We start from the raw sequence: 286,436 nt of genomic DNA, 5'->3' as shown, positions 1-286,436 counted from the left end.
TGTTCAGATATTGTTGGCGGATTGTGTCGGGAACAAAAGTGTTCATAGTTCAATCTGCGTAGTGATTTTGATGCAAACGCTATGAAAATACTTTTTTGATAGAGAATGTGGCAATTGTACGTTTTCATCACTTTTGTTCCCGACACAATCCGCCAACAATATCTGAACATAGAACGCAGTAAAATCACTATTTTGGAAATTGTCACATGTTGAACGTATCTCGACTAAATCGTTATACTTTTTGCGGCACACAAAACTTGTACTAAACATATATGTGTAACCATCATCAACTCTTTGAACGAAGGAGTATTTAAGAAAAAAACAACAATTTACACAACAACCGTAAACCATGCGACAATATTTAAAATTTTAAAACTTATGTTTGTTAGGCTGAATGGTACTCAGCAGAAGAAGCAGATTCATAAACATGCTGCAGGACCACAGTCAAACAAAGTGCACGAAACTAATAATTTTAATGAGCTTGTTTGACATGCTACACCAAAAGCGAATCCCACAGATCTAAGTGTGACAAAAATCATTCGAATCCAACCCGGTAATCCGTAATCAGGCGCCAACTACTACAAGATTAACAGGCGCAATTTTTTATTTGTATCGGTTTATGGCGTCTGTACGCAACGGATAGCTAAAAACGCTAAACAAAAATTTATGCCTTAACCCGTTACCAAACCGCGACCTTGTTTACAAAAATATCGACTCTTGTTTCAAACTTCGAAGCCACTGACCTGAATTTGCAGCTGAGAAATGGTCTAGTTCTCAGCACAAAACAACGCAATAATGCCAACAATTCACGCAAACCTCCCGAGTTCTCAATTCGCTGCCAACTCCAAAAGTGGCGTTTCCATAGGAAAACAACTATAGTAAAGGCCAAAGGGAAGTTGTGAAATCAACGTCACCTCAAAACAATCATTTGCTCAAGGCCATTGCCGCCTTTGCAAAGGAAAGTTGGGGTTTGCCAAATTGCAGCTTTAAAAGTGTCTCGCTTCTCTCTCAATTGCTCAATCTACTACGTTTGGATGCAGGGAAGCCAAGACACGCATGTTGTGACTTTGGATTTAACCTCTTTTGACAAACTGTAGATTAAAAACACCAGCAAACATTTTGTTAACATCGGAAACATACAAACTTTGCTCGGTGAGAATGCATTTGAATATATGACAGCATTAATAAAAGAAAACACCGTAAATGAGTCTGGTCACGTGTACACAAAGATTCCTTTGGGATTTTCAGTTGTTTCTAGCACTCTGCGACCACCTGTTCTGTCAACTCAAAAAAAATTTAAAAATTATAGAACAGTATTAACTACCTTAAAGTGGTTTGTTGTGCAAAAACTGGACCGCTGATTTACATTGACATATCTCTACGAATACATAATCACTAAAGCACGAAGAAAAAAATGAGATATAGTCGCGTGGCAATGGAAAGAGACTGAAACACTAGTCCTGAAACAACCCTCCTTAGACAACCAACAAGCCATGCACATGCACATGCACCTGGGCATAACACTTTGACAGCACAATCGACCCTAACTTCTTGACCGCACTTCATGTAATGAGCTGTGGCGCAGGTGCGTGCATATGTGGTGGCGGAATTATCGTCACGCTCTGATAAAACCTTGCCCACTCATGATTTTGCAAAGTGCTCCGGAATGCATTGCGTAGAGTGGAAGATGCTGCTTCCCATTTGGCCAATTGAGGCAAAAATAAAGTACGGGAAACAATTTTTTTACGACGCCAGTGTTGCTTACAAAGTGCCTGTAACAATTCAAAAATAAAGTGGCAAAACCATACGACACGTTTTCGACCGATTTCCCCCCAAACGGGTCCAATGTATGGTCTTCAACTTGCTGAAACTTTCAAAATCGTCAAATTTTAACCTAATTAACCCATGCTCTTAAAGGCAGGAAAAGAAGACTAGTTCTTATTTTTTGCATTACCGGAAACTAATTTGTTTGATTCGTATGTCAGCCTGACTCAGACCATCCGTAGCACAATCTTTAGAATCTGAGCTCAGCCGCTGCAAATTTAACTACACAAATCAGGATTCGCAGCCAAATTAACTTGGCAGATATTCCAAGGACAACTGTGGGAAATTTTACAAGCCTTTGAACGCGTGATTGATATCTTGACAGAGGGCGTCGCTTATTCAAAGGTGAAACCAAAAGCAAGAGGTCATCGATTGAAAAGGTGATTAGGAGATCGTAATTAACTTCGTCGGAAAGGTCAATGTCGGTAATTGAGTCGTTGCTCCTCAACTTCCTCGGCCGTGAACTCAGGTATGCTTTTGTTTTCTGCCGAGGTCAAAGATTTCGAATAAAAATGAAAAACCGAGTTCGTGATAAAACAGCTTTCGACAAGAAAAAAGTCATTTGTCGAATGTTGTTTTTTCTGATATATATACTTTGTCCACAACTGGGCATCGTCAGTACTCCTTCAAAGCAGAGTTTGTTTCAAAGTCGTTTTGTCTTATACAAGGTCTTCGTTTGGTATTTCGCCTACTTGAAAATATCATCAGAATCACTTTTTTAAAATGTATCTTCCAACAAATATGTTACCAAGCTTTTGTCGGTAACAAAGCTTTCAGTTAATCCGGTGCCACAAACCTCCATCTAAAACGTCCATAACAGAGATGTTATCGGAGTAATAACTACCGTTCTCTGAACGCCGCGCTCGCAACAACACAATGATCTTGAACTGGACGAACCGATTTGGCTGAAAAGGTTCAGAAATATTGATATTACAAACACAAAGAGCGGCTGTGTAGTCAATGGAAACTAAACAGAAATCGCAGAACAAAATTTCAAGGCTGCCTTTTCACTGTGCCTCATTTTACGAGTAAATGCCAAGGTGACATTTCAAACCACGTAGGATTGATTGGTTGCGGCCGCACACCCGACAAGTTGGAAAAATACATGGTCGGTCGGCTTGGTCCAATCAAGCTACAACTGCAGCGGTCCCTTTAAATAACTGCAAACCTATACGTATAATACTAAAAACTCACAAAAAATTAAACGCATATTTTAAAGTTTAACGAAATAGCCAGCTTCAACATCAAAATTAACTTCGCAGTCACAATTGTTCGCGCCAAATAACTTTACACGCGACGTATTATAAAAGGTCAAAAATACCAACTTTCAATGTGAGCACATAACCTTTCTGTTGACCGCAGCCTCAAGCCAAAAAAATGAGCTACAATATCGTAACAACGATCTAAAAGCCACGATACGCCTCAAATTTGAGCAACCCCAACCAACTGTACGCAACCATAGGTCAAATCGCATGCCCGTTTCTGACTGCTTACGCAAGCAAATGACGTAGGGCGTCCACAAAGGTCCGGATTACTCGACCAATCGGTCTGCACGTTTCCGGCAATTGCCACGCGAACTTCGGGTTCGGCATTTTGTATGAAACATACCTTTAGTTTCGGGATGAAGTGTTCGGTGTGCCCTTTGAATTGGTGCCTAATTCAGGACTGGGCGATCGCTCTGTGCACCTGCTAATGTGGGAAAGTGATTTGGCGAAAGCGATTTGAGTTCTGCAAATAGTTGGCTGTTACTTTGAATAAGATAGCCAAAATGGTGAACACGCATTTTAAACACAACTGTATTCTTCATCAATGCAACTATTAACTGACTAACTGCACCAAAATACTATAAGTATTCGCCGTTTTTTTGCATATATTTCGTTCAGAATCTGGACCCAGATATAAGTTGAATTTGGCGCTAAACATAGCGGCAATTAGATCAAACTGCTTAAACACGTATTGGTTTATTCGGCAAAACGCCTCGCAACTTACGTAGCTAACATTGTAACAACGCATCAAAATGTGAGAAAAGTAAATTGAGCAACAAACCCACTGAAACTATGTCTCCACTTATATGACGCAACAAGACGGTCTGTGATATCATTATTGTTTTGTAATCGAGACAACGTTTACTCCAAAAATCTATGTCCCTTTCCCCCAAACATTTGCTAACGTGGTCTGCAATTATACTTAATGTTACATCTGTTCTGTACTTGGACACAAGCTGCACATTCTGCCTGCGTTAACTGACTGACATGCAATTCAGCATGGAAAAAATATGTAAACAGTTTTTCTTGAGCAAATTTGAAACTGCGATGCAAAATTCTCACTAAGCGCAACCAATCTTCCAGAACGGGCACACGCACATCTACTACTAGCAGCAAAATTGCCTTCAAATCGATCAAACTGTAACCATACGTATGTTTACGTCAAGCCCCAAACACAACAACAAACCTGGCAAACGGAGCCAGACAGAACGCCTTCGCCAATATGATAAACGGGCCCAAGAGCGACATTTTAAAGCGGCCCGGCGGCAAGGTCAAGACACAGTCGTAAAGTAGCCGTTCCCTCATGCAAGGCCTGTAATCCTGTTTGTAGCTAAAAGGTCTTAATGCAAGCTTTCGGCGGATTTGCTGGTGGGTATAGCGCCTTTTACTGTCCCTTGTACTCGTAAATAAAGTTTACGCGCAAGTAAATCAACCGCACGTGATGTGTTGGCGACATGGTGATAGATGTTTAAGCTCGTATATGCTAAACTTGGTGATTTTTTGCGACTTGTTTTAGCTTTTAAAGAACAACAAACAAAAGTGGACGTTTTTCTGAGGGTTCAGTTGTTGATTTGAAGGTGGGAATCGCACAAAACATAACTGATAAAAACAACAAAAAATCTGCATTTGCACACGACACAATAAACTTATTTAACGATAAAAAAATATCTGGCTGGATATTGTTTAATTGGCTTCACTTCTTCAATTGCGTTGGTTGAAAGAAGCATTTATTTACATTTTAAATCTGATTTTTTGGGAACACGTTCATCTCGAACGTAAAGGTCGTTGGCCTTGCATTTTATGAAAGTTTTTTGCTTTCAAATTCGAACCAATGCCTCTATACACGTCGATCTTTCGCGCACTTTCACCGAGAAGATGAACTGCTGCAATAACAGCCTCCACAGATGTAACAAGCGTGACAATACGGTGCAAACAAAACCGATCATGCGTGACAATATGCCCGTCATGCTTCTACGCACAGCAAACAACCTTTCGCAACCTGGTTTTAATCTCGTGGGGATTGGCAAAGTTCAAGACACAGCGCTATTTACGCTATGTGTGTGCTCGAGGTGGCCACGAACGAAACACGTTGATTCCCAGGTAACGAAGCCATGCCCTATCATCTGTGGTGCCTATAATCCCCGATTGATCTACGGGAATGCACTTTATGTAACTTGTGCAAAACATAATCGAAATCCAATGAGAAACGGCAAGAGTCTTAGGTGCATTGTGACAGGCAACGTTGCGCCTCAACACTCACCCAACATTTTACATTTCAACACTAAGTGCCTACAGTAACTTCATCATACTACGATAGCACGACAGCGGATTAGAACTATGGGACCTCGACCACTTGTTTTTAAGTAAACATTCTCTTTGTTGACAAAGCTTAGAAAGAATGCATCTCCCAGTTAGTTTCACATTGCATTTTCAATTCCAACACAAAGTCTGTCAGTTTATAAGAATGCAGCCCCGGTAAATTTCACTGTTCCCAAACGTACGTGATTGTGGTTAATCAAAAATGCGTTTTTCTGTGAAATTCGGTTGCAAACACTGACATTCCACTTTCAAAACTGAGCCCACGCATCGCCAAGTCACCGCTCCGGTTTCTAGACGTCATTTTTCGTTGTTTGGGGTGCAAATTTTACATAGAAAAACAACATCAACAACTTTAGACAAGCAATGCAGCCTGTATAAATCGACATCGAAACGTTTGCCAACTGGAATTTTAGAGCATTTATATGAGCTATATTGTTTGGCTCAAAGATTTACAAAATCGTAACTTTTGTTCCTAAATATCAACGATGTTGAACAACAGGTATCACGCTGTTGCCATAAAAAAGGTTGCAACTAAATAAGAACAAAAAAACACAGTATAAGATAAAAACAAGACGCATTAATATTCGTTTACGTTGAGGCTTGGCAACTACCTCGCCGTCAGAGCCACCAGTTGCAGCAAAGCAACGGAATCTGCCAAGATAATCTTGCGTTAAAGTTTATGCGCGGTCAACTGAGCCTGGATTGTCGTTTAGGCCCATGGGATTATGTTCCGTCCCTGATGCAACTTCGTGGCGTAAACGTTGGTTGAGAGCCGTTGGAATGTGTAGCACGCCAATAAAACCTAGGGGTTGCTATACCGCACATAGTTTCAAAAACGCGATCTGTTTTCGATTGGCGAACTAAGTTTTTTATTTAAAGGTGCTTATTTGGATCAAATGAAGATTTTTGTTGCCTGGCAAATTGTGTACTTGGGCATTCACGTTGGCAAACAAAATCTTCAACTACTTCGCCATCAAAAAGCTGCGTGGTTATTTTTTGGTCTAGGCTTATAGTTACCCAGTCTATAACACAAAATGCAACCAATTAGATTAGTACAGCTTTATTGTGTAATAAATTCACTATGGTCTGTGGCGGTTAAAGCATTAATTCCCTATGCTGTTGTCACAAGAATAATCGACTAAAGAGAGATGAAATTGCACAAACTAACTACAAATCACCTTCCTTTCCCATAATGAAACATACATAATTTGACATGGCAGATACACGGCTTCGAAAAAACGACAACTGCAATACAATCGGGGATCAATAATTAACCTGAATTCACTGCGACATAAGGTGAGTATTGACAGTGCAATAATCGATTTACCCAATATAACGAGGTTATGTGTTGATTGGGTTGATTTGAAAATCGCGTGACGTAGTACCAACGTGACAATACACGTTTGATTTCGTGGGTTTCGCATCTGCCGCACTCTCGCCTAGCTTCAAACACATTAGCTCAACATGCGACTCTGGGTCGTTAGTTACATACATATCCTTAACGGGAGTTTAAAGCGTTGTCAAATATATTCAATATTTGTTCAACAAACGAGGGAACCAGAAAACCGACGTCTCGTCTCAGCGTGCGCGAATTTCTGTTAAAAGAGACGGCCATAAATTCCATCAAAATCGCTCTCATGTCAAATTGTATTGTTTGGTGCACAAATCTGTCGCCGAAATTCGGTAAATTTGAAGGGTTGTAAGACGCAACCGAGCCATGGTTGCACACGGGGAGATAGGATTTCGGAAACCACGGTTGAAGGCGCCCGCCATTCATCGACAAGCGGGAGTGTATGGATCTTGATGGACGGCTATTAGGCGAATACTGCATCCCCGCGGAGCCTTATTTTGGGCCGCATGTCGTTGCGCAACAAAGGTTACATACAATAGTAAACCGTAGCTTTTGTCCAATAGTCTTTTGCTCATGACAAATAACAATTCAACAATAACAATGCAAGCATCAATTTACAGCAAACAGTCATTGCAAAGATCCTGCATTATACGTGGGTGGCCGACATGGCAATCACCAACGATGACAACCTCAATAGCGCTCTGACGCCATGCATCAATTCAACGTATGCTTTAGACAACGTAGGCACATGTCAACTTAAATTGCCGGTGGTTTCGTTTGCAAAAATGGGACATAGGCCGTTTTGCATGCATTCTGCAAGCAGCAATGAACCTAAAGACACACTCCATAACGTCAAGGCCTGTACGCACTGTTGATACACAATCATGAATTTATTTTCAAGAGCAATGTGACTTTAAATTCAATTCATTTTATTTTTTATCGTCGTCAGTCAAAAAGATCAAAACAAAATGCAACGACAATTTACGAGGGATTGGTAAAACCATACTTGATTATAAATCCGGCCCTAGAGCAATATAGAAATTATTCCTTCAAAAGCCCTGCACGCTATTTTCTTAACTGGCAAACCAGCTGCTGTTGATTGCAAATCTTGATAGATCGAACTAGCAATATATGTTGCCTCTTGTTTATATATTGGTGCAAATAAAACACTGCAAAGTTGTCAAAAAAACTCTGCTGGTTGTTGTTTGACAATCACAACAAAAAGTCTAATCTTCGCTTACACGTTTCCAAGTAAAGTTGTCGTCACGAATGCTTTGGGAGACCCCACTTACCTACACCAAAAACAACCACAGTGATGTCTGGGGTGGTTGGATTTCGGTGTAAGAGTGGTCTCGCTCAATTGAGGCGTGTCTACAGCGTATCACGCTCGCAGCAAATATGTTTCAAATCCCAAACGTTTTGACATGCAGCTAGCGGCCTTACGACAATGATGTTGGAAGTATGTAGTTTCAAAATGCTTGGCTCACAATGTTTTGTAACCTGTAGGTCAGGTTTAACAAAATCAAAGTATAAAGCAAAACATAATTTTCCTTATTGCCAAACCACGTACATCTACATGTAACGAAACGCATTTTTACATGAAAGTAAAAACACACTTGAATTGACAACGCTCCTCTCACAAACGTTAGCATAGCTTTATCCAAGAATCTTAACACGCACAATGCAGGAAATTAGGCAATTGTCCAAGATAACCCAATCCACTGCAAGCTGCACATTTCAGCATCGAAACAAACACCTGCTCTCCAGAAATCGGACACTGACCCTTCGCCACTTCGGATAAACCAAAGCAAATATTGGGTTGTTTGGTAGCTTCACGGAGTCACAGCGCACAACTTGAAACCTAGCTACTCTATGTTTGCCATGTTTGCATGGTCACAACCCTGAACGGTGGTCGCCTTACGTAACCTCTGGGCGGAAATATTGAATTTGCTACAAAACAGATTGTTGTTTTCTAACTTGTTGGCTAAATATAACAAAAAAAGTGCTTCCATTTTTGACAAGAACGTAACACAAAAAACCTGGCGACGAAACGATATTTTTACGGCAAATGCACAAAACCTCTTTTGTTAATGCCGCCTCCGCATACCTGGAAACTATACTGACAAGCGAACCAGTGAACTTCCACTGAAGCGTGAAAAGCGCGCAACCTTTCCGCCCTGTCGTCCCTCGCCAATCCGCCCGCGAATGACATCCGCATACCCCTGGTTGGAGAGCGCAATAAACAAGTGAACCGCGGATCGCTCGTGTGAATTCGCCCTCCAAGCAGAATTAATACCCGTCTAGCAGCGCGTGAAAGAGTGCTTTCAATTACGGGTCGTCGCCGTGGTTTACGACCCGAAGTCGAATTGTGTGAGGCGTTGCTCTCGTGCAGGCGGAGAAGCGATCGTTCGACGACAGGCGTGAAGAGGCGACCCCGCCCGATGCGAATAATTCGATTTAATGTCAGGTTATTGTGTTAGCGACCGAATGGTTTTTCGTCGTCGCGACGCGATTTAATAAGATCTTGTAGATCGCGAGGCGGGTTGCTACAGAAAGTGTGTCAAGCGCTGAATATAAATTCATCTATTACGTTTAAGTCCGCACTAAACAAATGGGACAGAAAATACGTTTAACTTAAAAGCTTGAAAACAACAAACAGTATAGGAAGAAACGGAATCTCCAAAGGTAATCGACTGCAAAACGCCTGTAGACTAAAGTGGGTCAACAAACGCATATGAAAGTCCTAATTTTGGGCTCTGCCTTAAAATAGTCTTTATTTAGCCGCAAAATTAATGAAAACAGGAACACATTATAGAAAAAAACGTGTCCACTATTCCTTTTCGCAGTGAATAAACATCTGTCTGAATATTTGTATGCTACAAATCAAATCTTCTCAACTGTCCAGCAGCAGCAACAATACAGAGCTCGTTCGTCACTTTCTTGCTTCCGGCTTTTGTAATCTGCTCACAACTAGAAAGACCTTTGAACAAATGAACAAGCACTCTCTCACAATTACAAAAAGTTACCATTCATGTTGACTTAAGAGTCGCTACGGGAGACAACAAAAACCGCACCGCGAAAAATGGATTTCAATATCTCGTGGGCAATATACCCATGAGGACCATTTGGGAAACGAGAGGTTTGAGCCGGTTGTTCTGAACTCTAACGACTCGCAGGCTCATGTTTGAAATCCACGCGGGAATCTGGGACATTTTATAAATAGATGATTGCCGTTCTGCGCTATTTTGCCAACAGCATTTTGCGGTGATTTAGCTTTTCGTGTCTTACCCTTTGGGTAAAAGGCCTCCGAGATCTCACACAATGTAACCAAAATATTGGAGCTAATGTTGCGAAACTATAGGCATTATGTTGTAAAATTATGGGACTTGACCGCCAAGCATCAAAGGGTTCCAATTAAAGGGTGCGCATCTTTTGACAATACCATATTTGCGCTTGGCTTTAAAACGTGGTGTATGATCAGAGTTTCCACCGGACCAACGGACAAAGAAATTAGCGCGCTGCTTTTTTTAATTGCGCTGTGTAGATATAAATTGTGATTTATTTCAGTCAAGTTGTTCCGTTGGTGCGGTGGAAACTCTGATTATACACCGGCTATTTTTAATACGTCTGATTTTACTGGCTATTATTAAATACGTCAGGATGATGATCTGTTTTAGACACGGTTCGTTTACCGACGTGGGCGCCGAAAACATGTTACAAAATTACGCCCAAAACCAGCGTTCGATGCAAATAAGCAGGTTTAGGTGACAAAACAAGAAAATCGAAAACAAGAACATTTCCTAGAAACAAACATTCCGGGTTTCTGAGACGCCGCTCTTAAATACAAGGGCGTTTCTTGGGAACAAGCATAGTTTTTTGACAACCCTCTCCACGATTAACACAAAACTTCAAGTGCGGAATTGGAACTACATGATTTCTGGCATCTGTTTAATCTACTACAAACAGAAACCTAAAAATCAGCACGCTACTTTTTGATGCTAAAATCACTTCAATTATTTTAAAAAAGTTGTCTAAATTTTGTCAGGATGGTAAGCACGTAAGTCCAAGATCAGCACATTTTTCGTTTCTGAGACACTGCCCGTAAAAATATGTACACATTTCCAGAAATAAACAATGATGGCTATACCTCATGAAATGTTTCAATGACATTTTGTCGTTTTTGTAACTGAAATTAGCAGTGATACGAAAACCTGAAACAAGTAAGCCTGGAAGTTGGTAACGAGACAAAAACAAATTTCTCACAGAAAATTAGGGCACAAAATCTGCTGTTTTCCGATAAATCTACCCGCAAAAACCACACGAACTCAATTTTATCGTAACAATCAGCGTTTAAATCCCATGAGAGCTGGCAACGTTCGAAAGGAACAAAGTCTATCCAGTATGGCATCGTATCAAGTTGCAAGTATTAAATCCACAAAATATGCGATTTTAATCTTAACATCGCTCGAACAAGGGCAAAAATCCGCCGCGACCAGTGATAAGATTGAAGCGTGCTTTAGTTAAGGCGCCGCAGATGTTGACGATGTTTCAAGCCCCAGTTGCTCGTGTAAAACAATACGAAAATTATCATACAATTTCATTTCACAAGTCAGACTAAACTGACAAATTGGTTCCTGCACACTCTGGCTGTCTCCTCTGAGTCCAGTCTCTTTATGACGCAGAGGCCATCAAGGGCAGCGGGGTATCGAATTTAAACTCTAAACGACCGTATTACTGCAATTTTCAGATAGCAAGGGGATTGGTATAGCCATGAGGTTGTCTGATGGAAGGCTAAATACCTAATTTGTGGTCTATTCTAAGGATTCCAAGTCTTGCGGAGGAACCTTTATCAGTTGTTATGTTGTGACGAATACACCACTTCACTAAAACATCTGTTGGTCAGGCGTGGATCAACTAATAAAACCTAAATCCACAGTTTATTTATATGTGACATTACAATTAAGCCAAAACAAGGCTCGCATGCACTTAATTTTAAATTACACAACCTGATGTGGAGTGCACAACTTTGACACAAATCTTCTTGTACATATGAAGAAAGTACAACCATTTATCTCAATTATAAGCAAGTCGCCCACACGTTTTGGAATTAGCTTCTGTGATCAAAAGCCAAATTATAAAAAGTTTCTTCCAATCCTCGAACACATTTCCACGAAACATGTCAAATTTATCGTTTTTAAAAAGCATTGAGGCCGAATATCCCACAAGGGCATGCGTAACGCAAAGCGAACACAAGTATAGCGTCACCGCAACTTCAACTTGGCGTCAAAACCACAAACCGTTTTCTCCTAACATTTCCTTGTGGATATTTTGGTCCTTAGAACGGGGCGCAACCGGTACGCAATAGGTCAACATTACGTGATGGAAATAGTTGCCAATTTTTTTGTGAGGCTGATAGTATCATTTTTACCCAAACGCAGACTCCACGATACGGGGTGCAGTCGGTGCAGGATACCAGGGGCTTATGCGGTTTTGCGTGGGCCAACTTTCTCTATTCCTAGGGGGCCATAAACAGGGCGCCCACGCAAAACCATTGTTTGGTTTAAAACTAAGATATTCCATCATAAAGGCTGAGTTCCACCTACAATTTTACGTGACAGTTAAAAAGTTCCTCGTATACGTCTGAATGCCAATAACCCTGTAACCAGGACTGAAAGTAAAGAAATCCTCACCGGAACGAATAAATTTACAGCAAAAAATAAGCCATTTTGTTTTCGAATATCTTGTGTGATTTCTTAACTCAGTTAGAAACAAATACTAAATTTAAGTTTCTTATACATATTTGGGACAGACCAGCCGTTCAATTCTTACCGTGACGGCTTGCTTTCAGCACTGCCCATAACGTAAAATGGGCTTCAATAGCAGACTTTCTACGTTTGTTAGATATGAAATGCATCGGCTGTCAGAAACAAACAGTTGGATCGGAAAGATGGCAGCAAACTGACTGGGTTGGCAGTTTGGGCCGAAAAGGCCAAAGTTACAGAATTTAAAATATTTCAAGAAACACAACAAGATTCTTTACTCTAAATCTTCCAAACCGGCAAAATAGGAAAATATACTGACATTCCAGATAAAAGCCGACAGGCAAATCTAAAATTATCAAATTGTAATTATTTCCGAAGTCTTGCGCAATCACTTTAAACGAACAATTGCGCAGTGTCGCTGTTTTATCATTCAACTAATCATGGAGCACAATCACACTCGGACAGCCAGCTTTATTTAGCGTTTTTAAATCAGATTAGAATTAAAAATAGGAACTACTTAGGCTTTCTATATAAAGTAGATTTTTTTTCGACATGAAAACATGTTAATTTTATGCTATGTCAGATTTTTTTTCGTTATAATGAAATGGCAACGATTTGCACGCCAAGATTGACACGTTCGCTTGCGTCGCGTGTGAAAAAATCGTCTCGAGTAAAAACGCCGTTGGAAAAATTAGCAAAACTAGATTGAAACTGGAATTAAAGCCCACTCAGTTTTCCAAATTAGATTTGAATTACCGACATTTTGCTGTAATTTGTAAAACTACAGAATTATTATTCTCAATTGTGTAAGCTGCATACAGATGACCACTGTTTCGACCTACATTAGGTCTCATATTATTGGCTCCACTTTGCTTATCATATGATTATTGTGACACGGGGCTTGACGGCACTATCGGTTGATCATTGCTTGGCCATAGTGTTTCCACCTTGTTTTCTCCGTTAGGTTGGACCTAGTTTGGTGCCCAACGGATGACGGTGATTGTATAGTCACCACAAGTCGTCTAAAAGTCACTCCAGCTGCACTGATGAGACCTTATAGGTCGAAACATTGGCCATCTGTATGTATAGCTTACACAATTCATATTATTGGCTCCACTTTGCTTATCACATCATTATCAAGTCTGAACACAACACAAAGCTTCCAGTCAAATACTAACAGACCACAAAAGGAACCTTTCTTCATTCCCTTCCACCGACAACTATAGGGTGGAACACAGACAGCAACAATCACAATTGTGTCGTCACAAAGTCTTTTCAGACGTCGAATTTGAATATTGTCGAAATTTTAGGCGTCGCCTATCAAGGCTAAGGGCGCTTGTATCCGTTTAACCCGATCAATTGGCCTTAATTCACTAAGGCGACAGAGAAGATGCCACTTATTAAATTTGCATCCGATTCTCGATTTCACCGGACATCAAGCGGAACGATAATCGCTATATCGTACAACAAAACGCTCTACCCTCCTCCCACAACCGTTGCGTGCTGAAAACGTGTCACCGCAACATTGGCATTGGCAACATCTGCCAAGCGCCCGACACATATACCAAGAAGAAAACCTGATCGGGACTCGTGTCCAGGATATCTTGGGTTCAAATCCCTGTGGTCAAAAAAATAAATAAATAAAACATGTCACCGACTTCTAGAAAAAAAATACGGGATATTTTTTCACGTCAATAATCGCATTCGAACATCACAGGAAGCGAAAGGATCATTCTCAAGTTTTTTTATTTTACGTTTTTAGTTAACTTGGAAAGTTACGTGACGCACAACGTGGATTGACGCACAGACCTGGACGGAAAAAACACCTGACGAAGCAAAAGATTCTGTTTCGAAGGTCACGTGACCACACCGTCCAATCAGAATTTCTCGTTTTAACTTTGGAAAGTTTTATGGTGTATTTAAGTCACGTCAAAGTTTTCGTGGATTCGGGTATTTCGAAACAGTGAAAGTGGATAGTCGTATGGGGGAAATACGCTTTTTTCTGACGTGCGATGTTCAGGTACATCCTTCAATACGAAGAAAACTCTTCAATTTGTCCCTTGACTTATACTGCAAGGATAAACGATGCTGCAAGCACACTTGTATGCAGATAAAGTATGCCTACGAATCTGTGTACCGGTGTATTAGTAAAGGTGACTAAAACGCAAAAAAACATTTTGGGAGTTTTGTATTCGATTGTTCAATATCCATTCCGGCCAAAGGACGAATAATATGATAAGATTCGACGTCGACCTTTCCTATTATGGAACATAATTATAAGGTGCCAGATGCCGAATTGCCCAACAGTTAAAAGCCATTCCTTGTAACCCCACAGCCCCGTGTGTAATTTATGGTCCCATCGCCAGGAAACTGCTTTTGCATCGCGCAGAAAAGTTCCAAACAGTAAACACAGCAGCCCACGACCATCCGGTCCGCATCAAACCTTTTAAAACTTCACGCTGACTTCGCCTCACGCACGTACACAGATTGCAAACACAAAGAGCAACGTTTTCGTTATCGAGATTTTAAGCAAGGGCATTATCAAAGAGCACAGGTGCAGGTAACTGATTACAGGCCATCCGTCAGGATGCAACGAACAGCGATTTAAATCCACTTACGCGAGGCAAAACACAACAAAGTACATCAATGTCAAGTTCAATAAACGATAACACGCTGTTCAGGCGGATTTTTAACATCGCTGGGTGCGCGTCTCGTCTGGTAACGGTGGCTTTCCAGACGAGGAAAACGCTGGACAGTTGCCGGTGGCAGCTAAAACGACGTGAAACGGCGCGACGGGAGGTTTGAGTAATGAAATACATTTTTAACCGGCTAACGGTAAAATTCTACAGACACATTCGGATTTACGTTACACAAACTTTGACACGAAAAGAGAAAGGATTACGCAAACCTGTAACACATACTGCCGTCTGCCCTTGATAAAACACAAACGGCTTGCCTGGGACGGCCAGCTGAGAAGAAAGTAGTTTCTGCTCTTTAAGTGTGTAAGCAGTGTACACACAGTTCTAATTTTATCGACAAACAAACAGCAATGCTTGCAGTCATAAAGTAACGCAAGTTTCCCGCCCTGTTAAACAAAGCGTGATGTTTGATCGTGGCACAAAAACACTTTACAACTCACCCTATCCAGGGGGAAAATACAGTTGATCCTTCCGATTAAGGGTGATTTCCCATCTTTCCTATACACTGTAACAGCAACCAACCTCACCAACCACACGCTTATCTTAAGCCAAAGCGAGCCTTTTCCCAGGAAATTAAATATTCACAGTAAATACCCCAACTGTTTATTGAAAGCTGTGAAGACAATTTCTCCGGCAGTTTAAGAAACGTGTCACCGTGGTGGAGAATATTCCGAACCTGTCAACCCACAATTAAACCGCGTTTGCACGCCCTTGACTTGTACACAAAGAAGGTCTCTCGATATCAACAACCTCCCAACACAAAGCAAATAGGAGGCTTTCATGAACTTGACAATTAACTCGCGTTTGAACTGTAATGTTTTTGTTTGGCGCAAAGCGTTTGATTGCAAACTTTGTTTGATAGTTTTTTGCACGACTTTTGAGGGAGAAATTGCCAACCTGCATTGCACAAAATCAGTCGCAGCTCTAACAAACAGGTGACAGTGATTGAGCTTCCAGAAATTTCCTAACCCACAAAACCGCCTTTGCGCGGTTCAAGTTTCCAACACATAGAAACGGTTCCTTGTTATCAAGAATTCACGACGCAAAGCAAACACACGGCATTCAGTTCGTGAACTTTTGCCCCGCAAGCCTCGTAGGCAGGATAAGCAAAGCTTTGTTAAAAGGCCGTAAAGTGCCAAAGTCAGCATCAGTTAAATACAGCTTAACTCGTACTGGCAAAAAAACACTTTTATTAGGCTTGGTGATTCGGTCGTTATACAGTAAACCTTCTGTTAACCTGGAGATTCCTATTTGACCTGGGTATTTGTCATGCGCATGCGTATTCAACTTGATCAAAACGCCGTAATAGCGCATTTTACTCTGCTGTCAGCGTCTTTAGTCGCGGCATAAATGCAAGAAACTGCAGAGAGCTGGTGTATCAGAAATTATCATGTTATGACCAAAGTTACATAACACAACAAACCAATGCATTATTTTGAAGTTTATTTTTGGGACAAACAGGTGGTCTGGATACAATAACATATCACCGACAAGCTCGGGAAACAGTTGGAAATGTTGTTGTCACGATACATTTGCATAAAGAGCCACACGATAAGAAAGGGGTATTTCCTGAAACCTTCCGATGTCAGGAAGCAAAATAATGAGGAACCACGAATGCCCCCGAGCAATTTGTGAGGCCGGGAGTTCAACAAACATCCGTCGAAACAAAGGTATTCATGCGGCAACCGGAAACGCAAACGGGAAAACAATTTGCATAAAACCTCAAAGTTTGACATTCAACTCTCCTTCACAAACGCATCACGTGGCCCCGTTAAGCGAGGACATATTTCTTTTTGAAATCAACCACTTTCCAAAAGCGCACTTCGTGCGTGATATAGTTGAAAAATCAAGTAATTTCTCAGTTTTAAAAACACGCGCGTCAAAATACATGTTTGATTTCTAAAGATTAAAGCTGGTTGGACTCATATACCCCGTAACATACAACATGCTAACGCTATATCCAAAACACTTTATGGTGGCAATAACAAGGCTTTAGATTTTGAGAGGGTGCTCTTATGCTAAAATGACCCTAATGACCTTCCTTAGCGGCAATAAGGGAGGCATTGCGCAACAAAATAACATTGTGTCATAACAATCCACGTTGTTTACTCGATGGGTCATAGCCCCAACGTTCGTGATAAAAACGGGGCTATAACGATTCAGAAGCCATTAGAGACTTCCTGACTTCCACCACGTGGCTGATGAAGCCATAAAAGTACCGCGAATACCTGTCTGGGCACGCGCTATGGTTAACGTAGTTAGTGATGATCGTAGCACAGATGCGTGCGGATTTAACGACCTCCCGGATTTTTAAAGCCACTTTTAATGGATAAACAAATAGTGAGCAACCTGTGATCACCCGTGATTCATGAAAGCTATGAAACTACTTGCTGAAAAGACTTCCAGTCCGTGTTTTCGTCAACGACGTTTGTTACGAACAATGTTACTAAATGATTGCAGCCTTTAGCAATGTTTGGAAACATATTGGGTTGCTGAGGTAATAAACCAATAAATCTTAAACTAGAAAAAAACATGGAAAAGGAAGAACGTTCACGGACGTAGTTTAATTTGCTTTGGTGACATAGAAAGTTTTACACTTAAACACAGGTTTTACGCCAACTTCCGTATTTTCGAAAGGGTCTTCACATCACAGCACTGCCCTTTTCTGAGGGTTACATATTCTGTTACAGTCAAAGTTATGTTGCTTTAATCACACAAATCAACTTAACGCTAACAAGACAGGACACCAATAGTCAACACAAAGGTCAAAAATGCAACTGCAGACAAAGTTATCACAGCAACATCGCACATTTCACTATCTTGCTGTCAGTTATTCTGATAAGCCTTATCTAAACAGCTGTCTAATATGAATGCACATTTATATTCATCAGCATTCCTTGTGTTGGTCACATCACAAGACGTGCAGTTCAGCCCTAACTCTTCTGCTATGGGTCGACGTCACACATGATTGCATAAAAAAGACGCAACGCAGAAGGCGTTTGTTGCATCACAAAGGCGCATTGTTGCCTTGCCGCTCTAGAACGCAAACGGCACAAAGTTGATTGTTGAAGTGGAATTGGATTTCCCGCGAATTTTATGTGCTGGTAAACGGTATTTCCTCACTGCAATGAACTTGATTTCTGAGAAGAATTGATGCATTTATAATCGGGACATATTCCTCATATTTATTCATGTACACCGGGCTAAAATACCCACTTTACTCCAAGCTATCAATTATTTGAATTCACACAGTGTTGAATTTCAAGTTTTTTACTCCAAAATAGCCGTAAGTGACGTAGGCTAAGTTGTTGTTTGTCACAAGGTGACTGAGGTGACAAAAAGCATGCTGCAGACAGACGTTATCAAAACTTGAACCGGCCAATCTCATCATTGGGCTTTTGACAGGCGCCTATCGGTTGGTTAAGTGGCTTCCGTTTCGTTGTAGTTCGGACAAAGGACCGATTTGTGGCGCCTCTGTGCTTGCAAGAAAAGATAACAAAACGTACCGGGTGTAAATGCGTTTGCCCGAATCTAATTGGACAAATGAAACACGTGACTTGGACATTGTGACATCAAAGTTTCGGAGTAAATGAACAATGATTCGCACTTTGATCGTTTCGTAAAGCTTCCGACATTTTTGTGGTACAACAAGCTTGTCTCCCGTTAAGAGATGTAATCAACTACCATGCAAGGCTTGCCAACCGTTAAAAATATTCACATACCAACCCAGCGCATCTACTGTTTGCTGAATGCTACAGGCCATTTACATATGCGTTCAGCGACAGTCACGGCGTTTTTGCTCCGCAACGAGCCCTGTCACTATGTGGCAACAAACACAGCACCATAAGAACTTTGTCCGATATTTTCGTGAAACAAACCCTGCTACAGAGCCCCCAAACAAAAAATAAAACGTAATTGGAATCAGTTTCAGGGAACGAATTACGACCTCATTAATGCGTTATACCAGTGCTTTTCAACCTTTTTAAATTCTATCCGCACTTTTCTGTGACACGAAAGTTTCATCCGCACAATGCGGCCAAACCGCGCATAAAATGTTTGCGAACACCCAGGATGTACATAACTAATACCAACAGCCAGGCTTCATGATAAATTGCCCTTTCTTGGACGTTTCGAAATTTAAACGATTGGAAACCTACCGACGATTAAAGGGGAAGGATTAGCGTTGCTTCTTGAAGCTAGTGTACGTAACCAAATATGAACAATTCTTAGACTAAATAGCCTTTTATCGGGCGATTGTCATCCGCACTCATCCGCACCATGTTGCCCATCCGCACCACACCAGTGCGGATGGTCCCACAGGTTGAAAAGCACTGCGTTATACTATACACGTGACCGCCAACAAATTGGCATTCTTCCATATGGGATAAATATGTAACGATAACTGGAACCACCTTTTCATCTTAAGTGTTTTAGCAACACTTGGGATTTCATTCAAGTTTTTTTTTTGTATTTTACACCCAAAAATTAGTCGGACAAAACTTGCGCGCACATTTATCAAACAGATTATACATAAAGTCGCATCTTTGGGTTCAATTTTCACAAAAAGTATTGTAATTTTGGAGAGGCCTCTAACTTGCAAGCAAATTTTAATTCTGACTTGAAGTCCTGGTTGATCGTCCAATGAGCTTCGAAACCAACTTCAACAACGACACCTAACGGTTTGTTTTCAAAAGTATGTTAAGAGACAAATTCTGGAAAATTTTGGCGCGGAATAAAACCTTGGCACATACGTCATTCTTCACGTAATCTGGTTCAGTGCGGTGATAAACAAACAAAACTATAAAGCTTAACAGATGATAACGCTTTTTTAATTTGCGCACAATAAAAAGAACAGTGATTATTTACAGCAATTCTTGCAAAAGTGCAGCAACAACGTGGTCGTCGTCAAGGTGACCTTGAACACAAATAAATGAAAAAAGTAATTTTCTTCGCGTAATCCTCACAAATCCTTTGTTACTGCCCGAGCATGATCGATCCAATGCAACTAAAAATGAATCCATCTGCACCGCAGTCTTTCGGAGGGTTCTCGAGCACAGGATTAAAGAAAACAGACTGATTGTAAAAAATCGAAAGGAAAACAAACATGTTGCGGAATACGACAACATATTGATGGATTGATGCACGAAACGTTCATGTCTGTACAAGATGGAAGTATTGGAGTGTTGGCGTTGTTAGTCTGATTATTTATCGTTATCACGTAGCTTTTCCGGCGCACATTAGTGAGTGTTTGATAAAAGTTAGTCCTAAATTTAAGGTTTTTGTGCGGTATCTGAGGAATGCAGAACTTTGGTACAAAGAACGTTATGCTGCAAAAAACGTATTAAAGTGAATAAAATAGACCCACGAGTTATGTGATGTAATAAGCCAAGTTGGTTGTGTCAAATACATTTGTAATTAAAGCTTCGTAAACTTATACAATGAGTTTCAAAAATTAAGTTCAAGGTTGAATGAGTTTCAACCGTACACCGCCATGACAACTGTTACAGAGACATAGCAGTGTTTAATGGTCGTTTTTCAGTCGGTTGTTAAATTAAAGCACAATTTTGCACTCAGAAACATGAGCTTTATTTGTCTTTTTGCCAAACTCGGTCGAAGGTCAAATATTAAAACTGGGCAGCGACTTATTCAACGTTGCCAGGCAACACGCACGCGAACAAGTTTTCCAAGCAACCGTATTAAAGCACCAACAAAGCAAGCTTCGATTGCAGCAAAATGCGCAGTAATATCAAGTGGATTTTACATTCTAAAGTCATTTCTCATGTGAGGGCTTTTTGCAAGTTGTCAGCGAATAGTTAGGTTTTGTTCTGTTTGAACTCACTTTAATTTTTTAAACACCCGTAAAGTTTAGGACGAAAAGTTGTGTTTGACGCCCAATGATATTTTTGTTGGGTTTTAGAATTACAACCAACTGTATGGATGACAATATTACACAAAAATATATGTCGACTTCAATATCAAATATGTCGACTGTGGTTTATATTGGTTTAACAGGTTAACAACAAAACCCATCACACATTGTTATCAATTTATTTTGAGTTTTAAATTTGTTTGTTTTAGAGATTTAATTCAACTGATAAAAGGGAAACAACTACTAAACTTAGACATGGCGGGTAGTGTTAACAATATTGCGTCTTTCGCATTGCTGGCTGTTGTGACTTATGTGGGGGCGTCTGCTGCTATTAAGATTGCATCGATCTACATCGAAAAATATAAGAGGTGAAACCAAGTGTTACAGCATGCGTAGCAACCTAATACAATTGTTAGAGTTCTCGGGGGCTGCTGACAGGGTGTACACACTGTTTCGACTTGTAACGTCGCATCAGTGCAGCTGTGAACTGTGACACTGCGCTAGCTTTTACACTAGCACACAGATGAGACCTTACAGGTCGAAACAGCGTGTACACCCTGCCTGTAGTTCTCAATGATTATTATGGCTCTTTTTGCACGTGTTTGATTTCTTATCTTATACCATTTGCATTAAAATGTTCTTAATTTTACGTTTAAAAACAACGTGGTATCAATTCAAATAATTCTGCGAAAGATTAAGAATGAATTTGAATTTGTTGACAAATGCAAATGACCATCGCCTCAAAGTTGGTGCTTGAGAAAGAACTCCTAATGATTTTAGTGAACGTAGGTTTTTCAAATGTTTAAAAAATATTGTTTTTCAGGAAATTAAAAGACGAAGATGACAATGACAATACAGACGTTCCAAAAACTGGTAAGTAAACTGGCAAAACAATGCGTTAGAAACTTAAACAAACAAACAAATAGCATGCGCATTACTGCTGTTGGTTATCTATTGGTCGCTTGTCAATTCGAAAAATAACAGATATTTTTTCGAAAACATCAAGAAAAAAAGTATTTGTTTTAACAGACATAAAACATGCCCTGTTGCACTCTAACTCCATCTTGTGGTCAGTCGGACTCGGCGGAGATACAGTCAATAAATTATGCGACCATAAATCCCAACTGAAAGAAAAGCGGGACGCCGACGTGCAAGAAAGTACAAAACCTGTTCCACCACCAACAAAAAACACTCCAGAAAAAGTGTCACCGGGATATGTCGCCCGCAAGCTGATTGACGATCTCATAAAAGCCTGTTGCGAGACTAGTAACAAAAAGGCGGGCAAAGAAGGCGGATTTATTGACGGCTCGGAATTAAGCGATACGCCTGCAGGCAATAGCAGTTCGGATACTCTTTCTGAGAGCTCTAGCAGTGACCAAACCTGTTCCACTTTGCTCACAAGCGTCAGCAGTTTGATCACGTGCGACAGCGATTCGTCAAGCGTGGAGAGTGTGACGTCAACAAACGACGAGAAGGGGGCTATTGTTGTTGACTGTGAGCGCACAATAAGCGGCCTACTTTCAATCGACAAATCTGTAGGTAGCGAAGCAAAAACGTGTGTAACTGGGTTACAGAAGGCAAATACAACTTCTAGGGCCGATGCTATAGAAACAGAGGAATGTAATGCACAGTTAGGCGCTGGTCAATGTGAACAACGTACACCTGGAAATATGGAACCCTGTGCTTTGCAACAAGTGAGCGAGACTTTTGCGTTTCAGTCTCTACCTGCTGCTGCAGTTGCATTGGACAGTATTCAAGAAAACGGCGAAATGGACGAAGAAACCTCGCACAACGGTGACAGCAGCAGGAGCAAGAACGGGCTGGAATATCACTTGCAACTTATGGCCATGGAAGAAGAAATGCAAAGGAACGAACGTGAAATCGCTGACATCAGCACTGGTGACGCCACCACTGGGGATTTAAATGAATCAGATGAAGTAGCTGACGATGCTGGTCTGGCGACTACCACAGGAGACGGGATTTTTGCATGTTCGAGTCCGGTCATGGCGCCAATTCTTGAAGAAGAGGAGGAAGATATGGAGAGTGGTTCGTTTAACGGACAACAAGAGGCAGAGGTTGATAATGTCAATACAGAAGCGCAAAATGCCAATGTTGACATAGCACGCAGCGCTCTGAACAACATAAGCGACGAAGCAGTCATGACTGGCGACAAAGTCGATGACCCTTCAAACAGTCCCAGCAGCTGCGACGAGGTTGACAACAAGGCCGATGATGTTGATATGAAGTGTGTTGATTGTAACGGCACTGCCGCATCATCCATCTCCACGCAAGCAAACAATTTGTCGCCACATGTAGTCGTAACAAAGGCGGACGTCCATGCTGATAACGTCGATGGCGCCCGTGTAAGGTCATTTAAATGCGCTACCTGTTGTAGCCAGTCGCTGGGTAACAATCTCTGCGTCACCACCTGTAAGAAATCCGACGGAAATGACGTAACCACAACACAGCATAATGAGAGTGGTGGGCAAATCAGCAGCTCAATGAAAGAAAATATGACAATTGTGGACCAGTCAGAGCAAAGCGCAGCGGAGCATGACGATACCAATTTAACGGATTTACACGACAAGTCAAGTGAATTAACTGCTGATTCCACCGAATCCTTGACGGAGGAGAGACCATGCACCAATGACCTTCACGGCACGCAAAACAGCAGCAACCACCCGACGAACGAAACAGCACAACCGTGCGGTCACGCCCCAGCAGTTTTCGAGACCCCACGTCACCTTGCCGTCGAGTCGGATCCGAAAGAGAAAGAAGGAAAAGAACAAGAACATGGTGGCACGAGTTTGAGTGAGAGCAAAACCGCGGAATTCCCCGAATCCAATACCGTGTCGTCAAGCGCGGGCAAAGCAGAATGTGGCGAAACAGAACAGGCCGAAAACGTGAAGGTACACATTAGGGTAATGTTACTATGGCGGGACGTCGCTTATAATTACATCAATCGACTACGCCACAGTTTACAATTTCCTGTATCCTCGAGCTGTAACTAGATCGCTGTTGCAACAAATCAGTTTGAGTCCCACAGTACCACTGCTTCAATTTCGCTGTAGTATTAATTGTTAAACTGAAGGTACAAAACACGTCCATTAAAACGTTGTGGGACGTGGTATTTACACTGCAACATTCAATTACTAAATCTCTATGAAGTGCCAGTTACCGATCAAGCAGGTTTTTAATGTGGGTTCCGCTTACTTACAGTCGTTATTCTAACTAACATTAATATTGCTAAAGCAAGGGCAGCTTCCTAAATAATAATTATATAATCAATCCATTTTCCATTTTTAGTTTATTTTTGGGCTCATAAAAAATTAATAATTATTTCCCGGCCGCTTGTTAATTAGAGATCTAATCCCAACATAGATGACCCCAAATCGCGTCAAAATCCATTTAATCTTTTTCGTTCTGCGCTAATAAATCGCCTTCAACGGTTGATCGATTCAAATAAGATTGCTGGCCACGGTGGGGGTCACTCACTAACTCAACCCCAGGCCATTTCGATCCAACGATGAAATTTTAATCGGAGGTTTATTAGAAGGACCGCCACCCCTGGGAGAAATTGTAGTTGCCCGTCCTGGCACACTCGGAGCGTGTTATACATTATATACAGGGGCGTGACACTCGTTTGGTATAACCAAAGATTCGTTAGCTAAACTTAGATCTCTTTACTATTGCGTAACTACAAAATCGTGTATGATTGGGATAAGTACAAAACAACGCCCACCAAATACCTTGCTCGTGTGCTTTATGGCACTGAAAGTGAACTGCCGCATATTTACAGAGAGTACAATACGTAGACCATATATCACCAACCCACGGCTTGGCCATGTGTGGCACTTTTATCAGATTGTCGGGGCTCCTATATGACAAATCATTTGGGAAAAGGTAATACTGTGCATAATTGGTTCGAAAATACGTCCTTACACGGTCAAAATAGGCTCTGGCAATCTGAAATAGGTTCTCCTAGTGTATGTCTCAATTTGCAAAATGAAACTATGCAGCTCTCTGTATGCTAAAGGTTGCCGACCTGTTATATGGGCCTGGGGTCGCATGTAACAGGTCGGCAACCTTTAGCATACAGAGAGCTGCGTAGTTGGGTGTATAAAACATCCCAAAGATGTCATACAACAAAGCATAGCGCCTCACCAATCATTCCATTTCGACCCATGAAACCAACGCGATTATGTTTGGCTTGAATCCAGCGTAACGCCCACTGAACGTGAAAAGCTCTTTAATTTGTGGGCGTATATGTCTTTCTTTGTAATGAAAGTGTCGAACGCAAATCGTTCCGTTCAATCGCGTACGCAGGGATGTTCCAAAAGCGTTTCACTAAAATGGATGGCCATCAAAAATATAAACGTCATGACGTAACAGTTGCAACAAAACCAATTTGTACTGGTTTGGAACAACAAAGCTCAGTATTTTCACAAGAGTTAATATATCAACAATTGATAAGATACTCGTTTGTTGCTTTACGGTAACAAAACAAAATACCGCATAACTGCATCATGATTTATAAAACCATGCAGCATTTGCCCCCACAGCAAGACAAAACTTGCCAATGTCAAACTATGTACAAGTGCACGTATTCTGCAACTATTTGCAAAATGCAATATATATAGGGTTTTCGACAGAAATGCTAACACAAACACTCACGGTGTGGTATGGTGTCCAAAAATAAACATAATTACAAACATTTGCAGAGAAAAAGTCCCAGAAAAAAATCTTGCCTTCACTCTGCGATAATATTTAAATGAACTTCTAAGTTGAGCAGGGTACGCATTTAGATGCACTTGCAATTTAGGAAAAGTCAAACAATACCTGAGATATTGTGTTTTACATTTGCATTGAAGCTTTGACGGGACACAATTTTTAGGGTCGCACGAAATGCATCGAATTCTTCGGCAATCGACCAAAGGAAACCACGCCCACGGCTTGCAGCGTATCGGCACAAGTACGATGCATTCACACCGGTTCAAGTAATGGAGATAATATGGCGGTCATTGAAGACGGGGATACGTGTGATCTGGAGGTTTTCCTCAAGACGCTGGAAGGCTTGGCGATCGGAAAGACTAAGATCTACGTTAAAATGTGGGTACATTGACAGTTTTGGCACGGTTGTTTCTTTAATCGACAATTCTATTACCTGTTATCATAACTCAATCTATTGTAGTGATAAATGTTTAAAAAGAAACTGTGCGTATTCGAAACTCGGTGTACAGAAAAAATAATCACCAAGGTATGTAATTTTTTTTTGCGAATCAACCTGATTTTATCAGCACTCTATCAGTTGTAGTTTAAGCCGACAAAATCAGTCATGTGACGCAACGTCAATATACCATGAATCATCCGCCCTTTATAAGTTGATGTTGCGCGAACGTTTGACCCAAGATAGTATCTGCAAGCACGGTCTTGTCCTTTTCGAAATGCAAAGCATATCCGCCTCTGCCAGTACTTGAATATTGCCAATAGACATCTAATTCTACTCTGTCGTTGCTAGGAGACAATGAACAGTGTTGATGTTGAGAAATATACCCTGTATTTTGCGTTTTTTTTTTATTTTATGTCCTATAACTGACCTTCCAATCAGTAGCATATCAACATGTTTTGGCTTTCCCGCATCTACCATTGCCCCGTGATAGTGTGGGTGATGCGTTGAAACCCATTTACTTGACCGATTTATCGGAATCAAATTATGAAGTTTCAAACACACGTGTTTTTCAGATCCCTAGAACACGAGGATCCGAGTCACAGACGGATAAAACGCAAAACACAAACTTTTAAATGCGTTTCCCCGATGACACTGAACAAAAACATTAAATTTCCCAACGTGCGGAAAAAAGTTCTGACGCAAGGTCGCCTCGTGGTGGCGGTATGGAGCAAATCTTCGTTGGGATCGAATTCTTTGCTCTGCAAGTGCGACATTGAAATGGGAAAACGTAAATGTCAAATTGAAGCCACTTTTTTGGCATTTGTAGATATAGTTACTTTTGTTACATATGTGATTATCACTGTTTCAGCGCATACAAAAGTATCCGTATAAATGCAATGACAACGTTCAATCTCATCATTACTTAGACCTATTATGTCGAAACATTGACCATGTCTGCGACTCACTATAAAAACATTATTGGCTCTGTTGCTTATAAACACAACTATTTTGGACATTTCTTGAGGCACTATGGCATTTTTCGTTAACTAGAGTAATGAAGCGTAAGATCGTAACGCAACCATATAGGTGGGTTTAAGGCAGCTTGTATCTGAAAAAGCATGGAAAAATCTACACTCCCGCTAAGGTTTGAACTCACGACCCCTAGCGTTTCGCGGGCTTGACCCAAATAATTAAGCTAGCCTTCAAGTATTTGAGAAAGTCGGAAAAATACTAAACCGTCTCATTCTTTTCCAGAAATGAAGTTTTTCGAAGGCAAAGGTGGAGTGATGACGTTTTCCCAAAAACTAACGAACGACCGAAAAGTGTGGAATGACGTCACACTTTATTTGAGTTAATCTTTTTGTTTCTTCGATTTGAGCAAAGTTTTATCGTTGATTTTCCTACGCCGACCTGCAGGCAAAGAATTAAAAGCTTCTAATTAGTGTTTCCGCCACCATCTTCAGACAACCAAACCGACTAAAACTAAATAAAATTTGACCAAAAAGTAACTTTCACGTGGGGGTTTCCCCTGTTTTAAATGAGTTTTTATTGTGTGCTACAACACCCAACAACTATTTCAATTAAAGAAACACGATATGGATTTTTATGTGGAATACTGAACCGGGAATAATTTGGATTGTGTCGTTGTTTTGTGTTCGGCGTGACCAGGGTTTTCCCTGATCTAATAGTTGAAGATTCGTTAGTTTTAGTTTTTCTATTAATGGATAAAAGTTGGTTAGTTTTCGTTTGGGCGTCCATTTTCGTATTCTGCGTTGTGGGGGCGACGTTTTAAACTGAACATTTCTGCTCCCCCAATTAACGTATGAAACAATTGACCACCACCAAACTTTCGAGCTGGCTTTGCGTCACTAGACCGACGACTACTTTGTAAAAAAGAGAGTTATCGCGATTTCATTCGCCGATACTAACAGAATCGGTTGTATTTTGCCCAAAGAATGTTTCTAAACATTAACGAAAATGACGTTTTGTGGCATTGCAAGTTAAATATTTCAGATAAACAAACACATCAACATTTGTGTAAACAATAATGTTATTTACAGAGCATTAAAAAGCTTGCAATAAATGTAGGCATTTTTTCCGCCAACACTTAACAACTTGTAGTTTTTATCTCGTGCTGATTGTAGGAAAGACCACTCATACAACATCATGTGATGTTTGTTATTTATTATTGCCTACACGACGTTGAAACAATTCATAAAGGTCAAATATACAGCCACGAAAAATACTTAGTATTCATAGCACAAGTAAACTTATACGAGACAACAAATGAGTATTAGAAGTTATATCATTGCGGGGTTAGTATTTCATCACATGTAAGTCGTCCCTTTAACTAATTTCCCCTTCACAAAAACCTCATTGGGGCTTTCAAGCAAGGCAACAGATTCCTCTGGTTCGCCGCCAAATCCGCAGCAACAGCAGCATGGAAATCCGGAGCAACAGGATGGCTGCCTTTTTCTCGTATAATTCCGCGCCCGGCAGAGGTTCACCAACATACATAATAGGAAGATTGTGAGCAAACAAAGGAGCGTTATCACGATTAAATCGATAGTAGGCATTTCCCTGAGGACACGGTTTAAGTAGGCGAAAAAGTTCTTGATCCGTTGCCACAGGGTAGGGCTGAACTGAGTAGATGACGTGTCAACTGCAAGAGCTGAAATTAAAAATATTCTAAATGAATTTGAAACTTTTCAAGTTTTTTCATAAATTTTTATTTTTGATGAAGTGGACAAGTTGCTGAAAATCGAACCGCCACCAGGTGGAGCCCAAGTTTTGTACTTCGAAGCTAAAATTTCCAGATTTTTACATTTCGTTGGTTCCTTTCTAACTATTATTTAGTGGTCATGTTTACAAACCTCTGTTGTCAGCCACCAGCATCTGCGTGGACCCCATGTCAGCTACAACATTCGGTATATTGTCGTAAATAGAGAAACCCCCTTCTCCGAGCTTGTATGGCCGCAACTTCAACCCTCTCCTCCACTTAAACCTTCTTTTCAGCTCATCCGATCTTACTGAATTTCCTTCCAAATCCGACTGCTGCCTCAAAGCCACGCCAGGTTCCTCGGCCACAAAAACAGCTTGAACTTGATTTCCTCTCACGGGCGAATTGACTATTACGTCACCGTCAACACTCAATACGTCACTATCAACATTCGTTACATCACTATCAAGGTTAGGGACGATATCCTGTTGCGAAAGGATATTTGCGTCATCCAGAACCTCTTCTGAGTCTACAATAAGATTTTCGCTTGGCACGTCAATGATGACGTCATCGGAGCTTCCTGTTTCATCACCGTCGGTGATGTAATCGTATACGTAACCGAGTTCTTCGGAACTGGCAAAGCCTCTCTCGTTTCGTACGAGAGGAAAAAAGGGCACCATGAAATCCTGAGCTCTGTGGCCTAGGCGAGGTTCGTCCGGACCATTGAAGTTCAAGTTCGCTGTTGAAATAGAAAAACCACCTAATTAACCGAAATATATTCCAAATCCCGTTTCAATATGTCGAAAATTTATTGCTTCTTTCTGGCACATTCAAGAAAGATTGGTTTATGAAATATTTCGACACAAAAATTGATTGCATCCCATTGCGGACAAACAGGAACCATTTTGTATCTACACACGAGAAAAGTAGGATAATTACTTGGCTTGTTTTGTTCTTGTCTCTTCCGAAGCCACAGTTCGAACAAACTGTCGACATAGGCATGGTGTATTACGAATATCGGATCGTTAGCAGAAGAATCAACTGATGACATTGTCCCGTTCATGTACAAGTGGACAGCATTGTGAAGATGGCTTTGTATTGGATCTACATAAGAACCAGTTAATTTGTTATTAAGCGACCACAAGTATTGGTTCAAGTTACTTTTAGTCAAGATGTGGACTGCCACCCGGTCAACGGATAAGCAAAGTTACAAAAACCAATCAGGCAAATATTCATTAGATGCATTTATACCAGACTGACTTATAGATTGGCGCGTTCTAACCAGACAATTCAATGCAAAAATGTGCTGCGGTAAATGGAATAATTTGTCAGTAACAAGTTAATTGTATTCACTGACATTTCGCTTACTCATATATGTAAGTTGTATATCGCTGAAAAAACAACGCTGACTTCCGTTATCTCAAATGTACATCCCGAAAATCTGATACAGAAATAGTCGACTTCAAATAAGCAAGCAAAAATCACCTGCATTTCCCGTGTCAGTTCGCGCGAAACCCTCGATCAAGTTCCGGTAACTCTGGTTTGCCAAAATGTCAAACTCCGGAGTGTCGTATTCGTCTCCTAGCAACAACGCGCGATCCACATCCACTGCAGTGGGGAGTCCCGTTATTTTAAGCGGGTCGAAGTTGCCATGGTTACGAACAAGTGGTCCCTCCGGCTCGCCGGTGCATTGCGCTCCCTGGCGGATGTAATCGCTGCCGCGCGTGCATATGACTTCCCATCGAGAAAACGGAGAACTAGAACGTGATGTAAAATTGTGAAATTAAAATATGGAAATTGCGGATGACTCAACAAATTACTTCAGTCCCCAACAACAATGTCAGCCGCATTGCACAGAATACAGAAAACCTGAAATAAAATATTTCTGCAATACGTCGTGTCAGTCTCAGATCTGTGACTTATGTGGTTACTGGTTTATCTTTATTAAAGACTGACCACTGAAAAAAATTGGATAGCACAAGAGGTTATCACAGTCCATCTACCTGGGACTGATCAACGCTCGGTTATCTGGGTCCCTTCCTCCCATCATGACGTCATTGCACACGTCACAATCGGTAGTGTAGCGCCAGTCCCAGTACACGAGGGCGAATGACGGGTCTTCAGCGACAAGTTCTCGAATTTCCGTCTCCCATTTGAGGAGGTAGTAGCGATGCCAGGGCAGGAAAGCGGGACCCTGTGGAAGAGGATGCTGAGTTTCCGGCAAAAATTTTTGGTGTTTGTGAGAAAAATACCTCGTGCGCGAAATCCACCGCAGTTTCAACGTCGAGGGAAACGTTTCGTGCCAAAATTTCGTCGATTAAACCGAGCTTTGCGTCCAAGCTGAGGTCGTTGGCTGTCAAAAGCCTGTTGGCGAAAGTTGATTGTAAATTTATATCGCGATCATGTTCGAATATATAGGTCAAGTTTAGGAAACTACCAAGTTATCCACTTGAACAAGCGGCAGTTTTAAACAACTAATGCACTGAACATCATTTGAAAAAGCATAATAAACATTTTGACACTTGTTTTCCAACTTTCAAAAAACTATAAGCGACGCTGTCGGGAACCGCTAGGTGGCAGACTTACTTCGTTACTTCCGGGTTCTGAAATATGAGATTATCCCTGGAAACATGCGAGTGCACCCAAACAAATAAGTTGTAGATGGAAATGTTGCGAAAAACAGGCGTTTCCCCTTGCAGTATACGATCGAATGACGTCACGAGTATGACGTATTCTTCACTGTTTGTCCGCTTTGATTTGTCGATAATTGAAACGTATTTCTGTATCAAGGAAAAAAACAGTCATTGTTGCCTGTAATATTTCTATTAATTTTTATTTTGGTTACCTGCAAGTCAACGACTGACATGGAAGTAATATTTCGTCTGACGACCAACGGCGCCCTCTCTTGGCAGTTTTCGCCCTGGTATCCGGCCAAACAGCGTGAGCAATCGACGCCGTCGAAGTTCCCGTTGCAAATGCATGCCCGGTCGTACAAAGCATTGGGCCAACGTGCGCGTTCATCCAACAAAAATAACAGGGTCTGAAAGCATAATACGAACAGGATTTTGTTGCAAACTGCTGGAAATGGCCATGGAAATGGTAACTGTATTCGCTCGCCTACACGATCGGCAACCTTCCAGTAACGGTTTAAGTAACATAGCTGTCTTAAATACTTTAAGGGTTCTAAGATTGCGTAAAATCGTTTTCGTTCACTGCATTGGCCGAAATATGTTTTCTTTTTGCATCGGGGGGGACGTTTGTTGTTTGTTTAGCTGGCAAGAAAAGTGGAAAAAAAAGTCATACCTCGTTCAACGTGAGACTCGTTTCTGCCGCATTGATTTCTCCGCAAATTCCTCTGCCAATCGCTTCCCCACATTTCGAGCCGTCTCTACCGATTGGACAACATTCCCTTTGTGACAGTGATCCAGAGTCCACGCACCGCCTCGGAAACTGCGCCGTGGCAAAACCAAACACTAACAATAGGCTTGCTATCTGTGCATATACTGTGGACGACATGTTCATCCAGTGCTAACACATGTACTGATACCGTTAAGAAAGTGAGGAAATCTCTTATATAGCTACACATGGATCAAGTCAATGTATTTTATTAACGTCATAGCATTAAGGATGTGGTTTAATGCGTTTTGGGTTTATTTAAACTCCAGTAGGAAGTCATCTCGGTGGGAATTAATCCCGCGGGCGAAATTAGTTAAGTCACATGTCTCAGATTACTGCACACTGACGTGATTACGCTACACGGCCATCATTCACGGCAAAGAGGCACTTTCTTCCAATACAACTTTTGAAAGTGACCAAGGAAGATGACAAGACAAGGGTTATACAGTATATAATAAATCGGGTCGTTTGGTATTTCATTAAACAGTTAAATTTTTAAAATCAGCCAAATTACTTTTATTTTGCACGCACTACGCACATGAACAATAAACGTGAAACATAAAATGGCATGAACACCGATAAAACTACAAGGGTTATGGAGTCAGGAGCCCATTGAACGTACAAAATGTAGCACTTTTGTAAACTTTAAAATGTGTCTCATTTTTTTTATTCTAAACTTCTTGCTTGCGAAATTTAAGAGCTAACCAATCATAGAATATTGTATTAGTATTTTAGTTTAGTTATATATGGTCTCGCTTGGCTGCTTTCACCACAGCACCATGTGTGTGCAATAGACCGGAACGAGAGAGAGGAGGTCGTTTGTTTTTCTGCTGCATTCACTCTTGCGAAAATTTGGAACAGCAAAAATATGGCTCTACGACAAATAATTAACAGGTAAGGTTATCATTTTGTTCATTTTTTTTCAATTACGAGAGCATCTATTTCGCTAACCTAAATGGTTTTATCAGTGCCCATGTCATTTCATTTCGTTTGTGTGTTGTTTATCCGCGTAGTTGTTTTTGCGCAAAATACAAATCTGTTGACAAACAAATACTTGTACCGTTTGTGTCCTTGCCACAAAAGCTGCGACTGATAAAATAACATGATATTTTGTGTTTTGATTAAGGACTTCAATCAGCCCTGGGCGTGCGTTATGTGCGGTCGTGTTGCGTTTGAAGCACACCCTCCCCGACCTCCCTTACGATTTTGATGCCTTGGAACCTCATATTTCAACCGAAATTATGAGGCTGCACCACGACAAGCACCATGCGACATATGTAAACAATTTAAACATTGCGGAAGAAAAACTGGACTCAGCGAAGTCATCAAGTAAGATTGATATGCATAAAGTGCAGTTAAGATAGGAAGTTACATTTTGTTGGCATACAAACTTTAATTGCTTAAATGACCTGTTTTAAATATTTATAATAAATAACATATCAGTAAATAAAATGTTTCAGATGATGCTTCTGCAATTATTGCCCTGGGCCCAGCATTAAAGTTCAATGGTGGAGGACATATCAACCACTCAATATTTTGGGATACACTTGCTCCTGCAAAAGGGCAGTGTGCCAGTGGAGATCTTTTGACTGCAATAAATGTAAGAAAAATTTGAAAGTTATTGTTTTTTCAGTAGTGTACCTACCTACCAACTAAAAATTTGTTTGTCTTATTTTTAGAGAGATTTTGGTTCAGTTGATAAGATGAAGGCCAAGTTGTCAGGAACTTCAGTAGCGGTGCAAGGTTCAGGCTGGGGTTGGTTGGGTTACAACAAGGATGACGGAAAATTGCAAATTGCTGCGTGTGCTAACCAGGACCCGTTACAAGCTACCACTGGTAATTTTTATATATATGAATATATCAAAATATTTTGGTGTAACTTTTTTATGATGGCATTTTGTGTAAAAAGTTTCAATCTACCCAATTAACTGACACATGTTTCACAAATTAAAAGAAACTTTTTATATTTTTCACATTCTAGGTCTTATTCCTTTGTTTGGAATTGACGTTTGGGAACACGCTTACTATCTTCAGTACAAGAATGTTAGACCAGATTATGTTAATGCAATTTTCAATGTTGTGAATTGGGATAAGGTGGCTGAACGATTTATTAATGCCCAGAAATAGTTTTAACGTTGCACTGGCTTTCAAGTTCCATATCATGCTTATGACCCTGTTGTATGAAAGTTTTGTCGTGGTTGACAATCTATGGCTTTGCAAAAATAAAGTTCTTTTCGAATTCATGTATGCCTTTCACATATCATAGCCCAGTTGGCATAGTGTTTCTGAATGCTGGTTTTGGTAGAGCAAAATAACAAATTTAACATGAAAAGGTCAGTATTATTTATTGACGGTAATTACTGCAACATCAAAAAAAAATAAAAGATTCTTTGGCAGTAAAAGTACTTGCCTTCCAAAAAAAGGACAAAAGTATTTTGATGTTGTATGTAATTGCAGTATTGAATCTTGGAACTATATTTTCTAACATTATTAGCAGATACTTGTACCCTTATTTTGATCATGTCATGGCCCACAAGGTGGTTTCATTTCAACTTCAATCAACATATTGCATAACACACACGCCACACAAGAACACAGGACGAATTGAACAAACGTGAAGACAGCATAAATATTTTCCTAAATAATGGTACCAAAAATTATCTCCATGACTTGTTCAGTTGTTTAACTTGTGACAACCTTCGAGTAACAAGAGCAACAACCAACATTCCAATCAACACAGCACTGATAAACATGTGGTCAAAGTCTTCTTTAAGAACATCAAACATTTTCGATGGTTGTGTTCTCTGGAAAAAAGACACAAAAATGCAAAATAAGTTAAGGTATTTTCATAGCACCTTTTCAAGTAAGCAACAATAATATCATTCCCACATAACATTCTTTGTAGTATTGTATTAACATGGTAAAATGTTTGTTACCGTAAAAAACAAGTCTAGACCAGTTGCAAAAACAAGACTGGTCGATTCCAATGCTGAAGGAGCACAATATATTCCATCAATTTGTTCCAATGAGAGATTATACGACAAATACAACTCAGGAACGACTGGTATTTCAGGTGAGTATGGCATAATACCCTCTTCTCTGCAATGGAAAAAATAAAAATTACTTGAAATCCTATGGAAAATTGAACCGCATTAAAAAGTTAGTGTTCAGGTTGCCTAGCAACAAAATGGGATATTAAATATTCCATGTCCATATTTTTTAATACCTGTGCTTTTCATTTGGGTGCAAAGACCTTCTTGGATCAAATAATTTCCTCGGAATCCCAAACAAAGACCCCTTTTTCAAGCCGAACAATATTTGACGTGATGTTATTCCTTTGTCAGTCTTCGACACGCCCATGCTTGAAATACCTGCAAGTATGACCCACAGTTATAGCAGTAAGGCTACACCTAACACAAAAAATATGCCATTATGTTCACAGGAAGACTTTCAATGGCAGATTTAAAGACACACATGCTCTTTAGTTTATGTTAAGCCCTCACAATAGCTGAGTGACCAATACAGTTAGTCAGCTCATTACAGGGTTTAGGGTCGATTTTGAATGCCAAAATTATGATTTGAAAAGTAAAACAATGACAATAGTAGCAAAATGTGTCCAGTCCAACTGACCATATGGTAATATGTATGCTTGGTTTAACACTGTAGGTGGATCGGGACGGGCGTGAAATGAAGAAAAACTTGAGCTGTTGTATTGAGTCTTCCCCTCGTATATTTCCAGTGCCTGCAAACATGAAAAAACAGAATAATTTCTTGTTTACAGTTGGTTTCAATGAGAATTTAAACATTTTTTAACATATACTCGTTGTGACATAAGGACTTACAGCAACTTCCATTCTTCTCATTTTTGAGTTTCTGTACGAATAAATTAACCAGTTTTCTGAATGAACAATATAGACTGGACCTTGCGAGCGTTTGTGTGTCGTCGAATGTATTATCTGAAGAAAAACACATGGGAATTAACAACGTCGGTAAATTAAAAAAAATATCTTGCAAATTTTAACTTTGCTTATTAACTTAAAAAAACAGCATATGCTTAACAAAGCACTAGCTTGGTTTAAGACAATTTCAAAAACCATGCATAAAGTAGTTTGACAACACATAATTTAATGTGTTAAAAAGGTTACATATTCTGAATACAAGTGTAGACAATCATACTCACATGACCGGTGACTGCGTCGATGAGGAACAACATCAGCGAACAACGGTCGATGTTTTTCTCATAAGATTCACTCAATACTGCCACCAAGTTGGGGTTGAGATATTTGAACAAAACGGAACGGTCAGCAAGCGGTCGTCCGACAGAATCGATCTGTAGGTGAAATGGAGAAAATTGGTAAGTTGCTCCAAGGCAGATTGCAGATGCTATAACGCTGGTTATCGAAGTTCATGGTAACAATAAATTTATTTCCACTGCAAATAAATTAAAATTAACAGCAGTGCTATCTGCTATTTGGCTAAAACAACAGAGGTTTAGATTTATTAATCACTGTAACTAACGAAAACTCCATGGAAAAATGCATATTCTAGGTCAATATTTCAGGTAAAATATTTTTATCTCAATTGTTTAAATATCATCACTTACCTTTTCACCAGGAGCCTTTCCAGCAAACTTGATTATTTTATGAGTGTTTGGTACAGATACTGTCCATGTTGGGACTGCATCAGTTGCTGCACCAACCGAAAATCCTCGAATTAATCCTGTTTGTGGGTTGATATCATACATGTATAGATTTTGCTGTTCCAAAAGTGCCTCAGTTTCATCAGTTTTTGGAAACAAATGAACTTTCAGCTGTGAAGAAAAGTTTAATCCATACCATTTGAATTTTTTGGTTTTTGGTTTTTAAATTTTGGTACAAAAAATTCCTGTACACATCAAAGGGGTAAAATAAAGAAACATGGTTAACATGTAACTATTTACAATTGTATTACATTCACGTACACGGAAGGAATGGACATATATTTAACTGTATATATTTTTCTTCAGTGTAAAATAACATGGAATTGCTGATGGTGATTTAAATTTAGTAGCTCTTGATACAAAAATAAGAGGTCCAAATTTCACTGAACTCTTACATCTGCATTCAGCAAGAGTAGAGGTCGGAGGTGATTTGAGTCTGGGGCTGACAAAAGGGTTGCCTGCATGATAGGACTGGCAATTCCACTTAACATGTCTGAAATACAATAATATGGACTTTGAATTTTAAAATTTACAGATGTTGCACTCTTGCACAGTAAATTTTAAAAAAATTATCAAACAATACAACTGTAAGTTATGGTAAGTTACCAGTATTGTCGATCACATCTCCTGTAATTGGATTAATTTGCAAAAGAACTGGAGCAGCTTCTTGTTGTGGATCAAGTCCAAGAACAATCGCTTGTGGAGGGTGCGGAAAATGGGCAGTTGTTCGTTGCACATAGAAGTGTAAATCACGATCCACAAGAAGATGGGAAAAATATCTAAAAGCATTGGTACTTTGCGATAGCCAAACATGGACTACAGTTTTCAAAATGTATAAAACTGGTAATATTACTTAGGGATTAGGCAACTTGAGGTACAAAAACAACCGAACTTTGCAAAAACATATAAAATTAGTATTATTACTTGGAACACAAATTGCAGAAACTACCAACCTCCACACGATGTCGCCATTCAGACTGTCGATGCCGAACAAGCTCCCACTTTTAGTAACAACCACAATCATCTTGTGTAAAGAAAATGGATCTCTTGTCAGACCTTCAACCTGGAAAAGGAAGCGATTGTGTAAATTTACATATTTGTGGGCAGTATTGTGTCTGACTCTACATGCATGGAAAGAGAAAATAGAGCAGCCTTCTTTACTTCTCAAATAGAAACCACCAACTGTATATTTTAATTATTGGATGCTTGTTCAAACCATGCCAATGTATCTAATTAAAATCTGGAAACTACTACTGGGAAGTCTTGTTGGAACTTTAAGCACTTGGTACAATATAAACATCAACACTGCACAATCTAGATGTTGTTATCTCCAATCAACACATTTAGTTTAATACCTGTATGAGTGGATCTCTAGTCTTGTGCTTGAAAAGAGTTCCCTCGTCGAGCTCTTTGGCCATTTGTTTGATGAATGAAACAAGTTGAGCTGACTGCGCTTTTAATCTCTGCGTCGGAAGAACAAGGAATGTTGAACTTGTTTTACAGATATATTATTGTGAGTGACAGGTATTTTAAATTATCACTGTTGGTTTAAATGAAAAGCACAAAATATAAAACAAACAAATTAACCATCAAGAAGTTCTGCATGCTATTGCATGACAAGACATTACCCCACTGCGAAGGTCCTTACTTGATACTTACAACTATCGTGTTTCAATCAAATTATTATGAATAAACAACCAATTGATGGGAATTGTGACACAAAGCATTTTGTTAGGAAATGTCCAGTTATTGCTGGTATGAAACCTTACTTTGGTAAACATGTTGGCAACACTAATCCGTTCCGCTTCATCGAACTCAGCCTCAATCCCAGCATCGCCATCGGACAGTGGAAGGTCGAGCATATTTGCCGATGTTATGTAAGCGAGGGACTCATCACGTTGCCATGCCAACCGGTTTGGATGAATAAGGAAAAGTACAGAGTCCGCTGTTGTGGTCACTATTGCTCTGAAACAAAGTTATGTCAATATTATCATATATTTAACATTTTTTTTATTAATGGAGGAAATTGAATCCAATAGTTTAAACCAGGGCTTATCAAACTATGGGTCGGCAAATGTAATTTGGTGGTCATGGAACCAATTTGCTTTGTTACGGCAACTCCATGTTTTCTGTGGTATCAAAGGTAATTGGGTTGCATAGAAATTTGTTTCTTAAAATAGGGCAGCAGAACCAAAAGGTTTGAGGAGTCCTGGTTTCAACATTAACTTTACTAAAACTAACCTGAATCCGATTGGTGTCGATCTTTTGAGGAACATGTTGATGTGGATATCTGACAATTTACCTGTATTTTTTGGTAGTTTTGATTTTAAAGTGAGGCTGTCATCGGTCAGTCCTGAAACAAGATATTCAACATTTTAAAAACAATCAGCATGTGATAAGCAAGGTCGAAACAGTGGCCATCTGTCTGCAGCTTATACACAAATCAGCATGTGCTTCAACTTCTAACAAAATTTGGATTGTTCCAAGGACACCATTTTAAAACACCTGACATGACCACAAAACTTAAGTGCTAATTGCTTTATACAACGGGTCAGGAATATTTATGATTACTATGAGACCTACAGATACATCTTGAGAAGAATTAAACTTCAAACCACTACCTGCTATCAACAGCTTACCTGTTTTTAAATTCATGGCAGTTATGATTATTTCATGGCCATTCAGAGAAGTAAAGAAAGAATATTCTTCTGATCCAAGTTGCTTGGTGACAACATCTCTCAACGAATCTAGTTCTTTTGTCCACGCCACCTACAGGTAAGTAGTTGTGTAGAATTTCACAACAATGTAAGTTATGACAAAAGCTCAGGGACAGACGTAATGTAGTGGAGTTGAGGAAGCAAAATGACAAGGAAAAAGTTATGATATGTACCGTTATTTCATTGTCCTCCACTTTAACTTGAGAAACTTTTCCTTGTCCGTGTCGTAGCAACACATTGGTGCTGTGTATGCTTGCATCTGAACTGCAATTTCGGAAAATAAGGTCAAGTAATATGTTTCAAATTCCGAAAATGGTGTTGATTTGGTAAATTCAGAAGACTGATATGCACATTTACTAACACTTTACCAATATAGGCAATTGCATTTTATTCGACTGATTAAAATATCATTTAAACATAAAAAATATGTGTTTTTACTTGCTGGAAGCCACAAATGATGCAACTGTGTCAATTCCAAGCAACTCCAGGTTTTGAGAGCTTACAATCTTCCCACTGTTCAAATCATAGACATACAACATTTCAGCCTCTGGTTCGTTGCAACTATACAGTAATTGATTTCCTTCCAACAATGCAACCTGCAAAGGTAAAATTTATTTGTAAGTTATATTTTGTCTGCAGCTCACATAGTCTATACTATTGACTCCATATTGCCTTTTTAAATTTTTTTTTTCTAAGTTTTCTTTTCTGTGAAATTATGTGTTTTGTAGGATAAAATAAGCCTAGATAATGTTGATCTTTATAATTCATACTTTGCAAAAGGTTCAAACTACATGATAACATAAACAAATTGGAGCCAATAATAAGATGAGACTTTTATGTCGAAACAGTGGCCATCTGTCTGCAGCTTACACAATACATGATAACAGTTTGTAACAATACTTACTTTGTCGAGGCTGGTTAACCAATTACTTGAAACTGTCAGTTCAGAATTTACTTCCAACAGTTTTGCATCAAACATTGTAACTTTTATTCCCGTTCTTAACTCTAATTGCAGATGAAGAATCTGTCCATTCTGAGAATCCACAAACATCTACAGACAAGTAAGTTCCCAAATAGTTTTACTTTGCATAAATGCTATTACAACATACAAACTTAACACTTCTTTTCATGCAAAATAATGCCAAACACTTACTTAATATATGTATATTCCATGCTATGAACAACTAATTTGTATATACCTTATTATCCTTCGATTCTCCAATACTATGTTCAAAGAGCACTGATTTTATCTTTGGATGATTTTTAGAGAGAGGGGCAGCAAAGATACCACCATTGCTCAAAACAACCAACAAGTTTCCTTCAGTGTAACTTTGTTCCAAAATTGTAACTTGGTAAACTGTGGAATCATCCCTGCAGAAAGTGCAAAGTGTTCAAAAAATTATTACACCTGTTGGTTTTTGAAAAAAGGAGATAAATGGCTAAATATATACAATACACACTATCTGATATAACAACATAAAAACACAATAGTATTGTGCATGCTGTATAATACATATATCTACAAAAGTTGCGGGCATAGCATCCAAGGCCACTTATTCCTGACAAGTCAGAGCGAGATCTGAAAAATCTCTCAGTGAGGTTTGAACTCAATACCCTGGGCTTCCAGGCCAAATGCTCTACCAACTGGGCTACGGGAGCTCATCAGTTGGACGGGGGGGTGTATTGTAGTAAATGTAATATATATATGTGTATGCATAATAGTTTATTAGTTACTTGCTACTCACAATGAGGCAAGCCCCAGGTTTGCATCCCACTTCATAACACCACTAGCTGCATCAAATATACGTGATACCCCAGTGTCTGTGACAACCACTAAACCGTCTCGAACATGAGTCAAAGAATTTATCTGAAGAATATGTGTTGTTTACACTCACCATGGTTACTTACATATTACCTTGATTGGAAATCAAATTTTCGCAATTTTATTGGCAAAACCATTAGCTAATGCATTAACATAAAAAAGTGAGATTTCTGTGCAAAACCCGCACAATTGATGATTGCCAAAAAAAGAAATCCACCCTTTACAAACTTTCTAATCTGGCAAATCACTATGTTAACAGATGTAAAGTTGTGTGGTATCCAGACATAGCAAGTATAACCCAGATTGGAAAGTTTGTTTTTTGCGCAGAGGATTTCAACGTTTTTTCGTAAGGTAATGCATTAGCTAATTAATATTGTGCGGATTATCGGCAAATTTTCGCAAAAGTGTGCGGAGGATTTATCCACGACATTTTTTTCCAATGTGGAGTATAACTATCAATAACTGAACTTTGGGCACAAAAAAATTACACAGATTGCAATGTTAAAAACCACAAATTAAATTATTTACAAATATATGAGTTGTAGTTTTTCCTGCTTACTTTTCCATCATTGGGACTTAGCGTTTTTCTCCAGTTTATTTGACCATTCTTGGCGCTGATGCTTGCTAACACATTTCTCTCCGTAGCAACATAAATATGTTTTCCCAAAGAAACAGAACTATCAAATGCAACCAACTCTACCTGCAAATGTAAACAACACTTTTGACTTATATTGCAAAAATTTCAAATATTGTTCAATTTTTTGCAATTAGCAAACAAATATTGGCAAATGTAAATATATACAGTACCTCTATTGTGTAAATAACTGTGAAATTTACATAAAATGCATTTAAATAAACAAACCTTGATACAATTTATAAAATTACCAACCATTTCCTACCTTGCCGACAAGCGATTTTTTCCAGTCAAATTTTCCTATTTGATCCACATACAAAGCACCGACAAGAGCAACACACAGCGATATTACCAAACCGACGTTTTTGGCACAAGACGAAGACATTTTCCTTCGTAAAATTCCAACCAATTTGCTTTCCGGCACTTACGACAAATTGTAACGCATGAGTGCACAACAACTTTGTGTCGCATACATCGTGTCGCGGGTGTCATTGCAGGTGTTGACATAAGCATAGTATACTAGCATCATATTGTACTGCAGTATTAGTAGGATTATGCAGGCAAAAAGAAATCACTTCGCTCTAAACTCATGACAGCATCGCAAAGTTCACAAAACTGTATGCAAAGAACTGACCCAGCGGTCCACAACTTGGAGAATCACAACTCTGAATAAACCAACTTTTTCTTCGGATGCTGTTTTGAATCCCGTGGCATGGCACAACACACTTATGGAATGAAACGGGGTTCAGGACTTCCTTGGCCTAAAATGAACTATTTGGAGTGCGTAAAGAAAATAGTAGTATGTAAATTCATTCGCCTCCACCGGTTTTTAATCAAATCTTTGTCGTTTTAGATATCATATAAATACAGTCAAACCTCCAGGGCTGAAACTATAGTTTTGGAAAGTGTCTCTACTTAAAACTGCGTAGAAAATGAAGGTACTCGTACTTTGTCTTCTTCTGTTGGTTGTTGAATTATCCACCGCGGCGTACATCCGTCAGCGACGTGGTCACTACCATGCGCAACAACGGTAAGTCGTAAATGCTTTAAAATATTTTCTTTTCTAACAAGAGATGATTATGCTCGTGTACATATGTAAAAAACCCATGACACGAAATATTCAATTGGCGTCACAAGCTATATAAGCGGTACGGTAACGATTTATCATCGTAAACAACGTGTATAATGGTAGGCCGCTATGTCATCACATTGTAAGTTGACCATTGCAAATCACAGGCAAGCAGCACCCAGGCCACGTCGACGCAGGCGCGGCGGCGGTTGGAAAAAAGTATTGAGATTCGGCGCAAAAGTTGCCAAGTTTATCTGGGACAACGAAGATGTAATGTCTCCTGAGGAGCAGGTAAGCTGGTTAAATTGTTAAAGCCGCGAACAGACACCCGCTCGGATGAAATCATGATATGCAAGCGAGTTCACGGCTAAGAGGTTCATCCCAGTACGTATAACTTAATATCATTCGCGAAAGCTCGTGCGAATAAAATTTATAAACAGTCAGTCTGTTCAAATCAGTGCACCAGCAGATACTAAAGCTGTAGAACTAAGACTGACACAGCGTATTGAAGAAATTCAACCTAATATTGTTTAACATTGGTGCTAATGCGGTAATACGCATTGGCCAACGCTTGCTTTTATACCGTGAAAAGATAACCAAGACTTTTTCGTAACAGGATGAAATGTTTGATGCCGCCATGGCCGAAGCACTGGAAAGCACAAGTGAGTATTGTTTTGTGGAAAATGCAAATACACCGGGACACAGATTGGTCGATACCTACTTGATCCAGACAGAAGTCTGCAATGGAACTTGGCGAATATTTCAATTATATGACGGCCCACTTGTTGTTTAAAATTAAAATAGTACCGCCAGAGAGCACTTAAAGATTTTTTAAAGCCTATTGTTAGATGTAACCGAAGATATAACTGTTTTTTAATTATAATCTTGTTTGCGCAGACCAAGACTTGGATGACGTCACCGAAATGGAGTAAAGCTTGTGTCATCATCTGTGTGGCTCAAATAAAAGCTCGAATGCAAATTTGCCAAAAAAGGACCTCACGTAACAGTTTCCAGCAAACGGGCAGCTTCACAGATAAAACGAAACAAAACCCACTCAACTTATCGGAGTGCTGTATTGAGTATGGCACAGTTAACTCCGAACAAACGAGAATTCGTCACCGCAGTAAAAATTAAAACTTGCGCGAAACCCGGCCTCTAGAGGGCGTATTGGTTGCGATATGCGCTCCGCGGAACACTGCGTAAAATTTAAAATGTCTAAAACGAATAACATGATGAGGGTGGCCGGGAGGTATTTTTGGGCGTTCTTCGAATATTTAGAAGCACGTCGGAGTCAAAATGTTGAAAAGTCATGTTTATGGGTGTTTTAATTGTGGAGTTAAACAAAAAATCAAATAGATACAAAATTCCGTGTTTTTGTATCTCAAAAGGTGAGACTGTGAATCTAGACAGGGTAGCGCTCGTGTACAATGAAGAAAATGAACAAATGCACACACACTCACATACATAACTACCTACATACACAACTACAACTTCCCAAACAACGATCCCGATATTGTAGGTACGCGCGTCCGCACGAAGGCGATAAAGAAAACACAGTAAATTAAGTACACTATGTTATAGGAAGTCGAAAACACGAAAAATAACGCCTCCCTCAGAATTCGGTCTTAGAATGAGACGTCACAGAGAAACGGGGGTGCGCTACGTAAGAGAAGATGGGGGGAGGTGAGCTACTGCTCTTCTGGCAAACTTTATTGTATTTACGTTTCTCGACGTTTCGGCTATTATGCAACAGCCTTCATCAGGAGGAAGTATCTAAGTCTACCACAGTGGACAATTTCCTGCTTACTTTTCCATCATTGGGACTTAGCGTTTTTCTCTAGTACATTTGACCGTTCTTGGCGCTGATGCTTGCTAACACATTTCTCTCCGTAGCAACATAAATATGTTTTCCCAAAGAAACAGAACTATCAAATGCAACCAACTGTACTTGCAAATGTAAACAACACTTTTGACTCATATTGCAAAAATTTCAAATATTGTTCAATTTTTTTGCAATTAGTAAACAAATATTGGCAAATGTAAATATATACAGTACCTCTATTGTGCAAATAACTGTGAAATTTACATAAAATGCATTTAAATAAACAAACCTTGTATACAATTTATAAAATTACCAACCATTTCCTACCTTGCCGACAAGCGATTTTTTCCAGTCAAATTTTCCTATTTGATCCACATACAAAGCACCGACAAGAGCAACACACAGCGATATTACCAAACCGACGTTTTTGGCACAAGATGAAGACATTTTCCTTCGTAAAATTCCAACCAATTTGCTTTCCGGCACTTACGACAAATTGTAACGCATGAGTGCACAACAACTTTGTGTCGCATACATCGTGTCGCGGGTGTCATTGCAGGTGTTGACATAAGCATAGTATACTAGCATCATATTGTACTGCAGTATTAGTAGGATTATGCAGGCAAAAAGAAATCACTTCGCTCTAAACTCATGACAGCATCGCAAAGTTCACAAAACTGTATGCAAAGAACTGACCCAGCGGTCCACAATTTGGAGAATCACAACTCTGAATAAACCAAATTTTGCTTCGGATGCTGTTTTGAATCCCGTGGCATGGCACAATACACTTATGAATTGAAAACGGGGTTCAAGACTTCCTTGGCCTAAAATGAACTACTTGGAGTGCGTAAAGAAAATCAGTAGTATGTAAATTCATTCGCCTCCACCGGTTTTTAATTAAATCTTTGTCGTTTTAGATATCATATAAATACAGTCAAACCTCGGGCTGGAACCATAGTTTTGGAAAGTGTCTCTACTTGAAAACTGTGTAGAAAATGAAGGTAGTCGTACTTTGCCTTCTTCTGTTGGTTGTTGAATTATCCACCGCGGCGTACACCCGTCAGCGACGTGGTCAGCACTACCATGCGCAGCAACGGTAGGTCATAAATGCTTTAAAATATATTCTTTTCTAACAAGAGATGATTGTGTTCGTGTGTAACCGTCTAAAACCCATGGCACGAAATGTTCAATCGGTGTCACAAGCTATATAAGCGGTACGTTGTAACGATTTATCATCGTAAACAATGTGTATAATGGTAGGCCGCTATGTCATCACATTGTAAGTTGACCATTGCAAATCACAGGCAAGCAGCACCCAGGCCACGTCGACGCAGGCGCGGCGGCGGTTGGACAAAAGTATTGACATCCGCCGCAAGAGGTGCCAAGTTTATCTGGGACAGTGAACATGGGTTGTCTCCTGAGGAGCAGGTAAGCTGGTTGGGTTGTCAAGCCGCGAACAGACACCCGCTCTGATGAAATTATGATATGCAAGCGAGTTCAAGGCTAAGAGGTTCATCCCAGTGCGAAAAACTTAATATCATTCGCGAAAGCTCGTGCAAATAAAATTTTTAAACAGTCAGTCTGTCCAAAACAGTGCAAAAGCAAATACTAAAGCTATGGAACTGAGACTGACACGGCGTATTGAAGAAATTTAACATATGATTGTTCAACATTGGTGCTGATGCGGTAATACGCATTGGCCAACGCTTGCTTTTATACCGTGAAAAGATAACCAAGACTTTTTCGTGACAGGATAAAATGTTTGATGCCGCCATGGCCGAAGCACTGGAAAACACAAGTGAGTTTTGTCTTGTGGAAAATGCAAATACACCGGGACGCAGATTGGTCGATATACTTGATCCAGACACAAGTCTACAATGGAACTTAGCGAATATTTCAATTATAAGACGGCCCACTTGTTGTTTAAAATTAAAATAGTACCGCCAGAGAGCACTTAAAGATTTTTTAAAGCCTATTGTTAGATGTAGCCGAAGATATAACTGTTTTTTAATTATAATAATGTTTGCGCAGACCAAGACTTGGATGACGTCACCGAAATGGAGTAAAGCTTGTGTCATAGTCTGTGTGGCTCAAATAAAAGCTCGAATGCAAATTTGCAAAAAAGGACCTCACGTTACAGTTTCCAGCAAACGAGCAGCTTCATAGATAAAACGAAACAAAACCCACTCAACTTATCGGAGTGCTGTATTGAGTATGGCACAGTTAACTCCGAACAAACGAGAATTCGTCACCGCAGTAAAAATTAAAACTTGCGCGAAACCCGGCCTCTAGAGGGCGTATTGGTCGCGATATGCGCTCCGCGGAACACTGCGTAAAATTTAAAATGTCTGAAACGAATAACATGATGAGGGTGGCCTGGAGGTATTTTTAGACGTTCTTCGAATTTTTAGAAGCACGTCGGAGTCAAAATGTTGGAAAGTCATGTTTATGGGTGTTTTAATTGTGGAGTTAAACAAAAAATCAAATAGATACAAAATTCCGTGTTTTTGTACCTCAAAAGGTGAGACTGTGAATCTAGACAGGGTAGCGCTCGTGTACAATGAAGAAAATGAACAAATGCACACACACTCACATACATAACTACCTACATACACAACTACAACTTCCCAAACAACGCTTCCGACATTGTAGGTACGCGCGTCCGCACGAGGGCGATTAAGAAAACACAGTAAACTTAAGTACACTATGTTATAGGAAGTCGAAAACACGAAAAATAACGTCTCCCTCAGAATTCGGTCTTAGAATGGGACGTCACAGAGAAATGGGGGTGCGCTACGTAAGAGAAGATGGGGGGAGGTGAGCTTATGTGCAAAAGTCGACAAAACGCACACGAATGACCAGCGGAACAGCCTGTGTACAGAAGTATAAATGGTGACACGATGAAACAAAGGCAGTTGTTGCTAATATGACGTCAAGAAAACATCTTTTTCGAGAAACTTTGTTGTTTAGACGCGTTATTATTATTAACCGCTGACAGATACGACGTCTTTGTCAATACGCGCAACGCGGACATTTAGATACGGTGTAAGCGACAAAGAATATTTGTGCAAAGCGACATTTTCAAGTCGCGTCAACTTCCGGGGTTAAATAGATCACGTGTTCTACATCACAGGTCACGTGACAATCTATACTCGTTAAGTGCTCGGTCAGTTAAAAGCGGAATACTGATGCAAGTTGGCGGAAAACTTAACGGAGTGTTGTTGAACACCAAGTAACAGCAAATATGACCGGTTTTGTTGTTTTGAATTAAAAAACATCTCAACGGATGGAAAATTGGGACTTTCACAAATTGCCAACTTTCATAATTGTGGCCATTTATCGCGCAAGCGCTGTGAAACTGCTTGTTTAGTGCCCCAAAAAAACGCCGAACGAAACATATTTCGTGAACAATTTCATACCGTGAAAAAGATACAACAAACAGAGTGTACCTCACGCTATGACGTCACTGTAGACATAAGGGTGTCGTACCTGTCGGGAAAATCCCGGTGGGTGATTTTTTAGACAAAGTGCTCGTTAGAAATTTGGACATGGATAATTTGGACCTGATGGTGTAACAGTTAAGCTTTAGGTACGGGGTCACCAGAAAGGTGTGCCGGACCTACGTTGTCAGGGGAAGCAAATTCGAATAAAGCGCTCGGTTGGTTGAACATGGGAGTAACACGAAAAAGTTATTTTCTGGTGACGTATACGTTACTACATATGATGTATATATAATGGCCAAATTATGTTGATTTGCCCATGTTGCTTAAAATTGTGTTTGTAACCAAACACCATCATGCTGAGTTAGGGGATGTTCGCAAGAACTGAAATATTAAAACCATGATGTTGGTGGCGATTTAAAGCTTTGACCCGCTGTGTTGAGAGTAGTTCACTAGCGGAAGTTCAGAGTAGTGGCGATAATGAGTGTGGGTTTTACACATGACAAAACTCACACATTTTAAGTACAATTCAACGATATTCACGTCACGAATATTTTTTTTTTTTGTTAATTCAGATATTTCTGATGTAATTTGCCGCGATCTTAAATGATTATAACAACGCGTACGTGAAGTGAAACAAATGAGTTAAACCATAAAAATATTGAGATACTTGCACAATATTTGCCGAGCCCGAATCAAACGAGCGCACAAAACAAAAAAGACCATCGGACAATACGCAACGAACGGCGCGACCGCCCGTGGGCGCCAGAGAGCCAACACAACTTGCAGCATTCCACGGTGAAGGAGAAGTGGGCCCTGCGACGAAAGGTGGCTAGCTGCCCGAAAAACTGTCGGAATCGGAGAGTTTTCGGTCGAACGACGTCTCGCTGTCCGCTGTGACGAGTTTGTGGCGGTAAGTTGGTATTGTTGGGTTGGAGTTATGGACAGACTTGGTTTGAGCGGCCAGGATAGCCTAATAAAAGCAGAGAAACAGGTTACAGGCACGAAACAACTTCGCTCTTTTGGCTGTTGCATGTTTAAATCAGGGGGTATATGTTGTGGTATGGGTGAGTTTATACTGCTGGCTATTTATCTTAACTTCGTAATATCAGGATTTGATCAGTGAATTGGGTTAAACAACATCGGGTGAATTACGGCAGTCATTGGCGAATTAAATCAGATAAGTTACCGACATGATTACGAAACTTGCATTTCTTAAATGTTAATGACAAATGAAGAGGTTTGTGGTTGACCATTAAGCAAATAATTGATGCCAGAAAAGACTCAAATGACAAAAGATTTCGAAATCAATTATGGAATATTAGTGGAAAGTAACGACACAAATTCTACCGGACAAAAAACTTACGATTACGATTCTAATTTACTGATTGCAATCACTACCATCTCATTAAGTTATTAAAATAACAAAAAAGTAGTCAGCAAAGGACATAGTGGCTTAGCTCATAATATTTGTTGATTATTTGTACAAGTTGAAGTCCCAACATCGAAACTAAACATGTTTACTTAAACCTTTCCCTCGTTAAGCAAACAGGGTGCTTACGTCCGCACGTTTGATAACTCTTGCCAATTCAAAACCGACAAGAGGACAATTTTTTGGCTTCCGAAACGAAAAACCAACCAATCAGAAAAGGCTAATGACGAAGAACACGTCCGTATATTTATGACGTCATCGGCTAGAGTATGTTTATGACGTCATCAGCTAACACAGATACGACACGACACAGACAAATGTTTTTGAGAATGGTTACAAAAATATACGTGGGGGCACAGGCAAAAACATGCAACCCGCCAGAGTCACGTGACGACGACACGTGCATGTAAGAGCGACGTAAAATTGCCGAGCAAATTTTACCGAGCGGAGACGGGCACACGCGATACGGGGGTGGGGTTCAACGGAGGAACGTTCCAGCTACAGTGGCTCGGCGCTTCAACGGAGCCTGTGGAGGGACACATACAAATACGCAACCGGTTTAAGGTCGTTCATAGAAATGAATCGTTAAATTCATTTCAGCATCATGGGGCCAAAATGTCCTTTCGGGGGGGAATATTTACCGATAAACAATAAATGAAAATTCTTATTTGGAATATATATTGTCTTGGGAGTAAATTAGTCTGTTACGACGGTTAAACCGGTTGCTGCCAATTCCAATCAACCACACAAGGTGCAGTTGCATCAAACCAAGGCTCTGACCTGATTAAAAAACAAAAATAAAAAAGTAACAAAAATAACTGTCGCGTTCTTGCGGTCGCGTTCTTGGTCGCCATGGCAACACCGACGAAGCATGACAAACTTAAAACGTCACACAGATGACGTATCTGTGAACAGGGGTGTACAACAATAACACACAAAACGGGCTGGTGCAAAGTCAGGCGATCAAAAGCAACGTCATTCGCAAGCAGATCTTAATGATGACGTCATCGCTGATGATGTCACAACACCGAAACATGTGTTGCACGTTTTTCCTTTCGGGTTGGATAGTGTGGAGTTCTGTTGTTACCAAGTAACCCGCAAACACCGGTTGTAAGTTCGCCCTCATTGTTACCTTGGCGAAAGGTTAACTCTCCCCTGTTTTATCAGAACAATTGGGGACTTTCGCGTCGGATTAGGGCGCAATCATAACGTCACGTGATCGAAAGTTACATTGTAAATCACAGCAATGAAAAATTACGCAACCATTCATTTTGTTGTAATCTAGTTTTTATTTACGCTTAAACGGTTAAAATTAAAGCGAAATTAATGCATTTTGTTCACATCATTAAACGAACCTTTTAACCCTTTCAAAAATAAATAATAAACGGTTGCGGAATCTGCGGTTTGTTCGTTTTTTCTCGCATCAAAATCAGAAGATGATGTTCCTTAATTTCGTCAAAACGTTCGACAACGTAAATTTTTTTAGAAGTACGGTCTCTGATTGTAATTACTAAACCTACGAGTTGCGCGCGTCAGGTTTTAGGCGAATACGGTTTATCTGAAAGAGATTTTAAGCTTCGGGAACAGTGGTTAATATATTACCTTGTTGTAGTTGGCGTCCTCAGCAACAGACCTCTGCATACTGATCAGCTTCGGGCCCTTCTTGAGGACGCGTTTGGCTTGACACCAAGTTTTCACCAAATCTTGCGACCACTGAGCGAACTCCGGTTCCGTCTGCGGGTTTTACAAATCAAAGTTTATTTTCTACTTATTAAAAAGTATTATGTTGCTGTTGCTGCCGGGTATATTGTATTTTAATGAATCTGTTCTTCTGGCACAATTAAACGCATTAAAAGTGTTTACAGGTATAAGACAGTTTACATTTAAAGATAATTTCGCAGTAGGATTTACTGTAGAATAGTACAATAACAGAGAGAATCGGTAAAATATGTTCAAAAGTCGTGAGGATTTGCGACTTGATTTTCAGATCTCGCTCCAAGTTATCGCGGAGGACTTGGGTCATTTCATTAACTGTTATTGGCAAGGTAGATTTAATCATACTGGCTTCGCAGCCAAGCTGGATCAAGTCAAGCTTCCGGTGAGGTTTGAACTCACGACCCTGGGCGAACCAGGCCCAACGCTCTACCAACTGAGCTACATGAGCTCAGCGGTTGAACAGGGTATATTGTGGTCACGATACACTAGTGCGCAAGCGCACAGCACGACAGGTAACCTTTACATTACCACACAATAGAAGCACGATAAGCAAATCACCTCTGCTCGTATGATGATGTCTTTGTTGGTATCACGGGCCGATATGAAGATGCAATACTTCATGCCCTTCGCTTGCCCCTCCTTAATCATGGTCACCGACTCGAACACCACCAGATTTTTCTGCAATTGACCGCATCGTGTTACCATAAAAACCCACGCTTCCGCCTTTCCATGTCCGGCTCAACACAGTATGTGGAGGTGGGAATTTAACATTGCACAGTGGGCTGTCAGGTGTTACAGCGGAAATGCGTCGCTTTGCAACGGATTGATGACGACATGACATATAGCACCGACGTTTAGTCGATCCGTATGTGCTTTGTAAGTGAAGTGTTTCAATTCGTAAAATTAGTTGAGAATGGTTGTAGAAAGTGTATGCCGATGAATTATACATCAGTTATACGGACTGCACTGGTTACGTTAAATCGTCATCGTTTATGCACTCTTTCCGTTAAAAATTCATTCATGAAATAAATGCAACGCAAAAGTTAAGCAAGAAAAAGACCCCAAGTCATTTGTCCTTATGACTGGATTTAGATAAGTGATACTGACGATGTCTGATAGTAGATTAAATCTACAACGACAAACGGCTTAGAGTTTTCTTTTATAACTTATCGAAAAATGCCAAGTCCTCGTTGCCCATAAGACTATTTGGTGATTCTGATAGTTATTCTAACAATTTCATGGAAAAATTTGGAAACACAAGCAGTTCTTACGCTCCCTTCTTGGTCCTTCCATTCCAACCTATTCGGGTAGAGATAGAAATATCGTTTTTGCCACGTGGTCAAGCTGAGTGGGCCTCCCAGCTTGTACATCACACCGTGTAACACGCAATCGTCCTGGAGCTTCTCTGCGTAAGAAAAATACCGGTTTTAGGTTAACGAAGCCGCGAAAACAACACCCAGTTTGATCGTTTCATCGGTTATACAGTCAAGTGTTTCTTGGGGTTCTTGCAATTGAGTAATTAAAAAAAGCAATAAAGAATTTTCTGTTCCATTGTTTCAGGCGATCAAGGTCACTGCAGAGCGTTCAGCAAAATTAAATATGAAGATTAAACTGTTCAACAGTTTGCAACACAGCTTTAGGTACAAAATTTCAACAATAATTTAGACAGTTTTGTTTTCATGTTACGGGCGAAGGGGGTGGGGTGTATTTGTGTTCGCCTAAAGCTGTTAATGTTAGGCTGGTAACACTTTACTCCAACGCAGAAGTCTAGCATATATTCCAATAATCCCTCCGCGCATTTTGCCCACATGTTACACCCCATTACAGGTGAATGTACATTACTATGACGTAGACTGGAAATGGAAACCGCACTACTGCACGAGGCAACACACGCATTCAATATCAGATGTACGTTGATTTATTCATACCCTATTAATATTTCATAGCCTACATGGTGCTTGTGTCGCAAATCCATGTTTAAAGGGCAGCTATTAGATGTAGCGCATTTCTTATTGCTTCTGCTGATAAGTTTGATTGGGGGCTCCTGTCTATTTCAGTGTTTCAGATTATGATTAATTATTCGTATTTTATGTTGAGTCCCAAAGTATCGCGTGACACGTTTTATATGTCAGACGTAACTTGTTGATGACGCAGCCACGCATAATATTCAGTCAATTTAAAGGCCCGTCAGACATAAATGTTTTTTTGTCAGACGAGTTTTTGAATTGGCTGAATACGTCTGACCCCTTACATATTACTCTTATGGGATTTAATACTATCGACGTGAATGCAGACAGAATCAAATTTAAAAAAGCTAAAAAAACGCCAATTTCTATAGGTCGAAACAAGTCCAATTTAATTCAAAAAACTATTCCAGAACCCACCAAAATCAAACGCAATTTTTAACAAGAGACGTCGGGTAACTTTTTAATGTCTTATTTTGCCTGCATTCTTAATTTCTTTTCGAATAAAGGGTATGGCGGTCCTGACTATGCCAGAGATAGGCAGGTTAAAGCTGTTAGGTCTTAAACATTCAACAAAATTCTCACTTCTCACATTGGGAAGCACTCGACCACACACCTATTTTTTAGCATTTCACGTAATTTTTAAACAAAACAACGACCAATAATTTTTGTAATATATGGACCGGAAGGTCGTGAAGACCAAACGTCAATCAGGATGCACTGATGTATGCGGAACAATGGGGGAATTCAATAAATAACCCTGAAAACAAGTCTGCGGGCAGGCATCGACAACTGACAACCCAAAAATAAACCAGGCGTTTTACCGACCTGCATCAAGGTACTTCCCCTTCGACTTGCGTTTTGTTTCCAGTTTGTCTGTCTCGTGGTTCACCATGTCAAAGACCGTGTCTAAAAAATAAAGGGATACAGTGTATTGCTAGGGGTCAGTGACACTGCCGGCGCAGTCCACATATGTGCAGTGTGGGATTCGTTCATAGCAAGGATTGTAAACCAGCAGTTCTGGGGGCTGTATAGAGCATTCCCAGAGGATCCGCGCGCAAACTAGTAAATACTCACGTTATGCGCTCGATAAGTCCTATTTTCACAATTACGCATTTTGTAATACAGCCCGGACCATGCAAACTTACAGAAGGATGTTAAAACCTTGTTATATGGCTGACAAAAAACGCATTGTGACGTAACACCACCGACTTGAATCTCAAAGTAAAGATGATTTTTGCAAAACCTGAAGGGGTTAGCCAGGACAATAAGGTTGACAATCACTTTTGTAAACGTTTCTGGAATCTAACATGGACTGGGGGCATGGGTGAATTCGAAACCTTGGGAACACAGAGCCTCGCATTTTTAAAAGTAAATTAAGCAAAATAAAACATCAATGATGAAATAGAACGTTTGGTTGTTTGCTTATCAAATGATTACAATTCCCTGAAACAAATCAACGGATTTTTTTTAAATTATAGCCTCCCCCCCAACCAGAATGAAAAAAATAACATTTTTAACGCAAATATTACCGCCTTGCGGACATTATAAACGAATTCAACAACCAGTAACCATTCCCATTTACCACAAATCTCCTTCTGCCAGCGTGAAGAGACGACCAGGTCGAAATCTTTGTACAACTCCTGGTCAGCCTCCCCCAGTTTAATTCCCTTTGTTTCGTCATCATCGAAGTTTCCGATATCGAACGCATCGGCTGCATTCACCTCACCACGTGGGGGCGTCAAAGGGGGGATGTACTGCAGATAAGATCCATTTCAAATGTAATTATCATTGGGTAGTAATATTAGGGCTCCGAATATTGAGAGTACTCTTGTTTAGCCCTACGATGTCGTCAAAAATTGCGTGTTTTTCTGATTATCTCTGAAGCACCAATGAACATATTCTCTTGCAATTGTTACATTTATGTCAAGTAGTCGAGCTTAAGGTTAATACTGGTGTTTGGGCAAAATATATTTCAAGTGATTAAACTGATGGCACCCCCCCTCCCCAACACAGACAAGCCCGGCACCAGAATCGTCACGCGCTGAAACTTGAGAGTCCACAATTAAATTAAGAGAGGGCATTGATTTCCTGGCAGAATTAAAAAAGAAATGCTTGTAGGAAATACTTGTTTTGGAGAGTTTAAACTTCTCCAATCGTATTGTTTTGTGTAAGATTAGGACAGACAAAGCTACTGCACCTTTTGCCGGAACACTTGCTCCCAATCGACATCTTCGAAAAATGGATGTTCTTTTACCTCTTGGGCTCTGAAATCACAAAACAATGATGATAAAAAAAGAATTAGTTTCTGCTCCCTTTTGCATTTTAAAATTAACCTGCTATTTACTATGTTCAATCAATGTGAAAATAGTGTGGTAAATTGTTTGAGATCACAAATTAGGTTTTGTTGTGAAGGAAACATAATTATTGACACTGAAAGGACCTTAGTTGCTAAGTAATATTTGTCAAAACTTTTCAAAATTCCCTCAATTTTAATAATACATAGTTGGGTAAAGGAGTCCACAGACATTAGCACACAGCAACACACTCCGAGACTTAAAAAAAATAAATACTTGGTTATGCACGGCAACCTACCCCCGCTCACGACAACCAATCCGATCCTTTGGATCTTTCCGGAAAAGTTGAGACAGGAAAGAAGACACTTCGGGAGACATACTCTCAGGCATTTTCACCTCCTACACAGAAAAAAACAATTATTTAGCAGGATTCATGTAAGAAAAAAAGGATAATACATTCACATGCCAACAGTTGTTCTACTTGGCAAGACATAACTGTAGAAACCCTGGGGAGATGTTGCAGACTCTATGGCAATGACTAGCATGGTCACCAACATGCATCTTTAGATGATGTCATACTTTATCGTGTGTTTGCTAAAAATGTTACCACCATCACTTGCACTTCATGCTATGGCAACGACATATCATAGTGACTAAATGACTTGCTATTTGAATAAAATGTAAGATCTTGAATGAGAAAGTGAACGTTATCAAGTTGCTGCTTAACATGTTATGCAAAAGATGGGATGAGTCCCTTCCGGCAATTTCCTACATTGGCAGTGAGTTACCATCCTTTACAATGAAGGTTGTGTTCGAAACTTTACATAATATGTTTCAAGGAACTACAAAGGTCTGGTTTTTAAATTCAAAATTAAAACAAAAACAGCAGTTTTTTTCCAATGACCAAAGCCAAAACTATTTTATTACACTAACAACACCTTTGTAATAAACAGACAAGTGGAAAAAATAAATCCACATAGTTAATAGCTCGTTAGTGCCGTGAAAAATGACATAATCGCTTGCACTACTTCAAAGCAATATAATATTTGCAATTTAAATGGCCCTATTGTGTGATGGTGACATTATAATGTATTGAAGGATATGAAAAATGAGCTTGGCATAACCTTTGTACAAATTTCCTTTCAGATGCAAAACCCCAAAATGTATATTATGTTTTATAATGCGATCAATATATCAGTTGGGAATTGGGATTATGCGACACTCTTCTCTTTCCCTTTGCAAATATTGAATTTTTAAAACAGAATAGCTTTGAGAAATTAAGAACATTGTTTGACACAAAAGAAAATTTTCTAATGCACACAAAACGTTATGTCAGCTAAAAAGTGTTTGAACAATCTGTAAATATTGTATGTACATGAAGCAATGTTACTATCAGTACACTCAAACTCTTCTGGTTACATACAGGATTTAGATTGGTCGAACTGTATGCAAGGTTTTCCAGAAATATACCACGGACATATATTCTTTAGGTACATTTTTTAACGTGTGTTAGGCTTTTCAATCTTGTTTACATGTAAAATGAAGCACTACGTGGCAAGCCCAGTGTGTATTTAGAAATAGCTGGTGGAATAACTATGAGTTTATTTACACAACTCTACCACACACAATGACATCACAAAACATGATTTTGAGATCACCGGGTAAGTCTTACTCCCACTTGCTTTGCAAACATGCATGCAGTGCTAAATTACCATCGTCATTGTCATCTTGTCTATCTCCGCTTTGTCCTTCGTCTTGTGATTGCGGAAGGGGGAATGCCCCCTCAGTAGTTTGTACATTGTGCAACCGTATGAAAACCAATCGGCGCTTGCTCCGTAGGAAACACCTTTCATTAATACTTCTGGGGCAATGTATCCATGGGTGCCACTGATAAAATAAAACAAAATTGTAAAAATGTCAAGTCATTGCATGCCTTGCAGGTTTTTTACAACCAAAAATAGGTAAACAGTCTGGTTTTCTCCACTGTTGGAATGATCAACTTTAACTTAAAGATCTTCTGACAAACTTAACGAAAAATGTTGAAAGCAATGTTTAATGCCCGACTACACTACATGACATAATCATTGATCTCTAGAATCATTTTTTACATAGGGCACACAAATACCTCAATCAAAAGAAATTGCAAACCCCAATTACAGAGAATATTTCCAATAATTACTGATTTATAAAAGCTCACCATAAGAATGCAAATACAAAACCCAGGGGAAATACATTAACATGTCCTATCAACACAACAGTGCACACAGAAATTTGCTACCCTAAATCATAATACCTTGAAAATAATGGATAAAAAGCAATGAAACATTTCCAAAAAGTGTTTAAGGGCTAAAATTTTTATTGCAAATGTAGAAAAGTTTTAGCTTTTTTGCTCAATTTTGCAAACTTGTCCAATTATTTCAGCAAAGCAATTTAGGATGAGTTTACAAAAAATATGATTATACTTAAGAAAAAAATGTCAGGTTATCAGTGTTTTTTTTGGGGATGTTGCCACAGCATTCCAGTACAAATCAATGCAATAAAATCACACCTGTGTTTTTACCCTACATTGTAATTAAAATTTGTCACAATAATGCAGCGGCATAAGAAGGAAATGTCAATCCGATTCACTCAAGACCTCCCAACATCCCTGGGGGATTTTCATAAATTAACATGGAGCCTGCATCACATCAGCCTGTCACACTGCAATCACTCCCGATCGTTTGAATCAATCCCCATCTAAGCCTGGAACTCCGCAACCCACCAAAGTGTTTAACTTTCACAACAAATTTTATGCAAAATTTATTAGCTGGAACTTGTTTTTGCAATATTATAAAATAAAGTTGTTTAATGGAAAATGCTCATGTTAAAGTCAGTGGCCATTATCTTTTGTTTTTGTAGCAAAGCTTTTAACTGCTTTTCAAAATGGACACAATGTTACGTTGTCATGCACCCCGGTATGTGTGTCATAGTCTGTTGCATAAGGTGTTCAATTATCTACATACAAACAAATGAATTGCCCAAAGTGCTGACACATCAGGAATATCAATTAGAACAAGTGGTGCCAAAATTGGTGCATTGCAGGATTACAAGGGGCCCACATTACCTTAGATATAATAGAAGTAAAAGCATGTCTAATCATAAAAAAATAATAACATCTGAAAGACAGCAATATCATGAGAATTTAGATCACTTGCAGTTTAGAAGAAAATTTGCCATCTAAAGTTAAACATACTTTAAAATCATGGATGTAGTTGGTGAACTTGCATTAAACTTGCAAAAATTTGGTGCACAGGAGGAAAGGGTGGCCACCCTGAGTTAAACTTACTAATATCACCAATATGGTCCAAATACAAATAAAAAACATATTGTCTGATTTATTAAAAAAACATTGCTATGCATAGTAATCTGTGTAAGTTTATTGTTTGATGAAACTAAAATACACTTTAACCATATTTACCAATGTAAATAAAAATGATACTGTCTGATTAATAAAAAAACAATCACATTTTTGTGCATTATAGTTTTAATTGGTTTGTAATTTTGTTACTTAAAAAAATACATACACCTCAAAGCAATACAATGATGGCCCTTGGGTTATATGACAGGTTTATATCCCATTCAGCAACCATTTTAAGCTCGGAATAATTAAATAAAAGCTCCACTTACACACTGGCCTGTGGTTTCTTCTTGGAAAGGTCACAAGCCAGACCCAGGTCCGATATCTTTGTATGTCCTTTCTCATCCAGCAGAATGTTGGCCGGCTGAAAAGAAAAAATCAACCTTGAGAAGTGAAATCAATATCCCAGACCATTTTAGCCGACTGCAGTGTGAAGGAAACGTCATCATCAACGAAAACAGGATTTATTGATTGGGGGTGTGTATTTAGGCACAATCGTACAGAAAATGTGTTTCTAAGAGCAATTGTGTTTTACTAATTTGCCCAAATTCTGATAAAGGATGAAGGAATTCTTTAAATAATGAAGTGCTTGTTTAGTGCTTTACAGCAGTTGGTCGACTGGCAGTGAGAACAAAAAAATCAATCAGTTTTGATGCTTAACCCAGCTAACAAATGTGGCTTGTCACCTTAAACACTAAATCTCTTATAAAAAAAACACCTGATGATGGCATAAGTTCTTGCCAAAACGTTTTTCAAAGCTGACAATGTTAACAACAGCATGGGCCAGTCATTTTATTCTCAAAAAAACATCACTTTGAACATTAAACCAGAAGAAAAAACTCTTCATCAAGTCATCAAACAGTCCTATGGCCAACAAAGACTCTACTTTATTTTTCTGACAATTATATATAAAAAAAATCATTTGTCGATATATTTATTCTGATATATACATTTCCCCCAAATATAGGCATCGTCAGTACGACTTTTTCAAACACAATGTATTTATGAGTCAATAGTAAAAAATTATAATTTACATCTGCATTGAATTTCCAGAATTTTATTGCACATAAAATCAAATTCATTTCACATTGACTAACTATAAAATCTCTTTTGTTTTGGGAAAATGAATTTTGAACCAGATGTTTTGGTGGCAATAAATTTACACTTCATGTTACCTTCAAGTCTCTGTAGACCACTCCACGCTGATGCATGTGCTCAAGACCAAGAAGAATCTCGGAAGCATAAAATCTAACCTCATTCTCAGTAAAAACTCCTCGTTGTGTGAGCTGGTAATGCAGATCCCCTCCTTGAATATAACAAGTACAACAACATAAGTAATATAAACAAAGTGAAGCCAATAATATAAATTGTGTAAGCTGCAGACAGATGGCCACATAACTAATGTTGTTATCGATGTAAAAACGAAACCAAAGACGAGTGAAAAGGAATTCGATTTGGTTTTAACGATAGTACAATTTAGAGATAATTACACATGATGACCTTTTCTAACAATGATGTTAGAATGCCAAACAAATTTTGTTGCCAAAAAGAACAGTAAAAATACTAAAAATAAGGACACCTGTGGTTAAAACAGCTTAAAAGTTAGGCCACCCAATCACAAATAAGGAATAATCTTAGAAATTAAAATGGTATGGTAACCATGAACGTATTCAAACAGTTACAAAAAGAATGGAGGTTTAAAGAATGGGAAGACATGAGATTCCTTTGAGGCAGCTTTCTTTAAATTGTGATACACAGAAGTAAAATGGCAACAAAGTACATATTTCATTAGTTTTTAGGTTTATGTTTTTTAAAATGCTGTCTCACTATGCACATTAACAGCGACTTTGGTGATATGGGGATGATTATATATATGGTATAAGCAAACCTGCACACAGTGTACCAATATTTATGTAATTATAATAATTCCGGGAAATACGACGGAAGCACAGGGTTACAAAGAATCATCGAAAGCATTTGTCATCACAAACCAATCAACGTTCTCTATCTTTGATGCACCAAGAGGTCACAACAGGCGGTGGTATTAATGTGAGGCTATTATCCAGCAGATATCCGAGGGCTTATACTGCGTTGCTACTGCACAGTATTAATGTAAAATTGCCTCTGTCTTATAAGTTAATTAACAATAAAGAGTGGTTGTATAGTGTGCACGACAGTCAGTAAATACCAATTGATCCAGGATGTTAACAACAATGCAATGGCAAAATGTCCCGAATAAATTAAACATCTTATGTGCTCAGTTCTTTTGCTAAAAAATCGCAAATTCAAACAGAGTTATGAACAATAATTTATACAAGGCTTTATCAAACACGACCATACGATGCCACATCATTTACTAGATATCCTGGAACCGGATTTAAGAATTATCAAAACGACCACCAAGCGTACAACAGGGCAACTGATTGCACCATACAGATACCTGCAATTACTAGGAAGAAATGGGGATATTGGGGCGTAAACAAACCTCACCGTTCATTAAGTCAAGGACGAAGCAGAGTTTGTCAGGCGATTGAAAAGCATACGAGATGCACACAATAAACGGAGAGTCAACCTGTAACAAAAAAAATGTGATTTGCTTTTTACATCTGTGGTAGTTGTATGTATGCAGTAATTCTAGCCAAACAAAAATGATACGCATGTACTTTGTGACAAAAGTTATTGGTAAAAGAGCTGACATAAATATTACGCTGATGCAATTTTGTGCACTCTTTCACAAAAGCTTTTCAAGTTATTTTTTGCCACTGAATCATTTGCAGACTTTGTATAGCAAGTCACACCTAAAAAAAGTAGCAATTGAAATGTACAATTTGCAAACACCACTATGGTAGAATCATAGTCTTTCTTAAACAATGCATGTATCCAAAATTGTTACTGCATGAATGTTCTAATTTTTTGGCTAGCATATTTAACTCTGTGAACTGTGACATTAAAAATGTGTCAATGGAGCTTCTATAATTAGCTGGCCGCAATCACTGATTCATACAATTAAACTTTCTAGTTGCAATATCATCACAAAAACTTCCATGACAAATATTTTCACTCATGTTTCGCGGTAACCACAGACAGACCACATTGTAAAAGTCAATATTGTGAGAATGACTTTATTCTGTGTCAAACAAGTAAATTTCAAAATGAATATACGTCATATACGGCAATTAGCAATACAAACTGGGTGGGGGATTTTGTGTGTTAGAAATTACATCTTTTTATCTAATTTTCATACAAAAGGCTTATGTATATTTGGCATCATGAAACATTAGAGACTGTCGATTGATTTCAACCAAAGGATAATGCGTATGAATAACCCATTAATTATGCATAAAGAAAATCAATGTAACCAATCTGTTATATAAGTGCGCATTCAGCCAGACATCCAAATTGAAATTGTCAACTATCAATACTGACAAAAGGGTTGTCAATATTTACAGTATAATTAGTACAGACTGGTTTGGGTCATTTATTTGACAAGGTTTTTCCTGGATACATATATTTTGCCTATGCTTATAGGCATTACCAATAACACTCATTCAAAACAAGGAAAAACCATGTCATACAAACGACATGAGATTGGGAGATTTTGTCAATACAAACTTTCATTTACAAAAAGTAGTTTCCAAATCCAGTCCGTGACAATTGAATGCAATTATTGCAGCAAAGGTAAACTAGCAATGAGGCTTTTCAAAATTTGTTGACATGCATTTTTACAGACTTCAGAAACTGGCATTCCATTACTTTTGGGGTTGCTTTTGTAATCAATATTTTACTAAGCAAGATATGATTCATTAACTTGTCACAGTTATTTTCTTACAAGGGTCATATGCCATCTACCAGTGTGACATTCAAACAATATTACTGTCATTACCATATGCTATTGTGACAATTTCTCTAGGCCTAAAATAAAATCAATGACAAATTACCAACCATCAATTCAGTTTACTCTAAACACTACGATATTTTTGGAATTGAAGCAACCAAATAAGTTTTATAATAATATTTGATATTTTATTATTAAAACTATATAAATAATATGTTTGTAAAGAGTTTGTTTGTTTTTAAAAGTTTCAGAATTACTTTGTTTTTGTCCACTGTTTATATTGGCCTACCGATACATGCATTTCAAGAACAACAAAACTAAATATATTTAAAACCTATATAAATATGCACAGAGCAACTTTATAAATATAGCAAACCCTAAAAATATCGATTTATATTTTTGAAAAAACAAAACAAAAATTTATGGACCAGTAGCTAAATATACACACACAAAGTAGGCGTCATCAAGCAGCTCACCTTTCTTTTCTTACTGTGATTTCAAAATGTACGATGGGAATAATTATAATAGCTTTGTATGATGATAACCAACATGACTATCATTTCAGTTACTAAAAGACGTACAGATTTTGTGCAAATTATTACTACAAATGCAATGAAAATACATCTAAAGATGATTGAATTATTAGCATTGCGGAGAGTTTTATTTGCAATGCAAAAAAATAAGCAAGATATGACAAAAGGCTACCCCCAGTCCCGTACAGTGATAGCATCTTACAATGCAAAATGAATTGTGCACAGTCACATTGCCCCAGGGTGAACAAACAACAGTTGTTCGCACACAGAAATGTGGAAAATTTTTGTGACCACACCAGCCACAACAATCTACATATGCAGTTGAATTCATGGTATGTGGTTGCATTTGAGACGCACAGCAGTGTATTTTTACTTTAAAGCAATGGAAATGTTAACCACCTCTGAAGCACAAATAAATACATGATACCACAAAAAAATAATTCATTGCATAAAATTGTTTGCTTCTAGTTGTTATAGAAAGTATTTTACAGCACCAAGCCATCACTTGAATAAAAAGAGAAGGAAACAAACTTAACATACCATCTGTAGCATCTTTCTTTCATTGAGCGATAGAGTTTCTCCCTGTTTCAATTTAATTCGTTTCTTGTCCAAACACTTCATAGCATACCTGGCAAAATATAAATGATTACTCAAAGTTTATTATTAATTCTGAGACTATTTTATCAAAATCCCCACGACGTTTTCCACCTTATACACTTTATGCCACAGGTTTTTTTTTGAATAAGACACTGTCAGTAAATTACATGTTCAAAGTTTTTGCTTTATTTTTGTAATCTAGCATTGTAACAACAATCACACTGGTGGGAGATACAAAGTGCCAAGAAAATAAAGGATTTATATGGAACCAGAAATTTTTATTAGAGCACTTTACAGTCTTTTAATTTAAAAAAATAAACTGTTTTTCAACACAAATAGTTCAGCAGTAAGCTGTTGCCTTGTTATCAAACTAAACTACACCAGAAGGTTTTACAAGAGGAATAAAAATACATGGCTGTTTGGTGCAAGTACAATTCTAAGAAGTCATACAAACACAGTCTACATGACAGTTAGGAGAATGACAGGATTAGCTCGTACTACTTATTGACATAGGAAGCAGAACAAACAAACTTATGGTCACACCAACACAATGTTTTAACTGCTGGTGTTGTAAAGGTTTAGAGAGTATTTTGTGAATTCTTAAAACACATTTATTGCCGTATAAAGTGCTGTTATGATATCTGCAATAAAAACAGTGGGGATCAAGTTTGACAAACAATGTAATATCCAAAACCTTTGCTAGGCATTTTTTTGGCAATTCTGATGAACATTTTGAAGTTTAATATAATATAATCAGGGGATTTTAACTTTTAATTTTATTAATTATAACAGGTGAGATCAGTGCATTTTAAATTGTATAGTCATTTAACTAATGACACAAGAGCTTGCTGGTCAACTATTTGCAACTGACACTTAATTAATCCACCTCTGCTTCAGCAGTTCAATAGATTTGTTCAAGCTCACAGTTCATAACACAAGTACGGTTATTTCTATTCTCACATGGTCCCAGTGTCCGCTTTTCTGCAACCATAAACTTCACCAAAACCACCACGGCCGATGATGCGATGCACGCTGAAGTCGTTCATCGTCAACTAAAAGTGACAAAGATATTTGAATTTGTAACAGATTTTATGCATCCGAACAAACATTGTATATACATTGACGATGATTACAGAAAAATGTTTGCAAATGAATTTCATACTGGCTGCACCTGCCAAATGGCAGATTTAAAATCATTCATTTTGTGTCAAATATCTGCATAAAGGGTGAAACTGGAGGCCCAAATATAATATGGGGAACAACGTGTGTCACATTATTAATTAGGTGCGTAGGCCAGTGTGCTTGAGCTGACAGATCATTTGTGAGCACTAAAGGATGACACCCATGTATTTCCGTCAATGGTCTAATCACCTATCTGCCGTAACACACATTTCTGGTCCACAGGCATGGTTTCACTTGGTTTCTATGGCAAACATTACAGTTCTAGTCTTAAGAAGTTTTTGAAAATTTACAGAAACTGTAGACTTGTTATTTAAAAAGCAAGACCAATTTTAAATTCGTATGCAGTTTCAATGCTTCATTTGCATGAGGCTGATCAAAACCAAAATCATCATTTTTCTAGAAATGAGCAACTTTGTCACTTAGGTGACGAAAATATAAGCACCAGCATCTGCAAAGTCTTACAAACATAAGCAGCATTGAGGTCATTCAAGGTCACCGGTCTAGGTGTAACTTAACGTGTCAAAGCAACAATAACTCACATGCAAGCTCAGCTCCACATTCTTCCACTGCAAATATCTTGTAAATTTGTCACTGAAATAGAAGTTAAATAATATTTGCATCGTGACGGACAGTCTAGGGCACATTGACAAGCATGAAGATTTCTGAGTGCAGTACGAAAACAATTGTTTTCTACACACACACTCCCTTCTGATACAAAATACTTTACACAAAACATCTAAATTTCAAAATTTATCTGAACATTCTGGGTCTCATACACAAGAGAATGTATTTATTTTTTAACCAGTGTATTTTGTGTCTTTAGTTATGTTACCTTTTCACAAACAAATCAAAGAAATTAATTTCCAAACTCTTGCGAATTTCTGAATCGTAGATCTGCAAGTAAAAAAAAGCATTTTAAAATTACAACTTAAAAGATTAAACTTGTTTGAAATCAAGCGATTTACCTGAAATAAATCACTAGGGAACTGCTTGTTCATCATCTTTGACCTGACTTTATCCAGAGCTTCTTTAGAAAACTCCTATGAAGACACGAAAAATCATATTTTTTTCACAGCAAAGGTTGGAACTTGCTACAATTAACTAGAAGGAGCACAAAGAGTCACACAAACTAATAACAACATCCACAATGTGAAGTGCTGGAAATAAAGTTATAGGTTTTGTATAATTAAACATAAACAACTTTTGTGCACCAAAAGTTTACCGATAGGCAATGAGCAACCATGTTACAAAAGAGGAAACACTCTCATTGTGCACAACTTACCACATGGCCATAAAAACAAAGGCTCCACTGTAACCAACTTGAGGGCAATAAAAAGTACAAGCTGATCAAACAGGACCACAAAACAAACTTGACACACCATGTTAACCTCTGAGACAAACTTGTATACATAAGGTTAGTAGTGTAGGTCATATGGGTGCATGGTGTTGCTGTGGGCTAAAGGAAGTGAGAGACCAGGCTGTTTGTTAGAACAGCATTGCATTGTGGGATGTCATCGCATGGAATGTGTTGTGTTGCGTAGTTGATACAGTAGTTGGGAACAACAGAAGCAAAAGCTTGACTGAGCCAAGCTAATTGAAAGTAACATTTTAAACTTGACAAAAAGTCTTAAAGGAATGGTGTTGATGTTTTACTTAATAAAGAGAGTTGCATCTTTTTCAGTTCTGGTATTACAAGACGTAAAACACCAATTGTTAAGTAGAATCAAATCTTTTTTTCAACAAAAGATTCACCACAAACAGTCCCATCAACGTTGTGCTCATTTGCCAAGTAGGCAGCTTGAATATTAACATGACTACATGTATATATGTCCAAGTCCAACACACAATCAAACCATTACCAAAACTTTCAGACCCATTTACATCCCTGTCAATGCACTTTGCATCAATCAATGAGTGCTTGACTGTGCCCTGAGTGCACTCAGCTAAAAGGAAATATTTGACAGGGCTTGCAATTAGCCATTTGTTTACATTAGTCACCCGTGAGTAAGAATCCAGGGCCAATTTGCCAGACCAAACGTTTTACATTCACAAAATATGACACTGCTAATGACGTAGTTGAACAGAAAGAGCTGTCAGCAGAAAACTACCGTTTGCTAAGCAGGAAGCATCTTACATGTAAATAAGACAAGTAGTGACGTAGTGACAATACGATTTTGAAGTAATTTACTAAATTTTCAAACAATTCAAAGCTTTAAATGATAACACAACTGTAAGGAACCAAATATAAACTTAAAACAAAGTTCATAGATAAGCCATATTACTGTCCATGTTTAAACTTGTTTCAAGAATCAAAGGCACACACCTTATGGTTGTATAGCCCACACCTACATGTGAAAGAACGCAGTTAAAATAAGCTGGCATATCCAAGTATACAGGGCTAAACCCACTTCCTTTTTAAGATTTTAACAGCAGGTTTTCGAGGTTACAGTGGGTCATTAGCATTTGGTCTTGCCCTAGACACACAGCTTTTACTTGAAATGTATAAACAACTACCAAAAGTGGTTGGGTGCTACAATTTTCCCCATCATTGAGCAAGAGCCTTTTACCAGACACAAAAATAGCACATGAAGCTTTAAATGAGCCGACAAACTACAGGTTGCCTTTAGGAAATGCCGAGGCGCTTGTGTCGACATGTCAAATAAGACTAACGTAAGTTGAGACAACCTGACAAAAAATAGATATACACACACACTGAATATCCAATTTCAACCAAAAAATCAAAATTTTGTGAGAAAAATTACTGCAAATAATGCATCTCTATTGAAGTGCAATGTGGACCAATTTCAACATATATTTAGGAGTTTCAAAAGGATATAAAACTACAAAAAATTACATACTGAATCTGTTTACATTGTGCTTTCTGTGTCATTAGTCAAGACCACTTACACTGGGTAACCTTTGAAGCAGTTTCTTCATAATAAATCGATCGTAAATCATCTTGGCCTGGACAGCTCTTTCTTCTTCAAGGTCCATTGATTGATATGTGAGAATCTAAGGCATGATACAACCAATTGCTTAGGATACAATGCAAATTTAAAAAACAACTAAGGGTCCAAAAAACCAGTGGTGGCAAAATATGCAGTGGCCTACTTCAAGTTCATCTCTAATCAGTGGAGTCTATATTAGACAGGAGCACAATTTGCATTTAAGCTTAGTCACACATTTCGTGCAACAATAGAAAGGCATTGAACAACCTCACTATAGTATTAATAACCAACCTCTTCGTAAAACTGCAATTGTGGAATGGGAAGATCAGATTGGGTTAAAAATTCCTTGAAAAGATGGTAACCTATTCAAAACAATATGTTTGTCTGGGCATTATGAAGTCTTACAGAATCTTTAAGCACAACACCATTGAGGACATTTTGTATGAACCACCACGTCAGGGGTTGGCCAACCTATAGTACATTGCATGACTGAAAGTGGTGCACCTTATCCCATACGTAATAAAAAAGCATACATGCTTTAGAAAAAAAAAATATTTAAAAAAAATAAACATTACAAATTCCAAAAACATTACAAATTGTGCCAGGAGTTGCTTTTACTGAATTGAAAGTGAGGAATATTGACGCATGAAAGCCAATGGTTGGACTATGTTATTAAATGTACATTAACAAACATTTGCTTAGATGCTGTGTCCTGATTACTGAGCAAACAGTGTAAATCAAACAGGTCATGCCTTCTCACCAATCTCTTGGTTGAAAATCTCTTCGAAAGTGATGAGGCTGCGTTCAGAAAGGTATTTCATCATCAAACATCTGATACTGCAACACAAAAGTTGTTCACATTTATTTTGGTTACCAATTATAAGGCTAAGATGAATTCTCTAACCAATCATTTGTATCAGCACATAGTACCACAGAAAACAAACTTCTGATATATATACACATTTTGGTGATTGTGCAACATTATACAACTGATGTGCTTTATATACATTTGATTTGCTTTTTTTTCTGCATTGTCACATTATTAAATACATTTTTGGAAATTATATTTTTAACACGAAACAAAAAACTGAACAGTATTTTCTGTACACTATTTCACCATTTTTTAATGCCATTCTGGCCAAGTTGCAGTTTGGTCATACCTCGGTTCAGGAAGTTGCATTCTTTTAACAGCTCTGGATGCTGGCGCTCCCTTGCTTTTTTCCATGGCCATTAAGTAACTGACATCAGCCAGCACTGCCTCCAAGTCCGCCATTGTGTAGTGATTTGCACTTTCTGTCCGGAGTTAGTTGTGTATTGAAGTTAAAATAAGAAAAATATAGACACCAGCAACTTCATTAGTGTGAAAAAACCTATGATTTTCACAGCTACACAGAATCTATTCTATGGAAGCAGCATTATACTGCTGCGAAGTTTTTTCCAAATCTGCAATATATTCGTTTGAAAATAAATATGACACACACTAAACCAGGCTGCAACAACTATTGATTCCTAAACAGATTCAATAAATAGGACCATATGCACAGTCTAGACACCATACAAGGAACAACTCCTGTAGAACGATTGCTGATGCTCGACCAGACATGGTTGCCCACAATAATACACAGAAGCTCTATGCACAAGAAACACCTTGACTTGCAATTCATTAATAATTTATCAGACCTTCCGACGTTTCTCGCTATAATTAGACGTGATATCACGAGCAAGCCAACAACATGGCTGTAAAACAGGATATGGAAATAACATGCACCAATCAATGATGTTAAACTGCTGCTTACATTGCTACAACCATTTCTGAAATATTTTCCCGTATTTTTATGTAATATTTACAGTAACACAGCCCAAAAGAATTTAAAATAATTTTGTAACATGGTTTTAACCAAATAATATTTAAATTGCCTATTGTTTCGTTTACACAAAAGAGATTTTTGTACCTTGCACATCACAGTTTTCAAAAGTTATTTACATTCTTATTGAAATAGGTTAACTTTACGAAAGTAAACCAAACTTGGTCAACATGTGCTGAAATTGTGATCTTACGCAACCGTAATTATAAAAATAGCAATTAAAAATTAATTTGCAAAAACGTTTAAATAATATCAAGTAAAGTAAGCGGCACTAGATACAAAAGCAAAACAATAAAATTTCAACAGCTTAGCAAAAAGCACCCGAAAACGCGCAAATGCCAAGAAAGGTCGTAAAAAACAAACAAAACAACAACAACCTTCCCCACACAAAACAACTCAGATAAGAGACTTTCACGACACGTAACGAAAAAATGCGCCAGGCCAAAAACTGGTAAGCTGCCTTCTTTTATTTTTGTGAAGCGGTGCGTATAATTAAATAGTCGTCGTTTCGTCATCAACACCAGGAAGAAGTGACGAAATCCACCACAGGATTAGTCTTTTGGGATAATGCTACATATTTTCGAATGAAACTCGTGTATTTGAGTGAATATTTTGATCAAAATCATTTAAACGCAAGTTACAAATTTTACTTTAGTTGCCATATAGCTTACCAGTGAACGCTTGCAACACATTACAAAAAAGTTTTCGGTAAATGGCTGACTAAAAAAAACACAGGACGCTGTTAAGCCAGAACGTGTACGGAACAATGAAGAGGATTCGCAGCAGAATGGAATACCGGTTGACATGTGAAGAACCAACGTTGACTGGGCCTAATTTGGTCTAATTTAATTTGGGTTTTTCGTATGATTTCCATCAACAATATTAATTCAAGGCCCAATGCAAACAAAATCATTTTAATTTGAAAATAAAAAGACTCGGGTGTGATGGGTTGCAACCGGGGCCGCATGGGACTCTTGGACGCATTATGCTGGCTGTGGCAAAAGCGAAACCCAACAAAACAACAACACAGTTCACAACTCTGGTTACTGGTTATTGGTGACCTGTTTTAAATACATTTGGTGGCTTTGTTAGCAGTGGTAGAGATCCGTGTAAATTATTGGTGGGAGGAAATCAACGATATAAAGAAAACAATTGTGCTCTTTTCCAAGAATATTTTGTTTCGTAAGCCTACCATTATCGAATTATTCTCTGCATAATTCGATTCGAAATCCAAGCATTGTTGCACGCAAAAGGGTAGACGCTAAGGAGCCTCACAGCCAGGCCGTCATTTTTGATCCACATATAATTCTGTGGAACCTCGAAATCTATGCTAATGTTGTTGGTATAACATAATTTAAAATTTGAATGAAATTTTAATCTATAACTAAAGACAACAGGTGGTTACCTTGATAACACCTGGTCGTTGACCTATGCACAGGTTTTAACTGACTTATACGTGGATCGGAAATACCGACATCGCTGTGAGGTGGTTCTTTAGCATCTACGAGGAAAAAGTTCAACTCATAGAAATAAGAACGGAACACACTTATTTTCGCTTTTAAAAAACAAAATTTTAGCCTTTCTTTTTTGTCACCGCAATTTTCAAAAAAATGACGTAAAACTGAAATAATTCAACACTTTCAGAACTAAGCACAAAAACAATGACATTATTCGGTTGTTTGAGTCAAGGTTACACTACGACAGACATGGCGACATAATTTACACAACATAAGATGAAGCAAATTGTTTAATTTTTGATTTGATTCTGAGCCTGTTTTATGGCACAGCAGTGTGTCGCGGCATACAGTTTAAAAAATATGTTCTACACATTTTAATAATATTGAGTTTGTAAAGGTTATGTTATACTTGCAACCGTGGTTACTGGAAGTTTAGGCTTATTAGTTTTGAATATATTTTCTGACACTATACAGAGTTAGAAACGAAAGCAATCTAAAAATTTCGTGAACCGTACCCGAAAAACTTGATTTTATTCCTGTGACTGTAACAAACCTCCCCGAACAAGTTAAGGGTATTTAAAAACACAATTCTTGTACGTTTATTCACTCTTCCGCGAGGTGGCGCACGCGAAAGCAACACGTGGAATAGCGATTCACACAGTCCCGCGTTGTTTACCACATTCAGCCATCACCCTTGGCGTCTAAATGGCCGTTGAACCATTATAACCAGAGCCAGCACACCGAGCAAAGACAGATGTCGACACATATGTATATTTGCTCTCTATTCGCACAAAATTATCCCGAAAATACCGGCAGTACATTTTTTCTTTGTTTTTTTCATTAAATTTTTTTCTATCAAACATAAATCACGGCTTGACATTGAATAACGTCTGTTCTTTATTAATAAAATTTTTAAATAAAAAACAACTGTGGTAACCAAAACTAAGTAAAAATTAAGTACGATATATTTTCTCAGGTTCTCGCGCATTTTGGTTTATCAAGGGAAAAAAATAGACTTGTTTTCTGATACTTTCAAGACAAGTGAATTTTTATGTTTTTGTGACTTTCCGCAACTTTAATTGTGACTTTATTGCTTCACCAATAATTTAAATTATTTCCTTCAGCGTTGCACTTCGCAACGATTGAAACGGATGCCAACCGGTAAACAATTACTGTGACCAAAATTTTATGCTGGATCAATCACTTTTTTCCAACAAGTCGGAGCGAGATTTGAAAACTCAAGCTCCCGGTGAGGTTCGAACTCTCGGTCGTAGGCTAACCAGGCCCAACGCTCTACCAACTGAGCTACAGGACCGCAGTGGTTTCACGGGGTATATTCATTGTGGCTAAGGTACACTAGGTGCACAAGCGCACAACTTGCCAGACAACCTTCGCATATACGTAAGGGATTTCTACACCACTATAATCAGACAAAGCAGTAATGTTTCATGCACTATTGGTAGGATCGCCTCACTGCGCAGGTCCTTACTTGGTGATCACAGCTATCGTATCAAGATGCCTTTGCATGAAGCATTACTGTGTTGTTGAAAACTACATGCAGAGACAACAGCACACAAGCACTCATTATTGTCGCAAAATACAGAGTGTTGTTCAAAACAAGAAACGAATCACTTCGTGCTATGTTGCAATTGTGCTGGTTTAAATATAAACTTTCACGTTTCATGTAAATTTGTTGTTAAATTTGTGTTACTTTTTAGTATAGAAAAAAATCATTTTTTTGTGAAAAATAGAATATAGAAATTGGACCTCTAAACTTTATAGCTATCACTTCGCAACATGGAGCATTCCAGAATCACTCAAATGTAGTTTTATGTTATGCTGGTGCAGATTCTCGTTTTTACTTCTGCTGTCCGTACAGCGCAAGATGGTTACTATTTTCCATTGTTAACATATTTCTATTATACGATCGTTTTGACACATGCGAGAACAATGATGAAGTCGGCCTCTTCTTTTTACTTTTAATAGATTTCTACTGGTTCGAAGAATTCTGTATATTTTTTGTCGAAAATTTGGAAAGATTCAGGTGACCGGTATTGAATATATTTGGTGACATTATGTAGCGTTAGAAGCCATTTCAACTTACCATGAATCGGGCCCGCAAATTGTCTTCCGTATGGAGGCGTAATCGGTTTTCTAAGATAAAATTTAATGGGATATTGACCTGTCCCGATAAGCGGTTTATTTCTGGTTTTCTATGGTTAATCACAGCAACACAGCAAATTTATTGCCTACACAATTCAACACATGGGGGAAGTTGTGATTCAATTTCACAGGGCTTGGCTAGGGCTTGCCGCTTAAACTGCAAATGAACCACTTAACCACAAGCAACAGTCGACGAGCTCGACACGCATTGTTTTGATTTCAACCCACGTTGAGTCACATTCTTGCCCTTTGATCGAGAGTGAATAGATATCCTGGATGATCAGGTTTCCGTGATGCTTTGCACGACAGCTATTTGTTCGTAATTTATAACATTTGAACATACGAAAGCGCCTAGTGCAGATATATTTAAATTAGATACACGGGTGCTTATTAGTAGCCGCATTTTCGTAATGCAACAGCAAGCAGTCATAACCGCAGTCTGAAGTTTCTCCCGGAATTTGCAAGACTGCTGGTATGAAAGCTTGCCTACCGTTTGCGTGACTCTTCCCATGATGGCGTTTGCCTCATCACTGCCGACCACCAATAGTCGGGCGACAACGTGGGAGTCGCATTAATCTAATTCTCTGGTTAGCTAACGTCAGTTTGTATTAGTTCAGCCACATTTTCGTCTAGACGGGAAAGAAGAAGAATCATACCCCACACACCCACGTCGAAATTCCACGTGCACCCAGACCTGATGAAAAACCACTAATCGGTAGATTAATGAGCATTCCTTTATGGCGGTAGACTTTGTATTTGTTAGAAGAATTAGTGATTCACAGTACGGCAGGTAGTGAATCAATTAAACGATTAAAGCACAACCAATCTACGATGACCTTTGGTTGATTTAAAATGCAAGTGAATCATTTTCCAACTAGACCTTGACTCGGGATGGGTTTGCGTGCAGGTGAAGAGTTGTAGGCGTTCCATCCAATGACAGCCTTTGTCAGCAACCCACAACGGTAGCATCTTTAGGATCAAACGAACGCAAGATGTCAACGCCACGTACGCAGTGTGACTTTTTTCCTTGGTCGCACGTGAGGTATTGACAATGTTTGCTGATCTTTTAACAACAGGCTTACGTTCGTTTCCTGTGTGTAGAATGCGACAGTGGGAGCGGCATTGTGCAATTCTCACTAGTAAGTTTATGTCACTATAAGTCACATATACCTCCCTGTAATGTCACTGAATTTTCTGTACCACGAATTTATGTTTAACCTTTTCTCGCATTTCTCTCCTCCAGCGGAAAAAGATTGAAACAAACTCTTTCCCACCAATAGGAACCCAAAACACAGTATTGGGAACCTGACATAATTCAATCAACTTTTTGTCTGTTTCGTTAACCAGTTCAGCGCCATAATGATACTTGGGGTCGCACAGCAGAAACCACCAATACCGTATTGGCAACCAGGGGTGGGTCACCTCCTAATACCTACAGCCAATATTCGGCCTAATTCGAATTTTGACGTCAAATATTTGCATTCTTCGAAATACAATAAAAATTTGGGCAACATACGCATATTGTACAGAGTGTTAATTAAAAAGAAAAAAATAAGTTGCGAACAAACCAGACACAAATCCATAAAAGAGAGGATGAGTCACCGTTAAAGATACCCAGAAAAAGGGAAACCCCCTTATAAAGTAGCTCACTGAAGTAGGACGCACGGCGGGTATAAAACGAAATGAAATTGAGGATATTCTTCAGTTCGCAAGATTTTGTCAAGGAGAAGATATCAAGACGAGATTTCGCACGATCAACCAAACAACATGAAACTGAACATCGTAATTCTTGTTGTGCTTTTACTTTCCTGTTTCTATACCGTGGATGCATATTCTCACCGGCCTCAGCGACAAGGTAAGTGAGTTCGATAATTTAGAGCTCAATATTGTAAATAACTTGACCGTCTACAAAACTGTTGCTCTGGACACCAGGAACACAGGAAGTTTATTTTTTGCTGTTTTAAAAAACATCTTACCAAATAAAAATGTCCAATAAAAAATGTAAAGTTTTCTTACCAACATTTCAAAAAGTTGCATATTTGTTTTCAAACTACACAGCAGTGTTCCTGGTCTAGATGGCAAAGTAATGACCAATAAACTCTGTTTCAGTCTATCTAAGTTACAAAATTACAATTCATGTCGAACCAATGCGAGTTTTTCCCATTAGATTTAAACCATTTTGATGAAGTTTCGGAAATGATAAAACACGAAAATATATTTCAAATAAAATCTGTGCTAACTTCAAAGAATTTTTTTTAGATCGACAATTTCAATTGATCAAGGGGAATAATAAGGTAAGTTTGATAATATTTTTGTGAAAAGAATGCCTGTAGTTTTTTTCTTGTTGTTTTGGTGACTCTCCATATTTCTAATTGTAAATTAATTTTCCACCAGTAATTGAAGTTTTTTATTTTAGTGTTGGAAATTAAAAGGGCATTTAAGGAGAAACACACACCAACAATATTTGTAAGTTATGTTTATTAACATTAATTCTAATGTGAAAATGTACCGCTGAAACGCTATAGTTTCCCAAAACTTGTTTTTGAAGATAATGCGACCACCCGGCGAAACGACTTCATTTGACGTCACAGAATACTTGAGTCACATTTTGACTGCTAATAGTCACTAAACATACCGAAAGGGAACATACATTTGGCCGTATCTGCCAGAAGGGTTCTTTATCCAAACACCTTGTGTCAAACATAAATGTTTGACTCATTACAAAAAATATTCAAAATTATGTCATAAACTCAGACTTTCAGTAGATTATATTTGGACCTAAATTCAATGGATTGCCAGATATAATCAGGCAATCACTCTCCTTTCAATATATTTCGCGCTATGTTAAATTACTGCTATGGTCATTCACTGCTATTATGGTCAGCTACTCCTAAAGCTGTTCTTTTAATGAATAACTTCCTCATCTCGCAAAGTTAACAAAAATTGAGGTCATTGTGTTCCAGAATCACTCAAATACAATATAATGTTACGCAGGTGCAAGTTTCGAAAGGATGGAAAAATTCTGGAGTGCGAAAGATTTGGAGAAAGTGGATGATCAACAGAGCTCGATTCGTAATTTATGCTGTTTCTTTATGCGAAATTTTTGAGTGTCAGCGTTGTACATTAGTTTTGCATTTGCTTGATGTTTTATTTACAATCGCAAAATCTGATTTCAATTTCGTTCGATTTTAAACAAGTGATGTCGTTACCAATGTCACCTTGGTATTATATAGGCTAACTAGTATGTTGTGTTTGCTTGCTTTATTTATATTCGCAACTAGCGTTTACACGTGGCTGAAAAATAAATCAATAAGTTCCAATACCTTGTGTCTGGATGAAAACATTAGAAAAATTAATCCAAACGATTGACGGTTACTGGATTGTCACCACAAAGTAGGAGTTGCCTGGTCGTTTGGCGGGGTTAATCGTCTAAAATAGTCACACAAAACTGCTCTCATGAAACCTAGTAGTTGGAAACAGAGGCCATCATTCGGCAGCTTACATTATCCTAAAAATGTTCAAGCCTAAAAATTTCTCGCGGTGGCGCTGTTAATCCATAATACTGATGGGAAATGTTTACATAAACAAAACCTGATTAGGATTCGTGCGCAGGACATCCTGGGTTCAAACCCCGGTGTGGTCAAAAAAAATGAAAAAAGATTCTCATCACAAGATAGGACACCTGTAAAAATCGTAAACATAAAATCGATTCCACGTTTTGAAAAATTAAACCACAACTAACATACGACGATTTAACACGCGTTGGTTGGATCAAGTGAATCGCGTAGCAGATAACCGCAAGATGTCAACGCCAAGTACGCAGTGTGACTTTTTCCCTTGGTCGCACGTAAGGTATTGACAATGTTTGCTGATCTTTCCACAGATCTTAGAGGAATAGTATTTTTGACCCTTATACATGTCTGTGACTGCAGTGACATTTAAGTGACGTAAATGTGACTTCACAGACCTATAGTGACGTAAGCTTACTAGTGAGATTTGCACATTGCCACTCCCACAGTCACATCCTACCCACAGGAAACGAATGAACGTAAATTTTTCCGTGAAACCAGCCGTGGAAAGATCAGCAAACAAGTGGTAGCAACACACAACGGTAGCATATTTAGGATCAAACGACCGCAAGATGTCAACGCCAAGTACGCAGTGTGACTTTTTCCCTTGGTTGCACGTAAGGTATTGACAATGTTTGCTGATCTTTTCACAGCTCGTACAGCGGTGCCGTTTATTTTGTTAAAATTTACGTTCATACGTTTCCTGTGCGTAGGACGTGAATGTGGGAGCGGCATTGTGCAAATCTCACTAGTAAGCATGCGTCACTATCGTTCTGTTAAGTCACATTTACCTCTTTAAAATGTCACTGCAGTCGCCGACATGTTTAAGGGTCAAAGATATCTTTTCAATCACCCAAAAATTTTCAAAAGTTTTTAGGCCACGAATTTATGTTTAACCTTCTTTCTTATTTGACTCCTCCAGCGGAAAAACAGAAAAGAAAACTTTTGGAATCCAACCACGGACCCGAATTCGTTATTGTAAACTTAAAAAATTCAATTAATATTTGCTGCTTTCGCTATCCAGTTTTAAGCTATAAGGATATTTGTGGATAATTCGAGATTGGGGAACGCAGTAGTAACGCCAAACGCCGTAGTGACGCCAGGAGTGGGTCAAATCTTAATCGAATTACCCACATTCAATATTCGGCCGACGTCAATTATTTGACTTTAAATATTTACATATTTCGTAACAAAATTAAACTTTGACATATTTACGCATATTGCACAGAGTGTTAAGATGTAAGAGAAATTATGAAAAGTTTGCGGACAACCCCGAAACAAATCCATCAATAGAAAAACAAGTCACCTTTGAATGAATCAAGAGAAAGGGAAATCCCGTTGCTCGCTGGTAGAGGGCTTAAAATCCAATATTATTTGAGTTGTGAGTCACAGCGTAAGGTCAAAGTAATATATGTTGACAAATAAATCGCATGGCGGCTATAAAATGATATGAAATGGAGGATATTCTTCAGTTCGCAACATTTTGTCAAGGAGAAGATATCAAGACGAGATTTCGCACGATCCACCAAAGAACATGAAACTGAACATCGTAATTCTTGTTGTACTTTTACTTTTGTGTTCCTATACCGTGGATGCATATCCTCACCACACTCAACAGCGACAAGGTAAGTGAATTCGATCATTTTTTGCTTAATATTGTAAATAACTTGGAACAGCGGTAGTTGATTCTTTGCTATTGTAAAAAATATCTAGCGAAATGAAATTTTTTTTCTTTAAAAAGTTAAACAAAAAGGTTTTTCAAAACTACACAGCAGTGTTCCTGGCCTACGTGGCAGGGTAATGGCCAATAACTGGTTTTAGCGTTCAATAACTCTATTACAGTCTGTCTTGAGTTACAAAATTACAATTCATGTCGAACCAATGCGAGTTATTCTTATTAGATTTAAACCATTTTGACGAAATTTCTGAAATCATAAAACACTACGACATATTTCAAATAAAAACTGTGCTAACTTTAAACGATTTTTATTTGAAGATCGCTCATTTCAATTGAACAAGATAAGCAATACGGTAAGTTTGATAATATTTTTGTGAAAATTAGGACTATAGATTTTTTGTCATTGGTTTGGTTGACTCTATACCTTGTAACTTTATTTTTCCACCAGAATAATTGGATTTATTTATTTTAGTGTTGGAAATTAAAAGGTCATTTAAGGAGAAACACACACGAACAATATTTGTAAGTTATGTTTATTATCATTAAATCAAATTCTCAGTTGTACCGCTGAAACGCTATAGATTCCCAAAAGTTGTTTTTGAAGATAATGGATCAACCCGGGCGAAACAAATTTATTTGACGTCACAGAATACTTGAGTCGCATTTTAACTGCTAATAATCACAAAAAATATAGGGAGGGACTTTTGGCTGTAACACGGTTTGTCTTTATCTGCCAGAAAGGTTCTTTATCCAAACACCTCGTGTCTGGATATAGATTAATGTTTGACTCGTTACAAAAATATTCAAAATCATGTAAAAACTCAGACATTCAGTAGATTATATTTGGACCTAAAGCAAATTGATTGCCAGATATAATCAGGCAATCATACTCCTTTCAATATATTTCGCGCTATGGTCAGTTACTGGTATGGTCAGTCACTGCTAAAGGTGTTCTTTACATGAATAACTTCCTCATCTCGCATAGTTAACAAAAATTAAGTTCATTGTGTTCTAAAATCAACTTAAATATAATATAATGTTATGCAGGTGCAAGTTTCGACCGAATGGAAAAATTCTGGAGTGCGAAAGATTTGGAGAAAGTGGATGATCAACAGGCAGAGCTCGATTCGTAATTTATTCTGTTTCTTTATGCGAAATTTTTGAATGTCAGCGTTGTACATTAGTTTTGCGTTTGCTTGATGTTTTATTGAAAATCGCAAATTACTGATTTCAATTTTGTTCTATTTTAAACAAGTTATGTCGTTAGCAATGTCACCTTGGTATTATATAGGCTAACTAGTATGCTGTGTTTGCTGGCTTTATTTATATTCGCAACTTGCGTTTACACGTGGCTAAAAAATAAATCAATAAGTTCCAATACCTTGTGTCTGGATGAAAACATTAGAAAAATTATTCCAAAGCATTGACGGTTGTTGGATTGTCACCACAAAGTGGGGGTTGCCTTGTCATTTGGCGGGGTTAATCGTCTAAAATAGTCACACAAAACTGCACTCATGAAACCTAGTAGTTGGAAACAGTGGCCATCATTCGGCAGGTTACATTATCCTAAAAATGTTCAAGCATAACAAATCCCCGAGGTGGTGGTGTTAATCCATAATACTGATGGGAAATGTTTACATAAAGAAAACCTGATCAGGATTCGTGCGCAGGACATCCTGGTTTCAAACCCCGGTGTGGTCAAAAAAGAAAATGAAAAAAGATTCTCGTTGCAAGATCGGGTACTTGTAAAAAGCATAAACATGAAATTGATTCCACGTATTGAACAATTAAACCACAACTGACATACGACGATTTAACACGCATTGATTGGATCAAGTGACAAGTGAATCGCATAGCAGATAACCGCAAGATGTTAACGCCAAGTACGCAGTTTGATTTTTACCCTGGATCGCACGTAAGGTATTGACAATGTTTGCTGATCTTTCCACAGATCTTAGAGGAATAATTTCTTTGACCCTTATACATGTCTGTGACTGCAGTGACATTTAAGTGACGTAAATGTGACTTCACAGACCTATAGTGACGTAAGCTTACTAGTGAGATTTGCACATTGCCACTCCCACAGTCACATCCTACCCACAGGAAACGTATGAACGTAAATTTTTCCGTGAAACCAGCCGTGGAAAGATCAGCAAACAAGTGGCAGCAACGCGCAACGGTAGCGTCTTTAGGATCAAACGACCACAAGATGTCAACGCCAAGTACGCAGTGTGACTTTTTCCCTTGGTTGCACGTAAGGTATTGACAATGTTTGCTGATCTTTTCACAGCTCGTACAGCGGTGCCGTTTATTTTTTTTGAAATTTACGTTCATACGTTTCCTGTGCGTAGGACGTGAATGTGGGAGCGGCATTGTGCAAATCTCACTAGTAAGCATGCGTCACTATCGTTCTGTTAAGTCACATTTACCTCTCTAAAATGTCACTGCAGTCGCCGACATGTTCAAGGGTCAAAGATATCATTTCAATCACCTAAAAATTTTGGAAAGTTTTTAGGCCACGAATTTATGTTTAACCTTCTTACGTATTTGACTCCATCAGCGGAAAAAGATTGAAGCAAACCCTTGGGATTCAATAAGGGTCCCAAGTCACATTATTGCAAACCTGACAATTTCAATTAATATTGGCTGGTTTCGCTATCCAGTTCAACGCTATAAGGATATTTGTTATAAGGATAAGTCGAGATTGGGGCACGCAGTATTAAAGTCAAACGCCGTAGTGACACCAGGAGTGGGTCAAATCTTAATCCGAATACCTACATCAATATTCGACTGAATTCGAATACTTGATTTTAAATGTATGCATTTTTCGTAACAAAATTAAACTTTGGCAAAAAACCCATATTGAACAAAGTGTTTAGGTGTCAGAAAAGTTATGAAAAATTTACAAACAACCCCGAAACAAATCCATCAATAGAATAACGAGTCACTGTAAAAAAATTTCCAGGGAAAGAGAAATCCCCTTTAAATATGCTCGCTGGTTAAGGGCGTAAAATCCAATGTTATTTGAGTTGTGAGTCACAGCGTAAGGTCAATGTAATATATGTTGACAAATAAATCGCATGGCGGCTATAAAATGATATGAAATGGAGGATATTCTTCAGTTCGCAACATTTTGTCAAGGAGAAGATATCAAGACGAGATTTCGCACGATCCACCAAACAACATGAAACTGAACATCGTAATTCTTGTTGTGCTTTTACTTTCCTGTTCCTATACCGTGGATGCATATCCTCACCACACTCAACAGCGACAAGGTAAGTGAATTCGATCATTTTTTGCTTAATATTGTAAATAACTTGGAACAGTGGTAGTTGATTCTTTGCTATTGTAAAAAATATCTATCGAAATAAAATTTTCAAAGAAACGCAAAGTTTTCTTTAAAAAGTTAAACAAAAAGGTTTTTCAAAACTCCACAGCAGTGTTCCTGGCCTACCTGGCAGGGTAATGGCCAATAACTGGGTTTAGCGTTCAATAACTCTGTTACTGTCTGTCTTGAGTTACAAAATTACAATTCATGTCGAACCAATGCGAGTTATTCTTATTAGATTTAAACCATTTTAAAGAAATTTCTGAAATCATAAAGCAATAAAATATGTTTCAAATAAAATCTGTGCTAACTTTAAACGATTTTTTTAGATCGATTTCAATTGATCAAGGGGAATAATAAGGTAAGGTTGATATTATTTTTGTGAAAAGTATGTCTGTACTTTTTTTCGTATTGTTTAGCTCTTTCCACTCCGGACCATTTTCTGCGAACAGGCTCTAGAATCCGGGATTTTTGAGCAAAAATGACAATTTTCAAACACTTCCCATTTCGTGAATATATAAATTAAAGCGGTTACCAGTATCGCAAAAGAAAGGGTAAACCCCCGTGCTGTATCTAGGCAAGTTTCAGCTTGCTGCGAACAGCAGTTCGATAATTTTATGGCTTTCACCAACAGGACCTTTTTCAACTTTTTCCAAACTAGTGAAAATTGCTTGTTTTGGGGTATGGTTGCAAATGAAATACTCACGGCCCAATTGTAAGGTGTAATAGTTAGATTTTTGGTTTGTAACACACCAATGTAATGTGTGGTCAGGGAAAAATTACAATTCTTGCCCAGTGATAGTTGTTTTTATGTAACAGCCCATCGAATTTTCACATTTTTTCTCAAATATGGTGAAAAATCCAAAAAATATTTTTCTGAACTTTGTATATATCTAACTTATTGTGAGGATTTTTTTGTACACAGGCTTTGTAGTGCTGTAGTATGCATTATGCAAACATCTATTTACAAAAATAAGTCAAAACCTGTTCAAAAATTTCTCAAATTTTCAAAAATGTCTTGTTATACTATTCGCATGTGTTCGTTTCACCATCTATATATTCGAAATACTCACAAGCTTGTTTTTTATTCAAAGTATTTCAAATTTTTACCAAATGGAGTACTACAAGTGTGCTTTGATGGAAAATTTTGACTTCACTGATAGCATGTGTAGTTTTTCCACAAAGACCCTTGCAAATCATGCATTTTTTAGTATTTTTCAAAAAACAACCATGAAGAAATGAAAGAAGAGAAACAGAGTAAAAAAAGACTATACACAATATTCAACCATGTTGTGAAACTTTACATGCAATTGTTTACACATAATGTCACACTGAATGTTGGACAACAGTATAAATTGGTTTTGAACTGCTGTGGCTGTTGTCTGAAGTTGCTCGACTGACCTTGTCGAAACCTTTCTTTGAATGGAGAAATTGGATTGCATTTTCAAATGTGTTGTGGTTATGAAGGTTTCTTTGTGATATCCATGTTTATTGTAATGCAAAAAAAGGTATTTGGGTCTGATACAACAACTGGAACCAATTCATGTAACAACATTTTCTTGTCGTTTGGTCTCAGAAATGCCCCCCACTTGCCATACTTTACCTCCAAATGCATTTTGAACCTGTTTTGCCAAAACTGCTTTCTGTTTTTGCACAGTACAAGGTTTTTCTTGATTCAGGTACAGACTGATTAATTACAGGACAAAAATATCTAGCCGACTCATTCCTTTTCTACCACAAGAACCATTATCTTGCATTTGCTTCGCAGGCTTTATGACGTCACAGTGGACATTCAACACGCTCGTAATTTTTATGCCGAGGGTTCAAGCAATCTCTGAACTTACAGTACCGATCCTATTTTCACTACTACAGCGCGTTGCTGGTCGTATTGCAACCAAAATATGTGAAAACAGTGCAAAAATACACCCAAAATTTGCAAAAAAATTAGCGTTATATATGTTGACCAAAATTCATCAAAACATTATTATAGACTTTTGTTGACGCAAGCAACTGTTTTTCCATCCTAGTACATTCAAATGAATGTATTTTTGCGCAGCCAAGGCTTATGATTGCGACGCAATGACGATTTCATTTACCGTCTATATATAGACGCTTGGATTCTACGGCATGCGCGAAATCGTCTATATATAGACGCTCGGAGTGGAAAGAGTTAGAAGACTTTCCACAATTTGATTGTAAATTTATTTTCCACCAGTAATTGAAGTTATTTATTTTAGTGTTGGAAATTAAAAGGTCATTTAAGAAGAAACACACACCAACAATATTTGTAAGTTATGTTTATTACCATTAAATCAAATGCTCAGTTGTACCGCTGAAACGCTATAGTTTCCCAAAAGTTGTTTTTGAGGATAATGGGACCACTCGGGCGAAACGGCTTCTTTTGACGTCACAGAATACTTGAGTCGCATTTTAACTGCTAATAATCACTAAACATTAGGGAGGGAATAGACTTTTGGCTGTAACACGGTTCGTCTCCATCTGCCAGAAAGGTTCATTATCCAAACACCTTGTGTCTGGACAAACATAAATGTTTGACTCGTTGCAAAAATATTCAAAATTATTTTGAAAACTCAGAACTTCAGTAGATTATATTTGGACCTAAATTCAATTGCTTGCCAGATATAATCAAGCAATCATTCTCCTTTGAATATATTTCGCGCTATGGTCAGTTACTGATATGGTCAGTCACTGCTATGGTCAGTCACTGCTATGGTAATTCATTGCTTGGTCAGTTACTGCTAAAGCTGTTCTTTTCATGATTAACTATCCCACTCCCAAAGTTAACAAAAAGTAAGTTCAATGTGTTCCAAAATCACTCAAATATAATATAATGTTACGCAGGTGCATGTTTCGACCGAATGGAAATCTGGAATGCGAAAGATTTGAAGAAAGTGAATAATCAACAGGCGGAGCTCGATTCGTAATTTATGCTGTTTCTTTATTCGAAATTTTTGAGTGTCAGCGTTGTACATTTAGTTTTACATTTGCTTGATGTTTTATTTAAAATCGCAAAACACTGATTGCAATTTCGTTCTATTTTAAACAAGTTATGTCGTTACCAATGTCACCTTGGTATTATATACGCTAACTGGTATGCTATGTTTGCTTGCTTTATTTATATTCGCAACTTGCGTTTACACGTGGCTGAAAAATAAATCAATAAGTTCCAATACCTTGTGTCTGGATGAAAACATTAGATAAATTATTCCAAATCATTGACGGTTACTGGATTGTCACCACAAAGTGGGAGTTGCCTGGTCGTTTGGCGGGGTTAATCGTCTAAAATAGTCACACAAAACTGCTCTCATGAAACCCAGTAGTTGGAAACAGTGGCCATCATTCGGCAACTTACATTATCCTAAAAATGTTCAGGCCTAAAAATTTCACCCGGTGGCGCTGTTAATCCATAATAGTGATGGGAAATATTTACATAAAGAAAACCTGAGCAGGATTCGTGCGCAGGACATCCTGGATTCAAACCACGGTGTGGCAAAAAAAATGAAAAAAGATTCTCATTACAAGATAGGACACCTGTAATAATTATGAACAAAAAATTGATTCCACGTATTGAACAATTAAACCACAACTAACATACGACGATTTAACACGCATTGGTTGGATCACGCGACAAGTGAATCGCATAGCAGATAGCCGCAAGATGTCAACGCCAAGTACGCAGTTTGACTTTTTCCCTTGGTCGCACGTAAGGTATTGACAATGTTTGCTAATCTTTCCACAGATCTTAGAGAAATAGTTTGTTTGAACCTTTTACATTACTGTGACTGCAGTCACATTTTAGTGACGTAAATGTGACTTCACAGACCTATAGTGACGTAAGCTTACTAGTGAGATTTGCACATTGCCACTCCCACAGTCACACCTTACGCACAGGAAACGTATGAACGTAAATTTTTCCGTGGAACCAGCCGTGGAATGATCAGCAAACAAGTGGCAGCAGCGCGCAACGGTAGCATCTTTGGGATCAAACGACCGCAAGATGTCAACGCCAAGTACGCAGTGTGACTTTTTCTCTATGTTGACAATGTTTGCTGATCTTTTTGCGGCTCGTACGGCAGTGCCGTTTATTTTATTAAAATTTACGTTCATACGTTTCCTGTGTGTAGGACGTGAAAGTGGGAGCGGCATTGTGCAAATCTCACTAGTAAGCATGCGTCACTATCGTTCTGTTAAGTCACATTTACCTCTCTAAAATGTCACTGCAGTCGCCGACATGTTTAAGGGTCAAAGATATCATTTCAATCACCTAAAAATTTTCTAAATTTTTAGGTCACGAATTTATGTTTTACCTTCTTACGTATTTGACTCCATCAGCGGAAAAAGATTGAAGCCACATTATTGCAAACCTGACAATTTCAATTAATATTGGCTAGTTTCGCTATCCAGTTCAACGCAATAAGGATATTTGTTATAAGGATAATTCGAGATTGGGGCACGCAGTTGTAACGCCCAACATTCAATATTCGGACGAATTCGAAAATTTGACGTTAAATATTAAACTTTGGAATAAAACACATATTGAACAGAGTGATAAGTTGTAAGAGAAATTGTGAAAAATTTACAAACAACCCCGAAACAAATCCATCAACAGAATAACGAATCACCTTAAAAAAATTTCCAGGGAAAGGGAAATCCCCTTTAAATATGCTCGCTAGTTGAGGGCGTAAAATCCAATATTATTTGAGTTGTGAGTCACAGCGTAAGGTCAATGTAATATATGTTGACAAATAAATCGCATGGCGGCTATAAAATGATATGAAATGGAGGATATACTTTAGTTCGCAACATTTTGTCAAGGAGAAGATATCAAGACGAGATTTCGCACGATCCAACAAACAACATGAAACAGAACATCGTAATTCTTGTTGTGCTTTTACTTTCCTGTCCTATACAGTTCAAATCCCTTGTGTCTGTATACAAACATATAAAAATTTTTCCAAACAATTGACGGTTATTGTATAGTCACCACAAAGTGGGAGTTACCTTGCCGTTGGACGGGTTAGATCGTCTATTATAGTCACACAAAACTGCACTCATGAAACCTAGTTGTTGGAAATAGTGGCCATCATTCGGAAGCCTACATTATCCTAAAAATGTTCAAGTTTAACAAATCGACGAGGTGGCGCTGTTGTTTCATGATACTGATGGGAAATGTTTAAGATTCTCGTTGCAAGATCGGACACCTCTAATAATCATAAACATGAAATCCATTCCACATATTGAACAATTAAACCACAACTAACATACAACGATTTAACACGCATTGTTGGATCACGTGACAGGTGAATCGCGCAGCAGATAACCGCGAGATGTCAACGCCAAGTGCGCAGTTCTTTTTACCCTGGGTCGCACGTAAGGTATTGACAATGTTTGCTGATCTTTCCACAGATATAAGGGGAATAGTTTCTTTGACCCTTATACATACGTTTCCTGTGTGTTGGACGTGAATGTGGGAGCGGCATTGTGCAAATCTCACTAGTAAGCATACGTCACTGTCGTTCTGTTAAGTCACATTTACGTCACTAAAATGTCACTTCAGTCGCCGACATGTTTAAGGGTCAAAGATATCATTTCAATCACTCAAAAATTTTCTAAATTTAAAGCCACGAATTTCCAATAATGGACCCAAGTCACATTATTGCAAACCTGACAATTTCAATTAATATTGGCTGGTTTCGCTATCCAGTTCAACGCTACAAAGGATATTTGTTGTAAGGATAAGTCGAGATTGGGGCACGCAATAGTGACGCCCAACGCCGTGGTGACACCAGGGTTGGGTTCAATCTTAATCCGAATACCTACATCAATATTCGACCGAATTCGAATAATTAATTTTGAATGTATGCATTTTTCGTGACAAAATTAAACTTTGGAATAAAACACATATTGAACAGAGTGTTTAGGTGTCAGAAAAATTATAAAAAATTTACAAACAACCCCGAAACAAATCCATCCACAGAATCACGAGTCATTTTTTAAAAAATTTCCAGGGAAAGGGAAATCCCCTTTAAATATGCTCGCTGGTTAAGGGCGTAAAAGCCAATATTATTTGAGTTGTGAGTCACAGCGTGAGGTCAATGTAATATATGTTGACAAATAAATCGCATGGCGGCTATAAAATGATATGAAATGGAGGATGTTCTTCAGTTCGCAACATTTTGTCAAGGAGAAGATATCAAGACGAGATTTCGCACGATCCACCAAACAGCATGAAACTAAACATCGTAATTCTTGTTGTGCTTTTACTTTTCTGTTTCTATACCGTGGATGCATATCCACACCGGCCTCAGCGACAAGGTAAGTGAATTCGATCATTTTTTGCTTAATATTGTAAATAACTAGGAACAGTGGTAGTTGATTCTTTGCTATTATAAAAAATATCTATCGAAATAAAATTTTCAAAAAAACGCGAAGTTTTCTTTAAAAAGTTAAACAAAAAGGTGTTTTCAAAACTACACAGCAGTGGGCCTACCTGGCAGGGTAATGGCCAATAACTGGGTTTAGCGTTCAATAACTCTATTACAGTCTGACTTGAGTTACAAAATTACAATTCATGTCGAACCAATGCGAGTTATTCTTGTTAGATTTAAACCAATTTGAAGAAATTTCCGAAATCATAAAACAATAAAATATATTTCAAATAAAATCTGTGTTAACTTTAAACGATTTTTTTTAGATCGATTTCAATTTATCAAGGGGAATAATAAGGTAAAGGTTGATATTATTTTTGTGAAAAGTATGCCTGTAGTTTTTTTCGTATTGTTTAGGAGACTTTCCACATTTTGATTGTAACTTTATTTTCCACCAGAATAATTGAAGTTATTTATTTTAGTGTTGGAAATTACAAGGTCATTTAAGAAGAAACACACACCAACAATATTTGTAAGTTATGTTTATTATCATTAAATCAAATGCTCAGTTGTTCCGCTGAAACGCTATAGTTTCCCAAAAGTTGTTTTTGAGGATAATGGGACCACTCGGGCGAAACGGCTTCTTTTGACGTCACAGAATACTTGAGTCGCATTTTAACTGCTAATAATCACTAAACATTAGGGAGGGAACAGACTTTTGGCTGTAACACGGTTCGTCTCCATCTGCCAGAAAGGTTCTTTATCCAAACGCCTTGTGTCTGGACAAACATAAATGTTTGACTCGTTGCAAAAATATTCAAAATTATGTCAAAAACTCAGACTTTCAGTAGATTATATTTGGACCTAAATTCAATTGCTTGCCAGATATAATCAGGCAATCATTCTCCTTTCAGTATATTTCGCGCTATGGTCAGTTACTGATATGTTCAGTCACTGGCATGGTCAGTCACTGCTATGGTCAGTTACTGATATGGTCAGTCACCATATATGGTCAGTTACCGCTATTGTCAGTCACTGCTATAGTCAGTTACTGCTAAAGCTGTTCTTTTCATGATTATCTATCCCACTCTCAAAGTTAACAAAAATGAAGTTCATTGTGTTCCAAAATTACTCAAATATAATATAATGTTACGCAGGTGCAAGTTTCGATCGAATGGAAATCTGGAATGCGAAAGATTTGGAGAAAGTGGATGATCAACAGGCAGAGCTCGATTCGTAATTTATGCTGTTTCTTTATGCGAAATTTTTGAGTGTCAGCGTTGTACATTAGTTTTGCATTTGCTTGATGTTTTATTTAAAATCGCAAAATACTGACTTCAATTTCGTTCTATTTTAAACAAGTTATGTCGTTACCAATATCACCTTGTTATTATATACACCTTGGTATTATATATAACTAGTATGCTGTGTTTGCTTGCTTTATTTATATTCGCAACTTGCGTTTACACGTGGCTGAAAAATAAATCCATAAGTTCCAATACCTTGTGTCTGGATGAAAACATTAGAAAAATTATTCCAAATCATTGACGGTTACTGTATTGTCACCACAAGGTAGTAGTTGTCTGGTCGTTTGGCGGGGTTAATCATCTAAAATAGTCACACAAAACTGCTCTCATGAAACCCAGTAGTTGGAAACAGTGGCCATCATTCGGCAGCTTACATTATCCTAAAAATGTTCAAGCCCAAAAATTTCACGCGGTGGCGCTGTTAATCCATAATACTGATGGGAAATGTTTACATAAAGAAAACCTGATCAGGATTCGTGCGCAGGACATCCTGGGTTCAAACCCCGGTGAGGTCAAAAAAAAATGAAAATATATTCTCATTGCAAGATCGGATATTTGTAATAATCATAAACATGAAATCGATTCCACGTATTGAACAATTAAACCACAACTGACATACGACGATTTAACACGCATTGGTTGGATCACGTGACAAGTGAATCGCATAGCAGATAACCGCAAGATGTTAACGCCAAGTACGCAGTTTGACGTTTTCCCTTGGTCGCACGTAAGGTATTGACAATGTTTGCTGATCTTTCCACAGATCCTAGGGGAATAGTTTTTTGACCCTTACACATGTGTGTGACTGGAGTGACAGTTTAGTGACGTAAATGTGACTTAACAGACCTATAGTGACGTAAACTTACTAGTGAGATATGCACACTGCCACTCCCACAGTTACACCCCACACACAGGAAACGTATGAACGTAATTTTTTCCGTGGAACCAGCCGTGGATAGATCAGCAAACAAGTGGCAGCAACGCGCAACGGTAGCGTCTTTAGGATGAAACCACCGCAAAATGTCAACGCCAAGCACGCAGTTTGACTTTTTCCCTTGGTCGCACGTAAGGTATTGACAATGTTTGCTGATCTTTTTGCGGCTCGTACGGCGGTGCCGTTTATTTTGTTAAAATTTACGTTCATACGTTTCCTGTGTGTAGGACATGAAAGTGGGAGCGGCATTGTGCAAATCTCACTAGTAAACCTACGTCACTATAGGTCTGCTAAGTCAAATTTACGTCACTGCAGTCAGAGACATGTTTATGGGTCAAAGAAACTATTCCCAACTCCCAAAAATTATCATAATTTTTTTCAGCAACGAATTTATGTTTAACCTTCTCTCGTATTTGGCTCCTCAGTCGGAAAAAGATAAAATCAAACTATTGAAGTTCAATAATGGACCCAAGTCACATTATTGCAAACCTAAAAAATTTCAATTGTTATTGGCTGGTTTCGCTATCCAGTTCAACGCTATAAGGATATTTGTTATGAGGATAATTCGAGAATGGGGCACGCAGTTGTAACGGCCAACGCCGTGGTGACACCAGGGTGGGTCAACTCTTAATTCGAATACCTACATCCAATTATCGACCGAATTGATATACTTGATTTCAAATATTTGCATTCTTCGTAACAAAATTAAATGCCTAGGCTGTCAAGCCTGCAATCCTAAAATTAAACTTTGGAATAATACGCATATTGAACAGAGTGTTTAGGTGTCAGAAAAGTTATGAAACATTTACAAACAACCCCGAAACAAATCCATCAACAGAATAACGAGTCACTGTAAAAAAATTTCCAGGGAAAGGGAAATCCCCTTTAAATATGCTCGCTGGTTAAGGGCGTAAAAGCCAATATTATTTGAGTTGTGAGTCACAGCGTAAGGTCAATGTAATATATGTTGACAAATAAATCGCATGGCGGCTATAAAATGATATGAAATTGCGGATATTCTTCAGTTCGCAAGATTTTGTCAAGGAGAAGATATCAAGACGAGATTTCGCACGATCAACCAAACAACATGAAACTGAACATCGTAATTCTTGTTGTGCTTTTACTTTTCTGTTCCTATACCGTGGATGCATATCCTCACCGGCCTCAGCGACAAGGTAAGTGAGTTCGATAATTTGGAGCTCAATATTGTAAATAACTTGACCGTCTACAAAACTGTTGCTCTGGACACCAGGAACACAGGAAGTTTATTTTTTGCTGTTTTAAAAAACATCTTACCAAATAAAAATGTCCAATAAAAAATGTAAAGTTTTCTTACCAACATTTCAAAAAGTTGCATATTTGTTTTCAAACTACACAGCAGTGTTCCTGGTCTAGATGGCAAAGTAATGACCAATAACAGGGCTTAGCGTTCAAAAACTCTGTTTCAGTCTGTCTAAGTTACAAAATTACAATTCATGTCGAACCAATGCGAGTTTTTCCCATTAGATTTAAACCATTTTGATGAAGTTTCGGAAATGATAAAACACTAAAATATATTTCAAATAAAATCTGTGCTAACTTTAAAGAATTATTTTTAGATCGACAATTTCAATTGATCAAGGAGAATAATAAGGTAAGTTTGATAATATTTTTGTGAAAAGAATGCCTGTAGTTTTTTCCTTGTTGTTTTGGAGACTTCCATATTTCTAATTGTAAATTAATTTTACACCAGTAATTGAAGTTTTTTATTTTAGTGCTGGAAATTAAAAGGTCATTTAAGAAGAAACACACACCAACAATATTTGTAAGTTATGCTTATTACCATTAATTCTAATGTGAAAATGTGCCGCTGAAATGCTATAGTTTCCCAAAACTTGTTTTTGAAGATAATGCGACCTCCCGGCGAAACGACTTCATTTGACGTCACAGAATACTTGAGTCACATTTTGACTGCTAATAATCACTAAACATACAGAAAAAGAACATACATTTGGCCGTATCTGCCAGAAGGGTTCTTTATCCAAACACCTTGTGTCAAACATAAATGTTTGACTCATTACAAAAAATATTCAAAATTATGTCATAAACTCAGACTTTCAGTAGATTATATTTGGACCTAAATTCAATGGATTGCCAGATATAATCAGGCAATCACTCTCCTTTCAATACATTTCTCGCTATGTTAAGTTACTGCTATGGTCATTCACTGCTATTATGGTCAGCTACTCCTAAAGCTGTTCTTTTAATGATTAACTTCCTCATCTCGCAAAGTTAACAAAAATTGAGGTCATTGTGTTCCAGAATCTCTCAAATACAATATAATGTTACGCAGGTGCAAGTTTCGAAAGGATGGAAAAATTCTGGAGTGCGAAAGATTTGGAGAAAGTGGATGATCAACAGAGCTCGATTCGTAATTTATGCTGTTTCTTTGTGCGAAATTTTTGAGTGTCAGCGTTGTCATTAGTTTTACATTTGCTTGATGTTTTATTTAAAATCGCAAAATCTGATTTCAATTTCGTTCTATTTTAAACAAGTAATGTCGTTACCAATGTCACCTTGGTATTATATAGGCTAACTAGTATGTTGTGTTTGCTTGCTTTATTTATATTCGCAACTTGCGTTTACACGTGGCTGAAAAATAAATCAATAAGTTCCAATACCTTGTTTCTGGATGAAAACATTAGAAAAATTATTCCAAACGATTGAGGGTTACTGGATTGTCACCACAAAGTAGGAGTTGCCTGGTCGTTTGGCGGGATTAATCGTCTAAAATCGTCACACAAAACTGCACTCATGAAACGTAGTTGTTGGAAACAGTGGCCATCATTCGGCAGCTTACATTATCCAAGAAATGTTTAGCCTAAGAATTGCACGCGGTGGCGCTGTTAATCCATAATACTGATGGGAAATGTTTACATAAAGAAAACCTGAACAGGATTCGTGTCCAGGACATCCTGGGTTCAAACCCCGATGTGGTCGAAAAAGAAAATGAATAAAGATTCTCGTTGCAAGATCGGACATTTGTAAAAATCATAAACATGAAATCGATTCCACGTATTGAACAATTAAACCACAACTGACATACGACGATTTAACACGCATTGGTTGGATCACGTGACAAGTGAATCGCATAGCAGATAACCGCAAGATTTCAACGCCAAGTACGCAGTTTGATTTTTACCCTGGGTCCCACGTAAGGTATTGACAATGTTTGCTGATCTTTCCACAGGTCTTAGGGGAATAGTTTCTTTGACCCTTATACATGTCTGTGACTGCAGTGACATTTTAGTGACGTAAATGTGACTTCACAGACCTATAGTGACGTAAGCTTACTAGTGAGATTTGCACCATGCCGCTCCCACTTTCACGTCCTACGCACAGGAATCGTATGAACGTAAATTTTCCTGTGGAACCAGCCGTGGAAAGATCAGCAAACAAGTGGTAGCAACACACAACGATAGCGTCTTTAGGATCAAACGACCGCAAGATGTCAACGCCAAGCACGCAGTTTGACTTTTTCCATTGGTCGCACGTAAGGTATTGTTAATGTTTGCTGATCTTTCCACGGCTCGTACGGCGGTGCCGTTCATTTTATTAAATTTACTTTCATACGTTTCCTGTGTGTAGGATGTGATAGTGGGAACGGCATTGTGCAAATCTCACTAGTAAACCTACGTCACTATAGGTCTGCTAAATGACATTTACGTCACTAAAATGTCACTGCAGTCAGAGACATGTTTATGGGTCAAAGAAACTATTCCCCACTCCCAAAAATTATAAGATTTTTTTTCAACAACGAATTTATGTTTAACCTTCTCTCGTATTTGGCTGCTCAATCGGAATAAGATGAAAGCAAACTATTGAAGTCCTATAATGGACCCATGTCACATTTTTTAAACTTAAAAAATTTCAATTAATATTTGCTGGTTTCGCCATCCAGTTCAACGCTATAAGGATATTTGTTATAAGGATGATTCGAGAATGGGGCACGCAGTTGTGACGCCCAACGCCGTGGTGACACCAGGGTGGGTCAACTCTTAATCGGAATACCTAAATCCAATATTCGACCGAATTCGAATACTTGATTTTAAATGTTTGCATTTTTTATAACAAAATTAAACTTTGGAATAATACGCATATAGAACAGAGTGTTTAGGTGTAAGAAAAGTTATGGAAAGTTTACAAACAACCCCGAAACAAATTCATCAATAGAATAACGAGTCATTGTAAAACAATTTCCAGGGAAAGGGAAATCCCCTTTAAATATGCTCGCTGGTTAAGGGCGTAAAAGCCAATACTATTTGAGTTGTGAGTCACAGCGTAAGGTCAGTGTAATATATGTTGACAAATAAATCGCATGGCGGCTATAAAATGATATGAAATGGAGGATATTCTTCAGTTCGCAACATTTTGTCAAGGAGAAGATATCAAGACGAGATTTCGCACGATCCACCAAACAACATGAAACTGAACATCGTAATTCTTGTTGTGCTTTTACTTTTCTGTTCCTATACCGTGGATGCATATCCTCGCCGGCAGCGACAAGGTAAGTGAATTCGATCATTTTTTGCTTAATATTGTAAAGAACTATGAACAGTGGCAATTGATTCTTTGCTATTGTAAAAAATATCTATCGAAATAAAATTTTCAAAAAAACGCGAAGTTTTCCTTGAAAAGTTAAACAAAAAGGTTTTTCAAAACTACACAGTAGTGTTCCTGGCATACCTGGCAGGGTAATATCCAAAAACTGGGTTTAGCGTTCAATAACTCGATTACAGTCTGTCTTGAGTTACAAAATTACAATTCATGTCGAACCAATGTGAATTATTCTTATTAGATTTAAACCATTTTGAAGAAATTTCTGAAATCATAAAACAATAAAATATATTTCAAATAAAATCTGTGCTAACTTTAAACGATTTTATTTAGATCGATTTCAATTGATCAAGGGGAATAATAAGGTAAGGTTGATATTATTTTTGTGAAAAGTATGCCTGTAGTTTTTTTCGTATTGTTTAGGAGACTTTCCACATTTTGATTGTAAATTTATTTTCCACCAGTAATTGAAGTTATTTATTTCAGTGTTGGAAATTACAAGGTCATTTAAGAAGAAACACACACCAACAATATTTGTAAGTTATGTTTATTATCATTAAATCAAATGCTCAGTTGTACCGCTGAAACGCTATAGTTTCCCAAAATTTGTTTTTTAAGATAATGCGACCACTCGGTCGAAACAAATTTATTTGACGTCACAGAATACTTTAGTCGCATTTTCACTGCTAATAATCACTAAACATACAGAAAGGGAACAAACATTTGGCCGTATCTGCCAGAAGGGTTCTTTATCCAAACACCTTGTGTCAAACATAAATGTTTGACTCATTACAAAAAATATTCAAAATTATGTCATAAACTCAGACATTCGGTAGATTATATTTGGACCTAAATTCAATGGATTGCCTGATATAATCAGGCAATCACTCTCCTTTCTGTATATTTCGTGCTATGTTAAGTTACTGCTATGGTCATTCACTGCTATTATGGTCAGCTACTCCTAAAGCTGTTCTTTTATTGATTACCTTCCTCATCTCGCAAAGTTAACAAAATTGAGTTCATTGTGTTCCAGAATCACTCAAATATTATGTAATGTTACGCAGGTGCAAGGTTCGATCGGATGGAAAAATTCTGGAGTGCGAAAGATTTGGAGAAAGTGGATGATCAACAGGCAGAGCTCGATTCGTAATTTATGCTGTTTCTTTATGCGGATCAGTTTGAGTGCCAACGTTGTACATTAGTTTTACATTTGCTTGATGTTTTATTTAAAATCGCAAAAACTGATTTCAATTTCGTTCTATTTTGAACAAGTTATGTCGTTACCAATGTCACCTTGGTATTATATATAAGTAGTATGCTGTGTTTGCTTGCTTTATTTATATTCGCAACTTGCATTTACACGTGGCTGAAAAATAAATCAATAAGTTCCAATACCTTGTGTCTGGATGAAAACATTAGAAAAATTATTCCAAAGCATGGACGGTAACTGGATTGTCACCAAAAGTAGGAATGGCCTGGTCGTTTGGCGGGGTTAATCGTCTAAAATATTCACACAAAACTGCACTCATGAAACGCAGTAGTTGGAAACAGTGGCCATCATTCGGCAGCTTACATTATCCTAAAAATGTTCAAGCCTAAAAATTTCACGCGGTGGCGCTGTTAATCCATAATACTGATGGGAAATGTTTACATAAAGAAAACCTGATCAGGATTCGTGCGCAGGACATCCTGGGTTCAAACCCCTGTGTGGTCAAAAAAGAAAATGAAGAAAGATTCTCCTTGCAAGATCGGACACTTGTAATAATTATAACCGGGAAATCGATTCGACGTATTGAACAATTAAACCACAACTGACATACGACGATTTAACACGCATTGGTTGGATCACGTGACAAGTGAATCGCATAGAAGATAACCGCAAGATGTTAACGCCAAGTACGCAGTTTGACTTTTTCCCTTGGTCGCACGTAAGGTATTGACAATGTTTGCTTATCTTTCCACAGATCTTAGAGGAATAATTTCTTTGACCCTTATACATGTCTGTGACTGCAGTGACATTTTTAGTGACGTAAATGTGACTTAACCGACCTATAGTGACGTAAGCTTACTGGTGAGATTTGCACAATGCCACTCCCACAGTCACATCCTACGCACAGGAAACGTATGAACGAAAATTTTCCCGTGAAACCAGCCGTGGAAAGATCAGCAAACAAGTGGTAGCAACACACAGCGGTAGCATCTTTAGGATCAAACGACCGCAAGATGTCAACGCCAAGTACGCAGTGTGTCTTTTTCCCTTGGTTGCACGTAAGGTATTGACAATGTTTGCTGATCTTTTCACAGCTCGTACAGCGGTGCCGTTTATTTTGTTAAAATTTACGTTCATACGTTTCCTGTGTGTAGGACGTAAAAGTGGGAGCGGCATTGTGCAAATCTCACTAGTAAGCATGCGTCACTATCGTTCTGTTAAGTCACATTTACTTCTCTAAAATGTCACTGCAGTCGACGACATGTTTAAGGGTCAAAGATATCATTTCAATCACCTAAAAATTTTCTGAATTTTTAGGTCACGAATTTATGTTTAACCTTCTTACGTATTTGACTCCATCAGCGGAAAAAGATTGAAGCAAACTCTTGAAGTTCAACAAGGGACCCAAGTCACATTATTGCAAACCTGTCAATTTCAATTAATATTGGTTGTTTTCTATCCAGTTCAACGCTATAAGGATATTTGTTGTAAGGATGATTCGAGAATGGGGCACGCAGTTGTGACGCCAAACGCCGTGGTGATACCAGGAGTGGGTCAAATCTTAATCAGAATACCTACATCAATATTCGACCGAATTCGAATACTTGATTTTAAATGTATGCATTTTTCGTAACAAACTTAAACTTTGGCATAAAACACATATTGAACAGAGTGTTTAGGTGTCAGAAAAGTTATGAAAAATTTACAAACAACTCCGAAACAAATCCATCAATAGAAAAACGAGTCACTGTAAAAAAATTTCCAGGGAAAGGGAAATCCCCTTTAAATATGCTCGCTGGTTAAGGGCGTAAAAGCCAATATTATTTGAGTTGTGAGTCACAGCGTAAGGTCAATGTAATATATGTTGACAAATAAATCGCATGGCGGCTATAAAATGATATGAAATGGAGGATATTCTTCAGTTCGCAACATTTTGTCAAGGAGAAGATATCAAGACGAGATTTCGCACGATCCACCAAACAACATGAAACTGAACATCGTAATTCTTGTTGTTCTTTTACTTTTCTGTTCCTATACCGTGGATGCATATCCTCACCGGCCTCAGCGACAAGGTAAGTGAATTCGATCATTTTTCGCTTAATATTGTAAATAACTAGGAACAGTGGTAGTTGATTCTTTGCAATTGTAAAAAATATCTATCGAAATAAAATTTTCAAATAAACGCAAATTTTTCTTTGAAAAGTTAAACAAAAAGGTTTTTCAAAACTACACAGCAGTGTTCCTGGCCTACCTGGCAGGGTAATGACCAATAACAGGGTTTACCGATCAATAACTCTGTTGCAGTCTGTCTTTAGTTGCAAAATTACAATTCATGTCGAACCAATGCGAGTTATTCTTATTAGATTTAAACCATTTTAAAGAAATTTCTGAAATCATTAAACAATAAAATATATTTCAAATAAAATCTGTGCTAACCTTGAACGATTTTTTTAGATCGACCATTTCAATTGATCAAGGGGAATAATAAGGTAAGGTTGATAATGTTTATGTGAAAAGTATGACTGTAGTTTTTTTCTTATTGTTTAGGAGACTTTGCTCATTCTAATTATGAATTTATTTTCCACCAGTAATTGAAGTTATTTATTTTAGTGTTGGAAATTAAAAGGTCATTTAAGAAGAAACACACACCAACAATATTTGTAAGTTATGTTTATTATCATTATATCAAATGCTCAGTTTTACCGCTGAAACGCTATAGTTTCCCAATAGTTGTTTTTGAGGATAATGGGACCACTCGGGCGAAACGGCTTCTTTTGACGTCAAAGAATACTTGAGTCGCATTTTGACTGCTAACAATCACTAAACATTAGGGAGAGAACAGTCTCTTGGCTGTAACACGGTTCGTCTCCATCTGCCAGAAAGGTTCTTTATCCAAACACCTTGTGTCAGGACAAACATAAATGTTTGACTCGTTGCAAAAATATTCAAAATTATGTCAAAAACTCAGACTTTCAGTAGATTATATTTGGACCTAAATTCAATTTCTTGCCAGATATAATCAGGCATTCATTCTTCAGTATATTTCGCGCTCTGGTCTGTTACTGATATGGTCAGTCCCTGGTATGGTCAGTCACTGCTAAAGCTGTTCTTTTCATGATTAACTATCCCACTCCCAAAGTTAACAAAAATTAAGTTCATTGTGTTCCAAAATTACTCAAATATAATATAATGTTACGCAGGTGCAAGTTTCGATCGAATGGAAATCTGGAATGCGAAAGATTTGGAGAAAGTGGATGATCAACAGACAGAGCTCGATTCGTAACTTATGCTGTTTCTTTATGCGGATCATTTTGAGTGCCAACGTTGTACATTAGTTTTACATTTGCTTGATGTTTAATTTAAAATCGCAAATTACTGATTTCAATTTCGTTCTATTTTAAACAAGTTATGTCGTTACCAATGTTACTTTGGTATTATATACACCTTGGTATTATATATAAGTAGTATGCTGTGTTTGCTTGCTTTATTTATATTCGCAACTTGCGTTTACACGTGGCTGTAAAATAAATCAATAAGTTCCAATACCTTGTGTCTGGATTAAAAGATTAGAAAAATTGTTCCAACGCATGGACGGTTTTTGGATTGTCACCACAAAGTGTGAGTTGCCTGGTCATTTGGCGGGGTTAATCGTCTAAAATATTCACACAAAACTGCACTCATGAAACCTAGTAGTTGGAAAAAGTGGCCATCATTCGGAAGCCTACATTATCCTAAAAATGGTCAAGCCTAAAAATTTCACGCGGTGGCGCTGTTAATCCATAATACTGATGGGAAATATTTGCATAAAGAAAACCTGATCAGGATTCGTGCGCAGGACATCCTGGTTTCAAACCCCGGTGTGGTCAATAAAAAAAAATGAAAAAAGATTCTCGTTGCAAGATCGGGTACTTGTAAAAAGCATAAACATGAAATTGATTCCACGTATTGAACAATTAAACCACAACTGACATACGACGATTTAACACGCATTGATTGGATCAAATGACAAGTGAATCGCATAACAGATAACCGCAAGATGTTAACGCCAAGTACGCAGTTTGATTTTTACCCTGGATCGCACGTAAGGTATTGACAATGTTTGCTGATCTTTCCACAGATCTTAGAGGAATAATTTCTTTGACCCTTATACATGTCTGTGACTGCAGTGACATTTAAGTGACGTAAATGTGACTTCACAGACCTATAGTGACGTAAGCTTACTAGTGAGATTTGCACATTGCCACTCCCACAGTCACATCCTACCCACAGGAAACGTATGAACGTAAATTTTCCCGTGAAACCAGCCGTGGAAAGATCAGCAAATAAGTGGCAGCAACGTGCAACGGTAGCATCTTTAGGATCAAACGACCGCAAGATGTCAACGCCAAGCACGCAATGTGACTTTTTCCCTTGGTTGCACGTAAGGTATTGACAATGTTTGCTGATCTTTTCACAGCTCGTACAGCGGTGCCGTTTATTTTATTAAAATTTACGTTCATATGTTTCCTGTGTGTAGGACGTGAAAGTGGGAGCGGCATTGTGCAAATCTCACTAGTAAGCATGCGTCACTATCGTTCTGTTAAGTCACATTGACGTCACTAAAATGTCACTGCAGTCGCCGACATGTTTAAGGGTCATTTCAATCACCAAAAAAAAAGATATCATTTCAATCACCGAAAAATTTTCAAAAGTTTTTAGGCCACGAATTTATGTTTTAACCTTCTTACGTATTTGACTCCATCAGCGGAAAAACATTGAAGCAAACCCTTGGGATCCAATAAGGGTCCCAAGTCACATTATTGCAAACCTGACAATTTCAATTAATATTGGCTGGTTTCGCTATCCAGTTCAACGCTACAAAGGATATTTGTTGTAAAGATAGGTCGAGATTGGGGCACGCAGTTGTAACGCTCAACGCCGTAGCGACGCCAGGGTTGGGTTCAATCTTAATCCGAATACCTACATCAATATTCGACCGAATTCGTATGATTGATTTCAAATATTTGCATTTTTCGTAACAAAATTAAACTTTGGCATAAAACCCATATTGAACAGAGTGTTTAGGTGTCAGAAAAGTTATGAAAAATTTACAAACAACTCCGAAACAAATCCATCAATAGAATAACGAGTCACTGTAAAAAATTTCCAGGGAAAGGGAAATCCCCTTTAAGTATGCTCGCTGGTTACGGGCGTAAAAGCCAAAGTTATTTGAGTTGTGAGTCACAGCGTAAGGTCAATGTAATATATGTCGACAAATAAATCGCATGGCGGCTATAAAATGATATGAAATGGAGGATATTCTTCAGTTCGCAACATTTTGTCAAGGAGAAGATATCAAGACGAGATTTCACACGATCAACCAAACAACATGAAACTGAACATCGTAATTCTTGTTGTACTTTTACTTTTCTGTTCCTATACCGTGGATGCATATCCTCACCGGCCTCAGCGACAAGGTAAGTGAGTTCGATCATTTTTTGCTTAATATTGTAAATAACTAGGAACAGTGGTAGTTGATTCTTTGCTATTGTAAAAAATATCTATCGAAATAAAATTTTCAAAAAATCGCGAAGTTTTCTTTAAAAAGTTAAACAAAAAGGTTTTTTAAAACAACACAGCAGCGTTCCTGGCCTACGTGGCAGGGTAATGGCCAATAACTGGGTTTAGCGTTCAATAACTTTGTTACAGTCTGTCTTGAGTTACAAAATTACAATTCATGTCGAACCAATGTGAGTTTTTCCCATTAGATTTAAACCATATTGATGAAGTTTCGGAAATGATAAAACACTAAAATATATTTCAAATGAAATCTGTGCTAACTTTAAAGAATTGTTTTTAGATCGACAATTTCAATTGATCAAGGGGAATAATAAGGTAAGTTTGATAATATTTTTGTGAAAAGAATGCCTGTAGTTTTTTCCTTGTTGTTTTGGTGACTCTCCACATTTCTAATTGTAAATTAATTTTCCACCAGTAATTGAAGTTTTTTATTTTAGTGTTGGAAATTGAAAGGTCATTTAAGGAGAAACACACACCAACAATATTTGTAAGTTATGTTTATTACCATTAATTCTAATGTGAAAATGTACCGCTGAAATGCTATAGTTTCCCAAAACTTGTTTTTGAAGATAATGCGACCACCCGGCGAAACGACTTCATTTGACGTCACAGAATACTTGAGTCACATTTTAACTGCTAATAGTCACTAAACATACAGAAAGGGAACATACATTTGGCCGTATCTGCCAGAAGGGTTCTTTATCCAAACACCTTGTGTCAAACATAAATGTTTGATTCATTACAAAAAATATTCAAAATTATGTCATAAACTCAGACTTTCAGTACATTATATTTGGACCTAAATTCAATGGATTGCCAGATATAATCAGGCAATCATTCTCCTTTCAATATATTTCGCGCTATGTTAATTTACTGCTATGGTCATTCACTGCTATTATGGTCAGCTACTCCTAAAGCTGTTCTTTTAATGATTAACTTCCTCATCTCGCAAAGTTAACAAAAATTGAGGTCATTGTGATCCAGAATCACTCAAATACAATATAATGTTACGCAGGTGCAAGTTTCGAAAGGATGGAAAAATTCTGGAGTGCGAAAGATTTGGAGAAAGTGGATGATCAACATGCAGAGCTCGATTCGTAATTTATGCTGTTTCTTTATGCGAATCATTTTGAGTGCCAACGTTGTACATTAGTTTTACATTTGCTGGATGTTTTATTTAAAATCGCAAAATCTGATTTCAATTTCGTTCTATTTTAAACAAGTTATGTCGTTACTAATGTCACCTTGGTATTATATACGCTAACTAGTATGCTGTGTTTGCTTGCTTTATTTATATCCGCAACTTGCGTTCACACGTGGCTGAAAAATAAATCAATAAGTTCCAATACCTTGTGTCTGGATGAAAACATTAGAAAAATTATTCCAAAGCATTGACGGTTGTTGGATTGTCACCACAAAGTGGGGGTTGCCTGGTCGTTTGGCGGGGTTAATCGTCCAAAATCGTCACACAAAACTGCACTCATGAAACGTAGTAGTTGGAAACAGTGGCCATCATTCGGCAGCTTACATTATCCTAAAAATTTTCAAGCCTAAAAATTTCACGAGGTGGCGCTGTTAATCCATAATACTGATGGGAAATGTTTAAATAAAGAAAACCTGAACAGGATTCGTGCGCAGGACATCCTGGGTTCAAACCCCTGTGTGGTCAAAAAAGAAAATGAAAAAAGATTCTCCTTGCAAGATCGGACACTTGTAATAATTATAACCGGGAAATCGATTCGACGTATTGAACAATTAAACCACAACTGACATACGACGATTTAACACGCATTGGTTGGATCACGTGACAAGTGAATCGCATAGCAGATAACCGCAAGATGTTAACGCCAAGTACGCAGTTTGATTTTTTCCCTTGGTCGCACGTAAGGTATTGACAATGTTTGCTTATCTTTCCACAGATCTTAGAGGAATAGTTTCTTTGACCCTTATACATGTGTGTGACTGCAGTGACATTTTAGTGACGTAAATGTGACTTCACAGACCTATAGTGACGCAAGCTTACTAGTGAGATTTGCACATTGCCACTCCCACATTCACGTCCTACACACAGGAAACGTATGAACGTAAATTTTTCCGTGGAACCAGCCGTCGAATGATCAGCAAACAAGTGGCTGCAAAACAAAACGGTAGCATCTTTAGGATCAAACGACCGCAGGTGTCAACGCCAAGTACGCAGTGTGACTTTTTCCCTTGGTCGCACGTAAGGTATTGATAATATTTGCTGATCTTTTCGCGGCTTAACTCCATTTACTTTGCACCCTTTTAAATGTTGTTTGTAACAAAATTAAACCTTTGTGTAATGGAAAGGGATTCCCTCTTTGAAGTTGCTGTCTGTGGATTTTATTTGAGTTGTGAGTGGACTGTGTGGCCAACAGAGTATCTGACAACAAACAAGTCGGTTTTTGTTTCTTCCTTTTTGTTGTTTTTGTTTTAATCTAAAACCGATCAATTGTCACGTGATCTCTAGCCCTCCAGCAATATTTCGCACAGATCGCTCCCTGTACAAACGGAATCGGTCAGATTTTATACTTCAAGTACAGGAATATATATATATATATATTGCCCACAGAAAAATACCGGTTCGTGACCTTTGGAAACCACATTAAATTGCAGATTGGGTTCAGCCTTGAGAATAGAAATGTAGAATCCTAGTTGCAATTTGAGGCCAGAAAATAATTCAAGCGCCAGCCATAATTGTTTGAAATAATAGTTGAAGCGATTTCCCAAGCATTTCCTAGAGGGCGCTGTTGGGCAATAATATTTACAGGAAACGTCTGGCATTCTCGATCGGACACAAGACCGAGAAATCGATTCCACGTATTGATCCATAAAACTTCTATCAACATACAACGATTCCGACACACTTGGGTTGGATCACGTGACAAGTGAATCATTTTTCGAACAAGATTTTCACTCGAGTCGTGTTTGGGTGCAGGTGAAGCGATAAAGGAATGCGATTGAGCCAAAGGAATTTGCAAGATAGTTGGTAAAATAAACAACCTATTACTTTATCGCGAGAAAATGGTTCAAGCTAATAACAAGGACCAGAACACGCAACGGTAGCATCTTTAGCAGCAGACAACCACCTACATATAATGGCCTATGGTCACATAAGCTCACCAGTGAGATTTGTTTAATGCCGCTCTCAAAGTCACATCATACACACAGGAAACGTATGAACGTAAATTTTAGCAAAATAAACGACACCGCCGTAAGAGCCGTGGAAAGATCAGCAAACAAGTGGTAGCAACACACAGCGGTAGCATCTTTAGAGACAAACGACCGCAAAATTTCAACGCCAAGTACGCAGAGTGACTTTTTCCCTTGGTCGCACGTAAGGTATTGACAATGTTTGCTAATCTTTTCACAGATGTTAGGGGAATAGTTTCTTTGACCCTTATACATGTGTGTGACTGCAGTGACATTTTAGTGACGTAAATGTGATTTAACGGATCTATAGTGACGTAAGCTTACTAGTGAGATTTGCACATTGCCGCTCCCACATTCACATCCTACACACAGGAAACGTATATGGAAGTAAATTTAAATGTAATAAACGGCACCGCTGTACGAGCCGTGGAAAGATCAGCAAACAAGTGGTAGCAACACACAGCGGTAGCAACTTTAGGGACAAGCGACCGCAAGATTTCAACGCCAAGTACGCAGAGGGACTTTTTCCCTTGGTCGCACTTGGTAAGGTATTGACAATGTTTGCTGATCTTTTCGCGGATCTCACGGCGATGCCGTTTATTTAATTTCATTCATTGCACAAGTATCACGAGTAAGATTAATTTACTTTTATGTCCCTGCAGTTACAGACGTGCCTAAAAGGGAGCGAAAAAACATTGCTTTAATTCTCTACAGGTTATCACGATTTTAGCAGACATGGCATTCACCAAACCTTGTTGCTCGTTTAAATACTTTTTGCCATGAGCACACTGCAGCTTTTTTATCCAATACAAGTATCTTTATTGAAAATGATTTTGCATTGTCCAAACTACTGGTACTTTTTTTGCCTGTGCGCATTGTGCGTCAACGCAGTCTAATGAAAGTTAATATTACAAAAAAAGCCTTCTTACGTGGTTTATTTCAACAACAATCATTCAGACCCATGCATAGCAACTGCTGTCATTCCAAACGTCATAAACATGAGAATGTCATGTGTCTCGAAATTATGTTAGTCACGTAGTGTTCGCCACGTCTTGACACGCCCAGGAGCAAGAAATTTTTCGCTACGTCGAAATTGCATAGATTTTACAGTTTAAAAAAAATCTTGAACAAGAAATCTGATCAAGTGCTTTAAAAATAATTAAAAGAAATAACATAAAATAAAATAAAAAAAAAATTGTAATTTTAGAAATTCCGCGACTGACGCTTTTGACACGGGTATTTTCGAAAACTACTACTTATACATTTCGGTAGGTTCCTCATCCAAACATACGAAATCAAATAACGTACAGCGCAGCGAGAGGTTCAATGCAGAACGGGAAACCTCTTTAGAAATTACTCGCTATTTTAAGACGCAAAAGCCAATATTACTTGAGCTGTCAGTCATTGCGTGATAAATAGGAATATACGTAAATAAAAAAGTTCATGGCGGCTATAAAATGGAAGAATATTAAAGAACTTCTGCACTTCGCAACATTTTGTCAAGGAGAAGATATCAAGACGAGATTTCGCACGATCCACCAAACAACATGAAACTGAACATCGTAATTCTTGTTGTGCTTTTACTTTTCTGTTTCTATACCGTGGATGCATATCCTCACCACATTCAACAGCGAGGTAAGTGATATCGACCATTTTGAACTTTGTAAACTAGGAAGAGGTAATTATTTTAATTTCAAGATGTAGTATAAAAGTATCAATTTTAGGTTTACTTATTAAAGAAAACTGACTGAATGTCTAAAAACCTACAGGTATTTGTTGTCTGCAGGAGCAAAAAACTTAAATTTTGTAAAATTAACTCATTTTCATATTTTTTAGGTTTTAATCCGGTTACGTTCACCAGAAAAAGCAAAAAAGTGAGTTTAAAATTACTTCTTTTGGGATACATATACATAAGTTGATTTCTATGGTGCTGTGTTTTTGCAGCATAATGTTTACATGCAGCTTTACTTTTGTGTTAATTTCAGTGTTGGACCATTGAAGGACGTTACATGGAGCAGAAAACATACTGGTAGGTACTGATTATTGGTCAATAATATTTGTTAAACAAACTATGAGCTAAAGAAATGATTTAGAGCACCACCAATAAGATCACATCACCACAGCATCATTAGTTTGGCACCCAGCTATAGGTGACACACATTAGAGACGACTCAATGTGGAATATAGCCAAACGTCTCCTTGGTATCCAATAATGCTTCTGGCACTGTTGGGTCCACCCAATTAATATATAAGCTTTTGTTTGTTTATGACAAGTTTTTAGGGGTATTTAATGATTATTATACTGCGGACACTACGAAATTCTCCACATAGCCGTACGATTTCATGGTGAAACACAGCTTTTGTCAGTATATTACCCATTGCAGTTCGATATGCAACATTATAAGCCTCCATATGTAACGTTTATAAATACCAATATTACGTTACGCAGGTGCAGTTTTAGAGTTGAAGATGAACGCATGGAATGCACCTGAATTAAATGATGACCAAACAAAAACGCCCGACATACTCCGACTTCTTTCTTTAAATGGAACTATTTAACTGTAACTTTTTTGTAATGCATGTTTGTGTGATGCTTTTGTAAGTGTCAGAGTTGAGCACTGCTTTAAATAAAATCGCATGTGTGCAATAATTTGGTTCTAATGCATTGATCGATAAACTTTTAAACAGCGTGATGCACGTAAAGTAAATCTCTGTGCCTCTTGTGCAAAAGCTACAAAAAAGGATTTTGTGTTTTCAATGAATCTTTTCTGTTTTGCATTTATTCTATATAATACTTAAGTTTAAGCTAGTAATCATATTCGAGTTTATGTATGTGCATTGGAAAGTTTGCAGAAATGAAATGCATTCAAACGAAAATTTATTGAGGTTTAAGCATTGTGTGAATGTATTTGATTTGCTCACGTGCATCTGCTGTGGCTTGCTTTATTTTTTCCAGCCTTGCTTTTGACATGTGGCCGTAAATAAATCAATAATGTTTAAGTTAGATTTGTGTCGAATAACATTTGATCAATGTTTATTTTTAATCAAAATCAAAGAAGTAGAAAAAAGTAGTTTCTAATACACTGCCGAAACAAGTGGTTCTCAAACATTTTCGATGTTTTAAATTTTAATACAAATTTCTTTACCCCTATCTTACATGTTAATTACAATAAAACTATTCACGGCCCACGAAACCAAATGGGTTCGCGTCGACAGTTTGACCTGCCCCTGCCGTAAACCACTTGTTTTTGAAACAACATAGGCATCGGCATTCCTTTGGATTCACCAAATATCACACGCAACACTTCTGCGTAAATACATTCTAGTAATATTCCAACCTGGAGTTGCCAAACGTCATGAATTTCCCGTCCGAGATTTCAGTGTTCATATTTGTGTCAGAAAAAATATGTCGGGGATTTTAAACATTATACAACTTAATACTACGAAGTTGCTACGCCGGGGCGCCCCCCTAAAAAGAGCAAAAGCGAAACATGATAAAAAACATTTTGTAACAGAGACACCCTTAAAATCTTAATTGTTGTCCGGGGCAATATAACGCCATCCATGGGATTTGAAGCATTTTAAAGACGATTTGGTTTTAAATGTTAATGCTGATGATAATAAATATATTACGGGTAAAGTGAATGCAGATGCAGTTTTAGATGAAAGAAGGATTAAAATAAGTTGTGTCTCATTCTAACGAACTCTAATATTTTTTGATTCACGTACCACCAATAGGAAAAGATATATTTTCCGTTTATTTTTATTCACAACCAAGCAGTTCGTGCATAGAACACAAAAGAAGCGCTTGTTGAAAACAAGTGGATAGAATTCACACGCCATTCAGTTTAGGGAATTCCCCGGTATTCTAAGTTGGATTCTGGTGCCAGTTTCCGCAGTGGAACAAACAGAAGGTCGAGATTCACAGAAAAGCGACGACAACAAAATACTCGAAACCGTGTTTTACTTTACAAAAGACATTCAAAAAGACAGTTCGACGAAACGAGTCAATCGCGAAACACTTAATATACGACTTGTAGTGACGTCATAAAATAAGCAGGAAAGGTTTTTGTTTGTTCTTCACGTGACAAGTTCGACACACTATGGAAAGTCAAGTTAACGCATTAAGGCTGACATCCCGACGCCCACAAAGTAATTCTACAGTGCACATAAGGGGTCAAAAATCATCTCATTGTCATGACAACAAACCGCAGGTCAAAAAAAACTCCACTAAACCCGTCGCCACATTTCATATAGATTATGTAAAGGTCTCAAAAAACCCATCAACCTTCCATTAACTCAAACGCGCGAACGCACTGTGACGTAAAATCGTTGCGTCTAGGCACCATTGAAACTGGCAACATTCGTATATTAAAAACCCAAAGCCCATTTACGACGTTTTGAAAAAAGTTAATTTGGCGCGAATGATTTGTTCGCCTGATGACGCAAGGCAACAATAGGTCTTTCCTAAATTAGGTGTGTTGAGCTTTCAAACAGAAATATATGACAGAGAAATAAAATTTCCAAACAAGATTCTAAAACCCCTTTAAAATAACTTGATAATTCTGCATGCATTAAAGTTTTCTCAGTGGCACAGCAAAAATATAGAACATTTAACTAAAAGTCCGTACTTGTAAAATAAAATCCGAAAAATCCAATATAATAAACACTTTTGTTAGCAATGCCACCCTAAATCATTGCAGAGATGTTGGAACGGAATTATTGCATTGCACACAAACTTGGTTTTGTTATTTAGGTCGCATCTAATATGGCTTTGCAACAAAACATTTTGGCGAATAATTCGGTTCGTCCCAAATAAGTCAACATCTAATGTGGAATTTATACGCAGCCCAAAGTTCTTGTTTTTTTTTTGTTGGTACAAATCTTTTCAAATCACAGGTTTTGCATACAGAGGCACTCCATGCAGGGCAAACGTGTTACATTTGGCACAGAATTTGTTTAAAAATGGCACGCGGGCGATGATTTTGAGGTCGTTACAATGCAAGCTGGATGAGGTCATTCATCTTAATTTGGGAATCTGAGACTTCAAGTCCTTTAAAGGTGTAGTCACGAAATCAGGTCCATCCCACCGTTTAACAATGCTCATGTTAACAAGGGGTAGAGAAACGTCTTCTGCGGCTTAGTGGGCAAAAACCAATCGGAAGGGGTCGCACGCGATAATATTAACAATATTTTAAAAGGAAATTATTTTGTTTCACTCCCTGTTATACGATTCAAACTCACGATCCTTGGTATTCTAGACCATCGCTACACAAACTGATAGCCTTCCATTTCACCGTTGCATGCACTTTCTTTTGGTGACATGGAGCTACACTTATTTTAAATTTTTAAACAAATAATGGAAAAATCTTTTCTTTCAGTGGTAAACAAATTCAACGATTAAATCACCAAAACCTGATTTTGCGACACCAAGCGGCAAAACGACGAGCCTCCACATCGAATGGTTTAGTCATTAAAAGCAATTAATTCTAGGATTGGCAACCTTTCAAACACAACGTGATAGTTTACTAATCATGTCAAAACGTTAGCCTGTGAAGTGTGCAAAGAAAACGTAACAAACTTAGGATTCATGCATGTAAGTGAGCTCTGTATATACGTGTGTATATCGAATTGCAGCGACCTGTATGTAAGTTGTGCCTTGGTGGTTTGGACGTGAAGGCAAATACTTTGTGAGAAAGGAGAAAAGCACCCCAAAAATTCAATGTGTCATACAATCATGGTCCCACTATGTGTTGGTCGTGGGTCACTTGACATCAACAACAAACGAAGATTCTTTAATCACTTCACGTGGTAGTGACGTCAAATGAAACGGTTTTTAAACTTTTTCTTGGCAAAGAAGGTTCTGCAGAACTCGTTGTAATGGCCTGGTGGCCCACAGACACAAAACGAGTTGCAATACCTAAAAAAGGTTTGTATTAACCCTAGTCAAGTATATATTCAGTGGTGAATCAAACTGCTTTTACACGGGTTTTCGTATGTCCGATATACGATTGTTAATTTTTGATGGGTCCATCAAGTATTCCTTCTGATGTTGGGTGCCAATTTATGTAGGAGTAAACAACTTAAAGGTGACATAAAACAACATTATTTTTGTGATGGAAGCAGAGTCCGGACTCTGTCATATACCAAGTTGCATATAGTTACAATATAAAAGTTACAATATAAATAACGTTGCGTCAAACGCAGTTTATTACATAGAATAAGAACTGATAATACTTTTAGGGAAACATGTTTTCTTTTTAATAAACTGCGTTTGACACGAGGTTATTTATATTGTAATGTTGCAAATGTGAAGTTTTCATCTGTGTCACGCACAACAAGTGGCGGTTGAAAAAGATCGATTTTGGAACGAAAATATTGAAAGTTGCGAAGATATCGTTCCGTGACACCACCAAGCGGAAGCAATATATTTTTGAACCAAACCGAGTACAAAGTGCGGGAAACACCTTCAGTCATGGTATTAACCCTCGCGATTGACCTTAAAGACTTCCCAACGAATATCAAAGGTTTTTCTTCGGTTCCAAGTCAATTAAGGTCACAGTTAGGTATCAGGGTCATTAATTTTATCGCCCCAAAGAAAAGGTGGTATAGTCGTTAGAAATTTAACTGGTTTCACAGAAGCCCCCAATTCTGGTGTACACGCCTCAACATGTTTACAATTGTAATGGTTGGACGCCCGCCCTGTAAATTTGTATGTAGAGGACCTGAATAGTAGAACAACGATTTTGTTTGTTTAATTGTTGATGATTGAAATTGTCAAGAACAGAAAACCCAACAAAAGCGCCCGACCCATTAGTCAACAAGAAAATTTGATCTAAATTCCTGGCTACGATACCCAGGGTTCGAATCCCGGTGATATAGGAAAAATTACATTTACCTTGGAGAATGCAAACAAAACCTTGCAGTGTACTTATGGATTAAAGCTTTTCTCCACACTTCATATGTACATATTGTATGTGTTACAACAGTCCATTTTTTCAATGTGCGGTTGCCTTTCATTTAAACCTTAGCAAAAAGCATACAAAAAGTAACGAATGCAGTTCATAAAGCATCTCTTTGGCGTTCATGCGATCAAAAAAATCCACCCAGAGTCGCATTTTTCACATAAATTCACAGTTTAGTTTTGCGAAAGCAAATTTAAGTGTAACAATAATCTCTTGATTTTGTGGAGTAATTGCCACGGAAATTTTGAAAGTTTTAGTGTGAAAGATATTTGCTGACATCAGGTACCGTTAGAAACAAATGCAGTTTGAAAATTCCAGTTGCAACAAGTGGCAACAACACGCAACGGTAGAATCTTTTGGATCAAACGACCGCAAGATGTCAACGCTCAGTACGCAGTGTGACTTTTTTCCTTGGTCGCACGTAAGGTATTGACAAAGTTGGTGATCTTTTCGAAAACTACTCTATTTTTATTTCGGTAGATTCCTTATCCAAACATACGAAATCAAATAACGTACAGCGCAGCGAGAGGTTCGTTGCAGAACGGGAAACCCTTTTAGAAATTACTCGCTATTTTAAGACGCAAAAGCCAATATTACTTGACCTGTGAGTCATTGCGTGATCAATAGGAATATATGTAAGTAAAAAAGTTCATGGCGGCTATAAAATGGAAGAATATTAAAGAACTTCTGCAGTTTGCAACATTTTGTCAAGGAGAAGATATCAAGACGAGATTTCGCACGATCCACCAAACAACATGAAACTGAACATCGAAATTCTTGTTGTACTTTTACTTTCTAGTTTCTATACCGTGGATGCATATCCTCACCGCACTCAACAGAGAGGTAAGTGATATCGACCATTTTGAACTTTGTAAACAAGGAAGAGGTAATTATTTTAATTTCAAGATGTAGTATAAACGTATCAATTTTGGGTTTACTTATTAAAGAAAACTGACTGAATGTCTAAAAACCTACAGGCGTTTGTTGTTTGCAGGAGCAAAAAACTAAATTTTGTAAAATAAACTCATTTTCATATTTTTTAAGGTTTTAATCCGGTTACGTTCACCAGAAAAAGCAAAAAAGTGAGTTAAAAATTACTTTTACATATACATAAGTTGATTTCTATGGTGCTGTGTTTTTGCAGCATAATGTTTACATGCAACTGTACTTTATCGTTAATTTTAGTGTTGGACCATTGAAGGACGTTACATGGAGCAGGAAACATACTGGTAGGTACTGATTATTGGTCAATAATATTTGTTAAACAAACTATGAGCTAAAGAAATGATTTAGAGCACCACCAATAAGATCACATCACCACAGCATCATTAGTTTGGCACCCAGCTAGGTGACAAATATTAGAGACGACTCAATGTGGAATATAGCCAAACGTCTGCATTGTATCCAATAATGCTTCTGGCACTGTTGGGTCCACCCAATTCATATATAAGCTGTTGTTTGTTAATGACAAGTTTTTAGGGGTATTTAATGATTATTATACTGCGGACACTAGGAAATTCTCCACATAGCCGTACGATTTTATGGTGATACACAGCTTTTGTCAGTATATTACCCATTGAAGTTTGATATGTAACATTACAAGCCTCCATATGTAACGTTTATAAGTACTAATATTACGTTACGCAGGTGCAGTTTTAGAGTTGAAGATGAACGCATGGAATGCACCTGAATTAAATGATGACCAAACAAAAACGCCCGACATACTCCGACTTCTTTCTTTAAATGGAACTATTTAACTGTCACTTTTTTGTAATGCATGTTTGTGTGATGCCTTTGTAAGTGTCAGAGTTGAGCGCTGCTTTAAATAAAATCGCATGTGTGCAATAATTTGGTTCTAATGCATTGATCGATAAACTTTTAAACAGAGTGATGTAAAGTAAAGTAAATCTCTGGGCCTCTTGTACTCCAGCTACAAAAAAGGATTTTGTGTTTTCTGTTTTTGCATTTATTCTATTTAATACTTTAAGTTTAAGCTAGTAATCATATTCGAGTTTATGTATGTCGATTTTGTTCGTGTATTCATATCAGCGCATTGGAAAGTTTGCAGAAATGAAATGCATTCAAACGAAAATTTATGGCGGTTTAAGCATTGTGTAAATGTATTTGATTTGCTCACGTGCATCTGCTGTGGCTTGCTTTATTTATTCCAGCCTTGCTTTTGTCATGTGGCCGTAAATAAACCAATAATGTTTAAGTTAGATTTGTGATCAATGTTTGATTTTAAATAAAAGAAATAGAAAAAAGTAGTTTCTCATACACTGCCGAAACAAGTGGTTCTCAAACATTTTCATTGTTTTAAATTTTAATACAAATTTCTTTACCTATCTTACATGTCAATTACAATAAAACTATTCACGGCCCACGAAACCAAATGGTTTCGCGTCGACAGTTTGACCTGCCCCTGCCGTAAACCACTTGTTTTTAAGACAACATAGGCATCGGCATTCTTTTGGATTCACCAAATATCACACGCAACACTTCTGCATAAATGTCTTCTAGTTTTATTCCAACCTGGAGTTGCCAAACGTCATGAATTTCCCGTCCGAGATTTTAGTGTTCATTTTTGGGTCAGAAAAATTATGTCGGGGATTTTAAATATTATACAACTTAATGCTACGAAGTTGCTACGCTGGGGTGCCCCCCTAAAAAGGACAAAAGCGAAACATGATAAAAAACAATTTGTAACAGAGACGCCCTTAAAATCTTAATTGTTGTCCGGGGCAATATAACCCCATCCATGAGATGTGAAGCATTTTAAAGACGATTTGGTTTTAAATGTTAATGCTGATGATAATAAATATATTACGGGTAAAGTGAATGCAGATGCAGTTTTAGATGAAAGAAGGATTAAAATAAGTTGTGTCTCATTCTAACGAACTCTAATATTTTTTGATTCACGTAACACCAATAGGAAAACATATATTTTCGGTTTATTTTTATTTACAACCAAGCAGTTCGTGCGTAGAACACAAAAGAAGCGCTTGTTGAAAACAAGTGGATAGAATTCACACGTCATTCAGTTTAGGGAATTTCCCGGTATTCTGAGTTGGATTCTGGTGCCAGGTTCCGCAATGTATTAAATACTCGAAACCGTGTTTTGCTTTACGAAAGACATTCAAAAGGACAGTTCGACGAAACGAGTCAATCGCGAAACACTTAAAAGACGACTTGCAGTGACGTCATAAAACAAGCAGGAAAGGTTTTTGTTTGTTCTTTACGTGACAAGTTCGACACACTATGGAAAGTCAAGTTAACGCATTAACGCTGGGACATCCCGACGCCCACAAAATAATTCTACAGTGCACATAAGGGGTCAAAAATCATCTCATTGTCATGACAACAAACCGCAGGTCAAAGAAAACTCCACTAAACCCGTCGCCACATTTCGTATAGATTATGTAAAGGTCTCAAAAAACCCATCAACCTTCCATTAACTCAAACGCGCGAGCGCACTGTGACGTAAAATTGTTGCGTCTAGGTACCATTGAAACTGGCATTGATTTTCGACGTTTTAAAAAAAGTTCATTTGGCGCCATTGATTTGTTCGCCTGATGTCGCAAGGCAACAATAGGTCTTTCCTAAATTAGGTGTGTTGAGCTTTCAAACAGAAATATACGACACAGAAGCAAAATTTCCAAACAAGGTTCTAAAACCCCTTTAAAAAACTTGATGATTCTGCATGCATTTAATTTTTCTCAGTGGCGCGGCAAAGAATAGAACATTTAACTATGCCGTGTTGTCAAGGGCAAAAAGTCCTTACTTGTAAAAGAAATTCCTAAAAATCCAACATAATAAACACTTTTGTTAGCAATGCCACTCTGAAGCTTTGCAGTAATTTTGGAACGGAATTAATGCATTCTACACAAACGTGGTTTTGTAATTTAGGTCGCATCAAATATGACCTTGCCATGAAACATTTTGCGAATAGTTTGGTTCGTCACAATTATAGTGAAGTCAACATTTTTAATTTAAAATTCATGCGCAGCCCAAAGTTCTTTTTTGTTTTTTTTTTCGTCAGTACAAATTATTTCAAATCACAAGTTTTACATACAGACACGCCATGCAGGGCAAACGTGTTAAATTTGGCACAGAATTTGTTTAAAAATGGCATGCAGGCGCTGATTTTGACACTAAATAATTTTCCAAGTGTCTTTTAAAGATGTGTGTTGTTTTATATCCAACAATGTTAATTAAAACTTCTTTTGGCACAAATGTTTGTCACGTGACAGATAGTGTACAACAAATTTGGCGCGCATGACAATTTGAACAATACATTACTGCACAAGCCTGAACTATCTCATTGTTGCTTACAAACTGAAGAAAACGTTAAGATCTTACATACGATATCGATAGTGGACGAACATTTGTTGAAAGTTTCCAAAATCGTTGAGATGTCTTGTATACGATGCCGACAGTGAACGAACGAATGTTAGTGCTTCCAAGTCACCGTAAAACCTTTCTCCGCGTCCGTGTTGAACTGTCAACATATCGCCCTTCTCCATTCATTGCAGTAACGTATAAACAACGCGCTTACGCACCCAAGACGTAAGTTTGAAAGTTCAACTATAGTTTGGACGTGACACGGCGCACAATAGACGGGAAAGTCGACTACCCCGACAAGTTTTATATAACAAATGCTTCTCCAATGAACATTATTGAACCGATACACACGGTATCGACTTTGTCAGCAAAACAGGTGCGCGGTGGATGACTTGTCACATTTTAATGAATGACATTGGCTCGGAAGGAAAAACACACATATTATGGGGATTAAAAGCCACTTCAACGCATAAAACAGAGGTGACAAAATTGAGGTCGTTACAATGCAAGCTGGATGAGGTCATTCATCTTAATTTGGAAATCTGAGACTTTGAGTCCTTTAAAGGTGTAGTCACGAATTCAGGTCCATCCCACCGTTTAACAATGCTCATGTTAACATGGGGTAGAGAAACGTCTTCTGCAGCTTAGTGGGCAAAAAACGGTCGGAAGGGGTCGCACGCGATGATATTAACAATATTTTGAAAGGAAATTATTTATTGGCAGGATTGGTCAAGCGCCCGACCCATATACCAAGAAAACCTGATCGGAATTCGTGGCCAGGATATCCAGGGTTCAAATCCCGGTGTGGTCAAAAAAAAAAAAAAAAAAATTATTTTGTTTCACTCCCTGTTATGCGATTGAAACTCACGACCCTGGATATTCCAGACTATCTCTACACAAACTGATTGCCTTCCATTTCACCTTTGCATGCACTTTCTTTTGGTGACATGGAGCTACACTTATTTTAAATTTTTAAACAAATAATGGAAAAAATTTTTCTTCCATTGGTAAACAAATTCTTGCCAACGATTAAATCACCCAAACCTGATTTTGCGACACCAAGCGGCAAAACGACGAGCCTCCACATAGAATAGTTTAGTCATTAAAAAACAATTATTTCTAGGATCGGCAACCTTTCAAACAAAACGTGATAGTTTCTTAGCAAAAACGTTAGCCTGTGAAGTGTACAAAGAAAACGTAACATACTTAGGATTCATGCATGTAAGTGAGCTCTGTATATACGTGTGTATATCGAATTGCAGCGACCTGTATGTAAGCACTTTATTGGCGGGAGGTCATTACAAGGAGTTAACGCAAAGGTTGTGCCTTGGTGGTTTGGACGTGAAGGCAAATACTTTGTGAGAAAGGACAAAAGCACCCCAAAAATTCAATGTGTCATACAATCATGGTCCCACGATGTGTTGGTCGTGGGTCACTTGACATGAACAACTACAGATTAAACAAACGAAGATTCTTTGATCACTTCACGTGGTAGTGACGTCAAATGAAAAGGTTTTTGAACTTTTTATTGGCGAAGAAGGTTCTACAGAACTCGCTGTAATGGCCTGGTGGCCCACAGACTCAAAACGAGTTGCAATACCTAAAAAAAGTTTGTATTAACCCTAGTCAAGTATATATTCAGTGATGAATCAAACTGCTTTTGCACGGGTTTTCCTATGTCCGATATACGATTGTTAATTTTTGATGGGTCCATTAAGTTTTCCTTCTGATGTTCGGTGCCAATTTATGTAGGAGTAAACAACTTAAAGGTGACTCAAAACAACATTATTTTTGTGATAGAAGCAGTGTCCGGACTCTGTCATATACCAAGTTGCATATAGTTACAATATAAAAGTTACAATATAAATAACGTTGCGTCAAACGCAGTTTATTACATAGAATAAGAACTGATAATACTTTTAGGGAAACATGTTTTCTTTTTAATAAACTGCGTTTGACACGAGGTTATTTATATTGTAATTTTGCAAATGTGAAGTTTTCATCTGTGTCACGCACAACAGTGGTGTTTGAAAAAGATCGATTTTGGAACGAAAATATTGAAAGTTGCGAAGATATCGTTCCGTGACACCACCAAGCGGAAGCAATATATTTTTGAACCAAACCGAGTACAAAGTGCGGGAAACACCTTCAGTCATGGTATTAACCCTCACGATTGACCTTAAAGACTTCCCAACGAATATCAAAGGTTTTTCTTCGGTTCGAAGTCAATTAAGGGCACAGTTCGGTATCAGGGCCATTAATTTTATCGCCCCAAAGTAAAGGTGGTAGAGTCGTTAGAAATTTAACTGGTTTCACAGAAGCCCCCAATTCTGGTGTACACGCCTCAACATGTTTACAATTGTAATGGTTGGACGCCCGCCCTGTAAATTTGTATGCAGAGGACCTGAATAGTAGAACAACGATTTTGTTTGTTTAATTGTTGATGATTGAAATTGTCAAGAACAGAAAACCCAACAAAAGCGCCCGACCCATTAGTCAACAAGAAAATTTGATCTAAATTCCTGGCTACGATACCCAGGGTTCGAATCCCGGTGATATAGGAAAAATTACATTTACCTTGGAGAATGCAAACAAAACCTTGCAGTGTACTTATGGATTAAAGCTTTTCTCCACACTTCATATGTACATATTGTATGTGTTACAACAGTCCATTTTTTCAATGTGCGGTTGCCTTTCATTTAAACCTTAGCAAAAAGCATACAAAAAGTAACGAATGCAGTTCATAAAGCATCTCTTTGGCGTTCATGCGATCAAAAAAATCCACCCAGAGTCGCATTTTTCACATAAATTCACAGTTTAGTTTTGCGAAAGCAAATTTAAGTGTAACAATAATCTCTTGATTTTGTGGAGTAATTGCCACGGAAATTTTGAAAGTTTTAGTGTGAAAGATATTTGCTGACATCAGGTACCGTTAGAAACAAATGCAGTTTGAAAATTCCAGTTGCAACAAGTGGCAACAACACGCAACGGTAGAATCTTTTGGATCAAACGACCGCAAGATGTCAACGCTCAGTACGCAGTGTGACTTTTTTCCTTGGTCGCACGTAAGGTATTGACAAAGTTGGTGATCTTTTCGAAAACTACTCTATTTTTATTTCGGTAGATTCCTTATCCAAACATACGAAATCAAATAACGTACAGCGCAGCGAGAGGTTCGTTGCAGAACGGGAAACCCTTTTAGAAATTACTCGCTATTTTAAGACGCAAAAGCCAATATTACTTGACCTGTGAGTCATTGCGTGATCAATAGGAATATATGTAAGTAAAAAAGTTCATGGCGGCTATAAAATGGAAGAATATTAAAGAACTTCTGCAGTTGGCAACATTTTGTCAAGGAGAAGATATCAAGACGAGATTTCGCACCATCCACCAAACAACATGAAACTGAACATCGAAATTCTTGTTGTACTTTTACTTTCTAGTTTCTATACCGTGGATGCATATCCTCACCGCACTCAACAGAGAGGTAAGTGATATCGACCATTTTGAACTTTGTAAACAAGGAAGAGGGAATTATTTTAATTTCAAGATGTAGTATAAACGTATCAATTTTGGGTTTACTTATTAAAGAAAACTGACTGAATGTCTAAAAACCTACAGGCGTTTGTTGTTTGCAGGAGCAAAAAACTAAATTTTGTAAAATAAACTCATTTTCATATTTTTTAAGGTTTTAATCCGGTTACGTTCACCAGAAAAAGCAAAAAAGTGAGTTAAAAATTACTTCTTCGTATACATAAGTTGATTTCTATGGTGCTGTGTTTTTGCAGCATAATGTTTACATGCAACTGTACTTTATCGTTAATTTTAGTGTTGGACCATTGAAGGACGTTACATGGAGCAGGAAACATACTGGTAGGTACTGATTATTGGTCAATAATATTTGTTAAACAAACTATGAGCTAAAGAAATGATTTAGAGCACCACCAATAAGATCACATCACCACAGCATCATTAGTTTGGCACCCAGCTAGGTGACAAATATTAGAGACGACTCAATGTGGAATATAGCCAAACGTCTGCATTGTATCCAATAATGCTTTTGGCACTGTTGGGTCCACCCAATTCATATATAAGCTGTTGTTTGGTAATGACAAGTTTTTAGGGGTATTTAATGATTATTATACTGCGGACACTACGAAATTCTTCACATAGCCGTACGATTTCATGGTGATACACAGCTTTTGTCAGTATATTACCCATTGAAGTTTGATATGTAACATTACAAGCCTCCATATGTAACGTTTATAAGTACTGATATTACGTTACGCAGGTGCAGTTTTAGAGTTGAAGATGAACGCATGGAATGCACCTGAATTAAATGATGACCAAACAAAAACGCCCGACATACTCCGACTTCTTTCTTTAGAGGGAACTATTTAACTGTAACTTTTTTGTAATGCATGTTTGTGTGATGCCTTTGTAAGTGTCAGAGTTGAGCACTGCTTTAAATAAAATCGCATGTGTGCAATAATTTGGTTCTAATGCATTGATCGATAAACTTTTAAACAGAGTGATGTGAGTAAAGTAAAGTAAATCTCTGTGCCTCTTGTACTCCAGCTACTCAAAAAGGATTTTGTGTTTTCAATGAATCTTTTCTGTTTTTGCATTTATTCTATTTAATACTTAAGTTTAAGCTAGTAATCATATTCGAGTTTATGTATGTCGATTTTGTTCGAGTATTCATATGAGCGCATTGGAAAGTTTGCAGAAATGAAATGCATTCAAACGAAAATTTATTGCGGTTTAAGCATTGTGCAAATGTATTTGATTTGCTCACGTGCATCTGCTGTGACTTGCTTTATTTATTCCAACCTTGCTTTTGTCATGTGGCCGTAAATAAACCAATAATGTTTAAGTTAGATTTGTGATCAATGTTTGATTTTAAATAAAAGAAATAGAAAAAAGTAGTTTCTAATACACTGCCGAAACAAGTGGTTCTCAAACATTTTCATTGTTTTAAATTTTAATACAAATTTCTTTACCTATCTTACATGTCAATTACAATAAAACTATTCACGCCCCACGAAACCAAATGGTTTCGCATCGACAGTTTGACCTGCCCCTGCCGTAAACCACTTGTTTTTAAGACAACATAGGCATCGGCATTCTTTTGGATTCACCAAATATCACACGCAACACTTCTGCATAAATGTCTTCTAGTTTTATTCCAACCTGGAGTTGCCAAACGTCATGAATTTCCCGTCCGAGATTTCAGTGTTCATATTTGGGTCAGAAAAATTATGTCGGGGATTTTAAATATTATACAACTTAATACTACGAAGTTGCTACGCTGGGGTGCCCCCCTAAAAAGGACAAAAGCGAAACATGATAAAAAACAATTTGTAACAGAGACGCCCTTAAAATCTTAATTGTTGTCCGGGGCAATATAACCCCATCCATGGGATGTGAAGCATTTTAAAGACGATTTGGTTTTTAATGTGAATGCTGATGATAATAAATATATTACGGGTAAAGTGAATGCAGATGCAGTTTTAGATGAAAGAAGGATTAAAATAAGTTGTGTCTCATTCTAACGAACTCTAATATTTTTTGATTCACGTAACACCAATAGGAAAACATATATTTTCCGTTTATTTTTATTTACAACCAAGCAGTTCGTGCGTAGAACACAAAAGAAGCGCTTGTTGAAAACAAGTGGATAGAATTCACACGTCATTCAGTTTAGGGAATTCCCCGGTATTCTGAGTTGGATTCTGGTGCCAGATACTCGAAACCGTGTTTTGCTTTACGAAAGACATTCAAAAAGACAGTTCGACGAAACGAGTCAATCGCGAAACACTTAAAAGACGACATGCAGTGACGTCATAAAACAAGCAGGAAAGGTTTTTGTTTGTTCTTTACGTGACAAGTTCGACACACTATGGAAAGTCAAGCTAACGCATTAACGCTGGGACATCCCGACGCCCACAAAGTAATTCTACAGTGCACAAAAGGGGTCAAAAATCATCTCATTGTCATGACAACAAACCGCAGGTCAAAGAAAACTCCACTAAACCCGTCGCCACGTTTCGTATAGATTATGTAAAGGTCTCAAAAAACCCATCAACCTTCCATTAACTCAAACGCGCGAGCGCACTGTGACGTCATAGGTACCATTGAAACTGGCATTGATTTACGACGTTTTAAAAAAAGTTCATTTGGCGCCATTGATTTGTTCGCCTGATGACGCAAGGCAACAATAGGTCTTTCCGAAATTAGGTGTGTTGAGCTTTCAAACAGAAATATACGACACAGAAGCAAAATTTCCAAACAAGGTTCTAAAACCCCTTTAAAAAAACTTGATGATTCTGCATGCATTTAATTTTTCTCAGTGGCGCGGCATAAAAATAGTACATTTAACTATGCCGTGCTGTCAAGGGCAAAAAGTCCTTACTTGTAAAAGAATTCCTAAAAATCCAACATAATAAACACTTTTGTTAGCAATGCCACTCTAAAGCTTTGCAGTAATTTTGGAACGGAATTAATGCATTCTACACAAACGTGGTTTTGTAATTTAGGTCGCATCAAATATGACCTTGCCATGAAACATTTTGCGAATAGTTTGGTTCGTCACAATTATAGTGAAGTCAACATTTTTGATTTAAAATTCATGCGCAGCCCAAAGTTCTTGTTTTGTTTTTTTTTCGTCAGTACAAATTATTTCAAATCACAGGTTTTACATACAGACACGCCATGCAGGGCAAACGTGTTAAATTTGGCACAGAATTTGTTTAAAAATGGCATGCAGGCGCTGATTTTGACACTAAATAATTTTCCAAGTGTCTTTTAAAGATGTGTGTTGTTTTCGATCCAACAATGTTAATTAAAACTTCTTTTGGCACAAATGTTTGTCACGTGACAGATAGTGTAAAACAAATTTGGCGCGCATGACAATTTGAACAATACATTACTGCACAAGCCTGAACTATCTCATTGTTGCCTACAAACTGAAGAAAACGTTAAGATCTTATATACGATGTCGATAGTGGATGGACATTTGTTTATGAAAGTTTCCAAAATCGTTGCGATGTCTTGTATACGACAGTGAAAGAACGAATGATTGTGCTTACAACTAACCGCCTTTCTCCGCGTCCGTGTTGAACTGTCAACATATCGCCCTTCTCCATTCATTGCATTTAACGTATGAACAATGCGCTTACGCACCCAAGACGTAAGTTTGAAAGTTCAACTATAGTTTGGACGTGACACGGCGCACAATAGACGGGAAAGTCGACATTTGAAAGTAGACACCCCGACAAGTTTTATATAACAAATGCTTCTCCAATGAAGATTATTGAACCGATACACACGGTATCGACTTTGTCAGCAAAACAGGTGCGCGGTGGATGACTTGTCACATTTTAATGGATGACATTGGCTCGGAAGGAAAAACACACATATTATGGGGATTAAAAGCCACTTCAATAGAACAGAGGTGACAAAATTGAGGTCGTTACAATGCAAGCTGGATGAGGTCATTCATCTTAATTTGGGAATCTGAGACTTTGAGTCCTTTGAAGGTGTAGTCACGAAATCAGGTCCATCCCACCGTTTAACAATGCTCATGTTAACAAGGGGTAGGGAAACGTCTTCTGCAGCTTAGTGGGCAAAAAACGATCGGAAGGGGTCGCACCCGATGATATTAACAATATTTTGAAAGGAAATTATTTTGTTTCACTCCTTGTACGATTCAAACTCACGACCCTGGATGTTCCAGACCATCGCTACACAAACTGATTGCCTTCCATTTCACCTTTGCATGCACTTTCTTTTGGTTACATGGGCGCTACACTTGTTTTAAATTTTTAAACAAATAATGGAAAAAAACTTTTCTTCCATTGGTAAACAAATTCTTGCCAACGATTAAATCACCAAAACCTGATTTTGGTGTAGTCATTAAAAATCAATTAATTCTAGGATCGGCAACCTTTCAAACACAACGTGATAGTTTAGTAGTGAAAACGTTAGCCTGTGAAGTGTGCAAAGAAAACGTAACTTAATCTGTAGTTGTTCATGTCAAGTGACTCACGACCAACAAACTTAGGATTCATGCATGTAAGTGAGCTCTGTATATAAGTGTGTATATCGAATTGCAGCGACCTGTATGTAAGCACTTTATTGGCGGGAGGTCATTACAAGGAGTTAACGCAAAGGTTGTGCCTTGGTGGTTTGGACGTGAAGGCAAATACTTTGTGAGAAAGGACAAAAGCACCCCAAAAATTCAATGTGTCATACAATCATGGTCCCACGATGTGTTGGTCGTGAGTCACTTGACATGAACAACTACAGATTAAACAAACGAAGATTCTTTAATCACTTCACGTGGTAGTGACGTCAAATGAAAAGGTTTTTAAACTTTTTATTGGCGAAGAAGGTTCTACAGAACACACTGTAATGGCCTGGTGGCCCACAGACTTAAAACGAGTTGCAATACCTAAAAAAAGGTTTGTATTAACCCTAGTCAAGTATATATTCAGTGGTAAATCAAACTGCTTTTACACGGGTTTTCCTACGTCGGATATACGATTGTTAATTTTTGATGGGTCCATTAAGTATTCCTTCTGATGTTCGGTGCCAATTTATACAGGAGTAAACAACTTAAAGTTGACTCAAAACAACATTATTTTTGTGATAGAAGCAGTGTCCGGACTCTGTCATATACCAAGTTGCATATAGTTACGATATAAAAGTTACAAAATAATAACGTCGTGTCAAACGCAGTTTATTACATAGAATAAGAACTGATAATGCTTTTAGAGAAACATGTTTTCTTTTCAATAAACTGCATTTGACACGAGGTTATTTACATTGTAATTTTGCAAATGTGAAGTTTCCATCTGTGTCACGCACAACAAGTGGCGTTTGAAAAAGATCGATTTTGGAACGAAAATATTGAAGGTTGCAAAGATATCGTTCCGTGACACCACCAAGCGGAAGCAAATGTTTTTGAACCAGACCAAGTACAAAGTGCGGGCAACACCTTCAGTCATGGTATTAACCCTCACGATTGACCTTCAAGAATTCCTGAATAGTAGAGCAACGATTTTGTTTGTTTAATTGTTGATAATTGAAATTGTCAAGAACAGAAAACCCAACAAAAGCGCCCGACCCATATACCAAGAAGAAAACTTGATCTAAATTCCTGGCTACGATACCCAGGGTTCGAATCCCGGTGATATAGGAAAAATTACATTTACCTTGGAGAATGCAAACAAAACCTTGCAGTGTACTTTTGGATTAAAGCTTTTCTCCACACTTCATATGTACATATTGTATGTGTTACAACCGTCCATTTTTTCAATGTGCGGTTGCCTTTCATTTAAACCTTAGCAAAAAGCATACAAAAAGTAACGAATGCAGTTCATAAAGCATCTCTGTGGCGTTCATGCGATCAAATAAATCCACCCAGAGTCGCATTTTTTACATAAATTCACAGTTTAGTTTTGCGAAAACAAATTTAAGTGTAACAATAATCTCTTGATTTTGTGGAGTAATTGCCACGGAAATTTTGAAAGTTTTAGTGTGAAATATATTTGCTGACATCAGGTACCGTTAGAAACAAATGCAGTCTGAAAATTCCAGTTGCAACAAGTGGCAACAACACGCAACGGTAGCATCTTTAGGATCAAACGACCACAAGATGTCAACGCTCAGTACGCAGTGTGACTTTTTTCCTTGGTCGCACGTAAGGTATTGACAAAGTTGGTGATCTTTTCGCGGCTCGTACGGCGGTGCCGTTTATTTTATTTCATTCAAAAGTAACATTGCACAAGTATCACTAGTAAAGTTGTGCAAGTATTGGTCAGTTAAGTTACTTTATGTCACATTCACATCACTGCAGTTATAAACGCGCTAACAAGGGACCGAGAAAACATTACTTAATTTCTCTACAAGTTACCAGTGGTTAATTCCCGATGTTGGCAGACATGGCGTTCACCAAACCTCGTTACTCGTTTAGATAATGTATTTTTTTGCCATGAGCACACTGCAGATTTTTGATACAATCCAAATAGATTTATTTGAAATAATTGTGCCTTGTCCAAACTACTGGTATTTGTTTTCCCTCTGCGTATTGTTCGACAACACACTGAAAATAAATATTATAAGAAAAACCTTCTTACATGATTAATTTTAGCCACAATCATTCAGACCCATGCAAAACAACTGCTGTCATTCCAAACGTCATAAACTTGAGAATGTCATGTGCCTCGAAATTATGTCAGTCACGTGTTCGCCACGTCTTGACACGCCCAAGAGCAAGAAAATTCTTGATTTTTTCCTACGTCGAAATTGCATAGATTTTACAGTTCATTGACAAAAAATCTGATCAAATGCTTCAAAAATATTTCAAAGAAATAATGTGAATTCCTATCAAACCAAAATTGTAATTTTTTTTTGAAATTTCGCGTCAGACGCTGTGGACGGATATTTTCGAAAACTACTCTATATTTATTTCGGTAGGTTCCTTATCCAAACATACGAAATCAAATAACGTACAGCGCAGCGAGAGGTTCGTTGCAGAACGGGAAACCCTTTTAGAAATGACTCGCTATTTCAAGACGCGAAAGCCAATATTACTTGACCTGTGAGTCATTGCGTGATCAATAGCAATATATGTAAGTAAAAAAGTTCATGGCGGCTATAAAATGGAAGAATATTAAAGAACTTCTGCAATTCGCAACATTTTGTCAAGGAGAAGATATCAAGACGAGATTTCGCACGATCCACCAAACAACATGCAACTGAACATCGTAATTCTTGTTGTGCTTTTACTTTCCTGTTCCTTTACCGTGGATGCATATTCTCACCGCACTCAACAGCGAGGTAAGTGATATCGACCATTTTGAACTTTGTAAACTAGGAAGAGGTAATTATTTTAATTTCAAGATGTAGTATAAACGTATCAATTTTGGGTTTACTTATTAAAGAAAACTGACTGAATGTCTAAAAACCTACAGGCGTTTGTTGTTTGCAGGAGCAAAGAACTTAAATTTTGTAAAATAAACTCATTTTCATATTTTTTAAGGTTTTAATCCGGTTACGTTCACCAGAAAAAGCAAAAAAGTGAGTTTAAAATTACTTCTATTGGGATACATATACATAAGTTGATTTCTATGGTGCTGTGTTTTTGCAGCATAATGTTTACATGCAGCTTTACTTTTATGTTAATTTCAGTGTTGGACCATTGAAGGACGTTACATGGAGCAGAAAACATACTGGTAGGTACTGATTATTGGTCAATAATATTTGTTAAACAAACTATGAGCTAAAGAAATGATTTAGAGCACCACCAATAAGATCACATCACCACAGCATCATTAGTTTGGCACCCAGCTAGGTGACAAATATTAGAGACGACTCAATGTGGAATATAGCCAAACGTCTGCATTGTATCCAATAATGCTTCTGGCACTGTTGGGTCCACCCAATTCATATATAAGCTGTTGTTTGTTAATGACAAGTTTTTAGGGGTATTTAATGATTATTATTAGGGATGCACCGAAAGTTCGGTTTGCCGAATTTATTCAACTTTGCAACTTTTGACGAATATTCGGTTTCGGCCGAATAAAAAAAATGCTGTTTCGGTGCATCACTAATTATTATACTGCGGACACCACGAAATTCTCCACATAGCCGTACGATTTTATGGTGATACACAGCTTTTGTCAGTATATTACCCATTCTAGTTCTATATGTAACATTACAAGCCCCCATATGTAACGTTTATAAGTACCAATATTACGTTACACAGGTGCAGTTTTAGAGTTGAAGATGAACGCATGGAATGCACCTGAATTAAATGATGACCAAACAAAAACGCCCGACATACTCCGACTTCTTTCTTTAAATGGAACTATTTAACTGTCACTTTTTGTAATGCATGTTTGTGTGATGCCTTTGTAAGTGTCAGAGTTGAGCACTGCTTTAAATAAAATCGCATGTGTGCAATAATTTGGTTCTAATGCATTGATCGATAAACTTTTAAACAGAGTGATGTGAGTAAAGTAAAGTAAATCTCTGTGCCTCTTGTACTCCAGCTACAAAAAAGGATTTTGTGTTTTCAATGAATCTTTTCTGTTTTTGCATTTATTCTATTTAATACTTTAAGTTTAAGCTAGTAATCATATTCGAGTTTATGTATGTCGATTTTGTTCGTGTATTCATATCAGCGCATTGGAAAGTTTGCAGAAATGAAATGCATTCAAACGAAAATTTATTGCGGTTTAAGCATTGTGTAAATGTATTTGATTTGCTCACGTGCATCTGCTGTGGCTTGCTTTATTTATTCCAGCCTTGCTTTTGTCATGTGGCCGTAAATAAACCAATAATGTTTAAGTTAGATTTGTGATCAATGTTTGATTTTAAATAAAAGAAATAGAAAAAAGTAGTTTCTAATACACTGCCGAAACAAGTGGTTCTCAAACATTTTCATTGTTTTAAATTTTAATACAAATTTCTTTACCTATCTTACATGTCAATTACAATAAAACTATTCACGGCCCACGAAACCAAATGGTTTCGCGTCGACAGTTTGACCTGCCCCTGCCGTAAACCACTTGTTTTTAAGACAACATAGGCATCGGCATTCTTTTGGATTTACCAAATATCACACGCAACACTTCTGCATAAATGTCTTCTAGTTTTATTCCAACCTGGAGTTGCCAAACGTCATGAATTTCCCGTCCGAGATTTTAGTGTTCATTTTTGGGTCAGAAAAATTATGTCGGGGATTTTAAATATTATACAACTTAATACTACGAATTTGCTACGCTGGGGTGCCCCCCTAAAAAGGACAAAAGCGAAACATGATAAAAAACAATTTGTAACAGAGACGCCCTTAAAATCTTAATTGTTGTCCGGGGCAATATAACCCCATCCATGAGATGTGAAGCATTTTAAAGACGATTTGGTTTTAAATGTTAATGCTGATGATAATAAATATATTACGGGTAAAGTGAATGCAGATGCAGTTTTAGGTGAAAGAAGGATTAAAATCAGTTGTGTCTCATTCTAACGAACTCTAATATTTTTTGATTCACGTAACACCAATAGGAAAACATATATTTTCCGTTTATTTTTATTTACAACCAAGCAGTTCGTGCGTAGAACACAAAAGAAGCGCTTGTTGAAAACAAGTGGATAGAATTCACACGTCATTCAGTTTAGGGAATTTCCCGGTATTCTGAGTTGGATTCTGGTGCCAGGTTCCGCAGTGTATAAAATACTCGAAACCGTGTTTTACTTTACGACAGACATTCAAAAGGACAGTTCGACGAAACGAGTCAATCGCGAAACACTTAAAAGACGACTTGCAGTGACGTCATAAAACAAGCAGGAAAGGTTTTTGTTTGTTCTTTACGTGACAAGTTCGACACACTATGGAAAGTCAAGTTAACGCATTAACGCTGGGACATCCCGACGCCCACAAAGTAATTCTACAGTGCACAAAAGGGGTCAAAAATCATCTCATTGTCATGACAACAAACCGCAGGTCAAAGAAAACTCCACTAAACCCGTCGCCACGTTTCGTATAGATTATGTAAAGGTCTCAAAAAACCCATCAACCTTCCATTAACTCAAACGCGCGAGCGCACTGTGACGTCATAGGTACCATTGAAACTGGCATTGATTTACGACGTTTTAAAAAAAGTTCATTTGACGCAAGGCAACAATAGGTCTTTCCTAAATTAGGTGTGTTGAGCTTTCAAACAGAAATATACGACACAGAAGCAAAATTTCCAAACAAGGTTCTAAAACCTCTTCAAAAAAACTTGATGATTCTGCATGCATTTAATTTTTCTCAGTGGCGCGGCATAAAAATAGTACATTTAACTATGCCGTGTTGTCAAGGGCAAAAAGTCCTTACTTATAAAAGAAATTCCTAACAATCCAACATAATAAACACTTTTGTTAGCAATGCCACTCTAAAGTTTTGCAGTGATTTTGGAACGGAATTAATGCATTCTACACAAACGTGGTTTTGTAATTTAGGTCGCATCAAATATGACCTTGCCATGAAACATTTTGCGAATAGTTTGGTTCGTCACAATTATAGTGAAGTCAACATTTTTGATTTAAAATTGATGCGCAGCCCAAAGTTCTTGTTTTTTTTTTTTTTTTCGTCAGTACAAATCATTTCAAATCACAAGTTTTACATACAGACACGCCATGCAGGGCAAACGTGTTAAATTTGGCACAGAATTTGTTTAAAAATGGCATGCAGGCGCTGATTTTGACACTAAACAATTTTCCAAGTGTCTTTTAAAGATGTGTGTTGTTTTAGATCCAACAATGTTAATTAAAACTTCTTTTGGCACAAATGTTTGTCATGTGACAGATAGTGTACAACAAATTTGGCGCGCATGACAATTTGAACAATACATTACTGCACAAGCCTGAACTATCTCATTGTTGCTTACAAACTGAAGAAAACGTTAAGATCTTACATACGATATCGATAGTGAATGGACATTTGTTTATGAAAGTTTCCAAAATCGTTGAGATGTCTTGTATACGATGCCGACAGTGAACGAACCAATGTTTGTGCTTAAACTAACCGCCTTTCTCTGCGTCCGTGTTGAACTGTCAACATATCGCCCTTCTCCATTCATTGCATTTAACGTATGAACAATGCGCTTACGCACCCAAGACGTAAGTTTGAAAGTTCAACTATAGTTTGGACGTGACACGGCGCACAATAGACGGGAAAGTCGACACCTCAACATGTTTTATACAACAAATGCTTCTCCAAGGAAGATCAATGAACCGATACACACGGTATCGATTTTGAGAGCAAAACAGGTGTGCGGTGAATGCCTTGTCAGATTGTAATGGATGACATTAGCACAGATGGAAAAACGCAGATAATATAGGGATTTAAGCCACTTCAACGCACAGAACGGGGGTGACAAAATTAAAGTCGTTACAATGCAAGCTGGATGAGGTCATTCATCTTAATTTGGGAATCTGAGACTTTGAGTCGTTTCAAGGTAGTCACGATATCAGGTCATTCGCAAGGGGTAGCTATGTGTGTACGTGTGTATACCGAATTGTAGCGACCTGTTTATAAGCACTTTATTGGCGGGAGGTCATTACAAGAGTTAGCGCAAAGGTAGTGCTTTGGTGGTTGGGACGTGAAGGTAAATTCTTTGTGAGAAAGGAGGAAAGCACCCCCAAAAATTTAATGTCAAACAATCATGGTCCCGCGTTATGTTGGTCGGGGGTCACTTGACATGAACAACTACAGCTTAGACAAACGAAGATTCATTGATCACTTCACGTGGCAGTGACGTCAGACGCAAAGTTTTTCAAACTTTTCATCGGCAAAGAAGGTTCACATTACTCGCTGTATTGGCCTGGTGGCCCACGGAACGATTGGCAAAAACTAAAAAAGTTTGTGTTAACCCTAGTGAAGTATATATTCAGTGGTGAATCAAACTGCTTTTACACGGGTTTGCTTTCCTATGTCCGATTTGCGATTGTTAATTTTTGATGGGTCCATTAAGTATTCCTTCTAATGATCGGTGCCAATTTATGTAGGAGTAAACAACTTAAACGTGACTCAAACCAACATTATGTTTGTGATGGAAGCAGTTTCCCGGGCGCTACCATATACCAGGTTGTAAAAATATCGTTCCGTGACACCACCAAGCGGAAGCAATATATTTTTGAACCAAACCGAGCACAAAGTGCGGGCAACACTTTCAGTCATGGTATTAACCCTCACGATTGACCTTCAAGAATTCACAACGAATGTTTTTCCAAGTTCGGAATCTGGGCCATGAAAAGGTGGTAGAGTCGTTTTGAATTTAATTGGTTTCACAGCAGCTCCAACTCTGGTATAGACGGCTCAACATGTATGTAATTGTTCAATTATAAATGTTGATCATGAAAACATGAATAAAATTGCAGACAGGGTGTGTACAGGCACTGTTTCGACCTGTAAGGTTTCATCAGTGCAGCTGTTGAGTGGCACTGTGCTAGCTTTCACACTAGCAGGCACACTAGTCTCCACTTTGTGGTACCTTTCGTTCAACGTTGATCTGCAGGGTATTCTATACTAGGTACCGAACAACAGAGACGACGAACCACTGTATAGAGCGCACTATGGCCAAACGGAACTGCTTGGTAACCGATAGTGCAAAAGGCAAAAAACACCAATGTAATATATGTGCAAATAAGCCATAATATTGCAAAGCTGCAGACACTCAACAGCTGCACTGATGAGACCTTACAGGTCGAAACAGTGCGTGTACACACCCTGTCTGCAGCTTTGCAATATTATGGCTTTTTTTGCACATATATGAATAAAATTATTTTTTCATTTTCATACAGGATCTGTACACAACGCAAAACCTACATAAAAAATGTAAATGTAATGTTAAAAACACGACAACAATTTCAATCGAGAATACGCAGCACAAGGCAGTACGCCATGAGGCGGGTATACAATTTCTTTAAAAGTGATGTCACTACCCGCGCGAGCTTTATCTGTGACGTAGGTCAGGTCAGCACCTTATAATGATGGAGCTACACCAACCGCGTCAATTATGAGGAAATCCGTGATTTGTGTTCCTAATTTCAAATACTTGTTTAACGTTTAAGCCACGAACATTTAAGTTAACCAAATATGTCTGGACTGGTTTGTTGTTACATTTTCGTAAGGTGGCGGTAGATACAAGGAAATCTTTGCCAGAACTATTATTCAATTCCCCCTAGGTCGGGTGATTGGCAGCATTGGTCAAGTGCCCGACCTATATACTAATAAGAAAATGTAACTGGGATTCCTGGTTATTGTACCCAGGGTTTGAATCCCGGTAATAAAAAAAAAATACAATTACCTTGAGGAATTTAAATAAAACCTTGCAGTATACTTATGGATTGAAGCTTTTCACCACAGTTCATATGTACTTAAGTGTTATAACAGTCCATTTTTTAATTTGCGGTTGTTTTTCATTGAAACCGCTCAGCAAAAACATACAAAAAACTCCGAGAAACGAATGCAGTTCATCAAGCATATCTTTGGCATTTATGTGACCAAAAAAATCCACTCAGAGTCGCATTTTTTTACATAAATTCGCAGTTTAGTATATTCCGAAAACAAATTTAAGTGTAACAATAATCTCTTTATTGTAAGGCGTAATCGTAACGGATATTTGGAAGTTTTAAGGTGAAATAATTTGTTGATATCAGGTAGCGTTAGAAACAAATGCAGTCTGAAAAAACTCCAGTTTCAACAAGTGGCAACAACACGCAACGGTAGCATCTTTAGGATCAATCGACCGCAAGATGTCAACGCCAAGTACGCAGTGACTTTTTCCCTTGGTCGCACGTGAGGTATTGCCAATGTTTGCTGATCTTTCCACGGATCTTAAAGTGCTGCCGTTTAATTTATTTCATTCAAAAGTAACATTGCAAAAGTATCATTAGTAAACTTATGTAAGTATTGGTCAGTTAAGTTACTTTAAGTCACATTCACATCACTGCAGTAATAAAAGTACCTAAGGAGGGAGAAAACATTGCTTAATTTCTCTACAAGTTACCAATGGGTAATTCCCGATGTGGCAGACATGGCATTCACCAAACCTCATTACTCGTTTAGATAATGTTTTTTCTTTGCCATGAACACACTGTAGCTTTTTTATACAATCCAAATGGGTTTATTTGAGATAATTGGCAAACTCCTGGTATTTTTTTGCCTGTGCGTATTGTTCGACAACACACTTAAAATATATATTAAAAAAACCTTCTTTCATGAATAATTTTAGCCACAACCATTCAGACCCATGCAACGCAACTGATGTCATTCCAAACGTCATAAACTTGAGAATATCATATGCCTCGAAATTATGTTAGTCACGTCTTGACGTGCCCAAGAGCAAGAAAATTCTTGATTTTTCCCTACGTCGAAATTGCATAGATTTTACAGTTTTAAAAAAATCACGAACAAAAAGTCTGATCGAATGCTTTAAAAATAATTGAAAGAAATAATATAAATTTCTATCAAACCAAAATTGTAATTTTAGAAATTTCGCGACAGACGCTTTTGACACGGATATTTTCGAAAACTCCTACTTATTTATTTCGGTAGGTTGCTTATCCAAACGTACGAAATCAAATAACGTACAGCGCAGCGAGAGGTTCGTTGCACAACGGGAAACCGTTTTAGAAATTACTCGCTATTTTAAGACGCAAAAGCCAAAATTACTTGAGCTGTCGGTCATTGCGTGATAAATAGGAATATACGTAAGTAAAAAAGTTTATCGCGGCTATAAAATGGAAAAATATTGAAGAACTTCTGCACTTCGCAAGATTTTGTCAAGGAGAAGATATCAAGACGAGATTTCGCACGATCCACCAAACAACATGAAACTGAACATCGTAATTCTTGTTGTGCTTTTACTTTTCTGTTCCTATACCGTGGATGCAGGTCCTCAACAGCAAGGTACGTGATTTCGATCATTTTAAACTTTGTAAACTAGGAAGAGGTAATTGTTGGTAATTTCAAGATACAGTATAAACGTTTTAAATTAAGACATTTAGTTATTAAAGAAAACTGATTAAATGCCTAACAACCATTGGGTGTTTGTTGTCTGCAGGAGCAAAAAAGCTAAAATTTTGTAAAATGAACTCATTTTTATATTTTTTAGGTTACAAAAAGTTTAGGTTTACCAGAACAAACAAAACAGTGAGTTTGAAATTTCTTCTATTGGGTTACATATACATAAGTTGATATCTGTAGTGCTGCGTTTTTGCAGCAATATTTTAACATATAGCCTCACTTTATTGTTAATTCCAGTGTTGGAATGCAGCAAGACGCAACAAGGAGCACAAAACATACGAGTAGGTACTGATTGTTGGTCAACAAAATATGTTAAAACAAACTATGTTTACAAGCAAAAGCGTTAAATAAATGATTGAGAGCAGGATACAGAGTGTACACACTGTTTCGACCTATAAGGTCTCATCATTGCAGAACTGAACTAGCTTTTAAAATAGAAGGCACAAAGATTTCCACTTTGTTGTACCTCTCGTTAAAAGTCAATATATTGGTTCCCAACTGGGTGACAAACAATAGAGACGACTCTGTGTGGAATAGAGCCACACGACTGCTTGGTATCCAATAATGCTTCCGGCTCTGGGTCCACCCAAATTATATATTTCGGGTTGTTTATGATTGTTATACGAAATTCTCCACACAGCTGTACGATTTTATACTGATACACAGCTTTTGTCAGCATATTACCCATTCTAGTTCGTTTTGTAACATTATAAGCCTACCCCCCATATGTTGCACTTATAAGTACTAATATTATGTTACACAGGTGCAAGTTCAAAAACGAAAAACTCATGGAATGCGAAGTAATAAGCTGAAGAAAACGCCCGTCCTTCAAGTACGACTTCTTTGTTTAAAAGGGAACTTTTTAACTGTCACTTTTTTATAATGCATGTTTATGTAATGTTTTCATAGATGTCAGAGTTAAACACTGCTTCAACTAAAATAGCCTGTGTGTAATAATTTGGTTCTAATGCATTGATCGATAAACTTTTAAACAGCGTGATGTAAGTAAAGTAAATCTCTGTGCCTGTTGTACACAAGCTACAAAAAAAGATTTTGTGTTTTCAATGAATCTTTTCTGTTTTTGCATTTATTCTATTTAATACTCTAAGTTCATGCTAGTAATCATATTCGAGTTTATGTATGTCGATTTTGTTCGTGTATTCATATCAGCGCATTGGAAAGTTTGCAGAAATGAAATGCATTAAAACGAAAATTTATTGCGGTTCAAGCAAATGTATTTATTTTGCTCACGCGCATCTGCTGTGGCTTGCTTTATTTTTCCTGTCTTGCTTTTGTCATGTGGCTGTAAATAAATCAATAATGTTCAAGTTCAATTTGTGTCGAGTAACATTTGATCAATGTTGATCCAAAGACGAAGAAATAGAAAAAAGTAGTTTCTAATACACTGCCGAAACAAGTGCTTCTCAAACTTTTTCGTTAACAAATTTCTTGAGACCCATCTTACATGTTAATTACAATAAAACTATTCACGGCCCACCAAACTTTGCGAGTCAAAATTACGTTATGCAAAACCGAATGGGTTCGCGTCGACAGTTTGATATGCCCCATCCGCAAATCACTTGATTTTAAGACAATATCGGCTTTGGCATTCTTTTGGATTTACCAAATATCACACGCAACACTTCTGCATAAATGACTTCTAGTATTATTATTTGGGTCAGAAAAAATATGTCGGGTATTTTAAACATTATACAACTAAATACTACGAATTTGCTACGCTGGTGCGCCCCCCTAAAAAGGGCATAAGCGAAACATGATCAAAAACATTTTGTAACAGAAACGCCCTTAAAATCTTTAATCTTAATGGTTGTCCGGGGCAATATAACCCCATCCATGGGATGTGAAGCATTTTACAGATTTGGTTTTAAATGTTAATGCTGATGATAATAAATATATTACGGGTAAAGTGAATGCAGATGCAGTTTTAGATGAAAGAAGGACTAAAATAAGTTGTGTCTCATTCTAACTAACACTAATATTTTACGATTCACGTACCACCAATAGGAAAAGATATATTTTCGGTTTATTTTTATTCACAACCAAGCAGTTCGTGCGTAGAACACAAACGAAGCGCTTGTTGAAAACAAGTGGATAGAATTCACACGTCATTCAGTTTAGGGAATTCCCCGGTATTCTAAGTTGGATTCTGGTGTCAGGTTCCGCAGTGGAATAAACAGAAGGTCGAGATTCACAGAAAAGCGACGACAATAAAATACTCGAAACCGTGTTTTACTTTACGAAAGACATTCAAAAAGACAGTTCGACGAAACGAGTCAATCGCGAAACACTTAATAGACGACTTGTAGTGACGTCATGAAACAAACAGGAAAGGTGTTTGTTTGTTCTTCACGTGACAAGTTCGACACACTATGGAAAGTCAAGTTAACGCATTAACGCTGTGACATCCCGACGCCCACAAAGTAGTTCTACAGTGCACATAAGTGGTCAAAAATCATCTCATTGTCATGACAACAAACCGCAGCTCAAAGAAAACTCCACTAAACTCGTCGCCACATTTCGTATAGATTATGTAAAGGTCTCAAAAAACCCATCAACCTTCCATTAACTCAAACGCGCGAACGCACTGTGACGTAAAATCGTTGCGTCTTGGTGTCATTGAAACTGGCAACATTCGTATATTAAAAACCCAAAGCCTATTTACGACATTTTAAAAGCAGTTCATTTGGCGTCATTGATTTGTTCGCCTAATGACGCAAGGCAACAATAGGTCTTTCCTAAATTAGGTGTGTTGAGCTTTCGAACAGAAATATACGACACAGAAGTAAAATTTCCAAACAAGGTTCTAAAACCCCTCTAAAATAACTTGATGATTCTGCATGCATTAAATTTTCTCAGAGGCGTGGAAAAAAAATAGAACATTTAACTATGCCGTGTTGTCAAGGGCAAAAAGTCGTTACTTGTAAAATAAAATCCTAAAATTCAATATAATAAACACATTGGTTAGCAACGCCACCCTAAATTATTGCAGTAATGTTGAAACGAAATAAATGCTTGGTACACATACGTGGTTTTGTTAATTAACCCTTATCACATATGGCCAGGCAATAAGACATTTTGCGAATAATTTGGTTCGTCTCAATTTTTGTGAAGTCAACAAATCATTTCAAATCACAGGTTTTACATACAGAGGTATGCCAAGCAGGGCAAGGGTGTTAAATTTGGCACGACATTTGTTTAAATATAGCACGCGGGCGCTGACTTTGACACTAAATATATTTCAAGTGTCTTTGTTCAAAGTTCTGTGTTGTTTTGGATCCAGTAATGGTAAAGCTTCTTTTAGCACAAATGCTTGACACGTGACAGATATTACACAACAAATATAGCGCGCATGACAATTTGAGTTGTGGGTCACATTACAAATCAACCATATATTACTGCACAAGCCTGAACTATAACATTGTTGCTTACAAACTGAAGAAAACGTTAGGATCTTATATACGATATCGATAGTGGACGGACATTTGTTGATGAAAGTTTCCAAAATCGTTAAGATGTCTTATATACGATACCGAGCGTGAGCGAACGAATGTTAGTGCTTCCAAATCACCGAAAAACCTTTCTCTGCGTCCGTGTTGAACTGTCAACATATCGACCTTCTCCATTCATTGCAGTAACGTATAAACAACGCGCTTACGCACCCAAGACGTAAGTTTGAAAGTTTAACTATAGTTTGGACGTGACACGGCGCACAATAGACGGGAAAGACGGCACCTCAACATGTTTTGTACAAAACAAATGCTTCTCCAATGAAAATTACTCAACCGACACACACGGTATCGACTTTGAGAGCAAAACAGGTGCGCGGTGGATGACTTGTCAGATTTTATTGAATGACATTAGCACGGATGGGAAAACACAGATAATATGGGGATTAAAAGCCACTTCAACGCACAGAACGGAGGTGACAAAATTAAAGTCGTTACACCACATTGAATGGTGTACCGTATTTACTCGATTGTAAGCCGCGGCTTATAAAGTTTTTTAACTTTCCGTTTGTCCGGCTTACAATCGAGGGCGGCTTGCATTATTTAATGTCACGCCGATATTTTGTCTGCGCTCTGTTTTTTTAATGAAATTTGCCATCAACTTGCTCCATCGTACCAGTATGTTTTATTGCCCATTGGTTGTCAGCGTATCTGACAATTTTAAACGACAAATGTGTTGGCAATTATTGTTGTAGGGCACCTAACTTTGTCTTTAACATTTACGTGCGGTTCACATTCGAGGGCGGCTTATATTAATTTTTTATCACCGTCGCATGCGGATTACAATCGAGGGCGGCTTATATTCGAGGGCGGCTAACAATCGAGTAAATAGAGTAGCCATGAAAAAACAATTAATTCTAGGATCGGCAATCTTTGAAACGCAACGTGATAGTTTACTAATCATGCCAAAACGTTAGCTTGTGCAGTGCGCAAAGAAAACGCAACAAACTTAAGATTCATGCATGTAAGTGGGCTCTGTATATACGTGTGTATACCGAATTGTTGCGACCTGTTTACAAGCACTTTATAGGCGGAAGGTCGTTACAATGAGTTAACGCAAAGGTTGTACTTTGTTTTTTTTTGCACGTGAAGGCAAATACTTTGTGAGCAAGGAGAAAAGCACCCTAAAAAATTCAATGCGTCATAACAATCAGGGTCCCGCGATATATTGGTTGGGGGTCGATTGACATGAACAACTACAGATTAAACAAACAGAAATTCATTGATCACTCACGTGGGAGTGACGTCAGACGAAAAGGTTTTCAAACTTTTCATCGGTGAAGAAGGATCACAGAACTCTCTGTATTGGCCTGGTGGCCAACGGACGATTCGCAATAACTAAAAAAGTTTGTTTTAACCCTAGTGAAGTATATATTCAGTGGTAAATGAAACTGCTTTTTCCACGGGGTTGCTTTCCTACAAAACGAAATTCACAAATCCCATGCATTTAGATAGGTGGAACATGTCCGATATGCGATTGTTTATTTTATATGGGTCCATTAAGTATTCCTTCTGATGATCGGTGCCAATTTATGTAGGAGTAAACAATTTAAACGTGACTCAAACCAACATTATATTTGTAATGGAAGCAGTGTCCGGGCACTGCCATATACCAGGTTGCAAAGATATCGTTCCGTGACACCACCAAGCGGAAGCAATATATTTTTGAACCAAACCGAATACAAAGTGCGGGCAACACCTTCAGTCATGATATTAACCCGCACGATTGACCTTCAAGAATTCAAAGGGTTTTCCAAGTTCGGAATCCGGGGCATGTAAAGGTGGTGGAGTCGTTTTGAATTTAATTGGTTTCACATCAGCCCTAATTCTGGTATAGACGGCCCAACACGTGTATAATTGTTCAATTGTAAAGGTTGGTCATGAAAACAAGAATACAATTATTCTTTAATTTTTCAGACGGCATCTCTACCCAACGCATAACCTACATAAATGCTGTAAGTGTAATGTTACAAAAAACCACAAGCGATTTCAAATACTTGTTTAACGTTTTAGCCACGAACATTAAAATTAACCAAAAATGTTTGGACTGGTTTGTTGTTACATTTTTTTCTTTGCCTAAATTATTATTCCATTCCCCCAAGGTCGGGTGATTGGCAGCATAATCAAGTGCCCGACCTATATATCAATTGGAAAATCCAACCGGGATTCCTGGTTACTGCACCCAGGGTTCGAATCCCCGGGTGATAAAAATTTTTTTATTACCTTGAGGAATTTAAATAAAACCTTGCAGTATACTTTTCTCCACACTTTATATGTACATATTGTATGTGTTATAACCGTCCATTTTTTTCAATGTGTGGTTGCGTTTCATTTAAACCTTGGCAAAAAGCATACAAAAAAAACGAGAAACGTATGCAGTTCGTTAAGCATATCTTTGGCAAAATCCACCCATAGTCGCATTTTTTTTACATAAATTCACAGTTTAGTATTCCGAAAACAAATTTAAGCGTAACAATAATCTCTTTATTTTGTGGCGTAATCGCCACGGAAATTTTGGAAGTTTTAGTGTGGAATATATTTGAGGACATTAGGTAGCGTTAGAAACGGATGCAGTCTGAAGTTTCCAGTTGCGTCCACAAATTTTCTCCAAACAGTTTTTCTCTTTTGCGTGACGAACTTCCAACCCCCACTTGACAACGATTTTTCCGTTAACGAGGTGAATATAACACAACACACTGTGATTCACAATCCCACAAGTTTTTCCAGTAATTCTCGGCTGTTGACTTTCCGCTGGACCATGAAACCACAACCAACGCACAACGAGATACGCGCTTCAGATTATAATTTTTTCACTATGAGTTTTGGGTTGAGCGTACTTCAGTCGACGATGGCGTAAGTTCTCATCTGACCGGAAAATAGTTTTTCCACGTCTGCATGCCTTTTGCGGATCAGTTTGGTATGAGGCATAACACGACGCGCGCTTTTGTCACCGAGTAAATGCACCAAAATTAATTACATATATTTTATAAGAGGAGCACGGGGCAACATTACGTATGGTGGCAGCCTTTCCAGGTTGCAAGAGCAACATAAACCACTATAAAAAATATCAAACAAATTTTCCAGTAGTCGCGGAGGGTGTAAACTTCAATTCTTTCCACGTTAGCGTTTGCGTTTGCCAAGCACCAATGGGCAGCGACTGTGGGAGTTGCATTTATTAAATTAACTGGTTGGCTTACGTCAGTATGGAATAGTTACGTTACATTTTTACCACTAAAACTTCCATGTAGCCACAGACGTGATTTTGAAAAAGGAGGGAAAAGGAATTGTTCCCCACTCACCCAACCCAATGCCTATTTTGGTGATTGGATGTTTGCTTAGGGCAACAAGTTTCGGCCTGTTGCGTTGCTGATTCATAGGAAGCAGAAAAGCCTTGTTAAATGTTTAATTTTTTACGCACAATGTCCATAGGGCTTATGTGACGCATTATACTTCACGTCACATATCAAAAAAATGTAGGAGTTTATAATAAAAAAAAGTCCAATCTCGTTTCTGTCTCGTCCAGCGAATAAATGAATCGTAAAATCCCGGAAAGTCATACTAGGAAACCGAGCAAAAATATTGCAAAAAAAGGAAAATCCCCTTTCAAGGTGAATCAAATGATATTTTAGGTGTGAGTCACTGCGCAAGGTCAAGGGAATATACGTTGACAAATAAATCGCATGGCGGCTATAAAATGAAATGAAATTGAGGATATTCTTCAGTTCGCAACATTTTGTCAAGGAGAAGATATCAAGACGAGATTTCGCACGATCCACCAAACAACATGAAACTGAACATCGTAATTCTTGTTGTACTTTTACTTTCCTGTTTCTATACCGTGGATACATATCCTCACCGGCCTCAGCGACAAGGTAAGTGAGTTCTATCATTTTTAGCTAAATATTATAAATAACTTGGCGTGCTACAAAACTGTTACACCGGACACCAGGAACAATCAAAGTTGATTCTTCGCTGTTTCAAAAAACATCTAACCAAATAAAAATGTCAAACAAAAAATGCAAAGTTTTCTTACAAATATTTCAAGAATAGAACTCTAATCATGGATGGGAATCTCCCGACAGTCTTACGGTAACAAAAACGTGGTACCTGATTTATTAGCAAGCTGTCGAAGAGAAAACCTAAGTCACTTGTCTTTCAGTTGCTCTGGATATATATATTTCGCCTATAATTCGACATCGTCAGTATCACGACGAACTTGATTCAAATAGTTTTATATTTTATTTTCAAACTACACAGCAGTGTTCCTGGCCCACCTGGCAAAGTAATGACTCATAACATGGTTTAGCGTTCAACTCTGTTTCAGTCTGTTACAAACTTACCATTCATGTCGAACCAATGCGAGTTAGGTTTAAACCATTTTCATAAAATTTCGGAAATCATAAAACACTAAGATATATTTCAAATAAAAACTGTGCTAACTTTAGGTATTAAGTGAAACTAACAGAAGTTTCAAATTGCAGTCAGCTGATTTATTAGTAATCGTGAAAAATCGATTTCGCCTGGACGGGCATCCTCAGTTTCTGCTAATTCAAATTTGCAAGTAAACACAGAAAGCTATACGGTAAAACAAATCCAAGAATGAAATAAAATAAAACTACTAAAGTTAAAAAGTAAGAAATCCTGTACTGCTTATTCCCTATGCACTACACTGCAATAAAAGGTGTTTAGACTTCTGTGGCGCAAAAATAAGACTAGCCGATTGATGTGACACGCAACGCAACAACACCTGCAGCACGAACGTACGCCGTAAATACAACACATGAGAACGTAATAAGGGCGATGATAAAAACCAATGAACAGAAATACGTTGCAACCGTGGGACACATCAATAAACCATCAACAAGATGTTATTCACCGAATTCTGGGAATGATCATTTTTTGGATGTTTATTGAGGCCTGCGTAAGGTTTAACCATTTGGCTTCGCAAACATCCAGCCTGTTAACCATCGGTGCTAACTTTAAACGATTTTCTTTTATAGATCGCCCATTTCAATTGATCAAGGGGAATAATAAGGTAAGTTTGATAATATTTTTGTGATTTTTACGTTTTGGTTACTCTTCATATTTCTGATTGTAACTTTATTTTCCATTAATAATTGGATTTATTTATTTTAGTGTTGGAAATTACAAGGTCATGTAAGGAGAAACACACACCAACAATATTTGTAAGTTATGTTTATTATCATTAAATCAGTTGTACTGCTGAAACGCTATAGTTTTCCAAAAGTTGTTTTTGAAGATAATGGGACCACTCGGGCGAAACGGCTTCTTTTGACGTCACAAAATACTTGAGCCGCATTTTAATGATATTCTGATAAAGTTACCAACAAATTTAGGCCTATGTTTAGCATTCCAGAATCACTAAAATTAGGTTATTCAACAGATGTGAGTTCCGAGCTACTGGACAAAAATTCGAATGTTGGATACATGAAAAGAGTAAATGATCAACAGACAAAGCTCGTTTCGTATTTTAGCTTTGTACGTTTCGGTTATGCATATCTTCCATGCTTGCTTGCTATCCTTTTACTCCTGCGAGAAGGCTTCTTCCTGTTCTTTGTGTCTTTTTCTTACACGTGGTTGCGAAATAGATTACTTTCAAAAACCTTATGTCTGGACCAACATAAATGCTTGTCTCTATACAATAAAGATATTCAAATTGTCAGTCACTGCTATGGACCGTTACTGTACTGCAATTACTGCAAGCAACATAAAAATATTTGTTAAAATGCCCCCAATAAAAGATGAACAAGGAACGCAACCGTCCAGCAACAAGCACTGTGCATTGGTTTGTTCAGCATCAATATATCTATGTTAGAACATAACGTTTGTGACAGTGGGTACAATGAGAAGTTTTGATGGCTCCAGCGATAAGATTTGAACCGAATCGAACCAAAAACAAAGCATTGAAACAGAGTTTACAATGTCTACAAGCACAGACAAAGGATCGCGTGATGACGCTAAAGCCAACGTCATCCATAAATTTAACCGCCCTAAAATAGTGCATTAAGACGAACAGTATAAATGACTTGAGCTCCAGCGAACTTATGGCCCTTTTACAGTGATAATGCAATCTACCGCTAGGTGCGCTGGTGGTCTCCGTTTCGCAACCCGGCGTCGTGAATAACTTTTTCCTCACATTCAACCCAATGGCTCATGTAACAAAATCGAATGCCGTAAGAGTTTGAAATTGTAACATGTCACGAAATTATTTTTTCTTGTTTGTCGTAATTACATGGCCTTTGCAATTCGAAAACGAAACAATAAATTCGTTCAGGTGTTTAACGTTAGAAGCAATGGATCCAACTATGTATTTTGTATAGTGAGCTACATACAGAGCCACTGTTTTCGACGTAATAGGTCTTGTCATCGCAGTAACGAACTTACCAGTTAAGTTGCCAAGCAAGACCTAATACATGCGGTCGCCGTCAACCATTGGGTACCAAACTATAGGCGTAACCTGCCGGTAACACTGTGGCCCACCAAATGCTCAAACCAACAGTGCCGTTAGGCTACGCGTCACAATAAATCCTGTATAAACTCAGAATTGCCATTGTCAGTACAAGCGTTTTTTTATCATGTTTCCCGGGAAGCTGTTAAAGTGGAAACGAATCAATATTATTTCATTTGTGAGTCACTGCGTATGGTGAATAGAATATTTGTCAACAAAAAGTCGCAAGGCGGCTACTAAAGGCCTGAAAATTGAGATTGTTCTGCAGTTCGCAACATTTTGTCAAGGAGAAGTGATCAAGATATCGCACGATCCACCAAACAACATGGAACTGAACATCGTAATTCTTGTTGTACTTTTACTTTCTTGTTCCTATACCGTGGATGCATTTTTGCAGCAGCCTCAGCGGCAAAGTAAGTGAATTCGATCCTTTTCTGTTTTTGTTACGTGGTTGCTAAGCGATAATTTTTGGCATAAACCCAAGTGAAAAACGTGCAAAAAGGACGAAAATATTTATTGAGGTTTCGGTACCCCAGCCTGTTGGCATTGCATAACAACAGTTGCCATAGTGTGCTTCGCTCGGTTGGCCTTCGTTGTTCGGTACGTAGTCACGTGTCCTCAACAGATTGCTCAAACACATATTTCAAGAATTTGTTTCTGGCTAGCCCAGCTACACTGACAAGACCTTTCTGGTCGAAGCAGTGTGTGTCATGCTGTCTGCAGCACATTACTATTGTTTGCAGTTTAATAAACTGGAATGTCTTTTCAGGAGATTATATGGTTTTCAAATAGATGAGCCAAATGGGTTTAGAATATAACTCCGAGAATGCCTTTGTGTTCAAAAGAAATGCAGTTCGTTTAAGAGTATATATAACACTTTGAGTCGTTTCAAGGTGTAGTCACGAAATTCAGTCCATCCTACCGTTTAACAATGCTCATGTTAACAAGGAGCAGGGAAACGTCTTCTGCAGCTTAGTGGGCAAATAACGATCGGTATAGGGGTCTCACGCGATGATATTAACAATATTTTAAAAGAAAATAATTCTTTTGCCTCACTCCTGGTACGATTAAAACTCACGAAACTATTCTAGACCAGTGGTTCTCAACCTTTTAAGGTTTTGACTGGTAAACTTTCAAAACAAGTTTGGCTGACCGGAGGACTTTCAAAATTAACCCAAAACGTAATTACGACAAAAATATGCAATTTCAAAAGAAGTAATATATTTGATGGACCGACAGAAAAGTTGACGCGGACCGGCGGTTGAGAACTACACACTGCACTACACCTTCGCTACACAAACTGACTGCCTTCCATTTCACCTTTGCATGTATTTAATTGGTTAGGTGGACACTTGTTTTAAATTTTTAAACAAATAATTCAAAAAAAACTATCCTTCAATTGGTGAAGAAATTCTTGGCGTGTGATTCAATCACCAAAACCGGTGACAACCATTTATCTTCCTGGCCAGGAATATAAATCAGGTTTTCTTCTTGGTATGTGGATCGGGCGCTAAACCGATGTTGCCAATCTCCCGCCCAACTAGTGGAAACATTACCGCTTGCCACAGACGACTTTGCGACACCAAGTGGTAAAACGACGAGCTTCCACATAACGGTTTTTGTCATTAAAAAACAATTAATTCTAGGATCGGCAACCTTTTAAACGCAACATGATAGTTAACAAATCATGTCTAAACGATAGCTTGTAAAGTGTGCAAAGAAAACGTTATAAACATAAGATGAAATTTTTGTTTAATTTTATCGTAAAATAAAACCTTTGCTTGTTGACAAGATTTTGTCAACTTTGTGTTGTATATCTGTGTGAATTCATGCATGTAAGTGTGCTCTGTGTATACGTGTGCATACCGAACTGTAGCGACCTGTTTATAAGCACTTTATTGGCGGAAGGTCTTTACAAGGAGTTAACGCAAAGGTTGTGCCTTGGTGGGTTGGACATGAAGGCAAATACTTTGTGAGAAAGGAGAAAAGCACCCCAAAAATTCAATGTGTCATACAATCATGGTCCCACGATGTGTTGGTCGTGGGTCACTTGACATGAACAACTACAGATTAAACAAACGAAGATTCTTTAATCACTTCACGTGGGAGTGACGTCAGACGAAAAGGATTTCAAACTTTTCATCGGCGAAGAAGGTTCACAGAACTCGCTGTATTGGCCTGGTGGCCCACGGAAAACGATTCGCAATAACTAAAAAGTTTGTATTAACCCTAGTGAAGTATATATTCAGTGGTGAATCAAACTGCCTTTACACGGGTTTGCTTTCCTATGTCCGATATACGATTGTTTATCTTATATGGGTCCATTAAGTATTTCTTCTGATGATCGGTGCCAATTTATGTAGAAATAAACAACTTAAACTTGACTAAAACCAACATTATATTTGAGATGAAAGCAGAGTCCGGGCACTACCATATACCAGGTTGCAAAAACATCGTTCCGTGACACCACCAAGCGGAAGCAATATATATTTGAACCAAACCGAGTACAAAGTGCGGGCAACACCTTTAGTCATGGTATTAACCCTCACGATTGACCTTCAAGAATTCACAACGAATGTCAAAGGTTTTTCTCAGTTCGAAAACAGGGGCATGTAAAGGTGGTGGAGTCGTTTTGAATTTCATTGGTTTCACAGCAGCCTAACTCTGGTATAGACGGCTCAACACGTGTATAATTGTTCAATTATAAATGTTGATCATGAAAACATGAATAAAATTATTTTTTAGTTTTCAGACAGTATCTCCACAAAACGCATAACCTACATAAAATTTGTAAATTTATTGTTACAATAAAACGTCAACAAACTCAATCGAGAATACGCAGCACAAAACTTTATGTGACCAAAGAAATCCACCCAGAGTCGCAATTTTTTTACATAAATTCGCAGTTTAGTATTCCGAAAACAAATTTAAGTGTAACATTAATCTCTGTATTGTGTGTCGTAATCGCCACGGAAATTTTGGAAGTTTTAGTGTGGAATATAATTGTTGACATCAGGTAGCGTTAGAAACAAATGCAGTCTGAAATTTCCAGTTGCGTCCACAAATTTTCTTCAAACATTTTTTTTCTCTTTTGCGTGACCAAATTCCCAACCCCCACTCGGCAACGATTGTTCAGTTAACGAGCCCTTCTGCATGGTGGCGAATATAACACCACACACTATGATTCACAACCCCACAAGTTTTTTTAGTAATTCTAGGCTGTTGAATTTCCGTTGAACCATAAAACCACAACCAACGCACAACGCACAACGAGACACGCGCTACAGGTTATCATTTTCGGACTCTAAGTGTTGGGTTGAGCGTGATTCAGTCGACGACGAGTAAGTTCTCATCTCCAGTTACTTTTGCATCTCTGTTTGGTATGTGGCATTGCGCGAACGCGCGCTTTTGTCACCGAGTAAATGCACTGAAATTAATTAGAAAGTTTTTTTAATAAAAGCACGGGGCAACAATACGTATGGTGGCAGCCTTTCCAGGTTGAAACAGCAACGTAAACCAATATCAAAAATATCAAACAAATTTCCCGGTAGTAGCGGAGGGTGTAAGCCTCTATTCTTTCCACGTTAGCGTTTGCGTTTGCCAAGCACCAATGGGCAGCGACCGCGGGAGTTGCATTTATTAAATTAACTGGCTTACGGCGGTATGGAATAGTTACGTTACATTTACCACTGAAACTTCCTTGTAGCCGCGTGATTTTGATTTTGAAGGAGAAGGAAAGAGGAATCGTCTCCCACTCACACAAACCGATTCCTTATTTGGCGATTAAATGATTGCTTAGACAAACAATTTTCGGCCGGTTGCTCTGCTGATTGATAAAAATGTTAAACGTACGTCACTATTCGGCCGGTGTTGTACGTTACTACAGCCACAGAAAGCAAAGAGGCCTTGTTAAATGTGTAATTTTTACGCACAATGTTCATAGGGCTAATGTGACGCATTATCCTTCACGTCACATCAAAAAAATTGAAGAGTTTATAATAAAAAAAAGTCCAATCTCGTTTCTGTCTCGTCCAGCGGATAAATGAATGGTACAAGCTCGGAAAGTCATATTCGAAAACCAAAAAAAAAAAAAATATTGCAAAAAAGGGAAATCCCCTTGCAAGGCGAGTCAAATGATATTTGAGCTGTGAGTCACTGCGTGGTCAAGGGAACATACGTTGACAACAAAGTCGCACGGAGGCTATAAAAACGAAAGAAATGGATGATATTCCACAATTCGTCACATTTTTGTCAATCAATATTATTTCATTTGTGAGTCACTGCGTGGTCAATAGAATATTTGTTAACAAAAAAGTCGCAAGGCGGCTACTAAAGGCCGGGAAATTTGAGAATATTCTTCAGTTCGCAAGATTTTGTCAAGGAGAAGATATCAAGACGAGATTTCGCACGATCCACCAAACAATATGAAACTGAACATCGTAATTCTTGTTGTGCTTTTACTTTTCTGTTCCTATACCGTGGATGCATATCCTCACCGGCAGCGACAAGGTAAGTGAATTCGATCATTATCTGTTTTTGTTACGTGGTTGCTAAGCGATAATTTTTGGCATAAACCCAAGAGAAAAACGTGCAAAAAAGGACAAAAATATTTATTGAGGTTTCGGCACCCCAGTCTATTGCCATTGTATAACAACAGGTGTCATAGTGTGCTTCGCTTGGTTGACATTCGTTGTTCAGTACATAGTCACGTGTCCTCAACGGATTACTCCACCACAAATTGCAAGAATTTGTTTCTGGCTAGCTCAGCTGCACTGACAAGACCTTTCTGGTCGAAGCAGTGTGTGTCGTACTTTCTGCAGCACATTGATGTTGTTTGCAGTAAAATAAACTGGAATGTCGTTTCAGGAGATTAGCTTGCTTTCAAATACTTGAGCCAAATGGGTTTAGAATATAACTCCGAGAATGCCTTTGTGTTCAAAAATCAATGAATAAATAAATGCAGTCCGTTTTAAGAATATATAATTTGTTAAATTCTTTCACAATATCGACCAAATTTCAAATAATTTTAAATGTATTTTTAGACGACTACAGATCTACGTTGACCTTTTACAGGAAGGAACAGGAAAATGTAAGATGAAAAAAATAATAATAAAACGTTTGAGAATTCAGTGTCCTATAGAATAGTCATTTTGTGATTTTGTATTTAGACTGTCGGTTGTTTTTGTTTCAGTGTTGGAACTCACAACAGCCCCGGTTGATTAAGGCGGACAGAACTTTTTAGTAAGTTTCATTAAATGTTTGACATCACTCCCGTAGTTAAGAATATTTTATTACTTGGGATAGTGGCGCATGTACCCATGGCGTCAATGCGCCAACCTTACTTTATCTTTACTGGCTTCGCTGCCCAGGCATTTCAGCTAAGCTGGATCAGCAAATTTTTCTCGAAAAATCGCATAGTGATCTGAAAAATCTTTACATACATGGCACTTTGCATTTGGAATTTTACTTAACTATTATTGTTATTATGTTACACAGCTGTACTTTCTTGGGTACACAACGCATGCAATGCGAAAGATCCGACATTCGACCATGACAGGAAATACTCCACTCACAACTTCACTTGTTCGTTCCATTTCATTCCGTAATCACCGTTGTAATACACGTGACGTGTGCTTCTGCATAATATAATTAAAATTGTATTGTTTTGCATTAATGTAACTGCAGGGACGACAAAAATCATAATCGATAAACATCTTTAAAAAAGCGCATTATTTGGACAATTATTTGGGAAATTGCCAGTTATACAGGCATATAGTTTCGCACTCGGTAATGATTTGGATCTAATATCGAAACATTGAATTCTTGTTAACATTTATCGGTTATCATTTCTGCTGTGTATTGAATCACTTCTATATCATCAATGTAGCGACGTGTTAGCGATGTAAATGTTTCAAATATATCTCCGTGTAAATGATAGAAAAATTATTTCTTTTCAGAAATATCGTTACGAAAGTGGAGAATTTACGAAACTTGTCAAAATTAACTTTGAAGTTTTCTGCTTTGTCGCTGCAAAGTAAATCAATAACTTTCAATACCGATGTGCAGCACACCAACATCATATACATTACGACTCAGTATAAATACTACGGAATGAAAGGTCCTATTTTTCATCTATGGAAACATCACTGTTTGATTTTAGAAATATTGATAAAAACGAAATGCAAGAAACAATTGGCGAGTTTGTGAGTTGAGGCTAAAACCTGGCGTGAACAAAAGTTCGTCGACTCTGTAACTCCATAGAAAACTATTGGGCTTCTAAAATGATAAAACGTCATTTTACAATGGTATTTTGAGGCAAGCGACTAGGAATGCCGAAATCTTTTGTAGACATAACTTGATTGCAAACAACAGAAATTCTCCATTATGTAAAAAGCAGATAATCCCCCTAATTTCAAAATGGGATTTTTTTAAACCTTTTTTGTGCGATGCAAAAATTGATTGGTGCATTGTTTATTGAGAAATACGGCAACAAAATTACGGCCTTTATCAGCAGACAATATGAACAGGTTACAGCAATAAGTAATCTTGTTCTCAACAAAAAATAATTCCCAACATGTTCCTTGTCAACATTCCTTTGAAATCACCAACCATTCTAGGCAAACCTTCTTTGTTTGCAAGTACTTTTTCCAATCTCCCGGCAAACCAGTGGAAACATCGCGGGATTCACCGCTTGCCACAGACGATTTTGCGACACCAAGCGGCAAAACAATGAGCCTCCACATCTAATGATTTAGTCGTGAAAAAAAGAGTTAATTCTAGGATCGACAGCCTTTCAAACGCAACATGATAGTTAACAAATCCTTTTTAATTAATTAAATCGCTCAGCAAATAGCATACAAAAAGTAACGAAGGTACTTTATTAAGCATCTCTTTGCCACTTACGTGACCAAAAACTCTACCCAGAGTCGCAATTTTGTACACAAAAAAAATTTAAGTGTAAAAATAATCTCTGTATTTTGTGGCGTTATCGCCACGAATTTTGGAAGTTTTAGTGTGAAATATATTTGATGACATCAGGTTGCGTCAGAAACAAATGCATTCTGAAATTCCAGTTGCGCCCACAAATTTTCGTCAAACAGTTTTTCTCTCTTGCGTGAGCAAATGCTAACCCAAAATCAATCAATTGTACACAACGTTGATGATTTTTCAGTTAACGAGCCCTTCTTCATGGTGGTGAATATAGCACGCCAAACTGTGATTCACAATCCCATAGGTTTTACCCGGCATTTCTCTGCTGTTGAATGTCCGTTGAACTGTGAAACCGCAACCAACCCACAACGAGACCGACCCGCGCTGCAGGTTATTATTTTCTCACCTTTGAGCGTGAATCAGTACACGAGTGCGTATGATCTCGTGTGATCGGAAAATTGTTTTTTCAACGTCTGCACGCTAGTAAATTTTGCGTCTCAGTTTGCATGTGGCTTTACGAACGCCGAGTAAATGCAGTGGAATTGATTGGGGATATTTCAATTAAAGCACGGGGCAACATTGCGCATGGTAGCAGCCTTTCCAGGTTGCAACAGTAACATAAACCAGTATCAAAAATATCAATGGTCTTTTTCCCGTATTCTCGGAGGGTATACGCCACAGTTCGTTCTACGTTAGCGTTTGCGTTAGAGTTTGTCAACCCCCAACAGGCAGCGACCGTGGGAGTAGCATGTAATAAATGGACTGGTTGGCTTGCGCCAGTGTGGATTAGTTCCGCTACAATTTTACCACTAAAACTGTTTTACGATTGTCGGCCGGTTGCTCTGCTGATTCATAAAATGTGAAACATTGTGCGTCACTACAGCTACAGGATGCAGAAAAGCCTTGTTAAATGTTTAATTTTTACGCATAATGTTCATAGGGCTAATGTGACGTATACTCCTTTACGTCACATATCAAAAAAATGAGGAGTTTACAATAAAAAAATTTAATCTCGTTTCTGTCTCGTCCAGCCGATAAATGAATGGTACAAACTCGGAAAGACATATTCGGAAACCAAGAAAAAAAATTTTGCAAAGAGGTAAATCCCCTTGCAAGACGAGTCAAATGATATTTGAGTTGTGAGTCACTGCGTCGTTAAGGGATTATACGTTGACAAATAAGTCGCATGGAGGCTATAAAAACGAAAGAAATAGATGATATTCCACATTTCGTCACATTTTGTCAAGGAGAAGATATCAAGACGAGATTTCGCACGATCCACCAAACAACATGAAACTGAACATCGTAATTCTTGTTGTACTTTTACTTTCCTGTTTCTGTACCGTGGATGCATATTCTCACCGGCCTCAGCGACAAGGTAAGTAAATTCTATCATTTTGAGCTAAATATTGTAAATAACTTGACGTACTACAGAACTGTTGCACCCGACACTTGGGTCAATCAAAGTTGATTCTTCGATGTTTTGAAAAACATCTAACCAAATAAAAATATTAAGCAAAAAATGCAAAGTTTTCTTGTAAATATTTCAAAAATAGAACTCTAATCATGGATGGGAATCTCCCGACAGTCTTATGGTAACAAAAACGTGGTATCTGATTTATTAGCAAGTTGTCGAAGAGCAAACCTTAGTCACTTGTCCTTCAGTTGTTCTAGATACATATATATATCGTCTATAATTCGGCATCGACAGTATCACAAAAAAATTTTAGTTCAAATAGTTTCATATTTTATTTTGTAACCAAACAGGAGTGTTCCTGGCCCACTTGGCCAAGTTATGACCCATAACAGGGTTTAGCGTTCAATAATTTTGTTTTCAGTCTGTTACAGTCTGTACAAATTCATGTCGAACCAATGCGAGTTATTCTTATTACATTTAAACCATTTTGATGAAATTTCTGAAATCATAAAACACTAAGACATATTTCAAATAAAAACTGTGCTAACTTTAAACGATTTTTTTTAGATCGCCCATTTCAATTTATCAAGGGAAAAAATAAGGTAAGTTTGATAATATTTTTGTGAAAAGTAGACTCTAGTTTTTCTGTTATTGTTTTGGTGACTCTCCACATTGTAACCTTATTTTCCAGTAATTGAAATTATTTATTTTAGTGTTGGAAATTACAAGGTCATTTAAGGAGAAACACACACCAACAATATTTGTAAGTTATGTTTATTATCATTAAATCAAATGCTCAGTTGTACCGCTGAAACGCTTTAGTTTCCCAAAAGTTGTTTTTGAAGATAATGGATCAACCCGGGCGAAACAAATTTATTTGACGTCACAAAATACTTAAGTCGCATTTTTATGGTATTCTCAAAAAGAAACCAACAAATTTAGGCCAATGTTTAGCATTCCAGAATCACTAAAATTAGGTTATTCAACAGATGTGAGATCCGAGCTACTGGCCGAAAGTTCGAATGCTGGATCGATGGAAAGAGTAAATGATCAACAGACCAAGCTCGTTTCGTATCTTAGCTTAGTACATTTCGGTTACGCATATCCTCCATGCTTGCTTGCTATCCTTTTACTCTTGCGAGAATGCTTCTTCCTGTTCTGTGTTTTCTTCTTACACGTCTTCTTACATCTCAAACAATGACTGCCCTTTCTGTATATTTCGCGCTATGGTCAGTCATTGCTATGGACCGTTACTGTACAGCAATTACAACATACAACATAAAAATATTTGTTAAAATGCCCCCAATAAAAGATGGACAAGGAACACAACCGTCCAGCAACAAGCACTGTGCATTGGTTTGTTCAGCATCAATAGTTCTATGTTAGAACATTACGTTTGTGACAATGCGTACAATGAGAAGTTTTGATGTCTCCAGCCACAAGTTGTTAACCGAATCGAACCAAAAACAAAGCATTGAAACAGGGTTTACAATGTCTACATGCACAGACAAAGGATCACGTGATGACGCTGGAGCCAACGTCATCCATAAATTTAACCGCCCCCAAAATAGTGCTTTAGGACGAACAGTATAAATGACTTGAGCTCCCGAAAAGTGAAAATGAGTTGGTTGTCTGGCTTGTGCAAGCAGATGGAAATAAACATACGTCGGAAACATCTGACTGCTTCTATACCTTCTCCACCCTAATATAAGTCAACTATTGCAAATCTCATGTTAACGATTTCTTAAATTAACTGGTCAGCTTAAATCAGTTGAATTGCATTTTTCACCGAAATGACGTTGCCGCCACATGGTTGAATTTTAGAGGGCTTAGAAACCCTTCCGAAAATGTACCAGTCACAAATTCCTGTTCGATCCAGCTAGACTGATACGATGCCAGCGAACTTAATGCCCTTTTGCAGTGATAATGCAATCTACCGCTAGGTGCACTGGTGGTCTATGTTTCGCGGCCCGGCGTCGTGAATAACGTTTTCCTCACATTCAACCCTATGGCTCATGTACCAAAATCGAATGCCGTAAGAGTTTGAAATTGTAACACGTCACGAAATTATTTTTTCTTGTCTGTCGTAATTACATGGCTTTTGCAATTCGAAAAAAACAAAACAATAAATTTGTCCAGGTGTTTAACTTTAGAAGCGATAGATGCAACTACGTATTTTTTATAGTGAGCTACATACAGAGCCACTGTTTTCACCGTAATAGGTCTTGTCATCGCAGCTTTGGTAACGATCTTACCAGCTAAGTTGCCAAGTAATACATGCAGTCGCCGTCAACCATTTTGCACCAAACTATAGGTGTAACCCACCGACAACAATAACACTGTGGCCCACCAAATGCTCAAACAAATAGTGCCGTTAGGCTACGCGTCACAAAAAATCCTGTGTAATTACTATTGTCAGTACTAAACGGAATGTTTATTTTCACAAAAAAAAATTTGAAAATATGCCCTGTTTTTTATCAAGTTTCCCGGGAAGTTGTTCCCCCTCAAATGTTATTCCACATACAACGCCGTTCAATTCCCTAGGGTACGGGAAAACCCCTTAGAAGTTACACGCTATTAAAGTGGAAACGAATCAATATTATTTCATTTGTGAGTCACTGCGTGTTCAATAGAATATTTATCAACAAAAAAGTCGCATGGCGGCTACAAAAGGCCGGGAAATTTGAGAATATTCTTCAGTTCGCAACATTTTGTCAAGGAGAAGATATCAAGACGAGATTTCGCACGATCCACCAAACAATATGAAACTGAACATCGTAATTCTTGTTGTGCTTTTACTTTTCTGTTCCTATACCGTGGATGCATTTTTTCAGCAGCCTCAGCGACAAAGTAAGTGAGTTCGATCCTTTTCTGTTTTTGTTACGTGGTTGCTAAGCGATAATTTTTGGCATAAACCCAAGTGAAAAACGTGCAAAAAAGGACGAAAATATTTATTGAGGTTTCGGTACCCCAGCCTGTTGGCATTGCATAACAACAGGTGGTGTAAAAGTGTGCTTCGCTTGGTTGACCTTCGTTGTTCAGTACGTAGTCACGTGTCCTCAACGGATTGTTCCAACTCATATTTCAAGAATTTGTTTCTGTCTAGCCCAGCTGCACTGACAAGATCTTAATGGTCGAAGCAGCGTGTGTCGTACTGTCTGCAGCACATTGATGTTGTTTGCAGTTAAATAAACTGGAATGTCTTTTCAGGGGATTAGCTTGCTTTCAAATACTTGAGCCAAATGGGTTTAGAATATAACTCCGAGAATGCCTTTGTGTTCAAAAATAAATGAATAAAAATAACTAATAAATGCAGTCCGTTTTAAGAATAATTTTGAATGCATTTTTAGATGACTACAAAACTACGTTGACCTTTTACAGGAAGGAACAGGAAAATGTAAGATGAAAAAAAATAATAATAAAGTGGTTGGAAATTCAGTGTCCTATAGAATAGTCATTTTGTGATTTTGTATTTAGACTGTCGGTTGTTTTTGTTTCAGTGTTGGACCTTACCACCCTGGTTGATTAGGCCCAACAGACCGTTTTAGTAAGTTTCATTAAATGTTTGACATCACTCCCGTAGTTAAGAATATTTTGTTACTTGGGATGTACCCATGGCGTCATTGCGCCAACCTTACTTTAGCTTTACTGGCTTCGCTGCCCAGGCATTTCAGCTAAGCTGGATCAGCAACTTTTTCTCGAAAAATCGGAATGTGGTCTGAAAAATAAAACTCCCAGTAAGGTTTGAACTCGCGACCCCGGGCTAACACGGCCCAACGCTCTACCAAATGAGCTACAGAAGCTCTGTGGTTTCACGGGGTATATTGTGGCCAAGGTACACTGGTGCCCACAACCAGCCAGCTGAGACCTTCATTTGGGGGATATCTACCACCGTAACCCGAAACGTTTCCGAGTAATCTTACGTTGACAAGCATCAATTTGTTGTTTAAATGTACTTTGTCGAATTTTAAAGGTTTTGCCCCAAGGTTACAAATAACTTTCTTCACAATAGTTGTCACTGTAGAATTTTCTACTGACAGTAATTACGCACTTTTTACATTATGTGATATTTTTCATACATGGAACTTTGCATTTGGAATTTTCCAAAACTATTATTATTATTATGTTACACAGCTGTACTTTCCTGGATACACGACGCATGCAGTGCGAAAGATCCGACATCCGACCATGACAGGAAATACTCGACTCACAACTTCACTTGCTCGTTCCATTTCATTCCGTAATCACCGTTGTAATACACGTGACGTGTGCTTCTGCAATAAATCTTTAAAATTGTATTTCTTTTGCAGTAATGTAACTGCAAGAACGACAAAAAACGAATCATAATCGATAAACATCTTTCGAAACATTGGATCTAATATCGAAACATTGAATTCTTGTTAACATTTATCGGTTTTCATTTCTGCTGTGCATTGAATCACTTTTGTATCATCAATGTAGCGACGTGTTAGCGATGTAAATGTTTCAAATATATCTCCGTGTAAATGATAGAAAAAGTATTTCTTTTAAGAAATATCGTTACAAAAGTGGGGAATTTATGATACTTGTCAAAATAAGCTTTGAAGTTTTCTGCCTTGTCCCGTTAGGTGTAATTACGTTTTATTATTCGCATGTGGCAAAGTAAATCAATAACTTTCAATACCGGTGTGCCGGACACCAACATCATATACATTACAACTCAGTAAAAATACTACTGAATGAAAGGTCCTATTTTTCATCTATGGAAACATCACTTTTTGATTTTCGAAATATCGATAAAAACGAAATGCAAGAAACAATTGGCGAGTTTGTGAGTTGAGGCTAAAACCTGGCGTGAACAAAAGTTCGTCGACTCTGTAACTCCATAGAAAACTATTAGGCTTCTAACATGATAAAGACGTCATTTTACAATGGTATTTTGAGGCGAGCGACCAGGAATGCCGAAATCTTTTGTAGACATAACTTGATTGCAAACAAAAGAAATTCTCCATTATGTAAAAAGCAGATAATCCCCCTAATTTCAAAATGGAATTTTTTTAACCCTTTTTTGTGCGATGCAAAAATTAATTAATGCATTGTTTATTGAGAAATACGGCAACAAAATTACGGCCTTTATCAGCAGACAATATGAACAGGTTCAACAAAAAATGATTCCTAACGTATTCCTTGTCAGCATTCCTTTAAAATCATCAACCCATTTTAGGCAGCATAATTCAACTTACAGTCTTTAAAGGAAAATGCATTGGATGGATCAAAGAGAAGAGACTTAATTCCTTGCAAAAAATGCCAAGATACAAGCCATGACAACCCCGGTACGCAGAAAGGCAGCCAACCGGATTGCAAAACATCATGCCAAAATTTTTCTGGGTCTATGTTAAATTCGAGCAAGCTTCGAACATCATTCACGTAGGAATCGTTTGTAGTCACTTACGAGACCTAATTGGAATTTGTGACATTTGGTTTAGGTGTTTCCCCATCATTTTTAAACATCCAGTTTCTTACACGTCGGTGTTGCGTTCAACAAACCAAAATCGGCACTGGGACAAAGAGTGTAACCGAAATTAGCGTGTCCCTAACCCGGCTAACGCCAAGGTTACTCCGCGCTGGCGGCCTATCGCGACAACCTGGAGTCACACGACCAAGATGGCTACTTTTGTAATTAAATAAAAACGCTTATAGGTATAAAAGAGTGCAACGGTGAAAGTACGAATAAAACAACGTTTGTTCTAAAAGTAAAGGACATTCCACTGCACATAGCGTTTGACAACAATTACTTCTCCCGAGCTACCACAAAAAAAACAGAGTTTTCCACTCGCCACCACCAGAGAACTGACTCGGCTTATCCATCATTCATTCATTCCGACGCCAGCACGTTAACCAATCAATGCGTTTGCCACGCAAGCATGACCGCTCGGGCGTGTAAAATGAAGTAAAATAAGCGAAATAATCACAAATATATTATAAAAGGTGAGTGCGAAAATAAACAAAGAAAAATATGTGAGTTAAAGTGAAGGTGAAGTGAAAATACAAAAAGAAATAAAGCGTGTGAAAAACAACAGAAGCGCGAGATTCACCGAACAAAGCTGGTGAAGACATACTCGTAGCCGTATTTGACTTGTTGTTGCGCAAATGCAAGATCTTTACACAATCCGCAAAAAAACAGTGGATACGCTAGGATTGAACTATGAAACAACCCCCAAGCAAGCTTTGGCACCAACAGCACCTTTCCAAGTGAAAAGTTCGACAGCGTGAAGTGTCCATTAACGCCGCGACAGCAATGCGGTGTCGGCAAAGTTTTTTACAAACGGACGCCCAAGGGTGACCGCGCATCAATTCAATGACAAGAACACAAACAAAGGGACAAAAAACTTCGGTAAGTCTGTCGCAACATTTTGCAGCGCGACTTCGGGTTCTGCACCAAACCCATCAACCTTCCATTAACTCAAACGCGCTAGCGCATTGTGACGTAAAATCGTTGCGCTTTGAACCTGCCGTCATCAACACTGGCAATATTTATATGTTAAAGACCTAAAGTACGTTTACGGCATTTCAAAAATTCTCCCTTCAGTGGCATTGATTTGTAAAAATCACAGGCCGGTGGTGATTTGACCTTATTCGTGCCTTTTTAAATGAATATTTAGGACATAAGAAATAAAATAAACCCAAATGAAATATAACTTCACATGCAATGAATAATTCATATTTGTCCAATCACAAAATTCAGAACACTCGTTGTTTTTTTAGTTAAAATATGTGACCTCATATGAAAAACTGAATGCATAAAATACGACCTAGCAACAAAACGCTTTGCCGAACATGTACGGTTCTCACCAATTGCAAAAAAAAACTTTGTCATGGAATTTATCCTCAGCCTTCAGTTCTGGGAATGTTAAGCTCGACAGTGTTACAGAGTAGTGTACGTCTCAATCAATTACTTTTGCTTAGAACAATAAAACTGTTAAGATGTCTTACATTCAACCTACCATGGACGGAGGTTAATTATGGTGGGTTTCAAACTAACCGGAAAGTGTGTGACATCCGTCAACGTATCGTCGTGATCCTTTTCCATCAAATACAACAGCGTATGGAAATATTGGCGTCCTTACCCGGTATGTTAAACTTCAAAAGTGCTTACGAACGAAGATTTGATAAACGAGCATCGAGCAACGGTTTTTTTGAAGACGGACATCAGGTGGACAAAACAGAGGGATTAAACCTTACAATCTGCCAAGAAATATCGATTCTTGGTTAGGAGGGTGTGTCACCAACTGGGAAAAAATAGAGAAACGGAGGTCGTCGCAACATAACATACATTAGGCCATTCGTCTTATTTTGGGAATCTGGGACTTTAAATCGGGTCAAAGTTGTCACAAAACCAGGTCCATTCCGCAGTATAACGATCCTCATGTTAACAAAGGGTAGCGTAACGTCTTCTGCAACTTAGGTGACAAAAATGCCAGAAGAGGTCGCACGCGATGGAATCAACAATATTTATAAAGGAAATTCTATAGGTTTTATCAAACACATCATAGTCGGAACGTCTCACTCGCGGTGAGGTTTGAACCCACGACCCTTGATATTGCTGTACCGATTAAGCTTCATATTCGTACCGACGAAGCATAGTAGACGGTAACAACTGGATAGGAATAAAAAACAAGGTTGTGTTTTCGTAACAATTTTAACTCGAACCAACACTACATTGTTTAAAGACGACAAAATTCTCCCGTCTACAATTTTCCCGAGTTAGAAAAAAATTCTCCGCAACACCACCAAGTGGATGAAATTAAATTTTATTGAACCGAATCGAGAACAAAGTGCGAGCAACACCTTCTTACTTCAAGATGATTTTATTTTGCCACATACAAAGCTGTTCAAAGTGGTTTAGGTGCGTTTTTATGGTCAATTTAACTTTCTGATTTATGATTACGTCATAGCTTTGTACGTTTCGTCTGAAGCATATCTCGTCTTGGCGAAGCATTTTTCCCTAGTCAACCATAGTGTGCTGAGGGAGGTTCATGTGCGAAATGTTTTCAAGAAAAATTCAAAATTCAAAGAAATTGTGCCTCCAATAAGCTGAAAACATTTTCAATCTGGTTGTAAAATCATGTCAAGCCGTTCTGCACAGTCAGCAAGAACTCCTGACGAGTTTGCGCGCAACCACATTACGACCATGCTATTGCTGATCGAACGACAAATAAACTTGCTTTTTACGACCTTAAGCTCATGTTTAATGGTGGCGTAACGTCAATTAAAAACGGTACAGGGTACAGGGACGAATCGTACTGCAAAAGCTTTCAGAAAAGGTACCGGCACCCTTACTGTAGCTATACGTATAGGCTCCGTTTTAGGCTCAGTTAGATTGTAAGACTTTTCTAAAGCCCGGACAGATACGTGAACACCGTTTTAAAATCGCTGGTAATTACTGCGCATTTAATGTCACGTGTGTGGAGGAGTGCGGCCATAAGGCATGAAAAATTAACTAGTTATGCTCATATCGAGTCAGGTTCGATAAATTTAAGTGAACTTCGCGTATCTGGAACCCAGTGGTAAAGAATTTGTGTTGGTAAAGACGAACGAAACGAAAATACAATAAAATCCAATTATGACAAAAAAGCATTGTTATTAAAGCTCTTGGTGAACGCTCGAACGCCAGGGTTAACGAAAAATAATAACTGCATTGATTACAGTGGAATATTCCAGACATTACGAGTGACGTAATATTGCGACTCGGGTGTACAATGGACCCTTGTTTGCGAATGCCGACCAACGAACAACAAATTGATTGAGGTGTAAATCTCTCGATTATTACATTGTCGCGTGATTGACAGTCAAAAGGTTGCTGGTTCGATTCCAGCCAAGATAGTTAAATACGATAGTTGGTGTAACGGACGTGGTTGCCAAGTTTTAAACCGAAACACGTCGCATTGCTAAAGCATTTGAAAGTCTTTTACTACATTTATCTCAAAAGATCTTTGCCGAATGTGTTTATGAGCTAATAAAATAACCAGAAACTCTTAAAAAGCGGTTCCAAACCTTTTCGACAAATCAGTGAAATAACAAATTAATACGATGAACCCATAAACCTTAGCCGAGTAAAGATCGAATGCGGTACGTTCACATCTGGAAAATACTATTAATACCGTAGCTTGTCCGGGCAAGATTTACGGCCAAATTAAATTTCCCCGTTATTCGAACAATAAACCGCGCGAATTCATTTAATTAACTTTGCTTGGCAACTAGTTACTGGGGTCCGAAAACATTTTTATTAGCCATTATGAATAAACAATGGGTCCTTTGACGTAACACACCTCCAATAATATGTCATAATTACCCACGTTTTAATACGACTTTAACAATGCGACTGTGTTTGCAAGCGATTTCAAGAATTCCTGAGGAATGTAAAAAGTTTTTCTTTGGATTGAAGTCAATTTAAGGCAGTCGTAAGTCCGGAATCAGGGCCATTAACTTTATCGCCCCCAAGAAAAGGTGGTAAAGTCGTTTGGAATTTAATTCGTTTCACAGCATCCCGAAGGTTCATTCTGCGAAGCCATTTAGGTTCGATCTGATATTTAGACGGCTCAACATGTAGCTGTACATGCTATAAGGTTGATTTGTGCACTCACCATACTGCTTTTTAGGTATTGGTTCTGGGTAGATCTACAAATAACTTGTTTAGTGTTTGTGCAAAATTCGACGACAGCAATTTTTTCTTCATCAAAAAACAACATGAACGGAAAACCCAGCAAAAGAGACGAGGCAATAGAAATGGTAGGAGATTTTGATTCTTTTATGTTGTTAAATGTCATCAACATTTAAACATAATAGCAATCAAATGACAAGCTTGCAACAGAGACCTAAATCGTTTTTACCTCAAAAAGCAAAAACGTACCTATACCTATACTTATTTTTCCAAAGACTTTTTTTGGGGTCTTGATTTTGTATAAAAGCGTGTTTTCCATGATTTTCAGACGGTTGAAAACGGGAAAAGTGCAGTGGTTACACCAACTACACCTGCCGCATCATCTGAACTGTGGTTTTACGTTCAAATATCGTAAGTGCGCATTATCGGCATAAAGTTGTGAATGTAATGTAAGCTGTGGCCACGACAGTTACAAATACTTGCATAACGTTGAAGCCACGAAGATTGAAGTTAGCCAGAAATTTACGTTCTCGTCTGCTTTTTTAAGGTTACCGTAAGGTGGCGGTAAAGCCACAAAAATCTTTTTGACGAAAAGATATAACAGCAAACATTTAGTTTAGGATTTTGAAAAAGGCTGCATTGGATAGTTTTTTTCACAAATCATAACAAACATGCAACATGTGATTTGCAACCCATTTTTTCGTAGGTTTTTTGCGATGTGTGGTTGCCTTGCGCGAATTGGGTCGGACAGATTATTCGGAGTTTTTGTAACCGATATTGAAGACGGCGCAGACATCATCAGTGTGTCTTTTTTCTCGAACATTTTCGGCAGCTTTGTTTTGGGTAAGATTTGGAAACCGGTAACAAAACTACGCACACAAATCTCTGAGAGTGTTTTTAAAATAAACCTCGATGTTTTTATCTGATTTTTAATTTAAATAAATGCGTTGTTGCGAATAAAAATGTTGGGACATGGGGCTACACAAACTGACTTTTTCACTTCAAGAGGATCCGCATTGGTAAACTGCATCGTAAAACATAACAACTATTTAAGCTTGAGCCCCATAAAACGATCACAAACTCTCACAACATAACGAGGGTTGCCAATGACATTACAACCGAGCTTGTTTACCGAGCTATAACATGTGCAACGAGTAGGCTTTTAATGACGATATTTTGTTTGAAGAAGATGGGTTTAACTTAATGCCAACAACGGTCCTTTAAAACACATTGCAGTTTTATTATGGCTTTGTGGGGAAACGAGGTTAGTGCGTTGACCTCCCAACTTGCCAAATTTACTTTAAAAACAATAAAAATTAATCGTTCTTTTCTGTGCTATCTGCAGGTGCTCTTAATGGCTCTCCGATGGGAAAAACGAGGCTAGCAGCACTTTACAAAGGACTTACAACCGGTTTCTGTGGTTCGTTTACCACCTGGTCGAAGTGGAACCAGCAACAGAGTCTCACACTGGTTGGTGAGGTGAAGAGCGAATCACAAATGCAGGTGTGGGTTATGATTTCTATGTGGGCAATGTGTTCCAGCCGTAACACAATTTCTACACACCAAAAATCTAACTTAAATCCGCCTTGTTGTGCTAGCGTTTGTATTTAAAGCGAACTTTGTTACCCAAAAATACAGTTATTTCAACATTATTTGACTAAACTGTGAGTGTCAAGTTAAGGGCCAGGATGTAAAATATAAATTATTACCCTCATTTCTTGCGTAGATTTTGTCCATAGCGGCGTGGTTTATTGGTTTCTACACGTTTATTGGATCCTACGCTGTCGGAATGGATTTTGGCAAGGACGTGGGCAAGGTCATTGGCAAGCACGTGCACAAAAAAGGCGCGAAAATCGCTAATGTATGCGTTGCCGCCCTACTGTCTCTAGCAGTGATCGGCTTTATTGTGGGCGTTGTTGTGGAGCCGAGCGTGTTAGGTAAACGCACTATGTTTGCTGCGCTGTTGGCTCCATTTGGCGCATGTCTACGTTCCTGGCTTTCAAAATTTAAATACGAGAAGCTGAAAATGCCCCTTGGCACATTATTGGCCAACTCCATAGGCGCTACAGTTTTAGCTGTGCTGCACGTTATTGAAACCCAAGTTATCGCTGACAGTTGTAGCGGCATATGTTGGCCCAGTATAGTTGTATACGCCGTGGGAACCGGGTTTTGCGCATGCCTTACCACCGTTTCAACATTCATGAGCGAAATATACAAACTTAGATCTGAACACCCGAGATTCGCATACTTCTACGCCATTTTGACCGTCCTAATTTGCCAAGTCGTGACTGGGATTATCAATGGGGTGAATTACGCCGTACTGTAACTTGTCCCAATGACGTCACATACCGCCAAAGACATGAAGTTGGCCATATTCTTAGATACGTTGACCCAAAGGTGTTTAAATTAAGATTGCCGAGAGCTTTTTTATGCGTGATCCGGAATGTAAATATCACACTCTGGTGCCAATAGGCCGCAATAATTACGTTGTTGATAATATCACAATCCAGTAACAACTTATACTTGTGTGTGGCAAACACCATGTCCAATATACCGAGGAACAGTAGTTTAAATATTTGTTTACAAACTATCTTGTGACTTGTTTGAAACCCGTGTATTCTTCTCGCACTTGCGCACTTTAAATAAAACTGCACCACTTTCTTCACAAATTTTTACATCGCTAAAATGAAATATGCAGCGGAAAGCTGTTATTTCTTATCAACAGTTTTAGGCAACAAGTGGGAGTCCAAGGTTGTTATATACGCTACGAAGTGAAAACATCATTAAATTTTGCGCATTGTACTGTTTATGCCTACACATAAGAACATTATGGCCAGCAAAGCATGTCGGCCATAGAAATCAGCAACTGGCCATACCTTGGCAACTGAGGTCACGTGACCGCCGATATTCGATTGAGCTCCTGATCCCACAATGTAAACACTAAACAATGGCCCGACGTCAGCCATTGTTGGCGCAAGGCTGGATTACAACCGCGAAGCGAAGATGTCGGATACATTCTTGCTAAACCACAGCCAGCTACCAGCAGAAGTAATTAATGTGGATACTAGGATTGTGACGTCACAATGGGAAACGCGGCTTCGCAGCAACAGGTTGATACGAAAACAGAACTATTTCATGGTCCGAAGGAAAGTCAAGCGCAATTAAATGAAACCTCAACCACAAACAAGGAAGGTAACGAATTTTTTCTGGTTACAATTGCGGGTAATTTTGGCCCCGGCAACGATTGTGGGAAGGTCTTCAGTTTGTTTGTCAAGAATTTCGCGTTTTTATGGCCAACATCAGTTTGATGTAAAACAACAAACAGTGTACGGCGACACTACCAGACCCTTGTTTCCTTGATTCCTTGATTATATCGGATTTGTACCTGAAACGTTGCAGTTTAGCTGTCATTTTTAGAAACAGTGTCAAAACAAGAATACAATGACAACGACAAAAGCATGACAAGAGAACAAGTTCTGCAACAACACCCCAGGTTAAGAGGTAGGTATAAAACTTTTACGTAATAATAGTAGGCCTTGAACAGAAGGAAGGTTTTCAACGGATTTATCAGCAGAATCAAACATATAAACCCAAAGGAATTAAAAATCACAAAACAAAATATCCATTACACAATAGACTAAAAAACTGAAGTATGCCTACAACCCAAAGTGATAAAGGACCGTTACACATTAATTACGTGTACAAATGTACAGATGTTCTGAAGGAGATTGGTGAAACCAGCTCCACAATAAAAGCTTACGAAGACAACGACATAGCGAAGAAAACAATCAGTTCACAAGTTGTACGAACGCTCAAAGATCTTTACGGATACTACTTCGAATACGACCAACGGGTGCGTGTACAGTATTAACTTGACAAACTTCACCACCAAATCCTTATCACCAAAACGTACATAGCTGTGTAACTTCGACACTTCCATAGCTTCGACATAACATGGGGTTTGCACGAAATGCTCATACATTAACTATTATTGAATTTTGGTTTTCGTCTGTAGGAACACAGACAAATGATTGGAGATGCGTTAGCCACCAGTGGTGCAGTCGTTCCCTTTCTACTCTACCTAAACATTTTGACCGACGATTGCACGGACTACCCACTGGAAAGGTGAGATCGTATTTCAAATGTGTATGTTTTGTTTGAACTATAGAAGATCACGCATGAAATTTATGACTAATGACATTGAAAACGGCCAGTCAACGTTGTTTGTAGACTCTTATTTTAATTCTACAAAATTTTAATTAAAGAGTTTTGTTATATGTTTATTTTCTACGACCCAAAATAGGTCATTCTCACCATTTTGGATCCTGATTTGGAAAATACACCGCAACGTATTTGTGCGACAAATAAGTTCCTGTTTCTGCACCTCATATTGCTTGGGCATACGAAATCATAAAAGTGCTGCAATTCATCTAAGTGAACCCAACCATTCCCACGACCTTCCAAACCTGCCATTTGAGACTGGAAATTATTCATTAGAGTTTCTTGTGTGCTTTGCAGAGACGAATTCGACTGCTACCAAGTTTTGCGAAGTTTGTTGTGGAATTATTCCGATACAAGCTTGCAATTTGCCGACGAAATCGGCAGGTCGGGAATGTTGTCGGTCATGCTCAAGGATTTACAGAAGTTTCAGAACTCATTTAAAGGCAGTGATGTAAGTTGACTTAGTGTAATCTGCTACATATTATTTTTTGGGTGTGCATTACAATTCTTGAAAATTATTTCAAAATACAGCTTAGTTGTCGTTTAAAACAATGTATAGAAGGTTTTATGAATGACTTGTGACTTTCTACTATTTAAATGTTGGTGGTTTACGCACGAGTGGCTTTGATTAGACCGTGATTGTCCTGCCACTTTTATATTAGCGTCGTAAAAGCTAACTTCAGCTTCACAAAAAGAGAAATGATATTATCAATATACCTACCGATGTTAGGCGCAAGGTTTTATCGTTCTGTCGGCAATGAGCGTCCTCCTCAATTGTTCCAAGTCAAGCAACAACGCGAAGTATTACAGGGAGATAAACGCAGTGGAAACAGTGGCCTGGTACGCCAAAAACACAAGCGAAATACCTGTGAGTAAAAATGTAATATTAGGCTTACACACGAAAGTTACACAAACACAATGTTTGGCAGGGAATGGAGGTGTTAGCGCCTATGAGTGCTCTTACCCTGGCCCATATAGTGGAGGAAAAAGACAACGACATCATCACTACCGACAATTCTCTTATTCAAACCATCTTACGGGTATGCTAACCCTGATGGGTATACGATAAACCAGTGGTCTGGATCCTATTGTTAAACCACAGTAATTTAAAGCAGTGGTTCCCAAACGTTTTCAGCCCACTTTTAATGGCCAGTTTTTCTCGCCAACCAATTTCGGATGTAGGCAACGTATACGTCAATGTTTATTACCACTATGAGATTGGTTATGATGCAGATGTTACAGTGAGTAAATTTGCCAATTTTGGTCATTTAACGTTAACAATCAGTTTCTATCAATAAAGTGCGTTCACATAAACGGTGGACTTTACTGACCTATCCGTGTTAAACGGACAAATTCCTTTGATCCAACTTCCATTTCTCTTCCATCATAACCCAGTGAATTTTATTGTGCATCCATTCCTGGTGTTATTTTGTTCACGTGTTCAATGTCCAATTTTGCAGAATCCTACCCACAGTTGGCTGAATAATACTTAAGAGTTAATTACTTTAAATATGAAATTAGCTTTGGCTTTCCTACCCATACAGTTTTAACCATAATACCTCTCAAATACACACAGCTTATATCTGGTGCCATCGCCACCCCAGATCACATGTGCGATGGGTTTTCGGCCGTCGAACTGGTGGAAGGCCTCACAAAGTTGGCGAGCAACGCAGACAACAGCGCGGTTATAATGCAACTGGGAATCATAAAATACATCGTGCAGCTAATGAACGAAGGTTGGCCAGCTATGCTTGCTGTAATGAAAATGTATATTGGTTTTAAAATGCAACACAACGTTACTCATTACCTGAAAGAACCTCACAAAGGGGGGGCCTCTTTAAAAGCAGAGCCCGATTTCTTCAAACTGTTCAAATGTGCCGTCCTTTTAAACTCCATATTTGAATTGTTGTAGCTCAAATTGATTCCTTGCATTAAACCAGGCAACGAGGAAGAGAAAACGTCAGTCTGCAAGCTCGCCTGGGTTCTCGCCTTCAGTGAAAAGAACAAGTTGGAATTAAAAGAAAACACCGAGATTGTTATTCACCTCAAAAAGTTCGCCGAATCCGAAAACAAGTAAATACTTTTTTCTACATTCCGCTAAACGCAATCTTTCGCATAGGAATTTTTAAGGCAGTTTCTTTCACTCGCATGGGATTTACAGCAATGGCGCTTACACAGGACTTTTTAGCACAAATTATACACCCATGTACAATATATCGGTTGAAAGCATCAGTGTACATAAATTAGCGATGGCAGAATTATGCATATCGTAAGAATTTTTCAGTTTTTTGAAAAGATATGTAAAGGTATATCGCAGAAGTCCTTGTTTTAAGGTTTACTCCATGCGCATTCCTCATTCAGTCGAAACGTGTTTCCAGGAAAGGCAAAAATACCACATTATTACATAAAAATTTAGCTTGAAACCAACTGATTTCTTTCGCAGAACGTTGAAAAGCGCGGCGTCCGGTGCATTGTGGGTTCTAAGAATCCGTAAAGCCAAACAAAAGAAAATGGCGAATAAAAAGAAACAGCACGTCACCCTGTTCGCCAACGCTAAGGACGCGGTTGCCCATGGTTACGAAGAAGAGGAGTTCGATGATATTTACGAGGAAGTGCCGGAAGCGAATCCGGTAAAATTTCATCAAATATAGCGCACGTAACAGAACTGCTGTTTGATCTGGGTACAGTTTGAGATTGCGTCGTTGCCTTTATTACATACTTTACTCAGCCACCTCAATATACATACATGGACTTTGATAAAACCACGTTTGTGTTTGTCTGTAAGGCCGGGTCCACACACACCCTTTGCGCTGACGGAGTTTCTTTATCGGGACGTGCTGACGTGGCAGCTTAAAATAAAACAAACAAAGAATCCACAGGCGCAGAGCACGTGTGTGGATTCAGCCTTACGTAAAAGATAACAGCGAACGCCGCGGTGCTGGAATTCTGTGTGACGCTTGTTTCATTTTTATTTTATATTTATAATAAGGCGGAAGCGAAACCGGAAGAGGCAAAAAGTCACGTGATGGTCAGTTACCAATGGGATCACCAGAAATTAATGATTCGGGTAATATTTGGAGATTGTCGACAAAGATAACGCAATTACTGCATTTTTGTTTGTTAAACTTACTGCGATTTTTAATTTTTTTTCTAGTTGAAAACACGTTTAGAAGAACTCGGCTACAAAACGTGGATGGATATTGACGAGATGGGGGGAAGTACCTTGCAAAGCATGGCTGAAGCTGTTGAAAACGCAGCCGTGGTGCTGGTTTGCTTGTCGCAGAAGTACAAAGACAGTGTGAGCTGCAGGTAAATCCAACAGTAAATCTCAAAAAAGCATTATTCCCGACCGACAGTAGGTAGTCCGTAAATGATTTACGCATACTTTAAAGGTGGTGGATTGGATGATCGAAGGATCAACTTCATGTACGGCAAACATTTATTTTAAGAATATTTCCAACAGCAATGTGAACCCGATTTTGATTGGCGTGCACAAGTCTAGAATTTGTTCGAATAGAATAGGGGGTTATAGAGTAGGGGACACATATCACATAACAACAAAAATCCTCGAGATTCTTTTTTACATTCATGTTGCTATTGGCGTACCAACAACATACAAATTTAAGTATAAAACCAAGGCCTTAACGAAGCCATGTTTAATAAAGGACGGAGGCAGAATACGCGTATAAGAGGAATAAAAAGATCATCCCGCTTCGACTCGAACACCAGTACGAACCTGACGGTTGGCTTGGTAAGTAACACGGGTTACCATGTTATTGGTATGTTAACCCGTTCACAAAACAGGAAAAGCGTAATTGTGTAACGTATTTACTCGAATATAAGCCGCCCTCGATTGTAAGCCGCATGCGACGGTGTTAAAAAATTATATAAGCCGCACGTAAATGTTAAAGGCAAACTTACCTGCCCTACAACAATAATTGTCAACAAATCTGTCGTTTAAAATTGTCAAATACGCTGACAACCTTGGCCGATAAAACATATTGGTACGATGGAGCGAGTTGATGGTAAATTTCATCAAAACACAGAGCGCAGACAAAATATCGGCATGACATTAATTAATGTAAGCCTCCCTCAAATATAAGCCGCCCTCAAATATAAGCCTCCCTCAAATATAAGCCGCCCTCAAATATAAGCCTCCCTCAAATATAAGCCTCCCTCAAATATAAGCCTCCCTCGAATATAAGTCGCCCTCGATTGTAAGTCGCACAAAAGGTAGGTTAAAAAGTTGATAAGCCGCGGCTTACAATCGAGTAAATACGGTATTGCGATGTCATTCGTACGCATCGAATCAGTTTGCTCGTATTGATTGAAAAACTAGAAAGCAAAGTTACAAAAAACTACACCTCATAGTGGTTATTTTATTGATGATTGATTGATATTGTGTTGCTGTTGCTTCCAGGCATATTGTATTTTAATTAATCCGTTCTTCTGATACAATTAAACGTATACTTCTATCCACCGACGTTTGCCTGCCATTCGACAAGGCAAGAAAAAAAACTGCTTTTTAAAATCATTGGCGGAACCGAAAAGTTGCGATTGTGCGCAAAAATCGTCATCATATTAAAGTCACGCGTTTAAAGTAAGTTTTATCGCAGGAGCCATATTGGGAGCAAAATTATATTTCGACTTCAGCAATCTATTGATGTTTGAAACTACGATGAGCGGACTTATCAAGGAGCTCGGGTCGAGCGGGAAAAGCGCAGCGCAGGTGGAAAACGCGTTTATTTAATGAAGGAATTTAAAACTTTTTTTACGGTTTTGGTCGTTCCGGTCTACTCAGTAACAATATTTGATGCTTTCTTCACAAAACCAACTATTTTCCAACAATGATAAACGCCCCAATTAGTTTATTTTTCAGAGAATAAGTTTCGCTAAAACAACATGTCAGTCTGTCTAAGTGTCACTAAGTTGTTCTTTTCTTGTGTGCTGCGATTAAGTAAGACTGATGAGTTATAAAAAATAATTTAAATAAGTGGCAACACACCTGGAGTAGGCGGTTAAGTTTATGTCTCGACATTGCAATAAAGATAATCCTGTAGAAACTTTGTCTAAACAGAGATGGAATATGGTGAAGGCAGTGGCACCCGTCGCTTTGCAGAAGAGACGCGGAGTTGGGGACTGGACGAACAAGGAAGTGAAAAAGTGGGCCGACGACAGAAAACTAAACTCGTGAGTTTGGCAGAAGTGTTGCCATGATATCGCATAGCAAGGCCGCCCCAATGCACAGGCCCTTTATATTTGGCGATCTTAGCTCTCGTATTTTGATCATAAGGTTCACTGGCTTGCCTTGGCTGCGAAACCTGTGAACCTTTTTGTAAGTTTGGTTTCGATTTTTCACCCGAATCCGGGTTGCCAAGAGCAACGATTTGTTTACAAGAGCAGGCAATATACTGACTACAACACAGGTTTCAAACGAAGGACGTAGACGGCCGAGTTCTACTTTTCCTCCGACAACTCAAACAAGTAGCTCCCGAATTCTTCTACAATCGCGTGAGCGACCAACACGGATTGAAAAACATACGTGATCTGATGATATTTTCGGAGGCACTGGACGATCTTTCGTAATTACGCTTTCCTAGAAAGCAAGGTTTTGTTTTGGGACATGGAAGGCAGAATTGATCGTATTTTAGAACAACTATAACATACGCGCAGCTTTTTTAACTGAACTTTGCTTCGTAAGGTATCAGCGTTTTGCAATATTTAAGCCAAGCAGTAGCATAATTAAGAAGAACTGTGGTATTTTATGTGCTCGCAATGGAAAAATATAAAAAGTATTTTTGTAAATTGGGTTATACTTTGACAAAGCCAGCAACCAACGAAATTGCATGAATGAAATTCTCTAACAAAAGTATTACATGAATTAAAGCAGTGGTTACCTTTAGCGATACCGCGGAACCCTGCTGGGGTACAATATGTAACTTTCAGGGGTGCCGCGAGCTTTTCGTTATAATCACTCAGGCAATTTTTCACCATGTGGTTTGTTCGTCATGGTAAAGTCTTGGCAAAAATCCCTACGACAAACCACGCGTGCAGAATCAAACAGAAAGGTTGATTACAGCATTCGTCGCTCATTGGTTTATCGCTATTGGGTGTCGCAAACTCTATAAATTCCGCAGGAGAAAGGTTGGGAACCAGAGGCAAAGCTACCGACATATTTAATTATCCGCAAGCTTGCATTTGCAAAACAGCAAAGTACAAACACTTTGAGAACAGGAAGCACCGCGAAGGCAGGACCAAATAATTCACGCTTGGCATCAGGCGTGCATAGCGATGAAAATAAACATCATCTGAACCTATGATAAGCGTTGGCGCCGTGAATCATTCGGTTTTTGGAGGATGTAGTGATTTACAACAGGATGGAGTTTGTGGCGAATTGTTTAAAATCAGTTATTTGTAAACGCGTTTAACTGAAGATGCTGCAAATTTGACCGTGAAACATGATTAGATATTTGCTGGTTTTAAGTTTGTGCTGGTGGTTTGTAAGCGTCAAGGTAGGTGATTTAGGTTGTGGTCGCTCTTGAAATTCGGAAAAGGTTTTGTCTAGTGATACTTTATGAAGGTTGAAAATATTACAGATTTGTTCTAAATGAGTCTTTAACATCAAAATATTGGTGTAATAAAGTTGCAAATAACTCATTTATTGTAATGAATTCCACAAATCTAAAATACTGCCAAAAGACATTGAACCTGATAGCTTAAGCAACTAAATACAAACCCGAAACTAGTCCAATTTAAAATGGGCGTGTATACAAAGAGAATTTGGGCATCAAAACCCAATCGGTAGCCATAAGTTAGCAAAATACGTCGATTAGTTATCTCTTTATAGGCCGACAACTACAATTGTGATCCTGACTGTTTCAATAGAGGACGTTGTGAAGGAGGAAGATGCGTTTGCCCGCCAGAGTTCACAGGGGTTTTCTGTGAATCAGGTCAGAAATGTTGTGGCGGTCGCAAAAAAGTCGAACAAGTCAAGCAACACGTGTATACGTCATTCGTAGTCAACTAATACTGTTTCGACCTAAACGAAGGTCATCCAGTTCAAGACGAATGTTTGATAATGACAAATATTTCAAAATAACCATCATTAGATGACTGCCTAAAGTAGTTTGGTTGCGGCGTGGCACAATATATATTGATTGTGCATGTTGTACATGTGGAGTAGGTCAAGCCAAGTATTTCACACCACATATTTAACGATTTCCATACATTACAGAATGTCCCGTACCGGGTTACCTAGATCTTACCAACGTTCAACATATCACATCCTTCCTTAATCTCACAATATCATGTGATCCCAACGAAGTTACGGCCAAGTGAGTTGTTATTGGTTGCATTCGATAACAGTATGCAGCACAGCGTATTTGCTAATAGGGACAAACTTATATTCCACATATTGCGTTCGTACCAGAGAGGCCTAGTTGAATTACCCTGACGAAGCCCAGTTAAAAACAGGCGAATAAAAGTATAGGTTTAATTGTGCCAGAAGAACAGATTAATTAAAATTAAATTCCGCATTTCAATGGATGAGCATGCTATGGATAGACAATCACTTAATTCCTCATAATTTCAATTTTTTACATTAAATTTTACATGGCAGTGTAATCTGTAATATATATTAGTTTTTCATAATTAGACAAACATTATTTGCAGCATGTCGGAGTGCGAAATACGTGAGATGATAGGAAGCGATTCTGTTTTACTCACGAACCCGGATGACCCCGTCCTAGTGACGTCAGTGGCGCGGTCAGAATGTTTACCGATTGTGGATGGAGATGTTATGATGCTGCGGGCTTCGCATGGAGTTTGTGGGGCTCCCGTGCAGGTGTGCAAAAATACGTTGATTATTTACACATTTTATAGTTTATTTTAAAATTAAAGCGAATGTTTACATCGGTCTAATTAACATTAGCTTATATTGACTGAAAATTGTAAAGAAACAAAACCAAAGCCATACAAAACGAACCTACAGAAAAAGTCTAGGCAAGTAATATTTTCACCATCAAACAAATATTGACGCATTCGAACTTTTAAGAAATGAGTGACATTTCATTATATGGCGATGTTGACACTCAACACATTACCTCATATTTCAGGTGACGTCAGAAAAGTTCGTGTACGAATACGCAATCGCTACAGCGAGAAATCTGACCGCAGTAACCTTGATATACCGACCTCGTTTCAAGATATTTCTGCGGTTTTCGTGCGAAATTCGGCGCCGGCAAACGGTGTCGTTGGCGGCGGCTGTTGTGCCCTACTACAGGTGTGCTAGAACGTTACAAGAATGGGTAGAAACAAAAGACACAATATTGTTATATGGCCTCGAACTGCAATGCCTCACCGATGCAGCATGATAACTGTGGAAGTCTTTTAGAAAATTAGGCCTATAGTAAATATTAAGCACTTTGAGACAACGCTTAATTAAACAATTTATGTTACGCAACGTTCAAACATTTGGGATTGCAATCAATTGCGTGTTTGAAGGTCTGTGTCAGTTGGAGTCGCTTCGGCACGAGGAAATATTTACCTCACTGCCGGGTTCGTCGGTTCAAATACAACGGAAGTTGTGAATGAAATAATCACAGTATCGGTTCCTGACACCATTACTATTGCGTTCCAAGTTGACGGAGATATACAAGGCGACCATACTGTTCAGGTTAGTGGTTCGTGTTCCAAGCAAGTGAGTTGCCAACATGAGGAGAAATTACTAAGAAGGGGTAATTATTTATTGGCGCAGCCAGGGAAACGCAAGCGGGCCCATTGTTTCACATAAAAATTTTTTCTAATATTTTGCAAGTTTAGGTTTTTCATTATGTACACTTTGCGGCAACATTTTTATCGAAATATTTTGCCATTAAACTAGCCTTTACGTCGTTTGTTTCGTTAAACGTTGTTTTGCATCAACGTGTTATCTTTAATCGCTAAAAACATAAAATAATTCGCACCCGGTAAAATTTCTGACTAGACGGTTTGGTATTAATATTGCAAAAAAATTATAACTGTAATCTTTATGACAAAAACGATGCTTTTTCTTACTGCAGAGTACGTAGTCAGAATGTAACTTTCTAATAGTCTTCTAACACACAACGAAACTATTAGAGTTAGATACTTTTTGTTTTTTGTTTTTGTAGCCGATGTCATGTTACGCCACACCAACCAGAGATATTGCCGACACATTTCGTCACCAGCTAATATCAGAAGGGTACGTGCCTATTTGCTTGAAAAGCGGTATTACTAAAATGTGTAGATATGTTTAAACTAGGGTTTCTTAACTTGTTTGGGTCCGTGGACCACCCGGCCATGTTTTTTAGAACAATTGAAGTCGGTGTTTGCGACTGAAAGTTGTAAACGTAGGAAAAAATTTTCCTGATAAATTACAGTGAATGCAGTGAATCTTACCAAATGCGCACTCGAAAAGTTTAAGAACCACTTAGCGTGTCGCGTCAAGCAACCTTTTCGTGTTACCGCAGATGCGTTGTTGACGACGGTGCGTCAGTTACTACGTCACACGAGAAAACGTACCTCAATTTCCACGCTTTCGTATGGAGCCAGCTTCCATCGCCACAGTCCATCCTAGTCACGTGCAACTTGTCGGTTTGTGCGAGGGATTCTTGTCCGCAGGTAAATTCTATCTTGTATTATGGTTAGTGTGTCGACTTCAGCAGAAGAAATACTCTGCTTCACCACTAATACCCTGCGCTAAGCTGAAAAAAAACTGTATAAATAGCTGTATGTTGAAACCAGAATATCAAAAAATCAAGCAGTCGGATATTGCTTTTGTTTTTATGATTTTTGTTTCCCATCATAAATATATGTTCCCACTTTACAGAACCTAATAACATAGCTAATATTTTTTGTTCTACGAACGTTATAGAGTAAACTGCATGTCTAATGAAGCCATTTTCAATGCTATAAAAGACCTTTCAAATCCTGTTTTAACGCTAAGCGGGAAGCACTGCATGCACACGTACACTCTGTTCACAGCCAAAAAACTCACGCCCCGACTGCATACCAAGGTGCCTTACAGCAGTTTTTGTCACGCAGATGTGCTCGGGGCAAAGCGCAGAAATGTTGGTTTCAAATCAAGCCCTCACATTTGGAGCGATTTCAGTCAACGCTGGACAGTGCCAAAACGTGAGGAATTACATGACTGTGGGACAACTTTATCTGTCACAACTTGCATAAGGCCCAAACTGGATAATATTTTGATAAATTAATTTCATGCTAGCACCATGCATAAAGATTGCACGCACAAATTCAAAGTTTTTTATTGTGTTTTTACAATGTCAAGTCAAATGCAGCAGAAATTTTTTTTACCTTGAATCAATACCCCCAAAACAAACCTAGTTTCAAAAAACAGTGCAAAGAACTTTGAAACAACGTAAGACTTTTTCTGATACAGCACAGATACTAAAACGTACGCAATAAACCTATTTTTATCTGAGCCTTTTCTTTCAAAGTCACGGCAACCTTGAATGCAGAAGTATGAAACAATACAAACAAGAAAATGCCATTGTTGTTTGTGTACGTCACAATACCTCGTTTGTTTTAAGGCCGGGTGCGATTATCGATGTACCATTAACGTAAACGGAACAATAACTTGCACCTGCCCCGAAGGAGAAGAGTTACACGAAAACGGGTACTCTTGTTCCGGTAAGTAATGTGAAACGCTTTCATCTCCGGTTGTTTTGGAATGACACGCATAAAGTCACTTCAGACTTTTAGAATATTAAGAGTTTATTGGTACGATATAATGTTGACAAATGCTTTGGTTTAATGCATGACTGTCGAGAAAAATTGTACATTAATCACGACACAGCTTGAAATGACTGGTTCTGCACTAAACCTAATGAGATTTGCTGAGCTTGTGTCTGGCTGTTCGTTTTAATCTCGTTTTGACAAAGTTAAAATTGTATGCAAAAAAACAGCAGTAAGTTCAGTACGTTACAAATCACATGACAATACAACTTTAGTGCCTGCACTCCCTTATTCCTCGGCCACTATGTACTGGTGGATCTACTTGATCATTTTTGGCGTTTTGCTGCTACTGGCTGCTGTAGCTGTGATAGTGTTCATGTTTCGGCGGCAAAGACAGAAGAGGACAAGCAGGTTGGAATCAACTATATCCGCCCAAAGCCCGAGGCGTTCTGTTCCTGTGTATAGAAACCCCTACTTCACCAACCAAGACACATAAAAAAAATATTTTGTACGCATTTTTGTACTTACACAGACTTTTGCTCTAAGTAAATTAACTTCTTCGTTTCTTTTTTTTACCTGTGGCATTTGCAGGAACTGATGATGCCTTGTTAGGCGAAATATATGTTTATGAATTAAACATCAACTGAGCTGTCTGAATGTTGGTTATCTCGAGCTTACATAGAAACAAATAAAAATTATTTCTTGCCACGAATAAATTTGCATGTACCGCGTAGAATATTTTTTGTTGGTCGAAATGGGAGCTGCACATTATCTGATATCTTAATTTTTTGCAAATTTATTTGGAAAGTCAACAAGAAAAATGAAACGCAGCAATGGCGTAAAATACGTATGATAAAAAAATTGTCCATAGTGCATCAATGACCAAGTACCCAGTCATTGTGATGCAAAAAGTGTGCTTTTGTATACCATTGCCCTTGGACGATTGATACTAAATAAACAAATTGAAGATTTCAGCGAGTGCGTCAAATAGACGAAATACAAACGAATAAATGAATGAAACGAGGAAAACATTGAAAGCAGCGAGAGCAAGTATTGGAACATACAATTTAAAGTGCATTGGAATGTACAAAATAAACCACAGCGCTCAAATACAGGAATGGTTAACCGCAAACACTGAAGGCAACTTTGTGACATGTACCTCTCAGCAAGGGATTATTGAAAATTACGACCATTGTTTGTTAATGACGTTATTAACCATGACGCAAACATATTGCAAATGTGTTTGCGTTATCACAAGCTTGAACAGCCTTAACGTTATGCAGCTTCAGAATATGGAGACATCAGGCTAATGACGTTTCTTTCAAAGCGGAACTATTTTTAATGAATACGCGATCGGAACATCCGTCCGAATCCGTGTCGGTCATCGACGAAGTTGTGACGTCACTCAGTAGTGACGCAAGCGAAGAGTCGGTCGCTTTTCGAGTGTTATTGGTGGATACTTGATCCAAGTCGTTCGAAGGTTGAAGTTTCGATTTGTTTAAATCTCTAGCACCATCTGGCGGTACGCTTGTGTCGTTGGCTTCGTACACTGGGGGCGGGCTGCACAATATTGTAAACCATAAGGAATTGCCCAAAATTCACCCATAGACCCCTCTCAGCATACACGGTTGAAATTCACCACGTGCACAAATTAATAATAGCATATTTTTTTAAGTGAATAATTTTTTAAGGTTGCTATAAAACCGGATTGTAAAACGCGATGTTGTGGATAAATTAGAATAAAACTGTTATTACTCATTGAGGGAGGAATTCTGGCTCGGTGCAGCCCCTGGTTGAATGTTGACCTTCACATCGACCTTGACGTTAAAACCAGCGCCCCCGTGCGGCTGTTCGTCACACTGTACACTGAAATATCAATTCGTCAGAATAACCAAAATACTTTGCAGTGACATTTGTCAAAAACATGGTAAAGCAACTCGCCTAGTTTCCTGCAAGATTTCGTAAATTTAAAGATAGATTTGTCCGGAATTACCGAGATCGTGAGATAAAATCTCAACAATGGCGTGATATTTCATATATTAATACGACACGCCCAGCGGTGAGATTCAAATTTTCTGTCAGCCGGTTCTATCACAAAAGTCATATTTTTCAGCCGGTTTTGTTACAAAAATCCATTGACAGTAACCAGTAATGCTAACCGGTTCGCTGATCTCATAAAATTTCGTGAGACGGTTCTATAGAACCGGTGCGAACCGGCTGAATCCCACCACTGGACACGCCGGTAAAAATTGGCTTTAATCCAAATATGCCTACAGTGCCACATTTACCTTTACGTCATTTCATGATTCGCCGCTTTTTGTGTTTACACAGTCATGCAAATAAGAAAAATTACATGTGAATTTGAAAAGTAAAGAAAGGCAGCTGGATTAAAGCCAAATCTAGAGCGTTTGGTTTCCATGCCAACATTTGTTTGCGAACAGCTTCAAGCAAATCGCGGAAACGAAAGGATTTGGCGCAGAAGAAACGGTTGGAGCAACAACAATTATTACATCCCCATCGGTGGAATATCGCTACGCCATAGAAGCTACATATGGATTCCGTTGTTTAGGTACAATGCCCTTATATCCTACAATAAACGTGCAGCGTATATTAATGGCCACGAATAAATTAATGGGTGAAGCACAAGGGAATCTTGCTGGAATTTACAACATGCAAATATAGGTAGAGAGGAAGTAGAAATGAAAATTATTGGAGCGGGGATGCACCTGCACTAAGACAAGACCTCTCACATTTTCGATAACGAATTCGAGTCCAGGGACGATATGCTGCTCGATATTCGGCTTTCGATTCCCACTCGTATCGTGGTTGAAGGACTATCGCGATCTGAAAGAAGAATATATAGGTTTATTTTTCACAGTTGTTCACATTCTGAGAAAAGTTGGCAATGAACTCAATGGCATTTGAATTTGAATTTTTCTCAAAGAAAATAATAATAATTAACTTTAAACGTTTTGAACAGAAAAATCTGGCACATATTTTTAAACTGCCACTAAACCTCAAATCACAAACTTCTTATTCTTATGACAAGTTAACAAAAACAATACAGGTATTTGCGTTAAACTAAGATCAGTTTTAATTGTCAGTTTGTTGAAAGAAGTGTTATTATACAAATAATAATACTGAATGTTCTTAACAAACGCATATTTTCGTATTTTGTTTATCTCGATCTAAAATCCGCACAACTACAAATCATCATAAACAGAAATTGTTTCCATTCGGTAAAACATGAAAGTTACAAACCAGTTTCGCTTTTACAATTGCTTTCAGTTTTATCATTCCTCCACGAGCGTTCCTCTTCCACTATCCTCACGGTTTTCGACGGTTTGCCACCGTCACGTGACTGTTTAAACGTCGCCCCATTGGCTGAATTATTGTTTCCAGATTCCTGCACAAGGATAAAATTGTAGAATGTTGCCCTTTCATCTCCCAAGTTACGAATGGAAAAAGCACACAAAAAGACGATGATGTGTTGCTGATACGTAGTTTTGATCAATACATTTCCATACGGTTGTGAAACTTAAATTTAAGAAAGTCAATATTGTCGAAAATAAGAAAATCAGACTATAGTTTAAAATAACGACACGCAACAAACAGATTTTCAGTTTATCTGATTCCGTTTGTCATGATCAATAAAATATTCGCAGTAAAATTTTAATTGCCACCTTACATTATTTTTTTCTTCCTCCAAGTACTTTCTTCTCCATTTGAGTCGTTTGGATTCGGTGATAGAGGTGGACCTGGGCTCCACTCCTTTGAAGTGTTTTACCGAGCCGGCAGAGGGGCGCGACGTGCCGGAAAATAAACGGAGCCCATTGGATTCACCTGACTGACGTGGACTCAACCTTTTCGCTACGAGAAACACACAAATATGATTTGAAAATTGTTGAATTGAAAACGGTAAGTTTTGTTGTTCGGTAAAAAGGTTTGAGTATTATACCAGGAAAGCAACAATAATAGAATTTAAAGGAATGCTACTGCACAAATGAGCCCAGGATGTTTAAAATAATGGAAACACGACCACAAGATTTTATGTTGGTTTCCGTGACGTAAGAACCAAGTCGTTTCAAGCAATGAAGCACAATTAGACGGTCGTATTTGACGCCAAGCTGTCCACCAGGCGCCCATCACCCGCCTCCCTTGATACACTGTACCACTGAACTCACTGGTTATTGGTGTAAACGTCCCATCCGTAGTGGTGGTGGCGTTAACGTTACACAGCACAGAGCGAGTTGATTTCATGGCGTGATTCGCGGTCGTCTGACGAACTTCCTGTGATAATCACGAATATTTCAAATTTAGAGAATTAATCTAAGCAAGTAATCGAACGGAAATGTCCTTCGAAAAGGTGCATGTTATATTTTTGTAGAAATGGCGAAGCAAGTGCAGCATTGCTTATAGATCTTACTACACAATATGATAAATTAACTTTGCTAACAAATTTTTTTTGGTTTTGTTGCAAAATTGGTTTTGTTGGTCTTTGTTGCAAAATTTGTAAACAAAATGTACCGAGCATTAAATTAAAAAAAAGGCAAAGTAACGGAATGTCAACGTATTTGTATTGCATATAATAGAAAAACGTCAGAAATTTGACTGTAGGAATCAGCCTTAGCAGGTCGGTAACCGACTGATCTGTCTTTGCAAATCAATATAACATTACTGGTGTGAACGTCTTTTACTCCTTTTGGAGCTCTAGAAATGTTATTGTGATTAGCATTTTATCTTATGATCAGTTTTTTAAGCAAACCTTCTCAGAAAAGGACTTTTACCTGTATTGTGTTTCTGTTTGGAGTGACAAACATCACGTAAAGTTTTGGAAAGAAAATACATCCGAGAAGTCCGTACGTCGATGCCAGGATTGCAATGCAGTACACAGCAGTTGACATCGATCCTGCAGGAAAAGTCACAAAATTTCCGTTAAACTAACATTCTATTTATGACAACTTTTTTCAATTTATTCCAGAATACAGTTATTGCTTTGTCACAATGACAAAAGCCTTTGTTGGTGTTTTGTTACGTCATAATACGGTCAATAAACTTTCCCATTATTGTTTTTGTACCACAGTCGTGGTGAATGCACGTGTATGTCAACGGTCATTTTGTAACTGCAATAGCGACAAGCAGGTTGTGTTTTTAATGCACGATTAAAAGCTAAAATAAACGACTTCGTCTTTGACGCTGTTGGCCATTTCAATAAAAAGATAACAATAAGAAATAAATAAAGGTATTGTTGGTATTGTGACGTCACAATAACGTTTATTTTGAAACAAACCTGTGGTAGTAAGGTAGGCAGGGATGAAAGACAGCCAGACAATGAAGAATATGAGCATTGCAAAAGTGACGAATTTCGCTTCGTTGAAATTTTCCGGTAACTTTCTTGCACGGAACGCCAGTACGAAGGCAATCAGTGCCAGTACACAGAGGTAGCCGTACACACAGCCCACTATTGGGATGCTGCCCATAGTGCAAGCTATCACCATTTTCTCTGGGGTTGCCTGCGCAAAATGTTATATATTTTTTCAACAATGATGTATAAACATTACACAGTATTCGTTAAAAGATATTTTCAAACGCAGAAAACAATGTCTGGGACTCTAGGCAGTACTGCCTCTCTGCGAAGGTCTTTTACTTGCGTAAATGTTATATATTTTTTTTACTGCGATCTCAGATAACATACATTAATCAATGGTTTACGGGCATCCCAGCCAAAGCAGGTGAACTAAGCTTCAAAGCCACCTTTTTCCAGATAAGTCAGAGCTGTATGTTAAAAATTCAAGCTACCGGTGTGGTTGCTATTTTACTCTAAGACGAAAGTTGCTTTACAAGCATACAAACTGGTAAAGGAAATGCCTCAGACATTTTTAGTCCCTAAAAGTTTTGACCGAAAAAAAGAATTCTTAACGCACCGGATTAAGAATTCTTTCGACACTTGGTGGCTCCACGAGCAACCACGTGACGCAGAGAATGACTTGTACGAGGCTAATTCCCATGACGACGATTACTTGGAGGTGTTCTCCCAACCACTTGGCTCTCTACAAAACAGGCAAAGTTTAACCATATTTCCAAAAGAAAATTTGCTCAAATTAATATTATTGTTTCAAAATACTGTAATACGTCATAAAATGTTAATCTTATTGTTGATTTTAGTGCTTTGTGTTGTTCACAAAACACAACGTCATGGCGTTTTAACTGGATAGAGGCAGAACAAAGAAACAGAAAATGACTGCATTGGTGCGTGTTATAATAAAATGGACAAACACAAAGAGATGCCAAAACAATTGTACGTAATTATGCCGCCCACCTTTCTGTACATGACCGGTACTTTGGCGTTAAAAGCTGTCAGAACCCGAAGTGTTTTAACCAGAATGGCGGAGATGCAGAAAGTGAAGCTAAGACTGAAAAGGAGCTGTGGAAAAGAAATATGCAATAAGCCAAGTGGTATACGTTCACTCTGCAGCATACTTCAAGTTTCTAATTTAAGATAGTTGTCTAATTGGAAAATTTGTGTACACAGTATAACTTCAGTAATTTTGTTAGAAAACCAATATTAAATTGGTGAATAATGTCCTAGAAAACCACTAGTAATTGTTTAATAGATTGTAATATAAAATCCATAGGCTAATCAATATACGACATTTTTTGACATGCTTTTTTTTGGTTCTGTAAAGTGAAAACAAAGTACATAAAGCATTAACGTTATTATTTGTGAAACAATAAACTAGTGACTAAAATAGCGAAAAAATTTAACAAAAACAGATGCAATTTTTGTGTTACAAAAACTCTTACATTTCTTCCCCTACAACTCCAATCCTCCGGTTGACTGACGTAGAACAATGGAGTGACGAAACAAAAGATGACGGAGATGAAGAGGAAGAAGCTGAGCTCACGGTTCGTGGCTTTCACGAGAGGAGTCTCACGTTTCACGATGAATGCCACTGTTTCCATAGCAACAAAAATAAAAAAAAATGTTGAGTGGGTGAACGACGTTATTGTTGTCCACAAGAGTTACATCACGAAAGCGGAGGTTTATTTAAGAAAAAAAAACGCCAATTTAAAACGGAAACTACTGGTAGTTCAAAATTAAACCCGAAGGTCGTGGGTTCGAATCCGCACGAGTCCACTTGAAACGTATCATATTGGACTGACCACAAGTGGCAAATGTGATTGCAATTCCGAGGAAAGAAGCACAGCAGAAGGAGATGCCAAAGGCGTCGTCCCATCGCACATACTCTTCTATCTTGGGCAGACAACCTAAAGGTACAGAACGTTATGACAAGATTCGAAACAAAGAAACGTTTTATCGTATATTTTAACAGCCCAACAGTTAAGTTGTTACTCAACATCTTTAGCAAAAATTCTGTGAATGGGTAACGCAAGACTCCCATGATTGTTCCTAAGGTGAAGATTTCCTACTAAAATATACGAAAAATGGCGTTGACAACGTTATCTCATCAGGGCTATCGGCAACCAAAATATACGCGTAGAAGTCAATAAACAGAAAAAGTCCAATCCATACGAATTTCCCTGCTTTGGAAAAATTTTACCCGTTCGGTTTTCGTTGGACCTTTCATATTTCCCACATTCCTGACAATTCCTCCCACTTCCGTTGACGGAGAAGCTGCCCAGGGGACACTCCATGCAACGAAAGCAACAAATACTCGGTAACTGGGACATGTAGAACCCTGGCTTGCACGGGAGGCTGCACACGGAGAGAGGAACCTGCGCAATTTGAAACCAGATTGTGGTTTTGAAAAGCTGGGTGCTTATTTTGGTCTGGACAGTGAACCGTCACGACCACGTCGCAGATTATATAGGCAAGGCCCATGCGTTTCTGCACTTTAGCACAATTTAAGCTCAATCGTGGCGTTCCTTTGAAAAAAATGGATTGCTGTACCAATAAATGGACATTTGCGAAAACGGGGGCATGAATGTTAAGCTGAGTGTTTATTTTGGGTCTGGGCAGTGAGTAGGATTGATTACAAAGAATTTTAGTGGCCAGATCATACACAAGGCACGTGTATTGAGCACCAATACCAGAAAATCGTCTGTGTTGGTAGAACACAGTTATATAGAGTAATAGAAACAGCACGTTCTTTTGGAAATAAATGTGTTGCTATTACATTAAATGCGAAATTGGGCACGCGGGTGCTCTCACGTATCGGTAAGCAAGCGGCGTGTAATGAAAGTGTGTATTTGCTTGTCACTGTTCTGAGCATGTTTACTCAGATGTTTATAAGAACCACACTGTAACCCGTGAATGGATTTTTAACAATTATTTTTGCTCTGAAACAATAAAAACGAAGCCACGAACCTTATGTCTTCCATCCGCCCAGTAGATGGAGCTGTCGTCGATCGACCAATTGGGTTGGGTTGTGATCGAATAATTGCCCACTGTCACGAGATCGAACTTGGCCGACTCGTGTGTGTGATTCTCGTGCGGATCCAACCCGTCTGTTGGTTTTTGCGCCGGCCGCCAGCTTACTAGTTTGTAGGATGCGTTTGGGTCCCCGTTCTGGTCGAACTTAAACTGAAAGAAAACAACCCGTGGTTGGGGCGAGAATCAGGATGGGTCAGAGACGTTGAATCACAAACTCCATGTTACAACATAAAAAATTTAAATTCGGGAAAAAGCGGCAGCTGAAGATGTTTATGGCGCCTTTTTGGCATTCTTGTGCTCAATTCAGTCCTTTGTTCAAAGTTGCTTGCACACTTTGAGCAATTATCAACAAAAATGACCCAAGAGGTAACACATGATTTTGTCGCACATTTCTTGCAATGTTTCCGTAATCCATTGCTTACCAAAATGTAGAATTTCAAAATTGTGAGATTGTAAGAAACAAATTCATTCGCGACGTATCAGCACAAAAAATTTTAAAAAAAATGTCGTTTTGTTATTTGAAGAATGCGAGCGAGCCAGAAACACGAAATGCAATGAGTTTGTGAAAGTGGACGTTAGTCAAAACCAAAACGCTTGCTTTCGTTTAAACGGTACTGAAGACTTTCAAAGCAAAGACGAAGTTACAAACATACGGTCGAAAAAAATCTACCGCATGCATGATTAGAAAATTTGGCCATCTTTTTAAAGCGTACTAGAAGCATGTAGTATAACAGACCCAGTTGATTAGTATTTAAAAATTTGCCCGCCAGGATTTTACATTAATCCCCAGTTTATGTTACTTTATTACTTTTACTTTGCATGCTTTCTATAGTTTTTTTACCAACACTAGCGGAACTAGGTAATTTTTCTACTACGAGATTAACAACATTCTATATCTCTAAAACTGGAATCGTAGATCTGTAAGCAAAGTATCTACAAGACATGGAAGTGCTACAAGGTGTGCGAAGGATTAAGGATTGAAAATAATTTTATCGTTATATGATAAAAATATTAAAATATCCTCTAATCGTTTTTGCTGGCCGAAATGAAGAGGCCAGTTAAATCACGAACAAAAAACACTTTTGTTACAAACGAAAAAAAGGAACCTCGCAGAAATGATTGTTGTTTGGTGAGCTGCACAACAAGCATAGATTATAGATACAAAGCATTTGTACCCAACGGATCGACATGGACTGCAAAGTACCACAGAGTGGAAAAGTCTTTGGTTAGTTAAGCGGAAGTTACCGGCTCTGCTGATGAGACGTGACAGGTCGAAATCACTGATCATTATGGCTCATTTGCTTCTGAATTTTGTTGTTTAAATAGAGTGAACCGATCATTACCAAAGCTCTTCGCCGGGCGGAAAAATCTTTGCATTTACGTCATGTAGCCATAAGGCAGGCGAGCTTTCACCATAAATTTGAACAAAATAGTAAAACAAAGTTAAAAACCAGTCAACAACGCAATCTCGTCGCACAGCAAATAAAGCACAATGCCAAATTACCAAGCCTCGTTTTGCAGGGGGGAAATTATTTGCATACACCAGCACCACCAACAATAGCCGGAAATAACCCCGAAAATGAACCCTTATAACGCGCTGTAAACCGCACAATTCCAGAAAAATTCGATTTGAAAATAAAATTTGCAGCCCGAAATATCGGATGAGAGAAAAGAAAATGTACATAAAGGATGAGTGGGCCGTGCCATGCGATTTGTTACCGTAGCAACCCAAATTACAAAACTAGGCACAGACATACCAGATACTTACAGCAACAGGCGGCGTTTCCTAAGGCATAAAAGCGAAAGAATTTCGTTAAAACAAAGTTGTTTGTTTCATTGCACTTAAAAGAAAAATGTTTATAAGGGTTGATTGCTGAAACATTTTGGAAAATCGTTGACCCATCAAAAGAATGCCTTCACTTCTTAATTTGCAAAAAAAAACTATTGCTATGGCAAAATTTAACTATTGTAAAAAACGCAGCAGTTTTAAGACTTTTGTTAATTTTATCTGACAACATTTCAAGACAATCCAGGTGGAATTGTTTTCCGTTGGCACACAACCATACCTGTAGGTTTTGTCCCGGTGGATAAAACTCAACTTTTTTCATGTAAGCTAGAAGTTGCCACGGCTCCAAAGTAGATAGATGAGAACATTTGTTGTCCTAGAATAAAGCAAAAGGTTACAGATTATAATAACTATTTTTTGCAATATTAAAATAACAAACGTTGTCGGACTCGTATGTCAATTTTACAGCAAAGCAGTGTAACTTTTTATGGTGACATGGCTATTTTTTAAAAACGCCCATTTCATCCAAACCAGCAATGCTTTCAAAATACTGTTTTGGAAGATCAAATATAAAACGGTTTCCAAGTATTCAGTTTTTTTTAACATTAAATAACCGTAAGCATGGCGGATATATTTAACATTACTCGCCCAAGGGTATTTGGTCTCTTATACCTCGCCTAAATGTCAATTTTCTTTTTAAAGGTTTTAAGCCGACAGAAGGAAAGGTTAAGCATGATTTATATATAGGTGGAGCGGTTACTTTTATTTATACAATGTGGGTTTCCGAAAATAAAGCTTTACAACAGAATGATTTTCATTTGCGAATTAAAATATAGCTCCGTGGTAAAATGCAAACCTTATTTTTTCAAACAAGCAAAAAATAAATATACCTAAATCCATCTTTAAATACTACAACTTTTATGTTAGCTGCTACATATGCCAAAAATAGTATAAGAATGTGATCTTGGTCAACGAAAATATCGCTCATAATGCGGCTCGCGGTAGTAGGCACATATTTAGTGGCCTGATTTTCACACCCTCGAAATACAGATTACCAACTGAATGAAATGTCTTCACCAACCTTAAGCAAACCATTGCCATCCACACATTTTCTTATTTCATCCAATGCTTGTGCGATGACGTACACCGCGAGGTAAACGTTGTACGTTTTTCCCAGATCGGTGCCAGTCCAGCCGAGAAAGGCTTTGCCGACGCCATCAACCTCCAGACTTTCGTTCCCAATGCACAAGTTCTGGAAGTCTGTTGCGAACAAAAAAGTGTCGGTTTTTAACATGTTGGAATACAAGAGGTAAATGACAACAGAAATCAGCCTGTACAGGTCGGTGTCTTTTTGCGTATCAGTAAACTCCGGGAACTCAAAAAAGAGCAACGAAACGACCAGCGTCAGTGTATGTGATCTTATTTTATTTAGTCTGATCGTATGTTGCTCAATTGTCTGAATACAAGCAAACAAGTAGAGGGAGTATGGTTTTGAACTCAAATGCTGCAACCATTGTACGTAAGCAGCACATAAACATTATTTCTGTAGGCTAAAATCAGTCACTTTTTGTCTTGGGTAAGTAAGTTTATTGATTTTAGCCTCCGGATATATAATTTTTTTTGCTGCTTTTGTTTAAAGTATAAGAAGTTCCAATCGTTACAGTATTTGCAGGAATGCGTCTTTCCATCGTCAGATTATTAATTCGTAAATTTTAATTCAAATAGGTGCAAAATACTCGAAGTGGGCAATTCTGAAAATAAAGGCCAGAGCTAGAAGTCGGACTTATTGATTATATGCGCAAAAGAGCTATAATAATCATTCTCCCGCACCCAAAAACCTTCGCATTACAAAAATACACAAGTTTTCAAAACGCGTCAACAAACCTGTGTGGTCATGCCAGTCATCGTGTTCTCCCGGCGTTGGACAGACCTCTGGGGGGCAACGGCACTGAAACGAGCGCTCCCAAAACTCCTTCAGAAAAGGACTGCCCGGTTGCGTTTGCGGGGAAACCCCCTCGAGGAATTCGCGAAAACCTGGCATCGTTCCGCCCCGCGTTGCGATGCCCAGCGTTCCCTTAAAAACTTCCTCTGCAGAGAAAGAATATCACCTTTGTATTTTAAAGTTTGAAAATTAAATTAACACGTTGCGAGTGGACTTTTATTTTTATCAAACACAGCTTGTTTCTGTCTACGGAGCGTATGTTTGCCTCTGTAAAATAATATAATTTTTTGGAAACCATAAGTTGAAACTTGGAAAGTTTGATTCGTTTCATGTAGCGCAATATACGTTTTATGTCCATCAACAGATCGTGTGTTAAATATTATGAGAAGTTATTTAAAGAAAATAACATTAGGAATAACCCTGACTTTGAAACGTTGCTGTCATTCAGTACTTAATGACAGTAACGTTTTTGACCCTGCAGAGGCACAAGCTTTATTACCCAAGTGCGGTTGGTCGGGGAGCGCCAGATGCCACGTGTAACTTGACCTTAACCAACATAATTAAGCCAGTCAAGACACAGCGACATTTTGGCTGCAGATTGACGTTTGTGTGAACGTCGGGCGCTATTGACTAAGCAACCCCCAGTCACAAGCGCAAATTTGACATGCCATTTTCTCCGTAAGGAAATCACCTTTACCTGGGCGCCTGACTCAATGACGCTTGGTTCACCGTTTTATGTTTTATGTTTATTGTTCGTTGGCGTGCGGTAACTTTGCATTCAAAGTAAAAACGATTTGACTTTTTTAAAACCTGTTTCAAATTATAAACAAGTACCCCGCCTTTGAATAACCGATATTAAAACAGAATACTCAGAAGTATCAACGTTTCGGTTGCAATGCAGCGGCCTTTATTGGGATGCAATGGATTAAAAAATACCTGATGGCAGTAATGAATTAAATAGAACTCACCAGCTCCTTCTGTCTGTTGTATTGTGTTGGAAGTCGCGATCGCTTCACTGAAAATCCACACTTTATCGGTTACGTTGAGCTGATACAGTTCTTTGGCGAAGGGAACAAGCTCGGTTGCGCTCATGAACAAAACGAACACAGTGGCATTGTAATCCCGAACCTCTGCTGCCACCTTCCGGAGTTTTTCCGGCGTCATCGACTGAAAAAATTTTGATAATAATAGTTTTAATTTTTAAATAATACAAAACCAGTATCATTTTTCGGAACGGTGGGAAGCAATGGCGATATTTGCATTTAGGTTATCATACAGTATTAAACTTGGTATAAAAAACAAGAAACAACAAGAGAAAAAAATAGAAAAAAGTCACAAATATAACAAAACCTCAAATAACAGACCGGTTATTATATTGCAACAACCTAAGTCGTTCTAATAACGTATGCTGACCCTGCAACAGGCCCTACGAGACAGCTGGTGAGGCGCTCCAGGGCTCATGTCAATCTGGGGTCATAAATAGAAATAGTATGGCCTACGAAAACCATTGCCTCAAAACTAAGAGATTTCTATCATAAAGGCTGAATGCCGCATGAGTTCATGTGATCTTTAAATAAAAAGGTCCCCGCACCGCACAAATTGTTAGTATTTTTTGTATTTGTGAAGAATAACTTGAATGTAAATAGCCCTGACCTGCAAGGCGCTCGCATCTGAATAAATCCGAGCTAACCGCATTCTTGAGGCAAACAAGAGCTCACCGCAAACCCGGGGCTACAAACCGACACTATTGTCGTAGTCGTGGCTACGAGACGCCCACTGTGTATAATGTGGCGGTAAGCATTTAAATTATTCACGATGTGGTGTTTAGCGTGTGAACAAATCAAGACACATCGGGATGGGGAGGTTGGGGGGTCTGCTATGGATTAAAAACTTGTTTTTTAAATGATTTTTTTCAACGGTTCATAGTTGGCAATTTTCAAAGAAAAAGAAAGACTTTTGCATTGTGATAAGAATGCACACAGATTTCTGTTTTTCACAATCGTTGTCAACGTAATTTACCTTTGATATATAGGATGTGTACTCCACGCATATACCGACATTGGCGGCTTCATCTCTTAGCTTTGATATCCCGGATCTTCCATACCCGTCATCGGCACCAACTGCCCCAATCCAAGTCCACCCATGATGTACCATCAGTTTTACCATCGCCAACGCTTGCTCATCATCGTTGGGGATCGTACGGAAAAACGAACTAATTGTGACAAAAAATGCATTAGCTTTGCTGGCAATACGGTGGCTGCGTGATCGCCAAGGGCCAGCTCAGAAGGGCGAATTTATTTAACATTTCAGCAGGGGAGGCCGGCGTTGCCTTTCCAAGAGATAACAAAAGTAAAGTTCGGTTGCTCGTAAAACAAATATAAAAGTCCTAAATGTTTTCCAGAAAAAGTGTTTTGGATATTTAGGTCACTTTCCTGACAACATTTCTCATCTAAAGTTAACCATATTTAAAAAAATAGAAGTTGTGATGCATCTGAAACAACAGTGTAAAAATTTGGCGTTGGTAGGCAAAAAGTTGCTCACTCCTATTGCAAATGAACACGAAATGTGTAGATTATGCAGCACTATAAAAATCAACCAGGTTACTACTGTTTGGCGCCAAAATCGTCACGTGTCACATGGGTTAGCAACGCTGGGTTGTGTTTTTAGCTAGGGAAGGAAAACAATGCGGATTATGTTGTATTTATGGCAGAATAAAACCATACCTTGTCAATCAAGAGGACACGCCTAACCTAAACCCCATCCCTAACCCGCGAGCCTCAAATAAATCGACACACTCGTATATCCCTGTACGTTACCACCGCGGATGGCTGACAGGCTGAGGTTTTATTGGAAACCGCATGTGTTTCTTGCAAGGAAAACACGACGATTATTTCGTTCGTTTTGCACTCAATTGTCACTGGTTCTAAGAACCGTTGAAAGCACGCACAATGTCAACGGGTGTGTAATAACAATAATGGTAATGCTACCATAGCTGTCCCCATATAGCCTTTTCACAGTGGAATTTAAATATACAAAAAAAATAAAAAAGTTACAAAGAATTTATCTTAACATTCTGCGTATTTTATCAGGCAAGTTCAGATACAAGAACATAGTTCATAGAAACGCAAATAGAATTTGGTTTTTGCTTTAAAGTTTGAAATCTTAATCGTCCATCCAATGTTTTACATCCAGGCAGTGAGAGTTACATTTTTTTCACACGGAACTTGTGTTTGCCGTGGAAAAATATCGCATCGGGGGCAAACTACGCACGATATATATCGATTGTGGCGAGATAGCGGCTTCTTGTTGCGTCACAATCTCAGGACTGGTGCGTTAAAGGTGCAAAGTTGCATGTGGCATTTTCTAAAGGACGTAACATGAAAACGTGAGAAAAACAAACCGGTGGAAGTAAAATTCCAAGGGGTACAAACATATCGTGAGAGTGAAAAGCAACTTCAATTTTAGAAAACTTTTTCCCACAGAAATGTCGCTTCATCTGGTGAAATCAGGTCAAGCTCGCGAAAGCTCGTGTTAATAAAGTCGTTTACTAGTCGGTCTCTTACAAAAGCAGTGCACCAGCAAGCATTATAGGTATAGACCAGAGACGGACATATGCATAGTAACAAGATATAATACATAACTTATGCATCTGACTTACTTGAATATATCCTTGTTGCTGAGAGTTCGACTGGTTGAGGCGTAACTAACTTGGGTGATGTCGAACACACTCAGAATGTTGGAAACGATGATGGATTTGTCTGATGATGTCGCACCAACCACAGCAGATACAGCCGAGTCTGCAACGAAACAACAATTTCAACTGCCGCATATATAGGTAAACATCACACATACGTTGCGATGATGCTGCTGCCAGGTATAATGTATTTTTCACATATAGCTGCGCAAAATTAAACGTAGATTGTGTTCAACCAAGATTTACGACGGCCATACCTTATCGAGGTTGCAAGAGAAGGTCGCTTATATTAAGAATCACGCATATACTAAATGTATATATAAGATCCTTAACAGTGGCATTTGCCCCCTGAGGGTCTGGAGGATTTGTATCTTCGCCTTGTGTTCATGAACAACCGCAACCGCTGCATACGAACGAGTGGTTTTACATAAGTGACAACTCACCATGCCCCGCATTCCGCTTCACTGCACAGCAATTCTACAAATGCTCATAATTTGGGAATAGGGGAACAGGGTATATGACCCCGAAGCGTGAGTTTGACTTTGACGTGGAGTGACAACACTGTGGGGATTTGAGGCAGGATTTCCAGTAGATAAGGAGATATTTGCGGTGATTGATATACAGGAAGTATGGAGCAATGTAATTACAAGTGCCTCGCATGAGTGCAAAATAGTATTATTGAAAGTTGCATCTTGATGATATAAGACTTATGACAAGGCTGTTCGCTCATATGCAAGCTGTAGTGCAACATATAGCGGAAGAAAATACGAGATTCTCGGTGCTTCAAAATCGTTTTCCAGTTTCTTATCAAATTTGCCAAGGTATTTCTTCCCCCAGTTTTACTCTTGTTATACCACAGCCTTTGAGAAATTAAAAGCCCGCAAAATAGCGCACTTTACTTCAACCAAAAGTGTCGTCAAGTCCATAATTTTTCGACCTTTAATAGTGACCACGCCTGTTGAATTGAACACGTTTTTAACATTCGTTTTCTTAGTTTAAAATTAATTCAAAAGCCGTATTTAAAACACAAACACATTGAGACAAAAATCCTTCTTAATGTTTCGCAACCGCAACAAAAAGCGCGAATTATTTAAACGTCATCGACACCAATTTTAAGTAATTTAATAACTTGTGTGGAGGTTGCCCACGCACGTGACCAGCGACCCAAAGCGGAATTGCATACTTTGTAATTATGCGTTTAATTACGATTGAGATGGATGGTTTTCATCAAAAGGTCAACGAATCTCCTGTTTAACATGAATGAAAACTTGTAAAGGCTGATTTCTGGATCCGTAGGCGGCGAAAATTGTGTCCCATATTGCACAGATGACCGCTTATCGTTTTCCGGAAAAATCACGGTTTTCACTTCAAAAAATTGACCCAATGTCGTTGGGCCAAAGAAAAGTACAATTTTCTACATACAAATACTATTCAAATATAACCTTTTGAAACATTCATGACAGAAAATATAATCTGAATATTTAAAATTGAAAATCCGTGAGCGGTAAAGCTGTGGAGATATTTTCCGTAACTCGTCAAGTTACGAGGAAAAACATCTTATCAATAGTCGGTAACACTCGTCCGTTCTCGTCGTCACGTAATGGTTCCAATGAGAGGGTGATACTTCCTTCTCAACCTGTTTATTGCGAATTACTTGGAAGTCCAACAAACTGATATTACCCTAATTCAAACTCCATGCCCTCATTTTGTAGTAAACGTTATTGACAACGATTCGTATGGTGTTGAAGGGGAGCTGGAATCGTTGTGAACAACAAGTCTCGGTACAACGTCACAGTTCCATGTAATGAGCTGTGTAACGCTATGCAGGGCGTTTCGTGGTTTTTGGAGATGTGCCCAGGCATAAATCTTCACAAATGTCAACATAACCTTTCTTCTCTCTGCTACGATCGACGGAGAAAGTATTTGCTCAGTCTGAAATCGCCCGTTATAGCATTTAACTGTTTCACATCAACTTGAAGCTCCCAATTTGAGATTAAACAGCTTCCAAAACACTTCAAACGACAGAATCATTGTAAAGGATTTCGCTTAAAGAGCCAACAACTAGTTTTGGATAAATATGGAGCAGATTTATTTACATAACAAGTCTTTTCGAAAGCTGCTAAATTTGCCTTGGCCTACGTCTCAAAATTCTGTTGGCTGGGCTATTATAAACTAAATCAGTCCGCGTTGGCCGGGATTACCAGGCAACCTCCTATTTAAATCCTCACATTGTCACCGAAATTGGTTGATGTGGTTTTGCGTGGGCATGGGAAAATATCTTGCGGCAAGATTTTCAAGTGGATTTGACCGGAAATCTGGTTTGCAAAATTTATTTTTGTTTCCAAAGCGCGCATGTGACGAGTGCCGTTTGTCTTTTTGGAAACTTTTAACAACCAACACCTTAAATGTACATTCACGTACCGTAATGTTGCAACGACTATATATATATAACACCAAGAAGCTCAAGTTAATAATCGACCGTTTTACTTTGATTCGGAGTGCGCCTGCTTGTGCTCGCAAGCTTTTGACAGAACGATATTGAGAATTTGTTATTTTCGTTAGTATTAACCAACAAGATCAATAATAGTTTCTTTAAATATAATTCCCACACCTTTACCAACCAATTTTAAATTGTGTAGACTTTAATCATACATTTTACTGTTTTTTTTGCATGGCAAAACAACACACATTATTTACGCGTTAAATTTAGATTTAGATGGACAGTCCAATGTTCACGACACTCACCCATTAGGGGTTAAATTAACCCTTCACGTCAACAACCCAATGTTTGGGCCACAAGACGCCACGAAGCGACGTTTTTTTATACCACCGGATCGATGCCGATTCCATTAACGACAACATTTGGCTAAAGCTAGATTGACAGCGGCTTATGGAAATCCTTATATTGGAAAAGATGCAGACCGCACTATACAGAAAATTAAACTGCAATTTCACCATATGCATATTTCAATAAGCTGCAATATCAGTTTCAGTTAGACAAAATTAGTTTTAAAGCAAGTTTCGTCTGGCTCGGCTTAGAAGTAAGTCATTTGCGCGTCCCAAAGTTGGGTCGAATGGGTCAGAAAGGCCAAGCACAAAACAAGAACTGCGCCGAGTCTAATTGCCTCCAACAATTGCAACTAAAATGATTGTTCAATTCAATTCTGTATTATCGATGAGACAATTTGCCTGCTTGAAATGTATACCCACCCAAGTCCCGTAATAAACTGATTATTCACATTAAACAGTGAATCCTGCGATTCTGTCGAAATTATCAAAGCAAATTTGCGGTTTGCGGAAATTGCGTTAATCCACATGTGACTTGGTTCTAACCGCTCATGGCAGAACTCCAACCGCAGTGCAGTAGAGTGAATGCAAAGTTTTGCAAATTATTAACAGATATACCGATAAATCGTGTACTTTTGTGTGGGTGTTTTAAAGCTTTAGTAATAAAACGTTTTCCGCGGGTTCGTTCAGGACCCACCACGTTATTTAGGATATTTCGGTTATTTTTCTGGTTTCGAGGTAAAAAAACACACTCACGTGGTTCGATTGATGCGTTGTTGTACATCGTGTTGACCATATGCAACGTCTGGCTCACAACTCTGGCGTTTGCATTGCAGGAATCGAACAGCTCGAAACCCAAGGTGATGTTTGGCAGGATGTCTGTCCTGTTGAAGTAAAAGTTCGTATCATGCAGGAAAAAATCGTTGGAAATCAATGCTGTATTATAGGGTACGTTACACCAGGGCCTTCACAAACTCTAACGCTCAAGATCCCTTTATAACAGGTGAAAATTTGCGAACCCTATGTTTGTTGTACCTTGTTGTCGACCCGTACAATTTAGCGTGCAATCCACTAGGGCAGGAGCGATGACAATCATACGTTGACACCACCTACATTTGCCCATTAGAACCCTTAAGTTCGCGCCAGTTTTCTTGCGCAACGTGCTGCTTAATTAGTATTTTCATATACGTTGTAAAACACAATCATAAGATACAGCTCATTTAATGTTTATTTGGAAATTGTTGAACTATACTTGCGATCTATGATCCACAGTCTGCCAGGGTACCTTGGTATCCAGAATATCCAGTGTAATTTTTTTGTTATACTCCAATACATACTATGCAATTTAGTGGTACGACAAATAAATGCCAAAGATCTTATCCCGCGTTAACCAAAAATTCATCAACAACTTTTCATTAAGTAAACACCGGAAAGAAACCCAACACGGGAGTTTGTCAGACTCAATGCCACATGGCGCAACACACAACCTTGAACGGTGGCAACGACCTTGCCAGTAAATAACTTCTCCCCACGCGGCGGTCGGGCGCCTATCCCCGTGTCTGTGGTAAACCTCGTGCCGTGAATAAGCGAAAAGTTGAGAAGGAATTCAATGAGTAAATGTTAAGAAAACAAATATTTGAAGTCTTCGGCAAAAAAAACCCTTGCGTTTAAGCCATGCTTTACAGCTTCAATGTCATAGCTACCACACAAATCTATACAAAATAGATCATCAAAGCGTATTAGGCCTATAAAGCTCTATTAAAAAATCTATAACCACATACGTTTTTGGCGATTTTTCAAAATACGAGATTCCTATTTGTGACAATTTTTGGCAGAAATCTGTGTGTGTGGGATAGGCTTTTACCCAATGTTAAAACACTATTCACAAAAAATCAACGCATGGCCGCTGTTTTCTATTTGCGGAGCAAACGACGCAAAAATGGCTGCCGTGAAACTACGGCGTTGTTGTAATTTATAAGCACGTCGGAAATTCGCGCCCAAAATATTAATTTATTTGAACGTAAACAAACTTATAACAAAAACCTTCACATTGTCATGAGGTTGCCCTGGCGGGTCAGGGAACCACGTTGTTGTTTTGTAGGTAGTCAGTGCGTAACCTTGTTTCTTTTGTGCGAAAATAAAAGTAACAGATGACAGGTAACCGGATGCACGACTTTTTCGATCAGTTTCTATAAATGGATATCGGATTTGGGCGTTGTTTGAGATTTATGTCCTAATTTTGTTTAAAATGTGTTGTTTTCAACCAGGGAATATAAGACCAGTCGTTGCAACGTGATCAAAGATTAAGAATACCCGATTAGCGTAATTGCGGAAACAATCGAACCTGTTGTTGATCTCCTCGATTGCAAAAATCATCGCCTGCATCCAACGGAATCCGAGGAAGTTGTAGTTTTCGCATTCAACTGGAAAAGGTTTGCTTTGAAGGCTGAAACAAGCAAAGCTCAAATGTAACGTTGAACGAAGCCAGTAAATAAACACAAATTTCATCTACATTTTCACAAAACGAAATGCAAATACAAGTTGAACTCTTAGGGAAACTTCATACACTTCGGGTATTTGCTCTTTCACTGCAACCCAAGTGTGTTTGTGTTAAAGTTTGGCGTTTTTCGAACCAGTGAGCGTTCCGGCTCGTCCCTATGCTAACATTGAAATGTCACGTACAACTCAGCGCTGTACCATTGCGATGTTTAATGTTCAAGAGCAAGGCTGTGCAAACAGCCCAAGATCAACTGCAGTTGAAACGTTGTGCCGCGCAGCGTAAACACTAAAAAACCTTTATATGCTGTATAATGTTCACAATGTAAACCCAGGTTGCTAAATAAGTGAAATATGCCTTCTGATTAAACCCGATTTAGAGTAAGTGCGCCCAATCAACCACGTCCATGGATAAACGCGCAAAATCCATGTGTTTGATTTGCTGATGACACTCAGGAACAAATAAACCTGATTTAAGAGACCTTTAAGTCACTTTCAAGCGACACTTGTAACTTCCTTGACGTAAAATATTCAGGCAAGTTTCCACAATACCAAAAAACAAGTGCCGCTCTCTTCCGCATGTACATATACTCCTGGAACTGGTCGGGATTTAGTTTGGGGATTTCGTTGATCCCAGCGTTATTTCTTTAAAAGCAATTCTCATGATAGTTTCAGAAAGTGTGTATTAACTGTTACAGATATAATCGTGATGATTATATCTCGTTATGCTTAAATCGTCATAACTAGTAATCAACCTAGATTTTGGTGATGCATGATATTCCATGCGTCATCACAACACGACTGCATTTTAACAATGTTAAAAACTATGGGAGGCACAAGTTAACTGACCTGTAATTATCGGATCTATAAGTTGAGTAATGGAGAGGGAACAAACCGCCCAGGACGACGTTTCCGTCTTCGTGATATTCCACAGAACGGACATACGTCCCTTCCGCCCATTGGAAACTCCCTCCAAATATAAGGCAAATCATATACACAATGTTTAAACCCATCATTGGACCAGCAGTGGTTCCAGGCGTTTTGAAGGAAATTTGTCAACGCAAGGTAATAAAACACTATATACCTTGCATTATTGCCAAACAAGTCCTGGAATATAAAGTATGTTTATATGTATTGGAGTTTCTTTGTGCAAGAGTAACAACCTATGTAAACACAGTTTAATCCGAAGCAGACTATATATCCACCACTGCAATATCAACTCTTTGTTGTCACAGCAAACTCATGACTACGGAAGCTTTCAGTGCAATCGCAAAATAAACACTACCCCACTCATCGCACCAGCAGGAAGCCTATAGTCAGTAAGCATAGAATGCGCTGAGGTTATTCAGAACGCTTCCCTTGGCAGCACTGAAATTGAACTTGTGTATCCGGAAAACCGTTACTTTTTGCCCTTGTTTCTAACATCAAAACCTGAAGTAGATCACGCTGGGTTATATGCCTGAACATAACATATTGACGGACACGAAACAGCGCTAATCACTGCTTCAGTGATTAAAGGAAGCAAAGACATTGCCTGGATTTCGTCGGGAAACCACTAACACTGCCGCACTCATGTGACACAAGTAGCGAGCGGAAATCTGGTAGCTGCAACACGGGGTAAAGTGTATTTGAATTGCGAATTTCCAGACCAGCCAAGTGTTAAATAGAGTGGAGAAGGCGCAGAGGAATTTTGTTTACTGGCTGCACCGCTTAACGCGAACGTCCATCCGTAAACACACCTTCGACATGTGCACAATGCCGCATTTTACACTGCTGTATGTTCAACACCTGAGGAAGCGAGATCAATGTCGGGCAAGCTCGTGCTAATGTAAATGTTCAACTGTTAGCCTCTTATCAAAACAGTGCACCAGCAAGTACTATAGGTATAGACCAGAGACTGACACGGCGCATTGAAGAAATTGAAGTATGTTTAATTCACAGGAATTAACAATGTTCATAGCATACCACACGACTTTTGAGATGAAAGTTCCAATTATGAACATCCATTCAATTACAAATTGCAAACCCAATCCAGACGTCGTAGGCCAACACCCAGTAATTATGGCACATTATCAATGCATGTGAGTATGGCGTCAGTCAGTAACGTATAACAGGAGTAAACTTTACATTTCTGAATTTTAACTGATCCTTTTTTTAGCAAGTTGGTCTCGTGTGTTTTGTAATCACACAAGGCTGCCGTTTTAACCAGGTAAGCTCAACGTCGACACCCACACGTTGGCTAAAAAGTAATCACCACTGTTGGGGCAAACCACTGATTTCATAACACCTAACTCTGCCCGACTAACGCAGCAACTGGAAAATACGATTCAATCCAATAGCAAGATTCCCGTACCTCCAGTCGTGTTGGTTTAGGGTTTAACTACAGGACTGTTAATAATTGACATCATGGTTTGCACATAAAATGCGGTAGATTAACTGCCTAATTTTCACATGGATGTCACAGTTCAACCACAAACATATCGACATTACAATAGATAACGAAGACCGAAGGATTTTTGTGGCCGCTACGGCAACGTCAGCAATACTGCCGTGTTCTTGTCTATACGCTATGACCTTTATGTTGGGGTTTGAAAAAAACGCTTAAAAATTATTTTTATGATAACAAAGGTTGCGAGGCAACAAAGTCACAACAATTTAAACCTGAGACTCGTCATAGGAGGGGCGAAAAACCATTAATTTTTTTATTTTTATTCAGGATTTTGGTTTCTTTTCATTCACCCACGTGTTTTACCGCGGTGGTGATTAAAACATGCAACAGCACAGAGTGACAACTCATGAAAATATACACGACACGGTTCGGTTTTTATAGCAACTTCCTGTCATCCATTTTCAAAACACTCTTTGACAATTTATCCAGTCCTTTTAACGGTTGTATCATGGTTCTGGTGTGGTCTGAAAACCTAGATGTACAATGAATAACGCATATACGCACACGTAACGACACCTACCCTGAGGTCAGCATACAATCCACACAACGTCAAAACACTCCAGCATGCTTAGTTTCACTCACTGTCAACAGCCACCTCAAGCACACTTTTTGGGTGGCAAAGCTGCACTGATAAACCTGGGCGCTTGACTAGATAAACTTTATAATCGGTGCCCACGCCGTTTTTTTGTTGTTGTTTTTTGCGCAAAATACACATGATTTGAGAGACTTAATAGGTCGAAACCGTTACGCTGTCTGCAACTCACTTAAATAATATTGGTTTAGATCAGGTGACCCACACTAAACCTAACCTCCCATAAAGCGACAAACACCCTAAACACAATTTCACAACACCGGACGCGTCGCATTTTTTCTGGTAAACATGCGCACCAATTTATTTCAAAGTGGTAGCAGTGTACATAATTGTGTTTTCAAACCTATTCTACCAACATAAAATAAAGGTATGTTATCACCATTGCGACTAAAAGGAATCTTATTTTCCGGTCTATGCCTGTGTTAAGCCCGACAGGTATGAATACGTGACTGTGTCTTCAATAACGGCAAAACGCACCGTGGTAAGGCATCCAAAGTTGTTTGCATTGCTTATAGACGTCCGTAAATAAATACACTCTAATACCTGCGAAAAGCCCTGACAATCTTCTCGCAGATCAAATTTTTCTCATTAAATGTTTAAGGCTGGTAATAGGACAGCAATCACAACTGATGACGAGAGGGCTGCCATTAAAACACGATGAAGTGTTTCCTTAGACAGTTCCTGCCATTGACGGGCACACCGGGCGTATTTCTATCAACGAGCGAACGAAGGATTCATAACAGGCAGCTGATTGGCATTTCCAACAATCTCAATTAACCCCCTTCCCAATCACAAACCTGGCACCTGTCCGTCAAGCGACTCGGGTTAATCAAGTTCAACTCCTCTAACCATCCGCGGAATTTCAAATTCCTACTACTCACATGACGGCACATTTCAACTGACCTAGGGCTAGAACCTCGTGCGTAGTAACGGCACCTTTTTTTCTTCGCCGCCAAAACGACCGGCGCACGTTTCTCTCTACAGAGTTTTCGTAGAACACAGCTATGCATAAAAGGTATTTTTTCAGGGCGAAAAACGTGCTTTTCCTACCAGTCATCGCAACGCGGTTAAATGTTTTCTGTTGATACCGGCCCGTACATAACCACTGATGTACATTGCTCGAATTCTTTTACCGAGAGTAAATGGAGGGTGGAGTGACGTAATCATAACCAGAATACCGAACAACGTGAAAGTAACTTTTCCTTCGCAGTTAAATCTAAAATCAGCTATCCAAGATTAAGTAAATATCGACACTTAAACGACTTCTGTAGCAACTTTCACAACTCTGGTACAGCACCTGTACATAGCGCGAATTATTGTAAGCAAATGTCTACGACTTTCATCTGTTTACAGTGACGGCACTTTCGGTACTGTGTCATGTGATGTAAGTGGTTAATTAGCGTATAACTACAACACACGGGGTTGCCGTGCTTTAAATGTAATTTGCTTCACTTGTACGAGCGACATATAAAGACTTGCGCTGTGTTAACTTCCGATATGACAATTCAAGCTCCACCAAAATCTACAACAACTGCGCTAAAACAACAGACGCGAGGGTAGAATTTCTCATCCAGTGATGCTGCATAAAAGGCCTTCCACCTATATTGTGCAGATGCTATAAATAATAGGATATTAAAATGAACCCCGTAAGCGATCACCTGTGCGTCTTTAAACGCAACAAACGGTTAGAAAATTAGGGTAACAACCTGCACAGTTTGTGATTACGTAAACGATCAATTATTTCGCTGACTTCGAGCGGAACTCACCTACGATTCGTCGTAGTGACGGGGTTGTAGCGAGAATGGTCGAACTAGAAAAGGAAATAACGACGTGTTATAAGTTTGAAGTTAGACCAAAGCAAAAAGTTTCAATTTATAAGAAATATTTTTGCCCTCAGTGCCATATTGACGCTTTGACTCGGATAAAATTGATTTGCGATTTGCCTTCGACCTCGGTGCCTAAATGCTTTAAGCTCACAAAACCAAGCGACTGTGACGCAAATAAATCCACTCCGACGCGCAGCCACTGGATATTTCTGTATCAACTGCCCCAGGCTACACTAATATCAATAACGGAAGGCAGAACATAATCGGAAAATCGATACCGTCTACAACACGTTGATTTATGGCACATTAGGAAGCTTATAGGATGAATTGATTTGTTCGGACTTCCAAAGCAAAACTGAAGGTTTTTTACACGAAGGTCAGCGGTTCTGTTTCAGACGTCATAAGGAATTTAATCCTTTAAGGTCATGCCTTAGTGTGGTTAGCGTGGAAAACATCTCCTAAAAAGGTTATTTCCACGTCTGCTGTGACTGCGGCATGGGAAAATTGACAAACCCATAAACTAATATTGTATACATGATGTATAATACATCCAATGTTGATTATTCCACAGCGAACGTCATGGTAGAATTACTATGTATAAAATATCACTCTCTTATGATGAGACTAGAACTAACGACCCTGTGCGTTCCGGGCCATTGCTCTACCGACTGCACATCAGAACAATAATCTGCCTGCTCGCCTGTGATGACAGCTTTGACACCGTGATAAGAACAAAGTTAACTTGTTCTATTCACGCAATGGTAACACCTACTCTGGAATATCCCCATACATTCGTTAAATTCAGAAAGTTGGCAATTGAAAAAAAATCAGACAAATTTCGTGCTAACAAAATCGTTTCTGTGAGAACACAGCAACTAGTAACCAGAACCAGTGTTGCTATCAGCTTATCTGACTCTGTAGACCGTTTTATCGCCTACAAAAACCGCAAAACATTTCCAGCCAGGGGGTTGCATCAGTGCATTTCTACCGTTACCAGCATCCACTGATGAGACCTCACCGGTCGAAACTATGTTCGCTCTACTGTCTGCATCTCAATGTATATTATATGGCTCTTTTGCTTTTTTATCCACCCAGGCCGAGTAAGTTTGCTGAAGTAGACACAAAACTCCTCAACGTGGTAATCAACAGGTTATCGCGTGTTGACGTTCACATTTTCATGACTTGACGCACGTTCCGTTGTAACTTTGGTGAGCTAAGAGTAATGGCTTGTCGTTTTTGTGGTGGAGTTGCGGATGGCGGGGGCCACGTGGGTCAGTGAGTTAAGGGGGAGTTGACGGGATAAACAAGCGGAAGCTGTTGGTTGGTGCACGGTTGACAAATTGGCGATAAATCATGAATCAACATGTTAAGGGTCGTTGACAGTATGAAAGCCATAAACTTTAATCGACATGTTGTGTCTATTTAGGCAAACCAACCAATGGCGGCGACTGCAAGGTCAGCCAAGCCCAAGCCTGGCTTTTTAGCATACAAGATCAGGAAAGCACTTGATAAGACATGTAAGGTCAAAACAATGTGCATGTATGTAGCTTGCCTAAACATTATTCACTTTATATCGTTCTTATTCATGAATTCATGAACTTATGTCAATGAACAACTAAGTGCAAAATACACTCTTTACAGTTTACTGAGCCACAAAATGGCTCAGACATCCACAACCTTCATACAACTATACGTGAGAGACGACCACGTGCTCGTTTCGCTCTGCTTGGTCCCTTTAGTTTCAGATTGTTTAGAAACGGGGGCGCGTTAAAAAAACAAATTTTCAGTTATGTTTGAATGCACCTTGCATAATATTAAAACACACAATTAATTTTAAAGAAATTGTGGTGAACCCGACCGGAAAAATCTACGCCCCGTAAAAAGGGCTTACAGGTTAACTCGACTCACGACATGACAGGTTGATGATGGACATTTGAATAGGTGTACTGTCAGCCAAACATTCGAACAAAAACATCGTCACCGGACAACGCCACATCCTGACAACTCGAGAACAAACTCGCCCTTAAGAATAAATCGCACCCCTCATACACCGCCATAACCAATATTTGCTCAATAAGTCTTTATCATATGACTGGATCCGGGTCGATACGGTTGCAAGTTATTGAGAAGTTTGAACGTGGTAATACACCTTGAAAAGTAAGGTTTTGAGAAAATTAACAGTTTCTTGGTATAAATTGTAAACAAGTATTTGCTGCCCTCTGAAAAACAGCAACGATAAAGGTCAGGTTTTCTTGGTATATCTCTACTCATATTAAGCAGGGAATTTTGAACATATAATCTTGGTTCTGAAACATGACACGAACTCGTGTTTAACGATCTTCCTTCCATCAGCTTTGGCTACATTGTACTTTACTATGACGTAATAATCAATACAATGTGAGCTGGTCCAAGTTAACAAGAAAATGTATCACCGAAAATTCTTCTATAGTCTGTCTTGCTCTTTTCAAACAAACTTCAAGATGCTTTGATAAAACCTCAAGGTTCAAGCTTTAGCGGTAGCGCCCTGACCTGCAAACTCTTTCTTATACGCACTATTGGACCCGGTAAACGCTATTTGACTCTTTCAATGCTTAGACCTATTGGCATTGAATACGTCACCTTGCCAAGACCCACTGCACGTTGTATCTCGGCCATGCCATGAATGCATTTGCTTCCTGCAGTATCTCGCATATAGGTTCAGATATTTACGCCGGGCGCTGTACGTCATTTCCACGTTCAGTTTTCCAAGATTAAACGCATTGAAAACTTCACATCAAAGGGACGAACCGACGCGTTCGCCTTCGCCTGCCCGAAGCTGATACCTTCATGTAAATTACAATGCTTGTAAAAATTATCACACACGGAAGTTCCGAGCCATGTTGTGATCAATCAATCAAACACATTTCTTACGACCTCAGTTATCAAGCTGTTGCAATGCAACTTTTAAAAGCTTGCTTGTGTGAAACCCCACAAGCCATAATTTTCGTTTGATTACTAAAATGCACAAAAACCTCGTGACTCAAAGTTTAAAGTTCGCTTGTAAAAGATTTAAGCGCCTCTTGAACGTTCCAATGCAACAATAGCTTTACGCGAAACCGTAAGTTCCTTACGGAACTTAATTAACATGACAGCTAAATGGAAAGTACCTTCCATCACATCACAGCTGAACGGAGGGCTGTTTTGATCCAGCTTTGAAGTTGTTTTTTCTAGGCAAGCCCGAGAAGTCGCAGATCGCCTAAACCTAAAGTTACCAACCAGTTTTCGCTCAGCTTCTGATATTCAGTATATTGTATAACTAACCTAAAGATTTTCCCCGTCTCCCCTATGAACAGCTCTCAGACCTCCACGAGAACCCCTGGTCAATAAACTAATGGCTTTAACCTTCTATCATTCATAACACTTAACTTGTAAACATATACAGCAATTCCGCATCTCAAGCGACAATATTGGCAGAACTGAAATAAACGTACTTCAGCTTTCACAAGAAACTCAATTATCTCATGGCAAACTACTCAAATTCCAACACACTTGGACGTCAACAATGCAGGCTCACGACCAAACCGCTAGCCGGATCAGCTTAAAAAACACTTGCATCAATCGGCACAGGCGAAGTTTTCTTTAGGACGAGGCCGGCTTGTAATCAATCGACCATTAAGCTGACACAGGAAGAAGGTCGAACGGCTGCAAATGCGTGCCACGGGCTACCAATTTGCCTCGTGTCTCTTGAGCAATAAGTGTTACCACACGCACACAGAGGCATAGCTACACTGCTGACGTAAACATAAGCGCTGTAACCGGGTCACGACCCTTGACGTCACTCACCGCCAAAACGTATCCACGCGACTTACTTTAAAACGTGGCGGAGAATCCACTTTTATCTTTGGAATGACTATTTATTGCGCTATAACGATATATCTGCAGGCATTGTGACGTAGTTTTGTTGCCCGTTGGCTGAAAACCAACAAGGAAAAATGTCAGACTTAACTGTTTTCATGTAATGTGTCAATGCTTGTGAAACATCTGTGTCGAATTTGTCAGAAGCTAATTGATGATTGGGTGTTGGCGAAAATTGTTCACAGGCAAAAGAACATGAATAGCTTCCGCATTTTGTTGCAAACAATTTCGTTTTCATAATTTTGCCAACATAAGGAATTACCTTGGGAATACAACGATTAAATCTTCTATACTCAAGTTATATTCTTTACTTATGATGGAACAAGCATTTCCTGATATGTTTAAACCGCTTATCCGTACATTGGACCAGAATATTCCCGTTTAAAATAAACACAAATATAATTGAACGTGCCACTGTTGGATGCTGTTCAATAACAACACAATATTAAAAGCCGCAGAGACATCAGCAGTTTGAACCGTGACCCTCGTAACAAATCTGAACAGGCAATATATTCCTAACTCACTTAACCAATTTCAGGCTATTCACCAGGGGAGACTGACATTCATGACAAGGGTCCAATTTCGTTGGTATTTGATTACTAACGACCTCAGGAGATCGATGAAATGCAAGCCCTTAAACGTCCCAGCTTGCGGCTATTGTAATTGACGAAGATATCGAAACGCAATGCTTGGCATTTTGCAATCGATTCGTTGACCAATCGTTGCAAATATCTGTCACCAGTGCTCTTTTGCCTGGAAATTTTTAATTAAATTTGGTCGCAAATATAGAAAACTAGCCTGAGTGAAAAGCATTTTACACCAACTAAAATCATAGATCTTGGTAGATTTTTTTACAGATCAATCCACGAAACATACTCTGGGAACTTTTTCACTTTTGTAATTTATTGTGATTTGCACACCTGAAGTGTTTTGTGTGTATAAATTAACTTAAATTTGATGAGTTGCGGCAGAAATCTATATGTTTCATAAAATTATTTCGTGAAAGAAAGTCACCCTATTCTTTGTCAAATCCAAAAGTAAGCTAATATCCGAACTCACATAAGAGTGGCACAAATTTACGTAACAATGACGTGAGAAAATGGAGCAGAACCATTCGATGGAGATAGAATAATCACGCACAATGATTTGACAAACTCCCTCGATTTTACGCTTCTGTCGTACACAAAAGGGAAAGCACTTCATTATCCCACAACCACTGTTGAAGTTTATTATTGTGGTTTGACAAGAGGTACTAGAGGCGAAACAAGTCGTCAGACAAAAAGTGTCACGGAAACAGTAAACAGACCGTACGGTGCAACGCTAAATAAAGCATTCCACTGACCGAAGACTGCTGTTATGACCAGATAATACTTCACCAAAAAGCTCTATAACATAAACTATTGCTAGTAAGTGGCATTTCTTCTTCAACATGAATAAGATTAGGAGTTTATATAGGTCCCACCTACAAGAGAATGCTTTTGGAAGCCTCATTTTTTGCACTTTGTACCACTAGGTAACCACAATGGTGGTGTATACGAGCTTATATGTGTAAGCGAATAACCATCGTCACGCAAAGGTTACAAAATGTATTACAGTTTATTGATACCATATCGGTGTATATGTGCTGCCTATTAAATACAACTCCCACGTCATTGAGTTTTCGCTACGTGACTTTTAGAAAACATGGACTTTGCCCCGAGACCAACAACCTGACAACAACTGTATGTTGCATCCAACAAATTCACACTCAATATCTTGAACATTGTCTGACAGGCAACGTTTAAAGGAAATGGCCAAATCCTGCTATGCTGTCTGGAGCGCACTCGACAATACGCTCAAAGTTTGTAAACGTTGGATGTATTATGGTCATTCATGCCTTCTTCTGACAACAATTTTTATCGATGGTTATTATCCTGATAGTCTAACCCCGTGTATCTCAACCTTCTTCCTTATGCAACCAAGATTTACTTCGGTAGAAGCTTTTGCCCAGTATAGCTTGGTGTGACTTTCTTTGAGTTTGGTGTTAAAACATATTATTCTTCTAGCTCCTTGGCCTACACGAAAACACCACTGTGGTCCACCACTGGGCCATGGACAATTAGTCGATAAACACTTGTCTAACCGTTCTGTCCCAGCCGGTAACCAAATATTACCTTCTCCCAATTTTCAATGTGCTAAATAAGTCTCTATGCCAACTCGAGATCATAAGCTACGGTTCTCAGCTGGAATATTTGCTCAGCAAATACCGTGTCGACTAAAACTTTCAAAAACCAATATTTACGTTAACTTGACAAGCAATTAACCGTCTACGTTGGAACTTTACAGTGAAAGCAAACTTGTGAACTAACTTTCTGGAAACTTGTCAAAAATACTTAAAGCATAGAATACTAAATACTTTTTTAGTATTCTATGCTTAAAGGCATCACAAACAATCTTTGCCAGTCTTCATTCACAAACTGATCTTTTTCAACTTATTTCAAAATATTTAAAAAAAGTAATTGTAGTTGATTTATTGTTGCATTGCAACAAATGGCAATTTATTATTTGACAATAAACTGGGTTTATTATCCCCTTTCCCAAAAAAACTTGAAGACGATTTTTTTGTGCCGGATAAATAGGACTACAGTGCATTGGATTATTGTGACACACGTGTCTTGCCTAAAACCTTACCTTACTTACCTTACCTATAGTAGGTTACTATAACTCTGCATTTGTTGAAAAATTAATGAAATGCAGTAATTATTTGGATAATGTGTTTGGTCTTTTGATGAACTGTATTCGTCTTGTGTAACACTTTCAAGTTATCTGTGTTTTTTGTCCAGATTTTTTCCTCGTTAACTTCACATAAAATGGGTAAACCTGGCAAACTGAAAAGTGGTTCTCGAGCGAAGATTAAAAAATGGCAAAAGGGAAGTTCGTGCGCTTCGAATCCTGACCTTCGTAAGCATCGTGCAAAAGCAAAGAGTAATTTTCTTCACGTTCAGCCCACGAACCAACCAACAAAGGGACTTACTCTGGAGAAACTGCAGATTCACGATGAAATGCACGGATCTGGAGAAGAGTTTGTCAGGGGAACTCCAATGGATGAAACGGCAAGCGAAGGTGCACCAACTTTTGCTTCGTTCCTGAGTGGTTTGTCAGACTGCACAAACATTACATTCGGGAAAATACAAAGGTACTGGCTTAACAATTCAACCAAGCATAAGGAGGTTTGTGCAGTTTTGGCTGCAATTACTGAAGTAATACGTGGACAAGGTGCCACTGAGTCAAATACCGCTTACTTTGCTGCTCTTGTCACTGCACTGCAGTCTGTGGAGCAAGTTGAATCTGCATCAGCTGTTGCTTATCTTCTAGCCATGACCTGCAAGCAAGTGCCTGTCCCAGTATTAAGGGCAAAGTTTGGTGAAGTTTCAAAGCTGCTATACGATATTTTAAATCAAAATGGTGGGACTGAAAATGCACCACCAACGGCACTTTTACGCTCCGTTTTGTCTTGTCTGGCAACTGTTTTGAGACAGCAAGCTCTGTCCGTTTGGGATGATCGTTCAACTATTAACATTTTCCACACAATATTAAACTTCACAGTTCACAGCAAACCCAAAGTTCGCAAAGCTGCTCAAAATGCAGTGTGCGGTATTTTGTTTGCAAGTTCCTTCATGATTGAAGAAAGTACTGGGGTTAAAACTCATCCCGCTGCAGTTGCAACTTCAAAATTTTGTGTTAACCACCTTGAAAAGTTCGGTGGCATATCTTCCGCACCATCTGTGTGCCACGTTATGACTTTACTTGGTCGTGTTTTACATAGTTTTCCAACTGCTTCGCTTAAGCAATCATGTGAAACTATTTTGCGACTGATGACGTTAGGCGAGCCGATTGTAAAGTCACTATCTTTGAAAGCTATGTACAGCATGTTTCAAAATCAGCCTTCCGCTAGCAACCTCTCAGCTGACCTTACAGCACAAATTATTTCTGCGTTATACGACTACCATCCAAACTCATCTGATGCCCAAATGTGCCCTGCGTGGTTGGCTGTAATGGAGAAAGCAGTGATTCACTTGTCAACTAAGTTTCTGGAAACTGAACAAGCGAAGAATGCTAACACACTGTCCACTGTGCATATTCCTAAACTCCTTGTCTCCTGTTTCAAAATGTTCCTCTCAGCCAACCAAGCAGTGCGTGAAGCTGCAAATTCCACTGCAAAAATAGTTTTATTGGATTGCACTCCTCCAGTATTGTCATGTGCAACCGCCAGTGATGAAACAAAATTCCTAACAGCTGTTTCAACTTTGCTGAATGATGGTTTAAAGTACAAGTACCACTCAGTTTGGGGCATGATGTTTGGACTTTGTCAGGTGGCTTTTAAATCTTGCATCAACGCAAAGCATTTTTCACATGTGAAAGGTTTGTTGGCAAGTATTGCTGACTTGCGGGGTTCGCCACAATTTACATATCGTTCAGAGGTTGATGATGCCTGTGGTGCTGCTATTACTTCCCTTGGCCCCAAACTGTTTCTACAAGCTGTTCCACTTAAAATTGATGGTACTGAAATGGATTATGACTTTCCCAGAAGCTGGATTCTGCCTTTGTTACATAAGCATGTAAAAAACACTGAACTTTCTTACTTTACAGAATACTTTCTACCCCTTGCTGGGAAAGTGCGTGCAAGAGCAGCTGAGTTAAAATCCCATGACATGTCAGTTGAGGCATCTATGTATGAAACTGTGCAGCATCAGTGCTGGTCGTTACTACCTGTATTCTGCAAAGGTGCAACTGACATTACATCGGCATTTCCCAATCTTGCGCGTATACTGGGAAGGGCTGTAACTGAGCATGATGATTTAAAGCTGCTGGTCATGCAGGCTTTGAGAAATCTCCTCATATCATGCAAGTCTTCAGATGAAGACAAAGCAGTTATGGCAAGGTTCACAAAGAACTATTTACCAATCCTTTTTAATGTATACACGTCTCCAGATGCAATGCCTGGCATTGAAGCCGTTGATGAGAAACAAAGTGCCGTCGATGCTAACAAGCGCAAGAGCCCTGATAGGTTGTCGGCCTTAGAAACAATTAAACTATACTTGGAAGTTTCGGATGTCCAACTTGTCATTTCATACTTTGTGAAGGCACAGAAGCGTGCATTTGATGGCGAGACTGAAAACGATGCCACTAGACTTGCGTTATTGGATCTTTTAGTCAACATGGTTGTGTACGTTGGGCTCGACGAAATGAACTCCATTTACCAGGACATGTTACCCATGCTAAATAGCCCAAATCACAGCATGCAGAAAAAAGCATACCGCTTGTTAGAAGAAATATGTGGCTCCAGCAATGAAAGCTGCAGACAATTTGTAAATTCCCGTTTGCAGGAGCTTAAGTCTCGTTTGTTGGATGGTTTGTCATCTTCATCTCCTTCTTCCAAAGGTCCCCGCATCACTTGTATGGACCAGATAATACAACAACTTGCAGGAAGGTCTGAAACTCACAAGGACTGTGCAGAATTTGTCGAGGTGCTTCTTCCAGAAGTGATTTTATGTACAAAGGAGGCAAAAAGAAGTAGACTTGCCTCTTTTACCTTGCTTGTATCAGCCGCAAAAGCATTTATTTTAATGCATACAAATGAAGAAAAGGATGGAATTGCTGATGGATTGGTCGCCTATTTTGATATTGTGTTTAATGGACTTGCTGGCTCACCAATTATGATCAAATCCACAATAATAGCGCTTTGTAGATTGGTTTATGAGTTTAAAGCAGACATGCCTTCATTTCTTCTGGATCAGACTATTAGCAATGTGTGCCTGTTGCTTGGCTGCAATACACGAGAAGTTTGTAAAGCTGCACTAAGCTTTATCATGGTTTTGTTTACTGTTTTGGATCGTGGGACTCTGGGACAGTACACGAAAGGGATTCTTGACGCATTACTGAAATGGAAACCGGAGACAAGACGACACTTTAGATTTCGGGTTAAAACAATTCTACAAAGATTTGTCAGAAAATTTGGTTTCGAAACAATCAACTCGATGACGCCTGCAGCGCACAAAAAGCAACTGCAAAATATTCGAAAAGTGGCCGAACGCACCAAGAGGCAACAAGCAGAAAGAAAATCGGAAAAGAAAAGCGAAGGCAACACTGACATGCAAGTTAACATCAAATCTCAGAAGAAAGAGACAATTGATGAACTTCTTGCTGATTCCTCAGACTCTGAAGATGAGGGACCGAAGTTAAAATCAGGCAAAGGAAATCCTCCTAACAAAGCCTGGCTCCAGGATAAAGAGACTGAGCCAATGGACTTACTGGATCCTGCGACATCACAAAAAGTCCTTGCAAGTGATCCCACTCAGGTGGCTAACAGAAAGCGGCAAGCTGATGACTTTAAATTTGCTTCTGATGGAAGATTGATCATTGGAGGGGAAAGTGATGAAAGCGAGGATGAAGATGTGGAAACAAATAAACTCTTAGCTGGTATAGGAGTCGATAAACCGAAAGCATCGGCTAAAAAATCCGCCCCCAAACGAAAGCTAGATGATGATAACAATGCAACTGAAGTGTTAGAGCAGGGATACAAACCTGGTGGCAAAGGTATTCACAGACAACTGGATCCGGAAGCGATCGGTGCCGCTTACAAATCAAAGAAGAGTAGTGGGGATGTAAAACGTAAAGGCAAGCACGACCCATATGCTTATATACCCCTGGACGTTAAAGTTTTAAATAAAAGAAAGAGAAAAAAGCTTTCAGGCCAGTATGATGGCTTGATGAAAGCTGCAAAGAAAGGAGCAGCTGATGGGGCAAAACTGAAAGCAAAAAGGAAGCGAAAGTAGCTTCCTTTGTGTTTAAGCGCGAAAACCTTACTCTGTGATTTTTACATTGGCAAAAGTTTGTCACAGTGTCCATGATTATAATGTTCCAAACAAGTTGGCAAGTGGGTTAATCCAACAGTACCAGAGGTGTAACAAGGCAAATTAATTCTTAAGTATGTGTGTATTTGTGCTTAGTATGAGGGGATGCAGACTCTCTTTTTCTTATGTGCCTTTTTCCTCTGTTATTTCACTGTTGTCAGTGTCATCACAGTATACCTGTTTATAACAGTGTAAACTGACCTTGGTGGAGGTAACTTACTGCCTTACATACCTGTTTATAACAGTGTAAACCTTACTCTTTTCATAGTCAACGATGTGTATTTGTGGTTGATATCAATAACTAATGCATCATAATATTACGAAATGTGTTGCTTAAAGCATGTTTGGCTTCTTATAGTTAAAAATTGTGATAAAACTGCAATGAAACAAAATTCTATGTGTCCATTATTATGCATGTCAAGAAATATTAGAATTGGATTGTTTAGTTGTAACTTTTTTTTTGTCAATGCCACATACTTTTTCCAATGTATGACTTGTGTGTTTTTGGCAGTTTCAGGAGTTAGGTGTGGTAATTATTATCAAAGAAAAAGTTTTTGTAATGAGCAAATTGCTAGTTATTGGTTCGGGTGGAAGGGAACATTGTCTTGCATGGAAACTAAGCCAATCTCCACAAATTTCCCTAATTTTTGTGTCTCCTGGCAATGCGGGAACTTCAAGATTAGGTCTGCAGAACTTGATGTTAATTTCCCATTAACAGTACTTTCTTTTACATATTGGAATTGACAAACTTTATAATTTGTGTTTAAAACAGTTAAAAGGGTTAACTTCAGCTAAATTTGCAAAACATGATTTATGATAATATCCTGATAAAAAAAAGTGAAACTTCAATATATATTACCAATACACATCTTCGCATTAGCTTAATACAGAAAATATTTGAGCCAATATTTTGTTTCAGAGAAATGCAAAAATGTGGAACTACCCATAAAGGACCACAACAAGTTGGCTGAGTGGTGCCAAGAACAAAATATAGACCTGGTAGTTGTAGGCCCTGAAGACCCCCTTGCTAATGGAGTAGTTGATGACCTCACCAATAAAGGTAACCTACCTGTTTTGATCCTAATTTTCATCTTATTTCAATCAATCATAAATAAAGTTAGATGCATAGTTTGTTTATTGTGTACGTTGTCAATGTTAGCATGTCCGTTGCTGTTTAAAGGTATTGACTGTTTTGGACCAATTGCAAGTGCAGCGAAAATAGAAGCCAGCAAAGAATATTCTAAACATTTCATGGCAAGAAACTCAATTCCCACTGCCAGATTTGAGGTAATCTTTGTGAATACATGCAACATTTAGGGTTAAACAACCTTTGATCAACTTGGAGTTAGAACACAAAACTTTGGATTTTTTTCCTCCACATATGTCTGCATGTTTGTGCCAAATTTCATCAAAATCTGACTGTGGGCGTGAGGGGGTAAAAATACAATGGAATGACCCATGTTGTATTTTGGAAGGTTTTTTTAACTACAATTGTTTACAAAAAAATTACAAGTGCTAATAGATTTGTTTGAGCCAGTTTGTTGATTGCAGGTATTTACCAAACCAGAAGAAGCATGTGAGCACATTATGTCAGCCCCCTATCCTGCTCTAGTAGTGAAAGCAAGCGGATTGGCAGGAGGAAAGGGAGTCGCCATAGCAACCAACAAAACAGAGGCCTGTGATGCAATCAACACCATTATGAAGGTTAATCTCATTAGAATTATTTGAAATGGTGATGGACATTTTCTATTCCAAAATATTAATTGTGTAATCTTTGTCTTAAAAGTATGTTTCTATATTCTATGTGCTTTGAAAAGCATCTGTACAAATGGTTTTGCATTTTCAAGGGCTGTTATAACAAATCACACAATAATTGACTGAAAGATCTGTTTTAAAACCTTAATGCTAAAATGTATATTTGCACCTTGGCAAAATAAAATGTTCCGTAATGACAGGACAAAAAATACAGTTCTGCTGGAGACACAGTTGTTGTGGAGGAACTGCTTGATGGGGAGGAGTTCTCTGTTCTTTGTTTCACTGACGGAATCAACATAGAAATCATGCCACCTGCTCAGGACCACAAACGTCTTTTACCTGGTGACCTCGGCCCCAATACAGGTGGAATGGGAGCTTACTGTCCATGTCCACAGGTGTGTAAAACAAGACTTACATCCACCAAATGTTTTTGAGGTTCAGACAGTTATGCACACTGTTTTGACCAATAAGGTCTTGCCAGTGCAGCTGGTGCCTGTTGCACAGAACTAGTTGGTGAGACCTTATAGGTCAAAACAGTGTGTACAAAGTTATGTATCTTTTGCTCCTGTAAGTGTATAATATCTGTTTTGTTTACATTCCTAACATTTTCTGCAGCTGTGCTTTGTATAAAACCCTTTCCCAAAGTTTAAACAATGCTTTATGTTGTAAGCGTTTTTTTGTTTTCTTTTGCAAACAAACAGATTTGCATTTCAACACTAGAATTTGTGACACAAAATGTCCTCCAAAAAGCAGTGGATGGTTTGAGACAAGATGGACACAAATATGTTGGGGTTCTCTATGCAGGAATGATGTTGACCGACACTGGACCAAAAGTTTTGGAGTTTAACTGCAGATTTGGCGACCCTGAATGCCAGGTAGCAAAAATGTTAGATTTGGACAGCTCGGTGGGATTTGTTTATATGTGGTTATAATTTAAATAGGTTTAGATTGTTTGTGTAAGTTGTTTTTAAGCACAAATAGCTGATTGTCGCGATATAATGCAATCAAGTTACAGGCATTTTTAATTTACTGAAATAACTTTGTCAAAGTCGTTAGTATTTAAAAATATTTTTCACATTTCTTAATTTGTCACAATTTATACTGTCAATAAATGTTTTGAAGGTTATTTTACCATTGCTGGACTGTGATCTGTACAGTGTATTAAAAGCGTGTACATCTGGCAACCTAAAACACCAACCAATCAGGTGGAAACAAAACACGTTCGTGATGGCTGTTGTCATGGCGAGTGGTGGTTATCCAGGATGTTATGAAAAGGGAAAAATTGTTTCAGGTAAAAATTACATTGTTTCTATTTGTAGATGTTGCGGGCAAAACATTCAGAAATATTGCATTTTGTTGAATTATTTGTTATGAGACCAGAGGTTCTAGGCATTGGACAATGAAAATATGTATGATACCATGTGTATTGTAGAGCTATCTGATTGGTTGATATTTTCAGCTTTAAACTGAAACTCTCCACACAGTCAACAGATCCAGTATAGTTAAAACTTTGACATGAACATTTATTCTTAGGTGTTGAAGCAGTTAACAACATGTCCCATCTTCAAGTTTTTCAAGCTGGGACAAAGTTGAATCATGCCAGTGGAACAGTGACATCTGGTGGTCGTGTACTTGCTGTGACTGCAGAGCATGACGACCTTATTAATTGTCTAGGCCTTGTTCTGGCTGGTGTAAACCAAATCACCTTTGATGGGAGCTTCTATAGAAATGATATTGGTTATCGTGGCATTAACTTCTTGTCAAGGTATGGTATGGATTTTATTACGGAATTATGTAACTTTGAAAACTAACAATAAAATGCTTTTTGCGCACCAGCAAATACTGTCACTGTAATAGTTTCATAAATTGGACATATTTAGTTTTGAGTAGTTGCATTGAACAGTATTGGTCTCACAAATTACCAAAGGCATGTATTACTGCAGACAACCTGCACTTACTTATGCATCAAGTGGCGTTGACATTGGTAAAGGTGATGCCTTTGTGTCTTCAATCAAGTCTTTTGTCGAGGGGTCAGCTCGACCAGGTTGTGCCCCTATTCTAGGGGGGTTTGGGGGTGTGTTTGACCTCAAGGCAGCTGGATACAATGACCCGATTTTAGTGTCAGGAACTGATGGTGTGGGAACCAAGTTACTGGTAAGGAAAGTGTGCAATGACTTGTGTTATTATAATGTTAACTTGCTTTATGTGTGTTGCATAAGGCTGTCATGCAAAACCTCTCAGTTTAAAGTAGGAAAAACTTGTCTGTAGGGCAGAAATTCAGTATTTTTTCACACAATCGCATAATTGGCAGGATCTCCCCAATGCGCAGGTCCTTACTTGGCAAAACCAAGCTATAGCTGCAAAGCCTGTGAAAAAAAATTATAATTTTTAACAAAAACAAGACCTTAATAATCGTTAAAATATTGATCTTTTGTTGGGAATGGAGTTTTAATGAACATGACATTAATTTACTAGTTTCGATCCTTTTATTTTGACAGCTTGCACAGTCCTGTGGTAAACATGCTACAATTGGAATTGACCTTGTGGCGATGTGTGTCAATGACATTCTTACCCACAATGCCGAGCCACTTTTCTTCCTAGACTATTTTGCATGTGGAAAACTACAACCTGATGTTGCCAAAAATGTTGTGGAAGGAATAACTAAGGGTTGCAAAGAGGCAGGATGTGCTTTGATAGGTAATTCATTATCTTTATTGTTTTTTTTTGTTGTTTTGGGGTCTGAACTTGCCATTTTTTGCCCATGTTTAATTCTGGTATTTTGGAAATATTTATTTTTGGCCAAAATTATAAAATATAGTTTCTCAAAGCAAAAAGTTGTGTTCGGCTTTGGTGCGTTCAAACTTTGTGAGTAGTATTCTCATCAAAACCAATTGGCATTGTTTTGTTTTTAAACATCAATATAACATTTGTTGAATTTTTTTTCTCTGTTTTCAAGGAGGTGAAACTGCTGAGATGCCCGGTATGTACAGTCAAGGTCATTACGACCTTGCTGGGTTTGCCGTGGGAGCTTGTGAGAGGAACAGAGATGATTCTCTGCCCCTGGTCGAAGAAGTAACAGCTGGAGACAATGTAATTGGGATTACCTCAACTGGAATTCACAGCAATGGTTACAGTCTTGTGAGGAAAATTGTTGAACTGAGTGGATTGAATTTGGATGATCTGGCTCCCTATGACCGGTCAATATCACTTGGTAAAGTCCTTGTGTTTTATAGAAGTTTTGGATGATGGCTTCATATTCTGTTGGGAAGCAGTCCAACAGTGTACTTTTGTGAACTTTGTTAGTGTCAAAACAATTAATAAATGATCCTGTTAGATTAATGTCCTGCTTCGTTGGATTAATCTAGACTAGACATCAGGTCCACAAGCCAAATTTGGCTCATTGGGTTTATTAATCTGGCCTGTTAGGGTATAAATTAATGAACATGGTTTAATGTGAAGTTTTTTTTGTTCCGTTTCAATTTTAACTTTTAAACATTAATTATTTTTATTTAAGTATCTTAAATAGGTTAGTTTGCTATTTAGTGTAAACGCTCTTTTTCCACTTTGTACTCGCAAAGACCATTGGCTGCCTTTCAAATTTATAACAACTTCTGGCCTGTGAGTCAAAACATTTGCCCACCCATGATTTAGACAGCGCCTTTTAGACACTAACTGCTTTGTAAGATGTGTTTTGTGTAAAGGAAAGACCCGTTTTTTTATTCACAGGTGAATCTCTTCTGACGCCGACAGCGATCTACTGCAAACCACTCCTTCCCGTATTACGTTCCAACTGTGGGGTAAAGTGTGTTGCCCACATAACAGGTGGTGGTATTACTGGGAATCTTCCACGGGTTTTACCCCATCGAGTGACGGCACAACTTGATGCTGATCTTTGGAATGTTCCAGTAGTTTTCAAGTGGCTTTCGCAAGTTGGGAATGTGTCAGCAGGTGTGATGAAACTTGAGGTTATGTGATGTAAACTTCTTAATGCACATACTAATGTTTTTAAACTAAATTTAATGACAACCAACTAACCAGTTAACTTTCTTACATTGGAAATATGTCGACATTCTTAAACTGTGTAATTTTTTTGGCATGGTGGATTTACAGAATTGAAAAATACATTTAAGAGAAAAAATAATGTGAAGCATGCAGTCTTGCAACTGCATGTTGTGACTAAATTTTTTTGCATTGATTAGTTAGCTGACTTCATTCCTTGGCTTACAACACATGATCAGTCACATTGAAATTTTCTCACAGCCACAATGAAATTTTCTGATCTAACTTTACATTGTACTTCATGCAGATGAAATGCTCTCTACATTCAACTGTGGTATTGGAATGTGTTTGGTGGTTTCTTGTGACAAAACAGAACAAGTTATGCAGAAATTGAAAAGTGCGTTTCTTGCTTCCAACCTGAGTGTGGTGAAAATTGGGAAGATTGTGGCCAAAGACTCTGCATGTGGCCAAGTAAAAGTCAGGAATATGAAGAAAGCATTACAGTTTGGAAAAGTTAGTAGAAGACTTTTAACATTCATTAGTCACACTGCTTACCACCACTAGCTCGTGAATGTTAATCTTTTTTTCTCTCAAAGTTAGCAATAATTTTTACATGCATTAGTCACATTGCTTACTACTCTTACCTCAAAGAGTTTGTTAATCTTTTCTTTTTACTTTCACTGCCAGTTATTCTGTGGCTTTTATAATTCATGGTTTACCACAATTTTGTCACATAATTTATTGTTGTGCATTGATTTTTTAGTACAGCAATGCTTTCTTGAATGGAAGTAAAGAAGTTTTCCACAATGGTCTTAGTGACTCATACAGCAGACAGAAAGTTGCAGTACTTATTTCTGGAACAGGTGACATTGATTATGCTTCCTAGTAAAAATCAAGTTTTGCCAAAGCTAGTCATAAAAATGCTATGGTGTATGTCAATGTTTCTGTGGCATTGATTTCGTGTAAAACAACATAATTGTAAACTCATTAAAAAGTACGGCTGTTTGCAGTAATTTTAGAAAATTGGGAATTTAGGTATTTAATACCAGTCCTCATTTTTAAGGAACCAATCTCCAAGCTTTGTTGGATTATTCTTTGCAATCCGCGAACTGCAGTTACAAAATATGCCTCGTCATATCCAACAGAAAAGGTGTGTTTGGTTTGGAAAGAGCTCAAAAAGCTGGAATCCCAACTCACGTAAGTTTGATATTATCCCACCAACATCCACGTATAAAGCAGATTTTACTATTTACGTAAATCTGCTGAAATTTTCGTCATCAAATCAAATCATTTTTCTTTTACACGCGAAGATACTACGCACATGATCAATAAACGTGTAACATAAAACGGCATGGGCACCGATAAAACCATAAGGGTTGTCGAGTTTTGCGCCCATATGAAGGTCATCATCAAGCGTTGTAAAAGCCATGTAATTTATATAAGTAATTTGTTGCCTTAAAACAAGTGTCCAATTTTTAGACAATTAATCATAAATCGTTCAACTCCCGAGAGAATTTCGACGAGGCAATGGACAAAGTTCTGACCGAAGCTGGAATCGAGTTCATTTGTCTTGCTGGGTTTATGAGACTTTTGTCAGGTAGAGATATGTCTGTGTACTTACGAAGAAATTGATGTTTTAAAGTTCAATGGTTTTGACTGTCTAGTTTTGTCTTCATAAAAATACAAATTCAAAGTATTTCACTGATCCAGCAATTCAGAGTATGTATCTTGTTGTAAAACTTTCGATATTTTGTACAATTTGCAAAAACAGTGGAACAAAAGACAAAGGCCTCGCTACAACATTAGTTAATATACATCAGTATTTTTTTACCCAATATTTCAATATAGGCCTACTTACCCAACCAACACTTTTTAAATATAAACTTTGCATTTGTTCGCTTAAGTTTTGAGCTTTCCACAGTAATATCCGCTATACCTTGTGGTAAAAACCAATCGCTCTTACATACACCAAATTGAACACACACGTGCATAATCGCATGGTTATGTTCACACAGGTTGGTTCGTGAGGAAGTGGAGAGGGCGGATCATAAACGTCCATCCGAGTCTCCTTCCATCATTCAAGGGAATGAACGCCCACGAACAAGTTTTACGAGCCGGTGTCAAAATAACTGGGTGTACTGTTCATTTCGTGTCGGTAAGTGTATGGTACTAATTACTACGTATATATTGTCGATATGTAAAAACAAGTCCTTTGTCCCGCCAATAAACCGGTGTATCTTAGTCACAACACTTCCAGTAACCCGTGAACTTCTTTTGCCGCTCGATTTCTTTGTGGCTAGCTTGGATTTCTCGGTAAAAAAAACTTTGGTCAAGCTGTAACTGAACTGGCCAGTTCCTCTTTGGCAGCAGTAAAAGCAAAAAAGAAACATTTGAACTATATGTTTTTGACCAACGCCTGCCAGAAGAAAGCGATATTATTACTTAGGGAGTTGTTTTAAGTCACAAACGGACTGCCATTTTTTTACTTTTTTTGCTGTGTTTTCATTATGCGATTTGTACAAGAAAAAACGGATTCATTTGTGATTATGTTTTTTTATATATATATATATTTCGCCTGCGATTAGGCATCGTCAGTATCCCCACTCAAATAGAAGTGTTTTCGCGAAACCCATAATTTTATGAAAACATCTCATCTTGCCACCTTTGCATTACAGGAAGAGATGGATGAAGGAGCGATCATTGCCCAAGAAGCAGTTTCTGTGCATCCGGAGGACACAGTAGAGATCCTACAAGAACGAGTGAAAAATGCTGAGCACAAGATTTACTCCAAAGCGCTTGAAATGCTCACGAGTGGTCACGCATCACTGGATGCGACGAAGAACAGAATCGTTTTGGGGAAACACCTTATCTCCAACGGACACCAGCAAACACCGTGACTTGTATAATATGAAAACAGAGTGTGTTGCAATCAAGCGAACTGACGATTTGTTTGACACATCATTCCGCCATCGTTTCCTGCTGCCTTTGCCACCGACCCCGTCTATAATGACGTTACAAGTTTTTTTCACGTTTTCGTGTCTCTGCTGTCGCTCTTACCTTCCAGCTTTTCTATGTTACTGTGGATTTGAACGAATAGTTCACCCCCTTATGTTGCCTACTACCCTTACACTGCCCTGTCTTTATGACGTTATAAACACTGCCGTTTTCTATCGATACGTCATATTACAATGATGCAATTGCTCTTTCAGGGACCTTGTACAATAAATCGTTTGCCCGGTTGCAACTTTTTGAATGGTGTGTATTGTAGCGGAATGTGGGAGAAAAAGAATATGGGGGCATCACCAGGTGTTTCCCCACATATAAAAGGCCAAAGTGGTAGAAATCAAGTCGGCAAGATACAGGGGACGACGCGTGATGTTTTTTGAACATTTCTAAATACATGGACAACAGAAGTAAGTTTTTCTTTGGGACAGAGGTATTATCTGTCGGTGGTTTGGTTTCAGTGGAAGAAAGTTTTTTATCGTCACCATAAAATTGGAAACCAACTGGCGTTCACAAACCTACAGAACTCAGTCGCACCAACTTCGCTCGAAAATAATAAATACGAATAGTAGAAAAAGTAAGAAACTGCAGTACAGTTCGTCGACATGAATTCTCTCGAAACTCGTCACAAATACACACACAGTACGTTGAATGACTTCATAGGGCTGATGACGTCAACGTCAAAACCTGGACAACACGATTTATTTTAAATGAAAAGTTGCAAATGATCACGTGTCGGGTTGTTGTTGATTTTGTTCGTTGTGGAGTTGGTCGATCGTGTCTTTGATCGTTTTCCGCTTCTCCTTACATTCGATGGGGTCGAACCAGTTGTGGAGGTTTTTAATGGGAAGCGCGTAGCTCGAAATCGGATTCTGTGAAATTAACACGTGATTCTTTCCACATGTTTCGCGTGAAACCATGAACCGCAATTTACCCTCTTTCGAAATACTGACAACGACAACTTATTCTTACGTTACTAGTTTTGGCAGCGCCATCTTACGGTTTTACACCAAACTAGGGTAAGTGTTTTACAACCTATACGCAATGTTTCAGGAAAGAATTATCGCTAAATCTGTTATTAACACGCCGATGACGTCACAAATTGCCACCTTGGATGTTCACATTGCGACAACGTCAAAACACAATAAATACGTAAATACCAAATACGGCCTTTTTCTTAGGTAATATCGCAACGAAGCCATAATGTACCTGGAATATTTTTTCGACGTATTCCAGCAGGAAAACCCCACAGTCGGAATAATTGTCTTGTTGTGGGACTTGCGGGGAACTCATCTTCATCGTGTTTTTGTCAAAAGTTCGTTTCCCGCAAGTTGATTCCTTCCTTGTCTCCCACTCCAGGTTCAAATACCTGCAGTGGTCGGAATTTACTCATTTACAACGACGCCATGCACTCAGTTTGTAAACAAGTAACAACCTTCTGAGCAATTTATTACTGATGCTGCCAGGCATATTATCACAACAACACCGCCCTTCCGTCAATAATATTTATTTAATTTTTTAATTATTATTGCCAGATGAGTTGTGTTTCAGTAATCTTCTGTTTCAAACCTCAACAAAAGATTTTGTTAATTGTTGTATGTGGGAGGGCGTTGGAAGTTGCAGAAAAAAAACAAGATGATCCCGAGACTACCGAAAAATGTTGAAACTTCTGACATAGAAATGTTACCACGCCGGTTTTCTTATACCAAACATTTCACCGAAGAGTTGATTTAAAAATGGTTTTGTTAGGCTGGAGCAGGGGGTCACGGACCTATACAAGGTTATTGTTAAGGAGCCGTAAACCAAAAAACATTAAGGCCCACAGCATTACGTCCATGAACAATCTGTCCGTTGGCAAATAGAAATCAAAAACAATTCCCTTATTCCATTTGAACAAAGAACCAACGATAACCACAGTGGTTCAAAATCGGAGCTTCCAAAAACGTTATCATAGGATAGTTGTCATTAACTTGATGCTTGTCGTTTAACAATAATAACTGTAAACAACTTATCAGGGCAGCTGAAATTAGTCTGTTACTTCAGGACAAACTGGGGTAAATCCCCATAAACATAGAAATATTACTTTAAAACCAGTGATGGTACGATTTCTATCTTACTCTCGTAGGGTTGTGGAGGTTTTCGATCTGCTTGGACCTCGTAATGAATCAAATATCAAAATGCAAGGTTCGCGAAACTGAATGTCCTTCAACTGTCCATCTGACGTAATCGTTGTGTCAGGCGTATTGGAAGGAGTTTCGTCGTTTCGTGATGCTAAAAGAAACAGGAAATTATTTGTTACATAACACAGAAAATTGACGGTAGTAAGTTACAAATTCCAGATAAAGAGTAAGAATAATATTAAAATATAACATGCGAATCAAGCGAGGAAAACAGAGTCCAAATCGTATCAGTAAACGCAAGAACACCTGCCCTGAACATGCCTCTAAAAGCACAACTACAGCGTTGTAAAGATCCAACAAAGAGATTCATTGCCTAATATTATCAGAGTAATCGGAATTGCTCTTGTGGCACTTAGTTTCTAAAGTGTTTATTTGAAACCGACGTTTCGTCTGACATAACCCTGAAGAAGTCTCGCCGGATAGCAGAGGAAACGTTGGTTTCAAATAAACACTTTAGAAACTAAGTGCCAGAAGAGCAATTCCGATTAATTAGTATGCCTGGCAACAAAAATAGCAGTATATTATCAGAGTAGTTTTAATAATCCCCAAGCCTTTTCTATCGATGTTTTACACTACAAGTTTTAGGATAACTTGCGATAGAAAGTTTTAAAGGGGGTGTAGTTAAGCTTCAGTGTAAAGACAACCCAAAATTACGTCACAAAAAACAGTTGACTACCTTCGGGATCATGGCTGTTTTCAACGTCGCGATCTTTGTCCCCGGATATATGATTTGACTCGGTATTTCCATTAGGTTTAACGACCAGTAATCGCAAGTCTGTTTGTTTCATATCCACTACTCCTTCCATACGTTCGTCACCAGCTGGAGAATTGTTATTGCAAAAACTATGGCCATTGTCTGATTCTGAACTCACAGTGACAATTTCGACAATGTTTGTGACGTTAGGTTCGTTGTCCTCGTCGATATCCGACTGTTGAACCGTATCGACAGAATTTGGAAGGTCCTTGGAGCCGGAACTGGATTCCATCCGCGTTATTTCCACTGTCGAGTCCGTTAAAGTACATGTTGTCACAGTCGCGCCGTTTAACGTAACCGACAGAGAGTTCGTTGATTTGGTTTCGTTAAAAATCGTTGGTTTTCGCCCGCGTTTTAACGGTGGTTGTGGAACAGGTTGCGGAAGTCGATCCTCTGAAACAATCCGGGAATGAATGTGTGACGTCATAAACGATAAATGTTCACATGTAAACAATGGTGAGGCATACTGGATCAACCACCACTACATGGCTACGGTTAAACTTGTATCGCAAAATGGCAAAAAGAAACTATTAAAATTTAAAAATATCCAAACTGAAGATCGACCGATTGTTTCGTTAGGAGTTATTCTTTAAGCACATCCTCACAACGTTTCAATACGTTACGTCACAAAAACCCACCTGAAACTTGTTCTCCGGTTTTGGGATCGACAAAGTAACGGCCGTCTTGACCGGGAAAGCAGATAACCGCAAGGAACCAATGAGACGCCTCGTTGATTGGAATAAACACGAAGTCTTTTGAGAAAATATCAACTCCTCGCGTCCACTTCTGCACTCGGTTGTGACGTCTTCTTGCAGGGCTGTTAAAGGTGAGTGGGAACATTATTTATCAAAATTTGTTAAAGGGGAGCTAGTTTTTTTTCGCATATTTTAAAAGTTTTTTTTTTGCAAAGTTACGACAGAATAAAAGTATTGCCTCCCACATACAATCTTCAGGTAATAAGTGATATGGTGAAGGTATTTAAACATTTTAATTCATAACAAATATCTGTAGACTATGACATTTGCTCCTACGCAAGTTAAAACATACGTAAATGGAACATATGCTTCAGGCCTGGTCTCATCATAGTGTTATAAAACAGAACGACAGGTTTTCGCAACTGTTACCTTAACGATTTATCTTCCATAGTGAGTGCGTGTCTTGGTGGATTTTGCGTCAATCTCTTGTAGAAAAAACAACTGAACACGTGCGACCTCTTGCGGTCGGCTTCGCTTACGATTTCCAACATGACGTACCTGAAACGACAGTCCAAAGACGCTCAGTTTTAGCTAAACCTTAAGCGATTTAATGAATAAGTTAGTTTATGTTATATGCAAACAGAACGTATGCGACAAAATAACTGTATAACGTCGCTCTGGGCACTCTTGAAAGGGGAAACTTTTGTGCAGTGAAAAATAAAAAAAAGTTACGCGGTCTCCATACAGGGCGGCTGTTTTAACCAAACTTTGGTTTCGTCGTTGCAGCTGTGATGACAGTGCACCAAAAGTAAGACCTTGAAACTGTGGCACTGTATGCAGATCACTTAAAACTTTTTATTTGCTGTATTACTCAATTAAAAACGTTTCTTCGTCGTCCGGTGATTAAACTAGACTCGTGTAGCTAAAATATTACTTCAGGTAAAAATCGATGATGACGTCATTGAGAAATTCCCCGTCGTTGAGACAGAATTGGTCTTGGTTTGTGATGCTGATTCCTCCCTTGGCAGGTGGTCGTGGATATATTGCGAGCCTGTATGAGTTGTGTGCAATATTTTATCAAAATGAAGCTTCTGGGAATGGATTCAATTGCGTAAGTTGTTCTCATGCAATTGAAAGTTTGGGCGAGTTACAAAACTACTAACTTCCCATTGAATAGTAGTATTAGAAGGTAGCCTTTGGAGTCATTGGCATTGCAATAGTCTCTCCTAACGTTTGAAGTTAAAGATCCGTATGTGACTTTTTTTTCAAAAAAAATAAGTGACTCAAATTAATACAAACTACACTTGATTGGATTACCAAGCCACCCAGACAGACTGTCAATTAGCAACAATTAAGAGTTTCTGTGTATAACAGTTTAAAATTTCCTAAAATCTCACTGTTTACGTAGTCCAGTAAACACAGGCCTGACTTCCAAATTTTCCCCTGAGAAAGGACTGGACGTCTGGGTTTGAGGTCTTCTTGATCTCGTGTAGTGAATGAGCTTCTGGTGCTCTGGACTCATTGTAATCGTAAAAACCTTAAGACATTGTAGGATTGTTAAATGAGGAATTGAAACCAATGTTTGTCTCCTTGTTGATGTTGTATTAAAACTATGTGTAAGGCCTATATGTACTATTTTTGGCCAACTACACAATTTTTCACATTGCCTGCGTCCGTTCGCTTCGAGTAATGTACACAAGGCAGTGAAGGTCAACCAAAAAAAAGCACTAACATTAAGTTAATCACACATTTTATGCTCATAAACCTGTTGTTGGGATGAAGGTGTGATAAAGGGGGAACTTGTCAACACAACGTGTTCATCTAAAACCTTAAAAACATAAAAATCATGATGTTTATTAGGAAAATAATATCTAATAATACTGTCAAAAACATTACAATAATTTAAAAATGGACATATACGTGTTTTTATACGCCTTGATTGTGACAGTTGGCAATGACATATTATGTAAGTACAAAATCTACCCAATAAAACTTGTGTTTTCCGAAAAATATTTGCAAACAAATTTGTGCATAGAATGCAATGATATAAGTTTGTTAAATATCCACCTGATGACTTTTCGAATTATGTAAATTTTCACTGATTTGTGTTTGAGTGTTCGTCCGACAATTGGCGACCAGTTCTGCATCAGCGATCCTGCATTGCCTGTTATTCGCTTCAGTTACTGAGATTTCAATGAAAAAACTCTGTAAGAAATGTTTCTGTAAGTTTTGAAGTTCGAATCAAAGTTGGATTAAAATGATTATCCATTAAAGTCGGATTTTTTTAACAAAAATTCCACATGGGACCAATAGGAGGTTCCCGCAAAAGAAATTTTTTGAAATAAAAATTGTGACAGGTTGAACATACAAATTTTGAATTTGTGTAATTATGTTGCATACACAAAACTCTTACCTGTGGTTTTGTCAATTTTTTCTGCAGAAATGTCAATTTCTGTTCAACAAGACTTCCATTCTTTTTCACCCATTCAGGGCAAAAGTAAAAGACAATGAATACTTGGTCATCTGAAATATTAAATTGCCTTGTATGAAATAAACAACATTATTAAAACATGAGGCGATCAAACTATGAAATTTTTTAAAGAAAAATATATTAGTTGTCAATATTTCAAAACTGCAGCACTGAAAACAGGATTAGACAGGATGTACATTGTGTTTTCCTTTTTTTTTGAAAAAAAAACACAAATCAAATTTTACTTCTAGAACTGCATGAACTTACCTGACCCCTCAGGATCAAAGTAGGGGACTTTCCCTGGCATCATGCCCAGTTGGTGTCGGACAACTGCTAAAAGATCATTGTGGACTGTCACGAAAACACAAGCTTGTTGGTTTGCCAGCGACAACTCCACTTTATTCACACCGTACCATGGAATATTGAGAATATGGTGAGGCAGGGTCATGCTTATGTTAAGTCCACTCCACTGGAAAAACAGAAGTTACTTGTGAGGCCAGTAAAGTGCCCATGTTGTTTCAATCAGGACAAAAATATGTGCCATGTTTCCAAACCAATTTTATTACAAAGTGAATGAATCCTAATGGGAATATGACAAATCGTTTGTACTCACTCTGCTGTTGACATGCTCTTTACAGTGAAATTGTCCAATACGAACTGACTTCAGCGGCACGTTTAACGTGGCTGTCTTCCATGCATTTATGTTATTGCTTGTCACTGGTTGATTGAGGTTCGTTTCCTTTAGTGTTTGTGAAACAGACACTGCTCCGAAAAACACAATTTGAAAATTAAAGAATGTTAGTCTCAAAGCAGCCTTGTGTAATTTTGGGTGAAAATTCATCACTAAATAATAATTTACCACAATGGTAAGTTAAACATTTATTATATTATTAACATTCATAAAACAATTTTTTTTTACCAGAAGGGGGAGAATTCATTTCAGAAGATTGTTTTTGTCGTTTGCAGGGAATTGGTGAATCGTCAATGATGTCACTTCTAAATAAAAGCAAGCATATATTTTAGGAACGCAGCTCACTAGTTTGTAAAATTTCAACAATATAGCCCATATAGCAGCTGTAGCTGCAAAATAATTTGGCAGACATTGTTTCTACAATCATTTTCAATGCATAATAATAAATATTAAAACCATCAAAACGTCATTCAAAAAAAATTTGCAACTGCTATATTGGCTAAATTGTTTGTATCAAGTACATAAATTGTCCATCAGAAAAAATGTGACAAGCGGTTTGGACAATGTACCTTGATAAGATGTCCGACAAGAATACTTTCTGTGTGACAGTGACAGTTGAGACTTCTCCTGCTGAGTTAAAACACAACATAGTTAATTACTTCTTAACTTGTGACAAGGTGTGAGTGATAAAAGGTTTGTTATTAACCATTTTTTTGTTGTGTCTGCAATTGCTGATTCCTGACTTCTTGTTCCGCATCAGCCTCATCACTTGAATCTGATATGGTTATCAACTCCGATGCTGAAAAACAATATTAAAAATAACTTTTCTTGTGAATCTAGATAACACCACAAAAGAAAAAACGAGATACAAAAAGAGATAAAAAAAGTGTTGGAATTTGAAAAGACATGGCCAAAAAGGTTAATTTCAAATTAGAATATTCTCATATTATAAAAGTCATGTATAAATAAAAAATAAAGCATCAACCTGGTTTTGTGACGTTGTTGTTTGGAATAAGTTGGGAAACTCTTTTCACAGTCAAAGTGTTGCATTGCTAAAATAAACAAACATTCAGTTTTACAGAAAGAAATGTATATATGCTGGACCAATGCAAAGGACAGAGCATATGAACAAACAACAGACACAAACTATTTACCTTTCCTTGTGCTTTGAGAAACTTACTAAATTCACTTGCACTGTTTTTTCCTCCATAAAAAGTGCTCGCATTTAATCTGAAAATATTTGATTATATAGGGTTTATATTGTCTGATAAATTGCGTACCATGTGATTACCAAGGTTAAAATGCTTAAATAACTAAATATGTAAGATGTTCCTAGAGCTCCAAAAGGAGTAAAGGACGATCAGCGTCAGTAAGATCTTTATTACAGAAATATTAATTTCACCTATTGGCATCCTCAGTTTCTGTCTTATTTAAACAGAATACTGCCGCTGACCATCTTTTACTATTTTTGGAGCTGTAGGAATATTATATTGATTTGTAAAGACAGATCTGTCGGTCACCGACTTGCAAAGACTGAATCCGGTAGTCAATTTCTGACACTTTCTCTATTATGTGTAAAATGTTAACATTGACCTTTGTCTGGATTTCACAGGAACAGGTTTTGCTTCAGGTGATGATGAACAAGCAGGCAGACGAGGTCTCGTTAGAACTACAGGTCTTTGCTGTGGCACCACATTTTTTCGAGGAAAAAATGTTGACTTTGTACAGCACTTATACTGCGATTTACTGAAGGTTGCACCGCAATTTCCACACACTGCTGGCTTTGGTTTGAGATTCTACAACCAATAACATTTTTTACACAGTTAAAAGATATAAGGCTAAGATTTATTCAGGACCAATCAAGTATAAACTATACCAGGTAAACAATTATTTTTTGGTTAATTTTATTGCAGCTTTTAACCTGTGACCACAAATTGAGGTGTTTTCCAATTTGGCGTTTTTCTGGACTAAATGATTGTGTGCACATGCCTTGTGTTAAAAATAAGTACCAAAATTCTCCATGTTTCACCCACTAAACTAGTGTTTTCCAACCGGTGGTACACGACAAGATTCCAGGTGGTAGTGATCTCAAAATATTTGTTACTTCATCCCCTAGGTTACTTTGTAGCACTCAATTAGGTGGTACGTGTCGAAATTGTTTTACCTCCAAGTGGTACGCAACCACAAAAAAGTTTGGGAATCACTGCACTAAATGTTTCCCCACAAGCAAAAAATCGTTAAACACATTAATATTACCTTCCCTACTGTACTTGGCTGCATGGTGGTCGGTTTAACAATAATTAGAGGTGTGTTTCGCACCAAAACATTGCAGGAAGATGTGGAGAGTAAGTTCTGAACCTGTACAGGTGAGCCACCAACTACATTAGACTGGGTGATGACTTGCTTGGATGTTTCAGACATTGACACCATGTTTGGGCTTGTCGTAATCTTGTTTGCTGGAACTCTGACTAAAAACAAGATATTTGCTTTATTGAAACAAAAAAGACTTAACTGTTTTTCAATGAATATTTCAATCAAACAACGCACATTCAGCATAAAATTTACAACTTTACATATACTTCTAATGTAGGCCTAATTATACTGTGAAAATATCAGTATACATGACAGAAAAATCTCAGAAAACCAAGCCAGTTAATCTTTCTAAATTTACTTTCTAAAATATCAAACGATGAGAACATACGGAAAGTGATTAAGTCGTCATTATACATCAAAATGTGACATTTCCTACTTAAAATTTTGGGAGATGCAGCAGGATTGAATTGACGTTTCATGTTAATTTAATTTCGGATGGTGTGGATTCCAGAGCTTGTCGCACATGCGGTTCCACATATCACATTTAGTCACAATTGCTTTCCCTTGCCATCGTTAAAAAACTAATTAGCTTGAAACCATTTTCTCCAGCTGAAGTTGCGGTAATAAATGCAGTCAAATCCATGACCGACCAAGTGTCATGCATGAGTGATTACCCTGAGTTATAAATCATGGTTTTATGGTTCACACAATTAAAACTTCAAAGAAACACTTTGGACATCGAAAAACATTCTCTCAAATATTGCTTTGAACAATGCAATGCCAAATTATTGTTGCTAGGTGTGCCATGATTTTCGTATCATTTGCCCCTAAAATCGCATGTTTGTCACACAAGCTTTTATTCACATGATTTCTGCGATGAAGTAGTCAAAACTTTAATTACACCTACGGGTTACAAAAAGATTAACAATCAAACTTTCACGCAGTAGGCCTACTAGAATTCGCTATATAAACGAAGTTCTTTTAGTCAGCAATATCTCTCTATGAACAGAAAGAATTTTAAATCGTTGGCATTGTAGGTATGTGCGAATACTAAATTGTCAGCAGCTACATTTAATTTTGCAACAATTTTTGCTGGCCTGCACATCAGGCAATTGTAAGTACGCGATATCTAATCTAAAACAGTAGAATTAACATAGTAACAAAACAGGCAACCCAACCGAGAACCGGAAAAAAACAAGTCTGTCACAAAGCGTACAGGAACAAAGTTCATGATGTGTACATATCAATCGTTGTACTTAGGCTGAATGAAAAAGGCTGTTGCCGCTTGAAGCTTCATCAATGCCTTTACCATTTATACTGGTTTTCCATTGCAGGAGTAGGTGGAATTTTAAACGACAGAAGACAAGGATTTAGGTGTTCGAAAGTCATGTTGTAACTGCATGGTAGGCGACTTCCCAGACAATTTGTATCGATGATGCTAGCACAATGAGTCTCAATGAAGGTCGGCTGATCTGTTGGCTAGTTGGCACTAAATTGTCTGTTCACCCGTGCTCTCGGCTGAGATGCGGGCAGGCAGAATAATTCCAATTATAGTTTATTGATCGAATCGAAAAATTTATTTTCTTGTGTAGCCCTGGACACGAAGAACAAGTTGCCAATGAGTAGCCTATATTGGGCACTCATATCTCACAATGGAAAGTCATGACTTTCTGTCCGAACTGGTGCAATATGGCAAAAGGCTCCTAAGTGTTAAACAAATAAAATATTCCACAAAGGCAAAAAACGTTTATTCGTCGTATAATGTCCAAAAATAACGACAAGAAAAAAACTCTAATAACTTTTTACATACTGGTGGATATATTTTAATTTTTTACATAAAAAATTCTCAAATTAATATAAATTCCAGTCATCAAGTGGATATGTTGACACTGATCCGCGATGGTCGAAGGTAAACGTAAGGTAGTTGGTTATTCTTGTTGCGCCTTTTGATGGTCCTCTCACATACTTTTAGATTTTCGTCGAATCTTTCTTGTGCTTTTATTAATTCATCTTCATCTTTAAAGTAGTTCTTTGGAAAGTGAAGCAAACTCTAAAATAAAAAAAAGCATAAAACAATCTTGATGCCACGACATTTAAATCGCAATCCAATCTTGTTGAAATATGCCTTTGCTAACATTTTGTCTTTTTCTTTAGTTTTATTCTTCAAAGTGTGCATTATGTATGTACATTAGTATGCATAATAATAACTAATTCCACGAGGAATAAACACAAAATTAAACCCACCTCCTGCGTTGGATTAATTGCTGCAATAGACAACACCGTCATCATGTTTAAAGACATATCAACATCCGGTAAAGAACTCATAATTAATTCCATGTTGGCCTGGAAAATCGTAAACACATGCAGCTTCAGTTTTAGTGTCAACCAAGCAATATTTAGTGCCATTCTTGCTGCCAGGCATAGTAATTGATAAGAATTGTTCTTCTGGCACTTGAGTTACGCAAGTGTTTATTGTAACCAACGTTTCGTCCACCATCCAGCGAGACTTCCTCAGGGTTATGTGGACAGTGGACGAAACGTTTTTTACAATAAACACTTTCGTAACTTAAGTGTCAGAAGAACAATTCTTATTACCAAGTAATATTTATTCAACAGTATTTATAACAAAATTAACCTCCCCTTTCTTGTGTGGTGGAAGACGCATTGCACCCGGGCAACTCGGTACAAACCCGTACATGTCTCTTTGTCCAGTCGTCACGGCCGAGTGCTGCACTGTACACGTGAACATTAGTATCGTACATACGTTGACCTGCGTTTCATCAATTAACTGCCGAGTTTTTATATAATAACAGAGAACCTAATACCAGCTGTTCGATATCATTTATTTCCTCAGGGACGCCTTTGGTGTCTCCATTTACCCAACCAAATCCCTCTCTAGCGACATCTTGCGCCCAGTTTTGAAGTTCCGAATCTTCTGCGACATGCTGTAACGACAAAGTTAAACGCACCTTAAAAATGTTTCAAAACGAGGTTAACGAGCAATATGAATTATTGCCTGATTTACCGTATCGGATTCGTAGAAGTAAGTAACGATATCGTTGACGAAATCGTGAAGAATATTCCATGTACTCAATGCATCTTGTCTGTAATACAATGCCGGGAGTTTCACAGGGTCGTCAACACCTGTTGAAAATCATAGGAAAACTTGATTGAAGAACGTAAAAGTTAGGTGCTAAAAAGTTGGAATTGATTACACGGAATAAAAAAGCCAAAGCAAATACGCTAATGTTTATAAGCAAACGTTTCGAACACTGCTGTGCTCATCATCAGTGCTGTGAACTAACTGATTTTGCGACTAAGCGACCGAATGCGGAGACATGTAAAACATAAACTAAAGCAGTGTGGAACTTGTTTCGTGCGTAATTTCGAAATACAACAACATGCGCGGGTCACACTTTACCTTTTCTTTCAAGAACTTTCGGAATATGCAAATCCTCGAATCGAAAGTTCTCAAAGCATTTGCGGAGCAGCGGCGTAGGAGCTAAAAAGTAACAATATTGCTATCATGTTTTTTTCATTAAATAAGCTCTGGTCTTTTGCATGACGAATATAACACATCAAGATTTCTTCTATCTGGCATTTGTTCAATATTTAAAAAATGAAACCCTTTAGGCTGTACCAAAAATATAGTATATTTTTATATTATGCAATAAAAAACTAAAAATGAACGTGGCTGTGTGAATATTTGAACGAACAGGCTCTGACTCAAGACTTAAACTAACAGTTACGCTGCGCCACTGTTATGAGTAAAGCTTACACAAAGCAAACGCCTGACTTCCCGGAGAGCCGTCAGCGATCAGTTGGGACTTCGAGGTGGCGTTTGCTGACATCACTGTCCACATATGAGGTCGTAGGAGTTTGAAAACAGGATGAGCGCGGGGCAAACATCGGAAAAGCGAGGTGGCAAATGGTTCCATGACAGCTTGTGTGTGGAAGTACCGGTACACCCACTACAAAATTCAATGCATACGAAGTTATATAGGTATAGGGGATAATAAACGTACGACAAGTGTTTTCTATGTACGTTGGTAAGGTACCATATTTTAGTTAACATTGAAACAAAACACTAAAATCCCAATAGTAATCTGGGAAAAACAGGCACTTTAACAAAGATAATACGATTGATCCCATTTTTATTTTAGTTTTTCTTTGATACCATCATTTACTTGTGTGTGATGTAGACGATATAAAAACATTGATCCGCGAAAAAATTACGATTACAACCACCTGCGTACCTGGTGAACGTTCGCAAACGTGCATCGGAAATGCATCTTCGCCAACATCCAGTCATCTTTGTCGTCGGAGGCGGTAAAAAGGTAATCCCTATCGCCAGGAACCAATTGTATCGCTAAGGGCACCAGGTGGTTTTGTAAGTTTGTGTAGAAAAGACCGATGCTGTTGCAGCAAACCATTCCATCGCGACGTTCCATGTCTTTGAGGTGAGAGTAATCAGCGATATACATACGACCGGTCTGGGAATAAAGAAATGTTTCCTTAACTGTTTTATGAATCAAACATTTTTACTGTTGAAGTTTCGCCTTTCGTAGTCAAATATTAGTGTAAGAATCAAAATCTTTATATACTTCACGAAATCAAAACCTGACCAGCAACACTTCTTTGGCGAGACACAAGTGAAACTTGTTAATTTAATTTCAAATATTAGTATAATAGCGTTGTGTCAACGCTTCTATGTTTAGAATATATGTTTTGCTTTATTAAGCATCATCAGTTCTTATTCAAATAGAATGTTGGTGGCCACTGTTTTTGTTGTAAGGCATAAAGTCCAAAATTGATTAGGGTGAAGAAGATTGAACATTGCCCTTGCGATAAAGATAATTCTATTCCTTAGTTTTAGTACCTCTATTTCTTCACTTAAAGATTTCCCCGGCCTAAGCAAAGCAACTACATCATCTCCAGTGACGTTGAAATATTCGGGAATGGAGTCGCACCGACTGAGAGCAAGCGGACAGGCACCGGTCAACATATTGTACCCCATCACCTCATCGTCTTCCCAGCTTTAAACAAGAAAACTGAGTCCATACCCAATTTATTGTCACTCTTTACTTAATGATATATCTCAACTTTGGGTGCAACGCAACCAAAAATTTATACCAACGGGGCAATTGAATCAACAACAGTACTTTTTATGTTTATGCAGTGGCAAGGTAAAGTACGCAATTGTAAGATATTTTTTTCAATAAAATCGACCGACTTTAACGCCTCCAGTTAGCGTTACCTTTTCTCGCTCAGAAGTATGTCGGTTGGAGGGGGTTTCCCTTGTTTGCCGTCATCAAAGTTCTCAAACTGGGTGTATTCGTCCAAACTGCTCAACGGCTTGAAGGCAGCTAAATCGAATTTGCGTCAGCTAATATGCAAGGTAAACAACTAATAAAAAAAAATAAAAAATATGCAAGAGTTTTAATTGCAAATCAAATGCGCAATCTTTTCGTAGATTAACGTCATTAACCCAGAGGTCACCAAAATTTGTTCCTAATGGACCATATATGTGTGCCACTGTAGTGATGATCGGGGCAGGTAACCGTTCAGGACAAGATATTTTTTTAACCAAAACGGCATCTAAAGTACAGGGAATTTAAAAGTCATATTTCCTATTCCGGCGTCAAAAAGCCAGGGTCTAAACAAATTGCGAAAATATATGGAGACGAACAGAAATAGGAATTAATCGAGCAGTCAGTGGAGTGCAAAATAAACTGTTCAGGTTCAAATGGGACCATAATGAATCCTGGTTTTGCCAAATGAAGCAAGAACAGCATTTTCACACTTACTAATAACTTTTGACGAAATCCTATGAGCGAGCGCCTTTCGTTCGCGTTGTTCCGTTTCCGTAACTTTGCTCCATTCTCGCTGAAAAATCAAGGGTAAGTCCGATGCCATTTTGGCATTCGCGCAACGGGGTAATCCCCATTCCGCATTTTCTGGACTTGTGGGCGCCATCCACTGGAAACGTCGCCTGTTTCTCTCGATTTCATTCGATCGCATCGTTTTTAGAATTTCTCCGCTGCCAGTGTCGGGAAGTGCTTGAAGAAGTGACGCTGGAGAAACAAATAATGTTTATATTTTCGGTCCAATGGCCCTCCCCCCCTCTAAATACGCCAGTGGCCACAGTTGTTCTATGGATTACTCGGAAATAGGCTTTGTTTTACTGTTTTATTGGCAAATTTTACCTTGCCTTTTGACAAGGTCACCGTAAAAAGTTTTGTTACAGGAATATATTTAGGCCACTGCCTTGCACTCACCACCTCTCGTAACTTCCACTTGATCATTCTCAACCCAATCATGGACGATGAACTCAACTCTATCGCCACCAAGCGACACGATAACATACTCGCAAAGCCACTCATCCTCCATCAGCTTGTCTTTCAGCTCTGTAAACGAACGGTAATGGATTGTCGTGTGCATTCCATTGTACAAGAGTGTGTGACGTTAAATCGACCGAAACACAACTTTCCGTGTCAATAAACTTGACACCTTGGCTGTACAGTGTTTATTGCACCTCTACGGCTTTTTATATGTATCGTATGCTTAAAGGTATATGTATCGTATGCTTACAGTTGATCACTTACTCAGTCGTATTGCGATTGGCAGACCAATGTCCACCAGCTGGCGTTTGTACACGCATTTTGAACCCCGCTCAAAATCGTCCCAGAAACTTGTGTCCATTTTTACCCATCCGGAATTTTCCCCGCTTTCACCCACGAGGTCAATGTAGACGCTGGAATCGGTTCCTGCACTGCGGTATGCGTTTGAAGTCTGCAAATACAACACGTGGCTTTATAACAGAGAAAAAATTGTTCTGTCTTTGTTATATTTTTTGTTGGCTTTAGGGCAAATAACAACGAAATGCTTGTTTGTAATATTTGTATTGGACCCAGTGAATAATAAAATACTCAGGTAAAGTCGCAATTTTTCCGTTATATATGATGCGTAGCCCATTATCAAAAGACCCCTTCATATTTTAGCTATTTTCTAAAGTTTTGATGTTATTTTGTCAAATTGCTCTCTTTGTATTACTGGCCATTCTCACACCGAAGAAGTTGTAAAATCGACGGGCTTCACTAAGGAAAAATTGTTTAAAATCATAAACATTGCAGAAAGAACCTTCCTCTTATTGGAGGCAAGTAATTTGTATTATCTGCTCATGGCCTATCAATACAAAATGTAATTACTTCAATATGTATTGTAAGTGTAATAATATATGCGTCGTAATTCACCTTTATTTCAACGCGATACGTCACTTTTGTAGAATCTTCCTCAGACATGCAAGCGTTGCCCATGATTGGAAAATCAATGCAAACTTTCACTTAAAAAAAACCTGCACGGTATATAACCTTGTGATTGTTGCAAGATTCCGTAAGTCGGTGTAAACTTACCCAAGCTTATCGTTGAACTGACAAACTTTGCAAAATACCTGTAACAAATATCCTTACACTCACGTAACTGACTATAACTACATAACCTTGTCCAATTTACGCAAACGCGGATTGAATACAATGTACGAGGAAACGCGATACGGGACCAGGCGATATTGGACGCTTTGTCTTGGAGCGTTCGCCTATATTTCACACGGACGCGACATCGAAACACACAAACGTCGCACTTTGGTCACAACTGAGTCTACGTTCCAGCGAGTATCACGTGACTTGTGTACGGCAGACACACACACTATATGTGAAGGTCTCTTTTCTGCTTGTTCCGTTTCACAGCAATACAATTTGCAAAATTTGCCTTGGTATTCTAAGACCCATCATGTAAACAATAATTGTTGCTGACTCTTTGTGTTTTTTCTGCATTAACAAGCGTAGAGTCATCGTTTTTTAGCAAGACCTGGTTGCAGTACCCTCTTGTATGCATGTACCACCGACGCCTAATTTTATAAAACAATTTTGAAACTTGTTTACCCACCTTTAAAAACACCACAACAGTTTTTGTCAAAAAATGAACTTTATATTTTGCTTAAGTGCACGAAATACCACGGTAACACAAGGCTACCATATATATGTTGCAATACAACATTACACACATTGAACCACACAAAACACTCGCAAAAATCCACTGCAAACAAAACCTAAACTAAAACCGCTATAATGCTATAACCACGTGGGCCAAAACCTCATAATTTTGTTGTTAAATAGCAATATAATTTGGCACATCTGAAGGTACCAAGTAAGTGTATGCATGCTTGAGGCCGTTGTTGCGGACCTTTATGTCTAGTTCAAATTGCTTGAGTTTCTCGGTATATTTTGTTTGTATGTCGAGCACGTCTTGATCTTCGAAGTAATTCTTGGGAAACTCGCCTAAGTAAACCTGTACCGAACCGAAAGTTATTTCAAAGTATTTTTAACAAGCAAGTGCAAAAAACTCACTAGGAGACATTGAAAGTGACTAATAGCGGCCATACGTTTTCTGGCATTACAAAACATTTTATGCATATTGTACTTAATACGATTTAATACCATCTTTTTGTGCCAATGTTTAGTAAATTTTTTCTTGGGCGCACAAAGGCCCCTCTTTTCCATAGAAGTGGTTTTACAAACCTCGTTTTTGGTAAGCCTGGAGAGAGTGTACGCCACGGTAATGAATACTAAGGATTTGTCCACCTTCGGCAAACTATCCATGATCACTTGGTGATTTGCCTGAGAAAAGTTATCGGTCACAAGAAAAGCTCTTGTATAAGAACAGTGTGCGTAAAAAGGGAAACAAATACAAAAATACGATTGCCTCACATACGACGACGTCACAACGGCCATCGTATTTGTATGTATTTGTATATTTGAAAACTGCTCTGATAAATTGGAGGCGCGCAGAAACCAATGGTGAAAGCATGTATAAGTTTTACCTAAAAAGCTTTCGAATACTTGCTGTGTGAACGAATTAGTAAATTTAAGTATTTCGGACACACTGGCCGTTGAATTCATACCGGAACGGAGCACCGGCAAAAAATTAAATTATTTGCCTTTTCGTTTGCAATGATTTGACGTGCGACTAAGAGTTCACGTCGAAATGAAAAATAATCACGTAGTGGAGGGATTCAATTATTTTAGCATCCGGTTCTCTCACCAGCAGCATGCCATAGTAACCGCGGGAAAACATTGGTCGAAGTGAAACATAGGCTTACACATAACCGGTTTCGCGTTGGTAAAAAAATCCCACCGCTGATCATAGCAATAGTGTTACCTCTCCCTTCTTGTGTGGCGGCCGTGCCATCGCACATGGTGAGTTGGGCACGAACTTGTACATCTCGAATTGACCAAAGTTTACAGCTGCGTGCTGGGCCGAGCAAGTGTACATCACCATCGTACATATTTCAATCTGTTGTAACAACATGAAATGATTAAGGTGTTCGGCAACCATAGCCACAGATATTCTGTTGTCGGCTGCTGATATGACACAACGTGTTGTTCCACGATGTTGCAATTTTATCACAAATTATTGGACAAAAGTGGCATCGCAACGAGGCCGTTGAATCAAAACCACTCTTTCCTTACAAGAGGGTACAAAAAATCACCATTTTAGTGTCACCATTGTCATATTTTACCACTTGACTGATATGTACATAAGCGTTAGAAGACTATCTCCCCTTGCTGCTGAAAATCACAAATATATTTGGCAAATTACTTCCCTACTTTCATCTTCCCAGTCATCATTATAACTAGAAACAAATCTCTGTCATCGATATCAATTTTCATGGATTTTTTTCATACAGAAAAATGAGCAAGTAATGGTTTTGTTTGTCTTTTTGGCAAAGGTTGGAAACATTGATATTTTTGTACCAGTTGAGAAACGGTCGTCAGTTTTTGGGGCATTCCTTTGGTGTCGCCGTCGACCCATCCCAAGCCTTCTTTGGCAACGTCTTTTACAAAGTCTTGCAGTTCGAAGTCTTGTTGTATGTCCTGTACCATTAAAGTAATTAGATTTCGAAGAAAGTTTTGGAAATTTGAAACGAAAGTTTTAGGAGTTTGGTAAAAAAGCGCCATTAGTCGGTAAAGGTTTGAGCGTATGATTAAATGTAGCACCTTGTCCGATTTGTAAAAATGGTTGACGAAGTTTGTGACATATTCCTCCATTAGTCCGTACAGCTTCAGCGTGTCATCGCGGTAATTAAACCCAGGCAATTGCTCGGGATCGTCTAATCCTACATACGACATGCACGTTAAAAAAACAATTTTCTTCCAACTTCTATAGTGAAATATACTCGACGCCAGGCAAGAACGTAAAAAATTTACCAAAGACTTCGCAAAACAATTAGGTGGATATAGATACCAAGACGTCGCCAGCAAGACTGGAATTCATACCTATATTCATGGAAAACAACTTCACATAGAATCTAAACTATACAGTATACCTTGCTTCTTGAGGACTTTAGGAATAATCAGGTCGTCGATCGTAAACTTTTTGTAGGCACTTTGCACCAAATCCAAGGCCGCTGCAAAATTTTAAGGTAAGTTTGTAGGTTTACGAGAATATCGAAGGGAAAAGTACGATGGCATTTAGTTTATAACAAGTGATGCAATCTGTGTTACACGAATTCTTGTAATGGAATTCAAATCAGGTCACAGACACCATTTTCACAAAAATAAAGTGGAAAATATCCTATGTGCAGGGTTGCCATAACGTCCTTATTTCATAAGTTAGTCGTTATTTTGAAGGGTGTCGTCTTAGAAAATATGCCCGTCCTTATTTCTATGGTTAGTCGTTTTTTGCGACAGGGTTGCTGATTTTGAGGCTGTTTTACAGACATCCATAATCTCAATCACGACTATACATAGGCCATCATGTTAAAATTTCTGTAACGTGGAACATCAATGTACGCAATTTTTCCTTTTAAGTCGTCAATATTTTCGGTTTCACGTCATTGCAACCCTGTCCTTGCACATTCAAACAAAAACATTTTTCATTTTTCACTGAACAAATGCAAAAAAAAGTATAAAAGGTAGAATTTTACACAAACTTACAAATGGCCAAGGCCTGGCTTGGTGGCGCCCCTGGTGCAATGAGTGACACCCGAGCATCAGTGTTGATGGCCGCAACTGTCCACAAGTGAGGGCGCAGGAGCTTGTACAATGGATGAGCTCGGGGAAAGCACCGGAACATGGCAATGGTGAAAGGCTCGGAAAGAGCGTGCGTGTGCAAGTAGTGGTAAATCCACTGAAAAAGAAGAGAAATTATTATTTTGATTTACTTTTGCCGCCATTTAACCTATCGTTGCTTTTGATCTTCGTACACAATTAGGTCCTTTAATAGGCTACATGTTCGTACACTTTTTTACATGTCTTTATCACGAATTTTTTTCTATAATTTAAATACTGTCGATTAAAATCAAATGCTCCCCCACAAAGGTATGTATAATAACTTCCACCATGTTTCAAAGCTGAACAAAGCTGACACAACAACTGGTCGAAGCAACACACCTCGTGGATGTTTCCATATCCCACGCGAAAATGCATCTTCGCCAACATCCAATCTTCCTCACTGTCGACAGGCGTGAACAAGTAGTCGCAATCCCCAGGCACGAGCTGAATGGCGATAGGGACGAAGTCGTCGTTTCCATTGACGTAGAATAAACCGCGTGAATCGCAGCAGACGTTGCCTTCGGTGCGCTCAATGCCTTCCAAGATCTCGACGTAGTCCGCTATGTAAACCCTTCCAGCCTTGCAATAACAGAGAAGCAAAAGATACTTGGAGTTGATGGGATATGTTTGTGTCAGTGTGTTGATTTTACCACATTCGCCCCCCAATGAAGTTATACTGGGGCAAATATCCTAGCGGTAACCTCCATTAATATGCATTGGTTTATTGGACTGATCATCGTGGTGTTTTGCACTATTGAATTCTACGCACTTTCGCAATAACGACATATAGCTTAAGGTTGCCCCAACCTCCATTTCTTCTTCAAGAGTTTTGCCTTCCCTGAGAGACTTCTCAACATGTTCGTGTGTGACGTTGAACGTTGCTGGTATGGAAGTGCACTTTTTAATTGTGAGCGGGTTGATACCATTCAACATCTGTCGTCCCATTCCCTCATCCGTTTTCCAACTAAAATTGTGTTGGAAAAATTTCGATTAATGGTATTTTGAATATAGTTCGAGACTCTTTCCGTCTGCAGGTCACTTATCATTATTGGCCCTGCATTGCCACCAAATGTGGACTTTATTATAATGACCACTTGTATAGCAAGGAAATTATAGTAAACGCGTAAACAAGATCATAAAGCATCAAACAGAAAACACATATTTTGAGCACTTTAAAAATTATAACTTATGTCGGATGAATAACGGATTGCCTCAATCACAACAAGAAGAAATGGCATGTTTCCACAGGCAAAGAATAAAGGTGTGGCTTCACCTCGTGTAGTTTATAATTTTACATTAGGGATTGAACTTGGTGAACAATGAAGTTCCATGCGAACTTACTCGGAAAGGAATTCCGATCCATGCTGGGTGACATCTCCGAAAACTTCCTCCAACTTTTTGTAATCGTCAAGTTTCTCAAGGGGGTTGAAAACCACTACAAAAGAAGAACCTCAAGTAAGCTATTGGACTGGCTGAAAAAAAACTTATTTCTTGATATTTTGCTTGCACACATACGGCGGGCCAAGGTTTCCTAACCCGTAGGCCTTTGAGTAGGCCACGAAGCTGGATGGTGAGTATGTTTAAAGGCTAAAAACAAAGTAAGTGTAGCTGGACTAACGACGTACAACGCATTTGTTTATCAGGCCAAGAAGTTTTCTGGGAGGCACTGACTTTGTCGGTCACTGAAAGTTATATATTGACAGTTTGGAAGGTCTTTACGAGGCAAGTATCATAACGTTGTGCTCATATACTCCATTCAGCCTAAGATTGTGGACAAAATGATGACCAGTAACACTGGGAGTTGTTTTCTGGCAATTTGCCCACTTTGGGCTTGCCGTACAGGAATCGAAAGTAAAAAATGGCGCTAAAATCATCCTTTCTTTAACTTACTCAGAAGTTTTGCTCTCACAATCTCCATAAGAGATCCCAATTCCGCTTCGACCTTATCCCTTTGTCGTGCTGCATCTCTCCTCAGCCTCAACGGCAGTTCTTCAGGTTTTTGGGCGTTCATGTAACGGGGAGTCCCCCAACCGATGTCATCCTTTGCGGGTCGAGGCACCCAACCGTAACGGGCTTTGCTCTGTTCCACCTCCTGCTTTCTCATCGATTTCACATATTTGGAGGTCACGTGTTGAGGAAGAACAGCTGAAAATTTCACCGTTTATCTACTTTAACGCGGAATTTAATGATAATTGAAGCACCACTCATGTTGAGTTTGGGCGATTTGCGAAACACTTTAGAAAATAATGGCGATGCGAACCATACAGGTTTGTATAAAAAACGCTTGATCATTTTAAGAAAGGGGGTAACAACCAATCCATAGTTCCGACTACTGCGACTATATTCCGACTATAACCAACCCGACTATTGCCTAAATTTTCTTACAATTTTTGGTGGAAATTTTCAAAACTATATTTATTTGACGCTTACCGCCGCTGGTCACTTGCACCACTTTGTCCTCCACCCAATCATACACTGGGAAATGAACCTTGCTCGCTCCCAACTGAACAACAATATCCTCACAAAGCCACTCATCGCTGGAGTGAGAGTTGTCGATCTCTGCCCAAAACAAAAACGGTTGCGACGATCTTGAGGAACAGTTTTTATTTTAAAGTGCAAAAACTTGGAGCTGATTGCATGGAATACAACAGTTAAGATGCTGTGACGATTGTGCGCAAACGTTTCGAATACTGCTGCGAACTAACTGACTTATTTTTTACTGTATCCACTTGATATTACAAAATATCATAGTTTGCAATAAAGAGAGTTCCTTATATGTGTAGGAATATCCCAACAGTTTTCAACAAGTCATATATAAGTTATCAAACCCAAGAAACGCACTTAGTCGAATAATCAATGGCAATCCCACGTCCTTCAGTGTCAGTGTGAAGTAACAGCGTGAACCACGTTCAAAATCCAACCAAAACGTGTTGTCCAACTCCTGCACAGTAAAAACGAGCATAGTTTAATCAAGTCCTGGATACTGGTGTAGTAACGGTATGTTATAAAATACCTGCCACCCAGTGGAGTTGCCGCTTTCGCCGATAAGGTCGATGTTTACTGTTGATAGGAGGTCGGTACCGGCTTCGCGGTAGGCGTGCGATGTCTATCAAGAAAATTTTGCTGATACTTGCAATTCTCGTCATCAAATAATGTTTATTTTGGTATTTAGTTGCCAGAAGATTGCAACGTATATGCAACAACAAAACATTAAAATAGCATGGACACCGATAAAACCTTTTGAGTTTTTTGTTATTAAATTACTAATTGTCTGTCATTATTTTGAATATAAATACACACAGGCTACGTTTTTAGAAACTTGTATGAAAGTTTATTTTTATTTCGTGTTACTTGCTTGTCAAAAACTATCTGGAACTACTTACCTTAAACTCGAACTTATATTCTGCCACTTGGGCTGTGTCTACTTTTGACGTACAGGCGTTTCCCATTTTGGTTCCAAATCGTAATCAACACAACCTTAAATCTGAAATTTGAAATCAATTCATTTAAAACGCATATCAAAGTGTACAATAACCTTATGAACAACGGCAACTAGCGAGAGGTAAAAGTACAGAAACGTTGCCGTCGCGTGCCCCTCCAAAGAAGGTTCCGATACACTAACCGTTGGGAATGTTTTCGTTGGATACGACTGTCTGAGGATTTCAAACAAACATATATTGTGTGGACGCGTCCATTGTTTACCGTAGCCGGGGGATAAAGTTTTTACGATGTAGGTGGAAACGACACGGATTAAATTACCTTGCAGGAGTAGGGTGTCAATCGTGGAAAATAACGGGACGCATTTGAAAAAAAACAAAAGAAGCCTTTAAAAATATCTCGAAAAGAAGAAATTGATTCAAAGAAACCAGATTTTATTGTCCTCACATTTACACCCATCTATATACTGGGATTGTTCAATTTCTGCATTGTCGGTAATAATTGCTTAAAGAGTTTTCATCTAATGCTGCGGTATAAACTTTTTACTTTAGTTTAAAACACTTTCTAACTACGATAGCTTGACATTAATTTACTGGCGGCCGTTCAAATTGTGCGAAACAACGCTCTTTCCTGTATCAAGTGTCAGACGCACCCAGGCTGTGGAATGCGCTCATTGTTTTTGAATTCAGGTAAAGTCTGGAATGTGCAACGGAAACTGGGTGAAAGGTCATGATAACACTCAACAAAATAACCCACAAACAGTCAGTCTGTAAAACTCCTATATTTAGGTATTATGAAGCAACAGAATACATACCAATTGCAGTGATTTGCTGTTGCAGAGAAGATAATAATGCCCAACTGAGGGCCAGATTCTTCTACAGTTGATGAAAAAGTTGAGCTTCCAAAACTACATTTTTTGGGTGTTTCGTTTTATTAACAGCATTCAGAAAAACAGTTTCAAGTTAACATGGTTCGGCAGTTTCCCTAAACATTCAGTGACTAAACGAAACATTAAAATCACACAATATCCAACACAAGTGAAAAGTTTGAAGGAGAGAAATACTACGAAACAGCTTGGATGAAATAACATCTCTTAGTTACACACAAAGATTTCAAATTACGCTACAACAAAAGTGATAAACAGTTGCCTAATTTAAACAAAAAACCAAAATGTAATATTGACTTTAAATGATATGTTAGTTGCCCAACGAGGCAAGAAACCAACACATGCATGTGTTTTCCGATCAACCATGTTTAATTGCTTTAAAGAAAGGCAAAGATTGTAAAAAAAAGTCACATTGATAATAAGGAATTGCTTTTTATCAAGTGTAGTACGCTGGCTTTTTTACCTTGATACCTCTTTCAGCCAGGACAGGAACCAAATCATCCATTGTCAGCAATAACCTAACAAGCAGAAGTGTGTTACACAACTTGAGCTTATGGATCCCAAACCACACTCACTTCTTTTCTTTTTGTTTGCTTGATCTTGCACTTTGTGCTGAGCCTTTCATCTTGTTTAGCTGAAGGGCATCATTCAGAATGTCCGACATGAATTTCTGCGCTGCGAGGGATATTAAACGAACTCTGCATAAACACAAATGTGGTTTTAAAAAATATTCCGCAGGCCAGTTTATTTTTACCTTATTAGTTTGGACCATTTTTTATGAAAACACATTAATAAATATGAATTCATATTGGGAACTGTTTTGTTGCACAACAACCACAATACAACACATCAAAAAGCTTCATAACCCTATTTTTTAAAATGCATAATGTCAATACAGGGTTGAGTTGCAAGAAAATAGAAAAGCTCCAACAAAAGGTAAAAGGTGATACATAAGAGTTTACTTTGAAAGTGGCACACTACACTAACTACAACCCACATTCTTGTGTCTGTAGTGTTGACACCAGACTTTTTGAGGTAATATTCTGCAACACCATCTGGAATCTGCCAACACAAACAGACAAGAATTTAAACATACTTTAAATGCATGTTCACCATGAACATAATCCATTCTTCTTTATCCACAAAATATGCATGCTATTTTAAGATACAACTTCTTCCACACATTATGAAAATGATATTATACATGTATATTGATATGTATTGTCTGGTAAAAAGGCTAAAAAGGGACTAAAACTTACAGTTGGTGTGTAGTTTTCCAGTTGCTGTAACAAATCCACAAATTGCGATTCAGTTAACTGTATTTCTTCATCCTCTTCACTAGAAACATCTTTTTCAGTTTTAACGCCGTTCATGTTCGCTTTGTTTACGAATTCACACTTATTATTCTGATTTTAAAACAAATGGAAAACAATGAAGAAAAATCTTCCTTATTATTTATTTATGTCATAAGCGACACATATCGCTTACGTCGTGTCGCGTTTTTAATTGACGGAGACATTTTGGCATTATGTTGCTTTTATGTAGAAAATCTGAGAACCTAAAAGTCGAAATCATAAAACAATTTACTTATTTTTGTTTTCCTTTAATGTTTTGTTAAAATATCACCTAACGCAAAAGCCGTACTTTTCGTCAATGTGTGTCAAACACCGGATGTGAATCTAACTACAGGCGATGATTAAACAGAGTGCGGAATACGTACACATATTGAGATTTTTTGAAGGAGCCATATACTTCAAGTGAATATGGGAAGTTGTTGCGGAAAGTCGTCTAAGGAAGTTTATCAGAAGATTAAGTACGAGGTGGCAGTCAAGGTGAGACCCACATTCGTTGTACTGTAATTTTCCTGGTTCAATACGAAGCAGTTCTAAGTGTTTCAGCACTGAAAGTTCTGCATCGAAGAAAAATTATTTTTTGCTGGGTTTTGCAGACTTCTGATGCCTATATGCATGCGGGAACCGACGCCACAGTTTATGTTGTGTTGGTCGGCGAAGACGGGACATCGACCGATGAACAGAAACTGGACAACTTTCTGCGCAACGACCATGAACGCGGCAGAACTGATCACTTCAGAATTTGGGCGAGGGACGTTGGCTTGCCATGCATGATCAAAATATGTGAGATTGTTGACATTTTAAATACGAAGTGATGTGTGTTACGTTACACATTGTTACGACGCAAATCATTCATGAATTTATTTCCGCTCGTACCGCCCAACAATAGCTAGCATGTGTAACAGCCCTTTTCCGCCGACAAGGCAGCTGATGCTGGCGAGCGATAAATCCAGCCTAGGTTCACATTGTGATTAAATATAACGTGTGTTGTACACAGATTGTCCACATAACTATGCAATAAGTGTGTATTACAAACGAGACCGGGTTTAAACATATACGAACCAAATACATATGTGATATAGCTCTGTGAATATGATCACTGCACATACCGGTTTCCTGTACTCCGTGAATTTGCTAACCTTCTGAAGACCTACACAACTTGAGATATCCTGTGTTCTATGTTAGCAAACTACACAGACAGCCCATCTCAACTTACGTGGCATAAAGCTGTATACATACAGTGGCAAACTAAATTTTAAAAGTTTCTTCTCAAACCAAATCCTCTTTGTTGCACAAATAGTTTTGAAAGGGAGCATGCGAAGCGACGAATGGCTTTGCGAAACAATCAAGATCAGACGACAAGACGAGGAGGTGAATTTCGTCATTTATGACTGGATTGATTTTGGAGAAAAAGAAGTGGCGAAAGGAGATGGTATGTCCAACGTAGGCGTGTACATATTGTGCATATTATGACAAGCTCATTTTGGAAGAAAACGCAATGTAAACGGTGCACTTGGGTGTGCCTGTAGGTTTTGCAAGTATCATAGGCTTCATCATATCCTCCAGGTACAGGCCAGTTTGGTGAAAAATAAGTACATCTGGCTATGAACCATATACACCTTATATGCGTCTCCACCAAAATGCTCTAACACGGTTGTTTCTGCCGTTCTTTTTATTCGGCAAAAAACAGTAATTGTGTTTGGACGTAGGTAATTGGCACATCAAAAGCGATTCACGAAATAGAAAAGACAAAGCTAATATGTTAATCTTTATAAACAAACGTTTTGTACAGTGCTGTGCACATCATCAGCGCCTGACTGAGTTGCGACTAAGCGTCCACAAAGGCGGGCAAGCGATGCCTTTCATGGTTCACGGGTTAAATCAGAAACGACAGATTACTCTAAAAAGCTTGGCTGCATTTTTTTTTGTTCACTGTTCCCTTAAATAATTATTAAATTCACTTAACTAAATTCAGGTACAAGTGTACAAAGTTTATGAAATTTGTCTGCGGCCTAAATACGCACTATATGTACAAACATGCAAACTAGACCTGAATCATTTTTACTGCTCCAGCCATGCTGACACACAAGACCGAGAACCGCTATCTCCGCGCGCAAAGACACCGGGAAGTCGAAAAACAGAAGGTTCAATACACGTGGGCCGGAATACCAACGGAGGGCTCGGTTGGTTGGGGACTTCCCCGCTTTATGTACCCGAATTCGTATCAGGAATTACCCAAGTTCTTTAAATACGAAGACGCCAGGCTGCTGCACCTCGTGCGTGAGGGTTTGTCCGGCGGCATCGCCGAAGTTCTCAACTTGTTGGAAAGTAAGAGTGCGTTTAGTCGTCTCACGACGATGATATCCTTTACAGCAGTGTAGTTTGCGGATATAGTTCGAATTAAAAAAACCGTAATTAATGTCAAAAATGTTTGAATTCACCCTATTTTACTGTGTGACACTTAACTAGGTGGTACTTTTCGAAATTGTTTTTTCTCCAAGTGGTGCGCAACCGCAATCACTGCTTTACAGTGTCTTCTTAGAACAGTGGTTCTTAAACTGTGGTAGGTGTACCATTAGTGGTATACCCTTCCAGATCGTTTATGAAGTTACATATGATAAAATATACACGATTTCTTTGTAATAAACAAATAGGACTTTTTACAAGTCTGCACAATTGAATATGCGTATATATTACCTACCCTGCTGGTTTTCACATTAAATTGTGTTTCGGTGAATCATGTTTTAAACTTCGGCTGGGAACCAGATAGGCGGTACGTAATAACACTACAAAAATGTAGGTGGTACGCGATCACAAAAGCATTGAGAACCACTGCTTTTTACAATCGCATACAATTCCTACATTTGTAACATGCAAAACAGACCCACGTTGAACATTGAAGAGCACGATTGTAGTAATTTATATTCAAATTATTTACACAAATTAGGAAGGAAACTACCCTGTTCACTACAAAGCATAGTTTTGACTCAGTACCTAAGTATGGTCTCTTTATGAATTTACCACTTCCTTGTAAATACAGACTGGGTGGCCCCGATCAAGGACGTCAATTCATTCCGGCGGCTTTACTCCCACAATAAATTACGTGCAACCGAACTTCCCAACTTTCTCGATGGGTAAAGTACAACATACATTTTTTAAATATGCGACTGGATGGATAATTCACTGAAATTAAAAACTATGGTCAAAACAACAAATCGTTTGTTCTTCGGTTCTTTTGATTGGCGACAACGCAAAAATTAATCAAGAGGTACTATTTTATAAATTCTTTTACGTTTTTTTAAATAGTTGATACGTGTGTACATATTGCTCCAAACTGAACCTTCTTTGCATTACTTTGCAGTTGGGATACTGACGAGGGAATGGGACGTCAGTGCATGACTGGAATCAGTCCTGTCCACTTTGAACGTTGCCATGAGATTCCGTGTCATTTTAAAGTTACGGACGAAGACGTTTGTGCTTTTCTGAGCAATGGAAAGACCTTGCAGTGTGAAATGGAGGTGGGTGCAGAAGTTGTCCATAGTAATGCGATGTTAAGTCTAAACTGTAAATTATTTTGTTAACAGAATTATATTTGGTTTGAATTGAAATTTTCACTTGCATATGTTAGCAAAGTCTTACGTTAAAATATTACGAGTAGTTTCGGTGTTGCCGTACATTTGCAGGCTGGCAAAATCTACATAAGCGACTACAGTGATGTGGTAGATGGGATCCAACGCAATGTTAACCCAACTACTAGGAAGAATCTGCACTGCGCCAATGCCATGGCGCTTTTCTATGTTCGCGAAGACAACAAATTCGTTCCCATTGCGGTCCAGTTGGTGCCCGGAGAGCGCGATTACCTTTTCACACCTGCCGACAGCAAAGACGACTGGATGCTGGCGAAGATGTATTTCAGATCCGCCGAGGCAAACGTACATGAGGTGAAACATACAGTTTCAACAATTCCTGGGAACTCTGACAATTGCAACATCAATAAATCGCTTTCAAAATAGATTTCAGAGTGTTTAACGTGGAATAATTTCTTTAAATCACTATTCAAAATAAAAGCATACGTAAATGCTAATGTAACCGTGTATTTTTTTGTATATGCCACCCAGTGCTAGAGTAAGACTATGCTGGCCCAAAGTCAAATTGTAAAGGGGCCTGAAAATACATATAGGCCTATCTTGAGCCCCCAAGACCAATGGTAAACACTGAACAAAACAGCGACAGTTTTTATTTTACCGGCGTCAAGCTTGTGAAGGAATTAACTTTGGATGTTTTGACCGCTTTACCTCAGTCCTGTCTTGCGAATAAACTGTTATGTATGTCGCGCTCACAACATATTTTCGCAGTGGTTGTACCATTTCTTACACACCCATTCAATCATGGAGCCGTTCGCCGTGTCGTTGTTCCGGTGCTTCCCCTTATCCCATCCAATATACAAGCTGTTGCGGCCCCACTTACAAACAGTCCCCACCATAAATACGGACGCCAGGAAAACATTGATGCCCTCTACCGCCAAAGCCAACGAAGCCCTAGCACTGTGTAAGCAGACATAGATTAAAGAAGACATTTTTTTACCATTTCTTCAATACGCCGTGTTAGGCGCAGGTCTATAACTGTAGTAGTTGCTCATAGACCTGACACTGACACGGCGTATTAAACCAGAACCTTAAGATTTTTTTAAATCGAGAAAGCTTATGCGAATGAAGCATTTGAACAGCTAATATGTCCAAAACAGGGCACCGGCAATTACTACTTTTTTTACCACGTAAGAGTGTGGATGGTATATCAATACTGTTGGTTTCATAAATACATTGCTTTGTTTTTCTTTACGTTAGATATTTACTAAGTAAACCTTATGTTTTAGCTGGTTTATCTGCTACAAGAAAGTGGTATAAAGCTTTTCGAATGGAAGATCTTCACATTCCGAATCTGCTGAAGAAAAAAGGTTTCTTTCCAATAGCACAGCAATATCTGTTAAACTGAACACTTACTTTGTTCTTTGGTGATTGCAGGAACCCTTGATCGCAACCTACTTCCCGAGTATTATTACCGTGACGACGCCTTGGCGTTGTGGGACATTATGAAGCGATACGTATCTGGCGTCATAAACTATTTCTACATTGGCGACGAGGTTGGAACTTTTACCTAACTGTCATTCTTGGCTATTCTTTGCCAATAATATCAACATAACTCGAAGTTCACACCAATTTTCGATTTTGTTTGTTGTTTTTAGATGTCCAAACCCGGCATATATGGCTATTGTTTTACATTGAAACCAATAACAATATTTGTATTTTTAACAAAAAGGTTTGCTTCATGCATTACAATTGTACACAAAGCCAGTTTGGCTCAAACACGGATTTTGCGCGTGGAAATTTTATAATTTACAATGCTTTTTGTAGGATGTCAAAGAAGATGCAGAACTTCAGGATTGGGCGCAGGATGTGGCGGTTCAGGGAATTGGTTGGATCGATGGCGACCTCAAGGGAATGGCAAAAACTGTGACTACCAGAAAACAACTGGTTAGTTTGGGAATGCCTCCTCTGGCAAAATTAACATGATTTTTGGTTTGATGTTTGGAGTGTTTTCCATTGGTTTGTGCACTAATTAGGCAAGTGGTATGCATGTCCACATTTCTTGACGTGATATTTACCTAGATAGGCAATTTGCAGATCGAGCTTTGCGTGATTATCATATTCACCAGTTCCGTCCAACACGCGGCCGTTAACTTCGGCCAGTTTACCAACTATCGTCTGATACCTAACGCTCCACTCGCAATGAGGGAGCCACCACACAAAAGGGGAGAGGTATGTTCTACACGTGGTACATATGTTGTACCCTTAATAAGCATAGCAAAACACGCCTATTAAAAATACTGCTCCAGTAATTGGTTAAACATAAACATGTGTGCTTTAAAGTGACATTTTTTACCGCCACGCGATTTGAATCCAGGTCATCCAGGGCTAAAATTCCGACCAGGTTTTCTACTCGGCAATTGGATTGAGCACCTTTCCCGATTTTGTCAATTGTATTACAATAAATTGTTTTTAACTCATCTGAGTTCATTTGCGCCTCTGGTGGCTGCGTCACCTTTGACATTGGGAGTCGCCGTAGAGTATTTGCGAAACAAGATGGAACGGTTGTGTCTTTTGGCTAATTCATTATCCACCATTTTAATAATTGATGTGACATTTAAATTTGCCTAGATTTGTTTGAAGTATAAGCCACTACCACAAAAACAGACAAGCACAAATATGTAAATCATTAAAGTTTGTATCCAGTAAATCCTCTTTCCTGTTTTTACCAAACTGTTTTAACAAAGGCATCACAAGCAAGAATTATGAGCTCATTGCCTGACGTCACTATGGCAAGCAACACCATCGCATTGGCTTTCACTCTCTCATCATTTACCCCGAGTGAGGTACAAACGTTATTTTCACCAGTAAATGTTTATTTCTCTGCTTTGTATGGGTCGGTTACGCTTGCGGGGAGTTGTCATAAACAACGATAATTCGGCCATGTTGCGGGCTTCTATACATCAGTCAAGACACGTGGTATTCTGGGTAGGTGATCGTGAAAAGCCCTTAATTCCCTTCAAGTGTGTCTAAATGAGTAACCCTGGGCGTTGGCACCCCCTTACGATATTTGTTTAAGGTTGTTAAATGTAATTAAAACTGTGTAATTCATATTATTGGCTTCACTTTGCTTATCGTAACTAAAATTGTTTCATTGATTTGCACAAAATGTTGGTGGCACGTGAATTTATTACCATTTAGCCGTCAGTTGTGGGCACTGTGGTTTGTGGCAGACATTTTTTGCTACTTATTTAGGGATGGACGGTTGGGTCAGAATTAAATTGTAAATTATGTTAGGTCTACCTGGGTGATTACAGAAAGAAGCTCTTCGTCGAACAAGCAGTATTAGGGATGCAAAAGAATTACAAGCAGACGCTCCAAGCACTCGAAGAACAAATAGAACAACGTAATATGTGTCTCGAGCACCCGTACACATTTTTACTGCCTTCCAGAATCCCAAACTACATCGCTATTTAACAAATTGCTCAAAGACTGTGAATAAAAAGGTCAAAGCTAAGATGTAAAATCTGCTGCAGTAGTACTGATGATGAACCAAGTATAGGTTCAAGTAAACGTTTACTTAAAATGATTAACAGCATCTTAGCTTTGGCTTTTTTATTTAAAGTTATTAACTCCACTTATTTTGCACCCCCGCTTAAAAACTGTTAAAGCAAAACGGGAAACGGTAACTATTTGTATTATTACCGTTATTGTGTGAAGAAAAATGGATATTTGGAGGTCCTTTTGGAGGTTGATAGTATCTTCCTTTGCTACAAATAGGCTAAGTTTAATATTTCTGTTTGCTCACGTTTGCTGGTAGTGGATCGTTCGGGACTTTAAACGTAAAGAAAGTTCAAAATTGCTGGCGTGGAACCGTTCATAGCGTGTATGCAAGAAATATTATATTCGAGGTTGAATGGTATAAACTAAAGTGTTAATTTCGTGCTGGATTGTTGTACCTGTTTTATGCTGCATCCTTAATACCCATCCAAATAAACAGAATCCAAACCTTAAGAAGGCTACAGATACAGATACCAAGAACACGCATACCCCTTTTCCTTTAATTTTTTCTTGTTTTCAATGACGTCACTTTTGCGAAAGGTGACGTCACTTTTCCGGGTCATGTCAGCGTGTGAAACCGAAAAATTGGGCGGCGTCAATGGGGTTTCCATGTCTCCCCAAATTGATGTTTCGATAAAGGAAATGGTGCCTTGTAATTGCTGCAGCAAATAGTTTCACATGCAGGAGAGAAAAGGAATGTCGCAAATTATGAGCTGGAAATAATATAACAAAAAAACATAAAAATATGTTCACAATCCAGCGTCATTAGTTTGCTGAAACAATACAAGAGTAGGAAAAGCTTTCAAAATCTCAAATTTACTCAATTCACATATTATTGGAATGTTTACTAGAGAATTCAATGATCGGTTATTCTGTGTTTTTTTTTCTTGAATAGGTTGAGCGTCTCACCGACGACTCAATCACCAAAAACCGATCACCATCATTATATAATTGTGCAGGTGAAGCAGTCCTATAGATTTTCAGCAAAACTATTTTATCACGGCAGTGCATTATAGCAAGGTAATGACTTGGAAAAAAACAAAATATATCCTTTATGTTGCTTGCAATATGTTACACAACCGTTTTCGGGAACCAAGCCTAAAAGAATTCTGTGACCCAGGTCGCCTACAACAATATGGTGAACCAAATTGGTGATGTCACTTGTTAACCTGAAGCGAAATTGGACTGTTTCTGCTGACGTGATGTATGCCAGTACAGGCAACCCGTTCCGAGTCACTTCCCTTTTTCACGATACTTGCAAAATAAGTCTCTCTGGTTACAAGCACGCATTCCGCGTCACGACAAACGAAACGCGATCGAAAGTCTAATGAGTTTCACATTCTTAGCGCGAAAATTTGAGGAATTCCGTGCTTTCATATGCAGTTAAACTGCAGTCAAATATCGAATTGCCCAAACAAACAGCTTGAAAAAGTAAAGAGTTTTGCTCTGCCAATTTCGCCGAAGGTCTTCATACCCCAAAGCCATGCTACATTTTTAAACAACTTTGTTGGTGGTTTTACGATTTCGGAAACAATCCGAACTTTTAACCCGGGGATCAAAGCGTTTCTGTGACAAGCAAAACCCCAGTTAAACTTTTATTTGAACGCGGATATCTCGACCATCTTGGGAGGTAGCGGCATGCTTTTTGTACAGAGTTTAGTTAATACGCCAAACTTTCCAACAACACTAACTTTATTAAAATTTGCATGCTAATATATGTATATGAGAATGATATTAATACCTACTCAAACCACACATGGCTGTTAGTGTCGTTGGAAAGTTTGGCACACATCGCTGCTTTCGAAATTATTTAACTGCAATGAATTTTCGAATTAAACTTTGACTTGCAAACAGGCTCCGTATCTAATTTACTGATTTTAACCATATTCCTTGGTATATACGTCCTGGGTCGTTCAAGCTCTACACACAAGGGCGTATGTGAGGGGCTGATTACCATTCGGAGAATTTCACGTAGCTTGTTTGTTTTTTGGTCAAGGTATGATTTTATTCGATAAAAGGGATATGAAAGAGTAGTTGCAAGGGAATCCGTTCCCATGTGTTCGGACAAGGTTTTTCAGCCAAAATGCGCTCAAGACAAAAAGGGTTGTAAGAGTTTTACGCTTTGTCGCTACGAAATGACCATTTTGTATCTTGCACTACTTTGGTTGCGTACCATCTGTAACGTAATTTTACGTTACATAGCAACGTTTGCATTCTTGGAAATATGAACTATGGTCACATAACAGCCAGTTTCGTCATCAACGTCCGGAATCTCTTTCCATGGGTTTTTGTGTTAAGGCATTATATACGTAGCGTCTTGTCCAGCATCTCATTTCAAAATGTATAGCAACGGTTGCTTTCTCACGTGATTTGATCTCGTTACTAGTTTCTACGCAACAGCTGTGCTTTTATGTGATTTTATTGGCCAGCTTAAATGTGTCGCCTTAGAGAAGTCCTTCATTGTTTTGTGTGAGAGTGCGTCTTTTGTTAACTGTTCGCTGACCGTTAGTCCTTGGATCGCCCTTCTTTTCACGACACCTCGTTCGCTTTGTTTCCCTCCGGTTTAAATAATGAAACTTTCCGTGTGCGTTTAGCTGAGGTGGAAAGGGGCAGTGCAACGGTACTGTGCTCTCCTCAGTTCGTAAATTCACTCAGTTTGGCGTTGGTATAATTGCGCATGTTAATTTCGTATCCAAAATTGTTCATGGTAAATAAATATTGGTGTAGAGTAGTGATGTTCCCAATTCCAAATTATCCGGCCCGGCCGGATCCGGATAGATATCAATCAAATCCGGCCGGATAATTTGGATCCGGCAGTTTGTTAACACCGATTCGTGTATTATGGCAAAAATTTTTGATTCCCAACAGAATGTTATGTTAAGGTTAGCCTGTCATGAGTGGAACAAATAAACGTGGGCATTTATTAATATGGTAAAACACGTCACGAAAAACCTTAATAACAAATAACAGAAAAATCTTACGTCGGCGAGTATAACAGACTGGGTCCCAAAAACGAGTAATTTGCGAAATGTTTGTCCGCTTTTAGGACAAAAATGCCTTCCCAACTATCCGGTAAAATTAAGTGTATTATCCGGCCGGGTCCGGGTATTGAAAATTGGTCAATATCCGGCCGGGTCCGGGTACCGGGATCCGGCGCAACACATCACTAGTGTAGAGTTTGCATCGAGAGTTACTTAAGTCAGGTTAGGAAAACACAACAATTAGAACTCACGTGCGATCTAATGTCAAATGCGTTAATCAAATAGGATTTCCATCGATCATAAATAATATTGTTAAGACTCGGATTGAGACTCATATTTGACATAATAGGTCGCAACACCATCGAATTACTCGCATGGCCATTACAGGTGTATAACAAAGCCTGTTTCGTTCTGCGGTTACTAAGCAGTCCATATATGGCTTAGTGTTCAACCTGATTCATTATCGGCAGTCGTTAAGTTCGTCTGGCGTACATATCACAAACCACCATTGAGACAAGGCTGGATCGTACATGGATAGCACAAGTCCACCACTTATTTCCGTTGGCTTTAAAGGTTTTCGACTCGTTAGTGGTCTGGATACAATTTACAGATGGCTTTGGTAGGTGTTTTAAGGTAGAGGTAATAAGACGTATTCATTGGTCATAACTGAAGTTTGCATCGATCTCCGCACGCACGTTCATGCGTCCCAACATTGTCCAGTGCTTCAACATAAATCTTATACCTGTACTTAGCCATTTTGCTTTTTCAATTTATTCGTTCTATTTATCTGTTTTGAAATATTGTCGGCTGGAATCACGTTGGTTCCTAACGTAAATTTGTTCGATGAGAGTACGTAGAGGGGGGCACACGTAAAGATGAAAAAAACGGCAAACTTTACTGACAACGTGCGACTGTAGTTCAGCCAGTTTGATAGCCAACCTCACAAATATGATGATGAAATTTTTGCTACTATATACACTTCAAATGCCTTCAGTTGATAAACCGCCCACTGAGTTTGAAGTTTAGTCATATGTCGCGGCGGTTCGAACATCCAGCGATTGCGGAAATGACGATCAAATGTTTAATTCCGGCACTGTTACACACAACAATACCTATACTGAATATACCATGCAGCCGGGTTGTGATTATCGCAGCTATGTAGTCCATGTATCAATCTAACTGTAGTTGAACTACTGTGTGTATAACTGCGGTCTATACCAGCACAGTTCGGGTGTCTGAAACTTTAAAACAAAAGTTAACATGTGTATGTATGAGATTCGGGGATCGTACAGATGGCGGTACGGTTAGTTCAATGAGTATGCGTTACAAATTTGATGCGAAATTGCATGTCTAATTGCTGGTTTCTGTTGGCAAATGCTTTGAAATCGGTCAACCAGTGTGCAATATTTTGTCGGTTATCTGTCTGGTGCAACTGTGCTCTGTTTTGATGCGAATTTATGCGGCTCCATCTTTGAATTGAGATCTGCATCACGCTTTTCGTCAAACCCGACGGACAAGACATTTGTCAAATTCGACCATCCATATCGGACAATAATATCAATACGTACAAAAACTTTTACAAAACAGTCGAAGGTCTAAGGGGATTTCGAAAACTGTTTCAGTCGAAAGTTGTCGGGGGATTTTTGTTCGAGGCGCAAAAGTATTTTGCGGTTACGTCATTTGAGAGTAAGACTTCATTCAGATCTTGCGAAATGACATCATGTGTCCATGAGCATGACGGGAATTCAGTTGAGCGAGGCGGGGTGTTTTTCTTGAAAAAGGAAGGCAGATGAAATGTTAAATGCTCACATACTAGTGGGTCAAGTGGTACGGTTATCTTGACGAGAGTAGGGGACTAACGGAGATAAACAGGGGGGTTCCGAAGTTCTGATGTAAAGTTAAATCTGTGCGGGTTGTGCGTGTGGCAATTACGTTGTTCGATCGTTTTATGCACGTAAAGTTAATATTTTTATCATTTCTTTGTCACTAACTATAAAAGAAACTGTGTTAGTAGTGGTAGTAAATTGCGTGGAAAGTGAAATGGGAAATTGCTTTCAAAAACCGGAAGATCCGTACAACAAGATATATTATGGGATAATAATTAAGGTAATCTTTATGTTGACGAAAATGTTATGTGAAATACAAAAAAATATAAAAAAATGGCTAATCAATTTGTCTTTGAACTTGTTACAGTTTGGTTTATAAACGATTTAATAAGTTCTTTTCTTAGACTTCAGATTCCTATAAAAATGCTGGCACTCGATCTGTGGTTCACATAGACCTGATCAACGCATCGGGCGAATCCACAGGTCCCATAAAGCTCGATAACTTCTGGCACTCTGACTTTCAAAGGGGACAAGTCAACCACTTTCGGCCATATGTGAAAGACATTGGAATGCCGTTGATAGTAAGAATCAGTAAGTGATATAAGATTTCTATCGACTCTCTGTTTTGAAAAACAAAGAATGAAATGAAACTTGGTAAGCTGCAGACAGGGTGTGTACACGCACTGTTTCGACCTGTAAGGTCTCATCAGTGCAGCTGTTGAGTGGCACTGTGCTAGCTTTTACACTAGCGGGCACACTAATCTCCAGTTGGTGGTACCTTTCGGTCATAAAAAAAAACTTGTTTCACAAAAGCTTGTAAGTTGCATCACATAAACTATTCAAGTTGATTGCCAGACGGAAGAAATGTGATTACTTGTCCACTCTGCCTGCTTGTCTTGTTGCCGATTGTTTCGAAAGGGCGTAACAGTTTAAATTGACCTGATTTTTCTGGATTGATGGTCGTCGGCAAACACGGATTATTTCCGCGGGAAAATATTAACGCGAGGCGCAGGCCCCATGGGAGGGGGTTGCAGTCGGTGCGGCACACTAGGGCCCCTGGTCGTTTAGAGGCGAATGAGCAACAAATATGGGACCACGAATTAGGGAATTTCTTACGTGAAAGGCTGGGTTTCACCGACAATGCCATGTGATAAATTACAAAAGGTCCTCGCTTCGGCACATTTTTTCGCTCGGGGGGCCTGGTCACGGAACCGGGGAAGGTATTTGCGAAAACATTCTCGTTCGGTTTTGTGTCCAGCTCTTGAAAACCGGCACCACGAGGACGAATGGTTGTGCGATTGGATCAAAGTGGACGCGGGAGGTGATGAAAGAGAATTTCCCATTTATGCGTGGATAGAGGAAGAATTGGAAGTCACCATAGGAAAAGGTTTCCAGTTTTGTGTGATACAATATAACGAGCATGTATGTTGAGTATATTACTTGCTGGTGAAAATACCGTTGCCCGAGTATTAGCTTTATGGCATTCGAAGACATTTTTAACTTTTCTATGAAGTCTTTGTCTTACAAGGTTTCCAGTTTGATGTTCATATGTTGCCCTGCATTGCACTACGTACAAATATCTGCGCACAAATTATACGTCACAAAAATAATGCCAAACTTTAGGAACAAAAAACTTACAGCTTACTACTTTGTTATAGAAGTTCATTCCTACTAAAAAAACAAAATATATTATGCGTAAAGACAACTGAAATTCCAAATTGCCCGAATTTAAGCAAAATGGTGAATATGGATGTAGTTCACGTATTTAGAAACAAAATCTTTAATTTGAAACTTTTTCCTTCAGCCATGCTGCCACAAAAGGTCACCAATCGTTACGTGCAAGACCTGCGCAAGAGGGAAATCGAGCAGAACAAGGTTACGTTCAGTTGGGTGCCCCGCCCCCCGGAGGATAGCGTGGGTTGGGGACTTCCCCGGTATGTGGATGCAGCTTCTTACGCCGAGCTACCCAATATGTTCAAGAGGGACGTGGTTAGAGCTCGCGACTTTTTGGACGACGGGCTAGGAGCTGGATTTCAGGCTATTTTCGACCTGATAAGCGGTACGTTATAGCTCTAGTTATGGTATATTGTTTGTATGGCAGGGTGAATATAATTTACATCGCAACTTTGGCTCTTTTAATTAACTGTTATAATTATGGTCGGCGACTTAGGTGGCGACAAATTGGAAGAAATGTCTAAGAAAAAATTATTCCTATTCAAATATAAAACTATTCAATCCAAATAATTGGTATTCGAACAAATTCGACTATTAGTGACGTCAAAACCGCCACCATTTCACTTAAACTATTGACATTTTCCCACAATAGGAGTCGGAGTTGCTGAATTTGGAATCGAACAAAATATTTTTGCGGGGTCGAGGTAGAATAATCTTTTCGCAAATAGTCCGAAAATGCGACAAAATCGCCTGAGTAAACCAAACGCTTGGAAAACAAAACCTTTTATGTGTATAACACTTTCTGGTGGTACTTTTCAGGAAAAAACAACACTTAATTTTCTCACACTTAAGACAAACATGTTTTTGTCGTATAAATGTGAGGACATTGATCTCTTTCAGGAGTAGTTGAACCGCTGGCTGATGTGGATTCGTTCCATCGTCTGTACGCTCACCGCAAGCTTCAAAGAATAAAAGAAAACCCGAATTACCTGAAAGAGTCAGTCACTTTTGTATATAGTTGCATGTTGTGACTTAATTGCCATCTAAAGTTTAGTGGTTTCTATGACGATCGATTTAGTTAATTCGTATTAAACTAAAACAATTGTGAAAAGTAGCCAAAAAAACTTTGGTCTCCACTACTTTTTCCGCTGATTTCCACATTTGCGTGTTAATTTCCATACAAGGCAAAACACATTATATAAGTCTTAACAAAACTATGGTATGTTGAAATTTAAAAGTACAGCAATGAAAACACATACGCAAAGACAGTTAAGAATGCTGACAAAAATAACATTTTGTTTCTTTTTCATATTCCTTCGAGATTTCAATAATGGACAGGCCAGCGATTATAGTGGACAGCCATGGACAGCCAGCGAACCGCTTACCCTAATTTCCATTTTCTGTTTAGTTGGGATACTGACGAGGGAATGGGAAGACAGGTGATGACGGGAATCAGTCCACTTGCATTTAAAAGGTGCCGTGAAATTCCTGATTACTTTAACGTCAAAAACGATGACGTGGAGAACTTTCTAGAGGGACGTACGTTGGAATGCCAAATGGAGGTAATACGATAAGTACCGACTTTTAGCCAAAATATATTCACGTAATGCGAATAGCGTAATTTGTATCCTTAATAAACGATTGGCGCAGGATCCTGTTTAAATATTAAAACTACTGGTTATTTGTAAGCTGCAGACAGGGTGTGTACACGCACTTTTTCGACCTGTGAGGTCTCATCAATGCAGCTGTTGCAGTGGCACTGTGTTAGCTTTTACACTAGCAGGCACAATAGATTCCACTTTGTGGTACCTGTCCGGTCAACGTCGATCTGTTGGGTACCCTATACTGGTTATTTCCTTTTCATCATTCATGCACATTCTGATTGTATGGAAAAATATGATTTGGTAAAGATCCAAAAGCTATAGTTGACTGAAACCTTCTCCCAATGTAAATAATACAGAACTGCCATTGACTGAACCTTAAATGAAATATTTTAAAGGCTGGAAGAGTCTACATCAGCGACTACTCCAAGGTCTTTAAAAACATCGGTCGCAACCCCGCCCCTGGTACCAATCTACCGCTAATATGCCCAGAGGCTGTTGGGCTCTTTTTCGTCGACACCGAGGGCAATTTCAAGCCCATTGCCATTCAGTTAATTCCTGGCAACAGGGACTACCTCTTTACCCCTGGTGATGGCAAGGAGGATTGGCTCCTGGCAAAAATGTATTTCCGTGTCGCGCAGGGTAACATGCATGAGGTAGGTGCCAGGCGTTGAATTGTTTGTTGTTGCTGCCCGCGACAGGGTTTTGGGCCTATAAGGTCATGAGTGAAACAACGCAAAATACCCCGCAAAACCGCTGAGCTCTCGTAGCTCAGTCGATAGAGCGTTAGGCCTGGTAAGCCCTGTGTCGAAGGTTTAAACAACACCGAAAGCTTGATTTTTCAGATCTCGCTTCGACTTGTTGGGAAAAATGGCTGACCCAGTTTAGCTGGAATGTCTGGGCTGCGATGCCAGAGAACCTTTGCCTAAAGTAAAGTTGTAACGCAGCGCTGGTGTAAATGTGTTTCCAATTCACTAAGTTTGACCAAGGAAACAGTAGAACTAATAGGAACGGTAACCAGAATGCTCCTAAAAGAATTTGCCTTCTTTTAAGTTACGATTGTCATCGTGATATTCTGGGTTTCCCAATGCAATCAATGCAAGGAGACTTGTTAATAAATCAACCAATTTTACATCAAATTTAAAATCGTTGACAAAACAGCAATATATAAGAGTCACTGTGTATTGCTTTTCAGTGGATCTATCATTTCCTTTACACACACTCTATCATGGAACCGTTTGCTGTTTCTCTGTTTCGTTGCTTACCCCTTCCTCACCCGCTGTACAAACTGCTGCGACCTCATCTTCGTACCGTGTCCGCCATCAACGCGGACGCCAGAACTGCGTTGATTCCGCCCACTGCCTTTCCGAACAAAGCTCTTGCAACCTGTGAGTAAGACTGATATTGTTGCATTTACCTGAAAGGCTTCAAAAAATTGACTAAATAGTATGGTAGAGTCAGCAGCAAGGTATATTGTTGTATGTTGATATGTGCTGCTTGAATATGATGAAGTTTAAAAGCAAGATAAGCAAAATCGGCTTATGCGAACACAGCCTTATCTATCGATGCTTTCAAGCCTAAGATTTTCATTTTGCTGCAAGTTTAAGCTGGTTTGTCTTTTTTAAAGCTGCTCTGGACCTCAGCCGAACTGTGTATAAGACCTTCCAGTTCGAAGATCTGGTAATTCCAAAAGTGCTAGCAAAAAACGGTAAGAATATTTTAAACTATCATTGGCGTATTGTACTTGAAAAGCAACTCGAAATACTGTTACATTTGGAAGCCAAATAATATTTACACAATAACAACCAGTGTTAAATAACTTATGTGGCTGTTTGCGGGTATAGTGCTGGTGTAACTACGCAGAAGAACCCCAGTACGAATTCCTAGAAATGATAATGCGGAATATTAACGATATTTTTGCTGACGCAGAAACTGACAACAGGGATCTTCTCCCATATTATTACTACCGGGATGATGCTTTGGCGCTTTGGAACATTATGACTAAATATGTGAAAGAAGTTATTACATACTACTACAAGAGCGAAGAGGTAACGAAAATTGAAAAGTTGTCGTAAACAAATGTAATCTGGCCCGGTGCTAGAAAAAGCGAAGTCTCAATAAAAAAGCGGGGCCTGTATTTCACCCACAAAAAGATTATCTGTATTTGATTTTTTGCTTGGTAAACTGCGGGACACCATTTCAAGCGTGGCCTACAGAATCGGCCTTAAATTCCACACATATTTCACGCCTCGCCTGAAGATGTTTCCAACAAATTCTCATATGAATAAAGTTAAACATTGAATTCACAACAGAACGGGATTTGACAAAAAAAATATCTTTTCTTTAGGACATCAAAAACGATTACGAGCTCCAAGCTTGGGTGAAGGACGTCGCTACAGAGGGTGTTGGATGGATAGATGGCAACACCAAAGGAGTGCCACAAGAGATTAAAACATTCGACGAGCTGGTAGGAAAAAGCATAGAACGACAGGGTTGAGTAACCGAGGCGCAGGGCCCTTGAGAGAAGAAAGATGTGACGGTGCGAGGACCTTTCCTTTAGAAGATCATTTTAATTTGTAAATGGAACTCAGCATTTACGACAGAAATTTCTTAATGATGAAAACAATAGTGTTTGTAGGCCCCCTTTTGTTATTTATTGGCCCCAGAGCGCCCCGGGCCCGCTGCGGCGGTTGATATTTCTGTACTTTTCAAAATCAGATCCTTCGCGTCATAATTGTTTTGCATAATCTGCCCATTTTGGGAATTTGCTTGCATTTTATTTGTTTAGTGTTTGTTGTCTGGCTTTCTGTTTGTTCATATAAGTGAGCATGGAGCCGTCCATCCTTACACCAAGCAGCACTGATGAAACCTCATAGGTCGAAACAGTGGCCATCTTTCTGCAGTTCACATAAAATTATATTTGTTGTTTGGTATTCTTATAACTTTTTTGTATTTCTTTTAATCTTGAAAACAATTTTCAGATCGAACTTTGTGTGACGATCATATACACTAGCTCGGTGCAACACGCGGCAGTTAATTTTGGTCAGTACGAGACGTACAAGTTCGCACCAAACGCACCACTGGCCATGAGACTTGCACCTCACATGAAGGGAGAGGTATGTGCGGTATAAATCCACTTGAGGTCTCATCACCGCATTTAGCCCTTTGTAGTTTTTTTTATATAAACGTTAGTAATGCTCGTCAAATAATTTATTACTGTTGCTGTCAGGCGGCTCTTCTGGCAATAATGTTGATGAACACCAATGTTTCGGTTGCTATGCAGCAGCCTTTTTCAGGATGTACCAATGTAACAGAGAAAAACGTTGGTGTGTATGAGATTATGTGTCTCGACATCTGACCATGTAGATTTTGTACATTAATAATGGTCCTGACGAAGGCTGATGTATAGCAACCAAACATTGATTTTTTTAAACATCATTGCCGGAATACTTGTTAAACGTTTATAACATATTAAGGACATTGGCAATAACAGTGACGAGGTTTTACATATGTTTGTATACAGGCAACGAATGAATTAATTATGGACAGCCTGCCCAACCTCGAAATGGCGATTATCATGATTGCTGTTAGTTTCGCACTCTCCTCTTTCTCAAGTGAAGATGTGAGTAAACTATTTTTAGCAATTCAGAAAATACCAATAGTTGACTCCATGTATGTATGTATGGCACAGAATGAAACATTTACACGATAACATGTCGGAGAAATGAAGTATGTTAGTTATGTGGCGCGCCCATTGCTGCGCCATTATGCATATTTTATTATAACCCAAAGTGAATCAAATATTGACTTAACTTAACAGCATCACGTGGCGCCAGATCAGTTTTCCCATAAGACACTTCAAAGTTAAAAACACTAGATATTTTCTTCGTGAAATCCTTTTTTTAACGCCACTTGTTCTGCGTGACGTAGGTGGATATTTTGCACTTAAAATTACGATATAAATAACCTCGTCGCATAACGCAGTGCTATTTTAAAAAAGACATGTTAATATTTTATCATTTTACTTTTTACTTTTCCGTTTTTATGTCAGAACTGGCGAAACAAGTTTTCTTCAAAAGAAAACTTCCTTACGACGCGATGTCATTTTAGAGTGTTTTCATAAACTTCAAATTTAACTTAGGTAAAAAAATCTATTGTGAATAATTCCCATTGGCAATTCAGGTATTTCTCGGGGAGTACAACAAGCGCCTCTTTACCGAGGAGCCGATCATCAACATACAGAACTCGTACACCGAGGCTTTGAAGGAGTTGGAGAAGGAAATTGACAAACGAACCGACCCACAAGTCCATCCATATACCTTCCTGATTCCGTCGAGGGTCCCAAATTACATCGCCATATAATCACAAAAATTCACTCCACCTTATTATCTGGACGTTGGCAAGATTGTTTCCATTTATCCAGTGATTATTTTATGTGTTCGATTCTATTAACATGCTTCTATCTCTCTTAACAAATGTTGAGTTCCAATAGTCAGAACTTTTTGCCCGATATTTTTGTTGTAATAGAAGTTCGTTACTGTTTTTTATTCAGTTCACGCCACGTTTTCCGGCTAAAAGTGTTGACAAAACTTGTATATTTTTTATTCCTGGTGGTATTTGCATGTTTACCAAACAACTTCAATTACTCGAAAATGTCGCACTTACTAACTTGTATTATCGTCGTTGTAAATAATGTTATAAACCAGACGACAACAGAAAGGTAATAAAAAAGCAATGATATAGGCCTGTTTGATATATTTGTCACAATAGATAAATCGATAAAAACGAACTCGCCTGAACCCGAAAACTAACCGTCTCTGTAAAAGTAGTGACGTGAATAATGTCAGCACATTTTATGCTGAGTAACGCTTTGCTTCTTATTGGACTTGTGGCAATTGACTTACGCACACTTTAGAAGCAACTTCGTACAGCTCATGCAGGCACCTCTTTAAACATATTAGCAGGGCCGTATTTCTGGAACATGAAAGGCTTTACCTTTCAATCAGTGGATAATACGTTCAGCAAACGTAATACGTCCAAGGTGGCATTCAACCGTTGCTCTGATAGAAAACGAAAAATCTTTGTGAATAAGTTAACGTCATAACAATTTCTGAGAGACGAAACCCGTGGAAGCCACCAACTAGACAATGTGACTGTCACAAGACTGTTTTTCCTCACCAGGTACAGCAACACTATGAATACATGAAACAGACTAAAAAACATTAAAATTCAAGCAGTATATAATGCAACAAACTTTTGACGGAAATTATGACGTGTAACAAAAAATGACGTTTAAATTGCTATTTCATTCGGTTGGTTGATTTTAATCTGATTATCTCGAAGCGGACAGGTGGTTTTACTAAAAAACCATTACTTGTTGCTGCAACCGTAAATAATGCACTAAACCTTATATTTAATTCATATTATTGACTCCATTTGCTCGTATTATGATTTATTGTAAAACAGGGCCTGCAAAAACAGGTTAAAAACGAAAATGCATTATTCCACCAGAGAGAGAAGATGAATAATTTATTTACATAACATTTTGCTACATATTGGGTGAGAAAAAGATCAACAAAGGCGTTTTTTAGTTTTAATTTGGAAAGTGCCGATTCGACATACTTTTTTCATTTTTGTACTATCGTATGCAAAACCTTGTTGCTGGTGAATGACGTAGGAAGAAATATTTATATCTTTCAACATATTTTTATTTTTTGAATTTTTTGGATGACAAAAAACACAAATATACACACAACGCGCTGACACACGTTTTGGTCGCTGTGCAAAAACAAACTTACTTATATTTTTTTTGAGTTTTTCAACTAATTAGATCTGCATTTTTTATTTTTCTGTTTCTTTTTTCACGAGCGACAGAAGAATAGAGAATCACGACTTTAACTACATCAAAAGAGTGTTCATTTATCACGATTATGAATTGTTTTCGGAAATAATTTCCTGGTTGTTTTGGGGATTTTGATTACTTTCAAATACTCTCATCTCTAGTTCAGAGTTGCGAGCAGTTTCTTGTTCCGTGGTGAAGTTGTTATCACTTGGATTAGACGTGATGCATCCGACCCTCGAACCTCGTTTGAATTTGATCATTGCAAACGGAAATAAGCGTTTTCTGTAGTCCGGAAACGAGAAGAACGTAGAGATAACGTTACCGAGCAAAATGAATCTAAAAATGCCTCCATAAATAGGATTGGTCAACCAATCCCATACCGTGACCTTGGGCTTCAGATACAAAAGTATCGCAATTTTGAAAATGTCAACTGTGAAACAGATCGCTGCGGAACGTACACAACGCTTGTAGACCTGATCAATACCAGACAAGAAATCAAAATACTTCAATAATGGTAGGAAAAGAAAAATAAACAATACCAGCTGACAAACCGTCAACCCGACTATGTACAATGAACCATATATCAGTATTGCGTCATCCCGCACACACTTATCTACGGGAACGAAAAAGGCTCCTGTGAGAAAAGTTGCGATGCATTGTAGAAGAAGGAACAGGGATAGTCCGCATACAACGACTTTACTACAAATCTTCGACCTTTTAACCCAAGCCCTTTCTGATCCAACGTTTGTGTATGCTGTGTTTTGTCGATCCCAGAAAGATATATAAACGGCGTAAGGAGTGGCGCTGATAGAAATGACCGCGATATCAATGAATATAGTGCAGAGAGTGTCATTCAGGGGTTTCCAGATCAGGATCAAGAGCATTGCCAGAACTGACGTCAATAGCAGTAAGCACGCCGCAGTGACAGCGCGGTTGATTAAATTTAAACCACGTTGTCTTGAGAAGATCTGATAAACTGAAGCAGCCAAGCTGAGGTACGATAGAATCACAAGCAAAGATCCACAGAGAAACCATTCAGTGACGACAGGTTTTTCATTCCAAACATCTGTTGTTTGTTTTTCGACGGTCGCATTGTTCAACATTTTTGCTTTTGCAATAATTCTCTTTATATTACCCTTATATGGTCACAGCTTGTAATGTTCTCTACAAAATAAAATATCTTCTTTTACATTTTTTCCTGCAGGAGGTTTTATCTGATTGCCATTGCTACTAAACATACTTAGTTGCATTATTGTTGATCGAACTACCCTGAGGAACTAGCGAAAGAGCAGGAGAAACATCGGTCAACAAAAGTTACGTTTAATTGTGCCAGAAGGACCGATTATTAAAATATAATATACCTGGCAGCAACAGCAACATAATACCTAAACAAAGCTTCTAAACCAATTCATTTACTTCCATTTACTAAAGTTGTACATCCTGGATATTTACTTTAGATATGTTATTTCGTTCTTATATTTTAGACTCAGAGTTTACCTGTAATGTGCAGCACATAGGATTGTAAATAATTGTGTTGTTTTGTGGTCGTCAACCCGATAAACCATACACGTTTACTGCAATTAATGTTTTTTTTCAAAGCACAAATTCCCTAAAATGGTTTTGACGCTCATTATTGATTAATGTTTTCAAAGCACGTTTCGCGATCCTCGTGCGTTTAATCGATTAAACAGGTGCGTTTGGGTTATTGGGCCGAAACAAAGGTATGTTATGAACGCAGCGAGTCCCAGACATCAGTAGGGTTTGTTTTAAGTTCGATCAGCACTTTTTTAAGTGTCTCGACAAGGGAGACATTTCGGACAATATCATAAACTACATACACTTCCACGTCCAACAATATCATCCATGGGGGTTATAACACCATCCATATGCTCGAACATCATATAGATTGTGAAAGCTGTATAGACATATGGCCACTGTTTCGACCTACAAGGTCTCATCAGTGCAGCTGGTGTGACTATCAAACGACTTTGCTGACCAAACGACCAACCACAGACTTCCACTTTGCGATGATAAATAAAATCACCATCATCCGTTGGGCACCAAACAAGATGTAACCTAACGGAGCAAAACAATAAGTGGAAACACTATGGCCAACCAATGATCAACTAATAGTGCCGTCAGGCCCTGTGTCACAATAATTATAAGATAAGCAAAGTGGAGCTAATAATATCATGTAAATTGTTTTGTGAAATACCTCGGGCCCCGATGAAATAGCCAGAAAACGTGGCGTGAACTGAATAAAAAACAGTAACGAACTTCTATTACAACAAAAATATCAGGCAAAAAGTTCTGACTGTTGGAACTCAACATTTGTTAAGAGAGATAGAAGCATGTTAATAGAATCGAACACATGAAATAATCACTGGATAAATGGAAACAATCTTATCAACGTCCAGATAATAAGGTGGTGTGAATTTTTGTGATTATATGGCGATGTAATTTGGGACCCTCGACGGAAGTAAGAAGGTATATGGATGGACTTGTGGGTCGGTTCGTTTGTCAATTTCCTTCTCCAACTCCTTCAAAGCCTCGGTGTACGAGTTCTGTATGTTGATGATCGGCTCCTCGGTGAAGAGGCGCTTGTTGTACTCCCCGAGAAACACCTGAGTTGCCAATGAAAATTATTAACAATAGATTTTTTACCCAAATTTAATTTGAAGTTTATAAATACATAATAAAATGACATCGCGTCGTAAAGAAGTTTTCTTTCAAAGAAAACTTGTTTCGCCAGTCAGCGTCATCAGTTCGGATAACGGAAAGGTAAAAAGTAAAAGAGTAAAAGAGTAACATGTCTTCTTTAAAATAACACTGCGTTATGACACAAAGGGTATTTATATCGTAATTTTAAGTGCAAAATATCCACCTACGTCACGCAGAACAAGTGGCGTTGAAATTATAGTCGATTTCAGGAAAATAAATAATAAATGTTGTTAAATTGTAAGTGTCTTATGGGAAAACTGATCTGGTGCCACGTGATGTTGTTAAGTTAAGTCAATTTTTGATGCACTTTGGGTCATAACAAAAGATGCATAATGGCACAGCAATGGGCGCGCCACATAACTAATATACTTCATTTCTCCGACATGTTATCGTGTAAATGTTTGATTCTGTGCCACACATACATACATGGAGTCAACTATTGGTATTTCCTGAATTGTCAAAAATAGTTTACTCACGTCATCACTTGAGTAAGAGGAAAGTGCAAAACTGACAGCAACCATGATAGTCGCCATTTCGAGGTTGGGCAGGCTGGCCATAATCAATTCATTCGTTGCCTGTTTGTATACAAATATTTGCAAAACCTCGTCGCAGTTACGGCCAATGTGCTTTATATGTTATAAACGTTTAACAAGTATTCCGGCAATGATGTTTATAAAAATCAATGTTTGGTTGCTATTCATCAGCCTTCGTCAGGACCATTATTAATGAACAAAATCTACATGGTCAAATGTCGAGACACATAAACTCATAAACACCAACGTTTTTCTCAGTTACATTGGTACATCCTGATGAAGGCTGATGCATACCAACCGAAACATTGGTGTTCATCAACATCATTGCCAGAAGAGCCGTCTGACAGCAACAGTAACGAAGTATTACTACTGCCGAGTATTACTAACGTTTTTTTAAAAAAAAACTACACAGGGCTAAATGCGGTGACAAGACCTCAAATCTATACCACACATACCTCTCCCTTCATGTGAGGTGCAAGTCTCATGGCCAGGGGTGCGTTTGGTGCGAACTTGTACGTCTCGTACTGACCAAAATTAACTGCCGCGTGTTGCACCGAGCTAGTGTATATGATCGTCACACAAAGTTCGATCTGAAAATTGTTTTCAAGATTAAAAGAAATACAAAAAAGTTATAAGAATACCAAACAACAAATATAATTTTATGTGAACTGCAGAAAGATGGCCACTGTTTCGACCTATGAGGTTTCATCAGTGCTGCTTGGTGTAAGGATGGACGGCTCCATGCTCACTTATATGAACAAATAGAAAGCCAGATAACAAACACTAAACAAATAAAATGCAAACAAATTCCCAAAATGGGCAGATTATATAAAAACCATTTTGACGCGAAGGATCTGATTTTAAAAAGTACAAGAAATATCAGTCACCTCAGCGGGCCCGGAGTGCAACTGGTGCGGCGCACAGGGGCTATGCAAAACTAGGGGGCCCATGAATAACAAAAGGGGCCCACGAACACCATTGTTTTCATCAAAAAGTGATTTATGTCGTAAATGCTGAATTCCATTTATGAATTTATGTGATCTCCAAAAGAAAAAGGTCCTCGCACCGTCACATCTTTTTTCTTTTAAGGACCCTGCGCCTCAGTTACCCAACCCTGTCGTTCTATGCTTTTTCCTACCAGCTCGTCGATTGTTTTAATCTTTTGTGGCACTCCTTTGGTGTTACCATCTATCCATCCAACACCCTCTGTAGCAACGTCTTTCACCCAAGCTTGGAGCTCGTAATCGTTTTTGATGTCCTAAAGTAAAGATAAATATTTGTCACATCCCGTTCTGTAGTGAAGTCAATGTTCAACTTTTTTCATACGAGAATTTGTTGGAAACATTTTCAAGCGAGGCTTGAAATGTTTGTCGCATTTGGGGCCAATTCAGTACACCGCGCTTGAAATGGTGCCCCGCAATTTACCAAGCAAAAAATCAAATACAGATAATCTTTTTTGGGGTGAAAGAGAGGCCCCGCTTTTTTAATGAGACCTCGCATTTTCTAGGACCGGCCCTGGTTATATTTGTTCACAACAACTTTTCAATCTTTGTTACCTCTTCGCTCTTGTAGTAGTATGTAATAACTTCTTTCACATATTTAGTCATAATTTTCCAATGCGCCAAAGCATCATCCCGGTAGTAATAACATGGGAGAAGATCCCTGCTGTCAGTTTCTGCGTCAGCAAAAATATCGTTAATATTCCGCATTATCATTTCTAGGAATTCGTAGTGCTACTGGGGTTCTTCGTTTCACCACTATACCCGCAAACAGCCACATAAGTTTTTTAACACAGGTTGTTATTGTGTAAATAGGACGACTTATTTTTGTGTTTTTATATTGCCTTTTTGAATTTAAAAAGCACCGAGAAAAGAAATTTATATTGTGTAGCTTGTATTAATTGATTTATTTATAAAGTACTTTGCATACTAACAGTGTTAATTGGCTTGCTTGCTAGTCCTTGCGCATTATTTGGAATCGAAATGTAACTGTATATCGAGTTGCTATACTAGTACAATACGCCACTGATAGTTTAAAGTATTCTTACCGTTTTTCGCTAGCACTTTTGGAATTACCAGATCTTCGAACTGGAAGGTCTTATACACAGTTCGGATGAGGTCCAGAGCAGCTTTAAAAAAGACAAACCAGCTTAAACTTGCGGCAATATGAAAGTTAGTCGCAATCTTAGGCTGGAAAACATCGATAGATAAGGCTTTGCCCGCATAAGCCGATTTTGCTTATCTTGCTTTTTAACTTCATCATATTCAAGCAGCACATATCAACATACAACAATAACTTGTTGCTGACGCTGCCAGGCATAACAATTAGTCAGTTTTTTATGCCCTTCTGGTAAATGCAACAATATCGGTCTTACTCACAGGTTGCAAGAGCTTTGTTTGGAAAGGCAGTGGGCGGAATCAACGAAGTTCTGGCGTTCGCGTTGATGGCGGACACGGTACGAAGATGAGGTCGCAGCAGTTTGTACAGCGGGTGAGAAAGGGGTAAGCAACGAAACAGAGAAACAGCAAACGGTTCCATGATAGAGTGTGTGTAAAGGAAATGGTAGATCCACTGAAAAGCAATACAGTGACTCTATATTGTTGTTTTATCAATGACCTTAAAATTGGTGTATAATTGGTTGATTTATCAAGTCTTGGGAAACCCAGAACATCAAAATGACAATCGTAACTGAAAAGAAGGCAAATTCTTTTGAGAGCATTCTGCATGCCGTTCTCATTAGTTCTACTGTTTACCCGGTCAAACTTAGTGAATTGTAAACACATTTAGACCAGCGCTGCGTTACAATTTTACTTCAGGCAAAGGTTCACTGGCATCACAGCCCAGGCATTCCAATTGACCTGGGTCAGCCATTTTTCCCAACAAGTCGAAGCGAGATATGAAAAATCAAGCTTTCGGTGAGGTTTGAACTCACGACACAGGACTTACGAGGCCCAACGCTCTACCGACTGAGCTACGGGAGCTCAGCGGGTTTTGCAGGGTATTTTTTCACTCATGACCTTATAGGCCCAAAACCCTGTAGTGAGCAGCAACAACAAACAGTTCAAAGCCTGGCACCCACCTCATGCATGTTACCCTGTGCGACACGGAAGTACATTTTTGCCAGGAGCCAATCCTCCTTGCTATCACCAGGGTTAAAGAGGTAGTCCCTGTTACCAGGAATTAACTGAATGGCAATGGGCTTGAAATTTCTCTTGGCGTCGACGAAAAAGAGCCCAACAGCCTCTGGGCATATTAGCGGTAGATTGGTATCAGAGGCGGGGTTGCGTTCGATGTTCTTGAAGATCTTAGAGTAGTCGCTGATGTAGACTCTTCCAGCCTTTAAAATATTTCATTTAAAGGTTCAGTCAATGGCAGTTGTGTATTTTTTTACATTGAGCAAAGATTTCAGTCAACTATTGCTTTTGGATCTTTACCAAATCATGTTTTTCCATACAATCAGAATGTGCATGAATGATGAAAAGGAAATAACCAGTAGTTTTAATATTCAAACGGGATCATGCGCCAATCGTTTATTAAGGATACAAATTACGCTATTCGCATTACGTGAATATATTTTGGCAAAAAGTCGGTGCTTATCGTATTACCTCCATTTGGCATTCCAACGTAAGTCCCTCTAGAAAGTTCTCCACGTCATCGTTTTTGACGTTAAAGTAATCAGGAATTTCACGGCACCTTTTAAATGCAAGTGGACTGATTCCCGTCATCACCTGTCTTCCCATTCCCTCGTCAGTATCCCAACTAAACAGCATATGGTAATTTGGGTAAGTGGTTCGCTGGCTTGTCCACTACCGAAATCTCAAAAACATGTGAAAAAGAAGCAAAATGTTGTTTTTGTCAGCATTTTTAACTGTCTTTTGCGTATTTGTTTGCCTTGCTGCATTTTTTAATCTCAAAATGCCATCATTTTGTAAAGACATTTTATAATGCGTTTTGCCTAATGTGGAAATTAACACGCATATGTGGAAATCAGCGGAAAAAGTAGTGGAGGCGGTACGACCAAAGTTTTTTTGACTACTTTTCACGATTCTTTTAGTTAAATAAAAACTAAATCAATCTTCGTAGAAACCACTAAACTTTAGATGGCAATTGAGTCACAACATGCAACTTTAAATAAAAAGCGACTGACTCTTTCAGGTAATTCGGGTTTTCTTTTATTCCTTGAGGGTTGTGGTGAGCGTAGAGACGATGGAACGAATGCACATCAGTTAGCGGTTCGACTACTCCTGAAAGAGATAAATGTCGTCACATTTATACGACAAAAACATGTTTGTCTTAAGTGTAGGAAAATCATGTGTTATTTTTCCTGAAAAGTACTAGCAGAACATGTTATACCCATAAAAGGTTTTGTTTTCCAAGCGTTTGCTTAACTCAGGCGATTTTGGCGCATTTTCGGACTATTTGCGAAAAGATTATTCTACCTCAACCCCGCGAAAATATGTTTGTTCGATTCCGAATCCAGCAACTCCGACTCCTTTTGTGAGAAAGTGTCGATAGTGTAAGTGAAATGGTGGCGGTTTTGACGTCACTAATATTCGGATTTGTTCGAATACCATAGATTGAATTATATTATTTGGATTGAATGGTTTTATTCGGATTTGAATTTCAATCATTTTGTCTTGTAACATTTCTTCCAATTTGTCGTCACCTAAGTCGCCGACCACAATTATAACAGTTAATTAAAAGAGCCGAAGTCTCGGTATAATTTATATTAACCCTGTTATACAAACAATATATCATAACTAGAGCTATAACGTACGGCTTATCGTGTCGAAAATAGCATGAAATCCAGCTTTTAGCCTGTCGTCGAAAACTTCGCGAGCTCTAACCACGTCCCTCTTGAACATATTGGGCAGGTCGGCGTAAGAATCTGCATCCACATACCGGGGAAGCCCCCAGCCCACGCTATCCTCCGGGGGGCGGGGCACCCAACTGAACGTAACCTTGTTCTGCTCGACTTCCCTCTTGCGCAGGTCTTGCACGTAACTATTGGTGACCTTTTGTGGCAGCATGGCTGAAGGAAAAGTTTTGATGTAAAGATTTTTATTAGTTTTATAAATACGCGTATATGCATTGAAACATTTTGCTTAAAATTCAGGCAAATTGAATGTTAGGCAGTCTATTACGCAAAAAAGATTTGGCTTTTTTTGATAGGAATGGACTTCTCTATCAAAGTAGTAAGCTGCAAGTTTTTCATTATTTTTGTGACTTATAATTTATGCGCAGGTATTTGTACGCAGTGCAGTGCCGTAAATTTGGTACTTAGAATCTACGTGACCATAACAATATGGTTGCATCAGAGGCATTATATAATTTGCGACCCATAAGCGTTAAGCCAGTTTACCTCTTGAAAATAGAACTGCCTTAAACGTCCTGTAAGTTTAAACAGATTGACAGTCTTTCTACCAAAGGATCTAATTCTTACAATAGTTATCCTAACCAACACATTCTGGTGATGACTAATAGCGGGCAAAATATGAATATTTAACTGGAAACTTTGTAAGACAAAGACTTATGACTTCATACAAAAGTTGTTAATAAAAAGTATGTTACCATGCCTTCGAAGGCCATAAAGCTAATAGTCCGACAACGGTTATTTTCACCAGCAAGTAATATACTCAAAATATATTGCTCGTTATATTGTATCACACAAAACTGGAAACCTTTTCCTATGGTGACTTCCAATTCCTCTTCGATCCATGCATAAATGGGAAATTCTCTCTCATCACCTCCCGCGTCCACTTTGATCCAATCGCACAACCATTCGTCCTCGTGGTGCCGGTTTTCAAGAGCTGGACGCAAAATCGAACTAAAATGTTTTTGCAAATACCTTTGCCGGTTCCGCGTGACCAAGGCCCCCGAGCGAAAAAAATGTGCCGAAGCGAGGACCTTTTGTAATTTAGATCACATGACATTGTCGGTGAAATCCAGTCTTTCACGAAAGAAATTCCCTAATTCGTGGTCCCATATTTGTTGCTCATTCGCCTCTAAACGACCAGGGGCCCTAGTGTGCCGCACCGACTGCAACCCCCTCCCATAGGGCCTGCTAAAATACTTGCTAAAAATCCGGTCAATTTAAACTGTTATGCCCTTTCGACACAATCGGCAACAAGACAAGCATGCAGAGTGGACAAGTAATCACATTTCTTCCGTCTGACAATCAACTTGAATAGTTTATGTTTTGCAACCTCAAAAGAGTCGATAGAAATCTTATCACTTACTGATTCTTACTATCAACGGCATTCCAATGTCTTTCACATATGGCCGAAAGTGGTTGACTTGTCCCCTTTGAAAGTCAGAGTGCCAGAAGTTATCGAGCTTTATGGGACCTGTGGATTCACCCGATGCGTTGATCAGGTCTATGTGAACCACAGACGGAGTCTGAGCATTTGTATAGGAATCTGAAGTCTAAGAAAAACGTAGTGTGGTGATATATGTTACAAGGAACTTATTAAATCGTATATAAACCAAAGCGTAACAAAGCTGGGGTCAGATCTCCAAGTAAATTTTAAAGACAAATTGATTAGTCATTTTTTTGTCTTTTTTGTATTTTAGTAAAAGCATTTGCTTGTGATATCCACATAACATTTTCGTCAACATAAAGATTACCTTAATTAATATCCCATAATATATCTTATTGTCCGGATCTTCCGGTTTCTGAACGAAATTTTCCATTTCAATTTCCACGCAATTTACTACCACTACTAACACTGTTTCTTTTATAGTCAGTGACAAAGAAATGATAAAAATCTTAACTTTACGTGCATAAAACGATCGAACAACGTAATTGCCACACGCACAACCCGCACAGATTACACTTTACATCAGAACTTCGGATTTGACAAATGTCTTGTCCGTCGGTTGACCAAAAGCCTGATGCAGATCTCATTTCAAAGTTGGAGCCGCATAAAATCGCATCAAAACAGTGTACACAGTTGCACCAGACAGATAACTGACAAACTATTGCACACTGGTTGACCGATTTTAAAGCATTTACCAATAAAAACAGATCGTTTACATCCTCTGTAAGTTCTTAACTGTGAAACCGTCAATTGGACAATGGAACTTCGAATCAAATTTGTATAACGTATATTCGTTAAATCGCCACCTGCATGGTCCCCGAATCTCATATATACACATTAACTTTTCAAGTTTTTCTAAAGCAAAAGTTTTCAAGTTATCTGCACGCGACCTATGCTGGTATAGATCGCAGTTATACACGCATTAGTTCAACTGCAGTTAATTTGATATGTGGAGCTGTATAAGTGCGATAAGCACAACCCGGGTTTGCCTACCTGGGCATTGGACGCCGATATCATCAATGATGCTAAGACGTTAAACTATACAGTCGACCGCGTCGAAATCGGCAACCAACCCAGTGATAACGACTTTGTTCGTTCTGTCTTTTTTCACATTTTTCATTTGTGTTTTCACCTCACCCTAACTATCGCTAACATAGCAAAAGAACAAAAAATATTCGTTTGCACTTTCCTTATGGGCACTTTACAATTTCCTTTCATCAGAACACCGGGCCGGTGCGTCAAAACTAAGAAATGTCACAGTGTAGGCCTATTACAAATAGCTCGGGCGAAGAGCAGCCACCAGAACAGGCCGTCATTCTTCATTAAGTCGTTAAATTCTGCATTGAAGGAAGTGGCATAGCAGTAACAATAATTTTTCTCGCCACTGACGTTTGCGTTGCGGTATTTTTTCTCATTAACAACAGGTATAATTTTAATCCTGTTGCTGTGATAAACAGATACGTTCTAATGTGGCGGAAGAAAAGTTGTCTAAACATAGTAGCGCTATGATATACGGTTGGTCAAAAACACATCATTTAATCACAAAATATTTATTTTCCTGTTATCAAATCGGCCGAAATTCGTCAAAATTAGTTATGGTCCAATAGCTTCCGCTGCATAGTCGCATATCCGTGCGTCTAAACTACGGATAGACACTGGACGTTCGCCGGAAAACGAAATACATCTATAGTCCATACACTACAACAAGTATATATGGGGAATATTTATGAGTTTTAGGACCAGTCATTCAGAAGATAATGGGTATTGATTTAAAGGTGGCTTAGGGGTTTTGAGTCCACCCAAGTAGCTGAAGCGCAGTTGGAAGACATGAATTTGCGACCTTGTGGTCAAATGGATGCAACACCAAATAAGGCCGTCTTTCGCCTTATCGGCAAAAACAACACACCTGGGAAGCCTTTACAAGCGGTTATCATGTCACAGAGGCGTGATGCTCATAACCAAAACCCATACGATATCTGGGCTATAGACAATGTGCAGGGGCTGTTAATACCCTATCGCCATGCGCGGCGAAGAGCTGTCTGCATGCAAAGACTACAGGCACATGACAGGGAACACTTGGGAACGGCAAAAAGATTGAGCAAACTGTAATGGAGTTTTTACTGGCTTAAATGGAGAGAGGAAACCAAGGCTTATTACCGTAAAATGTACATATTGTCCTAGAAATAATAAATCAACCAACTCTACTCGAGCCCCGTTACAGTAACATCACAAGAATATGTCAGAGCGTGGCCTATGCGAACTCAAACCGCACGAGAAAGGACAAGCATTTTGTTTCATAGGAAGCCATATCAATACACGGGGGCACTGATGTGGTGCACTTTCACCATAGACCGATGCCATTTTGGGAAATATTTTTAACTCTTTACGAACCTATTTTTTCGCATGGCTGAACACCATTTTAGATTAAATTCTTCTTGAAGACATAACTACGCATATATAAGAAAAAGTAGGGATCTTATTATCAATAAAACTCTGTTCAACTATCTCAACCAGACAATCCAGCATTATTTCCATAGGAATGCATTAAACCAACAAAACTAAAAAAGCTAAATTCGATCAGACTTTGAAACAGTTTGAAACTGTTTGAATGAAAATTAAAACACTTTGCAGGCCACAATTTTTTTTAAACTTGGAACAGGACTTGCCTAAAGCATGCAGTTGTGATGGCATAGAGGTTGTTAGAGAGCGCAATGGCGGCGAAGACAACTTGACATATATTTCCTATAATTTTAAAAAGGGTTTGCCAACTTAGTCATTGGGCGCCGATATCATCAATGATGCTAAGACGTTGAACTACAGTCGACCACGTCGAAATCGGCAACCAACCCAGTGATAACGACTTTGTTCGTTCTGTCTTTTTTCACATTTTTTTATTTGTGTTTTCACCTCACCCTAACCATCGCTAACATAGTAAAAGAACAAAAAATATTCGTTTGCACTTTCCTTATGGGCACTTCACAATTTCCTTTCATCAGAACATCGGGCCGGTGCGTCAAAACTAAGAAATGTCACAGTGTAGGCCTATTACAAATAGCCCGGGCGAAGACCAGCCACCAGAATAGGTCGTCAGCCTTCATTAAGTCGTTAAATTCTGTATTGAAGGAAGTGGCATACAGTGCTAATCGTTTTTCTCGCCACTGACGTTTGCGTTGCGGTATTTTTTCTCATTAACAACAAGTATAATTTTAATCCTGTTGCTGTGATAAACAGATACGTTCTAATGTGGCGGAAGAAAAGTTGTCTAAACATAGTAGCGCTATGATATACGGTTGGTCAAAAACACATCATTTAATCACAAAATATTTATTTTCCTGTTATCAAATCGGCCGAAATTCGTCAAAATTAGTAATGGTCCAATAGCTTCCGCTGCATAGTCGCATATCCGTGCGTATAAAGTACGGATAGACACTGGACGTTCGCCGGAAAACGAAATGCATCTAAGTCCATACACTACAACAATTATATGGGGAAAATTTATGAGTTTTAGGACGAGTCATTTAGAAGGTAATGGATATTGATTCAAAATTGGCTTACTGGAGTCCACACAAATTGCTGAAGCGCAGTTAAAAGACATAAATTTGCGACCTGTGGTCAAATGGATGCAACACCGAATAAGGCCGCCTTTCGCCTTAACGGCAAAAACAACACACCTGGGAAGCCTTTACAAGCGGTTATCATGTCACAGAGGCGTGATGCTCATAACCAAAACCCATACGATACCTGGGCTATAGACAATGTGCAGGGACTGTTAATACCCTATCGCCATGCGCGGCGAAGAGCTGTCTGCATGCAAAGACTACAGGCACATGACAGGGGACACTTGGGAACGACAAAAAGATTGAGCAAACTGTAATGGAGTTTTTACTGGCTTAAATGGAGAGAGGAAACCAAGGCTTATTACAGCAAAATGTAGACATTGTCCTAGAAATAATAAACCAACCACCTCTACTCGAGCCCCGTTACAGTAACATCACAAGAATATGTCAGAGCGTGCCCTATACGAACTCAAACCGCACGAGAAAGGACAAGCATTTTGTTTCATAGGAAGCCATATCAATACACGGGGGCACTGATGTGGTGCACTTTCACCATAGACCGATGTCATTTTGGGAAATATTTTTAACTCTTTACGAACCTATTTTTTCGCATGGCTGAACACAATTTTAGATTAAATTCTTCTTGAAGACATAACTACGCATATATAAGAAAAAGTAGGGATCTTGTTATCAATAAAACTTCTGTTCAACTATCTCAACCAGACAATCCGGCATTATTTCCATAGGAATGCATTAAACCAACAAAACTAAAAAAGTTAAACTCGATCAGACTTTGAAACAGTTTGAAACTGTTTGAATGAAAATTAAAACACTTTGCAGGCCACAATTTTTTTTTAATTTGGGACAGGACTTGCCTAAAGCATGCAGTTGTGATGGCATAGAGGTTGTTTGTGAGCGCAATGGCGGCGGAGACAACTTGACATATATTTCCTATATTTTTAAACAGGGTTTGCCTGCTCAGGCATTGGACGCCGATATCATCAATGATGCTAAGACGATGAACTACAGTCGACCACGTCGAAATCGGCGACAACCCAGTGATAACGACTTTGTTCGTTCCGTCTTTTTTCACATTTTTTTATCTGTGTTTTCACCTCACCCTGACTATCGCTAACATAGTAAAAGAACAAAAAAAATTCGTTCGCACTTTCCTTATGGGCACTTTACACTTTCCTTTCATCAGAACACCGGGGCAGTGCGTCAAAACTAAGAAATGTCACAGTGTAGGCCTATTACAAATAGTTCGGGCGAAGACCAGCCACCAGAATAGCTCGTCATTCTTCATTAATTCGTTAAATTCTGTATTGAAGGAAGTGACATAGCAGCACTAATCATTTTTCCCACCACTGACGTTTGCGTTGCGGTATTTTTTCTCATCAAAAACAGGTATAATTTTAATCCTGTTGCTGTGATAAACAGATACGTTCTAATGTGGAGGAAGAAACGTTGTCTAAAAGTTTATAGCCAACGGAAATGGTGGGCTTGTGCAATCCATGTACGAGCCAGCCTTGTCTCAATGGTGGTTTGTCATATATACGCCAGACAAACTTAACGACTGCCGATAATGAATCAGTGTAAACACTAGACCATATATGGACTGCTTATTAACCGCAGAACACGAACCAGACTTTGTTTATACACCTGTAATGGCCATGCGAGTAATTCGAATGGTTTCGTAATCTATCACTAAAAAACGACACAATCCAACGCAACCAAAGTAGTGCAAGATACAAAATGGCCATTTCGTAGTGGCAAAACGAAAAACTCTTACAATCCCTTCTATCACACGTCTTGAACGCATTTTGGCTAAAAAACCTTGTCCGAACCTATGGGAACGGACTGCCTTGCAACCATCACTTTTTCACACCCTTTTATCGAATAAAATCAAACTTTGACCAGCAAACAAGCAAGCTACTTGTCTAATTCTCCGAGTAGTAACCACATTACCACATACGCCCTTGTGGGTGGAGCTTGAACGACCTAGGGCTATGGGTAAGGTATATAGGTAGTATATAATTGACAGAGTAAAGAACAGGGAGACTTCCTTCCGGTTCTCTGAGATTCTCTTTCTGATTGGGAGACAGGAAAGAGTAAAACTTTACTGTGTTCCGCTGTGAAACATCGTTCGGTCATGTTCCGAAAAACTTTTGATATGTCCCATCGTCTCGACAAACATGCGGCAGTTTTGAATACGCTTTACCGAGTCAAGAGTCGTTCGCGCAATCATAAAAGCGCCGGTCTCGATTTGATGAAGTGTATTTGCGAATGGATCCACAACGTGTTGAAAGGCAACGTGGATTT

General features: G+C 38.5%; 20 protein-coding genes and 1 non-coding gene across 26 annotated transcripts; 11 read left to right on the top strand and 10 right to left on the bottom strand.

The window, feature by feature from the left end:
* The first annotated feature begins 22,609 nt into the window (after positions 1–22,609).
* LOC145894671 (uncharacterized) lies at positions 22,610–28,226 on the top strand. The gene is made up of 4 exons (XM_082983304.1): positions 22,610–23,998; positions 25,984–26,198; positions 26,832–27,046; positions 27,514–28,226. Exons 1-4 carry the CDS (start codon positions 22,760–22,762, stop codon positions 27,612–27,614), a joined length of 1,770 nt encoding a protein of 589 aa, XP_082839430.1. The 5' UTR covers positions 22,610–22,759; the 3' UTR covers positions 27,615–28,226.
* Positions 28,227–28,579: 353 nt separating this feature from the next.
* LOC145895433 (tyrosinase-like) lies at positions 28,580–32,494 on the bottom strand. Its single transcript, XM_082984239.1, has 10 exons — positions 32,282–32,494; positions 31,824–32,018; positions 31,565–31,758; positions 31,231–31,342; positions 30,982–31,172; positions 30,464–30,735; positions 29,918–30,082; positions 29,533–29,717; positions 29,133–29,463; positions 28,580–28,930 (listed from the first exon to the last, which is right to left on the bottom strand). Exons 1-10 carry the CDS (start codon positions 32,492–32,494, stop codon positions 28,587–28,589), a joined length of 2,202 nt encoding a protein of 733 aa, XP_082840365.1. The 3' UTR covers positions 28,580–28,586.
* Positions 32,495–33,169: 675 nt separating this feature from the next.
* Positions 33,170–34,617, top strand: LOC145893882 (superoxide dismutase [Mn], mitochondrial-like). Its single transcript, XM_082982255.1, has 5 exons — positions 33,170–33,268; positions 33,501–33,703; positions 33,835–33,974; positions 34,054–34,210; positions 34,356–34,617. The coding sequence occupies exons 1-5, from the start codon at positions 33,243–33,245 to the stop codon at positions 34,499–34,501; spliced, it is 672 nt and encodes a 223-aa protein (XP_082838381.1). The 5' UTR covers positions 33,170–33,242; the 3' UTR covers positions 34,502–34,617.
* Positions 34,618–34,700: 83 nt separating this feature from the next.
* On the bottom strand, positions 34,701–42,662 carry LOC145894388 (ER membrane protein complex subunit 1-like). Its single transcript, XM_082982959.1, has 21 exons — positions 42,512–42,662; positions 42,172–42,312; positions 41,536–41,657; positions 40,990–41,161; positions 40,695–40,841; positions 40,229–40,386; positions 39,964–40,054; positions 39,713–39,842; positions 39,315–39,426; positions 38,843–39,038; positions 38,429–38,536; positions 38,027–38,136; positions 37,680–37,852; positions 37,469–37,566; positions 36,978–37,184; positions 36,555–36,704; positions 36,217–36,330; positions 36,005–36,116; positions 35,601–35,745; positions 35,311–35,473; positions 34,701–35,178 (listed from the first exon to the last, which is right to left on the bottom strand). The coding sequence occupies exons 1-21, from the start codon at positions 42,629–42,631 to the stop codon at positions 35,032–35,034; spliced, it is 2,916 nt and encodes a 971-aa protein (XP_082839085.1). The 5' UTR covers positions 42,632–42,662; the 3' UTR covers positions 34,701–35,031.
* A 460-nt stretch (positions 42,663–43,122) lies between these two features.
* On the top strand, positions 43,123–44,358 carry LOC145895230 (uncharacterized). The gene is made up of 4 exons (XM_082984001.1): positions 43,123–43,276; positions 43,483–43,606; positions 43,932–43,977; positions 44,213–44,358. Exons 1-4 carry the CDS (start codon positions 43,179–43,181, stop codon positions 44,245–44,247), a joined length of 303 nt encoding a protein of 100 aa, XP_082840127.1. The 5' UTR covers positions 43,123–43,178; the 3' UTR covers positions 44,248–44,358.
* A 1,736-nt stretch (positions 44,359–46,094) lies between these two features.
* LOC145895374 (uncharacterized) lies at positions 46,095–47,247 on the top strand. The gene is made up of 4 exons (XM_082984176.1): positions 46,095–46,233; positions 46,442–46,565; positions 46,890–46,935; positions 47,169–47,247. Exons 1-4 carry the CDS (start codon positions 46,133–46,135, stop codon positions 47,201–47,203), a joined length of 306 nt encoding a protein of 101 aa, XP_082840302.1. The 5' UTR covers positions 46,095–46,132; the 3' UTR covers positions 47,204–47,247.
* A 77-nt stretch (positions 47,248–47,324) lies between these two features.
* On the bottom strand, positions 47,325–69,917 carry LOC145896096 (G protein-coupled receptor kinase 3-like). Of its 2 annotated transcripts, XM_082984936.1 has the most exons (22): positions 69,639–69,917; positions 69,239–69,315; positions 68,770–68,840; positions 68,438–68,542; positions 66,496–66,570; positions 66,363–66,424; positions 66,070–66,121; positions 65,309–65,400; positions 64,292–64,379; positions 61,874–61,955; positions 60,559–60,689; positions 59,653–59,747; positions 57,699–57,873; positions 56,285–56,385; positions 55,890–55,956; positions 55,275–55,446; positions 54,518–54,598; positions 52,997–53,130; positions 52,284–52,403; positions 51,612–51,743; positions 50,451–50,535; positions 49,416–49,550 (listed from the first exon to the last, which is right to left on the bottom strand). In XM_082984936.1, exons 1-21 carry the CDS (start codon positions 69,749–69,751, stop codon positions 50,488–50,490), a joined length of 2,073 nt encoding a protein of 690 aa, XP_082841062.1. In that variant the 5' UTR covers positions 69,752–69,917; the 3' UTR covers positions 49,416–49,550; positions 50,451–50,487. The 2 variants fall into 2 exon arrangements, with proteins under 2 accessions (XP_082841061.1, XP_082841062.1); XM_082984935.1 differs by lacking the exon at positions 50,451–50,535 and having other exon boundaries at positions 47,325–49,550.
* A 93,745-nt stretch (positions 69,918–163,662) lies between these two features.
* On the top strand, positions 163,663–165,902 carry LOC145895431 (uncharacterized). The gene is made up of 5 exons (XM_082984238.1): positions 163,663–163,704; positions 163,905–163,987; positions 164,283–164,419; positions 164,922–165,079; positions 165,303–165,902. Exons 1-5 carry the CDS (start codon positions 163,663–163,665, stop codon positions 165,900–165,902), a joined length of 1,020 nt encoding a protein of 339 aa, XP_082840364.1.
* A 706-nt stretch (positions 165,903–166,608) lies between these two features.
* On the top strand, positions 166,609–173,536 carry LOC145894832 (uncharacterized). The gene is made up of 16 exons (XM_082983485.1): positions 166,609–166,768; positions 166,994–167,077; positions 167,290–167,429; positions 167,592–167,701; positions 168,095–168,248; positions 168,528–168,665; positions 168,727–168,837; positions 169,374–169,533; positions 169,738–169,870; positions 170,241–170,427; positions 170,787–170,864; positions 170,952–171,106; positions 171,463–171,548; positions 172,414–172,526; positions 172,875–172,987; positions 173,224–173,536. Exons 1-16 carry the CDS (start codon positions 166,660–166,662, stop codon positions 173,381–173,383), a joined length of 2,031 nt encoding a protein of 676 aa, XP_082839611.1. The 5' UTR covers positions 166,609–166,659; the 3' UTR covers positions 173,384–173,536.
* A 618-nt stretch (positions 173,537–174,154) lies between these two features.
* On the top strand, positions 174,155–179,180 carry LOC145894314 (oncoprotein-induced transcript 3 protein-like). The gene is made up of 11 exons (XM_082982858.1): positions 174,155–174,309; positions 174,645–174,747; positions 175,032–175,131; positions 175,469–175,640; positions 175,912–176,078; positions 176,300–176,471; positions 176,947–177,017; positions 177,286–177,436; positions 177,860–177,949; positions 178,369–178,468; positions 178,789–179,180. Exons 1-11 carry the CDS (start codon positions 174,256–174,258, stop codon positions 179,007–179,009), a joined length of 1,401 nt encoding a protein of 466 aa, XP_082838984.1. The 5' UTR covers positions 174,155–174,255; the 3' UTR covers positions 179,010–179,180.
* A 113-nt stretch (positions 179,181–179,293) lies between these two features.
* On the bottom strand, positions 179,294–200,716 carry LOC145894313 (extracellular calcium-sensing receptor-like). Of its 2 annotated transcripts, XM_082982856.1 has the most exons (24): positions 200,463–200,716; positions 199,462–199,563; positions 197,874–198,001; positions 194,295–194,433; positions 192,656–192,848; positions 191,605–191,803; positions 190,579–190,782; positions 189,776–189,954; positions 188,975–189,070; positions 188,677–188,694; positions 186,843–187,058; positions 186,076–186,250; positions 185,678–185,782; positions 185,318–185,466; positions 184,833–184,937; positions 184,438–184,563; positions 183,804–184,026; positions 183,301–183,422; positions 182,698–182,803; positions 182,202–182,383; positions 181,775–181,919; positions 181,264–181,357; positions 180,269–180,379; positions 179,294–180,073 (listed from the first exon to the last, which is right to left on the bottom strand). In XM_082982856.1, exons 1-24 carry the CDS (start codon positions 200,627–200,629, stop codon positions 179,815–179,817), a joined length of 3,543 nt encoding a protein of 1,180 aa, XP_082838982.1. In that variant the 5' UTR covers positions 200,630–200,716; the 3' UTR covers positions 179,294–179,814. The 2 variants fall into 2 exon arrangements, with proteins under 2 accessions (XP_082838982.1, XP_082838983.1); XM_082982857.1 differs by lacking the exon at positions 188,677–188,694.
* A 10,487-nt stretch (positions 200,717–211,203) lies between these two features.
* Positions 211,204–215,729, top strand: LOC145894090 (RRP12-like protein). Its single transcript, XM_082982544.1, has one exon. It carries the CDS (start codon positions 211,224–211,226, stop codon positions 215,187–215,189), a length of 3,966 nt encoding a protein of 1,321 aa, XP_082838670.1. The 5' UTR covers positions 211,204–211,223; the 3' UTR covers positions 215,190–215,729.
* Positions 215,730–215,790: 61 nt separating this feature from the next.
* Positions 215,791–224,191, top strand: LOC145896011 (trifunctional purine biosynthetic protein adenosine-3-like). The gene is made up of 18 exons (XM_082984799.1): positions 215,791–215,950; positions 216,187–216,327; positions 216,448–216,554; positions 216,819–216,971; positions 217,223–217,417; positions 217,724–217,897; positions 218,145–218,313; positions 218,556–218,787; positions 218,966–219,176; positions 219,521–219,719; positions 219,979–220,233; positions 220,749–220,970; positions 221,329–221,534; positions 221,785–221,884; positions 222,085–222,218; positions 222,501–222,618; positions 223,037–223,176; positions 223,697–224,191. The coding sequence occupies exons 1-18, from the start codon at positions 215,827–215,829 to the stop codon at positions 223,916–223,918; spliced, it is 3,102 nt and encodes a 1,033-aa protein (XP_082840925.1). The 5' UTR covers positions 215,791–215,826; the 3' UTR covers positions 223,919–224,191.
* A 91-nt stretch (positions 224,192–224,282) lies between these two features.
* Positions 224,283–233,762, bottom strand: LOC145894219 (uncharacterized). Of its 3 annotated transcripts, none has more exons than XM_082982728.1 (21): positions 233,564–233,762; positions 233,071–233,282; positions 232,408–232,610; positions 231,969–232,044; positions 231,800–231,866; positions 231,521–231,613; positions 231,384–231,444; positions 231,043–231,119; positions 230,737–230,888; positions 230,391–230,592; positions 230,067–230,176; positions 229,721–229,858; positions 229,419–229,481; positions 229,051–229,190; positions 228,588–228,704; positions 228,083–228,211; positions 227,597–227,775; positions 226,881–227,351; positions 226,142–226,295; positions 225,234–225,393; positions 224,283–224,896 (listed from the first exon to the last, which is right to left on the bottom strand). In XM_082982728.1, exons 1-21 carry the CDS (start codon positions 233,604–233,606, stop codon positions 224,753–224,755), a joined length of 2,991 nt encoding a protein of 996 aa, XP_082838854.1. In that variant the 5' UTR covers positions 233,607–233,762; the 3' UTR covers positions 224,283–224,752. The 3 variants fall into 3 exon arrangements, with proteins under 3 accessions (XP_082838854.1, XP_082838855.1, XP_082838856.1); XM_082982729.1 differs by having other exon boundaries at positions 230,737–230,885; XM_082982730.1 differs by having other exon boundaries at positions 231,384–231,441.
* A 1,182-nt stretch (positions 233,763–234,944) lies between these two features.
* On the bottom strand, positions 234,945–240,625 carry LOC145895102 (allene oxide synthase-lipoxygenase protein-like). Of its 2 annotated transcripts, XM_082983856.1 has the most exons (15): positions 240,540–240,625; positions 240,381–240,481; positions 239,733–239,919; positions 239,406–239,534; positions 238,935–239,201; positions 238,385–238,493; positions 238,007–238,163; positions 237,384–237,620; positions 236,906–237,098; positions 236,549–236,629; positions 236,153–236,271; positions 235,953–236,072; positions 235,763–235,897; positions 235,372–235,470; positions 234,945–235,177 (listed from the first exon to the last, which is right to left on the bottom strand). In XM_082983856.1, the coding sequence occupies exons 2-15, from the start codon at positions 240,441–240,443 to the stop codon at positions 234,998–235,000; spliced, it is 2,076 nt and encodes a 691-aa protein (XP_082839982.1). In that variant the 5' UTR covers positions 240,444–240,481; positions 240,540–240,625; the 3' UTR covers positions 234,945–234,997. The 2 variants fall into 2 exon arrangements, with proteins under 2 accessions (XP_082839982.1, XP_082839980.1); XM_082983854.1 differs by lacking the exon at positions 240,540–240,625 and having other exon boundaries at positions 240,381–240,501.
* A 472-nt stretch (positions 240,626–241,097) lies between these two features.
* On the bottom strand, positions 241,098–247,745 carry LOC145894734 (allene oxide synthase-lipoxygenase protein-like). Its single transcript, XM_082983382.1, has 15 exons — positions 247,622–247,745; positions 247,252–247,344; positions 247,080–247,179; positions 246,669–246,797; positions 246,129–246,383; positions 245,580–245,673; positions 245,046–245,202; positions 244,578–244,817; positions 244,122–244,314; positions 243,512–243,592; positions 243,183–243,301; positions 242,940–243,059; positions 242,344–242,478; positions 241,704–241,802; positions 241,098–241,473 (listed from the first exon to the last, which is right to left on the bottom strand). Exons 1-15 carry the CDS (start codon positions 247,685–247,687, stop codon positions 241,294–241,296), a joined length of 2,061 nt encoding a protein of 686 aa, XP_082839508.1. The 5' UTR covers positions 247,688–247,745; the 3' UTR covers positions 241,098–241,293.
* An 851-nt stretch (positions 247,746–248,596) lies between these two features.
* On the bottom strand, positions 248,597–249,999 carry LOC145894823 (transcription initiation factor TFIID subunit 10-like). The gene is made up of 4 exons (XM_082983473.1): positions 249,822–249,999; positions 249,560–249,624; positions 249,138–249,260; positions 248,597–249,080 (listed from the first exon to the last, which is right to left on the bottom strand). Exons 1-4 carry the CDS (start codon positions 249,933–249,935, stop codon positions 248,999–249,001), a joined length of 384 nt encoding a protein of 127 aa, XP_082839599.1. The 5' UTR covers positions 249,936–249,999; the 3' UTR covers positions 248,597–248,998.
* A 326-nt stretch (positions 250,000–250,325) lies between these two features.
* On the top strand, positions 250,326–256,975 carry LOC145895430 (allene oxide synthase-lipoxygenase protein-like). Its single transcript, XM_082984237.1, has 14 exons — positions 250,326–250,394; positions 250,511–250,697; positions 251,215–251,346; positions 251,988–252,242; positions 252,955–253,048; positions 253,276–253,432; positions 253,598–253,855; positions 254,270–254,462; positions 254,788–254,868; positions 254,936–255,054; positions 255,326–255,445; positions 255,596–255,730; positions 256,246–256,344; positions 256,796–256,975. The coding sequence occupies exons 1-14, from the start codon at positions 250,326–250,328 to the stop codon at positions 256,973–256,975; spliced, it is 2,079 nt and encodes a 692-aa protein (XP_082840363.1).
* Positions 256,976–262,037: 5,062 nt separating this feature from the next.
* Positions 262,038–269,847, top strand: LOC145894437 (polyunsaturated fatty acid 5-lipoxygenase-like). Its single transcript, XM_082983029.1, has 14 exons — positions 262,038–262,146; positions 262,271–262,457; positions 263,125–263,253; positions 263,671–263,925; positions 264,441–264,537; positions 264,949–265,102; positions 265,540–265,797; positions 266,337–266,529; positions 266,769–266,849; positions 267,071–267,189; positions 267,489–267,608; positions 268,123–268,257; positions 268,665–268,763; positions 269,324–269,847. Exons 1-14 carry the CDS (start codon positions 262,081–262,083, stop codon positions 269,501–269,503), a joined length of 2,073 nt encoding a protein of 690 aa, XP_082839155.1. The 5' UTR covers positions 262,038–262,080; the 3' UTR covers positions 269,504–269,847.
* Positions 269,848–272,991: 3,144 nt separating this feature from the next.
* On the bottom strand, positions 272,992–280,966 carry LOC145894146 (polyunsaturated fatty acid 5-lipoxygenase-like). Its single transcript, XM_082982618.1, has 14 exons — positions 280,865–280,966; positions 280,477–280,663; positions 279,919–280,047; positions 279,015–279,269; positions 278,385–278,481; positions 277,843–277,996; positions 277,317–277,574; positions 276,616–276,808; positions 276,285–276,365; positions 275,794–275,912; positions 275,376–275,495; positions 274,693–274,827; positions 274,181–274,279; positions 272,992–273,607 (listed from the first exon to the last, which is right to left on the bottom strand). Exons 1-14 carry the CDS (start codon positions 280,928–280,930, stop codon positions 273,428–273,430), a joined length of 2,073 nt encoding a protein of 690 aa, XP_082838744.1. The 5' UTR covers positions 280,931–280,966; the 3' UTR covers positions 272,992–273,427.
* Positions 277,145–277,218, bottom strand: Trnat-cgu (transfer RNA threonine (anticodon CGU)). Its single transcript has one exon. It is a non-coding gene; the product is annotated as a tRNA-Thr (tRNA).
* Positions 280,967–286,436: the final 5,470 nt, after the last annotated feature.

This window comes from Ascidia mentula, chromosome 3, assembly GCF_947561715.1.
Source record: "Ascidia mentula chromosome 3, kaAscMent1.1, whole genome shotgun sequence".
NCBI classification, from domain to species: Eukaryota; Metazoa; Chordata; class Ascidiacea; order Phlebobranchia; family Ascidiidae; genus Ascidia; species Ascidia mentula.
Note: the sequence above shows the minus strand (reverse complement) of the source record. Positions and strands in the feature narration are given on the sequence as shown.

What these genes read in the sequence shown, in the direction of transcription:
- LOC145894219 (XM_082982728.1), bottom strand. Translation starts at nt 233,606, where the DNA reads ATGAAACGTCAATTCAATCCTGCTGCATCTCCCAAAATTTTAA. An exon ending in GCAGACACAACAAAAAAATG is followed by an intron (nt 231,445 to 231,520) that starts GTTAATAACAAA and finishes GTTTTAACTCAG; the next exon opens with CAGGAGAAGTCTCAACTGTC. An exon ending in ACCTCCACAACCCTACGAGA is followed by an intron (nt 225,394 to 226,141) that starts GTAAGATAGAAA and finishes CGACCACTGCAG; the next exon opens with GTATTTGAACCTGGAGTGGG.
- LOC145896011 (XM_082984799.1), top strand. Translation starts at nt 215,827, where the DNA reads ATGAGCAAATTGCTAGTTATTGGTTCGGGTGGAAGGGAACATTGTCTT. An exon ending in CTTACTGTCCATGTCCACAG is followed by an intron (nt 217,418 to 217,723) that starts GTGTGTAAAACA and finishes GCAAACAAACAG; the next exon opens with ATTTGCATTTCAACACTAGA. An exon ending in AGTTGGGAATGTGTCAGCAG is followed by an intron (nt 220,971 to 221,328) that starts GTGTGATGAAAC and finishes TACTTCATGCAG; the next exon opens with ATGAAATGCTCTCTACATTC.
- LOC145894146 (XM_082982618.1), bottom strand. Translation starts at nt 280,930, where the DNA reads ATGGAAAATTTCGTTCAGAAACCGGAAGATCCGGACAATAAGATATAT. An exon ending in GCCGTTGATAGTAAGAATCA is followed by an intron (nt 280,048 to 280,476) that starts GTAAGTGATAAG and finishes TTTTGCGTCCAG; the next exon opens with CTCTTGAAAACCGGCACCAC. An exon ending in CGTTGGAATGCCAAATGGAG is followed by an intron (nt 277,575 to 277,842) that starts GTAATACGATAA and finishes AATATTTTAAAG; the next exon opens with GCTGGAAGAGTCTACATCAG.
- LOC145894090 (XM_082982544.1), top strand. Translation starts at nt 211,224, where the DNA reads ATGGGTAAACCTGGCAAACTGAAAAGTGGTTCTCGAGCGAAGATTAAA.
- LOC145894823 (XM_082983473.1), bottom strand. Translation starts at nt 249,935, where the DNA reads ATGAACGGCGTTAAAACTGAAAAAGATGTTTCTAGTGAAGAGGATGAA. An exon ending in TGGAAAACTACACACCAACT is followed by an intron (nt 249,625 to 249,821) that starts GTAAGTTTTAGT and finishes TTGTGTTGGCAG; the next exon opens with ATTCCAGATGGTGTTGCAGA. An exon ending in AGCAAACAAAAAGAAAAGAA is followed by an intron (nt 249,081 to 249,137) that starts GTGAGTGTGGTT and finishes TCTGCTTGTTAG; the next exon opens with GTTATTGCTGACAATGGATG.
- LOC145894388 (XM_082982959.1), bottom strand. Translation starts at nt 42,631, where the DNA reads ATGTCTTCGTCTTGTGCCAAAAACGTCGGTTTGGTAATATCGCTGTGT. An exon ending in CTAGAGATCCACTCATACAG is followed by an intron (nt 38,137 to 38,428) that starts GTATTAAACTAA and finishes TTCCTTTTCCAG; the next exon opens with GTTGAAGGTCTGACAAGAGA. An exon ending in TGAGAAGAATGGAAGTTGCT is followed by an intron (nt 36,117 to 36,216) that starts GTAAGTCCTTAT and finishes TCATGTTTGCAG; the next exon opens with GCACTGGAAATATACGAGGG.
- LOC145894313 (XM_082982856.1), bottom strand. Translation starts at nt 200,629, where the DNA reads ATGATGGGTTTAAACATTGTGTATATGATTTGCCTTATATTTGGAGGG. An exon ending in ATGGCAATGGTTTGCTTAAG is followed by an intron (nt 189,071 to 189,775) that starts GTTGGTGAAGAC and finishes GCTTTATTCTAG; the next exon opens with GACAACAAATGTTCTCATCT. An exon ending in TACCGGTCATGTACAGAAAG is followed by an intron (nt 184,564 to 184,832) that starts GTGGGCGGCATA and finishes CCTGTTTTGTAG; the next exon opens with AGAGCCAAGTGGTTGGGAGA.
- LOC145895374 (XM_082984176.1), top strand. Translation starts at nt 46,133, where the DNA reads ATGAAGGTAGTCGTACTTTGCCTTCTTCTGTTGGTTGTTGAATTATCC. An exon ending in GGTTGTCTCCTGAGGAGCAG is followed by an intron (nt 46,566 to 46,889) that starts GTAAGCTGGTTG and finishes TTTTCGTGACAG; the next exon opens with GATAAAATGTTTGATGCCGC. An exon ending in CGAAGCACTGGAAAACACAA is followed by an intron (nt 46,936 to 47,168) that starts GTGAGTTTTGTC and finishes ATGTTTGCGCAG; the next exon opens with ACCAAGACTTGGATGACGTC.
- LOC145894734 (XM_082983382.1), bottom strand. Translation starts at nt 247,687, where the DNA reads ATGGGAAACGCCTGTACGTCAAAAGTAGACACAGCCCAAGTGGCAGAA. An exon ending in AATATAAGTTCGAGTTTAAG is followed by an intron (nt 247,345 to 247,621) that starts GTAAGTAGTTCC and finishes TTTTCTTGATAG; the next exon opens with ACATCGCACGCCTACCGCGA. An exon ending in CCAGGCTTACCAAAAACGAG is followed by an intron (nt 241,474 to 241,703) that starts GTTTGTAAAACC and finishes GGTTCGGTACAG; the next exon opens with GTTTACTTAGGCGAGTTTCC.
- LOC145894437 (XM_082983029.1), top strand. Translation starts at nt 262,081, where the DNA reads ATGGGAAATTGCTTTCAAAAACCGGAAGATCCGTACAACAAGATATAT. An exon ending in AAAAGTGCTAGCAAAAAACG is followed by an intron (nt 266,850 to 267,070) that starts GTAAGAATATTT and finishes TTGCTGACGCAG; the next exon opens with AAACTGACAACAGGGATCTT. An exon ending in CCTCTTTCTCAAGTGAAGAT is followed by an intron (nt 268,764 to 269,323) that starts GTGAGTAAACTA and finishes TTGGCAATTCAG; the next exon opens with GTATTTCTCGGGGAGTACAA.
- LOC145896096 (XM_082984935.1), bottom strand. Translation starts at nt 69,751, where the DNA reads ATGGCGGACTTGGAGGCAGTGCTGGCTGATGTCAGTTACTTAATGGCC. An exon ending in ACATCATCATACGAGCAGAG is followed by an intron (nt 51,744 to 52,283) that starts GTGATTTGCTTA and finishes TAAAACCCGCAG; the next exon opens with ACGGAACCGGAGTTCGCTCA. An exon ending in AGGACGCCAACTACAACAAG is followed by an intron (nt 49,551 to 51,611) that starts GTAATATATTAA and finishes TGCTTTTATTAG; the next exon opens with GCTATCCTGGCCGCTCAAAC.
- LOC145895102 (XM_082983856.1), bottom strand. Translation starts at nt 240,443, where the DNA reads ATGGGCAACGCTTGCATGTCTGAGGAAGATTCTACAAAAGTGACGTAT. An exon ending in GAAAGTTCTTGAAAGAAAAG is followed by an intron (nt 236,272 to 236,548) that starts GTAAAGTGTGAC and finishes GATTTTCAACAG; the next exon opens with GTGTTGACGACCCTGTGAAA. An exon ending in TAAATGATATCGAACAGCTG is followed by an intron (nt 235,898 to 235,952) that starts GTATTAGGTTCT and finishes GATGAAACGCAG; the next exon opens with GTCAACGTATGTACGATACT.
- LOC145895230 (XM_082984001.1), top strand. Translation starts at nt 43,179, where the DNA reads ATGAAGGTACTCGTACTTTGTCTTCTTCTGTTGGTTGTTGAATTATCC. An exon ending in CACTACCATGCGCAACAACG is followed by an intron (nt 43,277 to 43,482) that starts GTAAGTCGTAAA and finishes TGCAAATCACAG; the next exon opens with GCAAGCAGCACCCAGGCCAC. An exon ending in TAATGTCTCCTGAGGAGCAG is followed by an intron (nt 43,607 to 43,931) that starts GTAAGCTGGTTA and finishes TTTTCGTAACAG; the next exon opens with GATGAAATGTTTGATGCCGC.
- LOC145895431 (XM_082984238.1), top strand. Translation starts at nt 163,663, where the DNA reads ATGAACGGAAAACCCAGCAAAAGAGACGAGGCAATAGAAATG. An exon ending in TGGTTTTACGTTCAAATATC is followed by an intron (nt 163,988 to 164,282) that starts GTAAGTGCGCAT and finishes ATTTTTTCGTAG; the next exon opens with GTTTTTTGCGATGTGTGGTT. An exon ending in TTTCGGCAGCTTTGTTTTGG is followed by an intron (nt 164,420 to 164,921) that starts GTAAGATTTGGA and finishes TGCTATCTGCAG; the next exon opens with GTGCTCTTAATGGCTCTCCG.
- LOC145894314 (XM_082982858.1), top strand. Translation starts at nt 174,256, where the DNA reads ATGATTAGATATTTGCTGGTTTTAAGTTTGTGCTGGTGGTTTGTAAGC. An exon ending in CACCAGCTAATATCAGAAGG is followed by an intron (nt 177,018 to 177,285) that starts GTACGTGCCTAT and finishes GTGTTACCGCAG; the next exon opens with ATGCGTTGTTGACGACGGTG. An exon ending in CGAGGGATTCTTGTCCGCAG is followed by an intron (nt 177,437 to 177,859) that starts GTAAATTCTATC and finishes TTTGTCACGCAG; the next exon opens with ATGTGCTCGGGGCAAAGCGC.
- LOC145895433 (XM_082984239.1), bottom strand. Translation starts at nt 32,494, where the DNA reads ATGTCGTCCACAGTATATGCACAGATAGCAAGCCTATTGTTAGTGTTT. An exon ending in CGAGCGTTGATCAGTCCCAG is followed by an intron (nt 30,736 to 30,981) that starts GTAGATGGACTG and finishes ATCACGTTCTAG; the next exon opens with TTCTCCGTTTTCTCGATGGG. An exon ending in CCGATGACGTCATCATTGAC is followed by an intron (nt 29,464 to 29,532) that starts GTGCCAAGCGAA and finishes CTTTCGCAACAG; the next exon opens with GATATCGTCCCTAACCTTGA.
- LOC145894832 (XM_082983485.1), top strand. Translation starts at nt 166,660, where the DNA reads ATGGGAAACGCGGCTTCGCAGCAACAGGTTGATACGAAAACAGAACTA. An exon ending in ACGGACTACCCACTGGAAAG is followed by an intron (nt 167,702 to 168,094) that starts GTGAGATCGTAT and finishes TGTGCTTTGCAG; the next exon opens with AGACGAATTCGACTGCTACC. An exon ending in TTATTCAAACCATCTTACGG is followed by an intron (nt 168,838 to 169,373) that starts GTATGCTAACCC and finishes AAATACACACAG; the next exon opens with CTTATATCTGGTGCCATCGC.
- LOC145894671 (XM_082983304.1), top strand. Translation starts at nt 22,760, where the DNA reads ATGGAACCCTGTGCTTTGCAACAAGTGAGCGAGACTTTTGCGTTTCAG. An exon ending in ACTAAGATCTACGTTAAAAT is followed by an intron (nt 26,199 to 26,831) that starts GTGGGTACATTG and finishes CGTGTTTTTCAG; the next exon opens with ATCCCTAGAACACGAGGATC. An exon ending in CGACATTGAAATGGGAAAAC is followed by an intron (nt 27,047 to 27,513) that starts GTAAATGTCAAA and finishes ATTCTTTTCCAG; the next exon opens with AAATGAAGTTTTTCGAAGGC.
- LOC145895430 (XM_082984237.1), top strand. Translation starts at nt 250,326, where the DNA reads ATGGGAAGTTGTTGCGGAAAGTCGTCTAAGGAAGTTTATCAGAAGATT. An exon ending in CCTTGCAGTGTGAAATGGAG is followed by an intron (nt 253,433 to 253,597) that starts GTGGGTGCAGAA and finishes GTACATTTGCAG; the next exon opens with GCTGGCAAAATCTACATAAG. An exon ending in CACCACACAAAAGGGGAGAG is followed by an intron (nt 255,731 to 256,245) that starts GTATGTTCTACA and finishes GTTTTAACAAAG; the next exon opens with GCATCACAAGCAAGAATTAT.
- LOC145893882 (XM_082982255.1), top strand. Translation starts at nt 33,243, where the DNA reads ATGGCTCTACGACAAATAATTAACAG. An exon ending in GGACTCAGCGAAGTCATCAA is followed by an intron (nt 33,704 to 33,834) that starts GTAAGATTGATA and finishes AAAATGTTTCAG; the next exon opens with ATGATGCTTCTGCAATTATT. An exon ending in ATCTTTTGACTGCAATAAAT is followed by an intron (nt 33,975 to 34,053) that starts GTAAGAAAAATT and finishes TCTTATTTTTAG; the next exon opens with AGAGATTTTGGTTCAGTTGA.